The sequence below is a fragment of the Tetrao urogallus genome (assembly GCF_951394365.1).
Source record: "Tetrao urogallus genome assembly, chromosome: 3".
NCBI lineage: Eukaryota > Metazoa > Chordata > Aves > Galliformes > Phasianidae > Tetrao > Tetrao urogallus.
In genome coordinates, this window is record NC_136815.1 from 30,504,692 (window position 1) to 30,772,390 (window position 267,699).

At 39.2% G+C, this 267,699-nt stretch overlaps 3 protein-coding genes across 5 annotated transcripts; 2 read left to right on the forward strand and 1 right to left on the reverse strand.

Annotated features, from left to right (window-relative positions):
- Positions 1-13,625: 13,625 nt before the first annotated feature.
- On the forward strand, positions 13,626-158,298 carry STAU2 (staufen double-stranded RNA binding protein 2; the record flags this gene model as incomplete). Of its 3 annotated transcripts, none has more annotated exons than XM_079533813.1 (14): positions 13,626-13,824; positions 15,275-15,405; positions 19,603-19,762; positions 22,399-22,564; positions 44,337-44,496; positions 48,664-48,771; positions 54,893-55,105; positions 58,531-58,668; positions 61,935-62,066; positions 65,795-65,855; positions 79,112-79,419; positions 94,629-94,742; positions 157,272-157,360; positions 158,205-158,298. In XM_079533813.1, 14 exons carry the CDS (start codon positions 13,626-13,628, stop codon positions 158,296-158,298), a joined length of 2,073 nt encoding a protein of 690 aa, XP_079389939.1. The 3 variants fall into 3 exon arrangements, with proteins under 3 accessions (XP_079389939.1, XP_079389940.1, XP_079389941.1); XM_079533814.1 differs by having other exon boundaries at positions 22,429-22,564; XM_079533815.1 differs by lacking the exon at positions 94,629-94,742 and having other exon boundaries at positions 22,429-22,564.
- Positions 158,299-200,033: 41,735 nt separating this feature from the next.
- On the reverse strand, positions 200,034-223,188 carry RDH10 (retinol dehydrogenase 10; the record flags this gene model as incomplete). The annotated part of the gene is made up of 6 exons (XM_079533421.1): positions 200,034-200,157; positions 201,984-202,115; positions 202,452-202,597; positions 203,996-204,094; positions 222,346-222,584; positions 222,909-223,188. The coding sequence occupies 6 exons, from the start codon at positions 223,186-223,188 to the stop codon at positions 200,034-200,036; spliced, it is 1,020 nt and encodes a 339-aa protein (XP_079389547.1).
- Positions 223,189-224,622: 1,434 nt separating this feature from the next.
- RPL7 (ribosomal protein L7) lies at positions 224,623-230,787 on the forward strand (the record flags this gene model as incomplete). Its single annotated transcript, XM_079533857.1, has 7 exons — positions 224,623-224,684; positions 225,067-225,169; positions 225,962-226,128; positions 226,793-226,930; positions 227,251-227,360; positions 228,388-228,598; positions 230,751-230,787. 6 exons carry the CDS (start codon positions 224,623-224,625, stop codon positions 228,594-228,596), a joined length of 789 nt encoding a protein of 262 aa, XP_079389983.1. The 3' UTR covers positions 228,597-228,598; positions 230,751-230,787.
- Positions 230,788-267,699: the final 36,912 nt, after the last annotated feature.

Below are 267,699 nucleotides of genomic sequence, written 5' to 3' on the forward strand. Positions count from 1 at the left end.
AGACTTGTAGATTGATTTCTGTAATTGAAATTGTATTTATTCATTAAAAAAAAAAAAAAAAGTTATTCAAAAGTAATTGTTCATCTCACTTTTTGGAGAAGAGAACTTTTTCTGTGTCATCCAGACGGCACATCCATACATCTGAAATGTTTTGAAGTGAGTGAATCATCATACGCTGTTCCCAAGGTGAAACTGCAGAGTTGGTACAAAGAGACGTTGGGTCAATTTGTAGCACACGCAGTTGTACTGAGACGAACAAAGAACTCACATACTGTTTGTGGGGCATCTGGCTGTGTTATTAGACAGGATAAAAACAAAAAGTAGTCTAAATGTTCCTGTTAGAAATTCACCATTTTTTTTACCCCTTTTGATCCTCCTTCGATCCTGCATACTAGCTTGCAGGGCTTTTTCCTTTTCAGAATGTGGTAAACATTTCTTCTTCTTTTGGTTTCAGTCTTATGTTTCTAATAGTACTAAACCAGCCTGCTTTGAGCTGTCTGCCATCTGTGGCAGCGTTTTTCACATGGACATTGCCAGTGTTATACTGTGCTTAAGAGAAGAGTATACATTCAGGATGTATTCTTTTTGCAACTGGTGAGAGGCTGGGAATCTTGATGAGTAGAAAAAATGGCTACAGAGAGGTTTTCATGAAAATCCTTCTGTCTATAACTCAGTGCAGCACGCTTACAGGTCTTGTATGAAACAGGCAAACTCTCTGCTTCTGTTCTGCAATTAAGGATGTCTGTCCATCATGAAAGGGGCTAAAAAGTTGTCCTGGATCAGGAGGCAGGTAAAGCCCACCCTGCTTTCTGAATACTATTTCTTAACTCTGTTAGATGAATCCATAAGGTTAGATGTGGGATTTGACCTTTCCAGAAAGGGAGAACAGCCCACATTGTCTTTTCTTCACTCTTTTTTAACTGGATGGTTTTCATCAGTTAGGCAAAGCATTGAGCAACTGAAAAAAATCATTGAAGATAGTAAGACCAGAACCCATTTCTAGGTACTGATGAAGCTGTTATTCATGAGCATGTTCTGAACGTGGACTTGAAGCCAGCCTTACGTTCCATTAATCCGTCAGTTTTCTGCAGCTGTTGTATTACAAGACTGTGAACTAACTGCAGTACGGTGCTTTGGAGGCCCTTTTTCAAGTGACCATTACATTAAACAGTAGCTTTCTTTGCTATTGTTGCAAATGATAGCAAAGGGCAATGAAACTGGTGAAGGTTCTCCAGCACAAGTCTTACCAAATGTGGCTGAGGGAACTGGGATTGTTTAGGCTGCAGAAGAGGAGGCTCAGGGGAGACCTTATCGCTCTCTACAGTGACATGAAAGGAGGTTGTAGCAAGGTGAGGGTCAGCCTCTTCTCCCAGGTAACTAGTGTTAGGACAAGAGGTAATATACTTAAGTTTGCCAGGATGTTCAGGTTGGATATTAGGAAAAAATTCTTCTCAGAAAGAGTGGTGAGGTAGTGGAACAGGCTGCCTAGGGAGGTGGTGGAATTGTTGTTCCTGGAAACGTTCAAGAAATGTGTAGACATAGCACCTGGGGACTTGAGTTGGTGGGCATGGTGGTGATGGATTGGATAGATGATAGATCCAACCTTTATGATTCTTTGATTCTAAGTCCTGTACAGCTTACATTTGCTTAGACACCTCTGCCATCAGGAGCAGAAGAGATGTATTTGCTCTCAAACTAATATAGCTAATGGTCTTGGTCATTCTCAGTTTCCTGATTTCTTCAGTTTTGGCAGCCTAGTTTTTTACTCTGGTTTAGGCATTTTTCTCTTACCAGAACTTCTGTTTTTGACACATAACAGCCAAGATGTTGGTTGTCTTTTTGGCTAGGAGCACTCCATCCCTTTGGTACTCAGGGCCATTCTTGTTGGTTAGTGATAAGACTACATCAGACACGTGTATCCTAATAGCATGTATTCTCTTGGAGATCTTAGAAAAGTGGGCCCTCCTTCCTTTTTAAAGTGTTCTTTATTTATTTGATTTTTGTTTTGAAGGTGAGGAATAGGACTCTTAGATCAGGAATGGACAGGAACGTTGACTCCCTGGAAGTTCAGAGCAGTTTTTTCTTTCACTCTGATTTAGAGTAATTCCCAATTCACAGAAATTAACTTTATCCTGCTGGAGTTAATGCCCTGGGAGTCCTGAAAGCACAGTAAGTGGTATGAAGGAGATTCCTTTAAAGTGAAGCTGAGAGCATGATCCATCTGTCCATTCAGTCATAGACCTTTTAGTTTTGGCATTCCTCCTATCTGCAAACTTCTTTTTCATTGTCACTCAGTTGCAGGTTCTGTTACCTTTTATTTTGAATCTTTTCACGTTACCACTGAATCAACTTCTAGTCAAAGTTGTCCTTTTATTTTGTCCTTTTTAATTTTATATCTGTGTAAAAGTTCTTAAAAGAATTTAAAATTTTAATTCACTGTTTCTGATTGTGTTTTTTTTTTCCTGTAGTAGTTATGCTTCCAGCTTTCTCCAGATTCAGAGTCTAAGGTATTCTGAATCATCAACTATATGGATTGAGATCTTTTACTAGCTATTCTGTAATATATCCTACTCCTAATCATTAGTATGTAAGCAGTTGGAGGAAAAAGTCTGCTGCTTTTGTCATGCTGATTCTGTGTACTCACAGTGTGCTCATCTTGAACCAAATCTCTTTTTACTAGCCTCTTTTCTGCTGTTTGTTGTTAGTTTAATATCCTCCTCACTGATGCAGCTATAGAGATTAACCTTTTGCCATCTTGCCAGATGCGTGTTAGACTCTGCTGTGCTGGAATGTGTTTGCTCAGTGTTCAGCAGGTTTTTAATGTTTAGCTTCTGTCTGATCATATAGGCAGAAGTTTTTCTTCAGTGTTTTTTGCCTTTGCTAATTTACATCAGCTGAAAGGATCTGTAAGAATAACACTTAGAGTTTTCCCTCTGACAGGATTGCCAAAATCTTCTGTAATCTGCACCTTCTTGTAGAGATAAGTATTTTTTATCACACCACTTAAAAATTCCCCAAACATGGATTTCTAATAAGGAATCAGCAGGCCATTGCTTTACTCATGCACCGTGCTGAGTTGTTGCTGATGACTTTTTGCATTCTCAGGATACTTAAAGAGTCTGAATTGATGGCTGCTTGTTGCCTGTTAGCTTTGTCCTCTTTGGTTTTCTCTGAGACCCTCCAGGCACATGTCTTTTCCCACCTGGTTTGCTGGAGCTGAGAGTTAGTGTCACCAAGTCACCACTGACTAAGTAGGATCTTTTCACTTCCATAACTTTTACACTGTTTTCATCGCTGAGACAGGCTTGTGTCATCAGTTTTGCAACAGTGTGTGACCTTGCCCCCAAACTTAGCAACTCTAAACTTTCCTCCAGTTGAAAACAGATCTTCAGCAAGATAACTAGGTACAGCATATCTAGTACTCAGTAGTTATTTTGCCTTTATTCATCAACTGGTTAGGGCTGCATGTGAGATAGGAAGAATGCTCTTTCTTTGGACTCTCTGAAGAGCTCCTGATCTGACGAGGTAGGCTGCATCTGTTAGCAGTGTGCCCATTCTGTTCCTTGGCAAACAGGGAAAATTCACCACTTGGGCTGTGAAATGCTCTTTTTGTTTAAATATACTTGTGAGGGTAATTAAAAAAAAAAAAAAAAAAAAAAAAGGCACATAAACCAAAGTTGTATCAGTTTCTTTCAGTAAAGCATAACATCCACTACTTTGTCCACTGAAACATCCTTTTCTGAAGGTCTTGGAACTGTTATGATGGGAGATTGATTATAGAGCGAGGAGGGCTGGTAGGAAGGGACGTAAGAATTTGTGAAAAAGGAAGAATTTCTTTTTTTGTGAAGAATTAGGCATGCTTCTACTGCTTCACTAATCTGTGTTATGTGGAATGATCAGTAGTAGCTTGTCACAGTCAGCCTAGGAAAACCAAAATCATTTTCTGAATGCCATTGATGTGTAATTTCTGGTTAGGGAATGTGTTTTTACTCAAGAAGGGATTTTTGCGTCTTTCAGAATAAAGTAGGAGTTGCAGGAATGTTTTGCTTAGAATCATTGTAGAATAAAAGTATTTTGTAATTTAAACTCAATCAAAGCTACTTTGAGATGTTAAGAGTAAAATTACAGGTTGTTAGTACCAAGTGCAGAAAATACAGCTTTTTTTTTTTTTTTTTTTTTTTACATAATAATTGAATAAGAAGCTAGAATCTGTGAAGGAGTTCAGCTTAGATGCTGATATCACAAATAAGGAACCAGTTACAAGTTTATGAGCAATTCTGTAGTGGCAGCATATCAAGTCTGAGTCATGGTTTTTCATTGACTTAATCTCCTTCTGAACTTTTAAGCTGATGATTGATTGTTAAACTAGTGGCTTAAGCTGCCCTTCTTTTCGGCTATTTTTCTTCATGAAAAAGCTTAGTTACTCATTTTTGTTTTACCTAAGGCAATTGTGTTTTATCTGCTCATCATCTGTAGTTAAAAATGGTGTGACATCCTCTGCACACAGTGGCAACCAAGAACCATTTCAGTGTAAACTTGTTTTCAGTCTTGGTGCAATATGTGAATGGTTCACTTGAATGACTCAGAAAATACAAAACAAACAAAAACATACAATAATTCCTCATTTTACTGAAATTCAACTTCTCATGATTTCTGGAGTCACTAAATCTTCATTTCCTTGAGCCTTTCTGACATGTTTTGTATGGATCAGTTCTGGGATAGCCGTGAAAATTCAGCACTTAGAGTCAGTGTTGCAAAGTCTCTTGGTGATTGTCCTACTCCACTGACTGTGGAACCAGGTGAGGTCATATTTTGAAGAAGTTACAGGTGTAGCTGTGTATTGCAGACTGGCTAAGGAGATGCATGTTTGCAGTTTCCAAGAAGTCACCGGTAGTTTAGATCACTTCCTTACCATGACAGATAAGAGAGTTATGATACTGCTATTGCCTTTTGGATTAGTGGTTGCTCCCAGTCAGAGCAAGCTAATACAGTGAAGAACATAACCCTCTAGTTTTGTGTATCTGATCAGTAAGGTGTCTGTATGCTAGTTTTTGGGATTTATCTCAAGCCATGATGAGTTTGGTATGTAGAAGGTCTCTCCGCAAAGAGGGCTTTGGTGATCATCTTGCTGTTTGGTGGGGGGAAGTTTCACATTTTCTTTTCCATAATAATTCAGGGCATCCTGGCTAGGTTAAGCTGGTGGCTGTGTCTGAACCAGTATTTGGGCTGGCTGGTCCAGTCTTTTTATTGGGATAAAGTGTGTGGGAGCGTGCAAACTGGGAACTTGGTGTTGGAAATTTCTGCCTTCTTTTTTTTTTTTTTTTTTTTTTTTTGACCATTTTCTTTGATTTCTGGACAGCATCAGTGAAACAGGGTGAGTTCATCTTTTTGATGAGTTTATCTTTGAAAGATGGTGGAGATTTGCATGAAAGAGCCTAATCTTTCCGCTTTGTGCTGTGGGTTATGAGCAGGTTGAAGAGTGTTGGAATATATGTCAGACTCAGTTTTTGATGCAGCAGATTGTCTTTTGTTATCTTTCAGTTTTCCTTTGGCACTGAAATCTTCAAGTTGATAGTCTCATTCATCTCCCTCATCATTTCACACAGGAGTCTTGTAATTATGCTTCTGAGACTGCCTTAGGCCAAGCTGCTTTCCCCAAGAGATGTTTGCTCTGGTCAGAGTGTGCTCTGAGGAATTTCCAGATGTTTGAATTTTTTTGTTTTGTTTCAGACTTCGCTTCAGTGTTCTTTGATATCAGCAACGTTTTCTAAGACTGGCAGTTCTTTTTTCCATCCTGCTTCAAGATACATATTAATGAAGTTTCTCTGCTTTAGAACTCTGCTACTTATTTGCCTGTGCAGTTTCCCATTGACCCAGGTGGACCACCAGCATGCACAGGACTGGTGTCTACTTTTAATCATAGGCAAAGAAATGAACTGTTTGTGTCTTCTGGGGTCACAGGGCTTTGCCGAGTGTTTGTGAGGCACGGTGCTGCCTGTGTTGCTCCTTTCTCAGCATTTTGGTGTCAGCCTTCCAGTTGCTATGGGAGCCAGAGGGATGGTTTGTCCTTCCTCTCCTCACTTTCTGCTGAGATTCTCTCATAGCACGTTTTTGTACTGTGTAATTTGCATGTGCAAATGATAACCAATGTCCTAATCTGTGCACTTTCTTTCATTTTTTAGGAAAAGTCTGGTCTTTGGCAAATGCTTTAGGTGTGGCTCTTCAGTCTGCGGTGCTTCTCACAGGAGTTTATTTGCTTCCATAATTATGTCTGTTAGTTTTAATAAGGTCCATTATCACTTGTTTGTCTAAGACAGGTTTGACAGTAGGCTCTGAGTAGGCTTCAGTTGTCTGTATTTCAACATGCAGTGCAGTTGGAGGTGGAAGTTATCTTGTCCTCAGCCATCGCCCAGCTATCCAGAGATAGTGCCTGTTGTTGATCGCCTTGACTGTATTGATTAGTGGTGTAATGCTTCTGTTCAAACACATGCAGTAGTGCCATTTTGTTGCCTTTTTACATTGAGGTTTTTCTGAACCATCTGCCACGTAAAATGTCAGATGTAGAATTGATCTTTAGTGAGGACTTTTGCTTTTTTGAAGGTATCCATTTGTGTTGTTTTAGGACATCTCAAATGGTGCTTTTAAACTGTGGATGGGCTACTGATTTTCACACTGTATTTCCTTTCACCACATAAACACTTAGCTTATATTTGGAAACCTGAATTACAGCTGTCTTTATTCCTCACCCGAATCCTTTGTATCTTGCTGTACAGCTTTGTCATAAGGTGCAGCTTACTGTTCTGGTGTGAGATGCACCACACATGTGGATGGCCTTACAGATCACACATTTTTTGTCTCAGATACGTTAGTGGTAGTTGCTTAAGCAATTTACTAGTTCAAAAACATTTGATTGTTCCATTGTATATCAGAAAGCAAATAAATATGTATTTCAAGTTGTATGAATCTTACCTCAGTTGCAGGATAAGCCATTTCTGTTCTAGTCCTCTTGCTAATACATGATAATTAATAGCAATAAAAATCCTCACCTTTGACCATTTTGTTTACTGAGAATGTCTTAGATTTTAGCCTTTTGATTCCATACTTAGTTACCTTATTTGCCTATTCTGTTTTTGTTTGGAAATGTTCCTGTCTTTTCAAAATTAGTTACTAAAAAGAGTTGTTAGAGAAGAATTAAATCAGTGACATATGAGATATTGATTAACAAGGAGCAGTGGTCTAGGCACTGATTCATGCTTTATGTAGCATCTAGGATCAACATAGCACTGTAGAGGTCTAGGCACTGATTCATGCTTTATGTAGCATCTAGGATCAACATAGCACTGTAGATTAGGAAACCAGTATAGTTTCATTGTGAAAGAAATAAACATGCAAGATGAAACAGATTCCAGCATAGTCTTCTCAGTCCTTGTTCTTGGTTTTAATGTGCTTGTCCTGTGTGGCAATTAAAGAAAGGTGTGACTGGTGTTTGAAGAAGTGGCTGAAATTATTAGTGCAGATTTTTCATCTGTTGGACTTCCTTTTTCTTTTTATTCTTCCCCAAAATACTTTTCTGCTTCTCTGGGTTTCAGCCAGCAATGGAACACTCTTCAGAAAACTTCACTGATCATATATAGAAGTTTGCAAAAGATATTCCTCTGCAGATGATAATATCCTGACAGAAATAACTTCTGTGTTTTCTGAAAGTGTGATAGGATTTCATGTCCTGACCTGGCGAAACCCCAGAGACATCTACAGCTGCTCATTCTGCCTGCGTCTGCCCAGCCTTCCAGGATTTGTGTGTGCCACCTTCTGTTGCCCTCAGAAAGCCAAGGAAGCCACTGTTGAGAAAGTACAGCATTTAGTTGTTCCTCTAAGGTGCGGCTTAATGCTGAGCAAGCAAGTGAACTTTCCTATTGGCCTTGCAGCTCCTTTAAACTCGAGCGTTTGTCTGTAATCTCTGTCCATTCACCTTCCTCATTGTGTACATTTTTATCTTTGATTGTAAATCGTTTTATCGACCTAACTAAAACAAAAACTCGTGATTTATTTTTTTCTTATACCTCGTGAAATTAAAATGTTTGTAAGACCTGATTTCACTTACTGTCATATATTACTTACATGTTAGCTAGCTTGTAGCTGTGTCCAGGTTTCCACTGAAGTTAAGTTGTCCCAGTGTAAGGCATTGTAGGAAAATAATAATAATTAAGAAAAAATGTAGGACAGTGTGAAGAAGCAGAACTTCAGTGTATGATTTGGTAGGGAAGCTAAGCTGATTAGCACTAGTTGAAAGGGCTAATTGCTTGCACCCGTGCCAGGTCATGAGTTTATGGCTCTCTGTGTATGGGCACAGACTCTTCTCTTATCTGTCCCTTGCTTGTGAGCTGGTTCAGTCAGGTAACTTAACAGGGAGCTCTGTGCTGGGGGAAGATTGGACACGGGATTGCCCTCAGCTGTGGCAGCTGAGTGTTAGGTCAGTTGGCTGCTGTCACACTGCCCTTCCTAGGGCAAGAAGCAGCAGATTGATGGAGGAACAAATGCTGAGTGCAAACAGTATGAGGACTAGCACTGATGGAATCTTCTTTGTACACCCATTTCACTTGTAGTTTCTTAATTTTGTGTATTTAAAATGTATACACAAAGTAAATTTTATTACTAATTCTAGAGAGCCGTCTCCTCATTGTTGCTTTAACTCATGTTCCTGCTAACCTGTTTCTGTGTGGCTATCACATTATTTGATTTCATGGAACAGAAAAGATTGAATTAACTGCTGCTTGGAAGGTAGTGCGGAGCTGTGTGTGTTCTGTCATCCCCAAATCAGCTGCCAGATACAGCAGTACCACAGTAAAACAAATAAACATGAAGCTTAAGACCTGTGTAGTATTTATGTATGTGTATGTGTGTATACATATATGTAAGTATATAAGTAGCAGGTATTGCCTACATATATTTGTAAAATGGAAATATTTGTGCATTATATTTTTGCTTTATAGATTATACATTTGTATCAAAATATTTACAGTAAAAGTGAGAAGCAGCACATAGGAGGTACATTTCGCTTTTGGCAGTTTTGTATGCTATAGAATGAAATCATATCAGGAGAATAAATGGATTTCATGAATTTTAAGGCTAAACCCAAACCCTCTTTGATTAGGAGTCTATATTAAGAGCTCAGTGACTTGTGAGTTTTTGTAAACGAGTTCCATCAACAAGCTAATAACTACAGCAGAGATTGGTCTGGAAAACAACATTGAGATGCTGCCCACTTGGACCCTAATCACAGGCTGTTATAATGCTGGTCCTGAGCTTTTCAGTATTTTCATTGTTGTGGATGATAGAATAAATAGTACACTTGTTAAAGTTATAGATGCTACAAAGCAGGGTTGGAGGAGACTGCAGACATTTCAGAACTAGAATTACATTTCATTATGATCCTGAAAAATTGAAACAATTGTCTTTTTTTTTTTTTTTTGTCTTTTTTTTTTTTTTCTTTTTAAGGGAATTCTAGGAAGACAGGAACAAAGTCTCATTAGTTGCAAAACAGTCAAGCTCACAAATAAAACAGCATGTAACATGCTGAGTAGCAGTTCTGTGGTAAAGGACCTGGAATCATAAAGATGACACTGTTGTGAAAAGCGAGCCCTAATTATAATCTGTATCTGGAAGTACTGAATGTATGAGATACAAGATGTCAGTGTCTGGTTCTCATTGTTAGCTTTTGTAAAACACTGAAGTAAATGCTATGTGTCATTGGTTTCACACTTGTTCAGGGAATAGACTATGTACATTTAGTTGCATGACACAGTAGCGTGAGCTTGTGGTTAGCACGCTGCTTATGTGTGTATTTTCACATTCTGCTCAGATGAACTTCAGCCTTCCAATTGCTGTTTGGGTCATTAGCTTCTCCAGCTGTGTTGCTTTTTCCCATGGAAGCTTTTCTTTCAAGTCAAGTTTTTGCTGTTTGCAATGTTCACATTTTGAAAGTACATTTAACCTGAAAACTTTATGCTTGTCTTTCTGCCTCCCTTGCTGTCTTACCTGTATTTTTTCTTTCTTTGCTTATTAGATTAGTTTTACATACTCTAAGAATCTTTTTACCTCAGCATTTCATTTGTATCTTATGTCCCTAATTGAAGGATACAATGTATCCTTGTATGTTCTAGAAAAGCAGAGGAAATGATAATCATTAGGAAAAACAGAAGTAATTAATAGTGTAATGTGTGTGAAGCTTTTGAGTGTGACGTGGGTTCTGCTCAAAAGAGGACATTCATGGGACATTCATGTTTGTTAAAAATATTCTGAATCTATGAATATAACTAAACTAACATATTCCGGCATACAGAAAAAATAAATGGAATACTTGACAGTGACATTTTCTCTTTAACGTCTGAGGGTTTTTTGTTCTGTTTTTTGAAGTGAGAGAAAAATTCATACATAGCTTATACATCATTGAATGAGAAAGGTAATACCGAATTGCCTACGCCTACTGACACCTGTGTCATTGCCTGGATACAAGAGGCTTTCAAAAGCTGAGATTAAGAAAAATGCAGTTACAGTGTATTTACATCCCTTTAGGAGTCTGGTGGGGCCTTTCTGGTGTAGCCCTGTAGCACAGACTAAGAGGAAAAGCACTGCTGTATTTCAGAAGGCACCGCAGGCTTTTGGCTCTAACTACAAAACTTGTGGCCTCGTGCCTACGGACTTCAGCTCTGCGTACATATCTGCAATGAGGACTGCAAGGCAACATCATTGCTGTGGTGTTGGCGTGGCAATTGGGGACTTCATAAAGGAACAAAGCTGGCAGTCAGCAGCTGCACAATAAAGATTTCCAACAAAGATCCAAGTGTTTAACTTTGTGCACCACGAAGAAAAACTCCTTTGTGGGCCCTTTGGTGTATCAGCCCCACGGAGGGAGCTGGTTAGCCACTTGAGATGAGATGTGTGCCCTGTTCCGGCCGTACCCGTAATGGCCTAATGAGTTAGCCCTCTTTTATATGCTGGATTTTTCACAGATATCCATGCAGAAGATTTGCAGTTGTTTTGGTTATGTAACTGGGTTTTTGTCTTTGACAGCTCAGTAGGATCTCCCTGCCTCGAGCCCTACATTTTGGGCTGGCTGTGAGTGGCTCTGTGCTGCGGGTCCAGTGTGTGCTCACTGCTCCTAGAATGCCATGACACTGGTACAGAGGTGGAGATGAGTGGGAACATATAGGTTTTCTCTTACATCAAAGTTTGTTTACCTGATAATGTGTAAAGGATGTTACAGCTGTATGCTCTCTTGTCTCTGTTGCAGTGGGTTTTTAGAACTGGTTACAAGTTAGTGATCTGTGTGTCTCACCTACTGTGGAGTTACACCTTGCAATTACACTGACTGCCTGAGCAGCTCTGTTTATGCAGGTTAATTTACAAAACAGTTAATGGTTTCTTCTAGGAGTTCTTCAGCTTTGGACACATAAGAAAAGTAATAAAATAAACAAAGCTCCACATCTCTAATATGTTGTGATGTTATTCTCACTTCCTACATACTTGATGGCAGTACAGAATGTCTTTTTTTCTCTTAAACTTTATTTTATTCCCTTTTGTTCTCCATGATCTTATTACCAAACTAATTTTTTATCCTTAATAGAAAAGGATCAGTCCTATGTTGGAAAATCTATGGTGGAAAATCAGTACATAACAGCTATAAATATATCTCATAAAACACAGTTTTTATTTGAGTAATGGTATGTTCTGCTTTCTTGAAAAGAAGAATAAGCTCTAAAAATACTGGAAGCCAGAGGGTTACTTGAGAACTGACAGGGCTGAGGTGTTCAGAAGTATCTCATACAGTATCATATGAGTGATCTTTCTTACATTCATGGTTGGAAACTAAAATGCTGTAAATAGTCTAAAGTGTTCCTTAAGCTTTAATTATAATAATGATTTTTCATATTACTTATGTTGATATCACTTTAAAGATGATGTTTAATAACTGTGGCCTGATCCTGCTGTTATTTACTTTGATACTTACAATTAAGAAACTTTTTGAATTGATTCTGATTCATATAAAATATTTGAAATGAGTATTAAATACATAGTTATATCAAAGAGTTCTATATTCTCAGTCTTAGGTCCCTCTAATAGTACTGCTGTATTCTATGACACTCTCTGTTAAGTGACAGTAAAATGTTGGCAGTCTGAATTTAGTCCTTGAGTTTGAACACATGAAGTGGTTGAATGATCTCAGCTAACTGCATGTATTTTTAAAGTCTGTCACTGTTAGCATTTTACTTAGGATATTTATGAAAAGGGCAAATAATTGCACCTCAGCTTCATTTCTAATTATTATGTTTTCCATTTTGGCTTTCCAGAGATTAAAAATCAATGTGTCTTCCCTAAGTAATATAAATAGGCTTCCAATCTGAACATCATCTTCAAAGTACAGTTTCACAGTAATATAATTTTCATTATATAAGTGCAGCTGTGCTGAAGTAGTCCTACTGCACAGTGTATGTAGTGATGTGGGATTTTATTCCAAATAGTGTTTCCTTTTAAGAACTGATACTTGGGTATTTTAAAAAAAGATTTGAGAGGGAAGGGTTCAAAAGTACCGATTTAATCACCCCAAAATTTGCACGAAGCCTACTTGTTTCAGTAACATCCTAACTAGGAAGGGTTTTTTTAGGTGTTAAATGGGATTTTTGCTCAGGAATAGAGAATTACCCAGCAAACGTAACAAGGAACTGCACAGTGGTGATGCTCCGTGTGAAGTATGAGGTCACACTTTGTGTCCTCCTGCACCTTGGTCAGAGGGACCAGAGCTGCAGCCAGCAAAGGTCCTAGATCCCAGACGGTGTATTGGCTGTTAAGGGATCGTCTGCACTTAGCATGTATGAGCCTTGAAAATACACTTGTTATCTATTATTGGATAGGAACAAGTGACAGTATCAGGCTGTCCTATTTGGATGAGATGATTGGGATCTGGCGTATTCCAAGGTGAATGCTTTAGGCACTGCATTTTTGGCAGTACAGGAAATCTGTGGTACCTGTGCTTATTTATGTCAGTGTTGAAATGTTCGACCTGTAGCTTGGAAAAGTAATTTTTTCAGAACTTACTTTCCCTTTTTTTTTTTTTTTCTTTTTTTTTTTCTTTCCCTTTTTATCTGTCTGTTTTCTAGTTTGCTAACAGAAAAAAAAAAAAAAAATAGGACTTTTCTCCAGTGGCCCTCTTTGGTATTTTGCATGCACTTTACCTGGAAAACTTGCTACTGCAGTTTGTTGCAAATCAGTTCTCGGAGAAAGCAGCCACTGCTGATCTCACCAATAGGAGAACTGTATGGAATTTTGTTCTAGAGCAGTCATTCTTTCTGCTGTTCTTTAGGCAGGGTCATCCCACAGTTAAGTAACAGAACCTACAGCCAAGACATGTGGGTTCTGCTCTGGTGCTGTTCCCTGACATTGAGCAAACCTCTCTATTCCTCTGTACATTGCTTTGGAAGTAATTTTTGCAGGGCCATGACTTCTGTGGATAGTTTTGTGACCCAGATACAGTAGCAGAAAGAAATGTTGTTGATATCAATACTGTCATTTGATATAAAAAATGCAGAAGCACCCAGCTCACGCTGATTTGTTTATTGTAGTGATACACAATGGCGCAAGTTAAGATGCAGACAACAGCAAACCTGTCTGGCCCTCCCATGTCCCCCATGGTGCTACCCCTGCCAGTTACAGCCGCAAACACTCTGGGCCTGCCTTCTGCCATGAACGGATCCATTCCGGAGTCGGCTGCCAGCTGCAGCAGCCCCACTGCTGGCCTTGCAGACCCCGCACCCGCCAGCAACCCACCAGGTAAGGTGTCCCAAGTGCATTCAGTGTGATTGGCTGAGGGAGCTGGGATTGTTCAGTCTGGAGAAGAGGAGGCTCAGGGGAGACCTCATTGCACTCTACAACTTCCAGAAGGGAGGTTGTGGTGAAAATGGGTTTGGCCTCTTCTCCCAGGCAACAAACAGGACCCGAGGAAATGGCCGCAGGTTGTACCAGAGGAGGTTTAGGTTGGACATGAGGAAAAACCTTTTCTCTCAGAGAGTGGTCAGGCACTGGAATGGCTGCCCAGGGAGGTGGTGGAGTCGCCGTCCCTGGCAGTGTTCAAGAGGTGTCTGGATGAGGAGCTGTGAGATGTGGTTTAGTGCTTGTGTAGCAGTGATAATGGGAGGATGGTTGGACTAGATGATCTTGCAGGTCATTTCCAACCTTGTGATTCTGTGATTCTGTATTCAAGAGAGTTGTTTTGTTCACTTGTTAATTAAAAAGTAAAGTAAATATATATATATATTTTAAAAAAGGAAAAAAAAAAGAGGTCTTAAGGAGGTTAAAAGTAATTAAAGAAGATTCTGTAGAAAAATATTTTGTCTGAATTGGCTATTTACTAAGTTAAGGTTCTTTAATTGAGCCAGATTTACAGTGAAGTGCTGGTTAATAATATAAAAGCTCAGAAAAGAACATGTCTGTTTTGTTGCATTCTGAGTATCTTTTACAGAGAAGTTTTAGTTGCGCAGGAAAGCCTCCAAGTATATTTCTCTTCCCTAGAACAGAATGTCTTCAGACGGCTTGGCAGTATTCAGTGTTTCCTTTGTAGCCTAATAAGTGCAGTATTCCTATGCTGAACTGGGTATAAAATACAGAAATGTTATAAAAAGTGAACAGGGAAAGCATGTGCTAAGGTTAAATACAAGTAACCTGAAAAAAGAAGAAAGCTAAAAAATGCTAAGGCAGAGTACATGAAGTAAGTAGTCTAAGGAAAGTAGAACAAAATCCTTAAATGGAGTGTAGAAAGATCTTTGGTAGTGCTTTGAGAGTGACTTTATTATTATGAGAAAAATTGAGAACTGGGAAGGAGAGACCATAGAATTTCATCTGTGTTTTATATAGCAACCTTCAAAGTGTTGGCATGTTATTCTGAGAGCACAGTCAATTCATAGAACTAGTTATACTCCTGAGAATGAACTTTGACATAGGAAGTGTAGCATATGCTTATGCCCATCTCCACTGTCATCTTTTGTAGGGACATTGTGAAAATATATTTTTTAAATTGCATGTTTTCAAAATGATCATTATATAGTGCATATTATCTTATGATTAATATGTAAAAGGTATTTAAACACTGAATTTAGCATATTTGCAAAAAAATATTTTTAGCCAAAGTATTTTTTTTTTTAACCATTGTACTACTATTGCAAAGTTTGCAAAGTTATGATGTGTACCTTTCTCCACAAAAGCTTTACAGACTCTTTGTTCGCAGCTCCTCTCCAGGATAACATGGCAAACCCCAAAGAGAAAACTCCAATGTGTCTGGTAAATGAGTTAGCCCGTTTCAATAGAATTCAACCCCAGTATAAGCTTCTGAATGAAAGAGGGCCTGCTCATGCCAAGGTAAGGTCACGCTTCCAGGTTATGAGCCAGATGTTGAATGGTGAACAAATTTATGTCTTGATCTTGATAAGCACGACTCTAAAACACAACTATGCTTCTAGTGTAAAGGGTTTCTTGCACTTATCTATTTTGCTTTATTATTTCCAATTTCAGAAAGTACGTCTGTGTTTCCTTTTGAGCTCTGACTTATAATTTGAGTTTATTGTTGATCTCTGTAAAGACCTCCTGAGGGTATCACCACCTTTTCTATATCATTTTGAAGTGTGTGCTTTTTAAATGTGTGAGTCCTTCTTTCCAGTTGGTGTGCCTCTGATGATAATTAACTGAATTTCTTTCATGGTAACGCAGGCTGCTGTGGAGCTAGTTATATGTAGTGATAACAAGACTCCTAATATGATTCTAGAATTAAAGTTTATAGTGAGTTGGCAGTTCTTGTTATTTCTCACGTTGATTTGGATATCTGTCTTCATTTTGTAAGTACGAATTAGGATGCTTTCAGGTTACAGGGAACACAGCAGGATAGTCTCATAGTAATCATTTCAAATGATTTTGAATATCCTCCATCATTAGGCACTCTCTAGGGGAGGAGAAAGAAGCCTGATAAAGTCAAAGAGAGAAAATGACATAATTAATAGCTGCATTGTACTGAACAGTTTCAGGAGTGACAAAACCGAATACAACAGTGGGCTTGAATTTGCAGATTAGTAAAGTTTCAGACAGCAATGAGATCCCCTTGTGCCTTTTGGCCCTCATTTCCCTCGCCCATCATGTCAGATAGTGTAGAGCTGATATAGATTCTTGATGTTCTGATTTGGCTGCTGTTGTGCATACTGTATGCTGGAGGAAGTGATGCTAGCAGGTACAGGGCTGATGAGATTTGGCAGGCTTTCAGTATCACTCATCAGAAATGAGGATTGAGGTTCTCATCCTCTCCCTGAAAGCATTTGGCATCAGGTGATTCACAAGTTGGTTGGCTGTGGGTTGTGATGTATTAACTTGTGCTTTCTGTAACTTTTTCCTATGATGTGGCATGTTCATTTTGTTTTCATGACTGCAGTTAAAGTGCTGCAATCATGCAAAAAGCTGTGGTTTGGGGGTTGGAACTTGATGATCTTTGGGGTCCCTTCCAATCCAAGCCATTCTATAGTTCTATGTTCTATGATTCTGTGATACGAGTTGTATTACATTTGTATTGTAACTTAACTTTTAGCAGAAGAAGATACAGCTCAGATAAATTCATTGCTGTTTTCCTGAATCATTGGAATTGAGCCTGTGTTAGCTTCACTTTTGAAAGACAGATTTTCCATGAGTTTCTTAGTTTTTCAGTTTTTCGGTTCACCTCTCATTATTTTTAATTATCCTCATAGTGATCAAAAACTGTTACGTGCTGTACAGACTGGCTGTTGCTCAGAAGAATGTTAAGTGTAATTTTATTCTGTGCAGCAAGTGAGAATGGCACAGGAGGAGAGAGAATAAAGAACAAATATGATAATGCAGATTGATATACCTTTAGCCTTTGGAAAGCACAGACGTGGAGATTTTGGATGTGTTAGCAGTTCTATATAGTGTGCAGTTTGGTTTACCTGATAAAGTGTGTCAATCAGTGCTAGAGAACATGACGTAGAGGATGTGTTGCTGCATTCCATTTAAGGAATCTCACACTGCTTTGTTCACACACATACTGTGTTACTGTCCGGTAGTGGTTTTCATTATTTTCAGAGATGTATTCTACCAGACAACAGCCTCTGTTATGGTCATGATAAATTCCTATATATTTTTTTTTCTGCTTGTCTTTGACAAGCAAGATTTTACAGCGAGGATGAAATGGGATGCTAGAAACTGTGGAGCTGTGAGAGAAGCGATATTTCTTAACAGTCTGCTTAGAATGTCTGGAGGTCTGCCCACTTTCTGAAAAATCCGAAGCTCTTTATTAGCATTAACTATGTCTCCAGGTGGATTTGTCAGATGGATATGATCCTTTGTTGTGTACTTCTATGTCAGCGGCATCCCAGTAGACAAACTTGAAAGAAAGAAAGACCAAGGAAATGAAGCAGTAGTACAGAGATGCAAGTATTGGGGGACATAGCACTTAAAGAGGCTGGGGAGAAGGAGCGAGTTTGGCGTGCAGAAAAAGTGAGGGAAGAATTACCAAAGTGAAGGGGGTCTGATGTCAAGAATGCAGCACAGTGAAAACAAGCACAAACTCTTTGCATTTCTGCTGTCTTGTCACCAGGTAATCAGGTTAAACATAGGGAATAAATGCTTCCACAGAAAATTGGTGAGAAGTGCTTGTCTGTTCATAGCAGAACTGTGAGCTTGAGCATTAGCATTTGAAAATTTCATCAGCTATTTCAGACTTTGTTTTTAGCCAGTTTTATTCCTTTAATTAAATTCCTGCCTTCTACCCATTTCATTAATCCTATTCCTACCTATTCTGCTGTTTACTTATTTATTTTTTCTTGGAGAAAAGTTTTATGAGAAGTGTAAGTAAGAAGGCTAGAGCTTCAAGTACAGAAATTTACTGAGCAAGTCCTTCATTAACTTGAGATGTTCCATTTTACTGCTCTAACAAATAAATAAGGGGTTACAGGCAGTTAAATAGCCATTACTGATCATATTTTTATTGGCTATACTCCTTTTATGAAAGTATTACACCAATACTTTCTTGCAAAATATGTATGTATAAACTTCAGAAGCAGAAAAAAAATCAGGTCTGTTAGTAATAAGGATATATGTTTATTGATTACTTACATAATTGTGGGTATTTAGCTGTATTACCTATCTTAGCTTTCAAGTTTGGGGAGTAGTGTTTGGCAGAATGCAAAAGTAAGAGACTTTTTTCATTTCCCCCTCACATATGAGGAAATTGTTATGAATGCTGTGAAAAAGTGAAATGATGGTAGGAACTGTGATCCAGGGTCTTGCACCATGCTTCTGAAGCTTGCAGTAGGCCAAGATTCAGGCCTACAATTAGGATAAAAGTATGAATTTATGGAATTGAGTTCAAATGCACTGTGTACATGTGTTAAGAGGCTTCAGTTCACATGCCTGTGTGAAAGTACTTGATAAACAGCAATATATGTAAAGGCAAATTTAAGGGTTGTCCATTATGCCTATCTCTAGATACCTGGTTCCAAATCTAGCTAATTTAAATCATTTTAAAACGTATAGAACAAATAACTATCCAAATGAAAATTCTGCTTTATGCTGACTCTAATACATAGATTTCTTTGTGCTTGCCTCCAGTAAGTTATATCTACCTCAGAAGATGGGCTATCATAATTTACCATGTGTATCTGACAATTATATCCTGCTATATATGGTTAGAATTATTGTGGAAAAGATTTGAGTTTCTTATCTTTTTTCTTCTTGTTATTAGATGCTCAATTTTAAACAGAACATGTACGTATCATTCAGAAGATAGATGCTATCTGGTATCTTAAATGTGCTTTCAGATTTACCTTCACAGCTTGCACGGGCATAGATACTGCTTGGAATAATCCTTTATCATAGATTTTGAAGTGTGTATTGTTCTATCAGCCACCAGTTTCTGAACTGTGAATTTTTCTATACTTCCTATCTTTACTGTAGAATCCATATTATAGAGCTATAGTTTTCATTCAAAAAAGATAATAGTTTTTTTCCTTTCTTACCTTGTATCATTGCACAAATATGAGTTGCGACTCTGCCCTTGCAATATGTAGGTTATGCAAGAAATCCTTTCACTGTGTACAGATATTTTGGCCGAATAATATGCTGTCTTGAAGAGTATGCAGTCATTTATCCAGATTATGTATCAGTTTATATTCAGATTTATTACAAAACTGCATGGTTTTAGTAGCAGTCTTTACATGTTATTGACAGGTGGAAGTGACTAAGTTAAAAAGCGTGAAGAAATGTGGTCTTAACTGACCTCTATACAGTCTTCCATGACAGTTTACACAGTTATTATTATTTGTTTTTAAGAGTATTCTTTTATGATGTTGCTGTTTCACTTTGCCATCTGAAATGTTGCCATCACCAAATGTTGTCCTCTGTTAAGGAACCACTGATCTCTGTAAGAATCAGATGTGTTATCTGAGAGTTTAATATAATGTAAAGAGGTGACGTATTCTCTTCATTCTCATAGGTTTTCATACAGATTGATGTATGTGCAGTGATAATCTTGCCAGTGTTCACTTGTTCTTTGTCTTGAAGATGTTCACAGTGCAGCTGACTCTTGGAGAACAGACATGGGAAGCTGAAGGAAGCAGTATTAAGAAGGCCCAGCATGCTGCTGCTAGCAAAGCTTTGAATGAAACTACTCTTCCCAAACCAACTCCTAGACCACCCAAAAATAATGTTAACAATAATCCAGGTATGACATAATAATTATTGTGGAAGAGTTGGAATAGTATACTACTGATTAGTAAGTTGAACAAGATGTAGATTAAGTTGGCAGATAGCAATCAACCTAGTTCTTTTACAGACAAGATTAATTAAGAACCTCTGCTGGGTTTGTACAGGAGAGTTTTTAATGAACAGACTAAGACAATTGAGTGTAAGTGAATATTGTTTACTTAATATGTCAGTGAATATTGTTTACTTAAGATGTAAGTGAATATTGTTTACTTAAGATTCAACTGTATACAAAGTGATTGTATATGATCAACAGTAAACAGAAAAGATAGGAGCAAATTGACCAATATTGCCATGGCAAAGGCTTTTTTTTAAAAAGAGGATTATTTTAGCTATTTTTCCAATGGAAGAGCAAAATTTTACCAAGTCTAATCCTCTGAAATTATGTCTGGTAGAAATGTAAGCTGTTTTGGCATGTTTTTTTTTTCCTATGAGGGGTAGTTTCAGTTTCTGGCATTATACACTTTCCTTCTTAGCAACTTGTATTATTAAAAAGCCTTAAACAGCTTTAAAAGTTGTTTGAACAATTAAAAGAACATACATTGCTGTCTTGCATCATTCATCTTGAAGCATTACCTGAATGTTGCCTTCTATACATGAAGCACCTTTTGAGTGGCTGACATCTCAGCTGCACGATCAGTTCTGTCTTATTTGAGAAAGTTAGTAAAAAAAACCTGTTCCTAACTTTGTTTCACACTAATATGAAAGAAGGAAAATAGTGAAGAAAAAAGATAGAATCTTGCTTTCTTGCTTGCTTTTCTTTCTTTACACTCCTCTTTTCCTCTTCTTCACTTTTTGTGTCTATTGGGCCTACTCCTTTCAGGCACTTTCTTACAGTGGAGTCATTTTGCAGTTAATGTCTGGGCTGTGAGAAAGCAGGACTAACTTTCCTTTAGAGGTTAAGAGTATTATCCTGAGCATTAGACATTAAGGATTGTTCACTAGTGATGTGATAGTATTCTCTTGCTCCTTTGGAGATCAGTGCATTGCTTCTCCAGGATGCTGGTTTGATCCTGTGTCATTCACAGGGTGTTTTTAGCTGTTCAGAAAGTGGGTGGTAAAGATCTCTGTAAAAATGGATCCTGAGATTTGATTCTTGACATAGCACAGTACCTCTCAGCTTCTAGATTTTTCTGGGGGGGGGGGGCTTTTAGCATGTTTGTAAAGGGAAAAGCTGCAAATAAAAGAAATAGGCATTAAAAGAATTTATTAAAAACTGTATCATGTAATACTGTATTTTGCTTTAAATACAGTGTATTGTATATTCAGAAGAGAAGGCTGCAAGGTGACCTGATAGCGGCCTTTCAGTACCTAAAGGGGAGCTGTAGGAAAGAAGAGGACAGACTCTTTAGCGGAGTCTGTGGTGACAGGGCAAAGGGGAATGGTTTCAAAGTAAAAGAGGGTAGGTTTAGGTCAGATATAAGGAGAAAGTCTTCTACAGTGAGGGTGGTGAGGCACTGGCACAGGTTGCCCAGAGACGTAGTTGGTGCCCCATCCCTGGAGACATTCAAGATCAGGCTGAATCAGGCCCAGGACAACCTGATCTAGCTGTGCATGTCCGTGTTCACTGCAGAGGAGTTAGAGTAGATGACATTTACGGGGCCCTTGCAACTCAGGATTTTGTGATTCTATGATCTTCTTGTCAAAATGATATTTTTCCATTTTTAGTATATAGCTGGATTCATAGCATCCTTGCTTTGGAATATATTTCTTTGGAATATATCAAAATTGTAGCTAATGTAGTTTCTGAATAAATACTGCATAAAAACTTTCATCATTTGATACATTTTAACTATTTAAAAGCTAGATTCAGTTGTAATTGTAAAAATATTTTGAGAAAATAATAACTCCTTTTTATTGTAATGTATGTTTAGCTCCTTCAAGGTTTTGTTACAACAGGAAAGTGAGGAATATGGTAGATTATTGTATTCTTGAAAAAAATGTATTCAGATGAGGCTATAGTGTAGCTTCTTGTTTGGCATGGATGCAACTGGGCAAGTGGTGGTGGTTTTCTGTTTTTGTGTTCTGTCACCAGTAGGTGGCTGCAGAGGCACTCCTGTCCAGTAGTTCCAGTTCCAGTTTGTTAGATGATTCCTGTTAGATTGTTTGTAGTCCTAGTCTGAGCCTTTGAAGACTTATAAAGAAAATATTTTTTTTCCAACTTCTGTCATAACATTACTAAAGGACTACCAAAATGTATATTACTGCCTGTTTGTGTCAGTGCCTCTTTACTTGATCTGTGATTTTATTTAATGGTATTCAGTGGGAAGAAACATTGCTCTTTTATTTTTATGATTTCAGATTGTATTTTATTATAAGCACTTTGCAAAGATTAATTACCAGCTTGATTATTATACTGATTTTCTCTTTCACTTATGAAGATCAGTCTACTGAAACTGCATAAAGTCTTCAATATTCTCTCAATTGCCTTTGATTTAATTGGCATCTATATTCCCATCTTGTAGAGGTGGTGAAATGTCATTGTAGCTATTTACATTTTAATTTAAGAGCAACAGATAGCTTCTGAGTTTATTACAGCTCTCTTGCTGCTCATCTCCATCCTGGGTGTGTGTTTTGCAGTATTCATGGTTTAAGTACCTTACGTGTACTCTTTTCTTTCCTCAGGCAGTATAACTCCAACAGTGGAGCTGAACGGTTTGGCCATGAAGAGAGGAGAGCCTGCCATCTACAGGCCATTAGATCCAAAGCCAATCCCCAATTATAGAGCAAATTATAATTTTCGGGGCATGTACAATCAGAGGTTTGTACTTTTTCCATTATTTGATCTTTTTTCTCAGTTCTTTGCTAATGTGCGTTAAATCTTTATAAACTTCATAGAATGTTTCAGAGTAAAATAAAAGCAAGATTTTACTAAGGAGAGTCTGTGCAGCCTCATTTAGAAGCGCACAACCTCCTTTTTAAAGAAGACAGGCACCCAAAGCTTGAATGAAAGAAAGGTATGTAAAAAAATTGTTTCTATTTTTTTTTAATGTGCAAATTGGAGTTATGGTCTCCAGCTGTGGCAATAAGGATGCAGGGCATTAACCTCAGAGAGGGTTTTTTGTAATTATTATTGATATTTCCTATCGTGTTGTTGAGATCCTTAGCACTAGAAGTGAAACAGTCTTTTCTTAGAAATTGGTTATAAAATTAGGAGGGCTGCATTTTGAATGTTAGCTTGAAAACATTCTCAAGTTTCCCAATTTTTACCATTCTGCATTGTCAGCTATCTCAATTCCTTAATCTTCAGTATTCAGTGAGTAAAAATCCTTTATTTCACAGTTTAGAAGCCTATATTTGGAAATCTCCATTGATCCTGTAATGACAGTAGTAACTTGGAGTAATCTTTGAGAAGACAGTATTCCAAATTTTGCTTTTAAACTAACAAATTTGTGAAGGGTAAAATAAAATTGAAAACTAAATGTGAGGGGCAGTTTTGTTAAATGGCCATCAAAATATCATCTTGAAAATGTCGTACATTTTTGAAATATCTTCATCTTTGGTATTTGTATGATTATAGTAGAGATCGAAAAACTGTTCTACTTCAGTCTGAATAAAATATAATTTGTATTACGTATGACAATTTGAGACAAACTTCAGGTAATATGTGTATTTTTTTGCAACCCTGAGGGCTATTTCTCTGAGATTTCATCCCATTCTTCCTATTCTTTCTTTCCCAGAGGAACTGTGTTTGATCAGCTCTTTCGGGATTAAACTAAAACTCCAAAAGTCATATGAACAGTTAGACTTTCCAACAGAATGTTTTTGCAGTGAAATATGTTACCTTTCTGCTAAGGGGTTTACTTAATGGATTCTGTAACAATTTTATGCACCTCATAATTATCAAGAAGAATATGACTATGAATGCCAGAAAAGTGGTTTTGCTCAAATTATTCTTGTTTGAAGCTGAATTTATAGCAGTGTTTAAAAATTAGGCAGTTTGAAATGAAAATGCAAGATGAAACAAACCAACTGGAAGAAAACTGTTTCATTATTCTACAGAGCAGAATGTCTGGTTATTGTGTTATTTGTGTGCTATTTCTTGTTGCTGCTGACTCATATATGTAATGGTTTAAGTAGCTGAATATGGGGCCTGAAATGAGCTTTGTTGGTATCCAGAAATCCTACATTTATTTTAATTGCTTTTGCAATGACATTATTTTGACTATTAGAAAAAAAGGCTACGGTAGAAAAAGTGCAAGTTAGTAAGAAGCATAAAACAGGAGATTCTAGAATCTCAACTTAGTTACTGAAATATATTTATGGAAGCAGAACCCCAATTTAGCAGGTACTAACTTTAAAGATTTGTTTTTCTTTGCATGGGAAATGAGTAGTATGTCTACAGCAGTCTTGAAGTTTACTTACTTCTTGAACTTTGTTCCAATGTTAGTGTACAGATGGTACATCAACGTCACTTTTAAAATGTATTTGATTTTTTGATCATAAAACAAATAGATGAGGTGAGACAGAGGCCAGAATCTCCACTTATCTGCTCTACTCTGCTTAGCTGAGTGCAGTAGGCTGTGCAGGATGGTTAATAGTATGGTGGATGTAAATTAATAAGTAACTAAAAGTAAATAAGTAGTAATTAACTATACCTGCCTGTCTGCATGTGTGCACACACCTCCTGTGCATACACTTGCACATGCAGTAATACCAGAGGAAGGAAGAATGGTGCCATATAATAATGTCTAGGGACTTGTCCTATATCAGAAATAATTGTTTATCATCTTGTTTTGCATCAGAACATGCTAGTTCATTATATCATTATCATGCTCCCATAAGAAAAGCACTTAGACTCTGTAAGGCATCATTTGAATGCTGTTTATTAGAGCTGACATCAGAAGAGAATAGCATAGATAATCTTATGCACTTTAGATGCCATAGCATCAAAACCTAAGATTTGAAATATAGCGTAGGTAGCATGCTGCACTCTGTATTTTTCATTTTCATCAGTTTCTGACTCTAGATTGAGGAAATAGCTGTGTTATTAAAACAGACAGTAAGTATGCAGAAAAGTTGGAAGACTTTTTTTTTTAATATTGTAACTAAATTCCCTTTTCTCATCTCCGTTTTAAAAAATGTGCTTTTCAAGTAGGTGAAGATCCAGATTAAGACTTGGAGATTGTTTGGGGGGAATTTGATTCTGGCAAGATGAATGACTTGAGGGGGAAAGAGTAAAGAACTGAGTTCATCTCAGGACATATCTTTAGAGCAGTTATACCTAGTGTTTCAATTGGCACAAAAGATCCTTTTCAGGAACTCGTGAAAGTGTGGTCTAAGAGCTGCTATTTGCATGCAAAGCTGAGAGCTGGCTTCCATGTCAACCTAAAATGATTTGTGCTGAGGTGACCTTGATTCCTCCTCCTCTTCCCTTGCAACCAGTTTGTGTTGCCTTTCAGTTTTCCTCGCTCCAGCACTGGGAGATGAGCTGCTCAGAAACTAATCATTTTTGGAGGAGAGGAGGGTGTTGAGAAGAGGAATGGATGAGTTACTGCTTGACTAACAATCTGACCTCAGACACCTTCTCACCTGGTCACAAGGCCTTGTGCTGTCACCAGAGGGGCCAGGAATGAGTTTGCAAGCTAAGGCTCAATTAAATTTGTGAAGGACTGTGGTTGCTAATGCAGTAGGGCATATGGATATAGGCAGTGGGTGTATAAAGCACAGACAATATTGAAAGAGGTTTACACATAGAATGCAATGTTGCAATTGTAAGGTACACAGCCATTGGCATAAAATGATGTTAAATATGAAAGTGAGTTGTATGGAAGAAAGGAAAATAAACAAATGAGAGAGGAGAAAAAAAAGGAAAACAGAAACCCTTTCCAGTAGCCAGCTGGTAAGGGAAAAGTGGTGAGACCTTCTATATGAACATCCTCCTCTGAGCACTGTTTCTCATGCAGCTTGTGCTCCCCATATTCCCATAGTTCTGTGGTTTTCAGGAGGACCTGCTCACACTTCCTGTTGGTTGTTCCTGTTTGTAGTGCTGGTGGTGTTGCACCAGGGCAGGTGCTGAATGCCAGCTGCTTACTGAGCTTTGTGTGTGCATGGTACCAGGCTCAGTAATGTATACCAGGAGTTACTGCCAAGGAGAGAGGACAGAGGAGAGAAGAGCTTGAAGGTACCAGCCTGACTTTTTATTCAAAGGTGGTGCGTGTGGTTTGGCACTGGGGTGGCAGCACTGGATGGCTGTCATTATATTGCATCTTGACGTGAGCTGATAGTCTGTGTAGTGCTGTGCTGAATCACGTCAATGCATGAGCTTTGGTCTCCAGTACACTAAGTATCTGTAGACTGCAGTTCATACCAGATTGAGATAAGTAGGGATAAGACTTTTAAAGCTTTTTCATCTAACTCATAGCATGGAGTCTTCTCCAGATTATTCCAGTAGCGTCTGTGCACTAGCTTTGTTGCTAGGAAACTCGATTGTCTCTGATAAGGTGAGCTTTTAAAAAAGACTCTCAGCCCTGAATCCAGGGCCATGTTAGACAACGTTTTTTAGTTAACAAAAGGCTCAATTCTACTGAATTAAAATGAAAAAAAAAAAAAAAAGATTTTATATCACTCAAAAGTAACCAGGTGAATGCTACCTTTTTTAAGTCTCTCAGTTCTGAGCAGTTTTGCAGTAAAGGCATGTAAGAACCTTTTGGGTCAAACAATGCGCACTACAAAAAAGCTAATAATGCTGAGCACTGCATTTGGTATGGTTTGTTTTTCAATCTAAAAACTTTACAAACCAACTCTAGGGAAGTAAGTGCTAGTGCTTTCATGGACTGTGAGCTAACTCATTTTGGTTATGTGAATTTGTGAATTTGTCCGCGCACCATTTGGCACCATTTGGGAGAATGGGCAGGCTGCTCAGGAAAGGATGAATTTTGAAACAGTAGGTCAGGTTTGAAAAGTATTGGCAGAACTGAGGATGAAATGTGCATACTATCCATATCAGTGGCCAGCTCTAGAAACTCCCTCGCACCCCTCAGTAGGCAGTTGGTTTAAACTATGTGTAAGTTAAAAAAGAAAATTAAAAAATGCATTCAAATTAAAGCAATTAATATATATATATATAAATAATTAATAAAGATATGAGTTCAGACCAACCACAGGGTCATCCAGCTTGCCTTGTTGTACTGATTGCTTGCTGTAGGATATTTTGTCTTCAATTAGAACTGAAAACAATCCCTGAAGTATTTTCAACTGTAGAATGTCCATAAATGACAGAAAAAAGTGATATCCTACAGACTTACCCAAACTAAGTGTCTTCAGCCAAGAAATAAAACCACCAGAAACTGAATACCAGCTTTTGATGTTTCAGTATGGAAAGCAGCGTCACAGAGATCACACAACTCAACCCTTGTTGTCTGGGAGAATTCAGAAGTTATTTGCTTATTGTATAAAATTCTCTAAAATGCGTCTCACCACAATCTAGAGAGCTTGAAAAACCTTGACTTTTTTTTTTTTGTTTTAAAGCTTTCAAAATTAAAAACACTTGTGAAGTATAGGAACAAAGGAAAAAACAATGACGAGCTAAAGGATGGAATATAATAATAATTAGAGCAGTTTCTTGTTTGGTTTTAGGGAATTTGTATAGCATGTCAGTTCTGTAAAGCACATGTCACGCAAGATGGTAATGTCCTTGGGATAAACAGCAGCTTCTGTGCACTGTGACAGTTTCTTCTGCACTGAGCCTTTATGTTCATTTTGTTCAGGGTTGCTTCTTCCTGCCTGTATATTGTATGCTACAGACTAAGAAGACTGTTACCTTTCTCTGTAGTGCATGAGGGAAGAGTACAAAGACCGTTTCTTCTTGCTTTTTTTCTTCAGAGCTCATTCTGAGCACATTTCTTTGTTGTCAGCAAGCACTTCTTTACAACATCAAACTTGAGAAGTGAGGATGAAGCACAGTCTTGCCTGTTCTGGAGCCAGCCAAGCTGCCTGGCCTTAAGGCACCAGGCATCTCCCTAAGTGTACATGTATATCCTTCCTCCTTCCTCCTAGGCTGAGGGCTGAGCTGCTGCATAGGTCTTAGGTTTTCTTAGGCTTAATTGGTCCTGAAAATATGTGTATCAGCCCTGTGAATCAGTGTCCTAAATACTAAATAAGTGATTTAAAAAAGTGGCACAGTAAAAAGAAGTTTGAAGGACCAGTCTTTGGTTGATTCCATCTGTGGACTTAATGTTCTCCAAATTCAGTTTGACTGAAAAGAAAATAGTGTGATTGTTGGATAAATAACTAAAATTGTCAGGTTGGATAAATAAAAGATTGTATGATGAAAGAATGGATTAAAAATGAAGATTCTTTTTCTTCTGTGAATGCTGAGTTAAAGATTAAATATATGCATCAGAGGGAACAGATTAGAAGCTACTGTTACTTGACTTTGAGTCTGCTTAGGAATGCAGTGTAAACCCTCACTCAGCTTTGTGTGTTTCACAAAAGTTACTTAGTGCTACGGAGAAAAAGAAAAATCTACCCAGAAGAACAGCTGCGGATAACGTAAGCCAAATTTTTGAGTAGGCTGCACTGCAGGATATGATACAAAATCTGTCGAGACTGTCTCCAGAAGTACACCTGCAATTATACAGCCCAGATACCTAATCTACAGAAATAGGATGAAGCCTGAAACTGTGCAGGCCTTTAGAAGTCCTTTTGTGCCACCTGAGTATACTGAGGAGATGTTTGTTCACAGAGAGCCTCATCCGTCTGAGGTTTCAGTCTAATATTGACCAGATCTGCCAGAAGCGAGGAAAAGATAAAGCTCCGTGGAATTATGTCTTTTCATTAATCCAGGTGTGTAATGAGCTTGTTATCTTTTGCTGAAATTCAGTTATTTCAGCTGAAAGTTATTCAGCTTTTTGCAACAAAAGTGGATTTAATACACAGATGTGTACAAAGCAGATGTTTTCACAAACATGTGTACTGCAGCTCCTACGCAACCCTGAGTTACCCAAACATAGCGCCATTTGAAGCATTGTAAGGTCTCTGAGATGCCTGTGTCAGACCAGCAGATTTGGCAGAAAACTTAGAGGAGACCATCGTAGGATGGCAGATGAAGGCCAGGTATACTGGGGCTTTTCAAATCACCCTGCATATCTATGCTTAGTCAAGAAATTGAACACCTAAAACCAAGGTTCACTCAGTGTGCGATTTTAGATAATCTACCAGGACTCCAGCTATTCATGGGAAACTTCTGGTTTCCATAGAGGAGTGATGTGTCACGTCCTGCAGATATCTTTTGTGCACGACTGCATCCCACATGGTAGGGTGCGTTCATGTTCAGGCAGCCAGAGGCTAATGCAAGGCTGGGACTCAGATCCAAGCTCAGATACCTCAGTAGTGGTACCAGCCTGTCCACTGTAAGGCTGTTGTCTGTTACAACCAGTGGAAGGCCTGGTCAATGCAGTCATCAGTCTGGAGTGCTATTTGCTGTGCCATAAGCTGTCTACATTTTATATGGGTCTCTCCAGGGCTTCATTGTAATCCAACTTAGCTTTCTACACATTATTAAATATATAAATTTTGGTGTCTGAATCTAGCACTGAATCCTACTCTAAGAAGTAATGCTAAGAATGTTGATGTGTAATAATTTTATGAATGCTGTAGTGGGAGTCATCAGACTATCACAGTGGAAGGATTGTAAAAAGATAAAAATCTCTCCTCAGAGAGAAAAAGTTCCAGAAGAACAGACTCTTCAGAAGTATATGAAAGAATGAAATCTTTTCTAGTATCTGCGTAATAACAGCTCTAATGAGAGGCAAGCAGGCACATAAACTTTCTACTGAAATTATTTTGATTTAACTAAGTCATGTTTTGCTACAGAAAGCGGTTAGGCTTTGTGCTCTGATTCCCAGGGTGAACAAAACCCTTGCTCGTGGAGCAGGTTGGGCAGCACTGGGGATTTTACCTAGTTACAATGATTGGTTTTTGGTTTGATCTATAAGGTACAACATCTCTCCCCTAAAATGACCAGAAGGAGCCACTTTGTCTTGCTTTTCCACTAACTGTTGAAAAGTTTTGTCCTTAAAATTTGTGTTTTATGAATTAAGGAGTGTAATGATAAAGATATTTACTGAGTGACTTTTAGAAAACTCTCTTCTGCATTCCTTACCCCCTTTTCCCCAGTGTTTTGGACAAGTGAACAAAAACACTTTGGGAAGAAATTTGAAAAACTTTGTGAGAGTAGAAATAAAAAGTTTGGCTGAAATAGATTTCCCTTAACATAGTGTAATTTTATTCTGAACAACAGATATGGATGGACTTCAGAGAGTTCAAGAAAAGAAACAGTAGTCCTAACAGCAATGAAAGTGATAGTTCAGATCAGCAATTTAATTGTTCAGCTGGAAACATTTGATTTAGACCATTAGATGGCAGCATGAATTTGTGTTTTCATACAAGAATTTCACAGCAGAAGCACTGTAAAAAGTTGCCTTCTATAGAAAAGCTTTTCCTTACTTTAACATGTCATAATTCCAGTATCAAACTATCATTAAAGTAGGTTTACTGCACTGTTTCATCATTTTCTTCAAGCTTTCTTTTCCTATAATGATGGCTATAGTGCAACAACTTTAATGTTATTTTCACTTTTATGTGTGAATTTAGTGCACATAAAAGGTACCAATTTGTTAGCAGTGAAAATTGAAGCATTGGGTGTATCTACAAAAAGACAACAAGAATGAATTCTGCGTAGGATTGAATTTCTCAAGCTTAACCTAAAAACATTTCCTTAAGGTTAAGGCTGCAGATTGGTCACCAAGCCCACACTCTGTTCAGTGTAATGATGCTCTGATGGTGTGGACATCGATTGTCTTGAAAGGGACTGAGATTGTCAGCTGATTATTAACTTTTGTACACTGCCAGCTAGGACAGGATACAAAGCAAAATCTTGTACATCAGTGTTATTACCCTGCTGGTGCATCAGTGTAACGGTGTAATAATCCACTCCCAGACTTATAAAAGAATTCTTTGTGTTCATCTTCTGCATGCTACATTTCACTTCCCCGGCCTGTTTGTTCCCAGTCATTGCATGCCTCCCACACAGACATATTGTTGTAAGGCAAGCGTTGAGTACAGCTGTGCTAGGGTTTTTCTTTGCTAGTATTTGTTTCTAGGAAAGGAAAAGGGAGAAAGTCAGTCCATTTCCTGTTGGTTTAAAACAGCAGAAACATCTGTTTGTCTTAAGATAGTTTTCCCAAAAGAAAGTGGCAAGGGAGCTTGCAGGTGATGAGCTTTGCCATTGCCAGTAGCTATCAGTTTAGACAATAGTGATTAGTATGGTCTGTTAAAAAAAATAAAAAAAAAATCCTAAATCTGTCAGAAAATGACAGAGGATATTTATTCCTGCAATAAAAATTCTGACAGCTCACGTTTAATTTCTACAGTGTTCTAAATCATAAAAAAAAATGCACAGAGTATCTGGGAGCAGAAAACCCAGATCCTGCAGTGGAATCTATGGGCTCCATTAAGCTCTTCATGAAAGCTGTTTTTCTGTAGTCGCCTCATCCTGTTAGGGTGAAGTTTCACAGTGCTCACAAAATGGTGTTAGGTGATGTGCCTTGACACAGGGAATGGATTCGTTCTGACATATTCATGCTATTGCTGCCATCCACTATGTTAATGGGTGCATTTAACCTATCAGGAATCAATAAAATATATATTCTTAAGTGTATTTGCAATCTTACATTGACAGCTGTTAAAAATAATGTTATGTAGCTTAAAATTGAGCTCACAGGATATAGGGAAAACTCTGTGGATAGTTTTCCCAGTGCAGTGTCTCTGCAGTAGAGCATTTAGCTGCTTCATACTTCTTCATGCCTAAAATGTGAAACGTAAGGAATAACATTTTGCACCATTGTATTCTTCTGAACTGTCTTCACTCAAGAGTGGGTAGTTTTGTCAGTGACCTCTTGACCCTATTTATAGGGGAACTTCTGAGTCCTAATACTTTATTCTTCTCTCTCTCTCTCTCTCTCTCTCTCTCTCTCTTTTTTTTTTTTCTAACTTTGATTTCAGGATATTGTGAGCTCCCTCAACCACTTGCATTCTTGCCCTATCTGCTTGCTCTTTCCTTTTGTGGTCCTTGGCTCGCGTAGTGATTATTTCTCCTCAAGCTTCCATCCGTGAACAGAGTTTGGGTAGATTTTTTCTTTGGACTTTCAGACTTCCTCCAATCTTGGCTTTGGAGGAGGTACAGATCCATGTCCTCGAGTGTCAACTGGAATTTTTCTTGTTCTCACTTAGGCTGAAAAGCATAAGGATGAAATAGAGATCTTCTTTCCTCATCTTTACTTAATGGATGTCTTTCAGCACTGCTCTTCCATTTGAGGGACTTCTTGTAAATCTGATTCAAAAATCTTCAGACCCAGCATCTTTCCCCAAAACCCAAAGAATTTCTTCCCATCTTTTGGCCTTGCAGTTTGCTGAGTGTCCCCCAGTCCTTTTCCTATATCTGATCGTTTAAGGCTGCTTTACTATCAGGATACCAACAGAAGACTAGCATTGTTGGTGTGTATGAAAGCAAATACTGCTTCAGAAAGCTCTCCCAGGAGTAAGAATGTTTAGACTGTATTTCTTTCTTTTCTCAGTTAGAAACTTTTTTCCTGTGGTTCTGCTGAACTGTAGATCTGTAAGACAGTATCGACAGAAGCAAGTCCAGATGCCCTCCTTTCTTGTTTTGGCCTTTCTGCTATGTCCAGAACATGAACCCTAATCATCAAATATATTCTCTTTTCTTTGCCTGCTATTCTTGTAATGCCACGGATCAACTGCTGTTAGAGCTGAAATGATGGTTTGAGAGAATGTAATAATTTTACTGAAGAAAGCAAGCGGAAGAAAGTTAGTGACTAATTTTTACCAGATAACTCAATAAGATCTAACTAGAATTGTAATGGAAACAGCATCTCTTCTAGGCCAAGATCTTTGTGCCTTTTGAACTGGAAGTTTTGCCACAGACTGAGAAAGTATAAAATGTTCTTTAAAAAGATGTCTGAAGATTGTTTTTATAACAAAATTCCTTTACAAATGAGTCTAGAACAGAAATTCTCACCAACCAACACTATAATGTAGTTCCTCTTTGTATCTTTTCTAAAGCAGTAATTTTGGTGGCTGCTTCTTTTCTGTGAAAGAAAGTACAGTTAACATCTTTTCAGAATGATTATTCCCAGGATCTTCTGAAGATCTGCTTTTCTCTCCAGGACCTTTTTAAAGAAGAATGCCAGTTTAAGTTGGTTATTGTCAGAGAAAGGTCAGCTGAACTCACAGCATCATGTACTTTGGCACCAAGAGTTGTTCGAATGAGTTATTTCACTGAAATGGAGCATCATCTCCAGTTGTGATCAAAAGGGAAATCATCTCCAGAAAGACAAATAAACAAAAAACTCCAACTAAACAACAACAGCTTTTCTTAGCCCTTTTTTCATGACAAAAGAAGCGAAAATGGAGTCTGACCATCTTACTGACTTAGACAGAAGTCTGGCATTCATGACAGTGAAACAGAAGTGACAGTTCTTAAGATGGGCAGTAGCAGCTGGACCTTATTTCTACTCAATAGAAGTAATTCTCTATACTAGCTTTGTTTATTAAATCAAAAGTCAGAACAGCTATTTTGGATTCACATCTGATCAATTATCTTTGGTATCCCTATCCTCAAAATCTTTTTCATAGTCCCTGCTTTCTAAAATGCAATTCCATACCAGCTTATAAGCATTTCCTGCTTTTCCTGCTTTTTAACAATTCTAGGATCCTACTTTTTAGTATATTGAGCTAACGCCATCCAACTTTTATTTGTGTATTAATATTCTGCATTGAATTGTATTCAGTGGACCAGCTGAAGCAACTCACTGTGTGCGTCAGTGACTACTGGTACTGGACCCTCATTGCAGTAATTTATCATTTTATTAGCTATGAGTATATATTTCCTCATTGGTCATTGGTGTAAATCCATTACATCAACTAAAATTTGAAAAATGGAAGCATTGGAAGAGAAGTATTATGCGTGCTTTTGATGAATGTGTGCTTCCTACGAAATACTGCTCTTTTTATGACTTTGTGTAAGAAAGAACTGAAGTACTGAAAGAATTCAGCACTCTTCTTTTTGCTCTTACCATTTTGCCCCTTACTGTCTTCACTGTAATTGATCAGCAGACCCCTCCCTTCGCTTCCCAAGGCTTCCCTTTCCTTCCCAAGTCTTCCCTTGTAAGGTCATCCTTGTTGTTTTCAACTTGTTAATGGGATTAGTGCATAGCAACAGAAGATATGCTCTGTTCCCCATTGGCCAAGCTCTCTCCATGTTTCATTTCTTTCAAGTCTGATGGTAAAGGTGGTCAGATTTCTGGACAGAAGCTGCTGCTGGCCGTGATAGTGCATTTTTAGAGGATGATGACTGGTGAGCTACGAGAACATGCACTCTCAATTAACTAGCTCAGCTGCTTAGAGGAAGCTTGCTAAGCCATAATTAAGTGTGATTTTTCAATTTGTTCTTAGTGTCAGTCCTTTAATTGCCAGCCTTAAAATGATAGGTTAAATTTTGACTCAGCAGAACGCAATTTAGTGTCTGTATATTTACATTCCTCCATGTGGGAACAGAATGTACCTCGATATGCACTAGTTATTTCAATTTAACTTAAATTGGACGGGGAGAATAGCTTTTTAAGCTTTCTTGGGCCTTCTTCCTCTGTGCACAATGTTAATTAACTTCTGTGAAGACCTAGCCCATAAATGATTTTATGTTTATACGCATCATATTACCAGTATGTTAGATGAATGATGTACATTATTTTCTCATTTGCTAAGTCCATAGGCTGGCAAGTGACATGATTTTTTTTTTTTTAATGAGAATTTCTTATGGAGAAGGAAAATAATATTGTAGTCAGATATGCAACACTATTTATGTTCTTTTACTGTAATGGGTATTTGGACAGCATTCTCAGTAACCACTCTGCATGCTTGTAAAGATTAGTGAGTAATACAGTTCATGGGAAATTTTATGAGCTAAAGTAGATAAGAGTTTGAGATGTTTGTCTTCTGGATGTCTGTTCTAACCTCTAAGTATGCAGTGTACATCACAGCTTCACTATGTTTTCTCTTTTGTTCTTATTGTACTTGTTCTTATGTCACGGAAAAGAACATTTTCTTTTTACTTCTATTTATCTTTTTCTCCCCACCCAACCTCCATCCCCATTTCAACATTGACCACTTGACATTTCAGTGCCTTAAACTCTGGAGGCAATATTTCTGTTATGTTCTTATAGTGTTTATGCTATGTCTGCAGTCGAGAATACGTTGATGTTGTGTTCACCATTTTCATGACTTAACTGCTTGGTTGATAGATAAAAGTACTTCTCCAGAGGAACATAACATTTTGTTCTGTGCTCTCTTCTTGATTTTGATTGTTATTTTTCACTTTTATTTCCCACCCTGTGTCCCTTGTATAGTACTTCAGAAGATTCAGTTCAAGATCCTTTTCTTCTTATTTTCTCTTTTTCACCCATATGTCATAGAATCATAGAGTGGCCGGGTCCTGCACTTTGGCCACAACAACCCCATGCAGCGTTACAGGCTTGGGGATGAGTGGCTGGATGAGTGTGAAGAGGAAAGGGACCTGGGGGTTGTTGGTTGATGCTCGGCTGAACATGAGCCGACAGTGTGCCCAGGTGGCCAAGGGGCATCCTGGCCTGCATTAGAAACAGTATGGCCAGCAGGAGCAGGGAGGTGATCATCCCCCTCTACTCAGCACTGGTGAGGCTGCACCTTGAGTATTGTGTTCAGTTTTGGGCCCCTCACTACAAGAAAGACAAGAAACACAAGGAGGGCCCTGGAACGTGTCCAGAGAAGGGCAACAAAACTGGTGAGGGGTCTGGAGCACAAACCTTATGAGGAGCGGCTGAGGGAGCTGGGATTGTTCAGTCTGGAGAAGAGGAGGCTCAGGGGAGACCTCATTGCACTCTACAACTTCCTGAAGGCGGGTTTGGCCTCCTCTGCCAGGCAACAAACAGGACCCGAGGAAATGGCCGCAAGTTGTACCAGAAGAGGTTTAGGTTAGACATGAGGAAAAACCTTTTCTCTCAGAGAGTGGTCAGGCACTGGAATGGCTGCCCAGGGAGGTGGTGGAGTCACCGTCCCTGGCAGTGTTCAAGAGGCATCTGGATGAGGAGCTGTGAGATGTGGTTTACTGCTTGTGTAGCAATGGTAATGGGAGGATGGTTGGATAGATGATCTTGAAGGTCCTTAACAACCTTATGATTCTGAGTCTATGGCTTAGGTTGGAAGGGATCTTAAACATCATCAAGCTCCAACACCCCTGCCATGGGGACACTCTTCCATTAATTTTTTTTTTGTTTTAAAAAGGTTACTCAGGCTGGCTTTGAGTCCCTTCTTCCACTTTTAAGATGGGCCTTAGACTGAATCTCCCAGTAGAGAGAGAAATAAAAGCAGAATCAGAGATCTGAACTTTCTGTGCCGTGAACATCTGTCTATAACTGGTGCTGCAAAGCCGGCTCAGTGTATTTCACAGAATCAGAACAAACATTTATTGTAGTACCTGTTAGATTGATTTGTGACAATTAAAGTATTCTGTAGCTTTCTGTTGGCTTCTTCTAATTACTTTGGATACGGAACACTCGTCAGGGTACATATTCTTTATTGCAGAAGGTAAACAAATTAGTAGCATGTGGAGAGAGTAAACATAGAATATTTATTTTCAGCCAAATATCTGTATTGAGCAACTTGGAATTCAAAGATACAATGATGTGGCAATATTGTTGTCTTATCATCACAAGTTCTCCTGGGAAGATTCTATGGTAAATAATATTACATGAAACTGAATCCCCTCCCCTTTTCTTTTTAACATACAATTGTTTGAAGAGATTTCATAGCGTGATAGTGAAATTGTGAGTCATTTTTTTTTGTTATGCTAATCATGTTGTTTGAAAGAACTGAATAGTCTCTGACCCAATGTAAAGAAAAAAAAGTGAATAATCATTAACTTCATTAAATATTTGCAGAGTCAGCATAAATTTTAAAACAAAGCTTAAATAAAGACAGGGAAGTAAAGCAGGTTAAAGCTCAATCTCATGTTACCGTATACTAAAGGTAGAGTATGTCTGACTAAAGCATTAACCTTGTATGTGTTAGTTCATTTTTTAGGAAGAGAGAAAACTAAACCTGATTTAGTGGGTTTCAGTGAAGCATTTTATAGCATTAGATAAGAATTCTGTTTTCATTAAAATGAAGGAGGTGGGACTTTGTATAAGGAATGCAAGGTGGCAAAGGAAAAGAAAAGTGATCTGTAGTATTAAAAATCAAGCTTGGAGGAAGTTTAAGTGCTATTCCTCTTCCAGGTTTAGAAGCAATCTTTTAAATTATTTTTGTTAAAGGTGCACAGAAAGTAGGAAAGCAGTCATGGGATGCAGGTGCCATCACTACAAAGGAAGATCAAAATACACAGGAAGAATTGTGTGATTGTAACAACTGATGCATTAGAAATTGCATGAAACCAGGCTCTCCAATATAAAACGTAAGAGTATAGACACTTGTAGTACAGATTCATTTATCATGTGAGAATTATTCAGATGGAAATCTCAAAACAAGATAGTCATCTGATATTAGTAACTATTTGCAAGATAAACTATGAACAACTGATTTGATTGAACCAGAGGAAAGACAAATGTGATTTTTAAGAATGTGTTGATCAAGGTATTTCTGGTAAAGATCTATAAATACTGCTGTTATACAGAGCTCTGTTGGTCTTTCGTAGGGTGTGTCATCCACCAATCTTAACCCTTAAGTTGGGGAGCAGGACCAAGAATAGGAAAGGGCTGTGAGAGGTTGTAAGGACAGTGAGGAGCCTTTAATTAAGCAGAAGGATTCTAAAATACCTCAAGTTGTTCATTTGCAGAACAAAGGCTGTGATGGAATGGAATCCAGGAGAGGACAGCCAGACTGATCCAGGGATAGTGGGCTGTAGTTCTTCAAAGGAGTACTTGGAAAAGTCTTTGTTTCCAGGTATTGGTAAGGACCTGTGGAAAGAACCAGAAGGTAGATCATGTGAAGACAAAAGTGGCTGTGCTGGATGTTTCCCTCTTCAAAACACAGTACTCACATCTGTAAGAAATCCATGTGGCTAATGGACTGCTTAGAAAAATGGGGCACAGCCAGGGAACAGCTGCACTAAGCAACTTGCTCCCCCAGAGAAATTTCAGCTGTTATGGAGAAGAAGTTGCTCATAGCGAATTCTGTTTCCTACTCCACTGCACAGCCTGTGTCTCTGTCTCTGCACTTGCGGAGCTCAGAGCATTTTTCTAGTTGAGCCATGTCTGCAGAACTGCCAGTTTGAACTGGAGTGGAAAAGGAGCTCAAGGGACAAGAACAGAGAACGATCCTTTCAGCATGAAGCTGGCATCTGAAGAATGACTTTCCTGTACCAGTTTGGATGTCATATTTTAGTAGGTTTCATATTGGCCATACCAGTGCTTGTTCCTTTTCACTTTCAATACGAAATGGAAATAGGATAATAATAATTTCTGTAACATTTCCATACAGGGGAGTAATTGGATTTAGTAATTGTTTATTACATAGGTGAAGAATACCTTGACCATCAGAATTTAGACAAAACCTCACTGAAGTTATTAGCTGGAGACAATATCTAAATAAACTTCCTGGTTTCCTTATGCTTCAGCTTGCACTTGTTTTTTAGCCCCTTCTAAGAGTATAGTAACAATATTTATCAGAAACATTTATGCCATTGAGGAATACAGAAAAATGCAGTATGAACACACAGCGCATGCACTAATACTTTATTTGTCTTTGTGTGTGTGGATTTGATGGCCAAGAAGGAAGAGGCCCCAAGGGCTCCTTAGTATGCAATTAATATTTTGGCTAGAAAAGAAGCAGATTGTTTCAGTATGCTTACATGTTATGACATCATATTCCAGTAAAATTATAATGAACAGAATTTTTGTTTGTCTCTGTGGCAAACCAAAATGAGTTTTCTAATTGTCAACAGACCTTGGTGATTTATTTAATTATAGTGGCGCCCGCTCACACCAACTTAGTTAAGGTCTGTCAGCATTTCTGTTATGAACCCCTATTTTTGGGAGTTTATAACTAGTTGTAAATATTTGCTTGTTGCTGAAACTTGGCATTCAAGGTCACAACCATAGAGCAAATACCCTTTTTCGAATTGACTATTCCAAAGTGATACCAGTGGTATTAGCTAAAATGCAGATTTCTTATTCTATGAAACGTAGAGGCAATTAAGAGAACCTGCTTCCCAGACCTCGTATGTGAAGGATCTTCTTAGGGATCTCATGTCCAGAAATGACAGATGAAAATGAACTTGTTTTAATAGGTTATGTATCATCGCTTTTTAATGTATTATCCTTTGTCACGTTCTAATTGAGCATATCATTTCATATCTGTATTGCCTTCTGTTGTCTTCTGTTCTTGTAGTCTTGTCATTTGCATGTGCCTGACAGAGTTTTTGCTCTGTGGATTGTGTCAGTATCACCTGGGAATGTTTGTACGTAAGAATTTTCTCCAGAGCACAATCTTGACCTGTGTGTAGTAGTAGGTATGCAGGGAAATGCATATTATTCAAATGTGGATAGTTCTAAAACCTAATGAGTCTGTGTGTGGTGTGTTGCTGTTTGACATCCTGACTGTTCCAGTTCTATGACTGAACAGACCTGCAGAGGGCTGAGGATTGTAGTGCTTAAGTGCTTGTCACAGAAGTACTGAGCTGGTATGTTACTGTGTAATAGTCAACAAATTCTCTTAGTGTCCAAGATTGGTTTTCAGGCCTTTTGTCAACTCAGGCGTGTGCTGGGAAGGTTTGTTAATGATCAGTGGTAGATACGACATCTTAACTTTGTGTGGTGTTGAATGGGCATGCCTTTCTAGGACCCAGAGTTATTCTGTGCTAAAACTCAGTTTAAACATTGCATTCTGCTTTCAGGCATAATATTATGATTACTTTAAAGGTTTTTGTTAATACAGATTTTATCCTTGCACTGAAAAGCTGAGGATGCTCTGTTTCTATTTCACACGTTCCATGTTGTAGAAAAGCCAATATCCTCACAGATTTAGGCCATCTTCTAAGGATTTCAGGTACTCCTTTGCACTTCCTCAGCAATGTTCACATCATCAGTGCTCTTAACTCAGCTTGAGGCCATGCAGAGCAAGAGAACTTTAATCAAAACCATGTAAAACCTAATCATTCTACCGATGCCAGAGTGCTGCATGAGGCTCTAGAGCCACAGGCTGAATATCATTTTCCATATTATCACATAAATAACTCCCTAAACACCCTTTAAAAGAAAAGGTGAGAAGGGGGTGAGGGAAAAAGTGAGGGCCTACTGTGGGATATGAATCTGTAAAATGGACTTAGGTTTGTAGACTTTCCTCCATTGCTTGTAATGGAGAGAAAGGTAAGTTTAGTAGCTCAACAGGCAGGAACTTCTGATGGATACAGACGTGGAATTTCCCCAAATCTTTTTTTCTGCATAAAGACAATTGTATTGTAATAAGGTGGGATGTGCTATCTACATACCTGCTGGCTTTACTGTATCCTCTGGTATGCTGCAGCCAACAAAGGCAGCAGTTTGCAGAGCAGTTTCCACCTTTTTGTTCTGGATTATCAGGGTGCTTCTTGTGGGAGGACTGCTGGAAACTGTGTAAGGAACTTGAGAGTGCCTCTTGCTGCAGGGAGAGGATAGCTAGAGGAGGCTGCTGCTCCTAGTAAGTTCTGTCAGTCACATCTAATCAAAACATGCATTGAGCTTTTCTTCCAGCTAGCTCGTGACTAGAGAAAGCCAGACACCCTTTCATTGGATATGAAGGAGAAGCCCATAAAAGCACCACTCTCACAGGCAGCCAGCTGAAGGAGCATCTTGCACAGTGCCTCAGACAGAAGGGGGCCAGAAGCTCTGCTGAGGACAGTGTGTGTGTGCTCAATGGTGGTAGTGGCATGCCACGCTGCACGGTTCCTAGCTCCAGCTGGAGCTGTCCCTGATGTATGGAGACTTGAGTCAGATCTCACCCTGGAGGGAAGACGGAGCTCTCCTGATCTCCAGCTGCAGGAGTGCTGGAAGCTGCCATTACCATGTAATGAAAATGCAGGAAGATGTCAGCAAGCTGTGCTGGCATCACTAGAAGTGATGAATGAGGGACTGGTTTGATCTTCTCTGAGACCCTGCAGGTATAAGAGCCTGATTCTCGAAGGAGGAGCAAGGAGAGTCAGTGCTTACTGATCTGGAAGATGGGAAGTCATATGATGATGAAGGCTGGAAGTCTGCAACTTTTGGCATCAAGAGGAAGGCTTCTGCTCCACTGTCAGCTCTGCAACTACCGGTTCAGTGCCACGACAACAAAAAAGGTTCCTGGAGCTCTCAAGCATCCAGCCGAGCTTGAGCCCTGCAGCAACACCAGAAGAATGTGGCATTTTATCACTGGGCAGAATTCTGCTGCTAGAGACAGAGCTCCTCATGTGTGAACCTGACCTCTGTTCAAGATCTGCTGCTTGCCAGGGGCTTGGAAACTGGGGAGTGACTGCCAAGGGTTGTCTGTTCCTTAGTGTACTACCTGCTGCTGATCTCCACTGTGGACACCAAAGATATTGCCAAGTGACATGTGGAGCATAACAGCCATGACTACATGACAACAGAGACTGGATTTTTACAATTGTTGTGCACTCTTTGAGAATCACTGTTTGGAAGAGACGAGACCAGGGGATCTTGCCTTTGGTAGGACAAGCATTAGGCTAAGCAATCTAGTGAATTCAGGGGAGAGGGAGAATGGAATTGATCTACATTCAGGTACAGAATTGATGAACCACGTTAGTAAGCAAAGGCAATGTTGAAAAGAGAGATCCTGAAACAAACAAAACAATGCTAGTGGAGGCCCATCTCAAGTGTATGCACACAAATAAGGACAGTGTGATTTTTTACATCCTTTCTGTGAAATCAGCACTGCTGGATTCCCATCTGAAATGCAAGCATACTAACACACTTAGCACAGGGAACGAATGAGAGGAAAGGGAGGACTTCATGCAGGTGCAAAGCTATAACCTCACTGGAATCACAGACGTATGCTGGATTAGTTCACAAATCAGGAGTGCTATAATTGGTGCATACAGATTCTTTAGGAAGGACAAGCTGGTATGGCAAGGAGAAAGTATTGCGCTTTTTGCAATAGAGTGGTAAGAATACATGGATTTCTGCCAGGGGATGAGGGATGGGACCCCTGATAGTTCATGGGTGGGGATTAGAGGGTAGACCAGTACAAGTAATGTTGTGATGGGTGACTCCTACAGATAGCATGATGAGGATGAAATAGATGAGGCCTTTTTCAAGAACTGGAAGAAGCCTCATTATCCTAGGCCCTGATCCTCATGGAGGACTTTAACTATCTCAGTAACTGTTGGAGGGATAGGGAGTTTACTGTGGACTTCATTTAATGTGATGTATTTTTAAAGAAAACAAAGTCAAAGTCTTCTCAGCAATGCACAACAAAACGTTGAGAAGCAATGGACATGTGTTGCAGCAGGAGAAATTACAGTTACATATATGAGAAAAAAACTCTTCCAGAATGGGTGGTCAAATACTGGAGCAGACTGTCTGGAGATGTTCTGGAATGTGCATCTTTGAAGATACCAAAATACCCTGGACAGTGCCTGAAAAAGATGGTATAACTTCAGAGGTCGACCCTGCTTTTGTCACTGCACTGGACCAGATAACCTCTAGGATCTTTTCCAAGTCAAGTCATTCTATAATTTTATGAAAATTTTACACAAGAAAATGCATTTCTAGGCCTTAATAATTCCCTATAACTGTGTTAAACTGTAAACAGGAAAGCAAAGTAAGTGCCCACTTTCTGCATTCATAAAGGCAACTTAGCTCAGCCCTCCAAGGCCCTATAGCTGGAGGCTTATTGGAGCCAGTATTATGGTTTTCCTCTTTCCGTATAAACATGTTTTTAGAACTTTACACAAAGTTCAGGGACAATAAGAATGGGCTGCTTATTCACAGTTGTTTGAACTTGAAATGTGCTGCTAACAGAAGAAAATGTATTTTGCTTTATAATTGAAACAAATCAGTTACACGTATTAATGAAAAGTCAGTCTTCGTATGAAAGGTCATCACACACAAAAAAAAGGAAAGTATGTTTTAATAAGGAGCTTTTAAGAGGAAGAAGTACTTTGCTGTGTTTTTGAGTGGTTCTAGTATTGTTGCAGTGGATCGAGCTTTTGTCCAAGCTTTCAGAATTTGGGGCTTTTGTATATTATTATAAAGTAGGTACAAGTTATATGTCATAAAGGAGAAAACATTCCTCATATGTGTATATTTTTCCAAGGAAAAAATCTCCAGTGTGTTAGAAGAAACACTAAGGAAAGTTCCTCAGGCAGACCAGACTATCGAATATGAAACTAATTTCCTTACCTGCATAAAATATAATTAAAGGATTTTTTTTTTCAGAATTTTCTGTTAAAAGATTATTATTTTAGCATTAATTACATAAAACTATCTGTTGTAGATTACTTTTTTGTGGTGTTTCTGGGGAATGCATTTTTTCTGTAGAACTCGCTGGTGTAGACAAGCTCTTAGGTTCGTTGTCATGCTCCTTTGGCAGAACCTTCCAAAACCAAGAATGGCGTGCTGACTCTTCATTCCCTGCTAGCAAGGGACAGGTGTCAGAGTAGGGAGCATGAGTTGTGTTAGCTATTTCTGTTACTGAAAGTAGAGATGTTGGAGTTGATGTGAATAAGGGTACTGCTTTCTCTGAGGTATAACTGTGTTAGTTCATAGGAAAACTTTTCAGTTTTTTGCTTTATCTTTCAGTGCCTTTCAAACATATTCAAAACAACAAACTCTGCCATTATGCTTGGAATTTTTTTCTGGTGCAAAAAGGGAAAGCAATGGGTGGTGATTTATGCTTTTCTTTCAGCACCTGCAAAAAAGTTTGGCTACCTTGGTGCTGGAGGAGAGCTTCTCCCTATGCTTTGTTATGCTTTTGGAAGAGAAGTCTTTAACCTCTGCGACAATTTCAATGCTAGAGCTTCAACTAGAGGCCAGAAATATGTTGTCTAGGTCCTTCACTCTCTGCCATCTTACTTTCTCTCTGCTAAACTGTGCAGGCTTGTTGTCCCTGTGGGAGGGTCTTTGTGTTCCTTCTTTCTCTGAGCCACTTGCCCCTGGGACTGGTGTTGCCTCCCAGATGTAACTTCCACTAGGAGATTTCAGTTCTCCTAGGCCTAATTCTCTCAAGGCTTAGGCCAGGAAGACAGCAGCACGAGGCTGTTGACTTGGAACACTGCCCAGCTTGTTGCAGAGGAGTGGAAATAGGGGGTGAAGAGCTGGTGTGCATGTAGGAGCTGCCTTGCTGGTCAATTTTCATGCATTTGAGAGGGCTTACTCTGTGAGCAAAAACAATGTTGTAGTCCTAGCTACCATTCTATATTGCATACAGTGGATGGTTAAAATCTGTAACTTATATTGCTGCTTTTTAACACGTAGAAAGGCATTAACTTGTTCATGACTTCTTTACAGGTATCACTGCCCAGTGCCTAAAATTTTCTATGTCCAGTTAACTGTTGGCAACAGTGAGTTTTTTGGTGAAGGAAAGACTCGCCAAGCTGCTAGACATAATGCTGCAATGAAGGCCCTACAAGCTCTCCAGAATGAGCCTATTCCAGAAAAATTACCTCAGGTTTGTGTTTCAGAAAACATGCCATTCCTAACCTTCATGTTTTGCTACCACGTTCAACAATCTACTTACTAGTTTTTAAGTGTCTAATTTTAAGTGTTCTGTTTTCATATTAGCCCTAAAGGCAAAGAAGAAATGCAAAGAAATCATTAGTGTTGTTTCTTTCTTTATAACTGCACACCTAGCATAGAACAAGACTTCAACAGTGAAAATAAGCAGGCGTTTGAAGATGAAACTGTCCACAGTGTAAGAGTTTATTCCAAAGTCCCGCAGCATGAACTCCCAAGGGTTTATACCAAAAGTCAAGAAAATGTCAATGTAATCAGTGTCTTCATGCAGAATTAATATTAAACAACCGTCGTCCACGAATGTGGTCTTAAGTGACATGTTGCCAGTGTACCTAGGAACATGGCTGAGGTCATTGACGTCTACTGCAAAGCTGTCTGATGGTTTTAGTCTTTCAGCTGTTTGTTCCCTTTTTGAATGATTAGCTTTCTTGGTGCTGTGTGTGTAAGTGGTGTATATTGCTACTTCAAAACGAAAATCGTCATTTTAAAATAAGTTGGCAGAAAAATTAGTCAGAGTAATCTTGGCAAATTGAAAGTGCAAATGAAACCAAAATTATTTTAAAAAATAATAAAATTGCTTAGTCAGATAGGTGAAAAATAATGCATCAGGAGACAATCTTTTTTTCTTATCTTAAATGCAGAGGATAGTACATAGTATAAGAAAGTAAATAATATATGTAAATAATCGGGATGCATACCTGGTTTACGTACAGAGATTTAATAACCTTTGTGTGTATGATATTTACCTAAGAAAAGTAATAATATCTTTAACCTTCATGTCTAGTTGGATCTATTTAGTGTCTGTTTTGATGTGCAGGCTTTTAGGAGATGTCACCATGGCAAATGGAGTTTCCTAAATTCTTGCAGCGTTCTGTATTGCTGTCCCACTCATGAGCTAAGGAAGTAACTTTATTCTCCTCTTCACCTCCATGAAGGTGGTGAAATTGAATCAAATCCACGACTAACTAAGAGAAAAATTAAAGGAGGACTGTCAAAAGAGAATAACGTGTGTTGGGTGTGTTAGGAGTTGCGTGGTAGTGATAAGATCTGTGGGAGTGCTGTGACATTCTGGTGCAGCAACTGAAGGCCGCCTGGGGTGCTGTAGGATCTCAGTAGCAGATGTCTGTGGGCAGGAAAATGAATGAAGTTCCAAGGAAAGCCTGTGTATCTTAGTCAGAGTGAGGCTACTGGTTGTAGGTAGGAACGATGAAAGATCCTCTTTGTCTCTTAAGTGACTCTGGACTACACAGAGATGAATTATATGGGGTTAGGTGCATCTACCCCAAGAAGTGCAGGTTAAGGTGGAATTTAGGGACTCATATTGCCAAGGATTGGGCTCTTCTCTGCTGCTGGTCATGTGAATTGCAGAGTGGAGGGATGTGCCCTCACCATAGGGTTGCACCAGCTTTGTAGAGCTCTGCTTCCTTTAGCAGAACGGAAATGCTGGGATCAGCCAAGGAAGATGTGAGATTCCCCATGCCTCACACATGGATCAGTGCAGTACGCGAGTATGACTGGTTCTGATTGCTTGACTGGTGGAGCTCCCCTCTTCTCTGGCCAGTGCCAGATTGCTTCTGATGAGAGCAGGAAAGGGAGGAGATAGGCCTGCTGAGACCAGGCTGGCCCTGCATCTGAATGGTGAGCCTCGCTGGAATGGGGTCTGTGTAAAATAGCATGCTAAGTAGGTCTTTAACTCTGATCTTCAGAACCCTGTTTGCTTAATGAGGCTTCTGTATAGTCTTCGTTCATCTTGATGACCGCATTTATTTACTTCTTTTTTAACTGCATTAAAGATAAAATCCCCCATCAATATTAAACTGTTAAAGAATATTACCATCTTAGTGCTTCCTTGAGCGAATATATGGAAAGCGTGAGGTGAGTAGAAGCAAGAAATGATCAGCAAGCAGAGCAGGAGCGTAGGTGAATCTGAAACTGCTTACATAAAAGAACTATTGTGTGTCTGCCAAAGCACCTTACTATCTCATAGATTTGAGGCTAAGAAAGGTCTTACAATTAAAGTGTCAGCTCTGGAATGAAGATCAAATTTAAATTCAAAGTACTTGGGACACTCCTGAGCATATTTTATCTTCCTGAAGGTGAGGAAGTTCCAGCTAGTCACTCCACTGTTCTTGGTGAAAGGATATGCAAGGGCTGAAATTTTAAGGGTGGAGGGGATATTCAGTGATTTTCAGTATTAATTCTGTATGGCTCTGTATTATTTTATATTAACTATGCCAGTGACCCCTTTCAGATATAAAATAAATTTGGTGCGAAGCTGAATGTGGCTAAATTCACCTAGCTTTTCTGTCTAATCAGTATTTTCTTATCTTTGCTAAATCTAAAAACAGCTATGAAAAGTCTCTTCCCTCTATGTATTTAGAGATTATGCTTAAGTAATTTTAAATCTTTTTGTAGAACTAATGGTTTCCATAATGTCTTGGTGTAAATTTGTTTTCTTTCCAACCAGCTGTTCATCTGTGTGGCTTTTTTTGTCTGCCTTTCAGATTTTCAGTTTATAAAACACAGACTTAATTGAATACCATATTGTGTAAGATTTTCACTAAAGTTGTTTACAAAATAATGTTACTCCACTATTTGTTTGACGTTCTGTCTACCCGAAGGTACATTTTTGGTTTTTAATATTGTCCTTTTAACTCCATTTCGCTGATTATTCTCAGCAAGTCTGAGTCTTTCACTGAATCAATGCTTTGCCTGTCCTGTAATGATGCACATTCTTGATTTCAGTAGTACTTTACATTTCATTGTGTGAAATGAGCTAGAAGTCCTACATAATTTCATTCTAACTCCCCTTGTTTCTGCTTTACACTGTACCCTTTCTTTTCAGCAGGTTCTGCAGACCTTTATCAGTTTTATTTTGTATGTAGCTGAAGATCAGTGACAGGGATGTAAATTGCTTTTATGGAGGCAAGCATTTAGTGAGACAAAAAATGCTTCAAAGACTGTGTATTGTACCACTGCTGGTGTATTTCTGGTCTTCCTTTTTATTACATGTGGTATATATTAAGAGATAAGAAATGATAGATACAATATTGGTAAATTCCCTTGTTATTCTGAAGAACTTGTTACTTTTTACTGTTATTTTAACTTCAGTATCTGGATTTTGTAGCTGTGCTGGTGGCTGAAGATTTACATCAGGCTTGATTATGTAAGATGGGAGCTCTGCAGGAATCCACCTAGTTCATCTCAAACTTCTTTGATGTTTACCTCCAGTAATAAAAAATTAGGAGTCTGGCCAAAATTACACGTCTGCTGAGAGATCCCAGTTTGAAGCATTCAGGGTACTGCAGTGTGAAAGTAGCTGGAAGATCAACCTCTGTAAACTAAGTAAAATGTAGCCTAGGAGAGTGACACCATAAGGCAGCAGTTGCACGAGATGATATCTGGTCCCTGTGCCAGTGGTTGTCTGAAAAAAATAGTGTTTAACCTAAAGTGCAAAGCAAAGCCAAATTTTATGCAGGATAATGTTTGCGTGTGCCTTTTGTTGTTTTATCTCTAATCCTCTTTGTTTGTTATGTTCCTATGGATAAATAAATAGCTCTCTGTGTTGAGCAAGCTGTTCTCTGTCACTACCTTTTCATACTGGTCATTAATTCCCAGAGGGAAGCCGACAGAGGGGCCGCTAAGCAGCTGGACCTGCTGGGGACACCTGTAACCTGGTGACCCAGTCAAAGCACAGGAGGGTTCACTCTATCCCTTCTGACAGAAGTACTGTCTTCAGTCTTTCTTGAGAAGTACAGGAGACTTTGTCCTTGCTTAGGAGGGGCACCCACAGAGAGGCTGTTAAGCGGGTCACAGGGTCTTTAATACTTGTGTTCAAAGCTTGTATTCAGATGATAATTAGCCATGCCATTTATAAGACTAAAACCCATGGCAGTTGTTTTGCCCTCTATCATTGGTTTATAAAATAATGTGTTTGTGTTCATTTGATATGAAGCATAACTGCTTCATATCTGGCTTCACAGGTCAGTGAGTGGCTGGTAATGGGGTGCTGAGGTGGGGTACCCAACACTGATTCACAGGGTGGTGGAAGAACGCAAAAATGACAGAGAATTTATTATCGTTGTGTACTTTTCATTTTCAGAATGGAGAAACAGGAAAAGAAACAGAAGAAGACAAAGATGCAAACAAGTCTGAGATCAGTGTTGTGTTTGAAATTGCTTTGAAGCGCAATATACCTGTCAGTTTTGAGGTATGTATTCCATATTACCTGTTTGCTGAGAAAGTATTGAAGAATCCAGCACTGCAACTCAACACGGTTAAAAATGACACTTAAATTCATGTAAATTATAAATAAATATCTTCGATACAATCATAGAATATTCTGAGTTGGAAGGGTCCCAAAAGGCTCCATGCAGGAGCACCCAAAATTCAAACCCTATGTATGATGTACAGAGTGACTAGAAGGATACTGTGAGAAACAGTATCAAGAGCTTTGCTGAAATACAAAAAGAAAACATCAACTGGCTTCCTTCCCTTCATCATCTAGGTGCATAATTATCATAAAAAGACATTGAGTTTGTTAAGCATTCACCTTGTGATCCTGTGTTGCCTGTGACCAATGGCCAGATAGTCTTTCAGGTGTTTTTCAGGAATTCCTAGAATAGTCTCTACAATTTTTCCAGGCACCAAAATAAGACTGACAGGGCTGTCCTCTGGAAGATTAAGATTCAGTCCCTGGAGTGGTATGTTGGTATCTATAATGATTGATTTGTATCAGTACCTGAGAAATTGAGCTTCTACTATAGAATGAGACATTCTTTCAGAAAAAGTATAATGCCAATATTTGGCTGGAAACAAGTAAATTGCAGGAAGGCAGTTCATGCATTTTCTGTATAATATTGTGAGATCAGAATTAGTGGCCACACTCAAACTGACTTCAGATAATCTTCAAAGTAGAGTTAAATGAAGTCTTGGCTTTAACTGCAAGTATTCATGCTGTACAAAAGTTCTCAGTAAGAGACTTTGCATCCAGTGTTCTGTTTTCAGAAAGTCAAGGCTTCCTTTCAGTCTTCCACACTGTTTGACACCTGATCTATCTCTGCTTAAGCCTCAGTCTACGAATCTACTTCTTATACCTTTGTTTGCATTAAGTAATTGAGAATTTTTTTTGCTGCATTCATTGAACTACCTGGGGGATTGAGTGATAACAACAGCAGAACTTTTCCAATGAAAAAGTTTTTACACAAGCTGTAAAAATCTAACCTTATGGTGGTAGAAACCACCAGACTTCCAAGCTGTTTGCCAAGCTGTTTTTTTTTTAAATTTTGCTTTTTTAATGCAGAAAAAGTGGATGTATTGTTACACATTTACACTGAGCAAATGTGAAGGACATGGGAAGTGCCTTCACTGGTGATGGTTATTTTCTCGAGGCCTTTTTCATCTTGACATGCATGAACATATTTGCATGTTAAAAAAATATATTCTTAAGTGACATGCTGTACTGCGTGCTTTATGCAGTTACTGATTTTTTTGGCCAGTACTTATGGTTTGGCTGATGTCAACTGAGCTACTTGGTCCTTATTGGAAATTTGAGAAATCACTCATAAGCTAGACAAGGGAGCCAAAGATATTGAGTATTGATTTTGACAAAGAAATTCCTTGGTATAACAAATTTGTATGTATTTCATATATGGGGAATATAACTGCAAAAAAAAAAAAGTATAATATGGACTAATTGGAAAGTTGAGAGAGGAAAGTCTCAAGCATAAAACTGGAGTCTGGGGGTGTTGGCTTATCAATTTGCAACTGCATGGAAAGAATGTAATTCCTGTGTATGATCAATGCAATGGAAAAACATGCCTGTGTTTCAAAAAGGAAGAGAAGAATTAATGCTTCAGTTTTCACACAAGTTATTTTCTACCTTAAGTATTTAAAAATATTTGGAACAGTTCCACAGAAATCAGTACAGTAAAATACAGAGAGGTGAATGGTCACAGATCAAAGAATAGCTTGGATGTTGGAATGGAAAGAGGCGTAGTGCTTTGAATACGTTCCTAACTTTGTCCCTGTGTTTCAACTTATTTAAGGGAGAGAATGAAGGAAGAGACACTTAGTGCAGAAAAAGTCTAATGTGTCCTTTGCCAAAGAATGTTAACAACATTGAAAAAAGACATTTTTTTGCTCTCCTGACAGGTTTTGTGTTATTTCCTGCCCTTAAATCTGAGTATAAGTGACACTTTAAGATAGAATTTTGATTTAACTTGGTACTAGCTTGTATTTCAGTAAGTCTGCTAAGCAATTATGGATAATCCCCAGGATCTGATGTTTCTAATAGGATTTTATTTACAAATGGTTTTGTGTTATTCCAGGCAGGCATCAAAGCTTTCTCCAGCTTGTTTTTGTGCGATGGCTATAAAATGATCTGCCTTCTCTTCGTCTGACGAAGCTTTAGCAAATGTTCCAACAGTGCTGTGTTATGCAACTAATTAATGGTCATAAAGATATGTAAAGTTCTATGTAAACACATTCTCAGAATTGCATAAGGGGTGGAAAATAAGGAGAGCGTGCAGAACCCAGGAGTTCTCTTTTTTTAATGTAACTGTTCAAACTATGCATGGTTTCATTCCAGCTGCTCTGCTAGTATGTTAGGTGCTTGTTCTGTTTGTCCTGTTTTGTATAATGTTTTATATTTTAAATTTTAATTTAATTTTAATTGCCTTGGGGTATTAGGAAGAGTTTTAAAGAATTTCTATCAATTAAATTGCTAACTACAATAAAACCATTCAGTTCTGATAAAAATAATAATAATAATAATAATAATAATAATAATAAAATCTTCATAACACACCTACCATGGATGTATCCTTACTTACCCTTTATTTGTCAACTTTTCAGCCACTATACAACTCTAAAGGCATATGTGGGCAAAATGAGCAATTTTTAAGGAGAGGTACAAAGCTGCTAGGAATTGTCAGAACAGTTCTAAGATTTTACCTCCAATTTCATCCTTTAGCATGAACTGAAATCTTCCTGCATTGGTTCTCTAGCATCATGGATGTTTTTTACTTTCCAAACTTGTTAGTATTGAATTAGGTTGGCTTGGAAGACAAAACTGAAGTCAACAGAGTTAGAAGAACTGTGTAGAAATGGTCCAGTATTCACACCAGGCATCAGATGCCTTAGGATGTTTCAGATTGTTGTTTTATTTCCCGAATTGTTTCTGGTCAAAGTGAGATGAAGGCTCAGTGTTTTGAGCTAGGAGCAGAGCAGATTGATGCTTCTGAAAGGTTGAGAATGTTCTTGGCGAGGAGTTTTGTGCCCATCTAGCTCCTGGTCTCCTGGGCATTAGTCTTTCAGACTGGGTGATGAATGTACTGAGTAGCTCTCATTCGTCTGTTTTAATAAACCATCCAGACTCTTTTTATTTTAAATTGGAAAAATCTGACATGTCAGCCCACACAAGCACATGGAAATATATTGGTATTTTCTAAATAATCATAGATATAGGTGACATGTTTTTACTGACCTGTTCTTTGTCTTCTCTGTTATTTTTTTTTAATGTCCATTTAATCTTGTCATTGTCTTTTGATTTTTATACCTGTAGTCTCTTTAATAATTGAAGCAGCATTGCTCTTTCATTGTAATTGGACTGCTGTTTTTCATTTGTCAGCATGATTCATTAAATTGAGCCAAATTCACTCTTGATGTAACTTGACCTTAGATGAGTTTTGGCCCCATGTGTTTTCTCTTGCTGGAATTATTCTTTAAATCAGTGGAACAGAGAAGAAAAGTGTATTGAACTGTCACCCTTAATCAAATTCTCAGCTTTAAATTAGCCATGATTTGATCCATAGGTCGTATCTTTCAACTGAGGAAATGGTTTAATGTACTAATGCATATAGTGTTCTTGGAGAGCAAAGGCTGAATTTCTTTTAAGTGTTTTGTGTGCCTAGGCTTATAGAACAACTGTTTGAAATCATGTGGAATAAAAAGATCTAAAATCTGAGGTTAACAAAAAATGTTGTTAGGTAAATATTTTTTTGCTAAATTACCAATTTTGGATGTTTAGCTTGATCCAGATCCCATCCGAATTCTATGGGGTTCATTCCATTGACAGTACAGACTTTTTTCATATACTTACTAACAAAGAAACAGTTTTGAATGTTTTCCAGGCAATTATTTACCTTGTGCCACATGCTTAGATGTTTCAAAGATGAAAATTACAGCAGAATACATTGGTTTTATATTCATGCACATGAAAATATAATCAGGTTTTATATTAAAATTCTTTTCCATATATATACTTTTGTGTGCATTTATATATATATATGAGAAAACTTATATAAAACTAATATTTAAGGATCTCAGCAATTATGTTTGTTAAGCAAGTTACGTTGTCCTTTTTCATCTGGTCAATATTTACATTGTTGTATATTTTATTAATGTCCTGCATTGCATATGAGTAGAAACACCTATATAATGCCATTAATAAGACCACAAAAAGATTAAGGACTCTAGTAACATTAATTTAGCCTTACTATTTACAGCTGGCGTGTTGTAAGATTTGGATAGCGCTGTGCAGTAGTCAGTTAGGGTGCATACTAACGACAAAGGAAAGGGCAGTGCTGAAGGATGTAGTGCAGGAACATAGCTCTACTGTGCCTGCAGTGGAATGACCCTGGGTGTTCAGCTTCCCTGGTTTAGGCTGGGGGCCATGAAGGCATGGCCGCTTCTCACACTTCACCTTCAAGTGAAGCAGTGTTGAAAACACTTCTGAAATCATTACCCTGAATCTGAGAGTGGGAACACTCCCGGACTGCAGTGTAAGCGTTGCATGCTGGTAAAGATGCTGCCTTATTCTGTGAAAATGTGGACAAAATGCGGACAGAGTGGTCTGTTAGTCTTCATTTTGTGTCTTTTTATTGAGATATGCTGTGATAATTGTGTTTGCTGGGTGAAAATGCCACAAAAAAGAGTTTAAAAAGAAATACAAGCCTAGGGAGGCCTCATTACAGTGTAACTGCAAAACTAAATAATGCAAGGGACATGACCTTGATAAAAAGAACTTTAATACAAAACATGTTTTAATAATACTAAGGTTGAAGGTTCCAGTCCATTAAAAATACAGTTATTGCACCAAGAAGGCCCTAGCACCTTTACCTCCCTTCTCTTGCACTCAGGCATTATACTTCTTCAGTGGATGGTTTGATGTTACTGTACCTACTGAAAAACATATATTTGTATTGCTTTTGAAGACAATGGAGAGATGTGCCTGTCAGATGCTCTAATCTCTCCTTGCACACATTACATGTACCAAAGATTAAATTAGGTAACTGCTTCCGCCCATCAAACAAAATAACTGAACCTTTTCCCAGATGAGGTCTCTAATTCCCGATAGACATTATCCAGACCAGTAAGTGTTGCGTACATGAATAGATGGCTGCCTTAGCACGTGCAGTACTGTGGTCTGTTGGTAACTACATCCTACCAGCACTGCCTCCTAGGAGGATACCTGTGCATGGAAGAGTGTAGACAGAAAAATACTAAACAAAGGTGCAGAACTTCTCAATTTTATTTTTTCATATTACAACTTTTAGTAGTGGAGGAGTACTTCAAATGCGTTTTCTCATTGTCTTTCATCTTGTGTATATTTGGAAATGGATGAATGAATTAAAATTTCCAGAACCAGTTTCTGTGTGAGTGACGGTGCTTCTCTTGATCATTCCTTTCTGGTGAGAGGGACAGCTGATTGTTGTGGAGACAATGCTATGGCAGCCTTTCTAGTGGGTATGATGTCTCTGAGCTGTGTGCTCTGGCAAGGTAAGAGCTAAGAGCAGGCAGTACTGTCTGCAGCTCGGATAATGTCAAAATTTTGGCCTTTAGGGATGGAAGTTTGGAACTATGTATGAACATTCCAGATTCTAATGATAACAGAAGAAAATGATCAACATATTCAAACAGTGCTGTGTAAGCACAGTTTTGAATATGTTGTATGGAGAGAAAGATTGATGGACCTTCATGAATTGAAATTCTTTAGTATGGGAAGTGCCTTGCAAGAAGACAACAGCAGTCTTGTTTTAAATATGCGTTACTGCTGTATACTGTGTAACTGATATATTCTGAAAATGCAGGTCTACTGTATTTTCTGTGAAACACTGTATATGACAGTTAGATTCATGTTATCCTATCAGCCTTCATTTTCTATCCTCAAACCTGGCACTGCCATTAAGATTCATCTAGATTTTGTGAAAATCCATCTAAATGCTTCCGAGTAGGAGAAGGTATTATATTCATTGGTATTAAGTATGTTGCACAAAAATATAAACATTAGATTATAGGATGATTTGACTCCAAACACTTTTGTTTAAAAGGTGATAAAAGAAAGTGGACCTCCTCACATGAAGAGCTTTGTCACACGAGTTACAGTAGGAGAATTCACTGCAGAAGGAGAAGGGAACAGTAAGAAGCTCTCAAAGAAACGTGCTGCAATGTCTGTCCTTCAAGAGCTGAAGAAGCTTCCTCCTCTTCCTGTGATTGAAAAGCCAAAACTGTACTTCAAAAAACGTCCAAAAACAATATTGAAGGTATGTGTCTACCCTTGTCAGAATTAAGAATACTTGCTGGGAGAGAAACAGTTACTCAGATTTTAAGTCAGTAAAGGCTCATTTGCCATTTTATGTCAATATTGTTACTAATTTGTTTGTATCTCATACCTTACTTATTTATTTAATCCTGACAATGCTGTGAAATTCTCCAATGCAATGGCTGGTAAGGAGCTGTCTCTTAACTGAGCTCACATCACAGCAAGAGTTAGTTCAAGTGTAGTGGAGGATCAAAGCCTCCAAGCAACTCTGCACATTCACGAGGATTTTTAGCATCATCTCCTTTGAGAGGCTTCATTGGAATATATAATGCTTTATCTCAACTCTTTCCTCCTCAGAGAGAGTATATGAAATACTACTGAGAGAGTATATGAAATACTACTCATCTGGAGAAGTGCTGTACAGTCCAGCTTCTTCCCTCATTGAGCTGGATTTGGGAGTTTCCTGCTTTCAACATCAGTCTGTTTTGATTCTGGAGAGATTTAAAAGAAATGCAAGAGTTTGTTCCCATCTCAGCCTAGCATGTCACTTGTCATACTTTCTTCGTTTCATGTGCCTTTGTTAAGGTTAGCATTTGTTTGATAACGTCCTTCAGCTCTCAAAAAAAGGTTGAAAATTTTCTGGAGACCAATTCAAGGAGGACTTGTAGGCTTTGAACTATCTCTCTGTTAAAGTGTATGCAATCCTAGAAGATGTTGATGTGCTTTTTGCTGCACCAATGAGACATCACTTTAGGGTCTCTGGAATCTTCTAAGATCAAGTTTCTTAAATGGTGCTTTTATTCTCGGTGGCAGATTTATTGCTACTTAGAGAATTGAGTTATCCTGCAGTGACTAGCCCTGGTTTGTGTACTCATCCTCAATATGTACAGAAACAAAAGAGCATCTGAAGTAATCAATCCTCCACTTGATCTAACAAAAGCAGCCATAGAGTGTCCATATATTTATGATGCATCACTTCATTGTCTCAGCACTGTGCAGCTAATCGGATTAACCTGTCATCTTTTCAGTCCTTGTGAAGATGCTTTGCAAGTGATCAAAATCTTCTAAGTGATACCTTATTTTAGGAAGTATTATTTTGTGAGGTAATAGTAAACATTTTGTACATGACTTTTCATTGTCTGGCATGTTGGATGGTTGCTTAGACCTGTGCAAAATAATACTGCTTGAAGTATATGTAAAGCATACTTAGCCGTTCAAACTTGTGTTAGATTAGTGATGATCATGGAGAGTTGGGCTGTTAGTGCCTGGTGTTACAGTCACTTTTGATCCCATAGTATGCAGCCTCCAGACAAAAACTACAGGAAATAGCGGGGAACCTTCACATCTAAAACCTATGCTTTGGAGTAATGTTTTAGGGCTTAAATTTCATCTCTGTTTCTGAGAGGGGGAAAAAAAAACCTCTTCAAGTTTTCTGGATTTGATAACAATTGTGACGATACGCAGCTTTTGATGAAATGCACAGCTATGTCCATGGCTTGTATTATGTTAGGTGAGGTAACATCACACCAGGATGATGTGAAGTTTTAAATATAGCTTGAATTCAGTCCTCATTGAGTATTATCAAGAAGGGTACTAAAAATAAATAAATAAATAAATACACAGAAGTGTGACCATTTGAAATCTTCATCCTAAGTACATTAAGAGCAGATTTGTGCAGGAACAACCATCTTGTTTAAGCAAATACTCTGGAGACTGCAAAATCGTAAAACACATGAGTTGTTTCTTAATCTTCCTTATTTTGTTTGCCCTCAAAGCAGGACAAGTGATTTCCCAAGGAAATCTAGGTTAATTAGGTAATTAGCGCCTACTGAAATTCATGGTCTATAATTCTCAAAAACCGCTAGGAAAAAAATAAAAGTTATTAATTCAGAACCACCAATATCAATGCAGCTTTAAGGATCTGAAGGCTGAGAGATCTGAAAAAGGCTGTTTTCTCTGGCCATCTCATTTTGGTACGTTTTGCTCAAGAAGGATGCTAAGGGTGTAACCAAGTGAAAACCTCTTATTTCACTATACACCATTTGCCATTACAGTCTTGAACTGAATTATCCAGAGTTGGTGATGTTAGAAATAGACGTTAGTGAAAATAACCTGATTGTGTAGGAAGCTGCCGTCTTTTGAATATGAAGTCTTCTGAAATGCTTTTCTTGTGTCCGTTCCTTTTAGTTTAACCTGCATGTATTTTGAGCATCACAAAGAATGACAACAATAACTCCTGTATGCTTGTGCATATATTTATGAGCCCGTATCTTATGTCGCGCACTTTATTTAGACTGCTCTCTCTTTGTCTCTGACTGGCTTCTTGCCCACACAGCTGCCCTTGTGCATGACATTGTCTTAATTCTTTCACCTTCATCTTCTCTAACGACTTCAGCGATAACACTATAAGAATTCGCTGCACAGCTTTCTTAATATCATCTCTTAGTTTCTTGACCACTTGTTTGCTTGTTTGAGAAGCTCAAATAAGCACAACTTTGCCTCTTCATTTGTGCTGCAAATGAAGAATAACTTTCACAGTAGCATTAAAACTATTCTACATTCAAACGTCATTTGCATTTTTAAGTTCTTCTGTTGTGTTATGATATTCATCTGTTAAATCAGATGAATGTGTTTGAATCTTAAATTTCTTTTCCTTAGGTTTTACAAACCATATTTTCAAAGTTGTTTGCTTTGGGAGAGAATTCATTATATGAATAGTAACACAAAAAGTATTTCAGAAGTAATACAAATAGATTGTAGAGACTGTGGTTTTTCACCTGTCTGTGCAATCTTGGACAAAAAAAAATTTTGTCCATTTGTTTTCCCCTATCAGATCAGTACTCCCATTATCTGTACATTTTGAAGTATTTTAAATACTTTGTGGGTGACTCATGGTGTGTACCATTTTTAGCTATTGGAGTTTTTTGTATTTTCTAGCTTCACTGCATACAAATATTTTGAGGGTAAATTCCTCTGGCATGCAAACAGAGCAAGCTTTCTCCACTTTTAATTGCATTGTGGGATGGAAGGCAGGAATGTTGAGATGGAAATTATGAGACAAATGCACCTTCCTTTGTTATATGGCAGATCTTTCTTGTTCCCATGTAAAATCAACTCTTCTTAATGTACTGCATGTTCAGCATTCTAGCAGTCTATTTTAAGGATCCCAGGGAAGGGTTGTAGAAATAGGGCAGTGAAATATAATGGATGAATCTGTATTTTGTCTATCTCCACAAGACATTCATAGATAGATTAAGGTGTTAGTAGCTCACCTTTGATAAATATCCATGCTACTTATAACTGTGGCAGACAGTGGGTGGTGTGAAATTTGCTTATTTCTCTTAAAATGAGTATTAGAGGTAGTAAAGCAGCACAGCATATATAATACTGATACATAATGAAATATATCTTTTAAACCTATTTTAGACTGGACCTGAATATGGTCAAGGAATGAATCCTATCAGTCGTCTGGCTCAGATCCAACAGGCCAAAAAGGAGAAGGAGCCAGAGTATGTGCTTCTTTCTGAGAGAGGGATGCCTCGCCGTCGAGAGTTTGTTATGCAGGTACCATCTGCTGTTGTGTCTGAGATAGCGCCCTTGCTCTGTCATGCTCTAACATGATAAAAATGGTGGCGTAACACAAAAGCTGATTCCAGTGTGTTTAGCTTTTTGCTTTACAGTCAGCTATACAACTGGAGTATGAAACATAGTACCTGTGTGAACTTCTTTGCAGTTAGACTACATAATCTTTGAAGGACTCTTCCAATTGAACTACCCTGCCCTATTCCTTCTTTCTTTTGGTGGAAAGAAATAGTTAGGGCCCTATGAAAGTTTTTCTTGTAGTTACATTTTTATACTCTTATTTTTGTTTCACCTAGTGGTTTCTGGCTGCATCCCTAATGCTGCTTTTTGTTCATAATTTAAAATAAAAATACTTCCGTTTTTCTTTTTGAAAGTTTTGCAGTTGTTAATCAGATTGTTGCACTACAAGCAAGTATTTTGAAATATGAAGAATATACTCCATATTACCAAGTGTTTTGGTTTAAAAAAATTAGTACTGTAAATCTTCTAAGAATTCCTTTTAGATTTTCATCTGCTTCGGTACTTTTATTGTTTTTTGAAATATGACAGAAACAGCCTTCTGACACATGTTTTAGCCTCTCCAGTTAATAGATTTGGATATAATACAGTAGGTCATCAATGTTTCTTTGATTTTTAAATTGGAACATTTGCAGGGATTTGGTATAGCCAAACTTATGATATATATTGGAATAATTTTGTGCCGTCCAGAACAGGAAACCTGAGCATGTTTTGACCTGTTGTCCACAAGCCACACCAAAACGTCACTTCTGATCATAAGCAGAGTTTATGATGTACTAGCATTTTCTTCTCAAGAAGAAAAAGTTACATTTTCACTGAAGTCTTTAAATCCTTCCTTCGTGTCTGTCTAGACAGGCTAGCAGTCTTTGTTTCCTTGGATCTCAGTGATAACAATTTATTTTTATCTCTGGGAAAAAAAAAAACATATATATATATACGTATATATATATATATATATACGTATATATATACATATATACGTATACGTACCTATATATATATATATATATATAGGGTTCCTTGTGTTTTAGGTTCTGATTTATGCATATAATCTTGGATTTCCAACTGTTTATGCTATTCAGAAATATTTGAAAAAGACCATATTTTTTGCTGTGCTCAAATCCTGCCCCAGTTAGAGATGGTTCCATGTGGAGTCAGCAAAGTGCTGTGTAACACAGTCCAGTATTAGAATGATGAGCTGAGAATTTGGCTTTCCACTGAAGAATTCTCAGCAGTGGTAAAGCATTTGGCTTGAATAAAAAAAAGAATCTTAAGAGCAGTGAATACGTAAAAGATTCCACTATCTGAGAAGACCTGTGAAGAAAAAAAATCAAAGAAATTTCATAGAGGGTTTGCTTTTCATATATACTTCTAAACACTGTAGCCATATATTTACCCTTTTCTAATTCTTTCACACAAAAACATACTTCTGCTTCTCCTGACTTCAGGAAGTCTCTGTGGATTCATTATGACGTGCAAAAGACCTTATCAGAATATAAAGCCTTTGTATAAACTACTTAAACAGTGTTTTCATTTAATTTAATTGAATGTGGAAGTAAAATATCTAAAGATAATATGTTCATTTTTATCTGTCACACAAAGAGCTAGTTTAGATGTGATGAAATGGATCCAATTACTTGTCCTGACCACTAGATAAACAGAAGAAAACCTCTGATGACATTAGTTGGTGTTCTGTTCCCAAAGTTAATTTCAGAAAGCTCTTTCTCTTTGTAGTCAGGCCTTTAATCCTTGATAGAGGTTATAATAATAGCTAAACCAGTTTTACAGGTCTGAGAAATAGCAGAACGTTGATTTATTGTGGGTTATGTTATAAATTATCATTTTGTCTTGTCCCATTAAGGCCTCTCAGTTTTATTGCATATAAGCTTGTAGTAGATTGGCTGTTTTCTGATTGAAATTTCTGATCTACATAGATCATAAAGGTTTTATATCAAGGTTATTAATATTTCTGTTTTATGTGGTTGAATGTTTTTGTTTAATTATATATGTATTTTGAAGGGATGTTCGTGATCATTTATTTACAACCTCTTCTTTCTGTTTAGAATTAATAGGTATTTGAGTAAAAAAAACTTAAAAGTTTTAGGAAAAAATATGTATGATAATTTGAGGAAAGTGAATAATTATTGAATACCATAAATTACTAAATAACACATACTATTTATTTAAGTGTGCCTGTTTTTGTCATCTTTTAAGCTCAGTACAGAATGCTTCATCTCACTGACCTCTAAGCTTTCTCTTATTCAGATTGCCTTGAGTATTTTATTGTTTTTATTTTATTTTCTGTTTCTTTCTTTTTTTTTTTTTTTAACATGGTTTGGAACCATGTATTATTTCCAGAGATAATTTGGAAAATAAAATACCTTAGTGGACAAACTGAAGTACAGCTATTCAAGAACTTTGAATAATGCAAAAATGAATTGCAGTGACAGTACTAATGCCTCAGATCAGATGCATACAGCCTCAATAGGGTAAGAGTGGTACAAAACTCAAGGAATGAGCTTGAGACTTGAGGATATTCATCATCTATAGTTTGTCTTTTTTTTTTTTTTTTTTTTTTTTTTGACATTTTAACTTGTCTTTGCGGTGTGAAAGGCATCTTGTTTGTTGGAAGTGCTTTGGACAGTACAAACACAGGTCCAGCAGTGAGGGAGCCTTCTTTTCAGAGAAAGTTTTGATAAAAGCTTTCAGGTGTGAAGACGGAAAAAGGAAACGGCTCCTACTCCTGCATTTCTTGCAGTGCAATGAGGTGGAAGGGATGTGAATATAGTTTTCATCCATCTGAAAAACTGCTCTTTTTGAACCACAATCTCTGGGTCACTGTTTGTCTCTCCGTTGCTCAGGATATTGTCCTGCTGACGCTGGCAAGCTGCTGAAGGCTTGTACCAGGGAGTCCAGGTTATTCTAATGTTAGGAGAGAGTGAGAAACATAACTGGGGAAGATGTTCAGCAGAGAGAACGGGATTGACACAGATGTTGGTGGAAAAAAGATAAATAGAAATGTAGCTCTTTGGTATAAATTTGTGGATCTTGAAAAATCCCAACAAGCTTTAAGTTTGGAAGCAATACTGTAATCCACTTTGGTACTGTTCTTACTTTTACAGGATTGAATCTTTATCAGAAGAGCTGATGGTAGGTCAACAAGATTATTGTGTGGCGATGTTAAACGGTCTTGCATTTTTTGTAATTATGATTAATATTTTCTTTTTAAGGTAAAAGTAGGTAATGAGATTACTACTGGAACAGGCCCAAACAAGAAGATAGCTAAAAGAAATGCAGCAGAAGCAATGTTGCTACAGCTGGGTTACAAAGCCTCTACTCCTCTTCAAGACCAGACAGAAAAGGTGAGAACCAATTGTGATGCCAAAATTCTATCTTTGTCTAGATTTCTTAGCCATACCAGCTAATCACTTGGTATGAACAGAACCTTAAACTTGTGCACTGTGCTGGGTTGCATGTCAGAGATCAGCCTTCATTTCAAGGCAGCAGGCAGTATAAGTTTAGTAAGGGCAATACAGAACAGAAATGTAGTTTCAGAAGGAAGTTGTATGCAAAATTGTACATGTAATTTGTGTTCATATTTCTGCTTACAAATATTCCTCTTTTATACTGCTATAGGTACAATGAGAGGACACCTCTTCTGGAATAGGGAAGAATGTTGTCATTAATTTTCATACATAAAGTACTCACTGCTGTTTGTCTTCCCATTGAATATATTCTAGAATAATTCTAGGAGTAGCACTCCTGGCCCATCTTGACTTCGTTGATTAAAGGTTTTGTAATCAAAGTAGGTGTTAAAGTTTTACTTTTTGTGTCCTGACAAGATCAGAGCAAGGCATCTGGCTAAGCTGTGGACTCTGGACGGCTTCTGTCATACACACACACACACACACACACACGGTTCCTCCATGTGTATATTTTGATCACAGCTTAAATGTTTGCTGTGGCTGCATAAGCCAACTGTTGACTCAGGTCAACAGAATGTTCTGCTGGGCATTTATAGGGACCAAATGATAAATCTGTTTGTAGTGCTGTTGAGTGGTTACGGAAGGGGTGATGCTGCTTTCTTTTCGTGCATTCTATGCATTGTCCAAAAAAAAAAAGAAAAAAAAAAAGAAAAGACAGTAAAACAAGTGTAATTACATATTTGCAGAAATAGAGATCTTAGAATTGGGGTAAAGCACAGAAGCCTGATATTATTTTGAACATAATGATCAAATATGATACTGTATACACAAAATGTGCACTACTCAAGATTTGTGAAATGGGTGCATTCAAGATAATCTTTTTTTTTATAGCTTTGTTGGGCTAAAGGACATAAAATATTTTTAGAGCATCTGAATTGATTTTCTGTATATGGCAAACTGACCATGTAAAGCACATAAACACGATATTTAGTATAGATTTTAAAAAAAACAAACGGTTCTCAAACTGAACAAGTGCTCTACACATAGAGCAGGAGAGACAGTAGTACCGTCTGGGTTTGGGACTCTTATTACCAGATCAAAATACTGTGGACACATAAAACAAAGAGTTAGTGCAGTAATTTATTTATTTATTTATTTATTTCCAGAGTTCATTGGAACTCTGTTTCATTGTTTAAATCTGGAGTGTCAGACTGTTTCTTTTGACAAGCGTTCTCATGGTATCTGTACACAGTATGAGTGAAATATAGCCTTCTGATTGATCTGAAGGATGCTTTAATTCAGCACTAAAAATTGTAGCATTCTTGCTTGAGGAGTCAACACTAACTGGGACCCACTCAGATAATCTCCTCAATCAAGACATGTCTGGTGCTGGAGAAGAAGGAAAATAGCTGTTAGAGCTCTACCAATTTGACCATTGTAAAATTCCTTCCGTATAAATTGCACTGTAAAGATGTGCCATTAGAAGATTTTTGCTTGTTTCTTTGCATGCCAAGTGGAGCCCAATGCATATTAGCTAGACCAAGTTGGCCTCTGAATGGAGAATTTTCACTGTTTTTCACTGATTTTCACATTGGTAGTATAAGTGCAGAGCACTGAGATAGTGCCCTGGGAGATTTTTTGTAGCTACCAAAATTATATTCTACAGGTGAGAATGGAAAGTAATGCTTTCACTTTTTCATTTTTTCGCCTTTTCGTTTCGTATTGCCATCTTTCTTCTCTTAGAAGAAAACTGGAGTATGTTACATCTGTGTGAGACAGTAGCACTAAGAATAATTTATGGACAGTTGAATTCTTGTTAAATTCTCCATCATGATGAAAATAATAAACAGCAAAAGAGGGGAATGGGAAGAGTGTTAGAACTTTATTCATCTTGTAGCAGTGCATTTGGGAGAGTTTGCAGTCATGTTTTTATGGATTCATGCTAAAACCATGCTGTTGTAACAGCACATACACATACAAACATATTTGCAGATTCAGAGTGTGTATTCTTTTGAAGAACCGTCTTTTCTCTGGATATACTTATAATATTTTTATTCATTCTATGAATAAAATAAGTTAAGTGAAATTAAGTTTGTGGAATTGTGTATCCAGTTTGAGAGACATCTGTCTCTAAGACCTGCCACAGAATCATAGAATCATCTGAGTTGGAAGAGACACTTAAAGGTCATCTTGTCCAACTCCCTTGCACTGAGCAGGGACACCTACAGCTACATCAAGTTGCTCCAAGGCCTGTCCAGCCTGACCTTGAATGTCTCCAGGGACAGGACATCCACCACCTCTCTGGATAACATGTTCCAGTGTTTCACTACCCTTATCCTAAAAAACTTTTTTCTTATCCAGTCTAAATCTCCCCTCTTTTAGTTTTGAAACCATTTTCCCTTGTTGTGTCACAACAGACCCTGCTGAAGTCTGTCCCCTTCCTTCTTGCAGCCCCCCCTTTAGATACTGAAACACTGCTATCAGGTCTCTCCAGGGCCTTCTCTTCTCCAGGCTGAACAGCCCCAGCTCTCTCAGCCTGTCCCCACAGGGGAGATGTTCCATCCTTTTGATCATTTTTGTGTCCCTTGTCTGGATATTCTCCAGCAGGTCCATGTCTTTCCTGTGCTGAGGACTCCACATCTGGATGCAGTACTCCAAGTGAGGTCTCACCAGCACAGAAGGGCAGGATTACTTTCCTCGACCTGCTGGCTATACTTCTTTTTGTGCAGCTCAGCATATGGTTGGCTTTCTGGGATGCAAGGTCACTTTGCTGGCTCATATTTAGCTTGCCATACACCAGTACCCCCAAGTCCTTTTTGGCAGGACTGTGCTCCATCCTTGCATCCCTCAGCTTGTACTGATAGTGAGGATTTTCTGCCTGTGTTTGCATCTCAGTGAAATTTGAAAAGGATCATTTGTGTCACATTAATTGATCTGACAGTCAATAGCTCACAGTTCATGAGGACATTTCTCTACATTTACACATAAATCTAGAATACTGACACTTCATTTACTTTGTAGATTTCAGGAATTGTTTTATTCTGAACATCTTACGTTAATTGCTTCCTTTTCCTGTATCACATAATACCCAGTGTTATGCATAACCAGTTCTATGATTCTATGATTGATAATCCCTGTGAAGACCATTACCTTCCTCAAAACCCCTATGTATTGGAAAAAAAAAATCACAGGAATCTGTTTTGGTTTTATTTATGTAACTAAGTGGATTCCTAGCAAGTAGATATTTTAAAATTACACTCAAATACTTTGCATTATTTATGCATTCTTTCATAAGCAGATATTAGGATCTTCTTGTTTTAGAATGTAGTTTCTCTGTAGTCTGTGTATATTTTCAGTTGAGAGCTGCTTTTAACATTTAATTTTAAGTCTGATTTGGTAACATTGAGTAGAGCCTAATCCTTGGAGAAATATTTATATTTCAGTGTTAGGCAGTAGTTATTAATGTTTATTCATGAAGGGTACATTCCTTAAATAACCTGCTTTAGACCAAAAGTAAAATATGTTAGCAAAGATGTGTGAGCAGAGGTGGCAATCCCAAGTCACCCTTTTTTGAATTTTTCAATTGAATTTATAAATATGATTGTGCTGTTTAAGTAGTAGTTTAATCTTTACTTATTTGTCTCTTTCTTTTGTCTCTGTTTCAGCTTGGAGAAAACAAGAGTTGGAACGGACAGAATGTTGGGTTTACTGAGCCAACAAGTAGCAGTAAGTATAGTTTCCTACATTCGTATTTATTCTTGGTTCTTTTAGTCTCTGTAGGATTTAGATTATTCAAGCCAACTGAAATGTTTTCTCTAGATTTGCAATTTGATCACTTAAGTCTGAAGTATCCTGTGTGTGAATATAGATGTAAATAAATGCAGGAACAAGATGATTTTCACTTACCCTTATTTTCAACATTTTTTATTTGCTCATTTAATAAAATCAGCTATGATTTTATTAAACCATTGAGTCTTGCAGGTTGTTGGGGAATTAAAGAAGTATCTGGATTGCGGGGTCAGTACCGCATTCCAGCAAGGCTGCACGTATCTTATGCATCTTCTTCTTCTCCAAGGGTGGAGATGTCACAGCTTCTCAGAACAACGTATAATTTTCCTCACACTGATTTATTTATTCATGTGTTTTTTATTTTTATCCAGTTGGAATATCTGTTTGTTTATGATGATCATTTCCTGTTTAGCTGCTACCTTCCCTCTGTGAAGTGCCCAACTCCATCATTTTGACAAACTTTTCTTAGGTATTGGAAAGCTACTATTAGATCTCACAAAGATACCACTATCCTGCAAGCAGTTTTTCATCATTTAAAATTAAATTTCCTAGACTCTAAGATCCCAGCTTGTCTACAACGATGCTGTGGGATATTGTGTCAAAGCCTTGCTAAAATCAAGGCAAATTACATCCATAGTTCTCATTTTATTCATAAATCCAATTTTTCTATCATAAAAGAAAATCAGGTTGTTCCTGTCAGATTTTTCCCAACAACTTTTTTTCTCCTGTGTGTGTCTGTAATGGCTTTTAGAAGACTTCCTGCGTGAGGAAGTCCCTTTTAGTCCCTGGCCTAGGGACTAAAGTAAGGCTGACCAGCTTGCCTTTTTTCATAAAGATGATGAGGTTTTTCTCTAGTTGTTGGAGACTTCCCCTGATCTGCGTGGCTCTTCAAGGATGACAGATAGTGGCCACAAAAGACAAAAAATTGTTCATTTGGAACCCACAGATATATCTCATTTGGTCCAGTGGACTTCTATGGATTGAAATTTTCTCTAGAAATCACATCAGCTTCCACTTCTAGAGGTTTCTGTCTTCCTCCTTGAGACCTGTCTATGCACCCAAAGACATGGGAGACCTTGCTGGTGAAGACCAGCTTCAGTTTCACTTCAGACACTACAGTTGTTAACAAATAGGACAAGCCTGTAGGTCTTTCTGATAGATTAAGCTGGTAAAGGATCGCTTCTGTTCCACTCTTATGGGGCCCCAGCTGCTTAAAAAAGTCACAGACATGCTGGAGCAGGTCCAGAGGAGGCCACAAGGAAGATTAGAGGTCTGAATGTACCTCTCCAACAAAGACAGGGTGAGAGGTTGAAGTTGCTCAGCTGAGAGAAGTGAAAGCTCCAGGGAGACTGTAGAGCAGCCTTCCAGTACCTAAAGGGAATCACAGGAAAGATGGGGAGAGATTCTTTTATCAGGGAATGCAGAGATAGGATGAAGGGTAATGGTTTTGAACTGGAGGTGGGTAGGTTTAAGTTAGATACAAGAAAGAAATTCTTCACTGTGGGGGTAGTGACAGGGTCTCTCAGGACAGGTCTCTGAGAGAAGCTGTTGAATCTCTGGACATGTGCAAGGCCAGGCTGGATGGGGCTTTGGTCTGGTCCCTGGTGTAGTGGGACTTGTCCCTTCCCTTCGTAGGAGCTGGAACTAGATGATCTGTAAGTTCCCTACCAACCCAAACCATCCCATTTTTCTATGATTTTTCCCAGCTCTGGACTTGGTGTAGTGTGGAAAAGGTCAAATTCACTTTTCCATGAGTACCTAATTCTTCTTTAGAACCATGTTGATTTTTGAACCTCATAAGAGTCTCAAATGTCATCTCTAAACTATGAATTGTAATAGAGGTGAAAGTATATTAGCTGTCTTTTTTTTTTTCTTTCTATTACACATTTGAATTTGACATCTGACTTAGTCCTAAATGTAGTTTTTAAGAGAATTCAGTAGTCTTCAAGTATATATGGAGTCCTCTCAGTTGCTGGACCTGGGGAAGAATTGAGGAATAATTTGTGCTTCAATTTACCCCAAAGTCTTGCCAGTGTTTCTAGTGACCTTGGTTCAACATATGCCATTGTTTTTTCCTTGAAATGGAGGATGTTACAGGATCTAAGACTTATTTTTAATTGCTTCCTTCAAGCCCTGTCTTGAAGGAAGTCCTTACCAGTACTAGATTATTGCTGTTTGTATTGTTAAAATCTGTAGGGACATGGCCCATTATCATCTACAAATGTTAACATCTTCAAATGTTAACATATTGAAGTTTAGGACAGCAAAATAAGACCTCAAGCTTTTCTCTGTTATCCTCACCATGCCTTGTAGAAAAGATATGTACAGATAATAGGATGACCATCTACTACCATCTAATACACCAACAAGAAAATATGATGCTTTCCAGGCTTTACCTGGTAAGAGTACTTTGTTGAACATACAAGTAAAGCCAAATCTAGAAGGTGAAGGCAAACTCATTCAACAGGAAACAGGATCAGCAATCGTTGTGTTGTAAACCTGTGGTAACCAAAGGACTCTTTTTCTTGCATTGGCACAGACGTATTTTCAGATACCACAGTCTGTAGTACAGAACAGGTTTACAGTCTAGATTGCATTTCTAATGCATGGAAGACATTCTTAGATGGTCTCATTTTCATTCTTATGATACCCAAGTAAATTGGAAATCAAATGAGGGGTACTAAATATGTCAGTAGCCATCATCTTTTTTTTCTGACAGTGCTATTCAGACACCATTGTGCTTAATCCCCTGAGTCCTTTACTCCCTTTTCTAGTCTAGAGGACTCATTCATGCTAACTAGCTGACTACAGTGTATCGTTTTTGTTTTCAGAGGGGCTGTGCTGTCATTTGATGGAATAGGAAGGGTTTGAATATGTATGCAGTATTCACTTGATGTTTGCATTTGTTGTAATCCTAAAATTTAATTTTAAGCGGTCTTGAAAACCTAGGATAGGCTCTAAGATCACTGCATCTACCACTTGGCATCTCCTATTTGGATTTCTAATAATTTTATTCTAGGAAGGTTACTGTATCCTGTTAGCCCAGCATATTATTCATCAGTTTCCTTTCACAGAATCACAGAATCACAGAATCACAGAATTGTAGGGGTTGGAAGGGACCTCCAGAGATCATCGAGTCCAACCCCCCTGCCAAAGCAGGTTCCCTACAGCAGGTCGCACAGGTAGGCATCCAGGCAGGTCTTGAACATCTCCAGAGAAGGAGACTCCACCACCTCCCTGGGCAGCCTGTTCCAGTGCTCCGTCACCCTCACTGTAAAGAAGTTCTTGCGCATGTTTGTGCGGAACTTCCTATGCTGCAGTTTCCAGCCGTTTCCCCTTGTCCTGTCTCCACTCACCACTGAGAACAGCCTGGCCTCGCCATTCTGCCCCCCACACCTTAGATATTTATAGACCTGGATCAGGTCCCCTCTCAGTCTTCTCTTCCCAAGGCTGAACAGACCCAGTTCACTCAGCCTTTCCTCATAGGAGAGATGCTCCAGGCCCTTCACCATCTTTGTGGCCCTCCGCTGGACTCTTTCCAAGAGATCCTTGTCTTTTTTGTACTGGGGAGCCCAGAACTGGACGCAGTACTCCAGATGAGGCCTCACCAGGGCAGAGTAGAGGGGGAGGATCACCTCCCTCGACCTGCTGGACACGCTCTTTTTAATGCACCCCAGTAAGCCATTGGCCTTTTTGGCTACAAGGGCACACTGCTGGCTCATGGCCAACCTGTCATCCACCAGGACACCCAGGTCCCTTTCCGCAGAGCTCCCCTCCAGCAGGTATTCAGGTCACAGGCTCACAGGCAGCAGGTCACAGGCAGGTACTCTTTCTTTGTGTACATAATGCACTAAATTTTAATATAAAACTATGTGAAATAAAACCGGAATAGTAAAGTGAAGTTGTACGTTGTAGTACAACAGAAACAAAAAAAGCGGAGTTGAAGAGCAGATTCCATTGTGCTTTTATTATGTAGTTTGTTTTGGCTGAGAAATACCCTTCAGTCTATCCTCCTACATACTTGATGCGTTTTTAGTATTTCCTGTTACATGTCCTTGAAATTTCTCCTGTTCCCCTACCTCATGTGCTTTTGTAGCTACCGTTGCAGCAGACTTCATTTCTGTTCCTCCTACTCATTGGCAAAGCTTCTTCCCACTGATTTACTTCTTTACCTTTCATCTTCATTTCACAATCCCAAAGATGACTTGAGACAAGAATCTGTTTGTTCTTTGCTTGGAAGATCTCAGACATCTTCCACACGTGGAATAACAGAGACATGAGTGAGATTTTTCCATGATGCTCCTGAAAGTGATGTTGAAGCCAGTATTCTTTGAGCACAACACAAATATTTGCAGCCCATGTAGAAGATGTTTACTGTTAACAGGATGCTCATTTATTTCTTAGGATTTGACTTAAGCAAGTACTCACAAAAACAAAATGTGAAACAAATAAACAGTCCTAATGCAAACTGTTGTCTCTTGGGAACATTCAGCTTTTGGTTTTGTTTTTCTGGATAGGGATAATCATACATGTCATACAGCATGTGTTCTAGGAGAAGCTGTAGATGAGGCATAAAATATTGCAAAATTAAGAACATAACTGTATAAAACTCAAAGGAAAAAATAATTTGAGGTTTCTTTATATTTCTAAAAAGGAAAAAAAAAATTGCTTTCATAATTTTTCTTTTTTGTCCTACCCTCAGTTTTCATAGACTAGATTTCCTTTATCTATTTCCAGAAATGTTGGTCTCCACAAAATAAATATCAAAAAACTAATGATAAAACAATTACATTCAGAACAAGCCTACCTCTCAGTAAAGGACAGGCTTTTTGTTTTTACTGCCTAACATTTTATTACTAAGGATTCCTGTGTGACTTTACAATCTTTGTTCTTCAAAGTACATCTGCTCCTGCTGTTTGTTCACCACCTGAAATCATAATCATTTGTTTGTGACATCACAGTTAGTCACTGTGAAGATGGTTAGATTGTCACTAACAGATGACAATGATTTCAGATGGTAAATGAGCAGCAGGAACAGATGATCTCCTAAGGAACAAAGATACATGATCTCTTGCAATTGTTCTCAGTAGAAAACAAGCTGTGAGAGAACAAAAGCAATTAGATATTCAGAAGTTTCTTAAATCTGTAATGAGAAATTTCAGCATTTGTCCATTAATGTAAACCCTAACTGTATGGTTACATTCAAATTTGTATTTAGAAATCTCAGGGGGTTTTTTTGGGGGGTGGGTAGGGGGATGGAGGTGGAGAAATAGGAGCACAATAAATAAGTTATCAACTTTTATAAGGGAGTATTTTCACTTTGGAGGAAATAAAAATTATGTGAACTACATAGTTCTGGCACTTGATGGTTTTATAAAAACTTTTAAAAACAGTCCTCTGTATGCTTATTTTCCAGCTGGGGATTTTGATGAAGACTTACAGTAGTTAATTTAATACCTCTGTATTTCTGTGAACAGTAACAGAAATGTACAATTTGGGTGTAAAGTTTTTATTTTATACTTCAGACATTTTAAAATGAAGTTTATCTGTGTTATATTTTGCTGAAACATTTAATTCCTTCTGGGGTATTTCAGAGGTGATTTCCAGTGCATTGTATGCATTTTTACTCAGTACTAAGTACTGTTGTTTCTGGAAGGATTCAAATCAGTGTGTCTGTATGTGATATGGGATTTGGGCACAACTGAGGTGTGCGAGACTGTTGGTCCTCCTCCATTCCCCACGTGTCCTTCCTTTTGAGATGCTTGGTTAGGTAATAAAAATAATACAAGTTTTGCGTCTTCAGATGTGATGCCATCACTGCTGAGTATAGATGTATATTTCTAGCATACCTATTGTTTTAAACACGCATCCAGAAAGTTGAGAGGCTTACAATGTAGGTTCAGTTTCCTTCTTCACTAGGAGAGTACTCACGAGGTACAGAGTAATCTGGGTAATGGAAACCTCTGTGTGGAGATGTGTATCTAATAATCACTATGATCTGCCAACAGAGATTCAAGGATCAGATATTGTCAAAATGCAATAAATCCACAGAGAAAGTATGATCTAAAGCAATCATGACGTTGTGCTATTGATTATCTGTTGATTAAAACATTTGTAAGTGAAGGTGCAGTCATGTATTGTAGTGGTTTGCACAAAATACCTTCTGTGTATTTTAGGTACAGGTTAAACAAAAATGTTGCAAGCAACCTCTTCCTTGGTTCTTGAATAGCATAGATTAAGTGTAAATGAGAAACATACACTTGGGCTGTGAGAGCAATGGTTTAAATGTTCTGAGGCTGAGAAAAAAAACAAGTCTTAGCTTTTTTAGGAGATTGCTTAACCACAAAGCCTGTAATGTATAAATGGGTAAGAGAGAACTGCCATCATGACAGTAGATAGCCAGCTGTCTGGGTAGTTAATTTCAGAGAAATTCAGCTTTTGCTTTTCCAAGTCTTCTAAATTTCCTATATGAATTATATTTGTTCATAGTTGCTCGTCCATTCCTTTGAAAAAAACTGAGTGGGAAATATCAGCGCAAAGCTCCTTCTTGATGTTAACTCTCAAATTCAGATTTAAGAATCTAATTCTGAAAATGATCTGCACTTAATCTTCTTTGTTCAGCCAAGCAAACTGAGCAGTATCCCTCAGTTAACCTCAGTACTGCATTTCTGTAAATACTTTCACTTTTGTCCTTTTCCCATCCCCACCCTTTTTCTCACCTGGAACCCACCAGCTACACTGCCATTAGTCTGCAGTAATATTTTCCTTAAAGATCTTGAACTGAGGCGTTCTTGCTGTCAGAACCAAGACTTAATTTTCCATTCTCCCCTCCATCCTCTTTACTTACATCAAACATCTTAGCCCTATGACTTCCACTCCCCCACGGTTTTCTCCTCCTCTGATTTCATCTTCACTCATACCTATGCTGTGTTTGTTGATGTCCCCCTTGACCTTCTTAGCTTCAGCAGCCTCTCTATCCTTGTCTTTCAGACTTGCTCATTCTTTCATCTCTTCTATATACAGGTCATGCTTTTGTTTTCATCATCACAGTTCTTATTCCCTTCTTAATCTGTTAATGAATAGTCTTGCCTAAACAGGTCACTGTCTGGTTGTACTTAGGCACTCTCCTAATTACTTCACACTCTCAAAGATCACTTTTTTGCTGCTTTTACAAGCACCATGATCTGTCAGCACTCTAGCTTCATTTACTAATAGGAATAGTATCTTTCTGCATTTATATTGGTTCTTTTACTTCATCTAGATTGTAGATTGCATGGGACGCCATTATATTGTTAGATCCTTACTGTGCAGAAATTATAATGTAGAAATAATAGTGTAGGTGTTTTGCTTATGTCTTTTTCATATTATATCTGTAGAAATTTCCCATTACAAAGATTTATAAGGTCTTATTTTTAACAAAACTGTATGTTCCCATGATCTTCCAGAGTAAAGCTGTGAAATGTTTCAAAGGACTTTTCTCACTAGAATTTAACATCAGTTATTATATAAAATATATACAGTTTAAGTCTCCTGTGATACTACAGTTTCAAATTGGGTGTACTGAAAGAGTTTCAGTAAAATCAGTCAATCAATCTGTTTGTCTGTCTGTCTGTCTATCAAGACCTAACCTCATGAAGAACAAAATAGTTTTTACTTAAATGTCATGGTTATTTTAAGGTTAAGTAAGCTAGAATTTTAACAAGTGTCTTTATATAACATCAGTTTGTTTAAGGTCGTGTAGACGAGATCATTGATGGAAGGACATTGTGTAATGACAAAACATTTTTTCTCATCTGAATATTGCAGTAGCTGGTGACTTAGAAATACCGCAGATAGTTGTGGTAAGTAGATAATGATTGAATCCTGGCTTTTCCAGCCAAGACTGTGTGTAGACTGTTACTGAAAACATAATGGACATACTATTTGCCTATTCACTTGTTTGACTGATGTTTTCTGAGTTCCTGCTGAGGTAATAAAATTGGAAAATATTTCAGTATATAAATAGGCTTTTTTACAACGAGTGAAGTATGAAAAGATAACTACTTTTTATGATAGTATTTATATTTTTCAGTCTTGTTATTGAAATAATTATTTATATAAATTCTCTTTTTTTGCTCCCAGTGAATTTGTAATGGACTATAAGACGAAACATGCCAGTTCTGTGGAAGAATTGTAGCAAGTGAAAATTCTCCATGTGTCTTAAGATTTTGTCCATTTTAACTTACATAATAATGAAATCAGAGTTGCATTTGGGTCTAATTTTTCTTACTTAATATCTTAGTTCAAAATTTTGCAACATATTTTCAGCAGTGCAGTAGAAGGCTTTATTCAATCTGAATATGGGTAGCATACAGTGAAACAAAGTTGGATGGTTATTGATTGAGTTTTTTATTTAGTCTCAAGAAATACTGATAATATCTGTGAACAATCTTTTTTTTTTTTTATATCCATTGATGAGTTATTTTCAGAGTTATTTCAGAGATAATGGCTTTAAACAATTTATGAGCAAGTCAAATACTGAATTATATATCCTGTTCATTTTGTGTCACTAGACAAGACATGTAAGTACGACTACATGTTTGTATCCCATTCCAGTGGTTGTAGCGCAAAGAAGAGCATATGCTCTACAGGAATGTCAGGGGAAGCCATACACCAGCTACAGGACTCCTGACACACCAACAAGTGTAACTTTTCTGTTGGATTATGGGAGCCCAGATAGAAAATTGTGGTTTGGTTTTGGTTTAGACCAACTATACTGAGTTTCCTTGAAACAGTCTATGAATGGCCTTGAAAATGGAAAAGTCATGGAGTAGATACTATATAGAAGAGTATCTCTACAGTGTCGATCAGGAAAAAAGAGAAAATCAGCTCTGTTACATATGTGGATTGACAATACAAACCTGATGTTGTAGATCATCTTTTGGAGTTTAACGATAAAATCAAAATCTTAGCTTTTCATATTTTCCTGACAGAAATAGAAAACTGAAAATGGGACACCAGTGTTACTGGTATAGACACTTCAGAGTTGCAGGCAATACTGTCATCATTGTGAACCTTTCTCAGCTTAGAAGGCCCACTGTTAAGGGGTAACTTGTCTCTGTTCCTATATCCAGTAAATTCTATTTTACAGTCTAGTTACATTTTTGCTTATGTGGAGTGAAGGTCCAAAGCCATTCTCTGGTGGCAGCCCATTTGCAGAAAAGTCCCCTGGAGCCCTCTGGCAGGGAGACCCTGTAGACGAAGGATTAGGGTTAAAAATAGCACCACTTCAACAGATCTTTTGAAGACTGCCACTGCTGCTGCTATAAAAAGAAGTGGAATCAAAGTACGGAGATGCACTTCAAGGGACAGACTCACGAAGCCATTTTGCATCACACATTTACATTGGAGTCTAAATTGTGTTGCAGCTGTGACAGCAAAAGTAGACGATAGATGATGAGATTTATTCTTAGTTGAGAGAGGTCTTTGGTTTGGAGTTTTCAGAGACTATAGAAGCTTGTAAGAGACTGCTAGCAATTACTGCCAAGGATGAGTAAGACATGTTTTTCAAATATTAGTGATTACACTGCATCTCTTGCTTGGATGTTTTGGTAACACATTTGCCCACAGGTTTAAATAATATAAATGGAAATTATTTTAACATGTTTCATGAATGTACCTCGTAGTTATGGCCAGCAGAAGGTGCAGTGTTGGTCTAAGTGGTAGAATTACAGTTCCTGTGACTTACTAGTTGTGATGTTACCTTTGAAGTATGACAAAGTCAGTATGGGATAACTGTTTAGCAGAGACATAAAAATCATTTTTTTTTCTGGGGGGGAGGAGGGAAAGACTAGCAGATATATGAAAGTATTCACCTAGAAGTGTTCTACTGCAACACAAGGAAGTGTTAGAGCAAAAGATTTCTTTGTCCCATATTTTTTATTAAAGTGCTTGTTTGAAGACTAATTACGAGAATTCCTGGAGAAATTTGGTCTGACTCTTATTCCTCTATTGATGTCATACTCCTTGTTTTGTGATAGCATAGTTACTGCAGTAACTAAGTTGTTATTATATATCCTTGAAGGATTCAACAGAGTTTAAGTAAGCAGACAACAGAGGCATGATATTAAAAAAAAACAACTTCCTCAATAATATGTTACAAATACATAATGAGTTCCAAAAAAACCCTCCATGCTTGATAGACGTTTTCAAAGAGAGCAAATTTTATTGGATTTTACAGCAAGTTTCTAAGAAGCTTCATGAAACATGGGCCCTGAATATAAAATCTTAATTGCTTGCAACTATATTAATGTAATGGCTATATTGTAATGGAATATTACATTACTTTGTTTCCAGAAATAATCAATGACTGTAATATAATATCTGCTCTCTGAGCCAATGTATGATTTAAATTAATTATTGCTTATAAAGCACTTTGAAGTCTGTAGCTGAAAGGTGTTGCATAAGTGTAGAAGTACTATTATTAATTTAACATCACCATTAGAGTAAAGGCAGTGCTTTAGATGCATTTGCTATACTTTGCTCAATATCTTTTTATTCATCATATGCTGCATATTAGTTATTTTAACATTTAGAGAGCTTAGTAATCTGGAAGTATTCCAAACCATTGTTCCAGACAGCAGTTAGACATTTGGGTGGATCATGTAAAAACAGTGAGATGGCTGAGAAAGCATGTAAAATGTTTGTTTTAAGTAATATTACATCAATGGAACAGACATCTGCTGTACTGGATTTGGTTTTAAATGTCTTGAAACTTTTTTTTTTTTTTTCATGTTGCATGATCTTTATTTTCTGGAGAACTAATGCATTATTTTTAAAGTATGTTATTATAGACTCTGTTCAATTTTGATTTTCATTTCTCAAGTATGTGTTGAAAATCAGACATACAGTGGGCCAGGTCTTAGGATGGACCAAACACCCCGTCACTCAGTGTCCTTGTGTTTGCTTTTGAAACCTGACTTCACCTACCTGAATCTATGTGTATCCTTTTTAATTTCATTCATACTATCTCTTGTATAAAACTATATATAAGTGTGATCAGTGATAAGCCTTGGAGGCTGTAGCCTCAGAAAAAGGGTATATTACCACTCTATTACACGATGATTATGCACTATAGAATAATAATGGGTGTTTACACAGCTGCTGTTCTCTGCAAGGTTATATTCTACCTTGTCTCAGATGGAGAGAAAGACACTTTGGAGACCCCGTCCTCCATCCTTCCCAAGTAGTACCGTTGTGAATTTGTTCTTAGCTTTGGATTTCAGTGCAAGATCACCCTTGTTCTTAGGGCTCCTCAGCCCCACACAGGCAGGGCAAGCAGCAGGCATGTGGTACAGGTGCATCCAGCTCTGCCTCGGTGCTGGCACAGTGCTGGGTGCAGCGGCAGCAGCATTTCTCTCTGAAACTGAGATATTCACAAAGCAGAGCTCTATCCTCTGTTTTGCATGTTCTTAAAGTAAAGAGAACAGCCGCGCTCTCCAAACTGGGCTGGCATAACCCCACAGCTAGGTCCTTCACAGAACTTTTCCAGAGCTTTGTGAAGGGTATGAGCTGACTTTCCAACTCTTTGAAATCACTGTTAATTTAAAAGCCAAATGTGTGAGTAAATCGATTAAAAGATTCACCTGTAAGCAATTTGCTGAGTCAGCAGTGAGGAAGTTCAATTTTCACTGTGTGGTTGAAAATGAGAATATTAATCACTGGTAATATTTTTAAAGTCTTTTTGCAGTAGACGTTTCACTTAAGAATACCACTTGGACTTCTTGGAGCAGAATAGTCCTTTGCAGGAAACTGGAAATTATTTCTCTTCTTTGAATTTATTTTTCAGTCTGAGATCACTTTAATATGTATTGCAAGTGAATTAAGCATTGAATGCTTTGGTTTCTCTTGAGATAACTAAGTTAGTTAAAAAATAAGTTTGTCATTTCTAAAATGAAACGCCATGTGGCTTGAATTCACAGATGTTTTTTTCAGGTGTACACTAGAAAATCAATGTGCTGGTATGAAATTAAACATTTCAAGCTCATTTTTCAATTTAATAACAATAAGAAAGAAGCTTTTCTCTTACATCAGCAGACCAGGTACTTGTGCTTCCAACAAATATTTCATTGTGTATAAAATTACCAAACTTTGTCCCTAATTCTGCACATTTTTATACACAAAAATATTATCAAAACTGCTTACGTACATGTTCCTGTTTTTGAGGATGTTTGGGATCAAGATGTTCTCTAAAAATATTAAATATTTTAAATGTGGACCCATTGCTCCTAGTTTAGATGTCACTAGAAATATTTGAATGTTTCCTGCAGTTCACATGAATAAATGTAATTCTGTAATGTTTGCTTTAATTCTTTTTGATATTTATAATGACACATGCATACTTTCTGTGCTCAGTGTGAGCATGGTCCAAGACAACGCAAACTATAGCATGCTGTATATGCAGCTAAATGTTACAAAAATTAAAAAAGATTGAAGGGCAGGCAGTTGCGCAGGAGTCATGAGCACAGGAACGATGTGGCTACAAGGCCATTTAGGATTAATTAAGCCCAGGCTGCTGTGGTAATTCAGCAGATGCTTTAAGCCAGCTCCTGAGGCACTGCAGCTACCTACAAGGAGCCGTCCTGCCCTCCTTTTGTCTCCAACTGCTCGTTCTCATGAGTGTCGCTGCATGGTCTTACAGGTGCTTGTGCTGGCACAGGCAATAGAGCAGCTGGAGAGAACAAACAACATCTGTAGGTGGGAGAGGGAAGAAGGACTTCTGATGGTGATGTGCTGTCACAGGCTAGTTTAGAGTATTTGTCAAACAACAGCCTAAATGACTTTATCAGGTAGGAGGCAGAAGGTTGTACCGAAATAATGATAGTGCTGCTGTTCTGAAGCAGCAGCTGTTCCTCATGGTTTGCAGAACTCGGAACCTTATTTATTCACATTGTGTATTCTGTGCTTGCCACGGTTTTAGAGTCCAGAAGTTTTTAACTACTTAAAAAGGGTGAGGGGAGAGGGGGAGGAAGAAGAGCACTTCAGGTCTGCTTTGCTTCCAAACAGTTAGGTAATTTCATTTACAATTACTGTGGAAAAAAGATACTGCATTTAAGTGCTCACTTTGTATTCTGGTGAAAAGTATGTTAATGAAAATTGTCTACATTCCAAGACTGTTCTAGCGTAATAAGAATGATCTCTGCTTTTACTTTCAGCACCAAAGGGAATACTCCATCTCTCTCCTGATGTTTATCAAGAGATGGAAGCAAGCCGCAACAAATCAGCCCCTGGTACCACTGTAAGCTATTTGTCACCCAAAGAAATGAGCCAGACTTCTAGCTCTTTCTTCAGCATATCTCCTACAACAAATAGCACAGCTACAATTGCCAGGGAACTTCTCATGAATGGAACGTCCCCGACTGCCGAAGCCATAGGTCTAAAAGGAATATCTCCTGCTTCCCCCTGTTCTGCAGTGCAGCCTTCAAAACAGCTGGAGTATTTGGCAAGGATTCAAGGCTTTCAGGTATGGGAGGGGGAAAATGAAGCTCTTCAGCCAGAGTCATAGCATTGCCATCAGGGTTTTACTCTTGCCCTCTTGAATTGGGCATGCATGTAACTTATCTTGTAAAATTAGCTTGTGTTTATGGCAGTTTCTGGGTCCAGGAGATACAGCCCTGCACCAGTATACATTACATACGTCCGTCCTCTTTTTAGTTCCTTCCTTCCATTCACTTTACTACAGCCTGTCTTTCTCTCTGTTGTTTATTCTCTGTAAGGAATTACAGGCTCAGATCATGCTTCTGCTTGAAATTTTTGATCACCTCTTGGCATTCAAAGCTTTACAAACTGCTCTGACATTGGATTCTCATGGACTTGAATCCAGATGACACTAATGCATTCCCTTAACTCTGCATTTGTCCTCTGGGTTGGGTTGTTAAAACTGTGCCTCTGCTTCTCACACTGCACCTGTTAATTGTCACCTGTAGAACAGAGCTTCGATCAGAAGGTGCAGCCTAGGAGCAGGTTTGGTATTAGTGCAGAACAGATTGTTTTTCACATCACTGTCAGTACTAGAGAGTGTAAGATGTCCTATGCTGAGTCAGCATGCTGGTCCTTCAGCACTGATGATCTGTATCCAGCAGTGGCAAACACCATATATTTTGTAGGACAATGAAAGCCTCTTTAGTACATTCAGTCATTTCTGCAGTGTAGAAGATGGAGAATGAGATCCTCTTCCTAAACACCATTACTTGCAAAATTACATGCAAATTTGTATGGTAGCTGATGTTACTATGTTGCACCAGTGAAGGATAGGACCAATTACGTAGAAACATTCTTTTTCCTGTCTCAGAGGCTTTTTTCCTTGTTTTTGTTTGTTTGTTTGCTCCTTTTCAGAGTTGTGAATTTATTTCATTTGAAAAAGTTGGTTTTGTGTGTTCTAGCATATGTCATTTGAACGTGTAAGCAAATTATGGAAATGGAAGGTTTCTGTTAGAATTTTTGCATGCCTGATAATGATATTTTTCATCAAAGCCCATGTAATTTACAAAGTATACAGTTGTTGGAAGTGATTTAAAAGAGGCTGCTAGTATTATGGAAATAGTGTCAGATGTTCTATTGACATAAGCAGCATAGTTAAATAACATCTGCGGACATCGGCTATCACCTGTTGTAGATTTGACCTAACATTGTTTCTGTCTAAAATGTACATTCATTGAGATTTCTATTGGCTTTCATTTTTAAAATGTAATTTTAATTCAATTGTTTGAATTTCTCTTAATAGAAGAAACAATAAAATCTAAGCCTCACAGTATGCATTTAACCTGCTAAGAGGAATTCGGTTTTTCTGAGTTCCATTTGTTACCTGCCTTGCAGTAGAAACAGTTGAATTCTGATGAAAAGAAATTCAATCCCTGATGCTTTCACTGCCTGCTTTCACATCTTGTCAGATTGCTTGTGTCGACTCGCAACGCTTTATTTTCATAGAACCAGTGCACAATTTGTGTTATTGTTTTGATTCCTACTTGCCTGCAGTATGTGGTGATTGTAAAATGATTAGTTGTTTGTCCTGTTTTTTGTGTGTGGGTTTTTTGGTTTTTTTTTCTCCATGCTTTGATTCTGGTTGCTAATGTAGAGATTGTTTTTAAAGGGTCTTACCTTGAGCCAAAAATATAATTCAGTTAGTCCATAAACTAGACTACTACATTTTACTTGCCCTGATACAAATCAAGACATTTGGTAGAGAATGTCTGTTATTGGCATATATCTTCTGTGTATGTAACTGCTGTTTTTACATCATATTAGAATGCTTTCTAACACTTTGCTTGGATAAGTCTGGTATTGATGTGAAACTCTGACACTGCTGGATCCCTGAGCTGAGGTGGAGCGGTGAACAGAATCTCTGTGGGAAATGGCTTAGTGGCCTGGCAGGTGCATATCACAGGTCTCTTCACCATTTCAGTCTAGAAAGCTCTTTGTTCAAGAGTCTAAAAGCCTATTTCTTTACAGGTTAATTTTCTCAGATGTATTTAAAGTAGAAAACTGCTGCATTTACAAACAGATAGCTTGTTTCATGTTTCCCAAGTGACCCAAAATGATTTTTAAATTTTTAGCATGTATTTGTATTATGGTCCAGATGATAACCATAGTTTTGTCTTTTATTGAAGAACATATACATTCTGTTCTGTTACAATGTATTTTTGGATTTTTTAAAAAATCAATAAATACTCGTATGATGATTCATTTGTAAATGTAAAAACATGTTATTTAGTCTTTTGAATGTTTATTTGAACTTCTTTAGCTACAGGGAACTTGTATTTAAAATGTGATGATTTAATTTAGACTCTACTAAACTGTATATGATCTGTCGTGTTCTATTGTAAGCCTTTAATATTAAGTTATTCGACCAGTGTATGGAAAAAAATTACATTATAATTCTAAATATATTTGTAATTGACAAGCAGCAATTCAGTGTCACTGAGAAAAACAAAAAAAAAAAAGCCAACAAAAATAAACAGGTGTTTAACTCAGATTCTTTCAAGGCTTGGGCTTCAAATTACCAGTGATAATTAAACAAAAATACTTTACAAGCAAGCCTTTACAAAGTCTGAATGGAGCATTTTTAGTGCTCTCTTCATATTGATGTACGCTATCAATTAATTGTTTTGCAGACTTTGCCCCAGATGTTGTTCGAAGAAAAATTCATCTTTGGTAAAATTGTTATTTTTAAGTGACTGTGGTGTTTTAGTCATTGTTTTGCAGCTAGATTAGTTAAAGTTATTTTTGGTGACCATGTAATTGCAGTAAGTTATTCAGTGTTTGTTTTTGTTCAAAGAGCAAAGAAACTCTTTACAGATGAATAATGTGAGCCTGCATTTGTTACGGAGGCAAAACGTATGTTGCAGGTAGCTTGTGTACAGTAGGAAATGCCCCTGGCTGCTTCCATGGTGAACAGATAGTACAAATGTGGTGCCAAGAATTGGACTCATTGATCCTTGTGGGTCCCTTCCAATTCAGGATTCTGTGATTCTAAAATGAAAAAGAACATGAGGGAGAGCCCACTGTCCCCTGCATGGCTGAAGCACACTTGGCTTGCAGTTTTGGCAGGACTTAGGTATGTTAACTTGTTGTCTGTGGTGACCATGTAATAAGACCTCACACATAGTGTAGTATGTTTCTACTTCTTTCTGAATACAGTGGTTACACAACTGACCTCTTTTTTTTTTCTTTTTTTTTTTTCTTTTTCTTCCCACATCTGTTTAGTGGTTAAACATTCCATTTGATCAGTTGAGTGATTTGAATCTTGTACCGTTGGCCATTTCTGGATGTTTCCCATTTCCAGTAATGCGGGCACACACTTCAGAGGAAGTCCTGCTGGACACTCAAGTCAGGTTTACTTGTGCCTATACATTTCAGCTTGTGGTTATGCACTGTAGGCAGCAGTGGGTCTAAACCAAATTCCCACAGCAGTATTGAGTTTGATGTTGAGCTTAGGCCTCTCTCTACAGTAGGCACTCATTTTGTATTGTTAAAGGCTGGATTTGGAAATCAGTCAAGGACAGGATATTACTACTGAGATAGGTATGCGAATCTGAGCAAAATTTGTACCTCAGTGAATTTCAAGTTAAAGCTGTAGTTTTGAACTGATCTTTGTGTATTTGCACATTCCTTGCAGCAGGACCACAGATCAAATTATATAATGTACCTAAATACCATTTTCAAAGCTGACACAGGCACAATGGATGCTCACAGCAAGTCATTGAGTGTGAAATCATCCAGAAAGGTAGATGCTTAGGATTTTAATAAATGCCTGTGCAGATTAATACCCAACTTCCAGTTTACTTGTAAGCATTGCTACCCTACCTGTTTCACAGATTTGGGCTGCTGTCTCATATCAGGGAGTGTGGTACTCCCTGTGAACTCACTTGGAGTTATCATACCTGTACAATTCCTGCCTTGTGCTGTGTTATCTGATTCAGATGTGCACGGGTCTCAGGACATTCTCACATGCTTTGGATTTCACTCTGGTGTGATCCATAATGCTGCTTTCCTCTGTCTGCTCACACCTTGTGCTGGTAGGTGCAAGCACTTTTACAGGAAGAGCAAAAGGGGAAGTCTTGTCTTTTCCAGACTTAGCATAGTATTTGAAGTAACCATCAATTTTAGTTGAGGCCTTGCTGTGACCAACTTGTGTTTTCTCTTTGTGGGTTTAACTTGCTAAGTACTACAGAAGGGTCATTTGTCTTCCAGAGTAAAGGACAGTGACCTTCTCATCCACCCCTACTGAGTTTGTGGAGGTATTTGAATCTTGTTAACAGTTTTAATGACAGTTGAAGAGTTCCTGGTCTTTTTAATAATAAAGAGTTTAGGCTTGAAACCATTTCTCAGAGAGATAACTAAGAGACCACCATGACAATTGGATTTGAGTTCAGTGGAAATTCTTAATACAAAAGGAATGAACAAGGAATCCAACATTAAGCCTGAAGTAAATAATTGAGATATAAATTGTTATCACAACTTCTATGTATATATTCTTGAAACTTGATGCAATGGCCTTTAACTTCCTTCATTAACATTTTGTTCTCAAGTACAACGACTCATTGATGATGGACAAAATAACAATTTCCATTCAAAAATTCTTTTCCAAAGCTGGTTGCAATTAAGAAATGTTGCTTATTTAGTTAAATTAAAATTTATTGCGCTTCACTGGATGGAATCAACTCTCCTTTCGTTAGTTTTTGTTAGCTACATGGCTCAGTAAAATATGCATACTGTATTTGCTAGAGCTCCCTGGGAGAATTGACAGTAGCTATTTCCCTCCTGTTTTCTTGCCTCTGAAGCTGTTTTTTACCTCAGTAAAAACAATACCTTACCCTTTTTCAGTCCAACTTCCAACTTCCCACAGCAAGCAGAACAAATTCTCTGAATTAACTCTGATTATTGCAAGAATTCTTTGGTATGGGTTGCAAGGTTAGGGATAAAAGCAGGCTGAAAAAAGACCCCAAGCATTCCCCGTTGATTCCAGATTTAGATAGCTGCAGATGGTTGGGTGAAAGTAGTCTGAGAAATGCTTGATATTGCAAATCATTCTCAACAGAGTCTAAATGTCCTGTCTTGGTTTTTTCAACACAGTGATTTTCATTTCTGTTACTGCTTTCATTTGAATAGAAGTATAGAATCATAGAATAAACTGGGTTGGTTAAGACCTTCAAGATCACCAAGTTTGATTGTCAACCTGAGCTGCTGAGTCCCATCACTTAATCATGCCCTCAATGCCATTCTTTCTTCAAAACAGGGAGCAGCTTCTTGCTTCTTTCAGCCTTTTCTCCTGGCTCTCCTGCATTGTGTAAAGTGACCCCATGCTGTGCAATTCATCTCTTCTTTGGTAGTTATCTACTGATCCTACTCTGCACAAGTTATAGCTAGAAGTTTAATCATTTTTGGGCGATTGTGTTGAGGTGATCAAGTGTTTAAGGTAACTAAACTGTGGTAAAATTAATGAAAACAAAGACCTGTCTCCTATGAATCATGAAAGGTCAATATGATTTTGCTCAGAGAGTCACCCAAAACTTAGGGTTTGGGGAGGAAAGGTTCTATGTATGAAGCCTATGAAATGAATGTAATTTTTATTATAAAGATGTGAGTTGTCAAAGAAAGTACAGTTTCAAAGTTCACTGCAGATGAATGAAAAAGGTATGTTTGGTCAAGAACCATTCATGAGTAATGTAGCAAGTGCTAAAAACTGGAATGTAAACCTGGATGATGCTCTTCTGTCCTTGAGTCTGGCAGCTGCAGAGTGGCTTGTAGCCACTGTCAGCTTGGAACTGGAGTCTCAGCAAATGGTCTAGTGCCAGTGAGTATAAAGATCTCACCACTAGTTCAAACTGAAAAATATAAGCACTAGCTAAAGGAAACTCTTGAAACTGCAGTATCAGTCTTTCTGGCATCATTAATGTAATACAGATTTGAAAGCTATGTCAGCAAACTGTTTTTAAATAAATACTTCTTTGAAGATGGTCCTATCTCCTAAATCAGGACAAACTGGGATTTAAAAAAAATTAAATAAGGCTGTTAAAGCAATTGTTGCTTCATCCACATATGTGAAACCCCTTGAAATAGCTTGAGGGTGACTGTGTTGCCTTTTATTATCAATACCTGCTGCAGCATACAGGCATTGGAATTGGGCTTTTGGATCCTCTCCCTCTACCTTGGTTCTTTGTGAAGTTGATTGGCACTGTACTTGCTCATTGATAAATGTGTGGAAGTCATCACTGTAAATATTGAATTTTGGCTCCCGCAGAGGGACGTGTGTTCCTATGTGTTTGTAATACACCATGTTCAATGGCCACTACCAGAATCTCAGCAGCAATTTTTGTCTCTTACCAGCAGGGAGCATAAACACCTCCTATAGAAATAGATGACAAAGTCCTCATTATCTTGGTTTCTGTCTCTTCTGGATGCTTTTCTTATAACCCTAATGTGAAGTTTGCACTTCTGCTGATGACTAAACTATTGTGTGATGTTCAATACAGGTGTTTATTGTGGGCTAACCCTGGCAGGCAGCTCAGCACCATACAGCCACTCAGTCTGCCCTCTGACGTGAGCTGGGAGTGAGAGCTGGAAAGGCAAAAGTGAGAAAATTTATGTGTTGAGATATAAACAGGTTAATACATAAAGCAAAGTTACATGCAAGAAAAGTGAAATCAGGAAATCATTCATTACTTCCTTTTGGTAGACAGATGTTTAGGTTTTCCTAGAAATCACTCATGATGGTTATTTGGCAAGAAAAACATTGGAAGTTCAAGCTCCCACTCTCCTTCTCTCCCCTCATTCCTAATGCTGAGCACAGTGCCACATGGTATGGAATTTTGGTCATTGGAGCCAACTGTCCTGATTTTGTCCCATCTCAGCTCCTTGTGCCCCTCACCCCATCACTGGCAGGACAGTGCGAGAAAATGAAACCTCCTTGGCTCTGTGCAGCGCTGCTCAGCAACAGCTAAACATTGCTGTGTTATCAGCACAGTATTGGTCACAGTTCTGAAGTACAGCACCATACAGGCTGCTGTGAAGAAAATTCCTCCCATCCCAGCCAAAACCACTGCAGCTTTCTAAATTTCACTGGCATTTTTACAGTTCTGTACCAGTAAGCAGAGATCAGGAAATTGGAGAACACTTTTATCTGTGTGAACTTACAGTCTTTGTTCTCTGGAGAAAACTTACACTCTTTTATCAGGTTATTTTGTTACAAAATTTCCTTCTTTATTCAAGATTGCAAGTTTTGTTGGAGCAGTAATAGAGATTAGCAGGGAAAGAAGTTTCCTCTAGGCAAGAGCAGCCGCTCAGTCAGGTCTTTATTGATGATTTCAGTGGCGTTTGTGATTCACACAGCACCAGTTAGGAATATGGCCAGAAGGAGGTGACTGTGCATATCAGTCAGCAGCGAGGTGAAGATGCAGCATGGAGCTTGTGGTAGGTCCAGCTTGGCCTGGACTGAAGGAACTCAGGTCTGAAGCAAAAACTCTTAACAAACAGATGAAGGGGTGAAGGGGGAGAAAAGAGGCGAGTCATCTCTCACTGTGATTTTCAGGTGAGGCTTTCAGAGGCTTTTTGCTCAAAACTCAGTCTCCTTTAGCATCGGGAGCACAAATGAAGTGGTATGTTTTCCAGCAGTGAGATGATTTCTTCTTCCCTGAGTTAATTAAAGCAGGGTGATTCTTTCCACACAATGTTATGTATCTTAGCTAGTGCACACAAACAGTCTATTCTTGGGATGGGTCTTTCAGTGAATTCAGGCAGCTGGTTCTGTACGTGCAGTTTCATGGTGATTCTATTCCTTGTTCAGCCCTATAGCATTTTGGGCTTTCACACACAGCGTGTAAACAGTGTACAGCTCACGCTTCAGCTCTTCACTTGAGTGGCAACCTTCCTAAATAAGAGGAGCGTTCCTGAAAATGTATTCCCATTGGCACTGTCGATATCAAGGACTTTCTATCTCCAGACTGACTGAATTCCCTTCTCCCCTTATCCAGCTGTGGGGCAGGTACCCAGGAAACAGCTCCTCTACACATGCCCTATACCATGCTCATCCTCTATCAGCTCCATTAGCAGAACACAGCTCTCATCTTCCTCTCGTTCTTAGGCCATGTGGTGAGAATAAGGGATGCAGGCCCCCCACCCATTCTTCTATTTCCATTGACTAGGAGTTATAAAACTAATTTCAGTTCCTATTGCTGTGCGTACAGTATTTGTCTGAATCAGTACGTGTGAGGCAAGTAAGTTGTTTCTGAGAAGAACATCTGGTGTTATATATTGCTTCATTGTGCTTTGTAGTGATTTCACTTCTGAATAACTCAGTTTTTCTTATTTTTATCAGGTCTTTCTCATTCTTTCTGGGGAGGGATTGTGTTCAGCATTTTAATTTACTGGTTAAATTACTCTCTTCTACGTCTGTATTACATATTTTAGTTGTAGACTGCAGGAAGGGAACTGGGCAGCAAGGTGCTCTTCAACATAATTGTGGTTTTTTGTAGCATGCCATGTCCCACGGCATGACTTCAGCCTCCTGCCACAGGCAGCAGAGATTGCTCTCTGCTCTCTCGAGTGCTGGCTCTTGAGACTAGGATAGCTCGCTTTGCATGTGCTCCACAGGAGCACCATCTTTACTAATATAAATGCTTACCAGGGTTAGGGTCTAACAGAAGTAAGGTGAGCAGTAGGTCCTGTATTGTATCCATCATCCTTCAGGCTGCAGCAGCAGTGCCAGTGGCCAGTTTTCTCTTAGTCAGAAGCAAGCATCACATCCAGAGGTAGGAGAGAGCTGGGTCTGCTTGGCCTGACTGAGTGTCATACATGGCCAAACCTTACTTATCCCCCATGTCACTGAAAACAGGAGTTCTGAATATACATAAGTAGTATAAAATAACTATGTGCAAGTTTCTTTGGCTCAGATACACTGATTTTGCTATTAAGTTATGCTATATATTCTCTTTGGGAACTGTGTCAAGTTTTTTTCAGTCTTGTTCATACTTCTCATGCTTTTATAGGTGACAAGTGTCTGCCTTGCTACACAGTTAGGAATGTAAAATACTGCTGCAGCGAACTGTGACTGTCTTTTGCTGCTTACTGTTATCTGTTTCTGGCAGAGTAATGGTTTATTTCTTAGTCCAAAACCTAGGATTGCATTTTAACGGAGATTTAAGGCTACAATACAGCTGGCATTTGAGCTCTGTAGGAGAAGAGCATGCTAGAATCGCTCAAGATTTACTGCTGAGCTGTCAGTCTTAGGGCTACCGCGTGGCTTCCCCCATCTTGCAGTAGCTGCAGCAGAGCCATGGCCACTGCTGGGAAGCAGACACCACGATTGATGAGCCCGAGGCGTGCTAATCAAACATGTGTTTTGTTGACACAATGATTGTGTTATATATCACATATGAATGTGCAGACCTTTATCTTTCCTTAATGATCTAGCAAGGGGTCTTTTTAAAATGTGGGTGTTTTTCATGCACTCCTTAGATTTGTTCCACAGGGGGTGACTATTAAACACATCTGACGGGCACGCAGTTAGCCAGCTCCCTGCTGAGATTAGTAAAATACTATATTTAGTAATCGCACTACATCAAGGAACTCCAGCATTGCAGGAAACAGTTTGATTCAATGCTTTTGCTCTGATTTTTTTTAATATATTTTGTTAAATTTTCTCTCTTATTTTTTCGTCTGGGGCAATTTTTTTCACTCATTCCTCTTCTGTTCCGCTCTCACAAATGAGATATATGGGACTGTAAAGCAGATAGGAAGAAAGCAAAGTGGTATTCTGAATCTCTCTTGTGACGTTTTGTGTCTAGAGAGACCGATCTCTTGTTTCTTGAATTGGTGAACCTGTTACTTGTTAGGAAAACTCTATGAATAATATAAGGGTTCAGGTTTTTAGGTACTAGAATACTGTATTATGAAAGCTTCTGGAATTGACTTTGAGGGAATGGTTTGAAAATAGCAAGTGGATTTAAATGGCTTTTTTCACTACTAGTATTTCTTCACCTATAAATGTGCATGAAACAGCATTTGAGCATCATTTTTTGATTTGGCCGTTTGAATTGTTCTATTAGGTCACCTGGCTGCCAGTCGATGAGTAACAGAGAGGGTAAACTGAAAGGCTGACATAGCAAAGATAGGCAGTTCAGTGGGAAGCTGAAGGAAGCTTCACGGGACATTTGTCCAATTCAGAATTACTGTTTCAAAATCTGATTTTTCAGTTCATTTTAGTTGGTTTAGTTAGCTGTAAATCCAAAGCAATCTATGTAAAATCTGAGAAGTTTTGTAAATTTGGGACTAAAGTTGGTGCTTTCACTTTAAGGGACAGATTTAAAGAAATAGCATCCTTTGTTCTAACAGAATAGTCGGGGCTTGTCAATCCAGAAGATTTGTGCCTTGCTGAACATAATGGCATTTTATTACCTAGTTTATTTCTGCCTAGCATTCTGAGACTCCCGCTGATGCTTTGACTCAGAGTAGTTTTTGGTTTGGAAACATGAACTCCAGTGTCACAGATTACTTCTTTCTTTTGGTAATTCATATATTTTTATTTATTTATTTATTTTAAGTTAATAAATGTTCAATAAAGAAAGCGTTTGGCCAGACAGAAGTTGTGTCTCAAACTGTGAACATCTAAGCATTGCTGTGTGAAAATAGCAGCCTTTCTTTTCCCTCCCTTCATCTTCTGTTGGTGCAGTCAGCCCAGCCCGTTGCTGACCATAGATGAGTGAGTTTGTGCCTGTAGCAGCTCTCTTGTCTTCCTCAGTGATGCCTCAGCAAAACATGGCCCTTGTTCATGCATGAGGGACGCTCAAATCCCAGTGTGCCCACTGAAGACCAGGAGAGTAACTCTTGCATGATGTTAGGGACATGTTTGTAGAATAATGCATGTGGGTTAACTATGGCCATTGTGTGAAGCTGTGTACTGGTCCAGTGTTTGAAACTAGCCCGTTGCAAGACAAGTCCTGCAACATTTTTACTGTTTTTATTGTAACACATATGCTGAAGGATATCATAGTGAAGCTGGATTCGAGAGACATGTATTTATATGAATGCAAAATAAGTGGGAAATTTCCTACTTATCGAGTACAATTATGATAGAAGTAACCTTAACTACAACTACAGTCTTATACGCTGCAGCTTAGTTTTTCCTCTATAAAATAGCATGCATGGTTGAGAATTTTGGCTATGCCATTCCACATTCAGTTGTGACATTGTAAACATTCATTTTATATCTTCCTTTTTGCAAAGCTAAAAGTGTTCATCAAAACATTTCCATCTCTACAATAATTTAAAATATTAAAAACAAGGGCTAAATTTCAACGTGGCTGTAAAATGTCTTCAGATCTTCACATACGTTTCTATGTGCACGTGCCTGTTGGTAGAAACCTTGCATGCATGCTCGTGCCATACAGCTTGTTCCTGAGTGACTTAATCTTTTAAGAAGATATGCAGTTGCATCTCCTGAGAATATCAAACATAAAAACATGGATGTATGAGTAAATCCACTCGGATTTTGGCATGTGCTTGTGGAAAAAAGTCGCCTAGGATTTATTTCATTGTTTTGATGCCTGGGATGCACTTTGCGTTTTATGTGCAGCAGTTTTGTGCCCTGTCTACACAGAACAATGGGGCGCTGTGTTTGGGATTCCTGAGCGGGTTATACATGATTTATCTCAGACACTGGCCGTGTGCAGTTACCCAGGAGAAAAGCAAGCAGTGCTGTGTGCTTTTCCCAATAAATGGGCACTCATTTAGAATTATTGCCAGGATCTGGCAGTGGCACTACTTCATGCTGTGTGGAAGTACCTTTGAGCAGAGTTACACGTAAATCACTCGTAACGGGCTGAGGCTGAGTTCTTGAGTTTTAACTCAGGAACTTGTGCAGCCCACGCTGCAAACATCAACGCGTTGGCCATTATTTTCTAACCAAATCCTAATGCTGTTCTAGTAAAAGAAATCTCTGCTTTTATGCTAACCAAATCAAACGTTCTGAACCTTAATGAGTGAAATTTCATTGCTGTTCAATCTTTAAAGCACGTATTAATCACAAAACACAAACACACATTAATTACAAAAAATCAAAGCCTGAAAATTAGGATGTAGATTGTAATTATTCTCAGAAATTTTTAATTTTTTTATCTACATAATATATGGAAAAGGAAAGCGACCAGTTATGGCTGTGGTAGAGCCATTCCTCATGGGTCCCACTGCCTCCTCTCCTGCCCAGCAGAGGGGTAGTTCAGGCAGGCTGATGGCAGCACTCACAGCTCTTCAACCACAGGCACTTAGTGACTTAAATAAGAAAAGGATTACTGCAGTTGTTAATCTTAGCAATAGCTGTGCAAGCACTCTTGGAGCACTTGGCCAGCCTTTAGTTGCTGCTCCTTGTCACAGATTCTGAAGGAAGCACTTTCTACATCTTTTGTGTTCCCCTGCCCGGATAATAATGATGTTCTTAAAGCAGTTTTATAGACAATGAAGATTCTCTCATACTTAGTCATAATAGCACAGACATGTCAGACGAAACATTTACAGTATATTGCTGGCTGAAAATCTAGAACCATCTGCTGATGTGTGGACTATTTGGTAATATTCAGATACCACCATTTCTATCTGAGGGCCCATTCTGCTCAAATCAATAAATACCGCTCCACATTTAGTTGACAAAAAGCTCTCAAACTTCAGATTGCAGATAACATTTGAAGAAGAAACAGAAATAAAATAGTGAGTTTGAGAATGCAGTGTCTGGGCTGATAAATAGTAAAACAGGACATTTAACCAAACTACGATATTAGTCACATATGTGCAAAAAATATAGAGAAAAAAACGAATGTTCCTTTGCTGACTGTGTGAATCTCTAGGCTACAGAGACTTAATGAAAGGACAAAATTTTATTTTGTCCCACTTTCGAAGTCCAGTCTTTTGTTTTTATATCACTGTTTTCTATAATTAACATCAAGAGTGTTTATTTTGGTTAAAATGAAGAACTTCAACAGAGCAAGAAATAATTAGAGGGCTATTGTCTAAGAAATTATGAAGTAATGGCCTCGATCCATTAAGATGAGGCCAAAAAATGCATCAAGAAATTTTTTCAGGGAAGTTAAGCCTAGAAAGATACCAAAATTCTGAATTTATTGCAGTTTCAACATGGAACTCAAAAGTAGGGTGTGGATCAAATCTGTTCTTGCAGATGATGATGTGATGTGGTACTTCTAATTTTTCCTCAGAGTGTCTCCTGTTCTTTCATCTTGTTAACTTTGCTTTATTCCAGTGAGCATTAGTGTACTGTAACTTTATTCTTATTACTCCCATTAAAAATAAACCTACCGCATGCTAAGCAGTTCAGAAACTTTCTCAGAAGTTTCTGTTTTTCTGTATGCTCTCTACAACGCGTAGTTTTCTAGGTCACCAGATTTTGCCTCTTGTGCTATGTCATATTTGCAGGACACAATCTTCCTTGTCAGTTTTTCTGCCCCATTTCTCCACATTGCTTTTCCACAACACATACTGGTCAGAATATCTAGCTTGCAACTAGATACTGCAGTTGTGAAGTCTTGATAAGTTCTTGTCATAACAGTAGTCCTTGACATTTAAAGAACTCCAGTTTATATATGCAAGCCAAATTTCATACCTTCATACTTCTTTCGATTAATCAAAGTTAAACCATTGTATATGTGAAGGGGCCTCTTGTGGTTTCTAAGTAAGTAGTATGGCTTTTCTGGCAGAGAGCCATGGGCAATTTAGTAGGCACGTACTGTGGGGGTTGAGAGAGGAGGAGAGACAGGGATAATCCAGAAAGCTTTAATAAGGCCTGAGTGAAATCACTGTTTCTATACTGACTGCGAGAACTTTGCATTCTGTATCCAACTTTTGGCCACAGCTGAATTATTTGTTTGGTTTTTTTGTTTTTGTTTTTGTTTTTTTTAATGTGTTCTAAGTAAATTAATTCTGCAATACAGCAACGATTTGGTTTTCCTCTCACTAAACCCGTCTTGCATTGATTTTGCTTCTCTTGAATGATTCCCAGTTTGCACCTGTGGCAGGGAAGATACAGGCACAGTGAATACAGTATGCATGGTTTGTGAATCAGTATCATCAATGTTGCTAAATTGTTTCCACAGGAACAACATGGCTCCTAGTTGTTCTCAAAGATAATTTTGTAGCCCATGTTTAAAGGTGAGGCTTTCTCACGTAACCTTTGCCTGAGATCTATACAGCTGTAAATAGATACTAACATAAAAGGTCTGTCTCCAGCAGAGCTGATCTCTCTTTCCATTTCTGACAGGGGTCACATAGCCAATGTAAATTACCACCATAAACCAAATTCCATCTTTCTTGTAGAACAAAGTGCTTGATCTGCCTGTCTAGAAGCTGGGAGCTACATAGCAGATTGTAATATTTCAGCAATTCAGCATGAGTGGCAACGTGTTCTTAATAATGAAATGCTGGCAACATTTAACTTAATTTTGTCTCGACATATTAAAATCCATCCTTTCTGTAGGGGATTTAAGAACTATCTGAAGGGGGACTGAAGACAAGAAAAATAATTCAAGTAGAAGCAATAGCTTCCTCTGTATTTCATGCAAGAGTCAGGTTTAACATGCACATCTTGACATTAGTAAAGAACGAGTTACTCTTAGAAAAAGATAGCCTAGACATCTCAGGAAGAATGCGAATTCTTCACCATACTATCTGTCATTTTGATTTAATTACAAAATCAAATTAAAATATACGACAGTGTGTAGCCATGCCAAGTAAGTTAGTGAATTTTATTAGATATGGCATTTCAATTGAAAAATGAAAACTGTTACTGCCAGGGTTTTGGAGGTGTAATGACTTACATGGATGTTTTATAACCAAGCTACAGAATGTTAAAAATGGCATCTACCTTTGAAACTGTGACTTGAAACTAGGTTCTTGTAATTGTGTAGGTATAACGTCTTGAATTCAGTCTAAAAGGCTGTAGGGACTGGAGAACATAGCATTTGTAAATTATCCAACAGTTGACTTAGAAAATTTGGCCCCAGTACAATATGTGACTACCTAGAATATTTTACACAATCCTTGTTTTGTATTAAAGATGAATTCAATGTAAATGTTTGGAATTCTTCTTACAAACTTGTTGAAAAGGGACAGTATTGTAGCATGACTCCCTTGTACAAACCTGGTGTTTAGCAGATTACGTATGTTATTCTGTTATAGGTACACTACAATGATAGACAAAATGGCAAAGAGTGTATGACCTGTTTGACACTGTCTCCTGTGCAGATGACTTTCCAAGGTATCGGAAGCTCCATTGAAGCCAGCCATGACCAGGTATAATACCTTCACCCACACTCCTGTACTTTTATTACCATCTAGTAAGGCCAGAATGTCAGCATTAGTAAATTTATACGTAGACACGTCTTTTGGTGTTTGTATGGCATGTTTGTCAATGGGATTTGCCTATCTCACCATAGTAAAATCCTGAATCTCTAAAGAATTCCTGAAAAGGAGGCGGAACTATGTTCCCTTTTACAGATTCTTAAGACATATTAGGAAAGCCTGAAGAACTCGCTTTGTTTTTGTAGTAAGGTTTCTGCAAAGGTCTTGTTTTATTTTAAATATGTATCACTTCTTGTCTATCTTATTTTTACTGAAAGACTGTGAGTAGCTGGGAAAACAAAGAGGTGAAGCCGTCATCTCTAGCCATCATCTGTCACAAAGAAGCTGTCATTTTAGAGGGAAAAGGGATTTTCAGTCAGGCTATATGAAACTCCCATTTTGTTTGGCTATTGTTAAAATGTTTAATTCAAGCTTTGGGCGAACAGCCAAGAGAAAAAAATGTCACTCATCACCCTACTGCTTCCGATGGGAACTGAGGGGGACTTCCATTCTACTCCTTTCCTCCTCCATTGCTCTTATGTGCAAAACCAAGATAAGACAGTAATACTGCACAAATTTTCGAAGGAAAAAGGAAAAAAGTACAAGAAAATTTTAAACTGCACCTTGCACCTTTTAGATATTTAGTAGATTGGGAAAAGTACCATTTTTATTTGTCTTTGCAGACCATCTTTAAATTGTGCTATGCTCACATTTACCATACATTTAATCAGAATCTGTGCAAGAAAAGGGAAGTCACCTGAAGAATGATGAGAATTAGTTACCTTTGGGGAAAAAGTTCAGACTCTTAGCCATGTTTTAGGTTGATGGTTTGTCTTTTTGTTGTTTTTTTTTTTTTTTCCTTGTTTTGTTTTGTTTTAATTGGAAGTCCCTGAGTTAGTTGTTAACATAAACTGAGCCCATTAGTTATTTACATGGTAACATGAGGATACTTCCTGTCCTTAAGTGTTTGGTGTTTTACAGTAATGGAGAGCTGGGGTAAGTCAGACGACTTCAACAGACGTATTCCATTGAGTCCTCATTTCATCCAGCAACTTGTTTATGCTGTTCTAAATCCGCTCAGTTTTTCTTTCAGTGAAGATCGCCTTTTAAAATTTACTTATGTCTCAAATACAATATTTAGACATTTCCATGAGTATAAGGTGGTCCCTGTCAACTTGCTAACAACTACATTCTGGGCTACCAGCCAGCTTGGCCTTTGTCTTAGCATTTATTTAGGCTAGAGTATGATATGTAAACAGAAAAAGACTTTGTAAGCAAAAAGTACGTTTAAGTCATCTAAATAATTATATATTTAAGAAGTCTAAATGAAAAAGTGTTACTGAGCTTGAAAAGTTAAGCACCTAGATATTAGGAAATTCCAGATTATACGCAGCATTAGTTTGATCCCAGAGTACCCATTCAGTGCTAAAAACAGGACATGCTTCTGGGAGGAGAGAGACTGCATTAAAAAAATATAGCTAAAGATTATATTATTGGCTGTACACAAGTGGGTAGAATTAAGTCTGTTTGGGCCATTATGAAGCTAGAATTTCCTAATCTTGCTTCAGTTTGCAGTTTAAGTAATGTTCCTTCATCGTTTCTTTTAGTTATGTAATTTTCCACATAGCTTTTAAAAAAGAGAGAAAAATGATTTGTCATTGCATGGTGGGGTGGTTGTTGCATTACTGAACCCACATCACTTGTGCAAGGATTTCATCTGAGCTGGGAGCAGAAGAAGATAATCATCTCAAAGCCAACGGCCAATTCTTGGATCACAAAAGAGATCCACATGCTGGTCAGGAGGCACAAAGTTCTGCTCATCCCTTTTCTAGATGTGAAAGGCGCCCACTTTTGGGGGAAGGAAGATGCTGCTGACAGCTTTAGTTTGGCATGGGGAATGGCAGGACTGGGTTAGCATTATTTGCCATCACATAAATAAATAGAGGAAAAAGTAGTAATTAGTAAACAAACAGAACCTATATAGTGTATTGGCCAGGCACTGGAATTAATTAGTGATGGAACTGGATCTCATGATGGAGTGATAAAAAAGCTCCCATTTCTTTTTAATTTCTATGTGATTTGGTATGATTTTACTTTTTACTTTTTTTTCCTACAACTTCACTTGCAGCAGGCTTATGTGGAACCCTTATTTTTATAAATGTAAGAAGCAGAACTGCTGTACATTGTTAAGCTGAGTTGTACTCATTTTGAAGTTTCAGATGGAATAAATGCAAGGTAGCCATATACTGCTATAAAACTGCCTTTAAGTCAGTTGCTATTTCTGCATGATCTATTTTGCACTGTATTGTAATTCAGGTGGGCTACTCACTTGGACGCCTCTAATTTCAGTGGAGATGTGTGATTTGTGAGCTGTGAGCAGCTGTGAGGCCTGGCATAGTTTAATTTAAGGATCTGTCTCTTTCTGTGTTTATGAAGATAATTATACTCATGTTAAATGTAAAATATCAGTTCTCTAAATTCAGTTGATGTTTTTTGTTGGTTTGTTTGATTGGTTGGTTTGTTTTAGTGGAAAACTGTCTCAATAAGACTGGAATTGTTTCAATGTGAGAAGGTAGTAGAATCTGTTATATGAGTGTGTCTCATAAGACAAATGTATACCAGAATTGTCATTATGTTGTGGCAAAAAGGCTACAGCTGACCAAATACCTTGATCAAAAAAAAAGAAGCAAAAAATAAGAAAATCAGGTTTCCAATAGTCTGCTTTTGAGGCTGAATTGCCTTTTGTAGCATAGGAAACTCACTTTTCACATCCAGAGAGAGATTTGTACCCAACAGATCCCAGTGTTGCTGCAATCCTATGTAAGTGTATTACTTTGCTGTTTCAAATTTACCAAGTCTTGACACAGCACTTTTCAAAGTCACTTGCTCTTTTCCTATTCATGGTAGGAAATTTGTCTTTTCATTCCTTAGGCTGTTTTAGATTCTGTGTTTGATAGGAGTAATTTTTTTGTTATTGTTGTTCCAAATGCTCCATCATTTGAGCAATTTCAGATTGTAACAAATTGTTCATACTGGTACGTTAATGAGTGTGGATTCCAAACATCTGTCTGACAGAACACATTTCATTTGGTTACATAGCAGTATTTTCAAAGCTATCACTATTTTTTCATTTTTCTTTTGGCAAACAGTAAGAAAAAAGAGCAACATTTCTACAGTGTAACTGTAGAAGTCAAAGTTTGTTTTGTTGGGTTTTGCATTCATGTATGCCTACTTCCTTAGCAGAAGCGTCATGATTTTTAGAATATTTTTTCATGATTTATTTCTTTTTCTATTCTGTTGTGCAGCATCTAACTGCATCCTTCTAAATTTCTTTTTCCTTAATGACCACTATTATTTAGTTGGCTTTTGTTTTGTTTTGTTTTGTTTTCACTAGAACTCAGCTACAAGCTACTTTTACTTAAAATAGTCACTGCTTGTAGTAAATACCACAAGTTTCTAGAGATGTTCTCCACTCAGTATCAATTACAGGACTTGTTATAATGATATGTAGGTTAAATTTGACGATTTGTGGAATACAAGAAGTCAGAATTAACATAGTTTAAGTATAAAAGTGATGCTTCATCCTGAACAGCTTTCATATCTGCACATCTGTTTTGCAAACTTGCAGTTAGTATTTACTGTCTTTTGTGACTTTGTAATGGTTGGTGCTTTTCTCAGTGTTTCATCTCTGAATGTGGGACTTCAGGAACGTAAATACCCCTGTGCTTCCCATAACTGTGAAGAAAATCCTGAAAAAAGGGATATCTTGGGTGCAATCTTAAGGCTTGTAGAGAAGCAAACAAATTGAAAGTAAGAACATTTGTTTTAAAATGGAATTATTTTTAAAAGTCCATCCTGGTAATAGAGAAAACAGGTTAAGCCCATCCTGAGATTTTCAAAGCTTGCCATAGAATACTCTGCCGTTACAGCTGAGTTTTTAACCCCCAGATAACTTGACGTTCATTGTGAGATTACCAGTTCTCTACATAGATTTTATGAAGCAGCTCAAAGACCAATGCATTTTTTTTTTCACTCTCATTTTTTTAGTACTTCTTCATGATTGTGGAGACTTGAACGTTTGTTTGTATGTTGAAACTGGCAGTGCTACCTACTTGTTACTAACTTTTGCTTCAGCCAGCAGTCTCTATGACATGTGCTGTTAAAGGAATGGAAATTTATCTTTTATGGTCATATCTTGAATCCATACCATCTTAATTGTATTCATTGCGTAAGTTTTATGTTAGATCATGTTTTCTGAATTCTCCTACACATTGCAATGCGTAAGATAGAACTTTATTTGTTAGGGCAACAATTTGGTAATGTTATATATAATCATATTTATATTTTAGTATAAATATAACTGGAGAAAAAAAAAAAAAGCGGGGTCAGAAGTAGGAGTGGAAGACCTATGGGTGAAATAGACTTGGTGAGACAGCCTAGCATGGATGGGAAGGCTGTCCTGAAAGGATGCTGCTGCATGGAGCTCTTTCAAAAACTGCTGGTGAGAACCTGGAAAGACAGCAGCAGCAAACAATGAAATGAAACGTGCTATGTAGGACACTGTCACTGTTGGTTGTCACCTGCAAACAGATGTTCCTGGGCAACGTTAAGGCCTTATGGTGATACCCGAAGGTGAGCAGCTCCTGGCGAGGTGGCAGTAGTTTTCTGGGGACAAAAGGCCTTGGGGATGGCCTACAGGCTTGAGACATTAAAACTTAATCCATACGGAGGTCCACATGTCTCTATTTTCTATGCTCTGAGTTTGTAGAGCATGCTTAGGAACATCATCGAGGGAAGTTACGTCAGCTGGAGAGAGAAAATGCTAGGATTTTCTTTTAAAAATACAAGTATTTCTTCTTTCAACGGGTATTGTATGTTTCCATTGTCGGCTAATTTCTGCTTTATTTACTGTCAATTCAGTGCTCATCTCTCTGGGGTGATTTCCTCAATAAAATGAGAAGGATTTAGTATGATGCACGGAAAACTTCTAGTCATTTTCCCAGGCCTGGGTGATTCTGTCACAGCCCCTTCACTACGAGGACTCCTACCTGCTCTTGTGAAACCACCTCCTGCAGCCGAGGTTGCTGCTGTGCTGGTGTGAGCTGGCTGGCTGCTGCCATTTCTCTGACAGCTCCATAACCTTCAGGGCATGGCTAGAGCTGAGCGCCTGGTGCTCTCAAGGAGATAGTTTGCTTGTGACAGAAACATAAACTGCTTTTGATATGTAGCACCAAGCTTCGCTCCTCTATCATTGTGTTGGGAAACTTGCACCTCTTAAGGCTGACACTGCAGTCAGGAGTCATCCCAGCAGGTTTAGGTTAGGCTCACCAGGTTGTTGTCTGCTATTTTGTACTTTCTTCCTTGTCTGCTTTGCTCCCCACAACTGCATGACTGCATTAGTACGCTGTCTCCGTAGCCTTCATCTTCTGTTTCACATTAACTCACTCTGGATGTACGTGACAGAACATTTGCTTTTCCCTGGCAGCAGCTGAAATTTTCCTTGATGAGCCTGAGATCAAACGTCTGTATTTGCTCAGAATGTGTAATCTTTCATTTTCCAAAAGTGAGTTACTAATTAACTGTCAAACGGGAACAAAATGTAAACCAAGACACTGCTGTCTCCCAGACCTTTTAGTGCTCTCATCTGGGGCTCCTTGAGCAGCATCCTAATGTGAATGCCACTCACTGAAGATGCAGAACAAGAATGTTCAGTGCTCTGTGTAGGTATGTTTGTTTACACAGTAATGTCAGTGGGGTATAAAATGCTACTGTTGCAGACTGTGGGTATCTTACATGTTTGTCATGTAAATGATGACAGCTGCCTGTATTTTGGGGTCTGTTTCCTACTCTGTTAAAAAAAATATCATGAGGTATCCATGTGACAACTATAGGTGAAGTTTCACAACAGTAGCGAGGTTCACAGAATCACAGAATACCTGAGGCTCACAGGGCCCTCCACGTCCAACTGATCCGAATTATGCTCAAACAGGGATACCCAGAGCGGGATGCCCAAGCCCATGTCCAATCAGTCTTTGAGTATCTCCACTCCACTTGGAGTATCTGGGAGTCTTCACCGTGGCTGTTTCCTTCCCTTGACTTCCTCTCCAGCCCTGGCTGTTGATTCTTCTGCTTCCTAAACCACTGAGCTGGTAAAAAATTAACTCAAGTTTTTAGCCTGCTGAGTTGAACTGGCCCACTGAGAGTGAGAGGAGTACTAGAGCCAAAATGAGGGAGATATCAGGACATACCAGATATGACAAGTAAGATGGAATGGGTGGCATGCACTATTCACAGCAGCCAGCCGGTTGATCAACTTCCTATCTCATAAAATGTCACTTGAAGATGGCATGGCAAAAATTAACCCTGTAGAAAGTTGATTTTATTGTATAAATGTTTGGCTTATTTAGCATCTTTGAACCTGTTCCCTGTTCAGTACCATAAAGAAGAGAACAGGATTGCACACAGAAGGAGAAAGAGCAGGATCATAGCGTCTCTAACCTCAAGCTCATAACCTAGAGAATTTTAGCTGCTTTGGATGTGCACACTTAGTTGTTGCTTGTATTAAAATACCTAAGTGGGCTTTCAGTACAGTGCAACATGTGGAAATGAAAAGAAAAGCATTAACAATATGCAATGAACCAGCTTTCCAAGGACCAGCTGCTTGCTATCCTTTGTAATGTGTTTCTAGTTTATTTTGTTTTACTATTACTTTAGGCTCATCAGGCCAATTGTGAAATAAAAAATCTTGATTTTTTTTGCTGCTGCTATTGATGTTAGGGAAGGCAAGAAGATAAAGGTACAGGAGAAACTTGGGAAAGCTGAAAGTGTCTGTTTTCTGCTTTTCACACTGCAGCAGGATATTCAGCCCATTTGCAGTATCAAGAAATCTAACAGCTTTTTCCTTGGCAGGAACAACCAGCGGGAAGACAACGGGGGTAGGTTCTTCTACTCAGTAGTTAAAAATGAATAGACAGAGTCCCACTAGGCAAAAGTTGGTGACAGAGATGAAGTGAAAGTAGACTCCTCTAGAAGCTTGTCTTGCAGTTGGGATTGACAAGGTCTCATCTTTCATCTTGGCCTCTAATGAGCAGCATTTTCTGTCTAATAGCTATATTTGTTTCAGTTTCTAGGTCTGGTAAAGTTTTCCAAGCCTTTTGAATTAAAGCTAACGCTCAGTCAAAATGCAGTTGCCTATTTTAAAGGCACTTCCATTTTAGACTGGTACTAGGAAAATATACACACTACTTTATTGCCTACACTGTACTTTCCGAGTTATTTTTCACACTCTAATCAAAGTAATGCCATATCTGTTTGCTGATATGTTTTTAATCACTTGTCGTTCAAATAAATTGCTTACCACACTAATTATATAATTGGCATTTCATCATGCATTTCCTTAATACTTCTACAAGACAAAATAATGGTTTGCACATGTTGCATCTGAAGAATTGTGCTTTTGCCAAAATTGTGTTTGCCACCTAGCTTTCTCACTCCACTGTTAAAATAACATGACATGGCTGGCATTATGCATTGAAGTGCTACAGAGTTTCTGAGCTTTTTGTCTGAGTAGTCATCATACAACTGGACCTACACAGTGCAACCAGGAACTGAATGTGACATCCTATACCCCTTCATTTCAAAGAGGCCAGGATGTCATAATTAATCTTCTGACAATAGAGAAATGGAGGAGGTTGGGTTTTATAAATAATTGTGGGGGAATAGTCATGCTTATATACTGTGAAAGACATCAGGACAGCAAAACAGACCACTCCCTTCTGTCACTGGTTTCGTTTGGTCCCAGTGGTACAGTAAGGGACTGTCTGCTCAGAGTTTTAAAAACTTTTCCTTTTTCTGTTTAAGATAGGCCTACATTCTGTAACCAGCCTGGTGGTGGGCTAGTGTAACTTCTGTAAACTTAGACTCTTTTCCAGCACCACCTTCCCACAGCCAACTCTTGTTATCTGTGTCTACAGAGCTTAAGCACTCATCTGTATGTAGTTTGGCCCATGTCTGTAGTGCTAAAGCACTTTTCTCAGTCTTTTAGACAAACTTGTTTATATTTTGGGCAGGGATAGGATTACTGGGAGAACAAAGGAATAGTCAAGTACTGGGAAGAGCATAAAAGTAGTCATGCATACATGCTTTGTGCAGATTGTGGCAAGCTCCTGTCCCATTTGAAGTTCAGTTCTGAAGTTACTCTCCTAGCTATGCAACTTGGGGTGTGAACTGGTGCATGAAAGATCTGGATCTCTGCAGAGCACGTGAAAGTTTGGGAGTTTTGTTTAGAAGCACCAAGATTAAATTCAATTCCTACAAAGTTGTGCAACAGCATCTTGCTTACTTCCTTAACAGTTTTTTGTATTCTTCAACAGAAATGCCTTGAAGAGAAAGAGCTGAAGATTTTCCCATCTTGATTACTAGTGATTTACCTGAGAAAATTATTTAACTTCTTTTCTACTGTTGCAGTCACTGCCCTGATTATAGAGAGAAGTTGTCAGACATATCCAGGGAAAAAGGTGTTTCCATTCTTTAGTAGAGCCCCGCTAACATAACAGTTTTCTCTTGACTCCCAAATTCATTTCATGTACAGTTTTTATAATGTGGAGTCGCACAGTGAGAACATTCACCTGTTTGAGACAGGAAGAAAGGAGTCACCGTCTGGCCTTCTCTCTGAAGCGTCAAATGTGTGGCATACTCATTTAATGCTGGAGCTCCTGCATCCCCAGAAGCTTCTCATGTACTCATTTTCTCCATCTTGTAGCATTACAGACTGCCTGAATTCCAGTATTGATATGTCTCATTCCAGCGAGATCCTTCACATATGCTAAGTGTAAGAGTGCTTCCAAGTAATTTACTCTCTCAAGGATCCAGTGCTAGAGATAATAAACACTAAAATGGAGATATCGAGCAAAACCAAAACAGTGAACTCTTAAGTTAAACTTTACATTTCATACGTATTTCTTTATATCCACTCTTTCTCTTTCCCATCATTAAAGAGACTGGGAGACCTAGTTTTTCACAGATCCTTACGGCTGTACAAATAATTGATTTTACAGTCCAAAATCTCCTGTCTCATCCTTCATCCCCTCAAAAAATAGTTCAAATTGGTCCAAAATAAAGAAGAAAATTATCCCCGCCAAGAACAATAACTCATTTTGTACATGGGCTTTTGTAGTGAAACTAGAAAGTTGGCTGAGATTTACAAAAATTGTGGGAAAGATGGTGAATTATTTTGCCTACTGGCTCTGATGTTCATGCACTCATGCAAGATGCAGATGATGTAAATCTTACTCTATCCATGTTGCCACTTCATGCTAAATGGCAGGAGAGTTAGGTAGTCACAGGCATGTGAAGCAGTAACCTTGGCATGGCCATCTCTTCTTTCACTGTTTAAACAGAGCGCTCAGCAGGGCTGCGTGAGCTGAAGAAAATGAATCTCATTTCATATACCCTACAAGAGAGCAGCTATTCTGTAAACTGAGAAGGATTCAGATCCTGTAAATCAAAGTCCTTCCCTGTTGGCTATTGGGCGAATCAGGTTGTCCAAGGAGGTTGTGGATGCCCTATCCCTGGAGGCATTCAAGGCCAGGCTGGATGTGGCTCTGGGCAGCCTGGTCTAGTGTTTGGAGACCCTGCACGTAGCAGGGGGATTGAAACTAGGTGATCATTATGGGCCTTTTCAACCCAGGCCATTCTATGATTCTGTGATTCTATGATCTTGCACTTTTGTTTTAGCCAGAAATGGCCGAAGCTAAGAAAGCATAACAGATAACATCCCAAGACTGGGAGCAGATTTGGTCAAGGCAACACTGCTTTCTCCAGTGTATGTATTTTTAGGACAGAACATGCTTGCCCCCAGGCAAGGCCCGGAGAGCAGCGCACATCCAGCTGGTGGCGGCATTGCCAAACCTCCGTGCCACTGCTAGAAATGGGTGGTAGTTCCCACATGGGTCACTTGGCTGCCGGATTGGCTGCAAGGACAATTTCAGGTAGTAAGACACATTCAGCTGGTCTCTGCACCTCCCAGCAGCACCCAGGAAGCCTCCCTTCTGTAATTCCTCTGAGCATAACCTGCAGACAAATTGAAAGCTTCCTTTCCTCAACAGTGTAAAAAAGCGTCACATTTGTGTCAGGAAGCTTAAAACCGAGTTGCATGGATTTATAGGGGACATCTTGGCACATATTTATTGCTAAATCTGTTACATTGTCAGCGATGCTCTAAGACCGGTGCTGAAGGCAGGATTGTGTGTGCTGCTGGCACTGGTGCTGCAAGCAGTCCCAGTCCCTGCACCTGTCACGCCTCAACTATTCACATGAAAAGCACACCTATAACTGATACACGTCTCCTCCCAGCAGCTTAAAGATTCCAGCTGCTTTCTGAGATCATAAAAGGCCTGCTCAACCATGACTTCAAAATGCCAGGCTATTCAGCAAACCAGTCCTATTTCAGACTACTCCCTAAGTATTTCATACTTCAGCGTTGTTGTAAATAATGGTGGTAATTTTTTTCCAGCAGAGCATGCTGTGTGAAATTATGAATTGAGGAGATTTCCATGCTGTTGTATTTGATTCAGTACCCCATTGTCACTGATGTAAAGTGTTGCACTGATACACTGTCATTCATTTCGTGGGACAGCAGGACCTGTATGAGGCTTTGCTCATGCACGTGAGCCTTCATAGTGTGCCTTGGTTTATCGTTGCAGGATCTAGGGCTGGATTTTGGAGTGTGCTGGAGAACAGGATCATTCTTTCAAAATCAAAATTAAACAGGGATCAGTGTGTGAGAACTTTGTTTCAGTCCTCTTATGCATGTCCATCCTTATAAGGAAAACAATAGAGGAGGGGGAAAAAAAATACAAAAGAGCATTTGGTATAATTTTCTGATTTCTGCATAATAGTTAAGCAAGGAGACACAGGTTTTAGAGGGAGCTGAGGAAGGGAAAAGAAGGAATCAAATGTTGGCTTGACCCCAGAATGTTTAAAGCCTGATTTGCCCTTACAGAACAAAAATACCAGCACAGAAGCCTGACATGCTGGGAAATATTACACAACAGTGTAGACATGTCAAACTACCTTGAGAAAACCTGCAAAAAGTTGAAAGGTTTTTGGCCCTCATGTAAATGAACTGGATCTTGTGGCATTATTTTTGAACTCTTCTGATACGTAACACTTGAAACATTTTTGATCAAATAGCTTTTCTCAAGCAATTACACATTCTTAATTTAGAGGCCAGTTCAAATGATTGCTTGTTACCTTCATTTAGCAAAGGTTCCACTGCTCTGGTTTTCTGATCCTTTTAAAAAAGGCAAACAGGGAGAGTTTACACAATAAAAATTCTTTTTTTTTTTTTTTTTTTTAAATTCTCAAATTAATTATTTTGAAATATCTCACAGATTACATCAGTTTCTTACTTGCATTCATGTTGCAAGATGGCGACTATTGTATATTGCTAGTGATGCATTAAATTAGTTGTTTACATTATAAAATCTAAACATATTAGAATCTTTTGTGTTTGTCTTCAAAGATTCCTATTCTAATAAAGCTTTCTGAAACAAGTAAGGTTGTCTTTTTTGTTTAGTTAATGCATCAGTGGAGAACCTAAAGATTTTGTAGCCTTTAGCCATCCCTGTCTGTGTTTAGTAGAGTGTAAGGAAATTGTGTTTGGGACAATATGTATTTTCATTTAAAATGGGAAGTTATACTTTTAACTTAAGCATTTTTCCATTTAGGCAGAGTAACACCTGAGCCAAATGTAGGCAGAAAGTGTCTAAATTCATCCTCTTTCCTCAAGGACTCTGATTAGCTGTGGCTTTTAATTGCAGTAAAAGTGGTACATATAGCATATTGAAAAATAAGATTTTCACTGCATCCTTCCTATTTCTGATATCTGTGAGTCTCCTCTGTTCTGAGGGTTAAATGGTACAAGACCAGTATTTAGTAAGGGACGTAATTTACAATTTTAAAGAAGCTCTGCAATTTGGACTCAGATTTGTTCTTTGTCAAATACTTTAACAGAGATATAATGAAAGGGGAAAAAGAAAAGTAAAAGCTGACAGCTTTAACATGGCTGGAGTGGCTCTGTGAAAGTAACTTTTACTTTTGAGGGAAGTGCATGAACACATTTTTAGCACCAGAGAAGCTTCTTGAAGAAGCAGCTGAGCAGCACAGCAATGAAAGTCCATTCCTTGCCCTCAACGGATTCCATTTCAATATGTTACATCTTAGTTTTTCAGCTAGCAGAATGGTTGCTTTACTGCTCACGCTGTATCTGCCTTATGAATCTAGATTTTAATATGTTTAGGCATATGTCCTCCGTCTTACAATGATTCTGAAAGACAGCAGTATTTTATTTACCTATCAAAGAAACAAAATAACTTGCGTTACAGTCAATGGCCAAATATAGTTGTCACAGTTATTTGCTACATCAACAAACATCACTGATAGGAAGAGGAACAAAGCAAATCTTAACTTCAGAAACGACTTATTTTCTGTGTACATGATATGCCTTTTAGGATAACAAGCCAAGAGCACTTCGTAGAGCATACAGCAGTATAGCAAGCTCTGAGTTATAGTAAGACTTGGAAGTGTGACAAAATGAATGATGAAATGAGGATACGGTACCAGAACTGGTTGGAAAAATTATGGAAAAATTATTTGATAAAATTAGGAAACACCTTAAGGAACGTCTTGTATCTGATTGTGACTAAACAGTAAGAAAAATAATAAAGAGTAAACTGGTGGCTTCAGTAAACAAGACTTTGGACAAAAATTAGATGAGACAAAGACTTTTGATCAAAGAAAAATCGGTAGCATTTTAACGTAAAATGCAGGATTAAAAATAAACGAACATTTCATTTGCTGGAAAGACTTCTTTAATGAAAGAAGGTATGACAATGTGTTAAACAGTAATATATGTAACAGCCTACCAGACATTATTTCTGGGGCTGTCACTTGCTGAGGTATTAAGGCAAGATGTGTTCCATCAGCAGCTGAATAGACAGTGCCGTGTGTAACAGGACATTGGCACTCATGGTATCTGGATAGTTGTAGTAAAGTTTGAAGTAAATCTTGAAGCTTCAAAAATAATATGGGAGATCTTTGATTTGATCTACAAATCAAAGCCCCAACAGGAAAACTGAAGCTGGCATTCTGGATATACCCTCTATTTCTGGACTTCTGACTAGAGATACCTTAACCTGTGGTAGCCAGAAGCAAAGAGCATCCACGGCTTTTAAAAGGCTTTGTGCTTTGTCATTTGCAGGAGCTTTACCCATACTCTTTTGATAAGATACCAGATGAGTAGCCACACTGCTGGGTCGATAAGAAAATCTGATTTTTTTTATTTTGTTGTCCGAGCGTCCTGATCCCATACACATTTTCTATTTTTATAGGTCTGCATATGTGTTGTCCCATTAAGGTTACCTGATGATTGGTCTGTGCAAGTGTACATACAGTCAGAAATGAAAGTTCATCTGATGTGAATGGAAGTTGATCTGAAGTAAAATACCCACTGTAGCTGAATTGCCTGGGTTTGGTATTCAGACACTGTTTTGGCTAAGATCTTGTCTAAGTGCATGAGAATAAAACACAGCGTCTCAAGCAGTATCACTGATGTTCTTACGGTTAGTTTTTCATTTCCAAACTGCATAAAAACTGAAGTTTCTAGCCATATCAACATATGGTATAATTAACGATTTGTATTTTGGGCCCCTTTTTGTTCTATTTTCTTAAACAAGTTACTGTGACTGGAGTTTGTATGGCTGTTGCCACACAAATCACAACCCTTGTCCTGAGTATGGATATATGTGCTGGGCTGTGTCTTGAAGAGCCACACTGTCTTTTACACCTCCCTTTAGGTAGTGCCTCTTCTCTCCTAGGCCTCCTTTCTAAAGTATCATTCCAGGATACAAATTCACAATTGAAGGAGAGGGAGCAGCTCAGAATATCAGGGAGTTGTATGTCACTGACATTTTGAGCAGGAGTGCAATATTGTTGGGAATGGTCTTTATCAAATGAGCCTCTGGGGTACTTGGTATGAACTTGTGCGTTCCTGATCACATTCTTGTGCTCAAGGAGGAATTAGAAGGTAAGCAAACCAATTTGTCAGCAAAGATAGGTATAATCAGGGATGTCCTCTAGCTTCTATTGTGCAAAGAAGCCAGAAAAGTCCTTTCAGGTGTTGAAGCAGACTGTGCAAGTATTCCAGTGTTTTGATGGAAGAAGACATTCATAGAATCACAGAATCATAGAATCACTCAGGTTGGAAAAGACCTTAAGATCATCGAGTCCAACCGTAACCTAACCATACTACCCTAACAAACAACCCTCCACTAAATCATGAGCACCACATCCAAATGGTTTTTAAACACATCCAGGGATGGTGACTCAACTATCTCCCTGGGGAGCCTATTCCAGTGCTCAACAACCCTTTCTGTAAAGAATTGTTTCCTGATATTCAACCTAACCTTACCCTGGTGCAACTTGAGGCCATTTCCCCTCATCCTGTCACCTGTCACCAGTGAGAAGAGACCAACCCCGCTCTCGCTGTAAGCACATTTCAGGTATTGGAAGAGAGCAGTAAGGTCTCCCCTCAGCCTCCTTTTCCCCAGACTGAACAGCCCCAGTTCCTTCAGTCTCTCCTCATAGGCCATATTCTCCAAACCCTTCACAAGTCTTGTTGCCCTTCTTTGGACCTGCTCCAGCACCTCAATGTCCTTTCTGTACTGAGGTGCCCCAAACTGAAGACAGTACTTGAGGTGATGCCTCACCAGAGCTGAGTACAGGGGCAGGATGACTTCCCTAGTCCTGCTCACCACACCATTCCTGATACAAGCCAGGATGCCATTGTCCTTCTTGGCCACCTGGGCACACTGCTGGCTCATATTCAGCTGACTGTCCATCAGTACACCAAGGTCCCTTTCCATCAGGCAGCTTTCCAGCCACTTTTCCTCAAGCCTGTAGGGTTGCCTGGAGTTGTTGTGACCAAAATGCAGGATCTGGCACTTGGTCCTATTGAAACTCATGCAGTTTGGCCATCAATCCAGTCTATCCAGGTCCCTCTGTAGTGCTCTTCTCCCCTCAGGCAGATCAACACTCCCAACTTGGTGTCGTCTGCAAACTTACTGAGGGTACACTCAATCCCCTCATCAAGATCATTAATAAAGATGTTAAATAGAAGCGGCCGCAGTACCAAGTCCTGTGGGACACCACTCGTGACCAGCTGCCAACTGGATTTAACTGCACTGACCACAAGTCTTTGGGTCCGGCCATCCAGCCAGTGTTTCACCCAATGGAGCGTACATCCATCCAAACCTTGGACAGCCAGCTTCTCCACAAGAATGTTGTAGGGGACAGTGTCAAAGACCTTACGGAAGTCCAGGTAGACCACATCAACAGCCTTACCTTCATCCACTAAGCAGGTCACCTTGTCATAGAATGAAATCAGGTTTGTCAGACAGGATCTACCGTTCAGAAACCCATGCTGACTGGGCCTGATCCCCTGGTTGACCATTAATTGATGGCTTCTGAGATTATCCATTCCATAACCCTCCCGGGCACCAAGGTGAGACTGATAGGTCTGCAGCTACCAGTATCATCTTTCTGGCCCTTTTTGAAGATGGGCGTTGTTTTTTTTTTTTGCCAATCTGTAGTCCTTTGGGACATCCCCATTTAGCCAGGACTGCCGAAGAATGATGGAGAGTGGCTTGGCAACCATATCCACCAACTCCCTCAGCACTCTGGGATGCAATCCATCCGGCCACATGGACTTGTGAGCATCCAACTTTCAGAGCAGGTCCAAAACTATCTCATCCTGGATTATGCAGGGCTTATTCTGTTTCCCATCCCTATCCACCAGCACAGGAGGCTGTGTTCAAGGGAACACAGGGAACTTCAGAGAGTAAGAAGTCTTACTATTAAAGACTGAGGCAAAGAAGGCATTAAGTACCTCAACCTTATCCTGACCCTTGGTCACCAAGTTGCCCTCGGCGTCCAACAAGGGATGGAGATTCTCCCTAACCCTCCTGTTGCTGTTTCAAAAGTTTTGTATTTTGCAGCTAAAGTTTCCCTTACATTCCTTGTATGGCAGAAGAAAGTGAGGGCTCAATACCACTTCTCTCTGTACACTGACAGGAGATGTGCACCTTTCTGCTTGTCTGATCAACCTCTTACGAGATCTTGTTTTGAACTGTGTTACCTTTGGCACCTTTCTCTTAAGATCTCTCAACGTAGGTGAAGCCAGTACATTGTGAGATTACCTCCTCACCTTCTCTCACGAGCAGAATAACTGAAGTTTCTTTAGTCTCATAATACAAAGAAGCTTGTACATACTCACCTTCTACCAATGCTTGTTCAGAATATTCAAATCTGTCAATCACTTAAACTTGGAAGCTTAAAGCTTAACACGGCCAAGTTCTGGAATATAACGCTGTCTGTATTGGTAATACACTTTTCTTTTCTTGATATTGTTCTAACTGCGTGTCTAAGGGTCTTGATTGCTGTTGTAGCCATTACACTTCTTTGGCTTGTACTGTTTTTTTCCATCTATTATTCTACTTTTTTTTGGGGGGGGGGAATAAATTACTGTATCTGAGTGAGATGCAGTCTGTACTATTGGTGATTACCTGTTGAAAAATTTTATAATGCTTATATCTCAGCATTACAGGTACACTCCAAAATAGCTGCCTTTCTATTAATTCATAGTCTGTGCTGGGAAGAAAGCTGAGAATGCAGCAAGAATGTATCGCATGTGTTGAAAGTAGGTCTTTATGTATGGCAAACAAGATTCAATTTACCCTAAATTTCATTATTTCATGAGTTGCATTCCTTGAGTGCTGGCAGTAAAGTTCAAAATGTTAATATGCTGGTATGATTAGGATGCTTTTGATGAATGTGAACTGTGTGAGGCTGGGCTCCTATTCAGAATCAATCAATCAGTGCCCAGGGAGGTTCATAAGCAAATGTCGTTAAAGCGTGCATTTGCTGAGGGTGTATCTGTGTTCTTTAAATAATTGTCTGACATGTTCTCTGCCTAATATCCTTACATAGTGTCAAGCATTACAGACCAAATAAACCGTAAAAAATGCAAGTCTTCTGTCTACAAACACACAGGAAGTGGCAGACCTGTAAGCAGTCCTGGTGAAGTCAGTTATTAACCCAGTCTTATTTCAAAACACTTGTGCAGTCTTAAATGAAATAAAATTAAATCTCTGATTAGGACAAAGTTCTTACCGATTATCTTAGAGCAGAAAATGTATTCACCAGCTCTCTGTGCAGTGTAGGAAGTAACGTATGTATGTTTATTCTCATTGAGTTACAAAAACTTAAAATGTCTGATTGCAGAGCACTTATGCAAGAAGTTAAAATTAACTCAGAGGGATTACTTGTACATAAAGTCACTCTGTTACGTAGGATTTTCGAGATCTGGCCTGCATTATATGCATCTATCAAAGTACTTAAAACAGCTTGTCACTATGGTGTATCTCATATAAATTACTAATCTGTGTATACATCAGATACGCAATCAAATTGTATTTCACATTTGAAATATGTTTAAAATATTTTCTTTTTATATAAATTTCTTCAGTGTGATGTTTTTTCTGCTGAAATCCGAGATGTTCACTTTAATTGTATAGTGTTGTGTTTCAGTAATTCAAGTCACAGTGCAGGTGGCACATGCAGTTTACTGATGTTAGAGATAGTACTTAAACAACTCCAAGCTCAGAGGTAGTATATCAAAAGTTTTTAAATTGAGGGTGACAGGAACTGGTGCTGCGCTTTCATGTTATCCAACAATGTGGAAGAATTTTGACATACAGCTGGAATGATCAAACCACACCAGTTTTCCTTTCTAACTTCAGTTGACATGAATTTCAAAGGTATTTGGAAATTATTAAATTGTATGCTATGTTTTGAGAGTTAAAAGTCCTTAGGGAACTTGTTTATTATGCCTGATAGAAAGAGGCTTATGATCTGAAAACACTGAAAAAGCATCAGCAAAGCTGATAGATTTTTCAGCAAATCTCTTTTTATGTCTAATTTGTGATTCATGCAGAAGCTGTGGTTTCTGCAAGAGCTGTTACTATGAAAGTGAAACATGCCGCTCCTAACCTGCCTACATTATTTTACAAGTGTATTTCTTTCATCGATCAAGGAAGAGGCTGGCTTGAGAATAAAAAGGGTGTATCAGATTGTCCGTATTTGATGTAAATATGGGTAATATTCGTAAACATAATTAGCAAGAAGCCCAGAGTAGTTTGGTGATACATATTTGTTTCTAATTCACATTGTAAGAGATCTGATTTGTGCAAATTTAGGAAGTGCTGTAGAATATTTACTGGCTTGTTGCTTTTTGTCTGAAAAAAAATGTTGTAACATTTGTTAGAAGGTTTTTGTGTTGCTTAAAACCGACACAGCTCAAAAAGCATAGCTTTAAGCTTACTGATATGCACTTTGTTATAGGCTAAAAGCCATATGGAATTTAAAGTTTTCTGTGAATTGTCATCCTTTGTCTGGCTTCTGATAGCTGTTACCCTTAGGACGTAATTTACTTCTCTCGTTATATGTATGTGACTTCTAAAATAAATGAGATTTTCAAAATATAAAGAAGGAATTGAATTTACAAAACAAAATGCTGTAAAAGCTCGCGGTTGTACGTTAAGTAGGAAAAAGATATTTTTAAAATGGCTACCTGGATTTTTATTTAAGCATTTATTTAAAGCTTAGTTACAACAGACAATTTCCCTACATTTTTACCTATGGAAAGGTCTTTTATGTCACTGATGCTTTTTGTTGTCCTAGCACCAAGCGACTGCTGCATAGTGATGCATACCTCAGCATAGCAGCTTGGTTTCATAGTTATCTGATGGAACAGAGAGTGATCATTTGCTGTTTGCTGTACTTATCTGCTGCAATAACAAAGGATTAAATGCGTCCTCACTCCTGTGCTGCAGTTCTCACACTTTCCCTGCTGGTCCAGAGGGGTGAGAGAGAAGTGTTCATACCAAAACTCGGCTGAGATGGTGGGAAGGAATTAGTTATGAAGAAATGAATATACATCTCATTAAGTGAAAACAGTGTCATGTGTGATAGTGATTTCTGTTAAATAGAAGCCTATGGGGGGAAAGGATTATGGTGTATGATTGAGACACCTGTTGAGAAAATAGGCAACTATTGACAAGGCTGATACATGACTGAGTGACTGCTCTGCTAGTCTTCACATGATCCCCACAGAGAGTGAGCTTCGACCGCCTGCTAAACAAGGGCTGTTTGAAGTTTCTTTTTAACATTTCCAAGACGTTAATTCAGCGGGACATCTCCACCGGGGTTCTCCATGTCACCAAATCAGCAGCTGTTGAAATCCATTCACTTCAGCATGAGATGTTTGTATAAGTTCTTTTTTTTTTTTTTTTTCCTTTTTCTTTTTCTTTTATTTGTGACAACAGCAAAGTAAATAAAACCCTAAAAATTCGGCACTACTTAGCTCACATATGTGTGAGAACGGCTTCTGATGGCGATTGTAGTTGCTAAGGCAGAATGTTTATTTGCAGAAAACATGACAATCTGAGTAGTTTATTGTGAGACACAAAAAATACTGGCTTTAATAGACATCTCTGTGACATTTTTCCAACGTAAACATTCAGTTAACTTCTGTGCCAACCATCAAACTTGTGCAAAAAGTGTTTTGAAACAGAATTGTCTTTGTTTTTCAACCCCTCAAAAATCTTAAAAGTCTGAAAGCAAATGTTTCCTATTTTTTCCAGTTAGTAAATGAAACGCTGTTTCTTGGGTAGGAAAACATTTCTATCTGACTCACATTTCCCTGAGAAAACAGCTTGTATCATAGAATTAGTTTAGTTTGAGGGGGAAGCAGAACAAGGCAAGACATGTAAACATATTACAAAGCTCACTTTGATATTTAAATGCTTTTTTTTTTTTTTTTTTTTTTTTTTCCTGGCCATCTGAAAAAAGGTGTGGTGAATGTAGTCAATTGTAAATAGAAACTCTGTATTTTCGGTCAGCTTCATTGTTAAACCCGAGAACTGCTGACCACATATGAAGACTCCTGGTTTGAGCTGTTTCTCTTCTGTTTATTAAATCTGTTAAGACTTAAGTGTATTTTTACAAGTTCATTAATGTATTCCATTCTCTCTGATGTGTTTTTTCCCACTATTATCAGATTTCATTATATGGGACGAATTATCTGATCAACCCATTATACAGCCAAGCAGCGTTAAGTCTGATTGGAATTTGGTCTTCCTTCAGTTTACAGGGGGAATATTGTGTAAATCAGACTCTCGGGTTTCAGTGGGAGGCACAGGGCTGCACAGCATCCATTTGTCAAGTTGATTGCACCTCAGTGAGGTTGCATTAGCTTGTCTTTGAACAGAAGTGAAATCCTATGCGAAGCTCCCCTTTCTGTCATTTACACTAACATCCATCCTCTTAAACCAAGGCCTCAGAGAAAAACAAAGTGATGGCACAATATCATCAGTCACTCAAGTTGTCTGTCATCTGTTTTCTTAAGGAAATGACTTTTAAGTTAGTGGAGCAGAAAATCGAAGAAAATTAGCAGAAGGTTGTTGTGGAAGTGGGAGGAATTTTTGAAAATTGCAGATGTATGTGGAGAAATCCGATGGTGAGCAGCGAGTAGAAATGCGGTTGGTTCCGGCTTTTGGTTTCGTGTTAATGGAGTGCCAGCGTACCTGATACGTAATAATTCAACTCTTAATGAAACTTTATTCATAAACTTGAATGGGGCTGTAAACGCACAATAAAAAGCTGGTATGCACATTTTCAGCTTTTATATCAGCGACTGTGTTTTACGATGCTGAATACTCAGGCAATTTGCACTCTTTTCCATGTGTCAGGAGAGCTGTGTGTGTATCTCAGAAATGTTAAGGTGGAAAGGCTGCTGTAAACAGCTCTGAGAGGGTGCTTGGGAGTTTTTTGAGTCCGAGAACTTGGTTTTTACCCCGATGCCCATGCAAATGGCAGCAGTAAGGAATGTGACTTGTTTAAACTGATGTATCAACCAACTTGTGTGGTACTATTGCAACAGTGTCCATAGGGTAAATGGTGTAAATGAAGAGAAAATAAAATGTGTACGTTATGCACAAGATAAAAAGCACCACATTGGAATAGACTTTTTTTTTTTCCTCCCACCTGTCCAAACTCTAACTTTGTTCACTCTGGATGTAAATTTTTAATTTGTACTTGGTTCAACTTCAGTTTTGTCTTGTATATCTTAAGAGCACATTTTCACCGTGTGTTTTGAAGGTGGCTTATGCAGACTATTTTAGCTCAGAGCAAAACAGCACACTCCTAGTTTAAAATAAAAACTGTGATCTCTTGCAACAAACCAGTGTGAATTTTGAATTTATTTAGTTATTTTCAAATAGATACGCCTTCTAAGGTCTTTCCAGACATGCATTAAGTGATGTGACTAGCATTTGTCAAATGTACTTCTTCCTTCTCTTTTTCTCTACCCAAGGGAAATTGCATGAAGGTTTTATTTAATTATATGATACAAGTATAGTAGTCTAAATCTTACTGATCAGTAATAGGCAGATTCCCGATCTTGTCACAGTTATTCAGGATGAGAACCTGTTTCCTTATATTCCTATTCCTTGTTTCCTTATATTCTTTTTTTTTTCTTTCTGCTGTTATTAGAGGCACAGAACTTCACAAAACAGGACAACTTATTATATTGCTGATTTTAGCATGATTTGGGTGGAAAATGGTGTGACAGTGCAACATTCTGATATTCCTTTGGACATATGTAGTAGCACATCATCACTTAGAAAGAAGAAGGAAATGTAGATAAAGGTTAGTCTTTTAAATAATGTGCAAAGCATATTCTTGTAACGTTCATTTACAAATGTAATTTTCAGTTACTTTAATTCTTCAGTCAGTAAATGCTCGATTTTTCAGGTGCTTCCCAAAGAAAACTTAAAATGAGTTTGCAATCTTGAACACGCTTAAATTTGAATATCTTTACTCAACAGAGACATTATATATGCTAAAGTCAGTCAGATGTGTAAGGGTCTGCAGGATCAGATCATAAATAAATCTCTGTTTCTCCTTCAAAATAAGTCTTAAAGTGTTTTAGAAGCCAATTATTTTTAAATGCAGCATGTGAAATTATGTAAAAAGTTACAGATTATAGAAATATCAAGTACGCTGCTCATGCAGCTCATGTTGCATTGAGATATATATTACTTCAAGTTGTGCTGTGAAGACGGTAATGGCTACATTTTACACTTCTTTCCCTTTTATAACCTAATGTTAACATTTAGGAATTTGGGAACTTGAGAGCCCTAGTAGATCAATCTTGATTAGTTTATTTTTCTTTGTAAAGATTTTGATAGCCTGGTAATGCTTTTGTTTGAAAGAGTATTCTTTACTTCCTCTTGCGGGGGATGAATTATTGTTACACCCAGCTCTTCCTCTGAAATAGTGAAAAACAATTTAGGTAACTGAATCTTTGATGAGAAGACCTTAGATTGAAATGTCTGGCATTTAATTGCCCTTTTACTCATAATTCTTCTGCATTTAACCTCAAAGGTGATTTTAAAAGTTATATCTTAATTGCATAGCCTCACTCAATCATTAGTACTTTGCTTTGCAGCAATTTATTACAACTTTATTTCCCTTAACCATCAATGAAGATGATTCTGAATTTTATATTAGCCAAATGTCTTTTTGAGATTAATGTGGTAATATAGATTTTATGCATGCTTTTCAGCTTTAATATTTGTGTTATTTGGGGCTACAGTCATAGCACAGTTGCTTAAGTAGTTCAGAGAATCCTCTGAGTTTTTCCTGAAGAACTGATGCCTTCAATTTATTTGACAATGTGCGTCTGCAAGAGAAAAGAACAGCAGTGCAGTCTCTGAAGTGCTTCTTTCTAGATATTTTTACAGCTTACTCACATGGGGTTTTCCCCTTTGAAGATAGTAGCTAAACTCCCATTGTGAGGTGAGCTCTGTGGTCAGGCAGCCTCAGAGATGGGGCTGCAGGCATAAGGGCTTTGCCACAAACATCACTATGAATGTGGAGCAAGTCACTTACTCTCCCTTTAAACTGTGCTTCTCTTTCGTGATGTTCTTTTGGAGATTACTACATTCTTAAAACTTTTAAGGGTTCCAGATGCTAAGGCTGTGAAATACCAGGGAAACCTTGTGTCAGGGCAAGACCACGGCAGGATTCACTGTGAGTATGTTTCCTGTTATGTTTTCCAATTCATTTTGATAGGTAGTTAAATATGTCAGATAGAAAGAGTTGAGCCCACTCTGTGTAACTGTCATAATTTAAAAATTCACAGCTTTTCCATGTAGTCCATATCCAAATTCTCTCTGATTAGAACCAGCAGCTACTGCTGTCTCCTTTGCAAGCATTTTTGCTAGCCTAAAACTCCCAGGGATTTCAGTGGATAAGGCTAGTTTGATGAATACTTTAAGCCAGGTGTGCTGACACCAATGCCAAATGCGCTGTCCCGCCTTCCCCCACTCTTGGCTGCTCATCCCTGAGCATCTACCACTCTTTCCTTTGAGCTCTTGCAGCTGTTTTTCCTGCAAGCAGTGATGGAGGTGAGGATGGGGGAGGACAGGACTGTTTCCTGTGCCAACACCGCTGGCACGACCCACAGAAATGTTGGTTTGGGTGCAGACCCTAGAGCCAGCTGGGTGAGAGACATCACAAGCAAACCAGAAGGATCTCATGTACACTTTGGGGATGTGTCTTTGGGTGAAAAGTGGAATTTAGTGTGTGTTGCACCCTTTTTTTAAGGAACAGGTAAGGTAATTTTAGTAGCAGTACAAACAATAGCAGCCTCTGCCCTAATTTCACCTTCCAAAACAGAAGACTGTGTGGGGATGAACTGGCTTTTTAATTAAGTAGAAGGAGGGTATGACTGAGTGTTAAACCAAGCTCCCTGGAAGTTGGGTATATCTGGAAGACAAAGACAAGGAGGAAGTAAAAGAGAGGGAGCAGGAGAAAAACACTTAGCAAAAGAAGTCAAGGGAGGATAAGAAAGTGAAAGAAATAATTAGGTAAGTACTATGACAGTCCCATAAGAGGATGCGAGTCTGCATCCTGGTTGAAAAGGCTTCAAGAAGGGATGGTAGGAAATTTTTATTGTTGTGTATCTCCTGCATTCAAGGAAAAAGGAGTGATGTTGGGGGCGGGTGATTTCAGAGCTGTTTTTTTAACTAGATATGCCTAAAAGATTCTTGACTTCATAATTTTCTCCTCCTAATAGGAACGACCCTCAGGGCCTCAAACTTTGGCTAATCATTTAGGTCAAAAGGGTAATAATAATGTAGAAGACCATGAATTAGAAGTGTACCCTGGGGAAAGCTTGACCCAATGCAGAAATAGAAAATAACCATACAAAAGTCTGTAATGGGATCCTCTGAAGCTAAATGGGAAAATGAGGGCTCGTACAAATACGCTCGCCATCTAATATGAAACATAACTCCAGAAGTATGTATTTTTATTCCCTGTTACAAGACTGAAACCACAGTGGAGTTACTGTAACACTGAGGCTGAACTAATCCCATCACAGGATCAGATCTTGGTAATAAATAGTTCCAGGTGTGATCCAAAGAGCAAGAATGTTTTGATTTGTTTAAGCTGAAAGGTGTGGAGTTTTTTCAGTCTTTCCACTGACAAGGGAAGGTTGTATGAGGTGTGTAACTGTGGTCTCTTGAAAGAGAGACCTGTTTACTGCATAGACTTTTCAGCAATGTGTCTTAAATGCTTTATCCAGAAAGCTGATAGCATGTGTTACAGGTAGGGAGATGAGGCATGAAGATGCTCAACATCTTGCTAAAAGTCAGTCACCGTGCTGATGGCAAGCCTGGTGGTATAAACCCTGGTAAAGCAGTCTACTTAGCTGTTTCCCCTGTATACAGAGCATCCTTACGATCTCCCACTTTGTTTATCATGAAACTTGGAGTTTGTTATAGGAGAAGTTTGGGAAAGTGCTATTATTCCCTATATATTCATCTTGTGAATGGCAATGGCTCAGAATGGAATGAGCATGTGTTTAAAGATTGTACCATAGATGTGCACATCTATGTGCACATAAAGGACCATGCTAGGGTCATGCTGATAGTCTTATGGCCAATGTCTCTCTGTTTTCTAGTCTTCAGTTTTGCAGTTTTAGACTACATCTAATCAACCACTCAAAGATCTACAAAGTAGGCTATAATTTTATATTAGGTTGCTAACCTAAATTCTCAGTACCTTTCTACAGGATGTAGCTGTCCTGGAAGCAGATGGCATAGCAGCAGATAGAATTGAATGCTAAAGAGGGAATTGCCTAGGGCTGGCTCCTGGGACACACTAAACAGTTCTGTATGTTTCTGACCTGGTCAGAATTTATACAGCTGCATCAGGGGCAGAGATTGGTGCTAAGTTCCACTCACAAGTCAAGAACTTACGAGCAGGAACAAAGTTTATGGTGTGGAGTGTTTTTCTGTTCTGCTTCATCCACTTGTCTGAAGACAGCAGCATAGCAATGGAGAAGGAAGGCAGTGATGACTGCTTTTCTGTACCTGTGCTGACACTTAAGAGAAAAAAGCAAGCGGGTGCTACCTATCTATACAAATGGTCAATAGTAGGTACCAAGTACAGGACCTCTGAATATACTTTCCTTTAGGCTGTACTGCAGTGCAGAGGCTCTGAACTGGGGAGAGTGTTTTAGGGCACATCCCCTTACAATACTCCTAAATATCTTGAATAATTCATAAAGTTTTGGACCCCTTTTTTCGCCTCAAACACACAGCCAGTTGTACTATAGAAGAGTTTGTAAAGCTCTGTAAGGAAAGCTGCTTAGCTCTTCTGCCTGTAAGTATTTTCAAGCAGTTTTTATTAGTCCCCATTATCAGGAGATGACTAAGCTGACCACTTAATTTTTGCAGAGTTTATACACTATAATAATTTACTTTTTATCTCCATATTAGGATTTTACTGCCTTATTTACATTGTAATAGCAGTAGTGATCTTTTGCATATAGTCACATTGCCTTTGATTGGGAACAATGCCAAGAAAACTGAGTGCTTCATGATTTAATTATTTGTGTTCTTTGCAAGAGTAATTAAAGGATCATGCCAAAATCTTATCAGAGCATGAAAATTTAGCATACCAAGACTGAAGCTATTTAAGTGGCATGCCAATGATTTATGTGCTGACAAGATTCCCTTTTAGAAACTCTCTCTTCACTACTGGTAGTTAGAAGTGTAAAGAATGCAGTTACCAAAAAGTGTTAGGAGGAAGAGGGAATAGGTTTGCAACTGGCGAGTGACTGTAGATGTCTTAGTATCAAAAAATATCACCAGAGAAATTGATCTTTCAGAAACAAGCAAATATTTTCTGAGAACCAACCCATGGGCATGTATTTGAGAGTCATCCAGCACCGATATAACTATTCTTGCTAATCCTTTTCTAAACTTTTACCATAATGTTTTTGAGATCTAGTTACTTGTTGGGAGCATTGCTTTCATCTGTAAGCACTATGTTGTTTCAAAAGTATTACGGTGTAGCTATTCCATGAAATCAAAAAAGCTGAGATATCTTATCAATATATTCTTTCTAAGCCACATATCTCTACCTGATTTTTTCTTATGTATTTCCTCTGTCAGGTTAGTTAATACATTTTCAGGCAACAGATTTAATCATCTTCAGTATAACACTTCTCATGGCACACCTACCGTGGCCTACAGAGTTAATCCACATCTTTTCCTGAAGAGTTTTTGAATACTTAAAAATAATTCTTCTGATGAAGAAGGTGCTTAAAAGCATTTCTTTGTAGATGCTTGGAGAAAAATTATTTAGTAAGATAGCGTTCGGATCTGCAGATCATGTTTAAAATTTGAAATACATCAGTAGCACCGAGTCAGTTTGGGTTTCTCAGTTCAGCAGCTAACTGATCCTAGAAAGAATACCGGCAGCATCCTGCGCAGTGCTGATCTTCAGCACTTTTAGAGCTTTACAGAATTGATTTCTCAGTCCCAAGGCAATTGTTCATATCATGAAAGTGCTGAATACTATTGTAGTCAGAAGCCTCTGTTTGAGATCAATCCAAGAAAAAATACCAGTATTTTGTTTCCAAGTTCCTTTTGTGAAATATTTGGCTCCAATATATAGAGAATTTTCATAAGGCTCTTTGAAAGTCTTTCGTTAGAAAAAGATGTATTTTTTTCTATGTGCATAGTTCACTTTTAAACCAAAACTAACTGAAAGTTGCCATATAAGCTTTTTTCTTAATAATCAGCGACAATAGCTGTATTTGTACCTCCCCAGAGAATTAATACACTTAATGTATTTAAAATATTTGAGTAGTCGTATAAAATAAGCAACACAAAGGTGCCATATTGAACTCATTAACATTTCTCTCATATGTAATCCCAAGTATCTAGATCCTTATAATTTTATTGGCAAAGGGAGCAAGCACACAGCTCGACATACCAGCTGGGTTATGAGCATCTAAATATTAAGTCACTTCCACAGGCCCATGTTCTGTTTTGTTTTCCTGCCTTGCAAGTGATTTTAATATTGGTTAAGAAGTCCCAACCGCTGATGCTGTCTACAGACCATACTTAGCCACGGATTTTGCCTGTTTCATTACCCATCTCCAGTGTGGTGAATGGGGTCTCCCTCAGTCCCTCCCTGGCTGTTCCATGTGTGGCTGCCCTGCTGCTCTTTGCTCACCAGAGCAGAACTGCTGCACTCAGGCAGCAGCTCGGCCAGGCGCTGGGACTGCTGGACCCTACAGAGCTGCCATTCCCATGACTGTTTTCGTCTGGAAGAACAGGGGACACAAAGAAAGCTGAAGGTAAAGGACGGGTCACTGGTTTGCTTTTTTTGTTCTTTGATATGAATAATTGTTAGAAAACAAAATGTAATTTTCACCTCAAAAACAGAAATTAGTACCATTTTTGTTTGACGGGGTGACATCTTATGTTATTAAAGAGAGCCTCAGATGGCTGCTAGGGATTAGTAGGGAAAAACATTTCACTTGTAGGTCACCCGCACGGGTCTGGCCTGGGGCATGGATGACTGACAGCTGCTGAGATGCGATGTCCATGGGAGGCCCCTGTGAAGGAAGCTGCCTGCTTCAGTCTGGTAGGATAGTGTCAGTGTCACCAGCCCACAGCACCACGGTCAGTAACCTCTGCAGCTTTCCTGCCTGGAGCACAGCCTCGGAGTGGTGGGACTTGACATCAGTGGGACATGAGGCCTTCTGCTGCTGTGCTGCACTTGCACAGTAAGCAACATCAGATCTTGTACAAGCTTTTGCACAGGGCAAAATTATGCAAGGAAAGCCAACAAGAGCCTCTTTGAATGCACTCTTGCCTTTAAGCATGAGCATTGCTGTGTTGTGTAGCCATGAAGAAAGCAAGCTCAGTACAGGATTCACTGCCCATCACTTTCTGTCCTAGATTCCTCCCTGCAACCTTTCCCTGTACCAGGCCTCTCTTTTACCTCTTTCACTTGCTGCTACACTTTCCCATGCCATTTTTCCCCCCCGTAAATGATGTGAAGCAAGTATCTACTGTTGTCTGTAGTGCTGACACAAGAAAATTAGACAAGGTATATTACAGTTGAGTTCAGTATGCTTTCTAGAGAAAACTGGTTAGGTCAATTTACTTGACACTGTGTGCTTCTTTAATCTTAACTCAAGGCCTGCTGTAGACGTACAGCAGCTGGGGCTGATGTCTTCACGCATGGTTGCAAGTCAGCCAGTTAATTTCTGTTTGTTGAGAGGTAGGAATCAAGCAAATTTTTCTCTATTGAATGAAAACATTGTGGTGCTAGTAACAGGTGAATAAGCAGGGCTGGATAAGAAAACAACCTGAAATTACTGCCTAAACTTTGAAGAGCTGGATTCCACAGCAGAGAAGTCACAGTTTCATTCAATTTATAATGGCAGTAGTGTAACCCCAAATCTTTTATTAGAAGCATTCAAAAGACAAACTGACAAACTTTAGGACAAAACATGTCACTGATGGAAAAACAACTCCAGTGCAGTGCAGTAGGCTGCTAATAGGGGTGGTCAGTATATTGGTAAACCTTTATGCAGGCTACAGAATCTAAGTAAGTTGCTCCTCCTATCACGTTGACATGTGTTCAGGCTCTCAATGACCTCTCAGGCTATCCCCATCAAGTTTGTTGCCATATGTCTCTAGAGGTACTTTTGGCTATGCAGTATGTGACCCATGAGTTCCTGCTGCATTCTGTGCACTCCACAAAGATTAGCACTACATTCACCAGGACTTTTGACTTTAAAGAAGTGCTCGGAGTTACAGACAGTCAAAGAATAAACTGCTTTTAAATTGATGCTACTTAAACACCTATGTTTGAATGAAATGTAACATGAAAAAGCTATTGCTCTGTACCTCACCTTACTCACAGTTTTCTTTGATATCAGTGGTAGCCTAATTCCAAATATACCTTAGTGTTGTACTTAAAATTGTTTGTATATTTAGAATATAAAACTTTGGTTCAAATGGACAACTAATCCTAATAGTAGAAAATTAGATCAAGGTCTTTCTTCCACTTTTAGAGTCAGGCACCTGTTTCCTCTCTTTCTGGGAATCCTGAGCTATTCCTTGCTCAGCTTTGCACACCTCAGTTGAGGTTGTGATGTGGGAAAGGTCAGAGAAAGAAAAGTAACCTGAGGGTTAAAATCCTTTTTTTCCACCTCAGTCTACTCTCTTTTTTTTGTCACTTTTTCCTGTGTCTATATTTGTAGAAGAAGACCACGCTCCCTGTCACCATATTATTTCATCAGACTTTCTTTTTGTACAGCCTAACTTCTCTCATTTAGTGCTGAGGTGGAAAATTCAGACTAAAAGAGATGAGAAGTCATCCCCTCTTACTCTATAGCTGTATTACTGCTGAAGTTGGTATTGTTAAACCACTGATGAAGCAGTTAAAATTCAGGGACCTTTTTTTACCAAAGAATCAATAAAAAGCTATCATATGGAAATCTCCAAGGGTTAAAAACAAATCTTGTATGTTTAATTTCCATAGAATATGTCTCCACACCTAGTTATAAAGACAGCTAAGGTACAAACTTTAGTCTGATATTTCCTCTGAAACTTGACTGCTTAGATGCTTAGAATGCTTTCCTGTATAATTCTGTATTTACCTAAACCTCCAGGTGAAAAGCCATCTTCACAGCCAATGAAGCCTTACTGATTATTCCCTCAGAAAAATTAATACATTTTCTTTGCCCAACTCTAACACATGCTACCATTTTAAGTTAGGAGGATGAACCTGTCTGAGACCCTTTATTGCTCACTGGAGGAATGGCTGGCAGATAGGTAGCACTCCTTTGTGTTTCCATCGTCCATTATGCTGTTAGTTTGACACTACAATTCAGCTTAATTGGTAGCTGCTACAAAAAGAAATGATCTCATCCTTTTCCTGCCATCTTGCTCCTACTCTCATGGTTGCACAGGCACCTACAAGGCTCGCTTTGGAGGGCTACCTTGTAAAAATGAGATTTATGACTCCCCTTAAGAGTTGGTTGAGTGCCCATAGTGGTGGAGGACTGGAGGCAGGAGCATGTTTCTAGGGGAAGGAGAAAGGCTGGGCAGCTCATTTGAGCAGTGACATGGTGTTAGATGGGCTTAGTCGTCCAACAAGCCTTAGTATTCTGTAGAGAAATGCATAATTGCACTATTCCACAATAAACCTGTGGTTCCTGTTGTGAGTCAGCCTATATAACTGAATTAAGTTTCCAAATGAATCATGCTCCTAATGTAGTCCATCAGGCATGGTTGCATAGACCATCTGTTAGTGGTGACACTTGCATGTACGCCTGGCACTGCCACCCCTTGTGTCAGTGCAACAGTTTGGGTCTGTGGGATGAATGAGTCTGGAAAGTTGGCCAATGTGAAATGTAACTTCTATTTTCCTGGCAAATAGATGGTTGTATCAGCATAATTAATGGAGCAACATGGGCTGGAATGGCAGTAGGGGAGAGGAGAAAAAAGGAGCAAAGACCTGCGTAGATATTGGCATCAGAAGATTTATCTGTATAACCATTGCTGTAATAAATGTTTAGCAAAGGTTTTCTTTATCTAAAGTGTAAGGGACATCTGTGTTTGGAGCAGAAGGTCTGAGTTTACTCATACTCCCAACTTGCCGTGCTAGGAATCGTGACAATCTTGAAGATTAGAGTAGTAATGCAGTTTGCTTCATGTTGTCAGTCAAAGTGAGTGTGACTCTGAGTCCTGAGTATGGGGTAAGATAAAACAGTTGTCTGACCAAAGCTGGCAGTAAGTCAGCTCTTTAAGGAGCTCCTAGGATTAGATAGCACAGCTAGGGTTGATTGTTCACACAGTGCAAAGGGGAGAAAGGGGCTGAGGAAGAGGGGAATTTTGCTGGTGTCATATCACATGTTCAGGAACATGTTCACATTACTGGAAACGCTAAACTGGAGCAGACAGTGTAGGTGACAGGACAAATGTGGACCTGCAAAATATTGCAGTTATATAAATATACTTTCGTTAATGTGTGAAAGAGCTACACATAGAGCAGTGTCTTTGAACTTCAGCTCTCTATTCACTCTGCTGCTATTTTTTAATAACTGTCATTGTGAAAAGAGCGTGGGGCCAATGTGTTCTCAAATGGATTCCAAGCAGGAGTTTGTTGAAAGGGAAGGAGGACAGCAGGATCAGTCCCACAGCATGATAGTAGAATTTTACAAACACCTTTGAAGCATTTGGATGTGTAGCGTTTTGCAGTTGCTTGAAAGTTCTCTGATGTCAGTCAGAGCAAATAGAAACCTTGCCATATGCTCCAACCTTCTTTTTGTGTGGCTGTGGGTTATGTGCAAATCTTTGAGGTGGCTGGTTGAACTGTTGTGAGCATATTGGGTGCTTGCATGAGTCAGGGCGTGACTTGCAATGTGCTCAGCATCCCACACTGATTGCAACCCCTTGAACTGGAGTGCTCTCAGCACCTCACCACGTCAGGATCTTAGAGGGTGGACTGCGTTATGTTACCTTCCTCAGAAATCAAGTGCTGTTCTTGTCAAATCATCTGCACCTTTCTCTCTGCCTAATTTTGTAGGGGTAACCAAACTTTCTCCCAAGTAATTCCTTGCTTTTACTTTGCTCTGCAGTGTATGAAGGAGGCTTGTCACGCAGAGAAGCCTGTGAGTCAGACCTGTAGGGCATGTCACTGTCACGTCAGGTTCTTATGCTGAAGCTAAAAACAGTTTGTGTCAGTGCTCCCCATTAGCCGCCCTAATTTTTAGATGGAAACTTGTCTGTCACTTCTGCTTAGCTGCATCATTTCCTAACATATAATGATGTGCAGGTTTTGTTTTCCTAGCCCATACTCTGTGTAAAGGCTTTATAACAAGACTCGAGATGTTGATTTGTTTATAAAAGAAGGCTGGTGTTACATGTTCATTCTTTCTTATGACTCTTCAAAACAAAGACAGTTACCTGTGTTCAGCTTTGTTGCTCTTCCTAGTCTAGAAACCATTCATTTTATGCTAATTCTGGGTAACCTTTTACTCAGAACAGGATCACCTGATGTACTTTTAAAGTATGTTTACAGAGCATAGATGCATACTACATCATGTGTTAAAAACTTTTTGACTATTTCACATGTGCAAATATGCCTTATTAGTAAAAGTTTACACGGTTGAACCCTGGTCCTTATTTTATGACTTTGCTTTACTTCTAGTTGTTTCTATGACTAATTTCCAGCTCCAATTTGCAGCTCAATTGTTGTCTATGTAAAAAATGTTTCTCTTGGTTCCTCTGGAAAATTCTGAATTTCTAATTATGAAAGGAAGCTGTTTATCGTTGTTTGAGGTGTCTGTTTGACAAGCAGTCATGCAGAAATAGTGCAGTGTGTAGGCTTCCAGAATAAATAGAAGCAATCATGATCCAAACTGTGGATAAGTAATTGGAATAATAACTAGAAATAAAGAAGCTTTATTTGCATTCCCTTTTCTGAAGCAGCTAAGGGAAAGTGTAGAAACTGATCCTTATCTTTAGTTTTTCCCCCAAAATGAGGATAAAATTGGAGTTAAGAATAAGAGCTTACCATATAAATTTAGGTTTGTGGAGGATGTACTGTAGACTGTCAAAAATAGTATGCCTAAGGCAGATTTGCTTCTGAGGGGAAGAATGCAATAAAGCTTAGGGTCATACTGAAATTGAACTGCAGTGTATTATGAAATAGTTCAGTTCTGTAATTCCTGGATTGTTACATTCAGATTTTTCAGCCACTACGGTTCTCTGTTGATTGAAAAAAATCCTCTGGTAAATGCCAAGGACAAGAGAAGTTAAGGATCTCTTTTTTCCTGTTGAAGTTGTGCAAAGCAAGAAGGAGATAATAATTCATTCTTTAAAAGATACTGAATAGTGACCTGAAGCTGTTAAGTGTATACCAAAGAGATGATTGAGCATTGTGGCAGTGAAAATATACCTGGTGAAAACTGTCCACTACATTTATGCAATAGATCTTATATATTTTGTATGTCTAAGAAAATAATGAAGGTTTGGTCTCCTTTCAGACGTTTCTCACCCTCTGAACTAGGACCTAGAGGAGGAGGTCAAGGAAGACTGCATATTATGTATGATCTGTACAGTATCTAGCATGAGTTAATCAGACCTAGTGCTGCTCTAAATTATACCAGAACAAACTAGTCTTCTGACTCTTCTTTACATAATCTACTGAATGTGACAGTCTTTTTGGATTATTCTTTGCAACAGGTTTGTAAGTGTTCTGAAACTAACAAAGAAGCAGATGAAACCCATTTTTCTGGTACTGACAGTTCTTGTTTGTAGACTAGCTTTATAAATAACTCCAGGACATCTGACATCTTTTTCATATAAAATGTGTTGGCAAAAATTGGCGTGAATTGGTTCCATTTCATCAACTTTCTTTTTGGTTCTCACTTTTTTTTTTTCCTTTTCTGTGGGAGTATTATATTTTTTTAATCATTTTGGAATTTGGAAGTTTATTCATATCTCCTTAAGCGTATATTATTTGAAGGAACACATAATCCCTTTTAGGCAGCAACTTTTACAACATGTGGCGGGTGCTTCTGAATCAGCATCAAAAGTTGGCATCTCCAGTACCTCCTTCATCAGAAGCAGTGAATGTTCATCAGAAGTAGTAGGAGAAACTTTTTTCAAGAGAACAGAAAGAAGTAGTGCTTCCTTACTCAAGGAAAGAGATAAAGTTGAGATTTTGTTATTAAAATGAAAAATGAACGCTTCAAAAACTGTCTTGGGTGCTACCTTCAAACTTAACAAAGAATCAAAAATTTCTAATTGAGGATAGACATTGTTGGTTAATGAGAATTGAACATGACTTGTCATATGACAGCACTATATGCCTGCTTATTTGTAATGGGATTTGATGATTTTGATGATGTGTGGAAACATGGGATGCAGTATATCCTCTTTCTGGCAGATCTGGAGAAGAGTAAAATGCAGAACAATATCATTTTCAATCTGTACAGTTAGACTAATAAGCTCCCCCCAGACTACTTTGTCCAACCTTTTGGTCCATTTGTTGTAACTACCAGAAAATCATCTAAGCTCACTGTTTAGGAAAATACACTGGAGAAATGTGTTAGAGCTCCTGAGACTGTTGCATGCTCTGACAACCTAACTGCTATGTGTGAGGACAAGAAGTGTGTGCCCAGCAGCTACTCTTCCCTCCATTCCGTTTCTCCAAATGTGACCCACATGCATGGGCTGGTAGCAGAATTGCAGCAGGGCTCTCACTGCAGGTACCTGATGCATTCATCCTAAGCACCCAGGAACTGCTGAGGTATTGACTCTTGGAGTATCACCCAGGTGAGAGCAACATGCAAGGCCTCGTCCCAAAGAGTAATGGAAGTGTGTGGATCATGGCCATTCTCCTGTCTGATGTTCACTTCTCAGTTAATTCAAATCTATTCAGATCTTCTCCCTCCAAAGCCCTTTGTTCAACTCACTGAACTCTGGAAGAAATAATTCAGGGAAATGCTTCAGGCAATGGAATGTAAGCCTCAAGAAAAGTCCAAAGTTTTCTGCTCATAATGGGATCCCAGCATCTCTTAAATTTGTGGATTACCTGATCCCTTTTTTCCTTTCTTAAATTGGATATTTATAAGACAGAAAATCCACAGTGTTTCAGCTTTCAGGAGTACAGTGGGAAGAGCCTATTGTAGTTTAGGCAGGTATAATCCTGATCTCTCTCACCAGAATCCCCAGTTGGAAAAACAACTGGGAGAACAGGTCACTTTGTGTAAAACAATAACTCTGGGGGATTCGTGGCTTTGCTTTTCCCAGATTATGAGCCCAGACACAAATGTCTGACCAAAGCAATGGAGCCTTTACAGAACCTTTCCAAAGGAAGGGCTGGATGTTTAAGCTGTTTTCCTATCCCAACTCAGAGAATGACTTTTTTTGTGATCATATATCAACAAATAAACTTTTAGCTAAGCTGTGGGAACAAAACCAAGTGGTTTTGGCCAGTAATAACATCACAGTGGAGTGAGGATGATGCAGAAAACTGAATTTTCGGATCTTAATTTTTGTCTCGTATTTCTAATACTCTACTTGAAGTTAATAGATGACATTCTATCTTATTATATATATATATATGCACTTAATAGAAACCACAACGTTTCTCAATGTTGAAATCCATATTCTCTGATAACTTAATTCCATTTCTGGATGCAACAGACCTAGATTCGTTTCTACACTAAATGAAAACAGAGTGAAAGGTATTTAATATCCTGTCATTGAGACAGTGCAGGCTCCTATTATACAGTGAGTAATATATTAGTATGTGATTTTTTTACTATTAAAATGGTCTGGTGGGCTAATATAAGGGTAAGATTTGAGGATAGACATTGTTTTTACATGTAGGCTGCCTTAAATAATTTCACCCTATCCAAATTTTTGAACAGTCTTTTTTAATGTAATCTGTGCTACTAATTCTTCATAACATTAGTTCTTTGAAGTAATTGATTTTCAAGTACTGAAGATAGCAAAGCATGGTTTTTAAGACTGCAAGGCAATGTAGCATCATATGAAAACCTAATTTTAAAAAAGTAACACAAATTTCAAAGAAACACAGTATTTTTTAAAGGAAGGGGAAATTCAGAGCTCTGTTGGTTGTAACAACACATTCTCAAGGCTGCTGAATTTGTGATCTACAGCTTTTCACGACATTATACACTCTATAGCCAGATAGGATAAATAACCACTTGGGCTAGAGCAGCTTTGGTAATTTGATCTTTTGCTTTCATAATCTTAATTCTGTACCCAGTACTGCTGCACTGATGCCCAGTAGAGTACTGAGACTGGCTAGGATGAAGGTAATGTTCTTCCTGGCAGCCAGTATGGTGTCATAAAGATTTGCGACCTGAACTGTGTTGGTAACACACTGATGTTTCAGCTGTTGATACAGAGTGCTTGCACAGTTTCAAGGTCTTTGTTTCTCACTCTGCCCTTCAAGGGAGTTGGCTAGGGCTGGAGAAGACCCAGGCAGAACAGCGGAGCCAAACTGATCAAGGAAATGTTCCAGGCTTTATAATCTTATGCTCAACTAATAAGCTGGAGGGGAGCTTTTTCAAAGTAATCATCATTCAGACACTGGCTGGTCTGCAGTGGGAGGTGATAAGGGATTGCCTTTGCATCACTTGTTATTTTCCTCTTTTTTAGTTTATTTATTAAACTATCTGCATCCACCCACAATGGTTTTTTTTTTTTTTGCTTTCATCCATCTCATTTTCCCCTTCTCTCTGTGAGGAGGAATGAATGTTATAAGACTGTATGTTTCTTTTTTCCTTTCTCCTTTGCTAGCTCTGTTGAGAATGCAGTAGACTATTTAATACACACCATTCCAGGCAAGATCTTGCATGTTTTCCTTAAACCTAGTCTTGCAAAGAAGTGACAAGGCCACAGATTTTGAGTGTGCCATGTACTAGGCTGCATAAGGATGGTTTACTGACCCCATCTGCACAGAAATCAGATAGTTTGACTTGCAGCGTTTTCCTTGCTCACAGAAATATCTTTATTTCAGTCCTATCATTCATTTGCACAAAGTTGGAGACTAGGGCAGAAAACATGACTTAGCCTTTTATTTGCTTCATGTGTACAGCCTTTTGTGGGTCATCCAATCTGTTCGAAGTAGGTAAGGAGTAGCTCGTTCCCTACAACACAAAAGCAAACACTTCAAAATTCGGTTTTAATTTTCACTTACATGCATTGTGTAATTCAGTGGTCTGGAAATAGGCATGAAATCATCTCTCAGTAGTGTTCGTTGATAGCACAAGAAGAGCAGAGTATGCTCTTAAATATGGTAAGTCATAGAATAAATTGCAGCCAACCTGCTAGATTCAAAGAAGGTCCACAGTGACATAGTTAACCACACAATTATTCACCAAGGAACAAGAGATCAAAGCCATACTGACAGAATGGAGAATTTTAGCCCAAAAGTAAGTAAGTGATCAGGAGTGGGCATCTGAATAAGAGTTCCCATTACAGTATTCAGCCACAAATGTGTTGGATAACAGTAAGTATGCTACAAGGTACATCCACATAAACGGCATTGGTCAAGTTGGTACTGGAAGAATTCATCTAGTTCCAGTGTCAGCATTTTTAAAAGGATATGGAAACACTGAGGTAAGTTCAGAAAACAGTTGCAAAAAAAGTATTTGCTGGAGGAAGTGGAGGGGAAATGTCTTCTGGAGAGAGATTTGCAAGCTCATTTGGATTAATTTGTAAAGGGAAAAACTGGGAGCTGACTTGACTCTGTCAAAGTACTTACAAAGAAAAATTGTTGATTCCTTGGGGACTCTTTGATCTAGCTAAGAAGGACATAATAAGAACCAATAGCAGAATTCAGTAGGTTCTCAAATTCAAATGACAATGAGTTCTGAGCCGTAAAATGCTCACCAGTGGAATCAAGCTGGTAAATGTCTCTGCAGTTCTATGGGTCAGGGTAGGATTTCCGTAGTCAACACATACATACAGCATTAATACAAACAGGAGGTCGGAGTAGACCAGCTCAGGTTTCTTTCTGGCTTTACGAAACACTGACTGCATGTGGTTTGTAAATATAGCACAGAAATGTCACTAACCTGTAACTATCTTCATTGGTCCAGGTAGCACAGAACAGTAAAATCAGCACACAATTTCATGGAGGAAGAAAGAGCTAAATGGAAGAAAGCGTATTATGGGATGGGGTGGCAACTTGTTTTCGGATTGAGATCTCTGGTGAAATTTTAGGAGTTAATCCTGCTACCTGAGGGTGCTTCTTTTTGAAACTGATGATTTGGACAGGTCTCTTTTTCACTTCTCCATGGGTATTGAGTAGTGAATTCAATTTTTTTGTTGTTGTGTTGTGTTTTAGACCTGTATCTCTCCATCTCTGTACAAGTAGCTAGTGGCTATGACGTAGGTAGAACATAGTCTTCCTCTCAACATAAGAGAAGAAAACTGATATCCAGTCTTTGGTTAATGCAAGCATAACTCAGAAGTGCAGTTTTGCGAATGGTTTATATCTGTACCATCAGCCTCACTCTTTGGCTTGCTTGCTGTTTTTTTCAGAACAGTAAGCAAGAAGAGTTGCTTTTTAGAATTCTAATGTGCAACCTGTGTCACTCAATCCCTAACTCTCTCACTCAGTGCTTCACAATGCATGGTGAAACCCATGAGTGCTGAATATTGTGGGTCACTCTGTGGTTCTTATCCAAGTAACAAGTCACTTTCACACAGCTACTACTTTTTGAGCACTACGTAGTTTTTTGGTGGTTTTTTGTTTTTTGGTTTTTTTTTTTCAGTTAACAATGATTAATACTTTCCTGTGGATACTGTGCTTTACCACGATATATGTTTCCTTCCACAGTATTTTTCTGTTTGTAGAGTAAACCTATGTTTGCCCATGCTTTATGACTCTATGAAAGCTTGAAAGCTACAGAGGAAAAGTTAAATAAAACTCTCAAAAATGTATGATGACTTAATTTGGGCTTTAAAGCTGTGAATTTAAACCCTGTCTTGGGTCTTGAGCACACAGACTGTAACACTCAGTTTGGATATTCCCTTTCTGAAGCATCGTTCAAATAAAAACACATTCACTTTTTTTTCATTAGGTCTCCCAGAAAACTTCTGTTTTTTTCTTTTGACATCTTTTTCCACTGCAATCTTAATAGCTGGATTTTGGGTAGGAGCTTACCTTGCATCATTGGAGGATTTCTCCTTAAGCCACAGTGTTGTACAGTACTTTTCACTGACCCAAGTACTGGCTTTTCTTTTCTTCCCAAATAATATTCGTAACCCATTAGCAGACTTAAGCATATATAGATAGATCTGGCACAAGTCATTATCTCTATATGGTTACACTTGTACAAAACAGGGTTCTGCAAGTGCACAGAATACACCTGACTCTTCTCTGGCACAATTCCCTCTAGATTCTGTTTTTCTTCCATCTTCCCAAAGGAACCCCACTATTTGGTTTTTAGACTCCTCAGGCCCTGCTGCAGAAACATGAACAAATGCACAGCATGAACAAATAACAGCATTCCATGCTTTAAACCTTCTAAGCAGAAGTTCTGATACCCAAAGCTTCTTCGTTGCATCATCACTATAACGTCTTGGATGACCTTCAGACAACTACAAGGCTTCCAGGTTGGGATAGTTGCATAGTTTTACCTATACTGAAAGAATAGAGAGAGACATTTACAGAAGCTGATTCCTTGCTGCTATTTATTTGGGAGATAGCCCAAGTATCATGCTCCAGAGATACCTATTTTCTTTGACTCACAGAAAACAGTGAACTTTGGCCATATCCTTGGTGAGTTTAGGGTAAATGAGGAATGGATCAATTCACGAATTGCTAGCGTGCCATCTCTTCTCCTACTGACAGTTAATTGGGGATTTTATTAAAGTAAAATATACTACTTGTTTTGGGGCAAATAACCTTATATATAGGGATACTTTGAAGTTTTGCAGTGGCAAGGCATGCAAAATCACAGGTAGTGATGTGTTCTAATATTTACATATGTTTTGAAAAACAATATAGGACATCAGATACATCTAGACCTAGGTAAGTGGTACACAGTATTATATTCTTGCCTCATCAATTTTAGGAGTGGAGTTCCTACTCTGAGCAGTCTAATTCCCAATAATTATGCCTCTCCAAAGAAATTAAGAGTTTTGTTAGCTTAAGGATGGGCACCATAATCTACACGTATTTAGCTCTAAGAGAATATGTATTTCATTGATAGAGGAGAGAAATATGAAGGGATGACTTTGAACTGGAGAAAAAAATGTTTCAAAGTGGAGGGACACATTTAAATGTTTAACCTCTGCTTGTATTAGCCACTTCTTGGCTTCTATGAAAGCTTCTTGGCATGTGCCCTGCCTGGGGTCGAGTAGGACGTGGGAGAGACTGTGCTTGGATGTCTGAAGTACTACCAGTTGGGGGGGGTTGGGAAATGTGTAGCATTCCAACAGATATAATTAATGACAAGTGTTGTTGTCTTTCTCCTGTGCCATCCACCCACTGGCTGCCTGGTGCTGACCCCTTGCTGTCCTGCTGACCTTTCCAAAGTTTATTTTAAAAAGGCATCCTTGCTTTTCCAAACTTTTCAGCTGGGCTTCCCTTGGGCTTCTTGTTCAGTGCATGCCCAATACTATGCCTGTGTCCACCGCTAAGTGATCAGACACAAGTGTTTCCATTAGAAGGATGATTAATGGAACCTTCCTTGGGAATGGAAAAAGGCAAGTGGGTAATAGAAGTCAAGAAACGTGTTAAAACTGAACAAAAGAACTTTGTTTCTTTGTTTCAGAAGGGATTTATTGCAGCAAATTGACCAAACTCTGTCACTCGCTTGGGTCCTGCCCACATCAGTAAAATATTATAGTTGTTTCCTCTGTGGTAGGCTTGAGAGAAGCTTGTGCTTTCAATCCATTTCCCAGTGAGCAACCACATCAAATAAATCCACCAGTTGAATCGGCTTCTGTGTTGGTAGATTTAGTAGATGTAGGGTTTAATGCTGTGTAATGCAGGTGCATGAAGTTTTGTACATCTCAGTACAAAGTAATAAAACAACGCCCAGGATTGAAGAGTATATTGGAATCTGATCTAGCTATTGTGAGAGAGCAGCTGTCAAGTTACTCCTGCCTCGTAGCATTCTCCAAGGAGAAAAGAGTATGACTAAGTCCCTCATTTGCATGATGAGGATCACAGAACAGTTTCTGTATGATCTCAAGCCTCACTTCACCCTCTGTTTACTGTTTTCTCATTATGGGATGTTAGAGGCAAAGAACTGCTTCTTCTGTTTTCTTTTATTAGACCCTTTTAGTGCCCAGGGACAGCATCCATTCCCTCAGCCAAACTGACTTGTGCATGGATGGCACAGCATGGGCATGGTGACTGATTTTTCACTGCTAAAAGGAGTTGGTAAAAACAGTGGATGAGGCTTAGTGAGAGTGGGAGAGGCTAAGAGCCCCGTGCTGCCTCTTCACTGGAAAAGCTGAGAACTGGAGTTTCTAGAGCTACTGGTAAGGCCTTCCACAACCCTTTGTAAAGAAGAAGCTTCCCTATTTTTCATGATAAATCAGGGCTTTTGTTGCTTGTTCTTTCTGGTCTAATAGTATACTAAAAGTTTTAAGAGAAAATGATAATGTTATCTTCCCACAAGCCAAACAGAAAGGACAGTTCCTCTGCCTGCCAAACTTTGCTGTTCTTCAGAAACAATCAACTGTAAAGACTTGGTAAGTTTTTATTCAGCATGTGCACATGTATTCTTTATGGAATCAATTTTTTTTAGGGCTAAAGCTTGATCCTGTTGCCAAAGCAAGAAAAACCATGCAATTCCACTGTATTGCAATGGGGAGACTGAGGCTTGGGGCTGGAGCTGCCGTTTTCCACTTAGCAAACCAGATGTGAATGAGACTCCTTTGCCACCTGTACATCACCAAAAAAGTTTATTCCATGTTTTGTTTGTTAAATCAGTTCTGCACGCTTTCCTGCCCTGCCCCATGTCTAAATCCCACAGTGCACAATGTGCTGGAGAATGGCTGGTGCTGCCTGGCATCTCCACGTGCCTGCACAGAGGAAAGGGCAGCCCCTCCCCTGCATAGCAAAGGCATTCTGTTTTTATGGCATCTGGGCTGCTGCAGCTGTTATTAGGAGGGGTTTGCTCTTTTTAGAATTTATTAGCAAATTAAGCATGACATTTAGTAAAATATGCAGTCCACATTGTGAATGTGTAGCTATTATGCAAAAAATATCAGTATATGATTGTCACAGTTTATTGAAAACTCCTTCTTGCCCTTATCCCAGTGAAAGGTGAAGATTATATTCTGACTGAACGTTCAACTTAAAAGTACATTTATTCACTTTTTGGTTTTGCCTTTAGAATTCAAAGTAGTATTCAAATTTAAGTTAGAATTTCACATTAAAAACAATATCAAAATATTGGGGAAAATTGATTGTCATTAGCTCTTCTTATACGCCTGGTTTTGATGATATCACTGCATCACATTTAACACAAGAGAACTAGTGGTCACTAAGAGCAAAGATTGTCTTGTGCTTCCTGAAAAGTGCTCTTCGTGAACAAATGCATTGTTAACTCAATAAGTTACTGCATGTGTAAATAAGACCTAGAAAAAATGAGATGTTAGCAATTCAAGATTAGAAGCACATATGGCTATATGAGGGAACAGCCTTTATATAAATGCTGAATAAACTTTTATAAGAATGACAATGTATTCAGTTTACTACAATTTTTTTCCTGTTTTCTTAGTAAATAAAATGTTCTCAGCCTGTTAAGTCTAAAAATGACTTTTTTCCCCAAGATTTTTGAGTTTTTATCAGCTACCACTCTTCATTTTTTTTACATATATATATGTGTGTGTGTGTGTGTATATATATATTTAGGATTTTTTTAACTGCATTTGAATGATTGCTATTCCCTCACTGTATTGTTAATTGTTGCACTCTTTTTGGAGGGGACTAACAAGCTTTGTCAGTTCATTACTGCTCCTTTTGTTTTCTTTCTATGATTAATACCCATTGTTCATACAAAGTTACAGTTCAGTCAATTGTAGCCTAAAGAAAAGAATGAGGTTAATGTTAAATAAATATAAATTATTAACCAATTTGCAGAGATGGTTTGATGTGGAATACTGAAAACCCAAAGTAAAAACAAACAAACAAACAAACAAGAAGCATAGAACCACGACAGGTTCATTTCCATGAAGTAAGTTTCCTTACTAAATGCATATATGAATGATAAAATTTCTCTATGGCATAACTAGAAACCAAGAAATGCCACTGCTTTTCCCAGCGTTTGGGAAAGGGAGGGTGGATGTTTCGTATCATTAAATTCTGATTTGAGTACAATAATTTCCAACCTTAAAGGGTATGGAGTGGAAACAGGCCCAGAATGAGTAGATTGTTGACTTTATTTTCACAGCAGCTGGCTTAATCCAATGCATTAGAGTCCTTCATATCTTGTGACCTGCTCCTTGTGTCTAACCTAAGAAAGTATGCAGTGTTTTACACTTTCAGGACAACATCCACAGAGAGAGAACTGGCCGTATCCTTTCACATCTCTTTTAGACATAAGGCCATGTTAATTCAGATAATTTACTTTTGGTTGCCAGGGAAGAGAAGAACTAAAATGCAAAGGTGGAGGCCTGGTTTCCAGAAACACTGTATTTTCCTGAGAGAACCGAAAGTGTTTCATCCTGGATTCCTACCTGTGCGACCTGCTGTAGGGAACCTGCTTTGGCAGGGGGGTTGGACTCAATGATCTCTGGAGGTCCCTTCCAACCCCTACAATTTTGTGATTCTGTGATTCTGTGATTTAAATATCTTGTTTTGTGTATAGTCCATAGCACATAGAGATATGCTGTTTGGCAGATACATATTTCTAAAATTAGGCTGAATGTTCCCATATAGCAAGAAAATATGAGGACAAGATTGTATCATGGAGGAACAGGTTGAAATGCTCTATTGGTCCTAGACTCATTTTTATGTAGCTGGATGTGTGTTGTAGTTTAGTAAAGGCACACAAGAGTGCTATTACCCTCACTATAGGAATTAAGTTGTCTTCTTTAAATTTAAGCAAAGTATTCCTTATTTACGGGGAAAATGCTTAGGTAAACGTAGAAGTGTTGATGTACTGATGACTGTTCCAGGAATTTGCTTTATTTTTTATTAGAACCATTGTGTTACTATCTTTTGCAGACTGACATTGGTTTACATGGCAGTTGGAATGATCTTCTCCAGTTGTATAATCACAGGCCAGCATGCGAAATCTGTGGGTGGTTGTAAGAGATTTTCTAGGCTTCTTTGTTTCAGGAGTTTGGTGTCCAAACATTATACGAATTGTTTATACTGATTTCATTGTGAAGGAAATAATAAGTCTGATCTCCTCCTCTCTTTATTGTAACTGGATAGCATAACATTTATCTCAAACATGGTTTCGGTGAGGTCTTCTTTGTGATACTTGAAAAGTATCACTGTACGGTGTGCATGGTTATGAGTGCATTTTCTCCTCTTCTGGTGGTAGCCTTATAAAGCTAGCATTTCCTTCATGCCGCCACTGTACTCTTTATATGGTAGTTACAAATATCAAATTCTTAGCATAAAATAAGGTTGGGCATATCGTTTTACTGCCTTTTAATTAAAATTAATAGTTTTCCTTTTATTTTTACATTAGTATTTTTGCTTCTATTGTGAGTGTGTTGATTTTAAACAATTTAATTTTGCTCCATCGTGGAAGAGTAAAACTGCTTGTAGGCTGATCCTGGAAATCCTCTCATGGAGTTTGAACGCATGAGGAAGCTTATAGGAATTCATTTGCATAAAGACAGCTTGACTAATTAAGGATTACTATTACTTATCTTAATAAAATCTTTTAGTAAGACACGGCTGTATACTAATTAAAATGAATCATATGGAATAAATATTGGGCAAAATAGCATCCTGAAGACTTTTCTTCTCAGCTGTGGCTGAAGCAGTTACTTTTCACTTCCATGCTTTACACGATAATGCTGACTTACTCAGACTCAGTTCCTTACACAGCCTGAAGGTATTCATGACAGGCCACTGGAGACACACTAATGCAAGTATAGCTATTTATCTACCTTCCCAGATAATCAGAGACACTGTATAACAGATAACAGAAAGTTAACATACTCAGGCTCACAAAGAGAAAGCACAGTATAAGGAATATGATTGTATCCTACAGGTTAAAAAGTCACTGAAAGGCAGAAGTAGTGGATTATGGATTCTGCTTTTACCACTTCTGAGCTTTGTGTTAAAGCAAGTGTTGGGTGAAGAACAGAAATTATCTTGGGGACATAGGGTGCTCCTCAGAACAACTCAGTAATTGTCATGATCATTTTAGCTTACAGTGTCAGGCTCTCTCATGCAGCATCTTTCAATTGTGAATCTCGAGTTATTCTTTCTGCATAGTGGCCCAGTTCAACAGCCAAATGTTCTCTATCACTAAAGAGCTTGAAGACTGGATTCTCATGTTGGAGCTGCAACATGTGTCTTGTTTGCTTAAAGCTAAGAAACTAAAATCTGTCTCACCTTTTCCCGCTTCTCCAGTGGTCACCTTATCAGTGAAAACAGTGAGCTCTGCTCAGGTCTGTAGTAGAGCTGGAAGTGCTATCCTAGAGAAGGATCGTGTGTCTGTGGGTCCTGTCTGACCAATCTCCTGGATCCTCTGTGCGTGAACCTGGTTTTGAGTATGAACTCTGGAGAGTAGCAGTTCAGCCACAGGTAGCTCCATATCCAGCTCGTGGCTTTCTCAGGTTCTTCTGAGAAACCCGCCTCTTTTCTTACACCAAATAAAGAAGCCAAGTACTTAACTTTAGACCTTTGATTTTATTCCAAGGATGTGCTATTTAAAACCTCGCTCTTACAGTGCCTAATTTGTAAGCACCTAAATTCTTTATTGAATCTAACCCTGACAGGTTATTTTGTAACTAGCAAGATTTTGCATAAGCTCTTTTTGACATCTGTGGTTAATGGATTTTAATAATAGCTTCTAAAATGAAATGATAAAATAGCCGTTAGCAGATCTTCCAGACTAAAAGCCAGCTGTTCGGCAAAGTTATTGGACATGTATCTGGGTGGGTTTCTTTGACTGTAACTGTAAGTGGAGGAAAAGCAGGTCCATAGTTGCAGAGCTCCGTTAATCAGAGTCAAGGAGTGCCTAATCTGCATTGCTGAGCTGCCAGCTGGAGATGTTCCTGAACTCTGAAGTCAGAGTTCTTGAGAAAACCTGCTTTCTGCTTGGTAATGTCTCAGTTTAAGCATTTGCTGGGTGACAGAGTACCCTGTGTGTTCTCTTTTTAGCAAAGCAGCTTGTAGGACAGCATTCATGGAGACAACCTGGTCTAGTATTAAATGTGGAGATTGGTGGCCCTGCCTAAGGTGGGGGGTTTGGAGATTCATGACCTTGAGGTCTCTTCCAGCGCTGGCCATTCTGTGATTCTGTGATATCTGGAAGCGTCTGGTTCCACAATGTTAGTAGTCCTTTTATCTTCCTACCTGTTTCAGTAGCAGCCAACACTGGGAATCACTGACTGTAGAGCACATTCAGGTACAGATAAATTAACATAAAATGTAAATAAATGCTGAATCTGAGGGTAGATTTAGACTATCTATTAAAAAGGAGAGGTGTAGGAAATAATAGAAAATTTGGAATAATACTGTGAAAATTACATCTTCCACTTCACAATGTGGATAGGAAAGTAGCAGATACTGATTTTAAGTAAGGACTAATCTTTCAACCTGCCTTTGCTAAAGAAATGGTTGAATTTCGTGGTACAATAGCAGGGTTGGGCTAGCCAAAAACAAGCAAATAATCAGTTTTACTAGAGTTTTTTACAATGCTGTCATTTAACTTGATCATTGAAGTGATGAATAGTTGAAGGCAGACTAGGCTTTCTCCATTTTCTATTTCTCCTTTAAGCAATAATCAAATGTCCCTGAAAGGTAGAACAAGAAAGGCAAAAGGAGGAACAATGAAGTTAGTTATGATACTGCTTCTGTACTGTAAAAAGATAGGCTGAAGTATTTTATTTGAAGAAACAAAGCGTATTCAAGCATGGAAAGGGAATGGGTGTACAAAAATAGCATAGTTTTCTTTTGTTGCTAGAAAACCAAGGCATTTTCCGTCCTTGCTGTACAGTAAATACAAACTTTGGGCCACTTGAAAGATATTCACACACCTTTAGAAAGCTGAGTCCAAGCATAATGCTCAGCCTCTCCTCCGCTGCACTGAAGGGCTAGGTGAAATACAGCTGGCATTCTATTCAGCAGATTCAGCAGTGCCCTCCATGTCCTCCAGATACTGTCAGAATCCTCAGATCCAATTGGTAAATTGGAATTTATACTTGTAATCTAAAACTGTAAAATGCATGTGGAAGAAGTCCTCTTTTAAAAAAATAAGCTTTGCAGCTTCGTTCTTATATTAGTGTGTATGGCACTCTTCCCTAAAAAGCTGTTTTATTTTGCAGTTCACCTCTAATTCCTGACTCTGAGAGCTGGGATTGCTGGACGCTGTGTGCTAGTGAGGAATGTATAGGAGCTTAACAGCAGGAGCAACAGACCCAGGTTAAAAACTCAGTGACCAGGAACAAACGTGCCCTTTATTTCATCTCCCAGCTAAAACCCTAGATGCAGTTTATTGGCTTTAAACTTTTCTCATTTAGTAGAAAAATCTAAGCTCAGTGTTTCTTCTTAATCACAGCCACTTTAAATGGGACATATATGGCACTATAAATTAAAGTTGCACAGAAGTATTCTTTGTTCAAAAGACTTGGAAAATGTTTGACAGTTAACTGTTAAATGGTATCTAAAATACCTGGAATTTCCTTTAAAGAAGTGCATGCCTCTGCTGAAACTGGCAAAATCAAATTTACGCAAAAAGATTATCAAAATGTGCTACTTGATCTCAAAGTTGAGAGCTAAGTATACGCCTGAAAAATATTCAGCTAAATTTGTTCCCTAATGTCACATAGCAGATTAATGACAGTCACTCTTTTGAATGAAACAGATTTTTTATCCCACGTAACACATCAAGATTTCAAGTATTTTCACTCACTTTGAAATTAATTAGAAATCTCTTGAAATTTTTCACACAGAAGAGCGAACAAGTATGAATGTGTCACCCCACACATACTCAACAGCCCAGTGGTCATGTGTGGCACTTCCCTGTGATTTTCTGACCGCCATTTGTTCAAGACTTAGAAAGACTTTCCTCAAAACTGAGGTGTTCTCTTAAAATTTTTGTTTCTTCATTCAGTGTCCTTCTGAAAAAGAATTTTGACTGTCTCTCCTCCTGACTTCTAGTCCAGGTCCCATCCAGCTGGCCACACATCCCCACCAACAAATACGTGAGTCACCTCTTTGAGGGACAGCAAGATCTGCAGCATCTTCATAATACTTCTAGTGTAATTTTCTTCTCAGATTTTGGGTCTTGACATAAAAGGGCTGGAATGAAGGATATGGTGTTGTGCATACCCAAGTGAAGGCAGAGAGCCAACAAAATGCTATTGTAATTACAAGTGAACATTCTTGTATCATAAAACTGCAAAGAAAAAACTATAAATCAGAGCTGTCCTGGTGGTCCCTGGCAGCAAAGCACAGGAGGTTTGAGCTCATTCCCTAAGCTAGCCAAGACTGGGATCCTCATGGAGACAGCAGTTCATTCCAAGGGAAGGGCATTCCTCGTGTCTCCTGAGTGATGGTCATGAAACGCTGATTTTGGTGGGAGTCAGATCCAGCCTTCAGCCCTGCAGGAGTGATGGTCTAAAAGTGCTGGCCATTGTGGAAAATAAGCAAGTGGAGATCTGGAAGAATTTTATCTTCAAGTGCTCTGTCAGGGTGTCTAGGAGCCTTCCACTTTCAGTTAGGTCTGCACTATTGTCTACATCTCATGTTCAATCATTCATTGTTATATCCGAGTAAGTAAGATTGTCCATGGATTGTTACCTAGTTTCATGGTTCCATACACTGACTCATGACAACAGTGCTAAAATACTGTAATGGGAATAGAAAAATGAAACTAATAGTATCCAAAGTATCTCGACTGAAGTTCCTGTCACTGATAAACATGGGCTCAAACTTTATCTTCATTTAGAAATGGGTCCTTCTGCTCTCCTGAAGCATTTTTCTTTTTTTTTCTTTCTTGTTTCTCATGGACATACAGCTCTTTAAAAATCATTGATCTGTCTGGATGTTTTACCACTTTCAAAAACAAGTCAGTAGCATGAGAGTGGAAAAGCTTCAAAGCTGTTAGCATTGGACAGGTTTCTAGAAACTTTCTGTAACACAGTCTGGGGGGAGGAGGATATTTCCTGTGTATCCAAAAGACATGGCTTGAGCTGAGCCCACATTTACAAACAGCTGGGGAGGGGCAAAACAAGATGATCTACTGTTGTGAAAATAAAAAATTAAAAAAACAAAAACAAAAACCTGAGAGTGTGCAAGTGCTTACAGCAAAATAAACCCCAAATTGACAGCTGCACAAACAGCACTTGCCCAGCGGTGGTAGTTAGTCACTAGGAATGCCCAGTTTCCCATCAGATTAGTAAGAATTTATAATTAATAGCACATTTAGCATCTCCTCTGTACTGAAGTCACAGCTTAATCTGCTAACCTGGTTGTGGAGGAGGTAAAGGAGACAGAAATTCAGGGTCCTGCTTTGCTGAGCACGTTATCTCCCTGTTGATATAGTGTGAGATGAAGACAGACAGCTTTTCCAGAATCAGCCCCTCCACTGGTTTAAGAGCTGCAATCCTAAAAGGTGAGGTGCTCCTTCCTTAACAGATGTGACCCCCTTCAACTCTGATAAACTTCCTGAAAAGATGAGGGAAATCTGTGCCACACAGGATGTGCTCAGCACATTGAGGGATTGAGTTAGTAATGTCCCTGATAATTGTGGATACCTCATTGTAGGAGTCAGTTTTTATTTAAATTTTTTTAATAGGAGTATACACATCTGTCTTTATACCCAGCAGCTTTTCTGGCCCACAAGAAGTCCTCTGTGAGTTTCCCCAACTGAGCTCAGTGGGATCTCTGTCAGCTGCAAGATTTATGTCATCTTTTTCAGTCCTGAGAACTGTTCCTTAAGCTTTTCACATCTGGATTTAATTGGAAAGACATTAAAAGACATTAAGTGTGCTGGAAAAGCATATTTTAGAGAAGATCTTTATAGGCACTTCCATTAAAGGAGCTGATGGTTGTAGGTTAAAACGGGATGAGGATAAGCCATCAACAGTTAGCAAGGACAAAATTACATTACAAACTGCTTCAGATGAGAATTTCGGTGTGTAGCTCTTGGGCCTGACTCTGATCTCACTTAAATCAACTTCAATTAGGAGAAAAATACTGGTTAATGCAGTATAAAAATACACTGAGATCAGAATGAAAAACTTCTGCCTTTTGGAAACACTCAGATTTCTAATTACATGCCATATGTGCTAAATATAACACTTCTAGCTGTCAATCTAGATTTGGTACTTTGTTGGACATACACGCACACTTGTAAAATGAGACTTGGAGAATGAAGAGAGGGATTGGTCCTTACTGCTTTCAGGGTGGAAGCATCCTTCTCTGAATAGCTATGTGTAGATTGCAAGAGTAGAGTTACACAAAAAACAGAGATACTACGCAATTTAGTGTGCGGACTTTGCTGGAGATGTTGTAACGCAAGAATCCAGATCCCTAAACACTCCATTGTTCAAGCTCTAATGCGCTGCTTGACTGCGCCAGTGGGCAGCCCTCTGTATTAAGTGTAATCTATTGCTTTTGTCTTCAAAGTCAAGTTTCTTGTCATATTTAGACTGACACACACTTATAATCTACGTTAATGGACTTGAACAAACACTCTTTCATTTTAAAACAGCTAAAACCAAGGAATTTGATATTAAGGAAATCAATCCCTTATCTAAATTAAAGTGTACAGACTTTAAAAATAGTAATGTGTCAAATGTTAATGAACAAAAATAAAGAATTCTTTTGTAAAAATTGGAATAAAAAGATATTCTTTAAAACATTTCAACAAAAACCCATTTCAATGAAAAAAACAAGTTTGTTAGAGGCTCTCACCTGTTTCTCTTTGAAGTGAGTCTTTTAATCTGCTATGTTGTGAAAAGTATTTAATATTAATGGAAATATTACCTTGCTGTGTGGTAGTGGAAGGAATGAGGTACTTGAATTACAGTCATGTGGTTTTATTTTCCATCGTTGCATACTTTTTCTCAGAATCTCCCCATCCCTCTTGGGCTGTGATAAAATGCATGTAAACTAACAAAAGTGCCTAATCTTGGCCAGCCATGTTTGTGCTTGTGCACTCTCCCTTTATTTCAGTTTCCTTATCTAGAAAAACAAGAGTAATAAAACTAGCTCTCGTCCTTGGGTGCCATTTTGTCTTATGAAGAACGTACTTGCAAATAGAGATGAAAAGCATTTAAACATTAATGATTGTGTTTCACAGGTAGAGTTTACTTTGCATGGAAGAATAACCATGCTGAAGTAAGCAGAGTAACACATAATCTTTACAACTTCGTTGTATACTAATTTTTGTATATCAATTTCTGTATTATTTTGTTGTATATTAATTTTTATATGAATTGGATTTGAGAGTTCACAAAAATCTCTTAATATTCAGTGAGTTTAAATCAGCACTTGCCTAAGAAAAATGCTTAAATAATGGAATAAATGCTTATATCTTGTTTAAATGCAACACAGTTTAGAGCTCATTCGTTTTACTGGAACAAGTTCTGGCAACATGTACATTATTAACAATATGCATCAGGGCCCATTTCCCGGTGGAGAATGACAGGGTCTTTACCTCATTTAAGGAGTGGGGAAGTGATATGAAGCAGTACAGAACTGTGACCATCAGGCTGATGAAGGGGATGGTCTGTTGTGCTGTGTTTTAGAAGTCACCATGAAATCTTACGCAGCCAAGAAGCCTGGTCCACTTATTCTAAATCACTTTCTCCTGCAGTACTCATAGGGTTAATGACACTGGACTTGCAAATCTACACAGGGATGTGTAGAAATGCCTAGAAATAAATAATTAAATAAACCAATTTTTTTCTGAGAACGCAGCTGACAAGGATATTTTCCAGCCTTCAGTGGTGAAAGAGACAGTGATTCATAGCCTTTCTTCCCTGCTGGTGCAGCATTTTGCCTGAGGACATACATTCTGCTGTTTTCAGTTTTAGGTTTAAAGTCATACTTCTTAAAATCTCTTACAATTTTTGTCTGTGGCTTCTCAACCATTTTTGAGTGTTGCCTAGATTGTATGATATACCTCTACCTGTCCATCCAATCACTAGCATCTAAATGCCCTCATCTGTAATTACTGAATGAACCTCTGTTACTTTGGTGTGTACCTCCTTCTGAAAGTTAGTACTTAAGTAGTTTCTGGCTGAGGATACAAAATTGTAAGCAAGATTACTTTGAATTTTAATTGCTGTCCGGTGGAATTCTCTTGCATATAGAGTAAATGCTTGGAAATTTAATTTTAAATCATTTTCACTATGCCGATTAGTAAGATGTGATGATGCGTTATTCTTTCCATCTTTATTCTTTCTTTTGTAAAAATTTAAAGAAAAATGAGAAATTTAAAGATAAATATGCTTCTAAAGAATTTATAAGCTTTTAGTTCAGATCCAGTAAAGACTGAAAAGGCAGTGAAATGACCTGACAAAGGGAGCTTGATTAGGATTTAACTGTTGATACTTGGGCTAAACTTTCACACCTCACTTCTTCGCTATTAGAGGGTGTAGACACACCTCAGTAGATACTAGCACCGAACCTGAAAGCTATTCTGAGCTATTCAGAATGAATTACTAATTTACTGATTTCCAGCATCAATTGTAATGCAAAGTTAGCATTTTGTTATCACTTGAAATTACTGTTCCTCACAGTAGAGTACATGTGAAGAGAAAGAAGTCTGAGAAGGTGCAGATTTAAGAACACTTCCTCTCTGAGTTTCTTACCTGAAGCTGTCCCTTCATATCTTACTCTCACCTGAAAGTAAAAATGAATTGAAAGTTGGCAAACAGACCAGCATTTCTGCCCCTGATTCTAATATTAAGTTTCTTATTCCATATTGTTTGATCAGGTACTCTTCATTAAAAACAAAACAAACAGACAAACAAACAAAGAAACCATAACTTTTCATTATTTTAATAATTAAGTGCTTTTCATGTGTTTTTTTTCTCCTTGTGGCCAGAAACTCTTGGATTACCATTAAAGCAATAGAACTGTCTTGCTTCAGATAATCATGCTGCTGTTTCGTAGGCTTAAATGCTTTGCCAGTCATTACTTCTGAAATTATTTCATGGTCCCAACTATGGTAATGGGTTATCTAGTGTGATTCACATGCTAGAATATAGCAGCTCCTAAGTGACTCTTGACTGTTAACTCAGCTAGTCCCTGTACTGAAGTAGATTGTTGAAGATCTGCAGAAATGAAACGTCATGTTCAATAGTGTTTTTCACTCCATCCACTTCTTGTAGTATTGAGAGGCGCGGAGGGTTTCAAACCATGAGTATGTGTGTCCAATAAAACTAGGTGGATGAAGGTGACATGATTGCTGTTGTTGATAGAAGCTCTGTGTAATCTGTAGGAAAGTTTGTTCAAGAACAGTTAATCCTTACTTTATGATTACCCCCAGAAAGCTGGCAAGGTCAGACTTTACGTTGATTATATGTCATTTTAACTGGTGAATGCCTGAGTTGCCTTGGGATAGCATTAAGTACTGCATGGGACTTGTTCTAAGCTACGTCTGTGCAGCTTCCTTCTTAGTTCAAACATACTGGATTCCTTCTATCCTCCAGCCTTCTTCTCTTGACAGGCGCAATCAGTATCCTTAATTGTAGTGCCTATCAGGTGACTGTTCATTTGTGAAGACATTAATCAGTTTGGAAAAATGCTGCTTCCATGTAAATTACGTGAGCTAATCAGATTATAACTCTGCGTTTTTCATGCATATCAAAAACGGTGCGAGGAAAGGGCTTAAAGTCATTTAATTAAGGTTTACATTGTGCTGTGTGAAAAGCCTTTCTGAATTTAATTTTTGAACAGATGTTAACATTGGTTCACATGAAATCTAATCAACTGGGGAGAACAGTACATTGTGAGGAAAGCAGTGAGAACTCCTAGCAGAAATTATCACTTCCAGTGTAGTGAAATCATTTAGAACAGAAGCTGTTGGGAAAAGGGATTTGTTTCAGTAACCGTCTCCTCATTTCATTTTAGCTTATATGTTGCCAACCTGGTGAATCCAGGGGGATTAAATGAAGATGTTAAGAAATCAAATCTTAGCTACCTCATGCACATGTGTGTAAGTCTACACATACAGATATTTCTTCCCTTTATGCATCTGTGTGTGCAGTTTTGGATGTGGACAAGTTAAAGGTGGAGGCTTGGTCAGAAATATCTTCATCAAGAGGAAGCAAAAATAGTCAGCAAGAACAATATTTTTAAATACATACAGAGTTTAATAGTTGCCTAACTTTGGAATACTAAGTCCTCAAACTCACCTCAACAGCTGTGAAGTTGGGTTTTTGTTTTTTTTTCAATAGCCGTTAAATGTTAAATTTAAAGCTGCACATTAAAAAGTCACAAAATGCATGCCATTACTGATGCAGACAGGATTTCTGCAGAGTTGTTGCACAGAATGATATTGCCTTCTGAGGCCTCAGCTGTCACAGAGCGGAGGAGAACCTTCCTGCTTTGTGGAGCACCATTTCTTTTAGCTTAGAAAGCAGATGAACACTGAGTGTTTGTAAATACACTTGCAAGCAGATTGATTCATTGCATCAACTCTGCTATTTTCTAGGCTTTTGGTTTGCGAGGGTAATCAAGGACTAGAGTTCGGTGTTTCTGTTCTTTTCACCTGGCATGCAAGCATTTTCTGAAGCGTACACTCATATGTGTTCATGTACGTACATGTGGTTTAAGATCACGAGTCATTTGCAGATTTAACCTTGTTCTCAGACCCATCTATTAAGATAGTAAAATCTTGTCGCAGAATCATAGAACCATAGAATCGTTTGAGTTGGAAGGGACTCTTAAGGGTCATCTAGTCCAACTCCCCTTCAATGAACAGGGACAGCTAAACGAGGCTGCTCAAAGCCTGGTCCACCCTGACCTCGACTGTCTCCAGTTATCCACCATCTCTCTGGCCAAGTTGTTCCAGTGCCTCACCACCCTTATTGTAAAAAACTTCTTCCTTCTATACAATCTAAATCTCCCCTCCTTTAGTTTGAAACTATTTCCCCTTGTCCTGTTACAGCAGACCCTGCTAAAGAGGCTGTGCCCTTCCTTCTTATAGCACCTCCTTAGGTATCAAAAGGCCACTATCAGGTTTCCTCAAAGCCTTCACTTCTCCAGACTGAACAGCCCCAGTTCTTCCAACCTGTTCTTGTAGGAGAGGTGTTCCATGCCTTGGATCATTTTTGTGACCCTCCTCTGGATGCACTCTTAACAGGCCCACATCTCTCCAGCACTGAGGACTCCACACCAGAACACAGTGCTCCAGGTAAGGTCTCACCAGTGCAGGGTGGAAAGGCAGGATCACCTCCCTCATCCTACTTATCACGCTTCTTTGGATGCAGTCCAGGATACAGTTAGCTTTCTTGGTTGCAAGGGTACTTTGCTGGCTCATGTCCAGCTTGCCATACACCAGTACCACCAAGTTCTTCTTGGCGGAGCTATGTTCTGTACCAACTTCTGTACAAGTAACAGCTTGTACTGATAGCAGGGGTTGCCACAACCTGGGAGCAAGGCTTTGCACTTGAATATGTCGAGCCTCATGAGGTTCACCTGGGCCCACTGCTCAAGCCTGTCTAGATCTCTCTGGATGGCATCCTGTCCCTTGGACATGTCAAATGCATCACACAGCTTGGTGTCATCCACACACTTGCTGAGAGTGTACTGAGTCACACTGTACGTGTTATCAACAAAGATGTTAGAGAGCACTGGTCCATGTACCTACTCCTGAGGGACACCACTTGTCACCAATTTTCATCTGGACATCGAGCCATTGACCACCACTCTGTATATAATCTAGTAACCAGTTCCTCATCCATCATGTAGTTCAACCATCAAACTGATATCTTTCAAATTCGGAGAGAAGGACGTTTTGGGGGACCGTGTCAAAGGACTTACTGAAGTCCAGATAGATGACATCAGTGGCTTTTCCCTTGTCCACTGATACAGTTACACCATCATAAAAGCAAAAAGGTTGATTAAGCAGGACCTGCCCTTGGTGAAGCCATACTGATTATCCCATATCACCTCCTTCTCTTTCTTGTGCCTTAGCATAGGCCTCCAGAAGTATCTACTCCATGATCTTCAACCAGCCAAGAAGTGGGACTGACAGGTTGGTAGTTCACTGGGTCACTCTTTCTACCCTTCTTAAAAGTGAGTGCTATATTACCTTTTTTCCGGACACCAGGGACTTCACCTAATCACCATAACTTTTCAAATATCAAGAGTTGCGTGGTGACTACATCAGCCAATTCCCTCAGTACTCTGAGATGCATCTCATAAGGACCTATAGACTTATGGGCATGCAGGTTTCTCAGGTAGTTGCAAACATGATCTTCACTTACAGTGGGAGGGTAATTTCTCCTTCGGTTCCCTCCTTTTGAACCATCCACTTGAGGGCTGTGTATAGAATAGTTACTAGTGAAGACTGAGGCAAAAAGCTGTTGAGTACCTCAGCCTCAGTCCGTTGTTACTTACCTGTCTGTATTGCTCACTAGAGGGGACTTTCCTTTTCCAATTGATGTACCCATAAAAGCCTTTCTTATCCTGCTTTGCACCCTTTGCCAAGTCCAGTTCCACTTGGGCCTTGGTCTTCCTGATCCTAACTCTACATAGCCTAGCAGAATCTCTGTACTCCTCCCAGGTTACCTGTCCCTGCTTCCACTGTCTGTGCATTTTCTTCTTGCTCTCCAAGTTTGACCGGTGGGCTCTGTTCAGCCATGCCAGTTTCCTACCTTCCTTTCCTGACTTCCTCCACCTGGGAATGGAGAACTCTTGTGCCCCAAGGAAATTTCCTTAGAGATGTGCCAGTACTGCTCTGCCCCTTTGTCCTTGAGGACAGATTCCCAAGCAGTTTTCTTGACTAATTCCCCAAATAGCTGGAATTTGACTTTCCTGAAATTAAGCTTCCTGATTTTACACTTTGCCTGTTCAGTATCTCTCAAGATTATGAACTCCGGCACTGCATGGTCCCTACAGCCCAGGCAGCCTCCAATCCTGGTGTCACTAATCAGTACACTTGTATTGGTGAGCAACACATCCAGCATTGCATCCTCTCTTGTGGAGATGTCTATTACCTCTCTCAGGAAGTTATCCTCAATGCATTCCTGGAGCCTCCTAGATAGCCTACAACTCGCCATGCTACTTTTCCAGCAGATATCAGGGTGGTTGAAGTCCCCCAGCAGAACAGAAGCCTGTGAACATGATGCTTTCTGTAACTGGAGGAAGAAGACTTCATCAACAGGCTCCACTAGAACAGGTGGGCTATAGTAGATCCCAAACACAAGTCTCCCTTTGTTGCCACTGTCTCTAACTCTCACTCATAGGCTTTCCACTTGCTCATAGCCATTCTTCAGGGACAGCTCTTCACACTTTATTCCTTCCGTGATGTAGAGGGCAACATCTCCATCCCTCCTACCTCCCCTATTCCTTCTATCCCTTATTGCCTACCGTGGACCCTTCATTCATTCAGAAAAACGACAAAATGAAAATTTTCAGTTTCATAGACTAATCTGAAATGCAACATGGATTTAAGGGGAAAAGCACGAAGTACATATAAGGTAAAACAAATGGGAAAAACTTGTCATGAGGATGTGGGCTTAAACGCACATGGGCTAGTGTAGTGCCTGTCTGCAATTCTTGCTAAAAGTATGATCTAATGTTACTAGATTGTCATTACAAGATGCTTAATCCCCAGAGTGAGAAACAGGAAGAATATTTGCAAGTTTGAATGCTATTTACTAATTGCCAATTGACTTGAGGAAAGTTAAAAAATGACTGGAAACATCCATCCCTGTCCTGATACACACACACAGTAATAATGGAAATGGCAGCCAACACAAACAGCTAGCAGCGCGGTGCATCCTGTTGGCATCGTATTTTTGGCACTGTTGTAGCTACATAGAAAACAAGTGATACAAGAAATGTGTAAGGACATCTGTTCTGTAACCTATGGGGCTTCACTCACAAAACAGTTGTAAAATCTTCTGGGGGAGAGAAAAAATTCTCTGTATCTGTGCAGATGCTCTATTGTAAGAAAAATATCAATAGAAGGAAGTGTTGAGCCTTGAAAAGAGGAAATTGTTCACCAGATTCACTGTCAAATGTTCCATTCTTTTCTTTCCTTTTCATTTAATCTAAATTATCTGCCATTCATAAGTTAAATTTAAGCCAAGCCGTGTAAATCCATTGGGACTAATAGAATTGAATCATAGATTAAATTTGCGTAATGTCTGCTTGTAGCGCTTCTTCACTGCAGTTTACTTGGGTTCTGTGTCACTGCTAATTATTCAGGTCACAGCCTTCAGCTACCTGCTTCCTTCCTGAATCCAAAATCTTCCTGCCTGCCTAGGAGTATTACAGGGCAAGGAGAAGCATTAGGGATATCTATTGAGGTCCAAAGTATCTCACTCTATCTTCCATCTGCTCCTCTTCAGTCACCTCACACTAGTAGATATTTTTAAATGAAAGGAACTTTCCCAAAATGCAAAAGTTGTTGCAGAAGTCGGGATACATGTAGTTAGGCTTCCTCCACAGGTAACCTACAGGGAGAAAGACATTTTTCCATGCAAAAGAAATCAAATTTCATGTAAACCTGGAATACATTAGGAAACTGGAAGATAAAGAGCGTCTGTAAGTTGTAAGAGTTTGGGAGGACTTGGGGAAGGAGAGCAGCTGGAGATGTTGAATGGGAGAGCACTTAGGAGTGGGAAAAAGAAGAGGCCTAGGTAGGGGGAGATTTGTAGTGCAGTAGAGGTGTTTTCCTCTGCTGTTAAAGAAGTCCAAACTCTGAAGAGGCATTAATGAGGGAAGACCAGGGGCACTGGATTGGCTTGGGAAAGACGAGGGAATAAGGCAGAAGAAAGGGAGTAGGGACTCAATAGTGAGAAACCTGAGATTTTGAAAAGATTGTCAACTTCCAGAGCAGCAAAGGTGAGAAGGCCATTGCTGAGGACTGGTGCAGGGGCTGGCTCTTCAGCAGTTCACACAAGCACCTGACACTTCTGCCTGGAAGGTCAGGAATACCAAATACAGGATTGCTTTCCTGCTGCTTGACTCTTTTATAATTTGGTTTTAGTAATATGATGTACCTCACCTTTTATATCACATTTTGATTTGGAAAGGGCGTGGTTTGAAGAAGGATGAAATGGAGAAATGAGGTCATAACGAATTACAAGAATTAGGATTTGGATGTTGTGTTCTTATTAAGAATGTCTGTCTTTACTCATCTTTAATCTTACCTTCATTTTATATGTTTCCTTGAACTGTTCTATATTTATATCATTGACACCCATATAGTAATGATCCATGCTTACAGGCAAAGGATTTCATTATTGTGTATTGCAATACTCCTTCCCTTCTTGATAGAAGAGGAAAAGACTTTCCCTTTGAGACAGTTGCTTATATTCCTCCAGGACATTCCAAAGCAGTTTTTGTTTTTGTTGGGTTTTTTTTTTTTTTTATTTTTATTTTTTTTTCTGGAAAGCAACTATTAAGGTTGCTCTGTAATTTGTGTGATCTGCCTTGCAATAGCCAGTTCTGGGAGTAGAACAGTAGTGAGTAACATATGTACTTATTCAAAGCAATTCTAGAACGGAAGATCGGGTTGGTCCAATCAATCTCAATGATTTGAGGGTTTCAGTGATCACTTATCAAGATCAATCTGTCCTGCATATCACATGATTACGTTGTGATCTAATTTTGAATGAAGCATTACTTGGCACTGCTTGTTACTATGATCAGGGCCTCTCAGTCTAAGCCACTGTACAAACAAATAACCTGAACAAACCATCCTTTCACAACAAGTTTACAGTTCACACGTCAGACCAGGAAGCTAAGAATGGATATTAAAAAAAGTAAACAAGGTAGATTTGAAAAAACAGATGGGATAGCAATAAAGCTATAGGAGGAGCAGATGTCTCAGCTTCCTTCTCACAGTACTACCTAGTAAAGTTCTCTGGGCTACCATACATAAGAACAAATCAGATCTGGTTGCTTTGTTGATGTCAATAAAAAATAGGTATGAGAAGAAAGGAGATTCTTGCATGCCACCCCTTCAATTGTTCGTGGCTGGTAGTTGATAGCCCATGTTCAACTGAAATACAATACAGAAACAGCCCTGTGTACAGAAGCACAGGAGCCCAGTTCTAGCCTCTCTCTCACTTGCTGAGCAATGCTTGCATTGTGTTGGAAATAATCCCACTAAGAGGAGTAGGTGGAAGAAATTAGGATGTAGGAAGGTGTTGGGTTCCTGGAAGAAACAGAAAAGTTGAGAGGAGAGAAGAAAAACCTTTGCGCCTCTGGGAAAAATTGGTTTGGCTGGAACAAACTTAGTGATTTCACTGTGTGATCAAAATCCAGAATGAAAAAGTGATCTTTTCTGATCTAGTGATCAGAGCCTATAGGAGCTGGAAATACACTTCTGAAATGGCAGGCTCTGTCAGGTGGCAGAGAAAGAAATGTCTCATAAGAAAATGCAAATATACCAAGTGTCAAGAAAACTAGAATAAATGGGGAAAGGAAGGATACTGAAGGATGATAAAACTGTTAGATCCTTTAACAGGTGAAGCTGTGTCTGAGGTGAAGGTCTGGAGTGCAGCCATAGCAGGGAAAAGTAATAAAAAGGTGTAGGCAGCAGATAATTTAAGATGAAGGGAATCATATGAACGGATAGGAAGAAAGAACTAGTAGAGAGCTGGACAGATTTCAGATACAGGCGGCATAGAGCATATGGAAAAAGAAGAGTGGACAAAAAGCAACAGTGATAATCTGATGTTTAAGAAATGTTTAGCTTTTTATTTGCATGCTAGCACAAAAACCATGAAACCTCACAAACAAAAAGATTCCTCTCCATACGTTATGGGTGGGAGTACTGCGTACAGCCTTCTGAAGCTTTGGCAGCTAGTCATTACTATAGACAAATCTGGGATACACGGACTTTTAGTTTAGGGCAGCCTGGCAATTTTTGCACTGTTATTCATCTTGCCAAAATACACATTGTCTGATAATATTTAAGTTGTATAAACATACCTTTCAAGGGAAGGAGCTGTTGAGAGAATCCAGGCAAAGAATTAGTTTGAGAGCAAATCTAGTACTTCATTACAATGGCAGCCTCTGTTCCTGACAGAGCCTTTGCTGTCCAGAAGGAACGGGAAATGAAGATAGAGACATTGATTCTTTCTATCCCAGCAATGACAAAGACAGCAACTTCCAATTCTCTCAACAGCAGTTGCTGGCTTCAACTTCAGCAGCAGTGCCAGAGAACCTGCAGTCAGTTCCAGTATTTGCAATGTCACCTTGGGTGACAGTGTCTGTGGAAAGCCACCTCTTTTCCTACCGTGTGATAAATGCATCTTAGGTGGGAGTGATTAAATAGAAAGTTCTGCCTTGCCTTTCACCTTTGAGACAGTAGAGACTTCATTTGTTTTATTGTTCTGGGTGTGTTTTCTAAGCAAGGCATGTGGTGCCTGAGAGTTTCATAATCAACCTTGGCTAAATTAATTACAAAAAATCATTTGTCTGTTGCCAAAGCAGCTAGGGGAAAGAAGAACAATGTGCCTCTCAGAGCTAAAGCAGGACTCATGAAGCTGAGAGAGAACTGTGTCAACAAAAAATGCAATTATGCAGAAAAATGTGAACTAAAATTTGATCATTATTCTGATGCTTTGTAGTTGTCTCATGTTGGCTTACCCTGTTTAGCACAGTTCACAAATGTGTAAGACATCAGTCTGCGTTTGTTCAGGTTCCAGCTTTAGGGTGCTGGCAGTGCCCTGCTGCCCTTCTACCTATTGCTCACACCTTCTGCAGTCATCTGCAGGACAAGATCTGCAAGCTCCATGGGAAGTTCCAGGAAGTGTGAAATCTAAGAAAGCACAGGGGGAAGGTGGAGAGTCTTTTCTAGCCAGAGAGGAAAATATCCTAAAAGTATATCATGTTATTGATGTAGATAATGCAGCTTTTGTTAGCACATACAGAAATCATTTCCACACCCAGAAAGAAGAAGATATCTCCAAACCTGTGCACAAACTCAGTTGTTTATCATGGTGTTGTTCTGTACCCTCTTTATAAGCTCTGCAGTCTAAATGGCTTCAAAATACCAAAATATACATCCTCCTCCATTTGGTATTAACACAGTTGTGTCAGTGGGTTTTTAACAATTCATTTTTTATTTAGGCAGCATTAAGTGCCTTGAAACAGTTTTCAGAACAAGGACTGGATCCAGTGGAAGGGGCTATGAAAGTTGAGAATGGATCACTTGAAAAGTAAGTACCATTTAAATCCTTTGCATTTTAATGCCTGTGTGGCACTGTAGATAAGAAATATTAATTAAGAGCTTAGTTGCCCTTTTAGACCTGTGCAAAAACTTTCCATTTGAATTTGCGTAGTTTTTGACAATTTGAGAGGATAAGCAGGATTTCAGGTTTAGTATTACTGATAATATTTACTAATGAACTATGAGACAGTCAATCTTCCTATGGAAACCCCAAAGAAAAGGATTTTCTGTTTATTGTATGGATTATCTTTAAGTAGCATAACATGATTTTTCTCCAGTGTATTGTAGCACGTGATATTGCCTGTAAAGAGGATAGTTATCTGCAGTGAATCCCTATGTCTGCAGGGTGAATTTTACCCTAGAGAATTTAGAAGTAAGTTAAAAATTCTTTCAGGTCTTAAAAACTCTTACACAGAATATTATCTTTAAGGAGCAGACAATGGATACAAGTTTCACAGTAGATTTTCAAGTATTTAGGAAAGTTGGATTGTCCATCCAGTACAGATTTTTTTTTTTCCTGCTGTTAGTATGCTTACATAAGGTCTTGTATTACTACATAAGTTAGGGAATGATAGTAAAAGAGAAAGAAGACTATAAGTGGCATTGGGAGTCTTCAGTAAATATATCGTAGCTATTTATAAACTAATTTAATCAGAAACAATTTTCCATATGATCTCATCAGCATAGTATTTGAACATAAATATTGTTGTTTCACTTTAAAATGTTACCTTCCACAGTGACCTTTGAATTTCATGTGCCATCTCCTAATAAACATGTCTTAAAGATGTGCAACCCTGGACCTTACCACTCTTGTTAATGTATTAATCTTTCAGACAAGTCAAGCATCTGGGAGAGAAAGCAGACAATAAACAGACTAACTCAGGCACCATTGCTCAGGACTGCAAGGATTCAAAGGCTGTCGTCTAGGAGCTTCCCAGCACCCACGGCTGCCACTGCATCCTTATAAACCTGTCAACACGCAATAGGGTGTATGTGTACAAGGAAATGAATGACTAATACCATTATTTGAGTCTTATGTGAAGACAACACTATTCTAACACAAGAGATAGTATACATGGTACTGTTTATTCAACTGTGGAAAAAAACAAAATTGAACATTTCCCTTAGAACTCGAGATCAGAGCATAACTCAATTGCCCAGAGGCAGAAGAAATCTGATCATGTTACTGGAGGTTAAAACAACAACTAATTAACAGAAGTGTTAGAAAAAGAAAAAAAGAAAAAAAAAATTGATTAATAGTGAGGAAATCCAGTCAGCATTGTTTCAGTTATACAATTTTTCGTAGTGTAGTTTTAAGTTCAGCTTACTGTTTTTTAAATAATGCTTGAATATTTTAAAATTAACCAATGACAGTGCTGTGAGAATTGTAGTTGTTGTCTTCATATATAGTCATACAGCTTATCTTTTTATGCAGACATTATGCATTCTTCATTCTATATGAATATGTATGACTTTAAGATGCACTACTCGGAGTTGTATGCAAACAGAAGTTTAAATCATGACAAGTATTTGCTTAACATGAACAGATGTTAGTTATGATCAGTCTCAATATACTCCAGGAAAAAGCAAATATGGTATTTGATTTTCCTTGCCATTATCAATTAAAGAGGCGTCTTGCCTCCAGGCGACATGTTCCCCTTCAGTTCTGCTCTCTGTTGTGTGAAGCACATCTACACCCCATCTGTGTGTTGTATCAGCCCACCGTTTGCATCAACTGAGTGTTTTTAATCTCTGCATTCTGACCAACAGCAAAAGGTAGGATTGCAACCTTATCAAGCCAAGGTAGGAAAACTGTTTATGTGGAGATTATTCTTTTGTGAAGGGAGCAGCAGCAGAGATGAGACCTGTGGCTGCGCTCTGTACCAGCATATCCCATTTCGGTGTGTGGCCAAATGCAGTAAAACCACATCAGTTCATGTGCACAATGACAGTGTCGTCTCTTTCTTTACCACTTGCAGGTAGACAGCTAAAAGAATGGGTTGAAATAACAGCACAAAAAGCAATTACAAATGAATGAAGGTCTGGCTACCATGCCAGTGCCTGGTTCAATCTTCCCTTCCCCATGCCACTGCCTTCTACAAACCTACTGTGTTACAGCAGCAAACCTGGCATGTATGTCATTTATTTTGTCCAAAACAACTATTTAATTTTTATAAACCTCTTGCAATAAACACATAAAGCAACTGCCAACTGCATAACAGTCCTGACAACACTGCACAAGGTCTCAGAAGCATGTAAACCAGGGATCACAATCCTAGTGACTCACTCAGGAAAGCAGCACTGTAAGGATATGGTGTAAGGTACAGTGGCATTGATTCAGCTCATGGGGTGATGTGTATCATGCTCTTACAGAATCAGCAGTCTCTAACACTGACGAGTCCTTATTTCTGTTTCATATTTCTCAAGGGTATGTTTCACATTTCTCAGGGGTATGTTTCACAGTCCCAAGGAGCCTTTGTGCTAAGAGTCTGCAATTTCTCAAGGTTCTGATTCTGTGATATGCAATAGAGTCAGGAGCATGCAGACTCTGTCAGTTTCCACAGAACTGGGAGGTTTCCAGTGGTGTTTGGCACCTGGCAAACTCAACTTAGTGAGGTAGCAGAGTATAATAGTTAGCTCTTGCACACTGTATTTCTCAGTGATACCTAACCTGCCCGAAAGAGCAGAATTCTGTTCCTTCTTCATCTCAGCAGGTAGAAAAGCTCAGAAAACAGGCTTGGTCTGTTCTGTGGCAGTACCTTCCAGTATGCAGAATACGAATGGCATTACCATCGCCTCCCATGGGCAACAAGAGCAAAAGAAAGGACAAACAGGTTCCTTGATGAGTCGCTCCTCAAGGCAGGAGGCTGAGCTTGCTGGGAGGATGTGACATGGAGACTGGCAGTATGGTCTCTTTGGTACTAGCAGCACCTCTGCATGTGTTCCCAGTCCAGTGACTACAGAGAAACCCTTTGCTTTGTAGTGGTTTGCTCAGAAGATGAAGGTACAGGTTGATACTTTGTCACCCACAGCAGGAGGAAAGCTTCCCATGTTCAGCAGGAATGGCAAACCTTTTTATTCAAGCACTGGTGTCAGCAATAGTGCATAGTGTTCAGGCACAATGCCAACATGATGCCATTCCCGAGTCACAACCACAAAAATGCATCCAGTAATTCTCTAATTATTGCATGATTGCACTGATGGTAGCTTGCACCCGTACATGCAGGAGAGCTCTGAATGGGCAAATGGCAGCCAAATGCATGCCACCCTGCCTGACCTCAAGGCGGCTCATCCGGCTCCTTCCATTCAAGACAATGGCAAAGCAAGGTCATCTCTGTGAAATGTTCACCGTCTCATTGCTGGTCAAAGTCATGCTTGATTCTCACTCCATCTAGGTAGGAAGTGGTGGTGCTTCTTATTTTTCTCAAAATTCTTGAAACATTTAATAGATTTTGGGGGACGTCATTTAATAGCGGGACTTCTGACTGTTTTCCAAATGCAGGACCGGCTCATAATTGTCATGATCACAAGTCAGAAGGTTTTGTGCAGCCTGAGGTAAAGCACATACAGATGGTGGTTTTAAAGCACCTCCCAAGCCACGGGTTAAAAGCCTCTCCAAAGAGGCTCCACTGAAGGCTAAGACAGTGCTTTTCCTGACATAAATCTGAAGAAAGAGTTCCTGCTCCCTGCCGATACAGATGGGAGCACCGAGACCATTGCACAGAGCTCATCAAGATGCTGCACCTGAACTCCATTATGTCATTTCAGTGCTACTAATGCACTCTGAGGCTCCTGTCCCAACACAGAGACTTCCATTTGTCTACCTGTGTCTCACTCATGAGAAGTTTCTCAGTGAAAACCCTGCAGTGTAAACACACACACGTACAGAAATGCACTTTAAATGTAGTTTGGCATTATCCCTAGCAGCCTCCCAAGAGCCCGAGGAAAATTCTTGTACCAGAAATGTTGCAGCAGCCGGTGGACTCGTCTCTGATCCTCAGTCTTGTTGGTTCACAGCTGTTCCTCTTTGTGTCTGAGCTGGCAGCATCTGAAAGCTGCTGCGAAGAACTTAGACCCAGTGATTTGTTTTTCCTCCAGCAGCCCCTTTTATTTTCTGATTTTGCTTCCCAAATTCAAATATGGGCATGTGAAACAAAGCAATGTCTATATTTACTTTGTTTAATCGTTAGCTGGAGATAAACACTGAAAAAGGATCAATATGTTTAGAAAGCTCTTATTTGTTCCAGAGTGTCTGAGTTGTTTTTTCTTTTTTCTGACAGCAGTTAATCATTTCTAGTTATTATTTTTAGATTATATTGTCTCTGAGGTAGAGATTGGCTAACCTTCTGTTTGCAAAGCACCAAGAGTAGTTCATTTCCCTGTTTAGACTGCATCCCACCTATCATATCCTGCATCCCACTGCACTTTATAGATGAGTGAATGCTGTACTGATGTGGATCTGAGGTGCACACTGATGCTTAGGAATAAGGCTGGAAACAGTGCCTATCTAGCAGAAAACAGTGGGTTCTGTGATGAGCACTGTGTTAAACTCTTTTTTAAGGACTCAGAACACAAGTTATCATTAGTTCTAGACCTACAATTATCATTAATCGGGAGGAATTATGCTTGAGAGAAAATAGGACCCTCAGGTACCCTCTCAGAAAATCTTTTCAACACCTTCTGGAGATCAGTGAATTAAGAGCTTGCATAGGAAAAGCGCCATAACAGAATGAGGGTATCTGATAGGGCTCGAAGCATGAGAATTCATATGGTTAATTTTATATCTGAGTTATCATCTCCAGTTGCACGCTGGCCTGTCAACAAATCAACACGCTCTGGAAGTTTCTGTTCTCACTTTGACACATGAGGCACCGACTTCCAAAAGGACAGATGTGCTGCTTCCAGCAAATGCAGTGAGCAGCAGGGCACAGAGCTGGAGAAGAAACAGTGATCTCTGTGGCCCTTCTGCAGGCACCCCAGCGTTCACCTGTCATTCACAGTGGGGATGAAGTTATCCCACTGCTGTAGTCCTTACCAAATTCAGCAAAAAATTCTACCAGTGTATAATTTCACCTGATTGAAGCCAAAGTTTAAGAGATTTGGTGCTCACAGTCAGCTTTTTTAGAGGGTCTTTGCAGAATGAGTCCTTGTTCCCTCTCCATATCTCTGCCCTAACACATGAGGATGAGGCTGAGCCACAGCAGGTTTTGAATGTCAGAATGGGAGTAGTTGGTTCAGGTGACTGCAGGATTATGGAATCCCTTCTCTGTGGCCTGAAATGACAATGAAATCAAATCCTTCCTAAAGAGTATGTGAGGCCCTTGATCTCCCTGACAGTCCTTTACTACATGCATTTTATTGGCGGGAGGCTGCATGTTTTTCTTGTTCTCTTTGGCTTGCTCCAATTCCCCATGAAACAGCAGAAAGTTTCCCACTTCCTGCAGTGAGAGATGAGCAAAAATATTAAGCTGGATTTGTTTTCCAGCTAACGGGCAGAGGATTGGTGATTTTTCTTATTTGTTTCAAAACACAGTGCAGAGAATACACTTGTAAAATCTATCCTCTCCCTGAAACACACAGGGTTTCTCCATTCTCATTTGTGAGCAGATAAGATTTTCTTTCTCTGCTCAATTAAGAATGGCCATTGCAACCCCAAAGAAAAACCAGCGGTGATTAGAAGGTTATTTTTAATGACAGTGAAGACAGGGACTTGACAGAGCCCTGAGTACCACATTGCATAATTCTGTACTCTTTGGGGGGACGTTGTTCTGCAACAGATGGGAAAGGCTGGTGACTGTCCTTGGTCATCTTCTCACTGAAACACAGGAAGTTATCAGCACCAAGCTACACCTAGAGCAGCAGCGATCAGCACCGATGTTTGCTGTAGCACCCCAAGGATACCTCCACAGAGCTGCAAGAAGGATGTCCTGAGTAGCTCTTGCCTTCCTTCTCTGCAGCCGACGAACCATCCGTGTAAGATAAGGGAAGCAGCCTCCCTCTGGGTATTTACCTCTTGTGCAGGTCTCTGACTGTGTTGCAGCTGCATTCCTGAGGCGTCTTACGGGCTGAGCAAGTGTGTGTGCATTGGTAGTTCAGATGCGTATGAAGTGTCATGGTGGTATGATTTCTATTATTCCACGTGAACAGCACTAGCTTTCATTTTTTATCATAGAGCTTGTTATTTGCTGTATGCTGTTAGTCATGGATGGCTGTGCACTTTCGTGCTTGGGGTTTTAACTCTATAGCACTTCAGTACAAAGGAAATTTAAAGAACAACAATGACAATGTTTCTAATCTGTTCTTAATTAAATAGCCCTCAATAATTGATTTATGGGAAGAGGGGAAACAAGACAGAATGGTAGCTAATCTGAAAATAAAACTTACTTGGCCCCCTTAAGGGCCAAAGTTTCCTTCTATCTACAATGAACAGTATTTATGGAAGCCTGAATGCCAGAGAAGATTTGTTTGACAGCAGTCAAATGAGAACAAAATTCACCCACAGAAGACAGGTTATACCTCGCCCTATAATATATTAAGATTTCTTTGTACATTAAAACAGGTCACATAGGTCTACTTATTTACTTTCAGTTGTGATTAAATGTGTGGCATATTTTCTTTTTATAAGCCACTTGTTAAAAACATTCAAGGGCAATAAAAATGAAGTCAGTATAGTGCTTTAAAATGGTCCCTTTCCATTTGTCCACCCATACCTTGTCCACCCAGTACATGATAGTTGAACTGGACCTAAGACAGATTTATTATTATTACAGTTATTTAGACTTAAAGACATGAGATCTTCCCATGTGGTTCAAGTGAAGAGCACACATATTTTGTTATGGTTGGCAAAAATGAAATGAAAATGTATTTGGTGCAAAAAATTGCATTACCTATGCCCAAGATACACCTGATTTTTTTTTTTTTTCAAAGTGAAAGATAGCTCCAGGATCAACTGAAGTTTGTCCATTGACTTGAGCAAAGCATAAATTTGATCAAATATTGTCCCCTTAGGACATGTAGCTAGATCAAATATAATAGCAATAGGACAAAAAGAACTTACACTGAGCTGTCTTGCCTTGTATTATCATAAAATGAAAATTTATTGCAAACCAATCTTAACTTTCCTTTATACTGAAACAAAATATAAACTAAAAGAGATGCAAGATATTTTCTTTGTCAAGTAAGACATACCAAGCCAGAGTGCAGTGCCATAACTGTACTCAGACCAGGTATTACACATGGCTAAACTAAGTTCTGAACTATTGTATCACTACGACTATCGATTGCAAGTTCAGCCCCACTGATGACTCATGAAGTTGGAAATTGTTTGCAGATGCGTTCGAAATACTGCAGGTAGGTATCTGGTAAGCAGAGACTACATATCTCGCATACAGTAGATGGTAGAAGTAAACAATTAAATGAGCAAGCACAGAAAATAAGCAGTTCCATACAGAAGAAAAGTCACCAGGCCTAAGGCTGTACAGCTGATTTATGCAGCTCACTGCAAAGATGCTCTTATTATTGTGAAATATTTGTTGCATGTGATCAACAAAGCACAGAGAAAGATGTTGCTACTATTTCAGTGTTTCTTCTAACTCATAGACACAATAACCCAAGGGCCAGAATGTTAATAGCGCTGACCTAATTAAACCAGAAAATACAAGATTTTCAAACATCTTTCAGACATCTGAAAATCTGATCCCAGCTGGGCACAATTGTCTTCAGTATCACCTTTGGAGTCATTTTGAAACTGCTTTGGAAATACTGGCAGATCTACCAGCCTGTGGTGAAGTTCTAGAGGAAACCAAGTGGCTTGTAGAGGAGGAAGGATGCTTGCAAGACACTGACACCATTATGTACAAAATTTCACTGCAGATTTTGCAGGCATCTGAAGTGTGAGGATGTCTACACAGATCTGAAAAAGATTGAAAGATTGTGCAAACATTTTCATGAAGCAAAAACTTATAGTGAGATAAAAAAAAAAATAGTAATCAGGGACTTGGTATTTTCCATGATTTTTATTTTTATTTTTTATTTTTTTGCTATTTTCTATTAAATTTTGACTTACCAAAAAATCCCCAACAAGCCTTTCCCAAAAAATTGTGGTTTGCTTTTTCTTCTACAAACAGAAGTCCCTCACATTTTATTTCAGTAAAAGAATAAACATAAAGCAACTATTGTGGAATAGAGGACAGTACTGGACTCCTTGGAATGGGTTTAAACATAATGTATATGTGTAATATATTTTTTATACTGTATATCTACTTATCTATATATCAATATATATCTCAACGTATTTGTATACATACCTGGGCTTCACCTGCATTCTAGATAAATAAATATATAGTTGTCTTACCTGAGAGCATGTCAGGTATGGAAAAGTCCCCATGTACTCCAGATCTAACACAAAAGATCTTGAAGTCCACCAGCAGTCACTGCTTAAAGGCAGAAGCTCATCCACATCAATTTCCATTTCTGCACATGTTCAGAAACATTCGGGGCTTAAACAGGTATATGTTCAGGGTCTCATACCAGTTTGGTCAGCGTACAAAATCCTGCTGAAAGAGGAGCTCCTGGTGATTTTTTTAATTATTTTTTTTCTAATCAGTAGCTAAGACTGGAGTTTATCTTCTTCCTCTGCACCTTTCTTTGTAGTTTCCACTGAAGCTGGGTGTCATCCATCTCTCCACCTGGTCCTCTTCAATCTGGTTAGACCTATTTAGCATTCACTAAGGCAATGAGGAAAGTACTGCATTACCTAGGGCACTCATAGAGTGGGATGCAAAAGAGGTTGGTGCTCTAAACTTTTTCTGTGGATTAGTGATTAGTATCAATATAAGCTAATCACAAGGCAGCTTTTCATGTTCAGTTCCGTGACTCTCAACCACTGAATATTAAATGATTTTGTTTGAGTGAGATAGTTTTCACAGAGATGTGAAGTTGCCCAATGACTTCTGTATGTTGTTGGTTAAAGTATTCTTTGAAGGTGGAATATGTATTTTGCCTGTGAATCAAAGACTTTGACAAAAATTCACAGTAATCTCACCCTGTGCATTCTTACAACCTGGTCTAGTCTTTGAAAGTAAAGCAATTGAACATGAAATACATGTGCCACCCTCCCCATAAGGAAGCATAAGCCCTGTTACTGAGAGGGAAATTACCTTTCTTCATGACTACTCCACTCAATTGATGAACTTCCCTCTCTGCAACAGGTGATGTAAGTCTAAGCATCGCATGACCATGACATAATCAACATCTTCAGAGAACAGGCTCAGTGTCAAGGTTTTTTGCACTCAAAACACCTATAACATCTGAAGTCAGAAGGGCATTATGTACTAAAACATACCTTAGCTTTTTTTCCTTCTTAGTTGCTTTTCTCTTTGATTGAGAAGTTGTATTAAAACATCATAAATTGCTTCAAGATTCCATGTCCTCTCAGCTCTGCTCTTGCTTGCATTTTTGCTTTCTCTGTTTAAATCTTTTACTTTTGTTTGTCAGCTTGGATTCATTCAGATTCATTGTCAATATTTCAGAAAGAAAAGGGCAGAACAAAATTTCAGAGCAAAAAGTGAAAGTGCTTTGGAAATAAAATTAGCAATTATATTTTACTGCTTCAGGCCTTCACCAATGAACAATTTCTGCAACATTGCTTGAAGTCAAAGAAATCTTAACACAAAACCAGTCAATAGTCAATTTGATAAAACCCAGACCTCCTGTGTTATGCAATTAAAGGTTAGACAGGGTGATAAGAGCTTTAATTTACCTTTGGGAGATATTGGTCAGATTTTTGGATTAACTTAAAATATATTTCCTGTGCATTTCTTTCCTATTTCTTCACTATTTCCTCTGGTGCAGAGGAAAAGAAAATGCTTTCCCAAAGAAGGCAAACTCCAAGCTCCATAATTCTGTATTATTTCTTCTAGTGGCCAGGAAAAGCAGTGGTATAAATTCCCATACGGGCTTGTTTGATGTGAGTTCTGTTAGTATTAATTATTTATATGGCACTATGTGTGTGCATGATTCTTTATAGACAATAGATAATATTCCCCAAGAGCTTGCAAATCAGGTGACCCAGTGGTGCTAACACTTCTTTAGCTTTCCTAGGGCTTACTACCTGGAATAATCCACTGATGTCAGTGGACTGCTTACACGCTGGTAAGTGCTCTGCTGGGTAGGAAGTGTTTGCAGGATTAGACTATAGTTAAAACATGACGTGATCATTAATGACGAGGGGCAGGGAAGGCAAGAGTTCCAGCAATAAGATCATGCTGTTGCTTTGGTTATATGAAGGTGTCAAGGGGTTAGGGCATTTTTAATATTTTATGTTATTTGTGATCCTGTTACCAAGAAGGAAAAGCTCAGCTTTATAGGCCACACGGAAGAAGTGATTTTTCGAGCAGGAAGACTTGCTTCAGATGTGGGGAGAGACACAGCTTGTTGCGTGAGGAAGTGGACTCCAGAGGTAAGGAGGAATGCGCAAGAGAGACACTGACCATATGCTCTGAGAGTCTCCATCCTCTGCTGCAGCAAGCACGTGTCCAGTAGATCCTTGAGAGCTTTTTTTTTTTTTTTAATTGAGGGCATTTTCTGAAGATTCCCAGTGCATTTCCAGCTCTTGGCAAGACCCAGACACATCTGTGACATTTAGCTGATAGCCTCCTTACTGAAGGGAAGGTTGCCAATGAATCCTTGTGCAACTGTTTATGCTACAAACCAAAGCATACAATTGCCAGTTTCACTCTTACAACATAGCATTTTTCCTCTTTAACTGAAAGTGTGGAACACAGCAGAGCTTATAAATGCTGAGAAAACAACCAGCTGAAACAAGTAATAAGAGACATAAAGGATGACAGACAGTAGGCCCTCTGCCCAGTGAGACACACAGCTAGGGCACACTACATTTTTAAAAGCAGCCTACAGACTTTGTGAAGAATATAGGATTTCCATGTGGCAGGAAGAAAATTGTTCCAGGATTTCAAACTTCAGAGATACTCCATCCGTTCAGAGAAACACTCTGTCCTCACAAATATTCAAGGCGAGGTTGGACGAGGCTTTGGGCAGCCTGATCTGTTGGGTGGTGTCCCTGCTCATGGAAAGGGCACTGGAATGAGGTGATCTTTAAGATCCCTTCCAAACCAAACCATTCTGTGATTCTGTGGAATACAACCAAAGGAGAGGGAAACTGCCTTCAGGCACAGACTAGCTATGGAACTGGGTCAAGGTCCCAGAGGAAGGCAGAGGTAGTAAAGAGGCCTGGTGTCAATGGAAAAGTGTCCTGGGAGACTTGTCACATGAAGACTTCTGCACAGAAGTGTGGCTTTGCAGTAACAAGGCAGCAGTAGAAATGGTGTGTGCAGAAGACTCCAGCATCTTTTCACTCCTGGTCAAGTGGGAGAACCTCCACCCTGCCAAGTGCTGTAGGAATGGATGAAGTGGCTGGAGAAAAGTTCTGTCTTTTGGGGTAATGTGGGAGCACACAACCTAATTGCAGTTTTGCTTTTTCTCACAGCTCCAAGGGTTAAAGTGTGTGAGAAAATAATTATAGTCACAAAAGTATCAAAATGATAAAAATTAGCAGGGAAATTCAAACAGGAAGATGATCTTCCATCCACATTCTACAGCATGAATACTTTAAGTTTTCAGCATTTTATGGAAACTGAACAGATGCCAAAATGGTTAAATGAGCCGAGAGACATCTAGACTTCGAGGGTAAGGATGGCACTTGCACGGAGACAGCCTTCCCCAGCCCTCACTTTTCTGAATCCCCACAACTTAATCCCTCTGTGGTCTGTGGGACTTCTCTTTCTCCTGAAATAGTCCATGATACGTGACTAAATTTGTTTCCATACATTTTTTAAAGTTTTTAAATAATTCTGAAATGCTCACAAAGAGCACTTAAAGCAAACAGATACATGAAGACAGATCCACAGATTATGGGACTTGGATACTCTGAATTTTCTCTTCTCTTTTTGGTGTTTAACACATTTCAGACAGTATTCCTGCTTTCTCTTACACATTTGATACTTTTTAACCTGAATTTCTATACTTTATTAGTAATATGCTTTGAATTTGACATAAAAAGAAGCGGGGATGTAAACAGCCAGACCTTCCTGTCTGACAAATCTTTTATGTGTGACGAACACAAAACTAACCAAGAGGTGGTGTGGTTCTGATTTCATTTTCCTTACCGTACAGCTTTTGATGTAAGAACCCTGTGTGTATTTACCCAGTGCATCTGACACTTGAGGTGAAGCTTTTCTTGGCACAAGGTACACCAGAGTGTCAGTCACAGCGAAATAAGCCATTGTCCTCACAGTTAATTAGCGTGCCCCTCCCATCATACAGGCACATTTTCAAAGTTGCTTATGACCTCCCGCGTCAATGGCGTCACACATTCCTTAGTTGTAATGCATACAAAATAACACCAAACACATGACCAAGAAACACTCATGTTCTCTCTTCCTTACAGCCAAAGGGAGAGCTGATGCTTCACAGGTTCATGTGTCATCTTCTTGTCCTTGCTGACATCAACCAGCATCTCTCAGAAGTACGTACGGGCTTGACATTTGTGAATCAATGCAGATCCAGTCTAGTATTTTCATCAGCTATGACTTGATCTTTTGTAGTAGACTGAGGAGTACAGAAAGACTAAAAGAGATACAATAGCTCAGAGGGAAGAAGGTGAAGAATCATGGCCCTTTCACACAGCCAGGCCTAGAGGAAATTTAACAGAGAATGATCATCCTCACACACTTGCTGAGTCTTGGGAATAACTGTGACGTGGAGCATCACCTTAGACCATGCAGATGTGGCCTCTGGATGTATTTCAGCTTTCTGTAACACCTCTGCCAGTCTGCAGCTACAGAATTTTACATTAGTTTTGTACTGAATTGCCAACAGAAATTCTAAGAGATTTGGTCTCAAAAGCATACTACAGAGTATACAGGGAATATTGTCTGGATGTAATTAAACTGACATTGCCCAGCAATTCCATAGATCTCTTCAACTGGTGACATTAATATATGGAGCAAGCATATGAATGGATTAACATATACAGTCCTATAATTAGCTGTGTTATTAAATTTTATAAGTAGTTGGGGGGAAAGGGGCTTGTTTGCCATCTGTTTCAAAAGTATCTCTCTTTCCACTGAAATCTGGATATAAAAAACATCAGACATGTGGGCATGACTGCCTTACATACATTACTGGGATTATTTCCCCTGAGTTAACCAAAGACAAGCGAGATTCATGTATCAGTAGAATGCCACACAAAAATGTGCATAGCATTTTTTCACATAACGTTCCTCTCCCTTCGCACTGTAAATTATGAATCGTGTAAACATCACGAATTACAGATTTTTGTTGGTTTGAGGTTTTTATTTTTTCATAATGAACCTCAAAACTATGTAATGGAAGAGTAATTATGCCAGGCTGTATGATAAATTCTTCCCAATAATGACTTTTTAATCCTATTCTTGTCATAACGGAATAATGTAACCACACAAGCATTTGCTTCAGTTTCCCTAGAAAACTTGTAATAATGAAATTATGGTTTTAAAACACAGACACAGACATGTACACTGACATTGAATAGGAAGCATATTTGTATAGAAAGAAGGAAAAACTGAAGGAGGAAGAGATCCATATTGGGTATTTAATCATTACCCTTAGTTACCTGGAAATAGTCTTTAAAAAGTGAGAAAACTGCATTATAAAAAGCTTATGGCCTAAGAGTAAGATCCTTATTTACAAACTCTTCAGCAGAGCTTTGTCACTTATTATCACAGATCACAGAATTACAAAATCACAGACGTATTGAGGTTATTGAGTTTCACAGGTTATTGAGAATCACAGAGTTACTGAGGTATCCCATGGAACTTTGTGCTGTGAGAGCACAGGAAAACGAAAGCAGATAAGAAAGACAAACACCCACACCTGAAAACTTACAGAGTGTGAAAAGACCTCCAATACAGTAGCTGAGCACCACAATAAACTAATATTTGTATATACAGCCTTACTCTTAATGCCACATATCTTTAGAGTGATGAGCAAGCATTTGTGATTTCCAATCAACCATTCAGCAGTGGCTCCTGCACCGTGCAGATAAAACATCTAAACAGGTTTCTCAGAATGAACATATGACAGCAGTACCTGAGGAAAAAGTAGTTGAAAAAAAGGAAACCTGGATCTGAGTGGCTTTTCCATTTGCCTCAAGTTGTTTGAGAGGATATTCAGTTAAACCAGAGGCAGAGACCCACCCCAATATTATAAACCTGAGTTTGGAGTTCATTCTCACATCTGCAAGGATTAAATTTAAAAGTTATGATAAAGCCATCGTGAAGGTATAGCACAAACCAAATGGAGAACATAAAGGGAAGGTGGTTGTTAGGTGCATGGATGTGTACAATCTAACTTCAGGCCTCCCATATGGTCATCAGAGAGGGCTAAGCTTTCAGCATGGGTGCTCTGAGTCACTGCCCGGAGGAGCTCAAGGGGTGATTATTTATACATCACATTAACCACACAGGAGTATATAGGAGGTCTAAAGTTCAGGAGCTGAGCGTGAATACCCCCCAGAAGGTGTAGAGTTTGCATTTCTTTCTGTTTGCTGCTGTCCTCTTGGCCCCCGTGAGCTTCTCTAAACCACATTATAGAAGACCAAGAAACTTTCTAATTTACACCAGCCAGAAACAGCCACTATCAGCGATCCAGACTTAAGTTTCTCTGGTCATGACCTTCTCTCTGGCAGTGGTAAAAAACAAGTTATATGCTGGCTGTTTGTGCCTGTGCAGAACAAAGTGGCCAAGACAAACTAGCTGGGTATTCTTTGCATGCAAAACAAGAAAAAAAAATGAAAAAAAGAAACTCCCTAACAAGGACTCTCATCCATCTGTTTTTCTCTAGAGATGCCGTAACATTAGCTAAATATCGCTTATTTACACCTGAAGAAGTTAAATGATCTTGTTCCCATGAACTCCCTTACAAATGCTGTCCTGGTCTGCGATTTATATAAAAGTAGCTGTTCCCTTAATTTTATCCACAATAGCTTCATTCTTAGCATATGAACCTGCTTTGTCAGTATTCGCTTTGATTTATGGAAGATTTCAAACTACCAAAATAACTATCCCTTTTCTTTTCATTAAAGCTAATCCCCACAAAGACACTTTCATCTGCTGATTAGTCATGCTTCAGCAATCCTTGCTAACCAGAGGCTAAGTTATTGATGTGTTAAAGATGTAATCGCAGAGATTCAAGACCACTGAAGAAAATTCAACGTGTCGCTTGATAGTGTCAGAATTTAATAGCGTCTTGCCTTGATTTAAGCAGCCTGAGTAGCACATGCTCAGCACCATGCTCAAATCCCCTGTTAGTCCACATGCAAGAAAGACCTTATCAAAAATTGTTGAAAATCCACGTACGAACATGACATTACAGACCATGAATAGAAGAGGTAGGGATTTCCGAAGTACTTCAGGGAATTGGGAGCACCATCCCCACAGAGCAGAAAGCAAACTGAACTCTGAATTCCCCCTCAGTTTTCTGAGCTGAAGAGGAACACATTTTCCATTATAGCTTGTCCAAGTAATTGTGAAAAATTTGCCATCACAACTTGTTTTCTCCAGGCTTTGTCTCATTTCAATATTTATTTAGAAATCATCTAAGCAAATCGTCTTACACCTTTTTGTACACAGACAGTTCTGACTGCTGTGCAGATGATGACAAGCTATGACAATAAGCTCATATACCAGCAGTAATTCCCTATTTGCAAAGACGACCATCCCAGATACGTAACTTAATAGATGTGCTAAAGAAAATGAGCACTCATGGAGCTCTACATCTTGACTTAGCAATAACGGAAGTCTTCAAAACTAATCCACCACCTAGCAAGGCAGCTTGTATTACATTGCAGGGAGAGAACATGACAAGCCTTAACCTCCACTTCTGGCAACTAGCACCTCTGTATCACAGTGGTGATTAGCAGATATGTGAGGCACATTTACATTCATTAGAACACATCTTTACTGCATACACACCACCACTTTCTTCTGTTATATATGTATTCAAGGCTGATGTTTCACTATGTTGATCCTAACAGCTTTGTGCTGTTCAGGAAATTAAATATGAATGTGACACCTCTAAAACCCGACTGGCTTTACAACTGGCATGTTGGTCATGGTCTTCAAACAATAACCAGATTAAGTCCCATGTAATCACTTTTTAGGGCATAAATTCAGCTGCCATTACCAATAGTTATCAAGCTCTAATTAAGATCCACTTTAAAGAGGTCTTCTCCTTCTTTGGTGGATGACTGCAAATTAATGATGTTGGGAGGTCACTGTGGTTGCTGCAGTCATCCTGGGCCTGAAAATGGGTTAGCCATTTTTGTACCCTGAACCAAAACAGCATGCTGAGCCTGAGATGGCTGCCTTCAGAGCTAGGCAGTGTCACTGTACTGCTTCCCCAGACTGAAGGGGACAACAGCACAACAGCAGCAGAAAGATGCCCATATGTCGGCTCAAGAGGTCTCCAAGCTGGGCTGACACCTTGGTGTCAAGATGGGAGCCAGGCACAATGCATCTTGCTAAGTGTGGAGTCCTGAGGAGTCCTTCTGAGCCATCTGATGCTCTCCTCCCACAGCCCTTTTACACAGTCAGGCACTAGCTGTACTGACTCAGATGTTTCCTTTGTCCCGTTTTCAAAACCACAGTGTGGATGATCCCATGTTCCTTCATCATTCTCTGTGATCTACCAGTTGCTCCAGGAAGAGACCCTCCATTCCATGATCTTAATGTGCTTGGAGTAATTGTCTTTGCCTTGGATCAGTATAACTATATGCCTTTCTTCTGTCATTCAGTTTCTGTCAAGTTCTGCCCTCTGGTAGACTTGATTTTTAATTTGGGTCTCTATACCTTCAGGTTGATCTCCTTTCTTGTCGTGAGCTTGATGACACTGATGATGCCCTTTCTGCCCCATCTGGCCTTATATTAACAGCATTCTTTTGTATCACTGATGTTTTTCCAATGTTTCACCCATGTTTTGTCAGCCTCCATTATTTTACAGCCTAAACTCATCATCTGTCCTAGCTTCTTAGTAAATCCATGAGCTGGATCAGAATCTCCCTTTCCTAGTGGATATTAGATGCAGAGCAGTATGTACAGGGTTCATGGCAGCCAGCTTTCTGCCTCCTTTCTGTAGCAGCTGCTTCTTCATCTGGTGTATTTCTGTATGGACAGAGTCCAGCTCCAGGGCAAATACTGCTCCTCTAGGAATGTTCTTGGAATTCTCTCACTGACCTTGGTCTGTAAGCCCAAATCCAGTGAGCACATATAAATTGGTCCACTGCTAATTTACGCTGGAAAGACCTACTCAATATAGCAATATATCAGTGATATGTATATTTGAGATCTTTTCAAATTGAATGGGTTATTCTCATTCTCACTACCTTTCAGTTTTATCCTGGACAGGTAAGACTGGTAACTTCTCCACACAGTGTATCGAAGACTGGCTTCATCCAGGCACAAATCATGCCTGGGAAGTGAAGAGGTTGAGATCTGCGCCACAGTCAGAGCCAGTCCTGCAGATTGGCACTGTATAGTGCTCCCTAAGTCCTATGATGGCCATTTGTTTGCTGCTGACATTGTAAATGAAATCAAACAAGGCAATCAAAATTTTATCCTCATATATGTAACAGGGGTTTGTATTACATACAGTTAGGACAGTCTGACCATAGGCTGCATGGAAAAAGAAAAACATCTTCCAACATCTCTGGAAACACCCAAACTTGCTAAAGCTCTGACTTGGACCAGGTCCACGATTTGTATTTATACATTTAAAGCAAGTGATTAGTTCTCATACTTTGTGCAGCTTAAATGGAAATCTTAAGTATTGGACTTCCATTTTGAAATACCTTCATTTCTTCACTTCAGGAAAGTGATAAATTACTGTGAGCAATTGATCAGATTAAAATGTACAAAATCACTCATAACCCGTGTATGTCAAATTCCAAGGCAATTAGGATATTACTAGTGAAGAAAGAGATAGCACAGAGCAAAAACATATTTTTACTGTGACCTGTCAGTTCAGTGACTCAGAGACAGCCTATCTGTACCAGATCTATGAAGCAATCCAGAATATTTTAACCAGCTGGAATGGATAATGCTGACACACATGAGACAGAGCCAATAGTTGTATCTCACAGACGCAGTAACAGGATGCAGTGTAACTAACAGGTGTTGTGCTGCTCCAGAGGCTTCAAGGGATCCCATCCTACTTTTATTCTAGAGAAAAACAGTTTATTTTACATCCACACTGTCTGTACACCTCTAATTTTTGCAAATGGTATGCAGGTAGTGAGTCTGTATAGGTCTTTGAATTCAGTGATGTTGCTGTTTCTAGACAATCACCCATGGATATGGTAAGGAGCGCTCCTTGTTGCTAGGTGGCTTTGTTCACTCTGATACTGAGGTAGCACCCAGCCTTTCATTGCTATTTTTCAGATCTCCTTGAAAATAAGTCCTTCTTCCTCAAAGGAAAGAGTTAGTTAATTTGTGAATTCTGACTCACTACCCATTACCAACAGCTTATCAGCCCTTCTTATTACCCAAGAAGGTTTCACTGGAATCCTGATAAGATGATGTTTCTTGATGACAGTATGACCAGAAAGTTATCCCTTATGTGAACTTATGAGCTTTTTCCTTTCTTCTCCAATATCTTCCCTTTATGGAGTATTACCTCACAGCAGGAGGAGCCCTATCCTGTGGCACACGTGTCACTAGCATAGTCAAACTTCTTCAAAGGATTGAGCCAATACATTCTGAACAGCTGAAATCTTCTGCCTCCACATGAGCTGGCACACATTTGGTAGCTTCTCTGCAGTGGCACCTAAGGAAGCACACCTGGGAACTCTCAAGATTGGAGCAACTTCTGCCCATCCCAGGCAGGCTGCTTTCTCTATTGGGTGAGCTGTTTGTCCCCCCCCCCCCACAGCTTTTTTCCCTAGAAGGCTTGGAGTTTGCCTCCAATAGTTTTCTGATACGTATCCAATAGTCTTCCAACAGAAGCTAGAGGTATGACTAATAAAGCAGGAAAGGAATTCTGAAAAATAATTTCACTAGAAGAAGGCAGAGTAGAGGGGGAAGAGCATCTCTCTCAACTTGCTGGCCACGCTCTTTTTAATGCACCCCAGGATACCATCAGCCTTCTTGGCCTCAAGGGCACACTGCTGGCTCATGGCCAACCTGTTGTCCACTAGGACACTCAGGTCCTTCTCTGCAGAGCTCCTTTCTAGCGGCCAGCCCCTAACCTGTACTGATGTGTGCAATTATTCCTCCCCAGGTGTAGGACTCATCACTTGCCCTTGTTGAACCTCATCAGATTCCTCTCTGCCCAACTCTCCAGTCTATCCAGGTTCTATTGCATGGCAGCACAGCCTTCTGATGAGTCAGCCACTCCTCCCAGTTTCATGTAATCAGCAAACTTGCTGAGGGTGCATTCTGTCCCTTCATCCAGGTCACTGATGAAGATGTTGAACAAGACTGGAGGCACAATCTCTTCACTTGTTCGTCATTCATCCTTATGCAGAGCTCAATACATTCCAATTGTTCTGTGACATAAAGAGCAACTTCAACACCTTGTTCTCCTGGCCTGCCTTTCCTAAAAAGTACATATCCACCCATGGCAGCATTCCAGTCATACAAGCTGTCCCCCCATGGCTCTATGATCACAGTGAGATTGTGGCCCTGTGGTGGTTGCATACAGAACTCTAGTTCTTCCTGTTTGTTCCTCATGATGAATGCATTGGTATACAAGCATTTTGGAGGAGAAAAGGGAACCGGGTTTCCCTAGAGGGTTGCAGGGGGATCCCCCACAGCTATTCACACCTTTGTTATCACTGTCCTTTGGCTCATGTCATGGGACGCAGTTAAGGAACTTCTGTCACTGTTATGGTTGGTCTGGCTTATTCCCCAGTTGGTTGCAAGGGTGTAAGCTTTGCCATTTTGAAACCCACTGCCAAGTCCTTCAGTTTAAAGTCGTCTCACCAGGTTGGCCAGCCTGCTGCCAAAACATTCTTGGAAACACTCTTTGGTACTATTTAATTTACCAACACTGGAATTGGCAGCATATCTGGAGCAGATCTTGTTTTATTATTTTATTATATAATTCAAAGTAACTTGAATGCCCCTTTTCCAGTCTAAGAAGTCCTAGATTTAAGATTTAATTACTCAAGAGCAATAACTCCTGACTAGTAAAAAAGGTATTTCTGGACAATACTTCTATGAACATTTGTGATAGCAATGCTTGGCCTCATGCATATGCACAGAAAGTGACCATATGTGAGAAGGAATTTGCAGAGAATGTGAGATTTTTGTTTGTTTTTTTTTTTCAGGCACATCCAGCTCTTGGTGATATGGCTGGAAGTTGTGAGATTCAGCTCTTGTTTGGAAGCCTATGGGACAGGAATCACTGGTCTTGCCTCCTTTCATACCCTTTGGCTATTCATGTCATAGAAATTGTCACTGGGTGTTGGCAGACTTATGGAGAAGGTAGAGTGAATAATACCTGTAAATTAATGCATCTTTTATTCCAGGACATTCATTCACCAGGAAGGTTCATACAAGGTAGTTGTGTCTAGGGAATCTGAATGTGAAGTCATGTTGCCGAAGTAATTTCTGCTGTTACCTGTGAGTCCATAGGTGAATTTGTATCTTTCACATGCCTTGAAAAAAAGAAATGGCTTAAATATTTTCCAGTGAACATGGCAAAGCCTTGCTGGTATAAACACTGCAGGGTGGTACATGTTGTCTTGTACTTCAACTGTGGCAGAAGTTTCCCAGTTCTAATAAGAACCCATGAATGCTGCTGGAGGTGTTGCGTGGTGCCTCTTCTTTATTAAAATCAGTAAGATACTTAGAGGCTATGGTGTTTCTCCCTCCCCCACTGCAATTATTGCTCAGAATCAAGAATCAGAATAATCCATTCTTTGCTAAAGATCTTCATCTTGCTTTTCTTAGCAGATCTCAAATCCTATACAAGGCACAAATTCACAGTTCTGCATGCAAGTATGAGAGGGCATTCCATCTGGGACCAGGAAGGAAAAAGAACGTTAACGTGAGATTACTTTCAACCAGTTCACATAGTGCATTTCCTCCACTAGCACTCCACCACCCACAATCCCAGCTGGCTTTGGATTTTTCTGAACACCCAATTAAATGTTCAGGACATATAACACATAGAGTATACCTAAATGTGATAAAATTCCACTCTCATCGCCATGTCAAGGGGTCCCAGGTTGTGAATCACAAATGTAAATGAGTGCAGCTGAATGCTTTTCCATTTTCATTTTTGTTTTTACCATGGGGTTTGAAATGTCACGTTCTGTAATATAACTTCCCTTTTCTAGTCACAAACAAATGACATCTGTCCACTTTCAGTAATAAACCTGAATGGAGGGGACATTTCCTTTTAGCTAGGTGGGCCCCTTCTTAACCTTCAGACTCCTAGTAGAGCTGGGGAAAAGCAAAACTTTAAGAAAAAAATCCCCTACTGATTAAACACACTAATGAAAAGAGTTTTCCTTCAAGCCCCTGAGTACTGTTTGCCTCACACAATCTCAAGCATCCTGATACAGTTAATGTTTGAGGAGCTGCTTGCTTCTCCCACTCTCATTCTTACACCATACAGGAAACCCTTTCAGGAAATGAATATTCGGTTAGCCTTCTCCTCCCTCAACACTTTTGGTTTACCAGTCGAAGACAGAAAGCATATAAGGAAGAATTAAGGTAGGGTAAGAGCACCGGAGAGGCAGGCCAAATAAAGCTATATCATATACCTTGATTTTTTTTGTCTGACACAAAGCTCATTCTTCTTTCTGGAGATGCTTCTATCAAATAATCTGGGTTTCACTGAGCAGGAAAACTTCACTGCTTATGCCACACTGGGGCTTGTCATTCAGAGTTGCCTGTGCTGAATCTGCTCTGTGTCCCACAAAGTCTCAGTATGCTTTTTCAAAGGAATACCTCTCTACAATTTCATGTGAAAGCATGGGCTTCCAGCCCTTATTGTATCCCAAGTCTGTACCTTCTTGTTGTTGTAACAGTCAGGTGCAGACCACTCTTGGAAAGGCAGGAGTGTGGTTTAGACAGGACTCATCCAACTCTTTTTCATTCAGGAGCAGGGAATGACTGAGGTTATCAAGATGAATAAAAACTGGGAAACAGATTGTGAGCAGTCGTAATGAAAAGGTCATTTATTCTTTTGTTCTTAGTCACCATAAATACCAGACACATAATTTTAAAGATTAGATCGTCCAGGGCAAATGTGTGGCAAGTCTGGAAGCAGTATCTAGTTCCTCTGTGAGGAACCACATGTCCTCCCTTTCTGATGATTTATAGATCTCCTATCAGAGAACAAGAGAAAGATTTTCCTGCCTTCCTCAAGCTACAGCTGAGGACTGCAGAATAGCATCATCCCTGCCACCAGAGCTAGTTAAGTGCTTTCTAGATAAATGCTTTTTCTTTCTGCTGGAAATGTAGATATCCTGAAATTGAAATGTTAAATGAGAGTGTACTGGTTCTGACTGTTTCATGGATGCTCATTCCTTGCCTCCAGATTTTCTGCAGCCTGCCTGGCCAGTTGCCTTGACAGGCTCAGGTTTTCTGTCTTGCAAAGTATTCAGAAAAGCACCTCTTGGTTTCAAAACACAAGGAAACTCCACTGAAAGAATAGTTTTATTTTTCTCAAAGCAGATAAGCAGCTATCACTAAAGATTGGAGGAACTGTGAGAGCTTAGAAAGTCACCCTTCTAGACGGTCATCATCACAGCCTGAATTTTCTCTTAAAAAAGGCACTATTCTTTGCCATGAACTTGTCAAACAGTTGGTAGAATCATAGAGGAATTGAATCATAGAATCACAGAATTAAGGTTGCAAAATGCTTCTAAGACCATCTAATCCAACCATCAATCCATCACTACCATGCCCACTAACCATGTCCTTCAGTGCCACAGCTCTTTGCTGCTTGTTCTGTAGAAGGCCCTCAACGTTTCCATGGACAAAGAAGCAGGTTCCTTCCCAACTTTCCTCCTAAGGAGCACTGCCAGGTCATGCCAGCCTGCATGAATTCACCAACTTGCATTTGATTCTTCCTCGGGCTATAACAGGCACAGCAGCTTTGCCATGCTATTGTGGGGTACAGCAACTTTTAGCTCTCCTTAACCATAGTCCTCTCCTTTAAGTGTAGCCTTTTCTATGTAGCATCCCCCCCAGACTCACTGGGAGATATTTCAACTCTGGAAAATGCAGCTGTACTTCTTGCAGCACATGAAGGAATTTCTCTGTATTGATCCTGCCTTGCTCAACAGAGATGGTGAGATATTAGCTGTTGCCAGCATAAGGTTCCTGGGGCCAAACTTGAATTGAAGGCCATTATGGTTTCTGCTGTTACTAGTGGCAGTGCTATGCTGGTTTGGGAAATCATCAAATCATCTGAAACATAAGAAATATGCAAAACTGAAGACAGGCTGGTCTGCTGCTGCTATCATCACCAGGTCACACCTCAGTTCCCTTCCACGCCCATTCCTATCTTGCATCCCATACCTTGCCCAACTGTAAGGAAAAACCCTCTTAAAAAAAAAAAAAAAAAAAAAAGAAAAGAAAAGCAACAAATCCAAATAGTAGCAGGAGCAGAGTTGTACTGCAGCAGGTGGAGTGTTCGAGGAGAACACCAACAATGGTATGGCATGAATCAAAATAGTATCATATGGATAGTAACACTGGGGACATGTTTACACACAGACCAGCACAACTCTCTGTAGTGACTGTAAATTTTCAGTGCCACTACGCAGGCTGCAAAGATTTGAGATGTTACTTGGTGAGATGAAAAGAAAAATCTAACACGGAAGTTATTGCTCCTTGGTACCCTTTGTTTCCAATGTTTGTTCAGAATCTTCTCAGTGGGTAACCAGCCACCCAGAATTCTGCCAAATAGCAGTCAGAGCATCTCACCATCATCCCTATCAATGCCATCATCATCTTCTAATGGCATAGACGTGCTATTTAGAAATAAAACAAATACATTGTACATACCATGTCCACCTACAGAAAAGACATGGATATTTACATGTCTATGTATTTATAAAGCCATTGTGCCTACTGCTACTACAGAGCTCACGAAAATGTTCTTCGAAAAAAAAAAATACATGAGATTTAAGCAATTATCTTGTATGGGAACTGCTGAGTCACAGCCTGAACCTCTGATTAATCACCTGAGGCGAGCCATGAGTCAGCCAGAGGAGCACAGGTGAAGGCAATTCAGCTGTGCTCCTAGACCTATTTAAGAGCTGGCTACCGGGGGAAGGATCTCTTCTGGAGATCATCTCTACTGGTGTTTTGTGGGTGAGCCCAGCGTAAGGGTAAGCGTTCCATTTATTCTCTTTTGTTATCATAGTTACTTTGCCTAACTCTCTTATTTTGTGATTATAACAGCCTAATATTCTTTGATTATACATATCTTAATCAGGTTCTATTTCTCTATGGCCTTCTGAGGTTCTTATCCTTCAAGACTTGTACTCCTCACAGCATTTTTCTGCTACAGGGATTTCTAGGAAAAATAGTATCAGATCTCCTAAGATGAGTCACAGCACTTGGCCACACAGAATTCTGTTGTGAGATGAGGGAAAACACAAAGACATTGGATAGAGATAGTTAATTGTAACCCCTGATTTGGAGCACAAGAGCTTAGGCCATGTCACTAAATGTGGGTCACTGACTTCAGAGTCTGCGGTTGCATACTGTTCCCATCTCTAGTTCCGAGGGGATGTTCTGGGAGTCAGCTTAACTTTATAGCCTGTGAGAAGTTCACCCATAGTTTATATTTTCCAATATTTTCATGGTGACTAACAGTGTTATTGAACTCCAATGAGGGCAACCCTTCCGGCCTGGGTGACCAGGCCCACCATGCTTCTTGTCTCAGAAACACTATGGTCCAGAGCTCTATGGTCTGTCCCACATCTCCCTGACCAGCTGCAAGATTGTTATCATCCCTCAATTTCTTCCTGATAAGAGTAGCTGTTTGAAGAAAAGATGTGGCTTGTCATGCTTGCCAGTATCAGGGAACTTCACAGTATGTATGACGTGAGCACTCACCTTCATGGTAGCTGAACTACCTAGAGTTGTCTCTATGTGCATCCAAACACAGACCTTAGTTGTGGCCAGCAAGTTATCTGGGGTGCCTACGAACAGGAGAGACTGAGGATGTGGACTGAACTTGGACACAGAGCAGACACCAGCAGCTCTGAAACCTCTGAGAAGAGCCCCGAATAGAGACAGCATGTGGATGCATACACGATGCTGATATGCCTACCGTATAAAGGTGGTAGAAACATGCTTGGCTTGGAAAGTCACAGTGGTTGTACAGTGCCTGACTGGTGTAGAAAAGTTCCTGTATAAAATGACCAACAGCAAATCTTGAGAGAATTCTTTCATAATCAAGATCATTTTCTATCCCACATGCAGGAAAGCAGAGGGATATTGCAAGAGGGAGATTTTGCTAAGCGGATTAACATATTAACTAAAAATAAAGATTGGACATATTTGGAATTCTAGGATAATCTTGCTTTTCTGGTGACAATAGAAACCACTCAAGCCCCTCTCCCATGCTTACTGTAGAGCTCAAATTCATTCTAGTCAATTCATGAATTTATCTGTATTGTGCACAAAAAAGATATGTCTGTGCCTAGAGCGCAAGCTGACATTTGGTCCAGATGAACTAATGATTGACATGTTTTGATTCAGAAGCTGCATACCGTAGCATTAATTAGATTTATTTTTAAATGCAGAATAGGACCTTTCTGAATTAGTTACTTCAAATTTGTTTCCCGTACCGCATCTCCCTTTCATTTTGTCCATCCAAAATTATAAACCTCACTAGGAAGGAGATCTTTAAAAGCTTCCTATGTTCTCAGAAACGTCAGACCTCCATGTCCTAACACAATGTGTGAGCCCACAGAGCCTGAGGTGGTCTAAGTTGTGGAGATATCTGTTGGGATAACAGTGTCCACTCTGAGCTATGTGCTGCAGCTTCACTGTAGGATGTGCAGGCATATGCAAGCTTCTGCTTTCACCAACCCCATGGCTTCTGTTTGTCTTTCTGTGCTACAAATACATATTTGGCTAAGCAAACTGATATGCTGACCTCCTCAGTGTGGCCTCTGTGCGTCTCATCAAAGAACAGTCTCACACCCTCTGCAGGATCACCTGGGGGACGTTGTCGCTGGGAACTATGAATGATGTCCTGTTAGGAGAGTGCCCAGAAAGCCAGCAGCTCCACAGGGCGCAGGGTGCTCCCACTGCCTATGTTATCTCCAAGTTGTGTTAATGAAGGTAACTGATGTGTTTTCTCAACTGCTCTCAGAGGAGCTCTTGCATCAACTTGGTGACCAGCTTTACTGCAATTCATATCTGTGGAAGATGTAGGCAATTCAGTGAAAAGGACAAAGAGCCCATGGGAAACTGGGCACTGTGGCACAGCCATGGGTATGGTATGTCTGTTAGCCAGCCAGCAGCTATTTACATTTGGGCAAATCGATCTCACCATTCCTATCTACCCAAATCTTTTGCAACTTAAAATTATTTCCTTCTTCTGAGCTGTAAAGACAGCTGAAATTGCTCAGTAATTAATGAAAAATAAATGCTGTAACATTCTTCTGTAGGAAACTTCCAGTGGGTTTATATGCATATGCGTATGTGTGTTTATGTACATATACACGCATAAACAGACTGCACAATTTCGGCAGGGGGCTTTCTATTTTACATTCTGCTTGGACTAACACTTGCAGTTTAATACCAGATATCACTGTGAGACATAATGAGGGTCATTAAAAGTATTTATTAGCTTATTAAACTGAACTGCCTTCACTCTTGCAGCTGGACTGTGTTTTATAGAAAACCCAGCAAATCCCCAAAGTCACACAACAGGAGCCCAACGCACTTTAGCTGATGACAGTGTAAATATCAAATTTACTAGAGCTAGCAAGTGGCAAACACAGTTCTGGTATGTTATTTAAAAGTCTGCCATGAGGCACAGTACATAACTCTCAACTCGTAAGAGTAGAGCTGCTCAGTAAGGAAATATGAGAAGAATTTGATCAGATTTAGTGATATTTTCAGGGACAGAATTTAATTACTATCAGCCTGAAAGCTCTTAGATATTTTTTGCAGGTCTGATCCAACGGCACTGAAGTAAGAGGAAAGATTGCAATGGTTTAACATGGGTTTTAAATATAATACATATACAGGAACTGCCCACAGCTTTATCAAAATCTACATGTTAAATAAGTTATTTTTAGTTAAGTTCAGGAAGGAAGTGAGAGGGCCCATCAGGCTCTGGTTGTGTAAATGGTGTGTGTTTCTGTATGTGTAGGTAGGTGTTCAGTAGGCAAGAGCATACGTCTCTGATTTTTGAGGTGACAGTATCAGATGCCTTTGGATGTGAATGCTTTTTTCACATGGTGGCTCCTCATTTTCAACATTTGAGGGACTGCAATAATGTGGTTTCCACCGTTTTCTGCACCTTAGATGTGGGTGGAGGTGAGAACAGTGCTAACATAGACCTTTGTTCAACTGCTCATAGCCCCTTGATTGGGAGAAATGCCTTTAAGGATCAGCTGGTACCTAACCCCTGCTGTAGGTACAGAGTGATGCTGCACAAGGCTCTACCCACAGCAAGAAGCTGGGCTGGTGTCTCCTGATCCTGCAGATGCTGCAAAGGCTGAGCTAATGGAATTATGCTAGGGTCATACAGCCCTTTAACCTTAACTTTCCAGTAGTCCCGCACTTGTGAGGATGATGGGAAAGGCTACAAACCACTCATTTCTTGAATTGTTCCTCCAGGTCAAAGATGAATGGGCAAGTCCCTGGAGCAACTGCTAGCTGCAGTATCAGCCATGCTTTTGGCACTAGAAAACTTCATGTCATCCAAAAAAAAAAAAAAAAAAGTCAGAAAGAGATTAGTCACAAGGAAATGCTCTTTGTTCTTAAAACATCCTCTCCTGCAAACTCATCTCTCAAACCTGCTGAGGAAAAGAGGCTGCCAGGGTGCTGGGTGAGCAGTGTGGCCAAAGGCAGAAAAGCTGCTTGGTCATTTTGAGATAACCGTGACTAAGATTGATGACCACACAAATCTGTGGTCTGCATTAATAATTATAATAAAAATATCACATGTCCCTTTACGCTGCCATTACAAGGAACTCATGAATAGTTTTGCATCATTTTCCATAAAGTAAAAGGAAAACCCCTGCTGAGGTATTTTTATTCTCAGCCTATCTCACTGTCCTGCTCCAACACCCACAGTTCTCCTGAAGATACAGTCACTGCTTATTCAAAGTTCAAGTGTAGGGGGACCTTGAGCTGTTCTGCCAAAAGCTTTCCCCTTCCTTTGCCACCCCCGCCTGAATCACTGGCAGCAAACATAATAGCAAAGGGTGTCACATTCATTTTACTGTAATTCTGCAAAGCAGACTGGAATATTTTTCGACATTTCTTGTAAAGCTGGATGCAAGCAACAGTGTGTGTGTGTACACATGCACATGTCCAGTTGCCAGTAGATAATCTTGGACTCACACATTTGCAAAATCAATGGTTGATTTGGCTCTTCTCTTATAATTAAGAGTGTATATTCAAATTACAGTCGAAGACTTACTTCTCCAAGCTTTGTTCTTCCAAACGCTTTGTTACATTTCCTATGCTAACAGCACAGAAGTGTGTCACAGATAGCTGAAAGGCAAAAATTATAAGTACCCACACCCCTATACATACATTTTTATAATGACTTACATTGACATGAGCCAGGAAATTCAGAGTTCAGTCTCAGATGGCCTTAATTCATACCTTTGAGCACAGAAACTCTTCTCTCTATAGGGATATATTTTATAAATAACCAGTGGGACTTAATCCCAAATTTTTACGTGGCCCTGATTGATCTGGCTCTTCTTTTTTCAGCTTTATCTTTTACAGCCTTTCTTGCTTATTTTTCAAAAGGCAACTCTTACAAAGGGAGATTGGGAAAGAATTGATTAGTTTTCTGTTAGAGTAGTGCTATTTTGCAAGTATTGGGGTATTTTTTCAATTTTAATTTATCTTAGGCATGCATATGCTTTTTATGTTCTTATGAACACAGTGGAAAATATTATAATTAACTTTAAGGACTCAACAGTTAAGAAAAGCCAAAATAAATTGCTTGTACAACCTTGTTCCCTTGTCTTACACTTACATACGTAGATGGCTTTCACTTAGGGTTGATCCCAGTTCACCCTGGCCTTTGCCCTTAACACTCCCTCCACCCTCCCTGTCCTGAGTCTCTGTCACCCTGGACAGCCCAGTCCTCCAGAGCACTCATCACATCACAGCCTCTCACACCTCTAACCCTGTTTTTCCATCCCCTCCTAAGCTCCTGGCCCACAATAGCCACTGCCTTCTCCTGTCAAAGTGTGGTTTGTCACTGAACACTCTGACACACAGTGCTGGTGTATTTTGCACAAAGACAAGTACACCTTGTAGCAGCAGGTCTTCCACACACTTTGTTTATAGTCAGTAAAAGGTACAAATAGCCCCACTCTGAAAATGAAGACAGAGAAAGGCCATAGGGACTTAGGCCAAGTGCTCTGCAGAGGTGCAAGCCAATTTATTAGTCTCTGTCTGCAGCCTTTGGTATCTATAGATCAGAGGAAGGGGCGATGTCCTAAAGGACCTAATAGTGGTAGAAGAGGCATCTGCAGAGAAAACTGGGACCCTGACAAAGGGTGGTTACTTCTAGGAAAAAAAGCCCCAAACACTTAACAGAATCACAGGATCAAAGAATGGCTGAGGTGAGAAAGGCATCTCTGGGTCTATCTGGCCCAACACCTTCTCAGGCACAGACATCCAGAGGAGGGTGCTTAGAATCTTGTCCATGTAGCTCTGAAGATCTCCAAGGAGGAGATTCCACAGCCTCTTCCATTTCAGCTGGAGGAAGAAGCAGTAGGCAAAGCTGTTCTTTCCTCCTGCGCAAGGAAAATCCTTTCCCACATGCAGCTTCCCAGAGCCTTCCTGGGCTGAAGCTGAGCCAGAAGAGCAAGGCTCTTGGGCCAGCAAGGCAGTGCAGGCAGGACCATGGCTCTGCAGCAGAACATTGCAAATCTTGTCTGGAAAGCAGCTGAATTCTGTTTCTTTTTTCTCTATTTTCCTTTTAAACTCAGTGACTAGTCATTTTTAAAAGTGCATGCTCAAGGATCTCCAGTAAGGAGCTGCGATGTCATGCCCCTTCCTATGCTGCCTGTGCAATCACTGCATTGTTATATTTGTTCAGAAATGTGATTCTGAGAGAAGCCTGAGGAGAGGCAGTATCCTGAGCAGAGCACTGACTGACAGTGACGTGAAGCAGGGAGCAATATGACTGTCACCTGCAGCCTGAGACCTCCAGGGAAAGCATAGTTTCTGATTTTTTTGCAAGTAAACAGGATTGCCTCACAGAGACAGCTGACTCCATCTTTGGTTTCCCATGCAACACCTGCAGCTCCACATACTTGACTAAAGTTTGGGTCAAAAAAAGGGTAACATTAATATAATTAAAAGTGATGTAATGAATTTAACTGAATGAATGGTTTCTAAACACTCCAAGGTCTTCTGGGCTATGGACTGTTGGGATCCTGAACCTGAAAACTTGTCAATCCATTCCAGAAATACCAGCAAGTGTTAGGAAGGATCTTGAATACATCCTCACTGTCAACCTGATGGATCCTGTGTTCCCAGAGCACCTAAGAACAGCTTCCACCCATGTAGGGACATTCCTAGTGCCCTCAAAAGAGGTACTTCAGGACTTCGACTCTGGTTGCCTCCCTATCCCTCATGTCCCACCAAGGTGTACAGGATAACAGTCCAGGCATTGCCCATTATACAGCTGACCATAAAGAGTGTGCAAGATCCATATCCTGTGAAGAAACTTGTCCCAGTCATATCCCAAATACTCCCTTAGCTCTGTATCATCTTTCTCACTCTCTCCAGCTCCTCAGGATGGATTTACATACCCAACTTCACTCATGGCATCTTCCAGCACTCATAGAATCATAGAATCATAGAATCATAGAATCATAGAATCATAGAATAGCCTGGGTTGAAAATCATCTAGTTTCAACCCCCCTGCTATGTGCAGGGTCACCAACCACCAGACCAGGCTGCCCAGAGCCACATCCAGCCTGGCCTTGAATGCCTCCAGGGATGGGGCATCCACAACCTCCTTGGGCAACCTGTTCCAGTGCCTCACCACCCTCTGAGTGAAAAACTTCCTCTTAATGTCTAACCTAAATCTCCCGTCTTAGTTTAAAACCATTCCCCCTTGTCCTATCATTATCAACCCATGTAACCCATTTCACTCTGCCAATTCTTTCCCACCAAACTGTTCCTTTGTTTATTTTTCTCGATGAAGATTTCTCCTTTTCTCCTTATCAGAAAGGATGTCCCCTCCACACTTAAAACTTCTCACGAATCTTCAAAAAAAACCTGATGGCAAAGAGCACTTTGCTGGCTGTTCTGCTGTGTGGGCAGGTGAAGTGGCCAACAGAAACACGGAGTTTTCTGCCCTTGTGCTGATGGAGGCGCAGTGCTGCCTCCAACATTGCCGGCAGTCTCCAAGAGTACAGAGTAACAAAATAAGTACATGAAAAAAGCCTGGCAAATGAGGTACTTTATGCAAATTTGGTTAAAAGACTTCTTTACACCACTTGCTTTGTGTTGGTCAGAATGTTGATGGGGCAGAGAGGCAGTAGAAGCTGTTTTCTTGCCTTTTGCGAGGGGCAGCATCAATTGGCTGGGTTTTATATAGCACCACTTATTACAAATACATGCAAAACCGCAGTGAGCAGTAAAAACATCGCTTGCCATGTGGACAGATTTGTTTCAGAGCAAGTTGTGTGGTTTGGATGCAGATCCAGGGTACTGAACAAGGGGAGGCAAGGCTGAAAGTTCTGAGTTGTGTCGGTGTCTGCATCCAAAAACTCTCTACAAGTCAGATGCTATTAGCTGTATCAGTTCAAAGTGAAGAAACTCAGGAGAATATTGTCAGAAGCAACTGGTAGTTTGTCTCCACTTTTTCTCCCAGTGGAGGAGCTTTCCAAATTCACTGATGCACTTTTGTGAATTAGCCATTGGGACGCTGAGAGCACAGGTGCTCTGAAATGCCTGCAGTTGAGGTTACAATATAGCTCCGAGGTGATCTTTTGACTTTTGAGCCTGATTGTTTTAAAAAAATAAATAAATAAAAGAGGAAGAAGCATCAATGACTACATTTCATTAGAGCTTTCAGTCTGGCAAACAGGCCAGAGGAATTTCTTGATCCTACATGTATCCTCTATGTTTAGTTTTGGGAACTGATGTGTAATATCAAACAGATTAAAAGAATTGCATCAGTTTCTCATTCAGCACATGCAGAACTTTGCAGTTGAAGTTTCCCAGTTGATCCATCCTCTTCCCCCCAGTCATAAATAAAGTCATGAGTGGAAGATTCCCTTCAAGGAAATTTATCTCTTTGACAGTCAAACAGGTGGCAAAGTTAATGCTAAGTCCCAAGAGAACTTGGTTGGTAAGAATGGCCCTGCAATAACTAACCACAATGATTTACAAGGGACTAAATTGCCAGATTAGGCCTTGATAATTTTTCAACTCTTGACTTCGTTATTACCTCGTGGATCTGGATCTTACATCACCTCTAGGAATGCCTGGGATCAAATTAAAGTGGAAACACCTGGTTGAAAGTCAGTTCAAAATACAGATTTGAGAATGAGGGGGCTATTTCTGCTTGCTGGATCTGCTTTCTATGCATGGTAGACATCTATAAACTTGTTTCTCTGTATTTGAATTCTGCATTCAAATGCCAGTCTACTTTGTGTGTTTTTGCTAACAATCACTGCTCTTTGTAAATACATCCGCAAACCTGATCTGTGAAGCTGATGCAGTAGTTACATCTCTGAAGTCGGTGTAGTAGGTAAATGAAGTGTTCAAGTGAGGTAAATTACATGCTCCAAGACCTAGTCCAAGATGAAAACCCGTGTTTTGATCAAGTGCAGCACGGCTACATAAGGAAGAAGACAGAGGTAGTCATGCAATAAGGGTTTGCAAAGAAGCAAGATGATACCACAGGACAAGTAAACTATTTTTGTTTAGTGGCATGTGAGATATGAATGACAATTTTCACTAGGAATTTATAGACTTGAACAATACATTGATGCATTCAGATGCAGAGGGCCATGATGTAATGGATGGACACAGATGGATGAAGCACTGTTTGTGCGCAGATTTTTGCAGCCATTATTTCTTTCCCTTTTTTTTTCTTTTTTTCTTTCCCTTTGTATCTCAGCTGCCCTTTTGCAGCACTGGGCTCCTGGGAGCCAGGGATTCAGGCACGGACACAGAACACACAAAGCAGATCAGCAGTGGGGCCCTTCCACAGGGCGTCAGGTAGAAAGCCAACGACTTATCTGGTTAAGACTGATACCAGGTCAAGGGGCTATTTAAAAAGAAATTGAAATAAAAGAGGCATACAGATGGTGGCAGTTCCAGAAGAGAAGGCTTCCACTCTTCCAGTGAGTTCTGCTGATTTTGATGGGAGCCTGCCTGGATGGCTTTGGGTGATGAATCTGGCCTAACAGCCTTGATCCTTGAAAAGTGATCAGTCCTACCATGGCTGTGGTCTATGGTGGCAGAACTTGGACTTGAGGCATTTCTCAAGCATGTTGTTCAGAGACTGGGGTACTGGAGACTGGTGGCACATAGAATGCCCATCTTTGCGTCCCTCCAACCAGTGAACTGCTTTGCTCTCCTTATAGGTGGGAGGTGAGGATCTCCCACCCCTGAATGCTTTCTACTTGAGAAGGTCTCACCTGGGGAGAAGTCAATAGATCCAGGAGTTCTTCACCACGAGGACACACAGTACTGCCCCTGCCCCATCCCTGCCATCTGACTCATCCGTGCAAGTGCCAAATGCCAGTCTGGTGCTTATTGTGCACTGGGTGTGTCAGGAATATTTTTCTTGGCTCTTGCAAGGACAGAAGGAGCCAAAGCAGACTCAGCCCACACAGCAGCACAGCCAGCCCTGCCAAAGGCCTCAGTTCCACTCCAGCTTTGTAAGGAGGTGGGACAGTAGCTGTCCTCTTCTTGAGGGCAGAGGAAGACAATACATATGCTGCAGAGGGATTGGTTCACAATCTTCAGGATAGCTTTGTTTAGTACTCTTACCACCTCTGTGTGCTCCTGCTCACATGCCTGCGTTCTCTCACCCCCTTTCTGCCAGGTGAGAAGGGTGTCAGGGTACGTGCCCCCTGCTTTTCTCATCTGTGGCTAAAGATGCTTTTGTCCAGCTGAAGGGCTGTGGACGAAAGGACGGCTTCTCCAGCTGCAGCAACACCAGAAGCTTGGGCAAGAAAAATCACCGCTGTGTGTGGTAAATATCACCCCCACTTCTTTTTTGGGTGCTTGAAACTTCCCAGCGTAGGCTGGGAGAGAAGCAAGAGCACGAGAATGATGGTAAATAGCTTCCTTTTCCCCTCCAGAGGCTGACGCGGTCAGCCATGTCAGTCAGTTCCAGTCCCCCGGGCCAGACCCAGCAGCCCAGCAGGGACAGGGGTGAGGATGCGGCACCTTGGCAGGTGAGAGGCCTCACAGTCCTGACCACGACACTGGGATTATCTTCAGGGAGTGAGAGTTGGGGAAAAACTCCAGACAGTGACAGAACAGGAAGTTACAGCAGCTGTAGGAGCCGTGGTTAATGAATTTCCCAGTGGGGCTTTAGCTTTTGCTCTGCCTTGTTCCCTCTGGCCCAGAGTGCCGTATTAGTTTCTCCGCTTCCCAGCCATCCCAGTCCCACAAGCTGTTTTGTGTAAGAATTTTCAAGGCAGCAGATTGTGTTATGAGTCCCCAGTGAGAGAATAATTTTAGGTCCAATTCCAAATATTTAGTAACAAAGGCTCGGCTTCCCAAGGTGAATCCCAGGAACACTGACAGCATCTCCACATCTGATCGTTCAAACATCAGGAGGAAGGCAAAAATGAAAATATGTGTTTTTGAGAAAACAAGAAACTTGGGTCTCACAAGCTCAAGGGTCGTGGAATTCCAAGTGCAGCTTTGCCCTTCGGTAAAAAGGGGCTGCCTTGGCTGACCTGACTGCTCATATTAGATGCTCTAGGTCTTCAGAGGAGAATCTTCACAAGGGACTGCAGATATTTATAATACCAAAAAGCCAGGGAAAGTTAAAAGCTGTTTCTTGGAGACTCTGGGAACGCTTACCTCCAGGTCTATTGTACTTGCTCATTCCAGATAAAGTCTTGCCTCTTTTTTTAGCAATGGATAACTTGGGCATAACTTCCTTCCATTCACTGCTCTGGTCCAAGTCCCATCCTGAGATGGACAGTGGCTTGCTGAAAGTCACTATGATTCTTCTTCAGTAGAAGTGAAATGAGTTATTTTCTTTAGAAAACTCCTCCAACAGCTGTGGCTTGTAAGTACTCTACCTATACATAAAGATTCCATATTAAAACATATTTCAACTTTTTTTTTAAACTTACTCCCAAAGCTTATAAACTTCTCTTACACCTGGCATTACTATGGAGAGCTTAGCTTGTTCTGCTGCCAAGGAAGGACACTTACACACCTTCTAATTGCTCTCTTTGTTTGGCTTTGCTACACAAAGTAAGGGTGTAAAAGAATACTACACCTGAACAGACAGTCTGAGCTATCACTTGAGCAATCTGAATTTTCAGAACCATACTAGTATTCCTAGTTTAGCTGTGAGACTAATGAACTGCCTTATTTTGCACATGCTAGAAGATGATGTATTATGTGAGCTACACGTTACCTTTACATGTCAAAACTGCTAGTTAAAGAATCAGAGAAATGGTCGCTTCTGTAAGTTTGGAAAAAAAAATAAGGAGAACAATTGTTTAAATGATTTTTGTTTTGACTCTCTGCAAGCGGAGAAAAGCTGGCATTTCTTATCAGGTTGTTTGGATTGTGGATACAAGTGAGAGATGAGAAAATCCATGTATCAGTGTTTTTGCTGGATCATTCTGGTTTATGATCCCTCCACTGGAAGCCTCAGTGTCATCTGCCTTATGCTTATTTCCCACCACTGTGAGCACTTGTTGGACATGAAACTGGCAGCCCTCAGCATATCAAGCACTGCAGTTCACAGGCAAGCCCTGGGAAAGCTGAGGCTTTGAGGAAACACTGGTCCCTTGGAGATGTATTCATGTTAGGGCTCCCACTGTTTCTACCAGAAGCAAGGTTGAATTAGTAGAAGCAACATGGTAAGAGCTGGTGATGAAAACTCCATACAGATACCCATAAAAGGAAGAGAAATGACACTATGTTGATTTGGGAATACTTAGAAGACCTTAATTCCACCCTCTACTCTGATCTTTCTGCTGACAGGACATTCCTCAAATTACATGTCAGAGGTTGAACTACCCAGGAGTACCTGTCCAAAAAAGCTGGAAAGGTCTATATTCCTGGTTTCCAGAGCATTGCTCTTGCTTAAATGAAGCCAGAACAGTTTACACTTGTTGCAAAATATAAAGGTGCATGCACACAAGACATGTAAGAGTACACATGTAAGCACTGTCATCCCAGAGTAATTTCTGAGCTGGGATGTGTGTGGACAAGAACTGGCAGTGTCCTTGGGACAATGGCTGGCTGCAGCTGCGATGCAATGGGGACCCGATGTCAGCATGTGGCCGGGTGCTGTGCGTGCATGAAGTTGCTAACATGGGGTATGGAGAAGAAATCCCTAAGGCTATATTAGCACCCCATTCTTCCTCTCCTATCAAAAATCTGTCCCTGGACGCAGCAACTGGCTTTGCTAATGGCTCTGAGCTGATCCCAGTGTCTCAGTGCCACAGCAGCTTTTATCAGTAATTGGATTAGGAAAGAAAGGCTCCAATTATCAAAGTGCCATAGACACTGGGACAGGCATATTGCTTGCTGAAATGTTTTTGGTCAGAACAGGCTAACATGTTGAGGGCAGTTTGGTCAGGCTGTGTTTAAAGGAGCTGTTTTTGAAAACGCATTGCAGCTTCTTCATTAAGAGCTACAGTAGCCCTGTTTAGGGAGGGGGAAAAAACATCCTGATGATCTAACTTATGCACACACACACATGATCATGACTTCTGTGCATTCATCATTTAGTTCAAAAGCTTTTTTTAATTTTTGTGCAAGAGATGAATTGTTTGTGTATAGCCAGTATTTAGGAGTTAGGTAAGTATGCAAGCTGTAATGCAGTTTCTGAAGTTATTTTAAATATTTGGGTTGTCCACTTAAACTATGTTTAAATAAAGTTAGTACGGATTTCTTCATTTCTTTGATGGCACGATAAACCAGACTTTCTGCCACTACATACATCAGCATTTAATGGCCAGGTTGAGTCATGGTAGACTGATTAGGATACCAGGTTTTGAGGATTTCTGTAAGTGTATTTCTAACTTTGTGAGGGACTGCCCCTGGACTTCTCAGCTTTACTTTTTTTTGCAAGGAAGAGGAGCAGCTGTGTGACTAAACACCTGGCATTCAGGGTTAGGAGCTTCCTGACAATGTCAGCCTTAAATCAACTGCCCTCATCAACCAGCTCTGCCTAACCGTGTTTTGGGGGCACTGAGAAAAGCTTCTGCGTGGGATAGACAGTTTTCTTTCTTTCTTGTGCACTATGGACTTGCAAGCAGTGAGTACAGCCTCAAGCTTCTGTACTCAGAAAACGTAGGTTTTACGCGTTAATGGGCAGAAACAGACTCTGCAGCTAAGTACATAATGGATTACCACTTAACATTGTGATCATCTGTTTTTGTTAAATAGATGCTTAGAACTGTTTACTCAGAGATGCTGAGAAAAGTTAGGAATCAAATTGAGAGGTTAAGTTAACACTTTAATAGGCATTAAACTCTTGTGCAGATGCACATGTTCAGAGCCATAGTGATCAGGTATAATCCTTTAATTTATGTGCATTAGCTACACATCTTTGATTCCTCTGAATTCCCCAAGTTCCTCATAAAGAAAAGGCTTTTCAGGGTTTGTCCACGTACATAAGCTATGACAGTTTGTGACAGTGTTTGAATGTGGAGAGCAAAGGTTGCTCCTGGAGTATTTATTCATTATGAAGTGAGAGGATATGGTTCCTGATTAGGTTATCTCAGCAACAGATCTTCTGCACCACTTATATGATGTAAGGTAAGGTATACGTTTACTGTGCTCTAATGATTCACCACCTGACCAGGCCTAAATGTATGTGAGGAAAGAACTACTTGAACTACAGTAGGCATCTAAGTTTGGTGCTCCAATCTGCAAAGAAATTAAAACATAAAGTAACCAACATGTACATGGTACAAGAAATTGCTAACACCGAAATTGAAGATATTTAAAGCCTAAATTTGCCTTTTCTCACTCAGATTACCTAATGGGTATACCCAGTTTAGAAGCCCAGTGACCGCATATTTCTTATAAAGGTTGGGGAGTGGAAGAGAATGAATACCCACTTTGAGAACAGCTTGGATTTTACAGCAGTGAGTTTTCTCCCCCAGATATATCAGCCCTACAGAAGGAAAGTCTAGGCTTTCAGGCTCTTATTTAGCTCATAATTTTATGAGATTAATCCAGGCTCTGTTTCCCATTAATTGGTTCACTGAGAGTGGATTCAAATTACTGTAAATTTCTTTCCTATATGGCCCAGCCCTTAAGAGATGCTAGTTCACTTCCATTGCACGTCAACTAACCAGAATGAAGGCTCCTTCCCTTTTGTCTGGAAGAATCATAGAATAGTTGAGATGGGAAGGAACGTCTGGATCCATCTGGACCAACCCCCACTCAGGCACGGACATACAGAGCAGGGCACCCAGGCCCATGTCCAGGCAGCTCTGAAAAACTCTAAGGAAGAGACTCCACAGCATCTGGGCAGGCTGTACCAGTGCTCTCTCACCCACGCCACACAGAATTTTTTCTTGATCTTCAGAGGCAGTCTCCTGTGCTCAAGTTTGTGCCTGCTGCCCTTTTATCCAGGCACAGCCTGGCTTTAAAGGACTATTTGTGTAGACATTTACAGACAAATTCTCAAAGTGTAAGCCAAAGAGCAAGCTACCATGAGATAGAACTGGTTGTGAGAATACATTTCTGACATACCAGTTACACTGCAGTAACTGTCTGTACACAAATACTTAACACCGACCAAATGCAAGAAAGCTTATTCCTTAGAGAGAAAAAAGTGTTATCTCATACCTTTCAAGCTTCAGTTTAAAAGGAACATGTGTAAACTCCAAAGGCACTATTCCTGTGACCAAACAGATGATAATGTCTCAACTAGTTAGCCAAACATCTTTAGTGAGAAAGAATCCAGCTCCTTCATAGTGAAAGTACCCAATCCTCATATAGGCGCATGACTAAAACAGGATGAAAAATCCCCAGAGCCTAACTCAGGTAGTGCCTATTTCTCTCCACTGACTGTTAACCCATAAGTGCCACTGTAGATGTGCCAAGTAGAGGGTGCGATTTGTCCCGTGTACTAGGAAAGCAGTTCTAGAGAATGATCTTCGGATACCTGATTTACATGACTACAAGCTTAGCATTGTTAAGATAGAAGCCTTCTGTGAAATGTTCAATGATCTGCTTATTCCAGCTGGTTGTTACAGCATGACAAAGACAGACAGATACCCAGAGGTATGTTGCATTTGCTCACCTAGGTGTAACAGGTAATGTCCTACAGAATGAAGGAAAATGTTCCCATATCAAGTTGCATATTTACAGTATTAATTTAAAACTTCTAATCTGATCTATTTACACAGTAATTGTCATAGTTTCTGATCCCAGTGTTAAAGGAAGCTCTGAGTGTGACACGGTATTTACAGCAGTTCAGGACAATCTAAGCCAAGTCACAAGTCGTCACTTCCTGCTCTGTATGCAGCACCTGTGCAACTGGAAAGACATGAAGTCAACAAAAAAATTTCTTGGATGAGTGACAACCTTTCTAATGTTCTATTCCTTTTAAGGTACATCCAGAGTTAACAGAAGTTCCAAAACTGTTTCCAAATCAGTTTTTTTTTTTTCCTGAAATGGAGAAACTAACATTTTGAATTTGTTTAATGCGAAGCTTGAATTGAATTTAAGCACAGTGTAGCATTCTGCAAGGCATGCTATCAGTTCTGCTAAATCAGTAGTTATGCTGTCTCCGGGGACATTGTCTGCAATAGCTTTGATATTACTTGACAAACTAGAAAAATAAAAGATTAATCTCAAAGGACCTCTTGACAAGCACTTAGGCAATTCTTCTAAGATCTACATGGCATTTGTTATCTCCTTTCTCTACATGCAGCTAATTGACTATTGAACAGGAGATGGAGTTAAGGGTCTGAACACTTTTAGAAACATGGTCACAGAGGGCACCAACCATGAGCCTCAGTTCATAGAGGGCACCAACCATGAGCCAAACAGTTCAAACAGAGAGATGAACCATATGTTCTGGGATAGTATTGAGCTCACAGAAATCAGTATGATAACGTATCTACTTACTGAAGTAGAACTCTACAAATAACTGAAATTTGCTTTTTAAGTTGGTCTATTATCCTCATAAAATGGTATGATGCTTCACAGGAACTTCATATTATGGTCAGCTTTTTATTTTTCCATTTCTGCCAGACTACTACGTGTTTTGGGAATCAATATCAACTATAAAATCTGCTTCTCAGTCTCAGACAGCAATATAGATTAAAACACCTTAGAGGGGGGAAAAAAGTGCATTAAAATTATGCTGTGTAATAGAATGAAATTTGCTGTACTTACTCTTAGTGAGTTTGCTGCAAGAACATGAAGTTAATTACTTCCCTAGGGTCAAATTAAAAGTCATTTTCAAGAGGATGGAATTTGGAAAAAGGGCTAATGTAAACAGTTTCATCTACTTTAAACTAATTTCTAAAAGATTTAGTTAAAACACTATTTTCCAAACATATAAAATAAAAAACAATGTATGTATGCTATGTACATGTAATAAGTAGTAACTGCAACTGCACTGAAGTATTTTTTAATCCCTTAAAAATCACACCCACACTATGTTATTTTTATGTATATCTAATTAAGCTCTATAGAAAACCAAAACTCTTCAGATGCTCACTGACCAATTACTACATTGACCAGGTTAGAAACTAGAGAGAAAAAAAAACCTGTCAACTCCTGAAGCCTAATTTCACAGTACTTACTAATGCTTAAGAGATTAGACTAAACCTTGTAGTTGACAAAGCGGACACAGGAACTGAGCAATAAGTATGTGAACTGTGTTGATGATAAAGAGCTACGGAGCACGCACAAGTAGCTTGAACTAGTCTTTCAAGGAAGCATTCCAATCACGGATTTAAGGAAAAGGTGGCTCACTTTAATAACCACAGGCATTGGTCACTATGTAACAAGACATCCTAAAAAAAGTAATCACAATTTGTCCAATAGTAGTTTACAAGTGGATGGTATACATTAAGATACAGAGGTAGAAGTTCACTTTTACAATGCTTCACTAATACAGATTACCAAATTCAAGGCACAAAATTGTTCGCTTTACAAAAAATACTGTAAAAATGTCATTTGCTGTTCTACAATGTGAATACAACTCAAAAAAATCTTTACACCCTTCCATACTCCACATGTAAAGTTGCATCAGGCGTTACTCTATTTTTCATTTGCTAATAGTTGGCATATGACCAGCAGTTACATAAACAGTTTGTATCTCAGCTGAGTTGCTTTGTCTTTTAGGCACAAGTCCAGTTACAGAAATTTAGTACAACAGCTTTCTCAGGGGTGGGAGAACTATGTAGGAAATAAGTACTACGAAAAGAAACATAGTCCGTAACAGCAGACTGGACTCGGACATATATAGAGGGAAACAGAACAGAGCATATTTCAAATCAAGTGACTTGAAAAAAAGTCGATTTAAATCACTGACTGCATTCCTAGAAAGCCAGATGCCCAGTACAAGTTTGAATGTATTTCTGATACATTCACTTGCCTTTGAATCTGCAGAAATTTCAAAAAATTTTATCTTTGTTTAAATAGAATACACACTATTGGTACAAAAGAGAATTACACCACAATCTGGCCATGTGTCCTTTAGAGAGCTTGGATTAACAAGCAAAGAGATGCAGTCAGAAACTGTCCTTGAATTTGCTAAAAGGGCATAAGCAGTAGCTTAAATATAAAGATTTCCCTCCCTGCCCCTTACCAAACACCGTAGGGAAAAATGAACAACTTCTGAGACATTGCATCTTCTGGTTGTAGACAGCTTTTATAAATCTTGGTAAGCTGAGGAAGAGATATCACACAGTGCATCCCTACAAGAAGTAGTATGACTAGTTTACTGTACATACAGTGAGATTCTAAAGGACAATGGTGGCAGCTACATTGTAAATTCACCTTGTTTACCTATCACATTTTCCAAGTACTCTAGTCAGTTTTATTTACAGTATATTAAAAAACATTGATTTTTAGAGTTCAATACACAGGTTGAGGACCCAAGAGAATGCCACAGTAAGATGATGACTTTTTGCATCTCTTAGATGCAAGTGCACTTCACAATTCACTCAGGTAACATTATCATATTCACCTATAAACGTTAGTCCATCCAAACCAGTGTTAAATTCCATTTTTTGCTTCATTGTTGTTTGTAGCCTGTTTCCTTTGAGCAATGAAGGGGTACATACACTTGTCTGCTCCCAAAAACCGGTACATGCATACAACTGCTTCAAAGGGCAGAATACTGCAAAACACAAGTTATAAAATTGTTAAAAGATGGCACAAAAATAAAAAAGCCCTGTTTATTATGTACTTGGGCTTTCAAATGAAACATAATAGCCATCGCAGGGGTTTCCTAAGACAGTTTGGTAAAAGTATTTTCCAGGACATTTTACTGAGAAAATTGAAATTCTAGAGACCCAGCCATACAAGCAGGCATAAAGGTGGAGGAAGAAGTTACTTGCTCACCAGCTATCAGCTTAGAACACATTTTCTGCTGCTTCTTCACAAACCTGTGCAAAGTGCACCACAAAATGTCTACTAACAACCAAAAGTAGTGCCAGAAGTCATCAGACATTTAGAAAAATCTAATTTGGAATTAGTATTAGTTTATGCAATTCTTTGATCATCAGATGTCTAACAACTTTTACACGTATTCTAAACTCAATCACCCATCCTCAAAAAGAGGTCTGAAATAAAGAAAGCAATTTCCTCTCTGCCCCCTTCAGATAAAATTCCAAGAGGTAAAATGAGATGAATATCTGACTACAGACCCTCCCCTCCTTCCTATATACTACTTTTATTTCAAGGATAATAAGAGTTCTATCAAAGGACTAAGACGGAATCTCTTCAGCCTCTGGAAACAGTGTGACAGACACTCATTTAGTGGAAAGTAATGCACAGAATCTAGGCATTAGGAGTAAGGATCACTGAAATAGATGTCACTGGTACAGGTGTCTTTGCTGGCAGTAGTACTGTTTGTGCAGTAGCCACTGGAGGGCCTTTGATCTAAGTGTGGCTGCCTGGGGCATGGATTATGCAGAAGCTTTGATCTCCCTGTTGGAAGCTAAAGTGTTGAATGCAAGAAAACCCCAAGGGCCTTTGATGTGACTGTTGTTGCAGGAGGCACTGCTTGTGCAGAGAGCACTGAAGCACCCTCTGAGCTTCTGGTTGAAGCTAGCTCAAAGATTGTAGTGTTCTCAAGTTGCTGGCAGAAGAAACACATACATGCTCTCTTCCAGCAAAGATGAGAGCAGTCAAGGTCCTCCCTCGTCTTTGGTGATCCTATCCACCAGGAGAGACTTAAAGGAGAGAACAAATGCTTTGCAAGTACAGCAAAAATCCCAATGCTCTCAGTTTCAACCATCTCTCACAGGACTGCAAGATTTTAAAGGTTCCTACTACACACTTAAGGTTAAAGAAAAAGAAAAATCCATACAGCTGTGACACTGTTCTTTACAAACTAGCATGCAAGTGATGATGCATAAGTGGAAGTGAGCCAACTCCTGTATTACATTGCATCACTGAAATAGAAGGCTAGTTACAGAGTTCTCATCCCAAACCTGAAGTGTTAGACAGAATAAAAGAAGATGATTCCTTTAAATAACTTTTTCCACAAACAGACTCTGCAATTTGGCTCTGAACATGCAGATTTTTACTGTATTGATGCAAGTCCTAGAGAATCTGCGGGCAGGGCCTCCTCCATACTCATCCTAGACACAAATGACACAGGTTCCTTTGCTGGAAGCTTCCTTATTCCCCCATTCCTAAATAAAAAGAACTCACAAAATGGAAGAAAAGTCTGTTGAAGAGAACATAAATCTAATGAGAATGGAAGATAATAGACATTCGAAACTAGGATGTTTTGATGACAATGCATAGGATCACAGTTTTATGGAACTTCCCAAGAAGGCAATATTCACTTATGCGAGCCAAGAGACGGGAATTATGACTGAACAGCACCTACGGCCTGTATATGAGAGTGTTTAAATCTAGAAAGCGGACATGTTCACATATTTCACTAGCACTCTGCTGCTTGTATTGCCAACTAAATGGCATCTCAGATGTTACCTTTTCATGAAGGTGACCATATACATGAGGCGAGGCGTGCAGATCATCGGCTGATCTGTAAGGATAGCTCTCATAGCCTGCTTCACACAGTATTCTGGTTTCAACGGTGGAAGGAAAGGCTCAATTTCTTTTCTGAAATATTTGATTAAGGCTGATTAATCAAGATACATAAAAGACTGCCAACCTCAGAGAGTATATTAACTCACTTTTTTTGCTTTTGGAATGCCTTAGCAAAGAACAAATACTTCAACTTTTGCATTCACTATTCACTTATAGGTCAAAATTTGTGCTAAGTACCATGGGACAAAGGAAATTCATAAAGTCCCTTTTTAGGGTCAGCACTACTGATCACACTAACACATGCAAACAGACATAATATTTATTTTAATATTCTTATGGTAATGAGGTTAAATTACCATCAAATATTTTTATAAAACTACAAACATAAAGAAGACAAATTTTACTCACCTGATCCTGCATCCTCTGAACATTCCTGTATCTACAAGATAAGGGCAGACTAAAGTTGTTTTGATTCCATCCTTCTCAGCAGCTTTCAGTTCATGGCTCAAAGACTCGTGAAAACCTACAGCTCCAAATTTGCTAGCACAATAATCCTGTGTTGGCAATGAACAAGGGAAAAAAAAGAAATAGCACCTTAAAAGGGACAGATATGAATCATGTTTAAAGCCAAAGCATATTTGATGCGACTCTACACAAACTTAGATAGCAACAACAAAAGACACCCACATCACATCAAGTCATCTGTCACTTCAATTTTAAAGCAATCAGCACAGAATCATGAAAACAGAAAAGTTGAATGTATGAGATTAACTTGGAATCAAGTCTCTGAAGCAGGCAGGTTTGTATGGCAAGTTACTCTGTTTACCAGTTTGCTTAATATCAAATGCTGGAATGGAAGACTGAGAAATCTAATACTACGTAGGGGTCAGATTTGAAGAAGCCTAGTGATATGGCAGGACATAGAAATCTGAAATGTTTCACTTTTTGTTAGTTTCAATAGAAGGTATAACAAAGATTTGGTTGTATTATATATTTAATTTTAGAAAATTGTATAGTTTGCTTATCTCATAAAATACTCCAAATTCAAAAATAATTGCAGAGACAGCAGTTAACACCCAAGTTTTCAGTTGGATGTACCCACACCCATCATCAAGGAAATTCTCTCAAGAATTCTCAACAAAGTAAATACATCGAAAAAAAGCTTTAACTTACACCAGCTTAATTCATTTCTGCTAAAAAAAAAACGAAACAAAACAAAACAAAAAACAAAACAAAACAGAGCAGTTTAAGATTCTGGATTCAGCCTAAACAATATGCAAAAAAAAAACAAAAAAAACCCCCTGCATTTTACAAGGTAGTATGACCATTATTCTGTAAGACTTATTCTTTTTTACTATTTGAATGATTTTTGTCTCCACTTGCATTTGTACTAATGACTCAAAATGCAAGCCAATATGCTCTAATCCTTACCTAGTTTTATGTATCAAACGAGTCACAGGAACTGGTGTTCTCAAATGGCTGCCAGGTCCTAGATGACCTACTGCTTATAACTTGGAGCCTAGTAAGGCATGTGAGCCACCTATTCTGCAAGGAAAGTAGGTAGCCATTTCCTCATGGAAAAAAAAAAAGGAAATAAAAAACAAGATTTTTCAAAAATCCTTGCCTTTGACTTCAGCCTTAGCACTACATTTCTTGGCAGTAATGGGTAGCTGGATGCCTTTCAAATTACCAGTAGTTACCAGGCTACTCAACAATCATTCAACATTCTGAATGAGTCCATGTGGCAAGTGCACAGGTATGGTGTCTGTTTCAGTCCTGTGGATCCCACTCACAGAGGGATGTTAGATGATTTGGTATCCATATTACTGTAATCTCCAAATACCTTTGAAGATTTGACTATTTTCTTGAGCTGCTAATACAAAAAAAAAACCTTATTGTAAGCCAAAAAAAAAAAAAAAAAAAAAAAGCCTGATTATTACAATTCAACAAACCTCTACTCCAGCAGTACTGAACAGTCCCAAAGAACTTGCAACTGTCACAATGTGTCCATGATTCATTTCCAGCATCTTGGGAAGGAATGCTTTAGTCGTCTACAAAATAAATAAAACAAAGAAGAAAAAAAGGTGAACTACTACATTAGTTATAAGTGTTCAAACCCTTTACCTCAGTTTATGATAAAGAAGTTAGAAGATCATTGCATAGATTTGGAATTCCTTGGTTTTTCAAAAATGCCAACAGAGAATCTATAGCAAGTTTGTGAATTCAGACAGCAATGATTGTATCTCCAGAAATGCGAAGGTTAAAAGATCAATTGAGCTCAGACATGTTTATTTTTCTGCAAGAGACTAGTTATCAGAAAGAGATAATTTGAACCTAAAATGGAGGTCACTTTTTTTTAAGACAGAAAAAGGAATGCAAAGTGTTTAATTACGCTGTACAGCATTTCGGTGTTAAGATCAGTGCCAATTACCAGTTCTAATTATTGATAATGTATTTTCTCAGCTAGATATGGTTGGTTTTATCCACTTAACTTACCCTGTGCATTTTACAATAATGAAATACCGGAGAGGCAGATGTTTTGCTGATATTACCTTTCACATACAAAATACACTAAACATCTGCTAGTTTGAACTGCTTTCCATCTTTATTACCCATTAGCATTGCTCTAATTAAAAGTAGATGTATACATCCATCATTAATTCCGTATCTGAAGGGTTTCAAAGATAAAACAAAATCAAGTGTCGAGATGAAACCTTACGAGTGCTTTTAACCACCACTTTGATTATCTCAAAGTTTGTTTGCTTAAACACCTTTAAAAAAATAAAATTTTAAGTGATAAATTGAAGGTAGTTCTCAGAAGACCACCTCTACTACAATATCTAGCTTTCTCATCTCTTTTTGAAGCCAACTCACACTAACATTTTTTATATAATATCAAGCAGAACATCATATAAGCTGAAACTCAATTATGTAGTAAAATGGTTTGCTCAGTTCTTATTTACTTCTGCTTGTATGTAATCAGCATACTATACTAGAACGCTTTTAAGCTGCCAAAGAATTTCAGATAACGTATGTTAACCACAAATGTGTGGTTAATATATAAATCTACTCATGGCAAAGCTTCTATTCCATTCGAACTCAAGCAGAACTACTAATTCTTTGTCCTCCCAGAAACCAAGTTTTCCCATGTAATTTGGATCCAAACCCAGAGTATGCAAATGCCCCTGAAGTATTTGCTGCTTGCTTAATTGTTGGTCTGAATCTTGTCAGCTGCATTGTTAAAGAGACATGCAAGCTACATCTGAATCCATCTAATTCCATTCTTATGCTGTCTGCATTTTCCAATCACAGATGTCAGGATAGTTTTGCTCTAATGATTTTCACATGTTCTTGTACAGCGTATTTGCCTGCAGGTGTTAAATGACTAATCCAGACCTCCTAACACCACACAAAAGAGTGTTTTCACTGGATAGCTGGCAGATGATAGAAGATTAACAGACCTCCTGACTCTTTGCCTTTTCTACTGTTGATTCATATAACTTCTAGATTCTGTCATAACTGTATAATGAAGCTAATTATAAAATATAGTCTGAGAGCAAGCTGTCTTGCATTTGTTTCTTTCCTCGTGGCAGGGATCTCTAAACCTCTTATATAGAGCCTCAGACAAGAATTTAGTTCACTTGTTAAACTAATCTGTGCCAGGCACATGAAGTTTCAGCCTCTCTTCCCATGTTGCCTGGTCATCACGAGGCAACACAGTCTCAAAAAGGTTCACTTTCCTCAAGTTATACAGTACATTATTTCTCCACAGTCACCCCACAGCACTGACCACTGTACACTGGCCCACGCCTTCCACACCAACCTCCTCAGAGACATCAGAGCACCCAGTTCAGTCCTGATAACAATTTACTCCCCTCCATAGCATTAGTCAGTTCCATCAGCAGTTTTCACTTAGGTTTCAGTTATCTGTCCACATCACACTGGAATGACTGATTACCACCCCACACTGCCAGAAAGTGTGATAACGCAGACTGAAGCCATGCCTGCAAAGCATAGGAACTACAGAAAGAAAGAGGCACTTGCCTTGGAGTTTGTCCCTCAATAGGTGAGGGGAGAGAGACAGAGAAAAGTAGCAACAGATTTTTTGTCCTACCACATCCAAGGCATAGACAATGTTTATCTCATAGGAGAAAACAGGAAAGTGCATCTTTAGGCTTTTGGGGTGGTTTTCTTTTCTTTTTTGTCTTTATTATATTGTCATCTTCTTTCTTTTCATCTTTGTTGTTGAGAGTTGTGGAGGAAATACGCTGAATTGTAGTTGTGTCTGTAAATCCATATTATTACCTACTCTTACAGTTGGTAAAGATAGTTGCACTGTCAAAAATGTACAAAACACAGCTGTCAGCTATCAACACCTCAGCTAAATGGATAATAGTAAGTCACCTTGGTGCTGCCATCCTCCAGCCATCTGCTGCAGCTGGGAGTCAGTACTTAAAAACACGCATGGCAAGAGGCAGACACACCCTATTGGGGGACACATTTTCAGTCTCAGAGTAAGGCTTGCCCACTGCTCCTCCCAACCTCCTCTTGCTGGGAAAAACAATCCCAAAGTGAAGTTATTCTCTTCCGTGGTATAAGCAATCCCCAAATAAATCAGTGTTCTTACTGAGCTTCTGGCACAGTCTACTCCGTTGATCAAAGCAGCTTCCTCCATACTCTGGTCCCCAGTTTTTCTGTCTGGTACATAAACCAGACCAACCTAGTTTCTTGTTTCTAGTTTCTTTCAGCTTTAGCTACATCTGCCTACCAGACCTGACATCTTCTCTGTGCTTGTCGTGATGCTGAGAAGGCAGTTCAAAGTTCGATTGTTTCAGGGGCAAGATGCCTCTTGGGTGGCCTTCCCATCTGGCATTTGTCTGAACAGGTAGCACAGCCCACATGGGCTTTCTGAGGTGATGCGTGGACACACTAATCCTCCGCCAAAAAAAGCATTAGAAAATACGATGCAAGAAATGTGGTATTGTCCACGACATTAGAGGTCAAGAACCAGGCCCCCAAACTAACTGAAATGATTTAATCAAACTATCTGCCTCAGGTTCGATCTTTTAATTTCAGTTTTACATCTCACAGCTGTGGAGGAAGACATATAACTAAAATCATTTAAGTGGTTCAAGTTGAAGTGAGGTCTTTTATTAATGACAAATGTCATACAGTTTTCAACACAGAGGATAAACCAGAGAGTACAGTAGATGAAAGGAATTATGCTATGAGGAATCAGGAAAGATGCACGGTGTTCAAAGTCAAGAAATTTAAAGTTAAGCATCTTCTTTACTCAGAATTGCTCTTTATTTCCCTCTCTCCTAGAAAAACAGGAAAAAAAACCAAAGTACTGAACAAACAAGTTTTCTAATCTGCAGTTCAGATTAGATAAATCTGAACTGGTAGGTAGGTAGGGCAGACTGATTGTAAGAAGCTACTCTGAACAGAGAGCAGAGCTAGTTCTTTTGTTTGTTTGTTTTTGAGACTGTTTAATTTTTATGTTCAGGTTCCACAAAAGACCAATTTCAAACCTTCTAAGCAATTTCCTCCATGCTTCTGAATATATAAGAACTATTCCCAGTAGCTGTAACATGTATTCCATGTGCACACAGCTTTAATGACTTATTTCTCGTAAGTGTGAAACTGAACAAGCATTTACATGTCACTTCATAGCTTTCGTAATCTGTTCTCAACATTTTGGTTTACGGCAAATTAACTTCTAACAGTCTAGCACTTCTTCCCTCCCCTTCCCCAAATTCTTTAGTTCCATTCTTAATGAAACAAAACTCAAAAGATTGTGCAACACAAAGAACAGCACAGCTGCAATGTCAAGACAAATTAGCCTAAATACAGCAAATGAGAATATGAAGAAATACCCTGTTTGGGAAAGTGATTTTTTTAATTAAATTTTGGAGTAATTATTCTTAAAGTAGAAAGCAAGCCTACACAGAAAACAATGTCAGACGTATGCAGCTTGAAACCCAATGAATACTGAATGAACAAAGCACACTGAAGTGGAAAAGCACATGCTACCTCATGTTTATAGACTTGTTTTTATATTAAAGAAACAAATAAAGCAGGTAGCGATGTGCAAGATCCTTTAAAGTTTCTATTTTTCAATATAGTATTTTTTTTCCCATACTTTCTGCCTTCCATCAACACCCAACCAGCCTTTACAACTATTCCGATAGCATGGACAAGCTGCTTTACATAAAGGCAGAAATTCCTTTATGCCAAAGGGATAGCTTATTTTCCACATGATCCCTTCAAATAAGGTGGATAGAGTGTAGTTACTTTTCAGGGGCTGATAGGAATAGGCAAGTTTGCCTATTGCTGATGTTAATCCACAAGAGTAGCATGCTGGTGTAACAAATAATGATTTTACTCAAGCCACAGCTATTCCTGCCTGCCAGAACAGCCAGATGCATAACAGTACTAATAGGTACATCTGGGTAACTGCTTTTTTGTTGTTGTTGTTGTTTAATCTTCATGTTAAAAACTTTTCAGCCAGATCCACAAGGCAGAGTTGGTGACATTAGTCACAGACCCATCTAGATGACTCTATTTAAGCCTGGAACTAAGGTAGCAGAAGTCACAACAGCCTGCTACCATGGCTAATAACATGAAAGTATTAATATGAAGCAGTGGAAACACTGACAAAAAAAAAGTTCCGGTTTCTATTTAAAATGCACCTTCATCCTCTCTTTGCCTTGCGTGGACATTCGATTTTACATTCTTCCCTTTCTTTGTGGACCACAGTACAGCACTGCAGGTTCTCCTTGCACATAGGACAGCACATGGCTGCCATGGGGTAAAACTCAGAAGTTATCACATGCCCCAGCTTTCTTTTCATTCCAATAACTGGAAAGTAAGGTATGGAAGTCTGACAAAAGAGAATATCAAAGTGTTCTGCAAACTGTCTGTGGCAGCCTAAGTCTTAATGGAGGTTTCTCAATACTGGATAGAATAGCAGTAATGCACTCCTGCACGTTGAAAGGAAAAGTGAGGCACCTAAAAGGCAGAAAAAACCCATGGCAAGCTTGTCACTAAATATACTGAAGTTATTTTCAACTATAGTCATACAGTCGCTCTTATTTCAGAGGATAACCACTTTAAGTACATTTTATAAACATGGGGTAAAACTTCATTTACAGCATTACAACAAAAGCCATTGCCAAATATTTTTAGAGGAGTCTTGAAAGTATACCCTAGAACTGCATAACGCTCAAAGGAGAATTTATTCACATTAGAGGCTACAATATCCAAAAATGCCTTCTCATACACCAAAGCATACCATTACAAGATTGGATTTAACTGTTCGTTTTCCTTTTATTTTTTAATTGTTTCCAAGAGAACTGAGCACAATAGTTTGACATTTGCACCATCACTTCAACTACTTTTTCTGTGTTATATCCCTACCCTTAAATTCCACTATACAAGTATCTCCAAAATATTAGTTTAAGGTGAGATTATTAACTGTGCAAAGACTACATCAAAAGTCCTGAACTGGATACTAGAGAAACCACACAGCACAACAGACATGACTGTGTTGTTAACAGGCTGACTACAGAAGGCAGATACCAGTCTACAGCTATTGTTGACCTTGCAAATGTAAGGGACCAAAATCGTGCCTCAACCTGAAAGGACCTCAGATGTCTCTGCTGGCTGGTTTCAAGAAGCACTGGGCCCCCTTGGGATAATTAGCCACTGTCTAAGTAAATATTTAAATGGCTGTAGAGATCAGTGCTATTTCTGATCTTCAGTTTCTATTCTCAATAAACTATTGTGAAAAACAAGTCAGAATTATGTAATTTTCATACAGTAATGAATTAAAAAAGCCACGCATTTTTCTGGATTGTTCACAGGTGATCACGCCTAGATCTTTCTATGTGAGATTGACTGTCTTGCTCAAGCCAAGCTGCCACAGACATCTGTGGCATTAAAAACATGGAAAGAAACTATCTGAACAGGCTTTGCATTCAAAATAAAAAGCTAGCACTTCAATATTTCATTTCAAAAGGAGTCCCTTAGTTATTTACCTCCTGGCAGGCAACACAACCTTTAATTTCTCACTAAAGCTTTTTTTGTCCTTCACATAAAAACCCACTGCTCTGGGACCACAGGGATTCCTTTAATATTGGACTGCAACAGCAGTTAATGCTTAACGCACATGCACAGTAATAATGTTACAGTTGCCTTGCAACCACAAGCTCCTGAAAGAACAAGAAGTCTGTAAGGATGACAAGTAGCAAGGAAGTGAAGCCACACATGGGCACACCAATATTCTGTGTGCCCTATAACTGTAGATAGAGTGAAACTACAGATAAGATCCAACCAGGTTAAGAGGTGAAGGTAACAAAATAAGTACTTTGAAGAACTAAGTCACTAAGACAACACCAGATAATATTAAACTCTATTTGATTTACAGAGAAATAAACATATTTTTGCTCTCTCTAACTCTGTGTGAAACAGGACTTTGAAGTACACAGAGTCTCTGCTTAGTGAAATCATAATCTATTACTTAAATCACTTGTTTGGAGTTTATTTTTTTTTTTTATTAATTCGTATCAGTAATTAATGCTCCTGCTTTCTCCTCTCTCATGGCTGATCCATCCACAAAATCCTTTGCTTCTCAAGAGACACAATCAGCTAAGAAGCATCAAATCTGTAAAAAAAACTTCCTTTATTGAGGTTTATAAGTGGGTTTGTTAGTAGTTACAAAAATGTATCATGCAATTTGCTAAATAAAAGTATGTTACAGTCCATAATTACATTTCTACATTGTTTTGCATTCGTAGTACTTAGGGTGCCGTGACAAAATTTCTTGAAATTTCAATATCAATAGCTACCACTGTTTCCAGTGTTTCCAGCTCTTGTGGTAGTTTCCCTTGCATTGAATAAACTCATGTTGAGTGTATCAGAAGAAAGCTGAAACTGAATAAAGTAGTTTCCTTAATCAAAACTTAGTGCCAGAAAGCTGTTTACAATGCATAGATAGTAAAGATAAGATAAGTAATGCTAATAAAAAAAAAAAAAAACACAGGAAACTAATACCACTAGTTATCTCTCAGTCATTAATCATTGTTTTCCACTCTTTACTACCAGAACTAATTATGCCAAGCCTAGGACAACTGAACATAGCCTGGATAAATTGTCTTTTGTATAGTTTGTTAACAGGGCTTAGTTGGAAAAGGGTTGTGTATACAGACAGTAGAATATGATAAGTGCTTAGGAAAGGACCTTGCAACAGAGACTTTTGTTAACTTATGTCACTACATTGTCTCTCCCTCCCCTTTCGTTTAAGGGCTTCATTTCCTGTGATATTATCCCAAATTGCATAACTAGGACTGGAACAGAAAACAGCTTTGTTCTCCCCTTACTCTGACGTGTAGGTAAGTACTCAAGCATGCTACCTAAATAACAGAATTCCTGTTTCAGAAGCTTTCTTCTTGAGAGTCAAGATGGAAAGTCCACTGTTACCTAAGCCTTAAGGCAATCTAGAGCTAACCAAAGTCCCAGTTGCCTTACACAAACCTTTTCTTTGTGTTCACCACCACAGCAGCACTTTAGACACCTTTAAGGGCATGTACTTCAGGTACATGTACCACAGCCAAAGGCGGCCCCAGTTTTTCCTTAAGAATGTTTCACTTAAAAAAAAAAAGCGCCTCTGCTTTGTATGCTTTCTGGGCATTCAAGCTGAACTACCCCTGTTAATCTATACCAGCAAGTGGAAGTTAGAGCTTTCATGTTACTGGTATGCAGTCTCCATCTTTTTGCTCCAAGATCTTTTGTATTTTTTCCTACTGAGAAGAAACGGGTTGTAGACTTTTAAAGCTTTTAAAATTATTTCCACCCACAGATATCAGACTTCTACTTAAGTGTTTGGTCTTCCTAAAGAGCATATGCTGCACCATTTCATTTCTGTGGAAGCATCTGTCTGCTTCTCATGGACATGCTTGTATATATTCTACCATACATGCATATAAACTTATTTACTTTATCTGTACTTACAGATATGGCTTGCGTAACTGCTTTATATATGTGCATCAGTATATACTGCTACTTAAATCACCTACTGTACAGTTAGGGCTCTTCACTTCTTGCAAATCTTTGATTTCATGTGGCTATGAATAATGGAGCACATTCTCCACTCTAAAATGGCATCTTTTCCACTTCCACTCTTTCTCCTTTCTAAAGACCCTTCAACTGGAAAAAGTGAGTCCAGTAAGGTAAGGCAGCACAGGACACCTAGATGAGTGTGCTCTGGAACTAACGTATTTTCAGCTGAATCCAGGACACATACATATTGTGTTATCTTCAAAAATAAAATGATGCTTCCCTTCTATCAGAAACCTTTCACTGACTATACTCCTTTGCCAGCTTCTTAAAGGCATTCATTCAGAGCACTCACAGACAATTCTGCCTGCACTGAATTTCAATGGCTTTTAAGGCTCAGACAGTACAATCATACTGGATTCTCAACAGCTAGCAATGAACAAGGGGAAGAGTTTATCTCCTCAAGCAGGGCAGAAGTGCAGAACATAGGTTGCCAGTGATTGTGCATTCCAAATGCACAATTAAAATTTTAAAAGCTGAAAAGTTTTAGTAGTAGGTTAGATAGCATGGTAAGAGGGCTGTTGGAGACTTGCTATACATTTAGTTCTGCCTCACATTGCAAAACAAACATGATAAATGTCTATTGGAACTTGGGAACAAACACATACATGCAGACTTCTCTGGTCAGCACAAGTTTAAGACATAACCAAGCTGAGAACTCAAGCTTTCAGATGAAGTCATTATGCTGAAAAGACGAACTCTTTCCACCTGCCCAAAGATATCTCATTAAGCAGACTGATGTTTATTGTCTACAAACAATATTCCAATACGCTTTCAGACTATAACCACTATCAAGCCATGTTCAGTTTAAGGCAAGTGCTACAGAGTTGGCAGTAGTCACTGAAAACTAACATGCAGTTTCAAGCAGAAGGATGTGCTTTCTTTAAACAATCGTATTAGCATCTGAGCTTTTCATATATTCAAAACTGAGTTCCACCACTGTAAGAAGCTAAAGGACTTAAGTTGCAGTTTCAGTAGACAGCACTATCAACATTATCTTCTTCCACATGCATACCTGTCAGTAAAGATCTAACTTGCATTTATCCAAATGCCAAATTTAAAGGTACTTCAGAGTTTGCTGGTCAAGCAATATCAGAAGATAACAGCTGGCTACTTCTTTCCACAAAAGCTGGGTTTAAGCCCCGTTGAAGTCAAATGACTAGAAATTCTGCTTTGTTTATATACTGACAAATGGCCCAGTCAAAGGATTCGTGGTATTTCAGAGCAATGTTGACATTAGTGTAACAAACACATCAGTCCCTCACCTTCATTAGCACAAGTTTGTAGCAAATGTCCAACCATTTGGAGAGCAGTTATTTATTGCCAGCTATTTGATAATCTTGACAAAAAAAATGAAAACATGCCACTGTAAGTCAGTGAAAAATCCACACAACAAATTCATTTTAGAAAAGCTATTAGATAAGAGTTCAGAATATTCTGTTCAGTGAACAGGAACGCAATTCAACTTCCAAATACACATTCTTCTCCAGCTTGCCATAAGCTTAGTCATGCTCTGGAATACTTAGTAACGCTTAATATTTTAGTCTGCATATTTCCAAATATTACTAGAGAACAGTACTTAGGGAAAATATGAAGTCATCACTCATGTTTTACAATTTACGTAACTGACTTTTGAAGATGTGGATAAACCAAAAAAAAAAATATATATATATATATATATAGTCTCTGATTTCTTTACATACCTTAAGGCAGTAGCTCCACAGCACTGTTACTGCAGTGCAATATCTGCATGAGTATGAAAACTGAGTCACTACATTCACCCTTCCCCACTCCGTAACTAGGCCATTGTTTCAAATCAATTACTTTAAAAAAATATGAAAGTAATTGCACCATAACTGAATATTTCACAAAAAAAAAACAAAAAACAAAAAAACAGGATTAGGAGGAGAGCTTCTCTCTTCACTCAGTCTAATTTACTGGAAACTATAAAAAAAATGCAGAAACCATTGCAATTGAATGAAAATTCAGCTTTAAAGCTTGTTTAGGAACAAGCTAAAACCCTAAAAGAAGGCTCCCATTTACTACAAAGTAAATCACTGAATGAGGAACAACATTTTTTAAGCACATGGAGATAAGACATTTTTAAAATTCAAAGTGGAAATACTTCTCCCTGTCCTTCCTAAAAAAGATGTCTAAAAAAACAGTTTTAGCAGGTAAATATTCTCTTGATAAGACACAACAAAAAAGACTAAAACTACAGCTAGTATATTGACCAAAACAGTGCAATTGCCTTCTATGATGCACAAGAGCAATCACAGTATCAGTGCAAAGCAATAAGCGAAAGTTGTCAACCCTTTATCTAAGGGTTTTTAATAGTGCATAATTAAAATACTGCTCTCTCTAGAAATGAAGTTACTAAATTCAGACTACTATGACTGATGGATTTAAATAGCTTGGAACCACATATGCCTATTTAAACGATTTAAGCCCATACATCCTATTCTAGAAAATCTTGTCAAGAACGAGGTTTCATTAGACAGCTGTGAAGGTCCTGTCTGCTACCACATGGTTTTGTCCTACTTCCAGTTTCTTTCACACAAATGCTATTTGGCAAGTCTGAAATGTTGATGAAGCAAGTGTAGTCTCTAAGAAGCAAAACTAATCAATTTGAACAAGAAAATGAAGCTTCCCTCTGCAGAGTACTGTGAGCTGAATTGGTTCACCCAAGGATCAGATGAACACCAAAACTAGCGTAAGGTAAAACATGGATTCAAGGGATGTCCCATGCTTGCTGCCACTAAGCTGTCTCTAAATTTTTTTCCTAAGTCAACAGAAATTATGGCCAAGTTACTTTTAAGCATATGCTCAAGCACTTATACAAGCCAATGCTGTAAGTGGAGTGCTTGAGAAGCTGTCACACAAGTTCAAACAGATGGCAGAATTGACCAGGGCACATTTAGGTGCAGAATTCAACAGCCAAACAAACTTGAATTTCAAAAGGCTCACACCAAGAGAGTCACCTCTGCTCTGCAGCTGTTTCTGCATTCCGTGGCCTATAACGCCCTCCCCTCCTGATTGTGATACCTCACTTGTGTCAAGTGTTAATTTGGCTGGCGTATAAATCATTATTCTAATACAATTATTTACAAGAACAAAGCGTTCATTCAGAGGTTTAAGCATTGATGTAAATCTCTTTCCTGCTTGTTACATATCTCCTTTCAAAACAAACGATAAGAAACTGAGATGCCAGCAGTTTATGTCCTCTTATTTAGATCATAGCTATATTTTTCAATACACCTTTTTATGCAGCCTAAGACCATGAATACAAGCATACAGCATAACATGTGATTCAGTACTAGCTTGCCTGTGCAGAAATACTTCTACCACTCTTCACAAAAGACACACACGTATCAATTACTCAGTTTTATTATCATTGTGAATAGCCAGAAACCTTAAAAGCTAGGGAGCAAGGTTTATCGAGTAAATGATGCTTTGGCTTTTACATACAGAGGACTTGAGAAAGTCCTTATATTATAAATGCTTAACAAAAACCTCAGGCAAACAAACAAGCAAAACACACACACACACACACACACACACACACACACACAAGATCCAGATCAAATCAAATTATGAGATGCACTGGGAAAGGATAATACTTTCCAGCTCATATAGATGTAAAAGTACAGAAGACTATAAGAACACGATGCTAAAAAATGGCAGGGATAGTGCTAGAAAACACAACATTCATCTTCCTTCAACCTGTCTAGACAGAGTATTTGATGGCCCTCAACTACAGACAAGGATTGCTAGCTCACATTGTTCACTTGAGGCTGGTTTGTCAACGAGGAAAATACTGGGTTAGCAAGACACTTATTCACATCTTAATTAAGATTATATTTCTCCATATTTGAGCACATAATCACATCTGCCTTCTAGAAGTTCTGCTATTGTCACTCAGTTATTACAGAAAGGTAATAATGTGTTAAGATCTCATTAACATCATCACTTTTTGTAAAATTATAAATGTTACTTTAGACAGAACAACCAGTAATTTAACACTTCATCATACTCTATCAAAGCACTGCTCTTCCAACCACTAAGGGACAAAGAAGGCACATGTGTAATTTTTATGCGGAGTATTTCCCTGAACCAGCAGAGGCACTCTCTCCACTTCAAGCTAGGTTAAGCATCACAGTGGCAAACTATCCATTCAAGGTCTCCTGCTTCCCAAATTTTTCGTAGTATCAGACCAAAGTTCAGGAGTTTTTGCTTATTCAGCTGACTTAACTCATTCCAAAAGAAGGAGAAATTTAATCACCACACTGATCACTCATCCAGCACCATTTCTTCAGAGCAGATTAGCAATCCCGAAAGCACTGATATGGTTTGCTGACAAGTCTCTAACCCTCATAAAAGTCACAGGAGACTGAAGTGTGAGATTACCTCAAGGACCTTTCCTCTGCAAGCTACACTACACTTCCAGCGTTATTTTAGAAGTCTCTGGAATTACAAGCCACTAATAACTGACTAATACTTCAAATGTATTTCAATTAGTTTGAGAAGTCTTGGCATGTCCTCTTCAGAAAAATTCTCCTTCCCCTTAAAGGGCGTATCACATTTCTGTTCTGTGAAAATAATGTTATTGCTTTGGCCAAGTGGTACACCACTTTCACAGCCACTGACCTACAGGCAACAAGCAATTAACAGGCTGCAATTCAAAAACTTTTTTTTTTTTTTTTAAGCCCAAGTTCCATACATCTTTCGAATGATGCAGAAAATCCATCTCAAAAGTATGCCTGAAAGCAGCCACAGAAAATTGAGCATAATTGAAGCACTTTAAGACCCACTGAGCCATCATTTCAGCTTTGTGAACTGACAGGGACAAAAACAACAACACACTTTATACCATTGAAGAAAAGGGAGATGCATGGATTCAACTACTGCTTGAACAAAACAGGTCAGCATTCTCCATCACACAAGTAAGATTACCTAGCACAGAACATACATGCAGGAAAGCTTGTTTTGTAACACATCTAAAGAATCTTCAATACACTCTTCTCACAGTCCTGATGGAAGTGCTGCCAATGAAGCCAAGAGCTCTAGAAGCTGTTTTGGTAGAGCTCCTCTCTCACATACTAATTTATTGCTTGAATTCACACAATTCCTACAAATGACAAACTAAAGGTGTTTGTTTGTTTTTTCTTTCAAATATGGCTGAGACTCATCTACCTCCCCAACCCATACTGCTCGATAACTCTTCGGATCAATGAGTACACTCATTTCAATCCACACGTATGGATACTCTTGGAAGTGATGCAAGATCCCTTCCACAGCCGAAACTCTAGGTAACTAATCAGATGTATTTCTTTTGTTTATTTGCTCAAAAAGGATCAGAAAACTGGAAAAAAAAGTCAGTAAGACTGATTTTTTGAAAACAATCACAGCAACTTAAATATGAGAAGACTAGCTTACAGATGCATACAGATGCAAGATGCAGGAACCAACTGTTACAGAATAGAAGACTCCAGGTTGATAGCAACCATACTTGACAAGGTCCTGGTACACTATACAATACATCAGTAAAGAAAGCTCAAAGCCAGTAGTTTCAGAATCATGAGCAGGCATGAAGTATACATACATCTGTTTATTTGCTTAAGATTTTGTTAAATATATTGCTGCATTAGAGGGAAAGATGGATGTTTTAGAAAACTACATCTGGAAGACAGTATTTTCCTCAACTGATAGAAGATTTCCTCTATTTCCTTGATAAATAAGCCCAAGAACATATGAACCACAGAAACATACCAAAGCACTTGCAAGATTTAAATATGACCAATACCCTATTTCTGTAGCTAAGAGCCTGACTGCTTTTGGTTCATTTTCATTACCCAGCATGCTACTGCATTATATGAAACACATGTGCTGTCTAGGGTAATTTACTGGTGGCATGTAATTGGAATCACTTTGCAAGGGAAGAGTTAGTTTTGATGACACTTTTTGGATCATATACACATGGTTTGGCTTGAATTTGATCCAACTCATTTTTCAAAGAAAAAAGTCAAGAACTTATAAACTTAGTAAGCAAACTTCTTTGGACATGTTATCATGAAATTAAGAATTAAGACAGCTAACTCCACTCATTCCAAAATGCTAAATACAGCTAGTTGGCACACAAGTGTGTATGTTTTATCATAAACACTAGAACTTCAGAAATGAAGACAGAAATTAAACTACTGTGCCAATAGTTTATAAAAGATTTGTCCTGGCACAGTTTCAGATAGCAGCTTCGTATAATTAAATTAACTTTTCTTCTGCAGAACAGTCACTGAGCACACTTGATGTGCAACATTTTTACATAACATTTTCACATACTAACCACAGGTATGAGTTCTACTGAACACTGGGGAACTACATGAGATTAGAATCACAGAATCCTTAGAGTTGGAGATTAGGTAGTACTTATAGATAAATCACTTATTCTCCAAGGTTTTAGCAAGTTTTCCAGTCTGATTAAGCTGACAACCTGCATAAATACGTATTTAATTCAGTAACCTCTCTAGATTCCACCAAGCCTTTTCTTTCAAAGGTGCTTACTTTCAGGGGATTATATAGTGCAAAATACCTAAGTTACTCAAGCAGTATTTCCCTCTTACAGAGTCTCTCTCACCTCATATTGTCAGTGTAGGGCCATTTAGAATTTGTTACATCCCTGCAAAGGGAGAAATAAAGTAGTTTATAAGTGAAATGAACAGCAAGGCAGCAATGTACAAGTCCAGGCTTTAGCCTTCCACTTCTTTTTAAATATGACAGAGCCGGAGCTAAATGCTTTTGCTTCCCCCTTTTGGTAAGTTGAAGAGAACTCACTAGGAGGAGAGCTTCAACTTGAAGTTTCAGAGGATTGAGGTGACAATAAAAAGCAGAAGTAGTATCACTGTTCTCTCAGAGCTGGATGCTGAACACCTGCTGTACAGAAGGACCTTCTTAACACAGAGCTTTGTGGTACCTGATCATCATCTCGCTCTGTTCAACAACTGAATCTGGGAGAAGTCACCAGGAACTACGCTGAGGTGCAATACTAATACCTGTCTATTCAGCAGTGGCTTTATAACTACATGTTCAGGCAGAATAATAGATACAAGAAATCTCAATCCATCCTGAAATAGTTCGTACAGTAGTTTTATTGAACACTTTTCTATGATCTAAAACACAGTGTGCTGATACTTTACTTAGGCTTTATTGTAAAATCTTATAAAAATCTTTTTGCTTAAAATAAATAAAACAACTCCTTAATCTTGCACTAAATATTTTTTTTTCAAATCTGGATCCTGACATAAAGGAAAAGAACTCCCAGTCTGCAGGAGTCCTGTTCCAGTATTTGACAAGTGCAGCCAAGTTAGTTATTCTTGCAACAGACTGGCAAGAAAGATACTGTTACATTACTGCTACAGTTTTATGCATCTGCAAATTATAGTATACTAGAGCTGGCTTGTTTCAAACTGAGAATGGATTTTGTCCCTGTGTTTTCAATATCAGAAGCATTCAAGTTATCACAGCATGAAATAACAGGTTTTTAATACTGCAATGGATTTTATGCTGTGGAAATTGCTACATGATGCATTGGTGACATGTTTATATAGAACACATATAGGAAGGCTTACACAAATCATGGATGTCAGCAAAATGGAAAGCATCTGTTTAGGCTGTGGTATGCTGCTAAAGCTCTCCTTACTGCCAGTTTGTGATATGGTACACAGCCCAGTTAGAGTCACAACAGCAAACCAGTGACAGGCTTTAGTTTTACTGCCTACTGCAGAAGTTCAGCAGCCTTCAAATCATAACTGCTAACAAAAAACAAGTTCAGTTCACCTGCACAGAGAACATGCAATCAACCCCATTTCAGAGGCTTCAAGAGGACAGTACCATAGTTCTATTTGACATTTTTATGTATAAGCACACTGAGGCTTGTTAGTGATCAACATATGCTGGAAAATGTACTGTGTTACACAGGAGGGAGAGGAAAAAGAAATTTAAAAAAAAAAAAAACACACAAAAACAAGACAACCCCAAAAGCACAAACACCGAACTACTGAGCAATATTACAGGGAAGATTCATGTCAATACAAAATTCTTTTACAGCTTTTTGGACGAAACATCCTTCAAGAATAGTTAGAAGTCTACATAATACTCCAGAGTATTTGCTTTGCTTTTGGACCACCAGTTTAGCTGACATGGAAAAGTCTAGCTGCATAAGACTTCACACATCTAGACAGATTGTTTTATTTAAGTCAGCATTGACTTGCATTAAAAAAAAAAATTGGCTTCAAATCAGCTGATTCAGATGATATCTTATGAATTAAGTATTATTATTTTCTAATACAAGTCCACCCACTGTTGGCCAAGCCAGTCTTTTCTGAGATCAGGAAGGGGAAGACTAGGAAAAAGCTTTGCCAAGAGCAAAAAATAAATAAAAGGAAAAGCAAAGTAGGACACAAGATCTGCAGGAAGCGTACATATGAACAGATCCTCAAGTAAATAGAAAGGGTATTGACTACTCCTTAGAAGATTATGCCAAGATCTCAATTTCCACAGTTCAGATCTTAAGGAGAAAAAGTTACCTAAGAAGGTATAGTTAAGTCATTTGATACTAACATTTAGAGATGAATGAAACTTACAAAAATAACAGTCACAGCAATACTAGACTGAGCTTAATATTTAATTACTGTAAAAGAACACACACAGGATGCTTTAAAAAGGTCTCTGAAACAATGTTATAAATAAGTGTATGACTTAGGCCTGAAGGAAGAACAGCTGGAGCATTTAGGATCCTCCCATATTTTAATTCATGGTGATGTCATAATTTAGAGTTCTTGGAAACTTTGTCAATTCTGCTTTTAAACCACATCAATAACAGTCATTAAATCCAGCGTACATCTCTATTTGCTTCAGCATCAGTTTCACTTCTATGAAGGGAATACACAGAGCTCTTAATTGTTGCTGAGTCTTATGCACTTTTTCAAAACTTTCAAATTGCCCAAATTGCCTAAAATACACTTTAATAGTTTCTAAACAACCTTGTGTGCATTGAAGTATAAGCACACTTTCTGCAAGCTTTACAATACATTGGAAAAAGACTGCTCTGCCATTAGGTATTTCACAGTGAGGATTTGAAGGGGCTCCTTTAGGGTTATGAAACAGCATTTAACTTCCATGTTGAAGCCCCAGGTTTGTGAGGCCCTTCTAAGTTTTAAAGAGGAGGATTTTACAAAATTTTATCATCCAAAGGTAAGAACAGCCAAGGAAAGCTCAAGTTGAAGCGTATTTCAGATTGCTTAATCGTTTGATTGTTATGCAAGTGTATTTCATAACACTATTTGAAGGACCAAAGAACAGTTCAATACTAACAATGGGCTCAGTCTGACAGCTAATGCTAACCCGAGTGTGCATCATGCCCTCCTTCAACATAACTTTCATAGCTCACTACAGTGAGATTAAAAATAAAACTTGCAAGGAAACAAGATTTAGGCAGACAAGAAGAGCAAGATCAAGTAGCTTCATCAAATAACTTCTTGATAACAATCTGCTAGTTACAGAAATAGTATCACCTCGGAATCAACTTTGAAGATTTTTCTTACTTCTACTGGTAGCCCCAGGAGAAAGTATGAAGACAAATACACAGGATTCCCAAGAAGTGCTCTTGGCTTGATTTCTTGGCCTTTTCTCCCAGCCACCAAAAGCAACAATTTGCCTCCAAGGCAATTCAAACAAGATCTCCAGCGGGGCTTCTAATAAGCCTTTTTCTCCAGAAGTGTGCAACTGTGCTATTGTAACCACCACCAAAACAGCATCTTAAAGCTGCTGACATTGTGCTCTAAGACTATGGAAGGAGGGAGCAAAGTCATTCTTTAATAGCAAGGACCTTTAAGGTAAATTTAGAAGTGACAGTTGCAAGAGATTTCATATCCAAGGCTAAATAAGGCTAAATGAGATTGTGAACTCAAGATTCTAAGAGCATAGAGCCAATTCAAAGCAATTTATTAATAACTTCAATACCCACCATTACCTGTTAAACAGACAGTTAAATTAAAAGAGAAGCCTACAAAGGGGAGAGCTTGCAAATGAAAGGGACCAAGTACAAAATCCAAGGAGACAGGAGGTAAGCAACAGCAGTTAATTCCCTCAAATTAACTGACAGAAAAGGTAGGACAAATGAACATATAGTTACCCAGAAATGCGCGTGACAGTTGACCATCATGGTCCTCTCAATCAGCTCATCAGGACACTCCAAAAGGTGGTGCCCAGAGACCACGCCAGCATTGTTAACCAGGACCGAAACCTCTCCAACCTCTTTGCGGACCCTCTCCGCTGTTGTGTAGACGTTTTCTCTTTTGCCCACATCACAGGTGTATGTGTAAACCTGCAAGCTGCAATGGGGCAGCACATCTTTCTCTCCGTCTCCAGCTACTAAGGAACACAGAGGAAAGAAAAGAGAAAACGTTCTCAGTTGGATTTCAGCAGGCAAATAAAGAATCGAGCGAAAGAGCAAACTTACTTCCAACGCACTAAAACTTCTGTTTACTTTAGTGTCACCACGGTACACGAGAACTCGCCCGCTCGCTATCGCTGCCAGCTCCGAGAGCCGCCGCGGGGACGAAGGGACACTCGGGACGCGGCCCGGGCCGTGCAGCCCGGCTCCCCGACAGGAGGGCCTTCACCCGGCGCCGCCCCGGAGCTCGGGGCGGGACGGCCGCAGGTGGGCTCCGAGGGGAAGCGCCCAGCCCCACTTACCTTTGGGGGCGGCCTCGGCGAGCTCGCGGTAGATGTGCCGCACCATGCCCGCCGTCTCCTCGTTGCTCTGCGTGTTGATGTCCCACAGCACCAGCAGCGCCCGGCGCCGGGCAAACTCCAAGGCGAAGAGACGGCCCAGGCCGCTGCCCGCCCCGGTGATCAGGCACACCTGCCCCGCCACGCTCTTCTCCTTGGGCCGCACCAGCCACTTGGCAGCGGCCAGCACGAACGCCCACAGCACTCGGAAGGTGACCACGAACAGCTCCAGCAGGATGTTCATGCTGGCGGCCCTTCGCCCCCGGCCCGGCGGCCCTCACCCCCGCCCGCAGCGGCGGGCACGGCGCGGAGCGGAGCCTCCCTTCGCCCGGCTCCGCACCTGGGGCCGCTGTTCTGGCCGAGGCAGCCCGGGACCGGAGGAACTACTGCCGCCGGGGCTGCCCCGCCCCGCCCGCAGCCACCCGGGACGCCCCGTGCTCCGTCCCGCACCCCACGCCCGACGAAGGAGCACGGGGAAGGAGCTTGCCACCCGCCCCGTCCCCGCACAACCGCGGCCCCACTGTTGGCAGTGAGCATCTTGCTCGCTCGGCGCCCTATATAGGGCGGGCCGGGCGGCGCGGCCCCACCTCCCGGGCTCCCCGGCCCTCCCCCGGGCCCGCCCCGCATTCCCGGGACCCCCACCCCCGCCGCGGCCCCTCCTCGCCCCGCTCTCCCTCCCCGCCGCCAGGGGAGGGTCCTGCGATCGCTCCAGGCCCGGCCTGCCGGCAGCGGCTTCTCTCACCCGGGCGGCTCGGCCGGACTCCGGGCCGAGCCCGCCCTCCGACTACATGTCCCAACGTGCACCGCCCCGCGCGCTGCAGCGCCACCCTCAGGCAGAGGCCAGAACGCCGCGCTGCTGGTCCGCCGGAGGAGGGCGGAGGGCGCTCGGCAGCCGCCGGAGGGGAAAGCGGGTTCTGCGCTTACCCCTGACTTTATAGGTGTTTTATCGCACATCTGTGCTCTGGTAGAAGTTATTTGCGTTCCCCGCTATAGTTTTAATGACCTCGGTGGGATATACGGTGGACTAGGAACGCGGGTAGATAGATGTTCGCAGAGAGCAGCAGGAGGAACCTTCCCGCACACCGGCGCGCTGCGGGGCTGAGCTGTGCTGTGCTGTGCGGCGACCCGCGGTGCCTCAGTGCCGAGCGCAGCATCTAAGGCTGAAGCACGGAAAGCTCGCACGACGCACCGCAGGCTCAAGCGACGCAGGCGTTCACGGGCCATCCCGGGCTCCACACCGCGGTCCGGCACCTCCTTGGACACCCAAACGTGGGGTCCTTCCGCAGCTCAGGGCCCTGCCCGCGCAGGCAGGCGGCTTGAGTTGTCCCTGCGCATGCTCCTGCTCTCTCTCTTCCGGGCCGATCATGGCGGACAAGGAGTAAGTGGCCGCCCTGCCCCACGACAATCCGCTGCCATCCGCGGCTGTGGCGGCTCCTGTCGGTAGCCTCCGCGGTCGGGATGCTGTTTGCCGTCCCCTGGCTGCAGGGTCTCTGTTAGTGACCTGGAGGGCGGCCTGGGAGCGCCGGGAGTTGGGGCCGAGCGCGGTGGGGATGCGGCTGCCGCCTCCTCTCCCTTCCTTTCTGTGGGCTGCCGTGAGGTTGGGGGGGGAGGTAGAGCCGGCATCGGGCATGGCTGTGCGGGGCCGGGGAATTGCGGGGCTGGGGAATTGCGGGGCTGAATGCAGCCAGGGCTGTGCTGGATTGGGAGGACTCGCAGGCGCAGGCCCGAGCTGTTAGTAACGTATAAACGCCAGTCTTGCACGTGTTTAAGCATCAAGGAGTTTCAAATGCAAGTAAACTTGAACGTTGTGAAAGTAAAATTTAATTAAATTATCGGGCTTTTCTCTTCTTGAAGCTACTTCCTAAATGCTTCATGAAGTTGAATTGCTAACTATTTTTGATAGGTGTGCAGAGACTGAAGAATAGTATGTCAGACTTCCTTGTCTTAATCTTGTCAGGCTGTGTCGATGCTATAAGTGGCAGTGAGAACAAGTTGTGTGCCTCCAGTGAACTGGCTGGAGACAGCGAAACCTGTGTATATGTTGTCTTTTGTTGCTTTTGGTGTTTATGATGTGCTGGTTTTAGTAAACGTGGGTTTCAAGAGTGTTTTTCTTGTCACTTAGGGCAAAGAAGGTGCCATCTGTCCCGGAAAGCCTCTTGAAGAGGCGACAGGCTTATGCAGCTGCAAAAGCCAAACGTTTGAAGAGGCTGTTGGCACAAAAAAAGGTGAGTATTGCATGACTCCTTGCTTGGATTGCTATCTATTTTGTAGGCAGTTCAGCAAGCTGCTGTCATTGCTGACAGAAAGCAGTCAGGAACTTTGTAGTGTTTATATCATAGAATGACTGGGGTTGAAAAGGGCCACGGTGATCATCCAGTTTCAACCCCCTGCAGGTCGCCAGCCACCAGACCAGGCTGCCCAGAGCCACATTCAGCCTGGCCTTGAATGCCTCCAGGGATGGGGTATCCACAACCTCCTTGGGCAACCTGCTCCAGTGTATCACCACCCTCTGTGTGAAAAACTTCCTCCTAATATGTAACCTGAACCTCCCTTGTCTCAGTTTAAAGCCATTCCCCCTTGTCCTATCACTTTCCACTCTTGTAAGCAGCTGTTCTCCCTCCTGTTTATGTGCTCCCTTCAAGTATTGGAAGGCCACAGTATTTTCAAATATTAAGATCTGAAGCATGCACTAGAAGGGGTTAAAATTGTATATAAAGAATTAGATTTAGGCAGAGCTGGGACAAAGCATCTGTAAAAGTTAATGCTCAGCAGGGAAAGATTTTGCGTTGTTTGTGAGGGATAAGCACGATATGTGGTTATGTTCAAAATAAGGCACTACTGCAGGGTGGCAGAGTTCACCACGTTTTTGTTGACTGATGGTCACCCTGAAGTCTGCATTACAGACAGATGTGCCTCGTATCTGTGGGGAGTCCAGGAATATGCTGCGTTATTTGAAGTTTGACTTTCGTATGTTAAAATGCATTATATAGCCTGAAGTGATGTTTGGTTTATTCCAGTTTCGTAAAGCGCAAAGGAAAATCATCTATGAAAGGGCCAAAGCTTACCATAAGGAATACAGACACATGTATAGACAGGAGATCCGTATGGCCAGGATGGCCCGAAAAGCTGGTAATTACTATGTTCCAGCTGAACCCAAGCTTGCATTTGTCATCAGGATAAGAGGGTAAGAATAAGAATACGTTGTTTCTATTCAGAAGCACTGAAATTCTCTCTTTTTTTTTTTTGTCACCTCCCTTGTTTTGTGGGCTTAAACGTGTAAATAAATCCAAGCTTTTGACAGGATGCTTGGAAAGGCACTGGCAGTCACGTTGATGATACATTAGTGACTTTATTCAGTTGAATGAAAAGTCCTTTTGCTTTGTGTGTACTGCCATTGGGAATCCTTGATTTATTAAAACAACAAATAAAGCAAAACAAGATTACAAATATGTGCAAACTGTTAGTCTGTTTAAGTTCACCTTGATAAAATTTTATACCACTGTTCCCTACTGAGTGTTACTAGTCTTTTGGTAAAAGTGTAAAGAGAAAACTAACAAGAGAATGAACTATATGCAGGAGAACACAGTGGTATGTAGTGAAGAAGTGTAATTTTTGTTTGAATTATTTTCATGGAGTTACATGTGCTTTAATCCTAGAATTCATAACTATGATAACATACTAGCTTTACTTAGTGAAAGGGGTCAAATGGTGATGCGTTTTAAGATAGGAAGACATTACTGTTGATTTTTCTGTTTGAGTTTTTGTTTCTTTAATGCTTGTTATTGCTGTGATGATACCTATATGCTTTCAGATGTAGATAACTGAGGCTTTTTGCTGTGTTCCTCTAGTATCAATGGTGTCAGCCCCAAGGTCCGCAAGGTGTTACAGCTTCTTCGCCTGCGCCAGATTTTTAATGGCACCTTTGTGAAGCTCAACAAAGCTTCTATCAACATGCTGCGGATTGTTGAGCCCTATATTGCATGGGGGTGAGTAACATGCTCAACTGTATCAAAGCGATGCGAATGTTGATTGTCTTGGATTTTGTTATGCTAGTCTTGCATATTTTCCTGTGCTCAGACTGTTTTTAAATCAAAGGAGGGAAAGAAAAAATTGTGGTTAAGGCAGTGCTTGAAAGGCAGTGCTTGCTACATATGATTACATTCTGTTGGCAGCACTGTTGTGAGCTATGTTACTTTTATGTTTACTTTTGGGATGTGCTGTAATTACCTTGAGTTGTTTGCTATTGAAATTCCATTTGGAATCTAGCTTGTATAGTTTACTGACTTTTACCTGACTGTTATTTCAGTTATCCCAATCTGAAGTCTGTGCATGATTTGATCTACAAGCGTGGTTATGGCAAGATCAACAAGAAGCGCATTGCTCTGACCGATAACTCCCTGATTCGGAAGCGCCTTGGTAAACAAAAATTTCCCTCTACAAAACAAAAACCAAACTAGTTGCACTTGGACAACTAGTGCTAAGCTGGACAATTGTACTTACTTGTCTCAGGAATAGAATTGATTAGTTAACAGGCTCTTTTTTAATATAAAGCATGCAGTAATTTTCACTATTAAGTATTGAAAGTAAAAGTGTTGAGAACCAAAGTTTAGGATTTTAGACCTGTAAATTTTGACTGTAATCTCCTTGACCTTTAATGGAATGGTAGATGTTTCTGTAAGGAAAAAGTGCTGGAACAGGAAGGAAGTTCATCATACGTTTCCTTGAAGTTTCAAATTCAGTATTGGAATTTGCTTATATCTTAGACATCCATGCTCTGGTAAACAGGTAAACTTTTAATGTTTCTGTGAGAAGAAGTAGCTATTAAAGCCATCAGTGTACTTCGTCAAAGCACAGCATGGTGGTCAGTTGTCACATCAAACTCTAAGGCTCCTTTTTTCCCGGTCATGCCAAGAAATTGTAAAGTCTCTCTTGTCTAAATCTCCCTTCCAGTCAGAAGTGTCATGTTTCATGCTTTCAAATTCTGAAGGTGTGGGTATTATGTTATTACCACCTGCCTTTGTAGCGCTGTATTTGATGAAGTTCACTTGTTACACGTCACTGAAGAATTTCGAATGGCATGAAGAAAACACGCTATTGCATCATTCAACAACACGAATTGTTCAGTGAGTTTCCCTGAGCTACACGGAACTTGTATCCATGTGTATTTAAAAGTCTATTTTCTGAAGGTCCACTGAGCAGTTATTTTGTTCCTCATTGCTGGACACAAATACGAAAAAAGTATCAATGAAATAATGTTGAGTTAGCTGCAGCTGATGCATTTTTGTTGGACAGTCAGTCATGGGCTGTATTGACGGAGTGGATGCTTTTTGCTTAGTGAATTTTGTTAAGCTAGATAGATAAGGCAGTTAGAAATATATAATTTTTAGCTTGTCATTGGTGGGGGCTCTGTAGACTTTCTATAAACAACTTCTCTAAATTTTAGGAAAACTTGGCATCATCTGCATGGAAGATGTGATCCATGAAATTTACACTGTTGGCAAGAACTTCAAAGTTGTGAACAACTTCCTTTGGCCCTTCAAGTTATCCTCTCCTCGGGGTGGAATGAAGAAGAAGACAATCCACTTCGTGGAGGGTGGGGATGCTGGTAATAGAGAAGATCAGATAAACAGACTGATAAGGAGAATGAACTAATGGTAAGATACTACCAAATGTTAACATTATTCACTATTCTGCTATGTAAGCTGGAGTTGTTTCTGGTTGACAGTTCGTTGGTGCTTGAGTGGTAGGTACCTGGAATAGCCAAGTGGAGTAGTCTTTGTGAAGCTAAATGTTGATTATATATGATACATTTATGAAGTGGAAGCATTACAGTAATTTGTTTTCCCTTCACCAGTAGCATGTTTGAAAGCATTGTTTAAATGTTACGATGGGAGGCCTTCAGATTTTTGGCTGCAGTCTTCAGTTCTCTTTAATAAATGTTTGATACAATTACTGTTGTAATTGTAATACAGTATTTCTTCATACTGTCTGATTTCTCCAAAAAAGAAGGAAGTTTATTTAAGACTGGGAGAAACTGAATTCTCAATTTACAGCATTTTAATGATCTGAATTCTCAGCTTAAGGTTTTGTTTGAAATGATTCAATTCATATTAACGTATTATTTCATATTTAATTTAGAAAGACCGATTTGCCACTTAGAATATGCTATCCTTTAGAAATGGGTAGTTTTATTGACACGCCACTTAAAGCAGTTTGGAAGTGGCTGCTGAAGCCTGAAATTAGTATCTGCTTCAAACTGTCTGTCCTATCATTTACTGTTGTCATTCTGCTATTTCTGTTTTGATGAAAAATCATTCAGAGGCAAAGGTTTTTTTCAGAAGTCTCGTCTTTCCCATCTTTCCATCTTTCTCACACACTAAGCCAACTTCAATGTTGCCATTATCAATTTTTCCTCAAGGATAAATGCCTTTTTGTTACACCAAATGTTCTGGAATTTAAGATTTGTTATATCAGAATGGTTGGAAAAACTAACAGGCAAAAATGCCGTTTTTCCCAAACTCCTAAAAGGCAAGAAGCTTGTGGTTTGCTTAAGAACTAGTAACTTCCAAGGGCTTGGTTAACATAAATAGCAGGTAGTAATGAGATTTTAGAGCTAAAAATCGGAGTAGAAGCTATTTGTTGTTAATAAGATTATTAACATATTTATTAAAATAAATAAATAAATTGTTCTTAGAAACATGTTTTTGAAGGGAAGGTGATGTCTGCTTCTTTTTAATCAGGCTTTGCTGTGGTGTTTTGTTTTGTTTTTTCTTTAAGTGGGTTGAGCTCTTTCATATCTACTCTCTGTGCAAGAAGCCAGAGAGCCTTGTGAGATAACCTTCCAGTTGTCTGGCTGAGCTGTTTTATTGAAGCTTATGTGTAGGCTGTTCTTCCTCTGTTCTTCCTCTTCCAAACTTCTTGCATATTCTTTTGTTTGTCTTGTATGAAGCGGTGGACCTCTTAAAGTACTGGTTACACAGCACATGGAAGCCTGGCACTTCAGGAAAACAGGGACAGTGTTCCCATAAAGCTTTTTAGCTTGCCTGTGTAAAGAACTGATTTTGAGAAAGTGAGCTGCTCTAATGTTTGATGCCTTGGGTGGTGTTATGTTGCTCTTGGTAGCATTCTCTAGAAATTTTATGTTCTCGCAGGTGCTTCTCTAAAGTTAATCTCTGAGTCTTCAAAAGAAAGGTTGAGCACAACTACTATTGTGTTTCTGGGTGGTTTTTGAGCATAAGATGAAAAATACTATATTTGATTCACACTTTGTAACTTTTCTGTCAGCATGGATTCTTTGCCCTCCATCTTCTCTGTCAAGCATCCAAACAATACTGGCAGATAATGGGGCTTTACTCTGTCCTTCAGTTTAAGCTACTGGATGCCCTTAGCTCTTAACCAGATTTTAAAAGAAACTTGAGACAAGTTTGCTTTTTGTTTTAATTATTCTGTGTAAGCAGTTCCTGAAACTTACTGAAAACAGGGTTATTGGAGAAGATATTAAATACATTCAGTGCCTCAGGAAGTCTTTGTGTACAGAATTGTCTTCTGCTAAGCTTTCAGAAAAATAAGAAAACAGATAGCAATACTTCAAGGTAGAAGTGTTTAATTCAGTTAGCTCTGTCAATGGAAGTTGATGTTTTAGTGTAGAGATGTCAGTTTAGAAGTTGGCAAAATTTTAAGTCTGGTAAAGAAAAAGTAGTGTTTTTAGTCTGCATTATTAATTGTAACAGTATATGAACTCTTCGGGTGGCCAAAGTAGTTTCAGATCTGTCTGTGTCTAATGATGCTTCTTTCTTTCTGTTTCAGATTCAGATGCCCAGCAGCAATTTTTCAAAGTCTGGTCTGTTAATAAAATCTTCTTGCACAAAACAGTGTCACCTCAGTTGTTCTTTTTGTAACCCTTTTTCATAGCAGCATTAGTTGGTAAGACAATTTGGAGCAACCTCTTTAAAAATATGAATTACTCTTTGAATCCCCAGTATGCAGGTAATACTGTTTTCAGCTTCAGACAGGCAAGGGATTAATTATTTAAGTGACAAGAAGTATGCGAGAATTTCTTTATGTAAAGAATAGCCAAGGTTAGATCTTTTGTTCTTAAAACATAAATATGGTGTTTTTAATGTCATAGTATTTACTTCTAGCTCTTAACAACTTTGGATGATTATTTTTTTTTACCAAAGGAAAAATAAAATGCAATATGCAAAAAGTATTTTAAACATTCTGAGTAATTACTCTGCTTTACCTAATATTTTTGCAGTGTTTTATTTTGGATATCGTAGAATTGGAGGCCACAAGATTTGTTTGGATTAGAACAGTTGTTGCTGATGTGTTGGACTAGCAGTCTAATAGAGAGACTGTTAAAATTGCAGAACTCTTGAGTGGAACTTGTATTCAAGCTAACATTATGGATGTCCACTCCATGGAGATGTTGAAGGCCAGGCTGGATGGGGCTTTGAGCAGCCTGGTTTAGAGGGAAGTGTGCCTGCCAATAGCAGGGGGTTGGAACTACATGGTCTTGAAGATCTTTTCCAACCCAAGCCATTCTGTGATAACTGAAGGATCTTAGCCTGCTCAGACATTTAGTCCAAAAGATAAACAGATTGCATCTATTCTATCTGAATGTTTTTCTCAGGGTGAGCTGTGGCACTGTATTGCACTAATGAAGGGTGTTGATTTAAAAATTACTGGTGCTGACTTTTTTTTCCAAAATCTTGTAACAGGAGTGCCAGTTTGTTAAAGCTTGTCAAAAACTAATTTTGTTACATCTTTGTAAATGGCTCAGGAAGTGAAAGCAGTGGCTTCACTGGAAAGACTTGAGTGCTTTCAATAATTAGTAGGAAGAAATTGCTGAAAGGGCTGTCTGTCAATTGGTAACAGTGTTTACAGATTGAATCAACTGAATTATGAAACCTGAAGATATCTGATGGTTCCCCTGCTGTGACTTTGAAGGTCCGAAATGCATTGACACAGTTTATTGTGACGAAAGTGAAAGTAACACCATCTCTGTCCAGTTCACAGAATCACAGAATTGTAGGGGTTGGAAGGGACCTCCAGAGATCATAGAGTCCAACCCCCCTGCCAAAGCAGGTTCCCTACAGCAGGTCGCACAGGTAGGCATCCAGGCAGGTCTTGAACATCTCCAGAGAAGGAGACTCCACCACCTCCCTGGGCAGCCTGTTCCAGTGCTCCGTCACCTCACTGTAAAGAAGTTCTTGCGCATGTTTGTGCGGAACTTCCTATGCTGCAGTTTCCAGCCGTAGTTAAAGCCAGTTACAGCCAGTTAAAGCTCATCACTACTGAATCGGAATGTATCAGTTCCTTGGATTTTCAGTTCAAGTAAATAAATATTATGGGTAAATAAGTGGATTTCTGGGTGAGTGAATTGAAAAACGTTGAAGTAATTTGTTTTTTTAAAATCTTAATGTGACACGCAGTCTGATTTGCAGTGAGAAGGCCTTGTCATGAAGATGTTGGACGAAGGGAAAACTGTCTTCCCCTGGAAATTATACATACGCTATTAGAATCATGAGAAACCTCAGTTCTCATCTTGTCATGCCACAGACTTGATTCTGTTAACTCAAAGCTGCACTGATAATAAGATTCAGGGGTTGGTCATCCCTTCTGCTAGCACAAATTTAAGGATTTTAATATTGCTTGCCAGGCATGTTTCATAGTATGCAATTACAGAAACAGCTTGTGGTTGGATAGTTAAGGTCAGAATTTGTACTGGAAATGAGGCATGATCCGTTTACACAATGCGTGAATAATACATCTTGGAGCATTTACAAAGTAATAAGAGTTAAATGTAGATGCTGAAGAAAATCACTTGGTCCCTAAGCAATAAAAAATGTAAATCCTTTATGATAAAGTTTGGGTTCTTGTAAACATGTTACTTTCTTACTGTTTACAACTGCCAGACTCTGACACGTTCTGGAATAAAATTTCTGTGAACTCTTATCCTCTTTTGGAATGGCCATCATCATCTTTTTTTTTTTTTTTTTGTCAGAACTGAAGCCAGAGGCTTTACCTAATAGCCATTGGAATAGCAACAGGAGACTTCTGAAGCACCAACAACTTGCTTATAAAGTTTTCAGACATGCTAAGGTTTATAGGCTTTACAGTTAATTGGTATTCCTTTGCTGGTGTCCAGCTCTTACAGCCCACTTCACTATCACCAAGTGTAAAGTCATACATCTGGAAACTGAATGGGAGTCCATCCCAGGCATCAGCATTTTGAGAGAAAGTTAGGAGACATGATGGATAGTCAGCTGAACGTGTGCTCCCACTTGGTCAAATGCAACTTTTGGATGCTTTAAAAAGAGAATATCAAATGGTATGGGGGAGGTAATACTACTTTTGTTCCGTAGTGCCAAATGCAGTATCCAGTTCTCGTGCCAAGAATCGAGAACATGCTTTATAGTACTAAGAGAGCTTAATTTATTTAGTTTAAATACAGACATGGTTACAAAATGAGTATCTACCTCTAATTTCCTTCATGGAGAAAAATACTTTGATAAAATAATTCTTTGATCTAGCAGTTATAATACGATGAAATGTCTTGAATTTGAGGCCAGATAAAATTTGGCTTCAAATTAAACATTTTTAATAGCAGATAATTAGCCACTGGAACACTTAACCTGTAATATGCCAGGTCCTTTGTTAGTGGTCGTTATTTCCAAATCGAGGTTTGTTTCTTTTTTCTCCCGTTAAAGACGGAGCCTCTGAGTAAGAGCCTCTCTTACTCGGTAGAGATTTCTAATGCAAGCTCTTCAGGTACTCAAAGAACAGAAGTTAGGCCCTTGCTTCCAGATAACTGCAACTCACAGCGGAGTTGAGAAGTGCTGCAGCAGATAGTATGTGCTTAGGAGGGATTTGGAATTAGGCAGCACACGCAGGGAAGTCACCCAGCTGTGTCTTAGCAGTATACATAGTGCTCAGGAAAAGGATGGTAGGCTTTTGCCCATCTTCAACGAGTTTTGTTGATTCTGCCTGTTGGGCATGCAGATCTCGCAGCTCTCACTGGAAGACTGAGACCAATTATATTTATTTATTATTTTTAGAGAACTGTCAGGGCTCACAATCAGTTCTGAGTCTCCAGTAAGGAAGGAGGATGGAGTCTGCGTTGTGCAATAACTGTCTTACACCTCAGAAGCTAGACGCGTGTGTTTTGTTTATAACATTCCTTCCGTCTCCCAATTTTCAGAGTAATGTCCATAGAATTGTAAGAGAAGATCTCTGTGCTGCTCCTTATTGAAGTTACATGCAAGTCTATGGCAGAGAGAAGATCTGGATTTTTAGCTTAAGTTTGAAAACTACAGAGCGGACAGAGATCTCAAAAGAGTCAAACTTAGAAGGGAACAAAATTTCAGTCTCCCAGATCCTAGAAAATACATTCTGCCAAACTAGTTTCGTTCAGTACATTGCAGTAGGAATTTCTTTTTTCTTTAGTGATGTTTAAATTGATTGTTTATTATCTCTTATGGAGTTCCCACTCTTCTTGGCATTCTTGTTTGTTTTCTAACAGCTTTTGTACCACATCAGACTGTGGTATCTGGGATCCCAAAGTATCTTCATGGTGCTTAAAGACAAGTTCTGATGTAAGCAGGCTCTTAAGCAGTGTTTCTCATGACCAAGGAGTCTGAAAAATCAAGTACTAAGTTTATGAATTGTGGGTGCTAAGAACAGAGATGCTCAGAAACATTTTTCCACACAAAGATTCCTTAATTTTTTAATTTGTCCCTATATGGTGATACCAGATACTGCTAGTCTTATCCACGAGCACGGGAAGTACTTACGATTTTTTTGTCATACTGCAAATAAGCAAATTTTCAGAGCTCTAAGCAATTTTCCCTGAATTATTTTTCTAAAGATAAGAAACTCCACGAAGACATTTTTTTTAATCTGCTAAATATTTCTTCATATAAATCCCTCATTGTAGTTAATGTCTTATGTAATGAAATAACAACATACTTGGTTAGGAGAAAAGAGTGAGAAATAAGGGAATGTATTGTCATAGGGCCATATGTTGTATATAGGGAAGAGACTACATGCAAAGTAGGATGTAGGGTACAGAAGAAGTACAGAAGAAGAGGGAGGATGGGGAGGTACAAACAGCACTTCACTTGCTTAGTGCAATTTTGGCAATACGAAGGAGCTGAAAGTCCAGTATAGCCAGCATGTTGCACGCTCTACATCCTTTCCATCCTGAGCTGAAGATGTTTGGTACAACTTAGCCAGGTTTGTGCTGTCCCCGTGGTATATGGGTACCACGTATGTATCCACAGTACGTGTTTCCACTCCTACTGCACTTTGTTAGGAGCTACACTGGGATTCTCACGCTTGTGCATGAGGGCAGCTGTTACTGAAAACCTGCTTTTTCTTAACATCCCAGTAAAATTCAAAGGAAGTTTTCAGGTCAATCATTCTGAACATCTAATGTCTAGAATACCACAACAGGATCTAATAATTCCAGGACAGTGATGTTTAAATTTTTGATACTAATACTGTATATCACACATCATTATAAGGCCTCCAAGATAGAAACAAATACACTGTGAGCAAAGACATAAAAAAATGAGAGTCAAGCCAAACATCTCTAATTTTAGTTTGAAAAACAAGTGGACTCTTATTCTTCTACTATCTTTTGACCAGCATTGTTTAATATGACTAACTGTAGGACATGTCTAAGTGTTAAATTGTAGATTGTAACACTGGCTTTTTTTTTAATGATATTTTATAATCTCGTATTTTGCTAATATCTTCTAATACTGAAATATCTTTTGGTGAAAGAAGGAAGGAAAATGGTGGTAAGCTTTTCTTTTATATAGACAGTCTATTGATATAACCCTCCTTTGTGAGAGAAGCCAGAAGAATTGAAATCAGCAAAAATAATGGGCAATGGTACAGTTGTTTTGAGTTAGGTACAGGAAATGCTATTAAGGTGTTAAGAAGAAATTAAATCAATTATTTGGTAGTACAGAGCCCTAGACTCTATACTCTAGAAGACTAGAGAATCTAGGATGTACGTGTTGCGTTTATTTATAACCAAAAGTGTTGAAGGTGAGGAGGTCTTAGCTCTGACTTGAGCACAATGTTAGCTGGTAGGTGGCATTGCTTTTATTATTATTGTGGTTTGGTTTAGTGATCACTTCGTTAGATTGGAGTCTGGTGTTTTGGGGGGCTTCTGCATGATCTTTGCTGTTTTATTTCTCATTACTACTTCTGAAACTGTTGCTCTCAAGTAATTGTTTTGAGGGCGTGAAACATGATAGACAAAAAATCTAAAACAAAAAGAAAACCTCATTTAATCTTTTAATTTATTTTGATTTCCTTGCTGTATATAATTAAAAATTATCTAGTTCAGTGTAGGAAGAAGTGAATGACTCTAGAGGCATGCATTTTCAATAGTACTTCAAGCTAGCTCATTTCCAATACCTGGAAGGACTGAGTTAACTTTCTGCTAGCCTGTCTGCCTGACTTCTGGCCTCCTGCTGTCAAGCTGTTCTTTTCTCCTCTTTTAGATTCCAATCGCTGTCTGTCTGAAATGAACTACTGTTCTACAGCTTCCATTGCTACAGCCTTTGTATGACAGCACTTTTCTTAGCAGACTTTGAAGTAATTATCTGATTCAGGACTACTGTCTTCTTTCTGCTAAGAGAAAAGCCTAAGTAGAAAGCACAATTTGCCAAGGTTTACATGGCAAGCTAGTATCTGAGCCAGGACTCATCCTAAAAGAGCAGGAATGGAATCTACAGCCTGGAATTATGGAATTAATCTTCTGTGTGCTGTTGGGGAACAGGTAGCTGTGGCCAATGAAGGGATTTGTGCCAGCTGATGTACTATGGCCAGGGAGGACTCTGATGCCTGGTCAGTCACAAATGAGGGGAGTTAGACTCAAAACCTAGCATTATAAAGATGTGATTGCTTCCTATCTTCCCACAGCTGCCAGCTCAACTGCCTTTGCAGGTGGAGTGGGGACTGTTCAGAATCCTGTCCCAGATTTATTTTTCTCAAACATGAAACTAGGTTAGGTTTTCAAAAGTACCTGGACAGGTGGTAACTGCTCTTCTTCTTCTTAGATTGGAGGAGTGTACTTACCTGTGAAGAAGTTTTCTCTATATACAAAATAATATTTTGTGATTGAGATGGGTTCAATTTCACATCTGTCTGCCTATGGCAAAAATGACGTATACTTCTTAGAGAAGTGAGTATTTCTGGATAATAACAATGCTTTCTTTTGACCTCAGCATTACATATGGTATAAGTTAACTTAATGGCTTGAGTATATTTTGGTCTATAGATTTGTATTGTGAATGTTAAGCAAACTTAGACTGAGATTCTTTGCCCTGCCAAAATGTTTGTTATTTGGAACAAGCACGGTAGGAGAATTTTAGGTGACACTTTTGGCTCTCGTACTCTAGAATTAAGCTTGTAGGTACATGTACCCAGTTAAGTACCAGTGCAGGTACCTATTTTCAAGTAAGAACTGGATCCAAAGACAGACCTGAGTCAGGGAAATTTTCACCTGCAGTGAGGATTGGTCTGGAACAGCAGAGGGGCAACATCCTTGGAGTACTCCATTCTAGGTCTGCTCTCCTTACCTGTATTCAACTGAGGAAGGCCTCAGGTCACTACTCGATATTTTTTTACTTTAATTGGTTTATTTTTTTTACAGCTTTTTGTTGTGTAAAAACTGGAGCAGAGGGGGGAAAAAAAAAAAAGAAAAAAAAAAAAAGAGCAAAAGGAATGCAGTCATTTCCATCCCTCCCTTTAACATGTTTTTCTGTTTGTTTGTTTTTGCTTTTTTTTTTTTTTTTTTTTTTTTAAACACGTCCATTGATTCTCCATCATACAAGTAATCTAGATCAGTAGTAAGGTTGGTTTTCTTTTGGAGTAGCAAACCAAGACCAGAGTTAAACACGCAGATTTTTCTCTAAAATTATACTTCCTTGGAAGAATGTTGTACTGAGGATCCTGTAAACTAATAATCTGCCTCTGTAGATTATTCTTCAGGTTAGAGTTCAGCTTTCACACACAGGGCTTCCTATTGCTTAAACATCTGCAATGTCTTCTCTTGAAGTACAGAACTGCTACAAGTTACAGCACTGCTGGACCACATAAGGATCTCTTGGGTCTTTATGACCATCAGGATCCTATGAAGACGCCAAAGCTCATGATACTGACTGCTTTGGCAAATTCACTCCTCTGCAATAACATACTGTGTAAATGTTCTTCCTGGTAACACTCCTGTACAGAGGTATGAATAGCTGAAGGCTACAAAAAGGCAATTGCTGCAGTATGTTGAAACTGTTAAATTTCAAACCATCGTGCCTATATCAAGATCCAGCAGTACTACTAGTTACATGAAATTAACAGTAGAATTTCATCCCAAGTAGGCTTTGGATGGGAAGATTAAATAGCCCCAGTCCAACAGCTACCATCTGGAGCCTTCATGAGTGAAATGCAGTTCTGGTGATCTACGCTTTTGGCCACTGTTGAGTACCTATATTTCAAAGCCCATGGCAGCCTATAAACTGCAGAAAGTTTTACTCTTTCTTAAAGTTCACTTAAATATAAAGAGTTCCTTTTAAGTATGCATGTCTTCTGGGGTCCAAAGGCCATGTGTGTGTTTTTATCTGACAGCAATCACAGCATTAAAAATAGGTCTAGATACTGAATTTCATGTACCCCTTGGTCTTTTACACAAAGCCCGCACGGATACAGTGGATGACTGCACTGCTGTCAATTTGTAAATGAATCTCTAGATGGAGCCAAAACAGATCTAATAATGTGTGAGTTTTGTAAAGAAATGACCTTAAGACCTTTTACTGAAGGCCTATAGCTATGAAAAGCCATCTCATTCCATAACGGCTCTTTATATGCACCTGAAAATTATTTGTTTCTAGCTGGTTTTTAAGCCTTTAAGCACAGGAGAGTTGTGGTGCACATAGTCGGCGCAACTGTAAATCACAACATTTTACTACATAATAATTGTTAATGGAAAGCTAGAATCCCTCATTCTGAGTAAATCTTCACCTGTGCACCCATCACATACACAAAATCAATACAATACTCTCATGGTTTTTCTTTGAATATGTATTTGCACGTTAATGATTTTCAGAACTGTCAGCTTCTACAACTGCCTGTCATAAACGTTCCCTTTTGTTCCTGTATTTATGGTGTGATGTCTAGTTTGCCAATCACTTACATGTGCACTGTTTTTAAAAAGCACGAGCCATGTTATACGTGCAGGATTAGGAATCCCAACGTTGCTATTGCCACAAGTGCTTATTGATATTTTAGGACAGACAGATGCTTTAAACCCTTTCATCCTTGAGAATTACAAATGTAACACTTGTAAAATAACTTTTGATTAATTTTATATGTTATTCTTAATTATTTAGTTAAGTAGGCCACACCATAATAAAAGACTGTTCAAAATTGTATTTTGTTTCCATGTTTTCCTCATAAAACCTTATAGAACACATGGCTTTACAGAGTCACAATGCTAACTGCTGTATTTGGAAGAGGAGAGAGGCATCTAAGTTAAACTGACCAAATTAAAACAACTTTTTGGGCTATCAAGATACATTCTCTGTTCTCCTTTTCCACTGAATCTGAAGGTAGCTGTACAGGAGAACAGGGACCCTCCAGCCAATTCTGGATCAAAACAGTGAACTTGTGCCATACTGCATAAGACTAAGAAAAAGTTATATCTTGGATATCTTTCTGCACTGAGCCTAATTACTGCTTGGACTGCACAATCTCTGGTGAATGCTCACTGCCTTGCAATTTCTTCCTACCTTGGCAAAAAAGTTACTTACCAGCAGTGATTGTGCTCACAGATTCTGTAGAATCCAGTGACACATGTTGAGAACTGTGAGCATTGCCTTGCACGGAACCAAACTGGCACTAATTCCTGGTAACTGCTCCTCTAATGTTGCAACAATAGTAAGTAATGGCTTTGGCAAAGACTGAAAGTAACCCTTACTTGCTCAGTCAAAAATCGCATAACTCATCAATTTATTTTTGTCTTTATTGCATGAGATAAATCCTCCTTTCAGACAATAGTACCCACATTCATATTGATCCAGAAACTTTTTGCCCAAATTAGCAGATGATCCTTACTTTGTGACTGAAGGAAAAACTGCAAGCATCTACTTCTCTCCACAGACTCATTTGCAGGGCAGGAATATCTTTGCTCAGGCTATTTTTGATGAAAGATGTCCATTCAACACAATAAGTGAAAGCAATTAGAAACCACATCGTTTCAGTGATTTATTACCATTGTAGTGACCTGCAAAGAGAGAATGAGACAGATGTAAATGTATGCAGACAGTATCTTTGCCATTATCTGCTGTTCAGTGTGAATAACTGCACTAGGTGATATGGCAGCTCTAGTTCTACTACAGTATTCCCCTATGATCCCTGGCAAAGACTTGAGCCAGATAAACACTCATAGTGCAATGTCAAATAGTAGGATGTTATCTCTAGCCTCAGAGCAACACTGAAATGTGATTTATGTAGCAGAAGAGTGAGCTCTGTAATGGCAAGAAGATAATTTTTAAGTAAACGGTAATCTCAGTAGATAATAGAGATGAAAAGAATAGGCTGAATGAGAGCTCTTGAAGTCAATCACCTGCTAAAAATGCAATAACTTTTAAGTTAGCTCAGGCTGCTCAGAGCCTTGTTGCTAGAGTTCTCCAGGGATGGAGATGTTACAGCCTCTCTCCATATTACCCAACTACTCTCATGCAACTAATTTTACTTCTTGCAGCTTATGGCATTTGCTTCTTGTGCTTTTACTGTGTGCCTCCATGAAGTCTGAATTTGGCTCTATCTTTCTCTCCAACATCTAATTAGTTCTAACTAGAGACAGTTAGAGTCCTCTCTGCCTTCTTCTTTAGCCTTCTCTCCTGCAAACAAAACAAACTCAGTTCCTCCAGTCTCTCATAAAAAAATGTGCCATCTTCCTAAATATCTCAGTGACCCTCTTCTAGACTTTCTGCAGTTTCTTGTCATATCTTTTGAGAGGCCCTAAACTGGGCCCAGTTCTCCAGATGTAGTCTCACCAGTACCAAATAGAGGGGAATAATCAACTTCTTCAGTCTACTGGACATGCTCTTGCTATCACAGGTCAGTATACAGCAAGCCTTCACCACTGCAAGGGTACATTGGAGGGCTCGTGCCTCCTGGGATCCCCACATCATTTGTGAAGAAATGATTCTTAAACCTTGTTTAAAGCCCACATCACAAGGTTAGCAAGTTTGTTGGCAAATATGCTCTTTCTCCACATTTTGAAGTGGACCCTATCTTTCCTTGGCAGTTCTCATTCTTCAGAACCCTATAATCATAAGGGCCAAAACCCTTCTAATAACACTGGTTACACAGATAATGAGCAGTATTTCCACACATCCCAGAGTATTCAGAGTTTTATGGCCTCAAGTTGCACCTGGAGAGATTCAGGTTGGACGCTAGGAAAAAGTTTCTCCAAAAGAATGGTCAGGCACTGGAATGGGCTGCCCAGGGAGGTGTTGGAGCCACTGTCCCTGGAGGTGTTCAAGAAACATGTAGCTGTTGTACTAAGGGACATGTTTTAGTGAGGAAGTATTGGTGGTAGGTAGATGGTTAAACTGGATGATCTTGGAGGTCTTTTTCAGCCTTGGTAGTTTTATGAGTCTATGATTCCTTTGGTAAGAAGGCTGAGGAAAATGCTACCTGGAGCTCCATACCTTTCACTCTTGCCCCCAAGAGGACTGCAGTAATCTGCTCAAGGACTGCACTAGGAGAATAATATCATTCGTGTCCATACAGGTAAGGATTGGAGGCAAAGCACAGTAGTTCAAATCAAGATTACTCAGCAAGGTCTCCAACAGTGTCCCAGTACAGGCCTCAGGCAAGCAGCAACCCTCTGGAGACAGCAGCTCAGTGCAACACACAGGGACTTCTGTCTCTCTCAGAAAGTAACCCAGCAAGCAATATCACACATTGCTTCCTTTTTTGATGCTTTTTTGGTCACTGTTCTATGACATCCTTCCCCTTTTTCCCATTAATTCTATTGTAAGCCCCCAAGTTTGTTCATACCTGTTGCATCTAGCAATGATGGTAAGTTAATATATGGGGATGCTGGGAGAGAAAGATCTCAGTTCATTCTACTTCACTGTAAAGAATTTAATTACACTGCATTTAAATGACTGTAAGTATATACTTACTTATTTTCTACATGCCTGGCTGGAGATCTCAGGCTATCACTTGCAAAAGCTTCCAGAACTTGCAGTATGAGCAGTGAAATCTGTATTTTATCATATGAAGGCCTATTCATTACAAATACTTTGAGCAAACCAGATCCAAAATGCCTCAGATTAGGCAAACAAAACTAGCAAATAATTTCAAATGTAATCTTTGTGTGGTGTAGCCCCTTGTCTATAAAAACAGTAAAATAATTTGCTTTGTGAGACATGCGTGTGCACTCTAGTGAGGAAAATTCCTAACAGTCTTCATAGCTCTGTCTTGAAAACAATATGCAATAAATCAGTCTGAAGGCCACACACTGAGTAAGCAAGGGAAAGCAGTATTGAATTGTTGTTCATTGAGTGAATGTCCTTTATCTGCTACACCAAATGAGGCAAGAGTGCTGCTGAGTAAAAAGCTTAGGACTGTATAATGATGTGACAACTTAATAGCTTGTGCTAATGGTCAGTGAACAAAGAATCTGACTTCCGTGATATAAACTTTGGTACGGTTATGTTATGGAGCCATTAAACTAGACAGAAGCTGCTCATCAAAAGCATCACTAATCGTTAAACAGCTTTCCCTGCTAACCACCATTAAATATTTCCATCCTTCATAATTTATTGACCTTAATTCATCTGAGAAAGACAACAGTGATGAAAGCATAACTGTTCAGAAGGAGGCAGTAAGATCATCTGGTTTATCAGCTGGAGGAGGTGCCTGCTTTCCAGGGGGCTGGTGTTTGTGGCTGAGCTCTTTTGGACCATACATGTCTATCAAACTTTGTCATGTCACAAGGCCAAAAGCCTGACCTAAACCTTTTCTGCTTTCTTGCTGCCTGTTTCTGAATGGTTGGTTTTTCATAGAATCATGGAATTGTTTGAATTGGAAGAGATCTTTAAATGTCATCTAGTCCAACACTCCTGCAATGAACATGGACACTTACAGCAACATCAGGTTGCTCAGAGCCCTGTTCAGCCTGACCTGGAGTGCCTCCAGGGTTGGGGAATCCACCATCTCTCTGGGTAGCCTGTTCCAGTGCTTCACTACCCTTACTGTAAAAAACATTTTTCTTACATCCTGTCTAATCACTCATTTTTTAGTTTGAAGTCCTTTCCCCTAGTCCTGTCACAACAGACCCTCCTAAAGAGTCACCTTCTTTCTCATAGCCCTCCTTTATATACTGAAACATTGCTCTTAGGTCTCCCCAAAGCCTTCTATTCTCCAGACAAAACAGCTCCAGCACTCTCAGCCTGTCCTTGTAGGGCAGGTGTTTCCTCCCTTGGATCGTTTTGTTGGCCCTCCTCTGGACACACTTCAACAGGTCCACATCTCTTCTGTACTGAAGACTCCACATCTGAATGCATCCTTCATCACTGTCATTATCTTCCTCCAACTTGAGTGAATTTTATTTACCTGTCAACGATGAAGGATGAAAAACAGGATAATGATGACAGTTAGCAAAACAGGGTATTAAACAATGTGGCGGATCACTCTGAAACATCTCAGCTGTCCAAAATCCAACACCTCCTCCAGCTCACAGTCCTGCTTCTGCCTCTTCACCTCTCACAGCATCCACACTGTCCCCATGTATATAAATTGTACCTAAGCCTGTGTTCGCATCTTCCATCTGTAATAGTCGTTTTCATGGGAAAAAAAATGCTTTGATATCTGTTGACTTGTTAATCACAGCACTTTTTAGGAACACAGTCTTCATGGATGAAGGGGAAAGACTGTATCAAACTAACCAGAGGGATAACTGCTCTGTGAATCTGTGATAGATGAAAATATTGTTACACTAATATTTGTCACCATCTCCCTAAACCTGCTGATACAAGGAAGTAAAAAATCTTTTATCATCTCAGGCAAAGTGGACCAGCTCCATTCATCCAACAGTGAAGGCGGTTTCAGACTAGGGAACATTCTCTTGCATGGTTTTGCACGAAGCTCTAAAGGTTCCAGATGGTGGGCAGTGACAACTAGCTAAAAGCAGCACAACTAGAGCAGAAAGTGGCTGTTCTAAAGATTTATAGGAATGATCCTTTAAAGTTGACCTTTTCTACCAGTAGGAAGCAGAACAAATTATAAAGGGAATACAAGCCCAGTTTACTTTTGGTTGTTATTTTTCTACTTTTTTTTTCTCTTTTTTTTCTTAATGGATTCGTAACAGTCCAAAGACATAACTGACAACACTTACCAGCTGATGCAGGGTACTCAACTACTGCAACGAGTATTACAAAGATTCACAAATTCATGTTTCCTTTAGTAACTGAGTTCACAGTGTTGCAGGGTTGGTGGTTGCTTCCTCTCCTACGGGATGGAGGAATAATGCCAATTGTAAATATCTCTTTTGTAAATAGAGGCATGCTTTATTTTTGGAACTCACAAATACAAGTGGGATGAGGCACTTTCTATCATCCTCATATTCCTGGAGAACTCAGTGTTTGTAAAGATTTTTTTATCTGATCCATATTTACACAGAATACATGTAATTAGAGGTTGGGACAAAGAAGGTTTTAAGTAAAGAAAATAACCCACCAACGAATTAAAGCTAGGCTTAGCAATTCTTACTGCATTTCTTGTTCCAAGAAAGAAGCAACCCAGTCCTTACTCTTGTGGTACCAAGAGAAGTACAAGTACAACAACAGAGAAGTTGGGCTGATGTCAGTATTTTCTGTAACAACAGTTTCCTTGAGATAACGGTTTAACGGTTGGGCCTTATTGCAAGATTGCAACTCTAGTATTAGTGAGAGAGAAAAGAGAACACACACAGACACACTTCTGGGAAGTGGGCAAATGATGGTCTGGTTTTCTTCCAGCAAATAAACCAACAGCAGCTAGATTTCAGTCTGTTGTAGAGATTTCTCACAAGCAGATTCTCCCTCAGTGGAATCAGATTAACTCCTTTTGCTTGTTCAGTGTTTTCTTTTTCACAACTGCATTACTTCACATAGGAAATGGTGTTTACAGCATGGTTAAACACACTCCTGAAATTGCAAATTTGCACATTTTGTACTGACATATACAAAAACCTCTGAGTATATAGAGTAGTATGTGTTGCATTGTCTCCAACTATGCAGAAATAGCTGTGAAAACATGGTGTCTAAGAGAGAAGTTATGGACAGCATGATGCAGAAGCCTCCGAGTAGCTATCCATTGAGATGGCTCAACCTGAACTGAACATTTTCATGCTAATTCTTGCTTAATGTTGGAACTGAAAGTAGGTGTTGAACAGCAACACTGCAGGCTGTTCCTTGCGCTACCCAGCACCACAGAAGATTTGTTATTCTATGAAGAATCCCAGACTAAGGCTTGCTGAAAAATGCACACGATATAGAGAGTAAATAAATAAGCCTTATGGGAACTTAAAGGCCAGAGGAGAATAGCACAGACAAGAGGAACATGAATAACTCCAGCAGATTGTTGCTGAGACTGACTCATTACAACCCACTGCAATCAAATTGCCCTCAAAGAATCATAGAATGGCTTGGATTGGAAGGGACCTAAAGGATCATCAGTTGCAGCCACCATGCCACAGGCAGGGTTGCCAGGCGCTAGATCAAATACTAGATCAGATTGCCCAGGGCTCCATCCAACCTGGCCTTAAACACCTCAAGGGATAGGGCATCCATAACCCCTCTGGGCAACTTGTTCCAGCACTTCACCACTCTCTCAGTAAAAAACTTCCTCCTCTAAATTAGAGATTTAGCTCTAACATAAATCTCCCTTTCTTTAGTTTAAAACCACTCCCTCTTGTCATATCACTATTTACCCACGTAAAAAGTTGATTTCCCTCATGTTTTAAATACTGAAAGGCCACAGTGAGTTCTCCCAGCAACCTCCTCTTATTCAGGCAGAACAGGCTCAGTTCTTTCAGCCTGTGTTCATAGGAGAAGTGCTCCAGCCTCTGGCTTATCTTCATGGCCTTCCTATGGACTCTCTCCAAAAGCTCCACATCTTTCCTGTGCTGGAGGCCCCAGGCTTGAATGCAATACTCCAGCTGGCTCCTCACGAGGGCAGAGTAGAGGGGAACAATCACTTCCCTCTCCTCTTCTGATGAAACCCAAGATACCATTGGCCTTCTGGGCTGCAAGTACAAACTGGAGGCTTATATCAACTTTTTCTTCAACCAGGACCCCTAACTCCTTCTCAGCAGGACTACCCTTAAGGACTTTTTCTCCCAGTTTGTATATATATCTGGGATTACCTCACCCTGAGTGCAAAACCTTGCACTTGGCATTGTTGAACCTCATTAGGTTCACAAGGGCCCACCGCTTGAGTTTATTGAGGTCCCTCTGGATGGTATCCCTTCCTTCTGCGGTATCAACTGCACTGCTCAGCTTGGTGCCATCAGAAAACTTGATGAGGGTGCATTCGATTCCATCATCTATGTCACTGATAAAGATGTTAAGGAGTATTGTATGATAAAATCTGATAAAATCTGCCTCTGCAGTATCCTTCTCCAACTACACATAGAACCAGCTCAAGGAAAAGTGAGGCTAAATCTGTAACCATGGCAATGCTGAAATCCACACAGCTCTTTAGTTCATCTGAATACTGTGGTAGTTAGAATGGCCAGAAATAAGTTGTCTCTTGATGAAATCACTTCTGGGCATGATTGAAATCCGTACCACAAATAAACTCAATAACTGAAGGCTGAGTGTTGAATATTGCCCCAGCTTTAAAACATTACTAATGTTTCATTGAAGTTCATATTTGCAAAAGCTACATCCTAATAAACCCAAGACTTGCACCATCTAGGAAAGACCAGCATGTGTAATCTGCAAAAGCAAGATGTAGTGAAGTCAACGTTATATGATTTGTGGATGGATTATGTGATATATGGATTGCTTAATATATATATGGATTTGTGAGGAAAGAATGAACACAAACACAGAGCCACCTCTTATTTTATTGAGTTGTCTCTCTATGGATTAACAGTACTGCAGACAAATGGCAGTCTGGTTAAAACTACCCAGATTTATTAATTAAGGATGGATCCATGCTAGTATGACTATGATAGTAGGACAAGTCTCCTATTATTCTTTGAAAGATGTTTCTTTTAACAAGAGCTTTCAAATACAAGTTTTGTCTAGCTAGTGTATATAAAAACCAGACATCTGTATGTGTGGAGAAAAAAAACAACAAGAAACAAACAAAAACAAAATGGAACAATCCTGACAAAAAATAGTTATGATAGAAGAAAGTAAAAGACTGGTAATGAAGGATAATGAAAACCTTCACATTTTTAAGGACTTTTTTTCTCATAGGATTCCAAAATATTTCAAGTAATGTTCAGTTCAAATGTCAAAATGATATCACAGAATCACAGAATGGCCTGTGTTGGAAGGGATCTTGAGGATCATGAATCTCCAACCCCCTCGCCACAAGCGGGGCCACCAACCTTTTCTACTAGACCAGGCTGCTCAGGGCCCCATCCAATCCGGCCTTGAACATCTCTAGTGATGGGGCATCCAGAACCTCTCTGGGCAGCCTGTTCTAGCACCTCATCACCCTCATAGTAAAGAACTTGCCCCTGATATCTAACCTAAATCTTCCCTCCCTCAAGTTAAAACCATTTCGCCTTGTCCTGCTGTTATCTACCCTTTCAAAGAGTTGATTCCTCTCCTGTTTGTAGGCTCCCTTTAGGTATTGAAAGGCTGCAATGAGGTCACCCCACAGCCTTCTTTTCTCCAGGCTGAACAAGCCCAGCTCCCTTATCCTGTCTTCATAGGGAATATGCTCCAGTCTCCTGGTCATCTTCGTGGCTCTCCTCTGGACCGTCTCCAACAGTTCCCAGTCTTTCTTGTACAGGGGGCTCAAGACCTGGACACAGTACTCCAGATGGGGCCCCATAAGGGCAGAGTACAGAGGGACAATCACTGCTGGCTGGCACCCCTCTTCTGATGGAGAAGAAGGAAGGCTGATGGTTATTTAAATTTTTGCTTTGAACAAAACCTTTTTGACAATGAAATAATTTTTATCACACACCCCTGTCATTTTGGTGAGACATGAGACATAAGTGGAACTTTGAAATTGAAGTTGTAGTGATTTTCGAAAGCAGTTTTGCTGTCTTACCCAACTAAATCTAAATTCTGTTGCCAGTTGTTTATTTGGGACTAGTTCTAAATGGAACAATTCAGTTAATGCATCTATCTGGCACAGATTCAGGGAAACTCAGATACTGAACTTGATCATATTTTCATCATTTAAAAAGTACTAAGCATTTTAGAACATTTTTTAAGCAATTTGCCTAATATAGGTCAATGCAAAAGCTAATATAATGACAAGGAAAAGTTCTTTTGGGATACTCTCTTTCACTTCTAGATTGTCTTGTTTAACAAAAAGCAACAACAAAACAACAACAAAAAACAATCAGAAAAGACACACCACAGCTTTTATGCGTGAAGATATAGTGAATGCTCTTTAAACAAAAGAATCAGCACTCAAACTTCAAGCATATTATAAAACTAAAATCACTAGAAATTCTGTTGGAGTCTTAAATATTTATTGTAAGGGCTGTATCTATTTCTAGCTTTGACAGACTCAAGACTGTTTACCAAATAAGGCAGCAGTTTGCTTAGTTTATTGAGATAAGCCACTTATTTCAATACTGTTAAACAACAATTCAATCATCATATTGAGAACCAGCTGTTAAAAATTATTCTCTGCAGTTTCCACAAAAGTTTTCTGGATTCTAGCAAGAAAAATAGGAAAGTAAATATATTTTTCCCCCTACTTTGTTTATAAGGATTACAGCATAGCAACTATTCAAATTAAAAAGCCAACAGCTTCTGATTATGCCAAAACACCCTACAATTAGCATTGAAAAGACTTTTTTAAGAATCAAATTCAGCCCATAAAAGAAAACTATGCAATTATTTGGCTAAGCCAAATCCTGAAACTTATCTAGCATAAGGATAGTTGTACAACAGTACCTGGATATTAATGTCCCAGATATTCTAGGAAATACTCATAGGAAAAAAAAAGATCTTCTGTGTCACACTGAAGGGTTCATCCCAGGACAGAACATTATTGATGAATGGAATCATGGAATCGCCAAGGTTGAAAAAGATCTCCAAGATCACCTAGTCCAACTATCCACCTGCCACCAATATAACCCCACAAAACCCTGTCCTTTAAGTGCAAAATGTGGCATTCCCTGTATCAAAGATTTAGACTTACATACAGGGCATCAGTAGTAGAATTTGGGATAAATGTCTCCTGCTGCTCTACTTATCAAAGAAGCCCATGTTGAATAGTAAGAAAGTTTTTCAGGAAAGAGATTGTTCTGAGTGTCCATAGCATGACATGATTGTGTTTCAGATTCCTGAGAAGACTGCTAGATAAACACAGTTAGACAGTTGATGAGAACTAGAGTGACAAGATAATTATCTGAAATTCAGAAGAGCCAGAGCAAAATGATAAATAGTTCAAATACAGAAAAGAAAAACTTTACTTCTTGGCATGAAACATATGAAAAGGAACATCCTTTTATTGCTGCAATGAAATTAAATCATGGGCCATGTGTTCAGAGATTGATTATAAGCGTTTTCTGAACCAGGACTTCATAGTCAGACATTCAAATTCCAAAGAAACATTACTGGAAAACATTAAGCAGATAATGTTTTTGACTTGAACTAGAACATAACTTAATACAACTATCTATACTTCATTTGGTGTTTTAAGGTTTAGTGGACAGAGAGATGTCAACATCCAACTCTGTTAAATGCAAGAAGTAGTTCCTTGTGAAAAGAAGAAACAAAAGAGAGAGAAGAAGACATCTTTCAACTTTAAGACCATTGGCACACTAGTTCAGCATCTCTGTTGAAACCCTTGTGTCCATGCAGACATCAGACACGTTCTTCAACTACATTTGTACAAGATAGCAAAATTTTTTGGTAAAGCTTCTGAAAACACAGACCTGCCCAGAAGTTGTGATGAGCTGTCATGAATGAAGTGTTTTTTCTCATTTTAAGCTAACTAGATAGAAGGATCAGCTATAGAGGAAATACCCTGCAAAAACAAAATAGAGTTTATTATGCACACTACACATTGGCAAGACATCAATACTAAAATGTTAGAAAAAAAAAAAATCATAGTAATCCAGGCAAATAGAAAAAAGTCTGGTCAAAATCTGATATGAGTAAAAATTCAGCATGTTAGAAAATGAGCATATCAACTTGGAATATTCACACTCTTTGAAACAAATCCAGGCAAAAGTATATGAAGATCTTGAGATACATGGGACAGTGGATAAAAAACTAAGACAAGAAAGTACAGGTTTTTCAAATTATAAAACCCAGGCCTGCTTAGATACTCGATTCTCTTTTTTTTTTTTTTTTTTGGCAAAACTTCCCTAAAGCTAATTTTGAATATCGTCCTTAAGTATTCTGTTTAGCTCCATTGCAAGAGGAAAAAAAAAATACTAAAAAGAAAAACCCTGCAACTTTCATAGCTGAGTCATCAAATACTGTCACAGAGAAGGATTGAAGGTTCATAGTGTCAGAGTTGTGAATACGTGTTACTGTAATACTGAGATACAAAGAATGGTGTGTATATACATTTATATCACAGTTGACAACGTATCACAGTGCAATTCACAAACTTTTACCTGCTCTGCTTTCTTTTATGACCCATAGATGAAGGCCTGAAATGGAATATGAAGCCTGCTCTGAAAGTAATGCATCCTAATTTATTAGGTTGGCCCATGACACCTGAGGTAGAGGCAGTAGAGGCTGAACCTTCCCATCAATTGTACATTTCATTTTGTTGCCGTGTGACAGATAGCAGCAGGGGGTAGTCTGACAAAATGATGTCTGACACAGAAGTGCTTTCATAGCAATTGTGTGGAATTGAATTCCTCTCTTTGGAAAAAATCACACCCATTGACAGTCATAGACCCTTGCCGAACATTTATGGAGAGCGAACAGTGGATGTGAGCACAGTGAGGTGGTGGTGATGTGTTTCAGCAGTGGTGAAAGTGGTCTGAAAGATAAGCCATGTTCCAGACCATCATGTGCAGCTGTGGCACCACAAAATGAAGAGCATCTTGATCAGCTCATCCACGAGGCAGATTACAACCAGGAAACTGTAGAATGAGCTGAATATCAGCTTCAACGTGTTGAAAACAATGGTGCCAGTGCTGGAATATTCCAAAGTTCGAGCCAGGTGGATCCCACAAGTTCTCATACAAGAACAGAAACACCGTATGTCAGTTTGTCATGACCCACTGAACACAAGGCTGAAGAGGACAATTTCCTGGATCATATCATTTCTGGTCACAAAAATACATAAGCAGTGATGGTGATTATTGAAAAATAGAGTTTTGTAGCTGAGAATTTGTTCTGTCCGATAGCGCTATTGTGGTCTTTGTAGTTGTTGTAGTTTCCGTGGAAACAAATAGGAGGCATTACTTTCAGAATGGTCTATGTAATTTATACTTCCTAGCTTTAAAGAAGAATAACTATTCAGCAAGCAAAATCTGTTTTCTGTGTTTTGCAAGACCTAAGGATTTATTCACTATACTTCTCTTGATAGTAGGTGAATTCTAGAACTTAAGGGAGAAGCAAAGATTTATCTCCCTAACATCAGATTAACTACCTTCAGGCCTTTTTACTCAACACATTATCCAGTCACTTGAAAAATTCACCCTGTAGACATACCAACCTTGGGATGTTCTTTGGATGCACACTGCACAAAATAAGCATTTCATTTTGTACTAATGTGTACATCTAGAACTTATGGAATGATCCCATTTTCTAATCTTGCACCACTATAATATTATACATCAATAAAGATTGGACTAATCTACTATGCTTTTCATGTTCTTTAAGTGTCACCTCAATTTCTGGGTTCTAAGATGTAATAAGTGTTTACTATCCTCTGAAGCACCACCACATTTCTAAGTATTTCATTCACTTAAAAATGCTTAGCAAACGTTTACCATCCACTGATTTGTTACATAGACTTGTCGGAATTTTAAAACTTCTAAGCACCTGCAGCTCCTACTGAATGCTGCAGAAATCAGAATGGAGCTTTCGTATTTTTCCAAAGGCTGCCATCCACATAATGAAGCTCAGCATACTTATTTCCTCACAGTTTGGCACCATGCATTAAAAAAGATGTGTTATCTTCCTAAACCAGCTAAATGTAGGGTGAAACATTTGTCAGCACTTATAAGATCTGAATTGCTCTCAAGGCAACTGTCATGTTTTGTCAAATTTTTTTTGCAGATCATGATATTTTTCTGCAAATCATGACACACCTGCTTAATTGCAGGCCATCAATAAAGCAGTTATTCACTACATACAATATTTCTTAAGAAGTTTTAAGATAAAGACCAACTATTTGGTAATAAAAAGGTTGTCTAGCAGCAGCATGCAGCATTTAAGGAGTACTTCATTTTCAAAGCAGGTATGTGCAGAGATAGAATATTTAACAGAGGTTCATTGCTGTTCTACCCATCCTGTCCAAAATACCACCTTGAACCTTAAATTGCCACAACTGGATGAGTACATCTGTTAAGGCGTATATTCAGATTAAAATTGAGCTCCTTCTGATTTTCAAGCTGAATGTATGCTGTATGTAATTATGTAGTTTTTGGGTTTTTTTTTTCCATTGCCTGAATATTTACTTCTCCTTTATTTTTGAGAACTAGTCAGTTGTTCTTATATTAGATCTGGATAAGACAATAGAATTATATTATGAGAGGAACTAACCACTAAGAACCAAAAAGTATAGAGAAATTAATAATTAAAAATTAATAATTAGGAATTATTAATTATATAATAATTAGGAATTAATAATTAGGAATAAGATGATAGTTGTCACCCTACATGCCAAGAATTGTCTTCTTGTATATAAAATAATTTGGCAAGTTGTACATCCACAGACCTGGAAACAAAGCAGGAAATATAATCTTCCTAGCTGTGCACCAGTATTATTTCACTAGTTTTCACTGGCAAATATAGGAGAACATTTGACACTTGAACATTAGGCAATTGGTGGCTGTAGAAGAGGTCTAGGATTCTACGTGTCCCATGACAGCACATGCTGACTGAAGCTAACAGGGATATAATCAGTAGGATAGGGATATAATCAGTATCATCAGTATAATCAGTATCATTGTTTAACAGTGAGCATAGGAATATTCACAAAAGCAAGTACATTTACAGGCTTCAGTTTCAAATTCTACAGACTGGAGATACTTCTCACCCCCTCAGTTCAAGTCATTTTTTGTGCAAATTCTTTCTTTTTTTGGGGGGGTGGGAGGTAGGGGGGCAAGGAGCGAAGGGAGGAGGCGATTAAAGTCTGTACTCCTTTGAGAGTTCTTCCTACATGGATGCAGGCTTCTATTATTGTGTTCAGTAGCAGCTTTAGGTGCCAGCATTCTGAAGCTATTAGAAAGAGACTCAAATATCTGTTGCCTGGTCCTCGTACAGTACAGTTCTTGGATATTTTTTCCTCCGTTATTTCTTTGCTGCTGTTTTCATTAATACTGCCTTCTCAATAAAAGGCTTTGTAAAATACGACACAATTTGTGTCAAATATGCTGGTTTCCTCAGACGCCTGGGATAGAAAAGGAGAAAACAGAAGGAAGGTACTTAGCAATTCTTCTGAGAATAGCCTGGAAAAACTTAAGTCAGAGACTGTTTGTATACTTCCATAAATAGACAGAAGATGCATACTCCAGAGAGAACATCCTCTTACCATCTCTGCCACCAGTGCAATAACAACAGTTGTCCAAGAGGCAGAGCAGCTGTAAGTCCCAAGTTTACTGGAGAATCACAAAGTTTGGAGAGAACCACGAGTTGCTAACGGGAGAAGCAATGCCACCCAGTGGAAGTTTAAAGAAGAAAATGTGCTGTGGCGAAGAGAGGGGAGAGGACTTCCCTGATGCTTCAAACAGTCAGAAATAAAAGTCATGAAAAAAACTATCTACATAAATACGAAGCTATTATAGAGCAACTTTACCAGCAAAGTAATTCATCAGCAGACTGGATTGAATATGGTGCAGCTATATGTATATATTTATGTAGATATAAAATATGTATCACCCAATTGTGATATGTATAAAATACATCAGTAAAGCATTAAGGATAAAATTGCTGAGTATGATAAAGCATAGGAAGTAATTTTGGGATTTCAACAGCAAAAAAAACAACTATGTTCACAAAGTGACATTTTTAAGAACTTGATTTTGCCAGTTAGCTGATCTTTCAGTCTCTTACTATATTTATTTTCTCCTTTATTCTCAGAAATAAATGTACTCCTTCAGTCCTGGCACACAATACGTGGTGTATTTGTGTACTTATTGAAGCATCACAGTGCATAAATGATAACTTTTGTATTTTAATAGGATCACCCATACACTTTCTCAAGTTTTGCCCATCTCATGCAAAATGTGGAATATTAAGTGATATTTCTAGACAAGATGATCAGTGACTAGATGACTACTGACTAGATGACATTCTGAGTGCTAAACATCCTGCATTACAATTATTATGTCTTGCACTCAGTCTCTTCCCACCGCAGCTACAAAAAAGCACAATCTTTTTCTTCATCATTTTTTAAACAGACTGTTATTTAGAATATTCTTACAGCTAATCTTAGGAAGAGACAAGAGGAAAAACACACAAAAAAAACCCTCTTTTTAAAAGGAAATTTATATTAATGCATTTGAGCATTCTCTTTTATATATAATATTGCATTTAAAATGGATTTCACAGTATTGACTCTTAAGCCACATAAAAATGTATTTTCACAGTTTATTAAAGATAACATCATTGAAATGAATACATTTAATTATCTCTTAGAAACTTTATCACAAATTAATATTGCAGTTATTACATAATTTTGTTTTAAATTAGGAGCTGATTTAAGTAAGAGATACTTTCAAAAACACAGATATTACACACAGCTTTTTCATCAAGTTTGTGGCAGGGTTCTTTTGAAAGTGACTACAGTCTAGAGATGTTATTTTTCTTGGATCTATGGTTGTGTTAAAACATGAAGCCTTGAAGCCTTAAGATTAACGTTACCTGTTAGCATTGCACTTAAATATGAAGTACAAACAGCGATGCCTGAAGTTGTTCTGTGTAGCTCCATTGTTTCCTATAGAGCTCATGGCTACTTAAGAAGTTCATGTGAGGAATCTCCTTCCTTTCTAGTTATGGATTTCATTGCTGTACAGCACTCTATGTCTCTCAGTTATTTGCTGAATCTCCAAGCCAGTGTTAAGTCTGGTGCCAATTAAATCATCATGGTTTAGAAAATCTTCCCAAGTGCTTCTTTAATAGGTGTCCATACTGTTAACCTGAAACAGTTGTATCCACTTTATCTGCTAGAATAGACTTGATTTCCTTTATTTTTCTGATGGGGTACTTAGATGAAGGATATTGCCTGTTGTTCAGTATGGCTTCTTACCCAAGTAAAATTGCATCCAATTTCCTTGTCAAATTCCAGACAGGGAAATTATAGCTCAGCAAACCCCAGAGATTTCTGTGTTGCTAAACAGAGTATTAAAGCCAAACCAAAGATGACTGAATTTTCTATGGTATGTCTTCTACTGGCAAAAAAAATCAAACAAAAACAGAAACAACAAACAATGCATCCCCACAGCAATAACAGAAGCACAGAGCCACTGTCATTTTTATAGGAGCTATTCTTTCCTCACAACACTTCTACTGTATTTTTTACAGATTCTTTTCTCATCTCACTCTTTCCAAATTTTTCCAGATATTATAATGCAGACACAGAGTGTAGCAGAAGGGAGATTTTCTGGCACTCCTCTGATCAGTGAGCCAATCTAGAGAATCAAACTTACAAAAATCTATTTTTTTTCTCTCTCGTAGCTCGTTCCCAGTTTCCTGCAATGTTCTGATATCTAATATTCTATTCATATATAATATAACATAAAATTATATGCCTTACTACAAATTATTTACCTCCAGTTTTGCATCTCTGCTCCTCCTTTGTGCATACTTTCAGTCCCCTCTGTGCCAAAGTACCAGGATGCTGTACTCCCATCACAGATCCACTTCTCTGCAGAAAGAAGTAGTGTGATAATGTGCTCCTTCCCTTTTTTCTTTCTCTCAGCTTCTGCCTTTGGTCTGGCTTTGCACAGAAGGCCCTGCACAGGAAGACGATGAGCAACAGTACTCATAACACTCTGGCTAGAACAGATTAACAACCATAAATCTGTCTCAGACTGGAGAGATGAAAGAACTGATAGCAGTCACCTTGTTCAACAACTGAGGGCCAGTTGGGCCTGAGTCTAAAAAGCAACCTTATGGCTATGAGCCAGTCATCTTATCCATTAATAGTAAGCAGCCCAAGAGCCCCTAGAGCTGTCAGCAAGTCTCTCGAGGTTACACCTGTACAGAGATCCCTTACACCTTGACGGCATGATATCTTGCCAACACAAATCCTCAGTAAGTGACTAACAGTTTTAGACTTTGTTAGCTTTGCAAAGATTATATCTTAGATTGACTGTGCATGTACAATCCCTTAGACATAAACTATTGATCAGTTCTGGGACTAGCTGTGGATTCAGTCACACTAGGCTCCTTACCTTAGTGGTTCAGGTCTTGGAACCAAGAGGGTCCACTCTGAACCTTGCATCTCAACAAGAGGGTCACCTACATGAGTTTATGTACTGTACAGTTAATAATCAAGTGGATCCAGACGTCTCTAATCTTGTTAAGTTGCTGCCTTATGTACAGTTAAACTTTGTGAAATCACTATAATGTATCTGTATTATATCAGTAAATACAATCTAGCTTCCCTTGCATGAGTACAGCGTAGTGTAGTTGTTTCAATCCATGATGAGTAGTCTTTCAGAAAGTAACACAAGATGATTAGATTTTAATCTTCATTACAGTTATGAAGAAAACATGCGTGGTCATTCTGTTTCTCACCATTGCTACCTTTACAGCAAAGACAGAATGGATGACTTATATGGGCTCGTGCTTAGTTATGCCTCCCTGCTTGTGTTTATCACAAAGAACAGCTTTGAAGCATGAACTGTCCTATTGTTTCAGAAGGAACAGTGAAGAGGAAGTCAACATAGATTGCTTTATGCTTAAAACAAGCAAATAAAGAGGAGAGGTTTGTGAAGACTCTCAGAAAGGTCAGCACATTCATCAGCAACATTTTACGTGTGAAGGGGCAGCAAGGAAATGTGCCCACAGGATTGGGTAATACTGAACTGCCTCAAAAGAAATTTGGATAAACAGCTGAAAAATTGTTTGACTTAGATTATCTAAAATCAAGAATACTCCTAGTACTAATAATACAAAGGGAGAGAGGTGCTGAGGCCAGCTACTTGGATTTTCTTGGGCAAATGTTATCAGCATAGCAATGTCTTCTTGTCAGTTGTGAACATGAAAAGAAAGAAACTGAATCTTCTCGGATACTGAAGCTGGCATAGATGGTACTTGAGAAGTTATTTCATCACTGCATTGAATACTTTGGATCACACAAATATATCTGATCTGGAATATTGCTGTCAATTATCAGAAAAACCCAAACTCTTCTTTATTATAAGATTCAAGCCAGTCACATGAATATGTCATTCCAGAAAACAGAAAAAAAAAAAGAAAGGAAATGGTTGTTTGGTAGGTAATGCACTCAGTGTCAAACCCAGGCTCAGTTTTGGGTGGATGATAACTGGGCTTGTTTAGCTTGGAGAAGAGAAGGTCTCTGGGGAGACCACATTATGGCCTTCCAGTACTTGAAGGGAGCATATAAACAGGAAGGGGAATGCCTGTTTACATGGGCTGATAGTGACAGGACAAGGGGCAATGGTTTTAAAATGAGACAGGGGAGGTTTAGGTTAGATATTAGGAGGAAGACTTTCACACAGAGGGTGGAAGCCCTGGAACAGGTTGCCCTGGAGGCATTCAAGGCCAGGCTGGATGTGGATCTGGGCAGCCTGGTCTGCTGGTTGATAAACTTGCAGGTAGCAGAGGAGTTGAAACTGCATGATCTTTGAGGACCTTTTCAACCCAGGCCGTTCTGTGATGATTCTATGATGATGGAAAAGTTTTACTGCAAGAAGTATGTATTACTTCACATTGAACCTGACTTTTTAATGAACCAAGCAATGCTTGTGTAAATAACTGAATGTATAGTAATGCATGTACATTGAACATAAGGAAAGCAGCAGAGATGATTAAAAGAGCTTCTGGTCTCCAGCCTTCAACCCTACTGCTTGCGTCTTGTCTCCATACTGATCTGCCAGCATAAAGCGCTGTGATTTGAGTCAGGGGAACAATCTAGAAGAAAAATGTGAAAACTTTAAAACACTGAAATGCACCAGAGGAGAGAACTGTCCTACATGCTACATGAGCTACATGTCCACAGATTGAGTTGTTCTCTCCCTGTTGAGGTAGAAACTTATTTTTCCACAAGCCATTCATTCAGCACAACACAAAAGTGCTGATACATTCACAGAGTTTTAGGAGCTTATTATGATCTTTGTTTCGTAAGGTTTTGAAGAAAGAATAAAATTGAGCGTGCTCCATCTCTTATTCCAAGGCCAGGCCTGTCTTGTACTCTTTTGTCAAGATGGCTGAACAATGACATCCTACAAAGGATATGTTATTCCAGAAAAACACTTATTTATGTAAAATGCCTGTAAGAACAAAGTGAAAAAATCCTGTTGGAGTAGCAGAACTAAATTAACAACAAGCAGTGCAATCCCACAGTCTATCCGTGTCTTCTCTTGTAGCAGTGCTGTTTAGTGACACGAAGACAGACTGAATTGTATGACACTATTAACTTATACTGGAAATTAGAGATTAGAATGTACTATGGGATTTGTTCTGTTTTGGAAGGGAAAGGTAAATTTTATCATCTTTTCACTGGCTCCACAGAAACATATTTTCAGAATTATGTATCCAGTGTAACTGCTATTCTTCTATAAACATCACTCAGGAGTAAAATGATAATATAGCTATACATTTACCTTGCTATCCTCTGGACATAATAACTGAGACTGTAGGATTAAGCACCTACAGGGAGTTATGACAGATAGCAAAGCAGTATCATTCATGCTGCATTTGATCTGTAAAAAACTGACGTGTGTATATATCTACATTATATCTCTATGTTCTTAGTATATATATATAGAGTACCATGTTGGAAATCAGAGCGCCAGACCTTGGTGGGATTTTTTTGTCTGAAGAAAGAAAAAAGATGAGATAGCTTGGCAGCTCTAGAGACTCAAAGTAAGACAAGGTACTGCATCACTCTGCTCACTATGCCTCAAGAGAAAACTGAAGTATATTCTGCTTAAAATGAATATTTAGAGAGACGCATATGGGGCATTAACATTAGATGATAGTAATGACATTGGATATATTTAAGAGTTTCAATGAACTAACTCCTATTAAAGTCCGTGTATAAATTTAAAATAAGAGGCATGCTATTTTGAGAAAGAGGCCTTTGATGTGCAGGTCTTACAATGCTGAGATACTTGGTTATGAGCAACTTCTAAACATAACATTTGTCTGAATTCATCTATTGAACATGCAGGAGACATCTGTACCTCTTTGCCACTAATATCACGTCAAATGCATTGCTTCTTCACCTAGAGATGCTGTGTAAATGCTTTCTATCTTATTTCCATTAAAACATGAGCGAAGTTAATATAAAGTGTTAGCTTTCTGCTAACTTGTTGTGACTTGTGATTGCTCAGAGAGTGACCCACGAGCAAAGAAGGGAGCAGTGAGGCAGCAGTGTGTGTCAGCCTTCAGCAGGAAACACTGACACTGCTGCTTGAGGCAGGTGAGCAGCCAACCCACACTGCATTATGGGCAGAGAGTGCATGATCTTGCAAGGGAAATGCAGAATTCACATTGAAAGGCTCCTTCATGCCAAGGAATGGACTTGGAAAAGCAGAATCCACATGTGTAGATATCTTAGATCAGGGCTACTCAAAACTCACTTCTTCTCAGATTACAACGTACAAGTGTTTTGATTTTTATCTCCAAAACACTGTATGTCAGTAAAATGCAAAGGGAAGGAAAAGGCATGGGAAATAGTGAAGAAATTCATAATTCAGTGTTCTTCCCCAGGAAATCCAGGAAATTTACTTGCTCTTTCTAACCTCTAGAAATAAAAGTATGTATGTGTGTATCTACTATAACACGACACATGGCAGTACCAATGAATGCAGTGAAAAGGCAGAAACTGTTTCACAACACACAACGGTAAGCACATCAGTTACTGACAGGCACACAGACAAGTTCTTCAGCCCCTCACATTTGTTTGCCCTGTTATCCTTCAGGCTGATCTTTTTTCAGTGGCTAAATTTTTTCAACAAGTCAAAAAATTTGTGGATCACAATAACAAACGACTATCAACAAGAATGGATGACAATTTTGTATTTTATGACAACATCTATTGACTGTTCTAGCAAGAGGGGGATTTAGCATATTTTAAATGGAAAAAAATAAATTTGAACATATCAATCAAGTTTTTCTTCTACAACTTACTGCTTTTATGTACACCTCTGTACTTTCTGGGTAAATCATTTATGTTCCTTGAATTCAAATGAAGCATGATTGAGTAAATGATTTCTGTGAATGTAAATGACCCACACTGATTCAAAACCACAACAACCCTTTCCATAAAAACTTTATGTTCTACCTGTCAGTGCAGATTGTCATTAAAAACACTGGGACAACAGCAAAGGGATTAAAAAATAGGTGTGAGTTTTCAAAGAAAGATCTCCATGATTTCAGCAGAGGATAGAAATCTTTTAAAACTTGCTGAAATTATTTATAAAACTCTTTGTTCTTCAAAAACATACCCTGTAACACATCCTGAAATCCTTTGGATATCGGTTTTGTATTCTTTATGAGTAAGACCCTGTATGAGGCTGACTGTGCTTTACATTGTTTTTATTGTAATGCCAGCACACTATTCCAACAAGAACAGAGGATGCTGACAGATAGGATTACTTCAGATATATGTAGGGGATAGACTAGACCAGCATAGAAAATGGTGATAAAGCAGCCATTAAGGTGATTCTACATCACCCTCAGACATTAAACAAATAGTTAGAAGACTGGCATGTTAATGGAAAATTGTTTAAGTTAATAAAAAGAAAAGCTATTAAAAAACTCATAATGTCAAGAAATTCTTTAAGCTCTTTGTGATGGGAAACAGAATCACCCGGTGGAATGCAAACAAATGTTTCTGTCAGCTATGAAGAGATCTGGTCTCCATTACCAAGGCTGTCATGACATCTTGTATTTGTGAGGTAGATTTTTGAAGATGTCAGGTGTGATTGTCAACACCATGTGCCTCCTAACCAGCAGGTACCATCCGGATCAGCCAGATCTCCAAATCGTCCATGCTGCTTTTGAAAGGAACAAATCTTGCTTCTTTAATCATGCTGTCTATCCAGCAGAAATTTTTGCTTCTGACCCACATAGGCGGTAACACGGATTTCTAGCAGCCAGAGACAAGTCTGATCATTGAGGGTGGCCTTCTGTCTTTTGGAATTCCATGTCTGCCTGAACTGATTGCAACACCAAGGATCCACAAAGCAAGGCAGTTAAGAATGCTCTTTTCTGAGGTATACAAGTATTAGTGAGAGTTCTCAAATCTTTTAATTGGACATATATTTCATCACAGTCTAACAAAGTTAGAGAAGACACGAGTGAAGACAGGAAAACATGCAGTGCTGTCCTTTAAGTTTTAACAAGCACTGTTAACCCTTCTTGTTTAATTTTTGAAAGAAATTAACAGACCAAACGCAACTTGCAACATTTACATTAGTCTGTTCCTGGAAATGAGGATGTGCACATAGACAGAAGTGAAAGAAATCGAGATTCTACTTTCTCAAAAATTTAACTTTATTGCGGTGTTTATAATAAAACGACTAACTAAATAAATAGAACAAAAGCAAACAAACAAAAAAAACCCCAACACATTAGTACCACCACCAACAAAGCCCAATATCCAAACAACTGAAAGCCACTGCTGTGTTTTTGATCTAGTGAATGTGCAACCATGGATTAACTAATCGGGGAGAACTCCCTCTGGGGAAGAAGCAGATTTAGTTTCCTGTGGCATGGGCCACCTAAACAGACTAATCCTGAAGTCACACAGACACAAGGTGGGATGCAAGTTGAAACACAGGGAGTTGGCAGCTTGGGCTGGAGCACAAACTGCAGATGGAGGGTAAATTGTAGTGATTCTGCTCTGTTTGGCAGCAGCTCATCGTCACATTGTTTAACTGTAACATAACACCACAACCTCAGCCCAAAAGGACACAATGCAAAAAATTACAACCTGTCTGCCATAAACGCTTCTCTAATTTCTAGAATTATATCACCATGTTTTGAAAAGCAGATTGCAGGAAGAGGAGAAGACTTGGAAAGAGCAAGAAGCAAAGAACATGCTCCTATCTTTCCCCAAACTGAAAACCTGGGACATCATCAAGTTTGCACATTTCTCCTTTTCACACTGCATGGTGGGATGCTGTCATAATGCTAAATCTTAATAGAAGCCAGTAACAATGGTGATCCAGTTTTCTCCTGATCTGAAACACAGAACTGCCTCTTTCACTGAAATGACCTATAAAAAAGTAGCAGCTTGAAGAGCTCAGAGAACCTCCGTGTCCAGCTTTAGTACAACAGACCCTGCATCTCACCTCACTGGTGTCTTGCTGTTTATACTACTTAACAATAATAAAACACTTATATTTAATGACAAAAATGAAGGTCTTGGGGAATTTATTGCACATGATTCTGAAATGCAGAAGGAAATAAGCAAAAAGATCCACAAAAACCACCTTTAAATATTAAAATAAAACATAAGCCTTAATGATTTTTTTTTTTTTAATTTAAATGTTAGTCAATTTTAAAAGTGAATTCATCACCAGCTTCTGTACTGTGCCAACAGACTTTCAGGTTTGCTTTCCTTAAGACCCTGCTCCCAGTAATTATATACTGTCCTCTCTTCCAAACTTTCTGGGTTTCCAACTGCACATACAGTAGCCATGCTTGACTTGGCCTTCCAGGTTGTTGTACAGCATTCTGTACACCACTGTCATGTTTCACACTCCTCTAATAGACTGAGTTTCCACTTACTCCAATTTATCACTCACAATAAATCACTTCATATTTCTAAGTATAGCTGTATTTTGATGAGGACTTCTATGCCAACCACTTCTTCCTCTTTTCTTCTGCAAAGGAAGAACAAAGTGCTCAAACCTCTCAACAAGAGATACTCAACAATACAGCCAGCAGGAAAGCTGACAGGTTCCAGGATGGAGCAAGATGAGGAAAGAGAGCCTTATTCCCCTTTCCCATCATCTCATCACAAGCACTTCACAATCCTGAACAATCAGAGGTAGCCTTGAGTGGCGTTCCCCCACAACTTACCAGACAGAAGACAAAAACTTGGTCTTCTACCTATGGTAACCTTAGTCTAGTGATTCCAAGGAATTCTCACACTGGGGTAGAGTTTCCGTTGCTGTCCACAAATGTAGGGTTAGATCCTGATGTGACCTTTGCACTCTGCTTTAAGGTAGCTGCAAGCCAAGATCAAGAACTGCTGTGAGATACTGGGATCAAACTTGGTCTGTGGTGCTGGTATTTGAGTGACTGGATGTTGGGTATTTTAGAGGCACCTTTGGAGTAATATATTCTGTTTCTCTAGGAATCTTATCAGAGGGCAGGTTATACATTTTTAACAGGCCCAGTAATCTTTTCCTTTTTCATTTTTTTCTCCAGTTTCAAATAGCAAAGAGACTTTTATCCTACTGTACTTAGAAGCAATGAAGAGCCCACTGTCACAAAATGCCCTCTCCAGAGTGAAATCTGAAATTCCAGTGACTATCTCCTAATTCACAGGCTGGTGAAACACGTCCTTTGTATGCATGCAGTTATCCTAGTTTTTAACTTGCTTTTCTGTTCTGCTGTGCATGCTGTTGCAGTGGCATTGTTTGCAATTGGGACATGGAGTAAAGTTGGAAAAAAATAATAGAAAACAGATTCTCACTGTAACATGTAATTACATCATTTCCTCAGATAACATTTCAGCAAAATACTGTAAATTCATTATTTTCTCATGAAAATATTTGCATGATATCAATGTTGTACCTCTGACCCATAAAAACTATTTTTACATTAAAAGAGGATATTAATTTTTCCTGGCATCAGCTATTTTTAGGAGATTAGAAGAGATATCAAGTTCTGCTTGTCTGCTTCTTGGGGCCTAGCTTCAAAAGTCATCTACTGTAAGATCTTGTACTTTTGAAACCTCTTACATGACTTCACTAGCAGCCAGGACTGTGAGGGAAAAAGCACAAATACAAATAAGTACAGTATATTACTGTGTTTGGTTACCTATGGCAACACCATGAAAAAATTCATTCATTAAAATTTACTTTTAGAAGTATTGTAAGGTCGTTTTATTTCTTTGAATGTGAGCCAGAAGAAAACCCCTTATCATTCTGATGTGCTTTCTTGCTAACCCAGGCAGACACACTTGATTGACTTGAAGTGGATGCTTGTTGGGAAATATGTGATTTTGCTTTTGCCTGAGTAGCTGTCAAGCCTGTTGATAGCAGATTCACCAAAAATGAGCTTTTCAAAAGCTTAGCTACTGCTTTGGCAATCCTCTGAATGTACGTAAAAGGTCATTACAGAAGTTTGGAAAACAGAAGGTTCGGGAGAGACCTTATTGCTCTCTTTAACTACCTGGAGGGTGGTTGTAGTGAGCTGGGGGTCGGCCTCTTCTCTCATGTAAGTAGTGATAGAATTAGAGGGAACGGCCTTAATTGTGCAAGGGGAGATTCAGTCTGGACATTAGGAAATACTACTTCTCTGAAAGAGTGGTCAGGCACTGGAATGGGCTGCCCAGGGAGGGCTGGAGTCACCGACCCTGGGGGTGTTCAAGAAACATTTGGACATTGTGTTTAGTGAGAACTATTGGTGATGGGTGGATGGTTGGACTGGATGATCTTGTAGGTCTTTTCCAACCTTGGTGATTCTGTGATTCTATGATTGTGATAAGAAGTGGAAATTACTTGGCTACGTTGGTGCTGCTTACAATGTTAAAATGTAAATTCAAATTATCTGAATCATGATAGCCACTGAGCCTGCAGGGGAGCCTAAATGTAACACTTGCAGCTCAATGGCATGAGCAATTTTTCTCCATGTGTAAGTAAATAATGTGACTGTGATAAGGTCTCACAATGCTTTATTGCTCTTTTCTGATCAGTTTTGTGCCATTAATGTTTTGGTCCTTGCTCATGTGCTAGAAAACCCATTCTTATAAGAACTTATTGTTCAGTTTCCCGAATGCATGTTTTCAGATCAATATTATGGGAGCAGTTCCTGTACTTCGGGAGAAAAATAGATGAGTGTAATATTTGCAGTCCAGTGTTCTGCACAGATCAGACAAGTTTTAATAGCGTTTATGACAGAATTATGTAGGAAAAGACACAGAGGACCATAGAACCATTTGGGTGAGAAGGAACCCTTAAAGGTCATCTAGTCCAACTCCCCTGCAAAGAATAGGGACACCTACACCTCCATCAGGTTGCTCAGAGCCCCATCTAGCTTGACCTGGAGTATCTCCAGGGATGACTCACACCTTCATTCAAAGACCAGAACAGCTCCTAACTCCTCTGTGAACTGCCACTGTTTTTGAAGCAAAAATGCTATTGACTTCAAAACATTCAGCCTACCCCAAACTTTCATTTCCTCCATGCCAGCAAAAATCTTTGCTCTGCACGGTAGGGAGAAGTGAGCATACACTAATCCTTGTCTGAGATGGAGCATTCATGCATTTTCTTTTAGGGGTAATTAGGATTGTTGTCTGATCATCAGTATTTTTATTATCACTTGGCAAATTGCAACTGTTTTGAAGTGCTCCAACTTATTTATTCTTTTTCCTTAAATGGAGAGCTCAGGAAGAGTCGTGCATGAAGCCGGAGTATCAGAAAGCACTGGGAATGCAAAAGACCTCACTGCAGCAAAAGGACTTGCTTTTTCTACAGCTTTCCTCAGCACTCCCTGCACGCATTCCCTGGCACAAGTGCTCTCTCCTGATGTTTCCAGTCCCCAGGTGCCTCTAAGTGGCAGATGGGGGTGTTCTGGGAGCAGCGCGAGGTGATGGGTACAGAGCACTGACTGCTTGGGCTGATAAAAGCGGGTAGAACAGATACTGCAGAAAAGTGTGGAGGTTTACTGGGCAAGATGGGAAATGAGGCCAAGAAAAATGAAAATGGAAAGCAAATGGGAACAATATATAGGAGAGAAGATAAAGGCATTAAATCAATAATAAGATTTTATCTTTTCCATCCTCCAACATTTGGTTATCAGACACCACTGCAGACTAAAATTAATCACCTGAGTTAAAGCACTGCATAGCCAAGAAATCCACCGACATGGTAGCATTCCTAACAAGATTCTTACAGAATCATTACCTTGTGATTTTCTACTTTACTAGTTTGAAACCACAGGCTGTGGTGCACCCCCTGAAACCTAGAACCACTCAGCAGTACACATGTTGCTAGAAACTTCCTTAATGGTGACACTTTGCAAAATGTCCAGACTTTAGATGGAGGTGGGCAAGCAAATTTCTGGGAAAGTATGTCAAAGGGGTTCTGGAGTAGTGAACTGCTGAAAGATTGAAATCATGGCCTGTAAAGCATGTGCCCTATGTGTTGCCTCATTGTGGCAAAAAGGTAATGCTTTCTTTGGAAATTATTAGGAAGGCATGCCTTCCCAGTAAATGATCCTTACAAGTTGCTTTTGAACAGTAATACATTTAGCATAAGAATTTAGACTCTGGAGTAACTGAACTTTATGAGGTTGGCTTCGTTTCACTGTGGAACTCTTAGCTTAGAGCATTTCAGAGTTCTGGCTTTGTAAACACATCTGTGAACAAACTTGCCAAAAATAGAAGTGAGATGCCACTCCATGTTTTCTTAAATTGTTTTCTATCACTAAGTGTTTCAAGAATCTTTCTGCCATAGCAACGAAAGGAAAAGGCTTGCTTATTAGATTTTATATGTCACAGAGGGGAAATAAAACCAAACAAATATTATGCTGCACATCAAACCATGCACATACCCAGCATATTAAATAGGAAAAAAATCTAATAAAGCTGGATTCTCTCTCATGAAACAGAGAAACAAAATTGTTAGAGATACTGGCCAGATATTCAGATTCAGCCATCCAAGGCTATCCCTGGGAGGCCTATGCATTCAAGCAGGACAGTTATTCAGAATACGAGTTTATAAGATAAATGTTGTACTCATGACAGAAATAGGTGTTGTATGAAAGTCTGAAAGAGACTTTTCCATTGTCATTAGGTGTTAGAACACATCCTTAGTATTCTAAGAGTTTCTTCAGCAAATAAGTTCTTCCAGTGGCTTTGATGCCATTCTACCTAGCAATTACAGTCTCACTGTACAAATAGTGCTCTAAATGCAATATCAATTACATTCTACACTTTATAACTGTGGATGGACTCCCTGGGTTCTATTAGT